The sequence below is a fragment of the Rhinolophus ferrumequinum genome, chromosome 13 (genome assembly GCF_004115265.2).
Source record: "Rhinolophus ferrumequinum isolate MPI-CBG mRhiFer1 chromosome 13, mRhiFer1_v1.p, whole genome shotgun sequence".
Classification (NCBI taxonomy): Eukaryota; Metazoa; Chordata; class Mammalia; order Chiroptera; family Rhinolophidae; genus Rhinolophus; species Rhinolophus ferrumequinum.
The window spans coordinates 64,761,530-65,049,887 of record NC_046296.1 but is presented as its reverse complement, the minus strand read 5'-3'; the positions used below and the strand labels follow the sequence as shown (position 1 = coordinate 65,049,887).

Genomic DNA, 288,358 nt, shown 5'->3' with positions numbered 1-288,358 from the left:
AATTTCACCTAGAAAGTATTCAGCTTCTTCAGCTTTTCTCATTCAACACTTGATAGTGGCTTTCAATTTGGAGACTCAAGTCTTTCTTTAGCCCAGAAAATACTTACTTCTCTTATTGCTTTATTTTCTCTCCTGAATTTCTTCCATTTTTTCCTCTGAGGACTCTTATTAGAAATCGAGGCTCAATCCTACGTATGTACTAATAGTAACGGTGTTTTGTTTTCTCTTGCCGTTCTGACCCATGCTTGAAGATTTTCTTGGCTTTATTTTCTGTATCATTGATTTGGTGTTCACCTGTGCTCATTTTATCATTCTTCTGATTGTCTGAAGTTTTTGAAATTGCATTTCCAAGAAATCTTTCTTTCTGTTTGCTCCTGTTCAGTGTCAGTTCATGGTCCCATCTGACTCTGTTCTCTTGTGCCAAAGTTCAGGAAGCAGAAGTCAATGCTGTTTTTGAGGACCCTGAAGCTGGAGGACTACAGTGGGTGACAGTGGGATCTTTCAGTGTCTGAGACAGTGTCTGTGTGGAAAAGGCAGGGCTTTGGGCCCAGAGAGACCACAGCTCAAACCTCCTCGGGCACTGCCAGCAGTGTGATGCTAACTCCTGTAGCCTCAGCTTCCCCATTTGTAAATGGGGAAACACGCTGACCTCATGGGCTTGCCCGGAGGATGAAAGGGTGATGTGGGCGGAGCGTGCAGGTCCTTGCACGTGGATTGTGAATGAGCCTTCATCAATTTATCGAGCTTAAGGCCCTACACTCTTCCCTTTCAGCAGAGTGGAAAACTGCCTTTTATTATTCTTCACCCCAGAGCTGTCTGGCTTTTTGACTATATATATATGTATGTATGTATTTTAGTCTTTTCTGGGCAGCTTCTCATGCATATTCAAATCCAAGCAGTTAGCCTCCTGGGAGTGATTCAAATGTTTGTTGCACAGTGTAATTGATATTAATATAGGCGCATCACCAAAGGCTGCAAAGCTCTCCCAGCTCCTCACGCCCCCAAAACCTGTTTGGACCAAAGATCAACAACCCAGATAAACTCCGCCCTCAGCCTAATGGAGACTAACTGGCAGGGCTACAGGAGTCCTTTCCTTCCGGTGGGTTGTGGTTTTTCTTTGAACCTAGTGTGTGGTTCTTTGTTCATCATCCTTTCTATAGGTGACCTCAAGTCAAGGGGAATACTGGGGGGTTGTGCCTGTCCCTAAGCTCTGGACAGGGACCACCCCTCTCACAGAGCCCCACAGCTCAGGTCACAAGCCTGATCGCTTGCTGCCCCAGGGCCAGCCCTGGCTGGGGATGTGAGCAGGAGGTGCCATCATGCGGCAGAAGCAAAACTCTTCCTGTTCCTCCTCCCCGCATGAGGGTTGGTACCTGGCATGAGAGGTGATGCAGTGCGCAGTGCGAGGAAGGAAAGTGCGGGGGTTTTATCTGCTGGGGTCACATCCCTGCTGACCAGCTTCCTAGTTGTGTGAGCTACTGCGACGGTCCCCATGTGCAGAATGGGGTTGGTCTCAGTACTATTGAGCTGCTCTAAACAAAATAAAATAAAATAAAGCACTTGCAGGTATCCGCCCATATGTGGGCAGTCAAGGCCGGTGTGGAGTCTTATTAGACAAAACTGGACAAGGAGACAGTCAGCCTTTCTTATATCAGGGGAGCCCTGGGGACATAGAAATATTCCCAAGCCTTTTTGAAAACTTCATAAATCCATATTTATGGTTTGCAATAGCAGCTAAAAAGGAATGTTCATACCAACTGCTAGAAATGGATCAGTGGGAGCTGGTTTGGGGGAGGAACTGTACATATTTCAAAAAGTAAGCCCTCTCCACTTGGTTCCGAGCGTTTGACATGAAAAACATGTGACAACTGTACCGATTGCCTGCAACCGGGGGCACAGAATGCACAAACCATCAGCCCCGTATTCGATTCTAAACGCGCTAATGAGCCAAGGGGAGCAGAATATGTTTTAACACACGTATGTGTGTCTTTGTTCTCCACCTCTTGAGCTGTCGTGTGAAGCACCTGCCTGCTCTGGTGTCCCTCTCCAGGACAGGGAAGGCTGTGACAGGTCCCCAGCACTGGGAAAGAACTTTCTGAGTCTTTTTTAAAATTGTAGACTTGATATATGCTGATGATATGAAATTACAATAATTTATAAAGGTACAAATTAAAATCCTACCACAAGGAGACAGCTAGGCATTGTTCACATTTTGGTGACCATCCTTCCAGGTTCCTCCGTGGGCACACACAGCTTTACACACAGGGGAATGCATGATTCTCCCCACCTGTAAGCCGAGAAGGACGGGGGCCACAGCAGCCGCTGCTCTCTCCCCCAGGAAGGGGCCGGAAGGAGGTGTATTAGTCAGCTCTGGCTTCTGTAATGAAATATCATAGACCGTGAGGCTTAAACAACAGAAATTAGTTTTCTCGTAGCCCTAGAGGCTGGAAGTCTGAGATTACGTGCCAGCAGGGTTCATGTCTGGTGGGGCCTCTCTTCTTGGCCTGCAAATGGCCATTTTCTTTTCTCACTGTGTTCAGGTGGCAAGAGAGGGGGATGGGGAGGAGGGGAGAGGGAGACAGAGAGAGAGAGAGAGAGAGAGAGAGAGAGAGAGAGAGAGAGAGAGAGAGAAAGCTGTCTCGTGTCTCTTCTTAGAAAGCGCCAATCCCATCACGGAAGCCCCACCTTCATAACCTTGTCTAACCCTAATCACCTCCCAAAGGCTCCATCTCCAAATCCAACACACTGGGGGTTGGGGCCTCAACATATGAATTTGGAGGGCTACAAACAGTCCATAACATGGGGAAACTCTTATTGGGCACCTACTGTGTGTCCAGCATGATGCTAGCTACTTTACATCCACTGGCGTATTGGTTCTTACACTCATTGAAGGCCATAGATTATTGTCCTTCTCTTTCACATCAAGAAATTAAGATTTGTGGCAGAGTTGGGATTTAAACCAAGATACCCCTTTTGCTACTAGGTAAAGTGTTCATTAAAAAAAAATTTCAAAAATGGCCCCAAGGGAGGAAAACTGCCCTGTGAGAGGTGATGGGGGTAGCTCTGGCCATTCTCATGCTGTCCCCCTCACCCCACAACCCATGCAGGCTTTCCTGGGAAGGAATGGTCCTCAGGAGGCTACTTTGCAAGTGCAAAGAGCTTTGGTCATGCATCACGGAACCAGTTCTCAGAATACTGGGGCTTGTCTTGTGACATCAAGCCTCAAATTGGGCAGAATGAGTCCTTAAAGATAGTTTTCTCTAGCGATTACACTGGCTGTTGAGCAAACCTTATTAGTAATTAGTTTGCCAAAGATAGCAACCCCTCAGAGAGCAAAAGAAATGGTAATTACTGCAGCCAATCTTTCCAGCTACTTCCTGCAAAAATAAACACCAAGTCCCTGGGCACCTCTCTGGACCGTTTTAAATCTTGGAGCCTGAGGTCCAGGGCTCAGCTGCTCACCAGGAATGCCAACCTCTTTAAGACTCATTTTCTTCATCCATTAAATAGCCATCACACTTTCACCCACATCCCTGCACTTCAGGTCCAGCTATGCAACCTGGGGCCTTCACCAACTAGCTGGAGTGGGGGAGGGTACATTAGGGCACTTCACTGACAGGAGAGCTTTTGAGGTGAACTGTGAGGGCCCTGCCTGACCAGGGGGAGCCTGAGGGAGCACCGATGAGACAGGGCTACATCCGCAGGGACCATGTCACTAAGGACCTGGGATCTCATGCCAGGAGGAACTGAAGGCCACAGGGGTGCGACTGGGGAATCTAAAGCAGGAACATGGCAAGATCAGATTATTGGTTCAAAAGAAAACTTTGAAGACAGGGTGACAATGGCCTCGGAGGCGGCAGAGATAGAGGGAGACCAGTTGGGAGGCCGCGGCAGCGATTAAGAAGGGGCTGTCAGAGACCTGCCAGGGGACAGACAAGCTGCAAAGTTCCACTGACCTTACCCATGGCCTTCAGCAGAACGGTGGGTAACGGAGAGTTGTTTGGAATTGTGTTTTTGTGTGATTTTGGATAACCTGAGATCTCTATCTGCCACCGCCCATAACTCAGTCCGTCAAGCAGTGACTGGGCACGGTAGTTGGAACCCCAGCGATGGATAGACTTCCCAGAGACAGTGGGAAGACTGAGCAGAGGGCATTCCTGGGGAACACCTGGGTTTAGGAGCTGGATGGAGCAAGGCAGCAGCTAAGGAACCAGGACGAGCAATCAGAGCTGTGTGAGCAGGACCAGCAGAGCACGAGGTCACGGGAGGGTGTCACGTTCAGAAGGGACACCAGAAAATATTTGTTAAAAAAAGATTTTTCTGATGATAAAAGTAATTTGCATTTAACAAAAATACAGAAAAGCATAAGGAAGAAAGTAGAACCAACTAGGCAATTGCTGTTTACACATGGCTTTTAACCTTATGTGTAGATGTCTACGTAATAGCCTTACATATATTTTACGTAAACACATAATACATATGCAATATAACCATATGTCTAAAACATTCACAATTGAGGACATATTACAGGCATTATTTTGAATTCCTATTTTCCTGTGTCATAAAAAATCTTCAGAAACATGAAGCACCATTATTTACTGTACTATACAACGGGCTGTGCTGTGTTTCTCTATCATAAAGGCCCCAGTGGTGTAAATAACACACAGGGCTGTCCCCTCCTGGGGCTGACGGACCAACTTTGGCAGATACTTGGATAACGCGCTGGCACTCGATCCTGGGTAGCATGGAAGGCGTGGGCCCCTGGCTGAACCCTTTCTCCCTGGGAGGGAGAGCCTGTCTTCACACTCCGGCCAATCTTGAGCATTTAAAAATGTTGGTAATGCAAAAGGCAAAAAGGGCATCTCTTTTCATTGTCTAAAAGCACTTTAAATGCTAAAACCCACCAAACCACAGGAAGCCATCTCCCTGCATACAAGCCCGTAACCAGTTTCCTGTCATTAAGCAATCCGGCAGCTGGGCTTCCAGCAGCCGCTCACAGCTGGCCTGTGGGTACCAGGCCTGGCGGAAGGGATGGCAGCTGTGATACCGCACTGGGTCTGCTTCCAAGAGGGCTGCAGTGGTGACATGCTCGGGCAGGAAATGATCCCAGCAGAGTTCCAGCACATTCCTAGGGAGCCCATGGCTAAGACACAGGGCTGTGCCACTGGCCTTTCCGCCTGGCTCGAGGAGACAGCTGACTCACTACAGTTTGTGCCAGGAACCATCAGTTGTCTCTTGCTCAGCCCAGAGGGCTAAGTAAGACCTATGATGAAACAAACCCCCAAACCACAGCCTCTTAGAGCTTGAGAACTCTGAATTGGAGGCCCAGAGAGGGGAAGTAATTGTGACAAGGTCACACAGCAGAGTACCAGCCCAGATCTCTGACTTTTATCTAGCTCCTATACAGCTCTGTGTATCTTTTCAGAATGTTCCAACACTCATTATTAGATTTTATTCTCGAAAGAATCCTGTGAAGTAGGCAGAGCTGCAAGAATGGGTGTGAAATCACACTGGTGATGATGATGGATATGAAGAAGAGTATCAGTAACCAGAGCGAATGTTTACTAAGGGCTTACTCTGTGCCAGGGTTTCTGCTGAAGGCTTCATAAGCATTATCTCATTTAATTCTTGTAACAACCCTACAGACATAGGTTCCTTATCAATTCCTGTTCACTGGCGAGGGGCTGGTTCAGAAGTTCCCACAGCCCTCTCTGCCACCACCTGTGCATCGAGGTCCGGGCACGTGTTGCGTTTCCTGCTTGGACTGCCACGCACTCCTCTCTTTCACCAGGGGGTCCCAAGGGTTATTTAACACCTTGGCTAAACACCTCCTGAGTGATTTGTTCTTGTGAATGACTCCTGCAGCAGCTCTAATCAGTCACCCCTTCGGCTGTCCCCGCGGCAGACACCAGCGCGTTTGTCTGTCTCCTCATTTAGGCCAGAAATTTCCCCAGGGCACTGTGTGCATCTGTTTTTATTCCTAGTGGGAAACCCATGTGTGTGTGTGTTTAATCAACAGCGGCTGAATAAATGACTTGGTGAATGTAGGGGGCTCTGGGAGGTGATTCTCTCTCTCTCTCTCTCTCTATATATATATATATATATATACACATATATATGTGTATATATATATATATATACACACACATCTATCTATCTATCTATCTTTCTAGCTATCATCTATCTATATACTGGAGATGCCAAAAAAAGAACACATTTTAAGATATGTTATCTATCTATGTATTACTCTTCAAAGTTGAACTACAGTAGCAACGTGTAGCATGACGTTCGCTCCAAAGATGGCATTAATCAAACGAATGCTAGCGTCATTCATTGTATTACAATTGTAATAGTTTTTTCCTTTCTTAAAGTGTGTATACATTTTTTTGCACCGTGTGTTTGTGTGTGTATACATATTTTTCTAAATGTACAATAAAAATAATCTGAAACCCCTCATACTAGCAGAGCTCTGGGGAATGGGGACGTGAGGCTGTCCCCACGTGGAGGAAGCAAGGAAGGGGGAGACAGAATTACAAGAAAGGGCTGATGAGCAGTGCGGCTGGGAATTCAGGCTGAGGAGTCACACTGAGACGTCATAGCGCTTTCAGGAGTCCTTGTAAGTCCTTGCGAGACTACCCACCGCCCTGGGATAAAGGCTTGAGCCATTGTAGTGGGAATGAAGGAAGAGGCAGGAGGAACAGGCAGGCAGGCTCCTGCTGGGGCGACCAGCGAGGCTCCTACAATGTCCCTGTGCCCACCTTTCCCTCAGGAGGATACCAGGTCTGCTTCTCCTAACCAGGCGCCCCCGGCCCAGGCCCTCCCAAGGCCCCTTTCTCCACTTGGGGCACTTTCGTTCTCCCCACTTTGCTCCAATCTAGTAGGTAGGTCTCAGTTGTGTCTTAGTCGGCCCCTGGGGGCCGGAAGCCTCGCCACTTCCTGCTTCCTTTCCCAGCTCCCCACTCCAGCCCCACAGGTCCAGCGGCAGTTCCCAGAGCTCACCATGCCCTTCCCCGCCGGCATCCTGACTCTTGCACCCAGGGCTCTCTGCCTACATGCCTGCCCTCTCTCTCTTTCTGGACATTTCCTCAGTTAGGCCCAATGCACGTGTTTTGCGGGGCTACTATAGGCCACCCCTTGAGAAAGCTTTCCCTGATTGCTGGTCATCTCCCCAGGCTGGCTCAGGTGCCCTCTGCCATTCACCCCTGGCCCCTCTATTTACCTGTCCCTGGCCTTTGGCAGCATATCTGTGCACACGAGCGACCAGCCTATGAGCTCCTTGAGGCCAGGTGCCATGGATTATTTGTCTCTGGCCATGGCCTGCTACAGAGTAGAAGCAGGTGTTTGTTGACTGACTGAATGACTGAAAGGAAAAGTCCTGGATTCTACCAAGTTGAAATCCGTATGTCCCCTTTTTGTGGGAAGGACATTTCTTTATTGGCAGGGATTCTCTGTCATCATCAGTCATGGTGGGTTTGAAGGACACAGGAACATGGAGTGGAGCTGCATAAATGGGTTCACAGCCACCTGTCACGGCCATCTGTCATGGCCACCTGTCACGGCCATCTGCCATGAACTTAAGATCCTTCTGCACCTCACCTATTGAAGCCCCTGTGCTTGCTTGCCCCAATGCAAGGTGACCCCTTGCTGTGACCTGTCGCCACATGGGAGTATGTAAATAGCACACGTGCCCTTTGGTCTCTCTGTGAAATCAGAAGTAATAAAAGCAGCTAATCGCTGGGCCCATGGGGACATGCAGACATTTCACATTAGGAATGTGTCCTGGCTTGATTTGCCCAGAAGATTGCAATGTGGAGGTAGAAACTTTCTGACTCCAGGGGAATGAAGAGACACAAAATCACCAAACAGATGGCCTCCTCGATCTTTTCTCACTTCCCAGCCAGAGAATCCCATCTCTCCCTGTCACCTTGCAGTGATGCAGAATTTATAAACATCTTCCTTTCCTGCAAAGAAAAATTGGGTCTAAGAATGAACTGAGTCCTTAATACGACATTTCTCTCTTCCAAGGGTCCCATCTTTGTCTTGGGGAGCCCTCAGCCCATGTCAGTCTCTGGGACCAGATGGGGACCCTTCCTCCAGGCAGGAGGGAGCATTCCAGGATCTACATGGGAGGTGGAGAATTCGCCTGCTCCCTCCCTCGCCCTTCCTCCCAGAGCACTGGGTGGGCTGTGAAGTCCTGGCTTTCAGAGTAAGGACTGGATTTGGATTTCAGTTCTGCCATCGACTTGAAGGGATGCTGTGTTGAGTTGTTGGATCTTGCTGCATCTAATGTTTCTGTGTCATAAAATGGAATAATAACCTTTCCTGGGTTGTTTGAGGAGTGAACCCCCAAGTACAGTGGCTAACCCATAGATAGTATACAATAAGCTGTGCTTCTGCTCTATTTTCATGCCCCATCTGGTGTAGTGTCTAACAGGGCTGGGGTCCAGGGCCAAGGGACTATTGAGGAAGGGGACTCCACTGCTACACAAAGGTGATTTTCAAACAATAGCAGAAAACCTGATATGCAATCAGAGCAGAAGATACGTGACAGCTATGCGGCGGGGTTGGGGGAAGACATACAACACAAAATATGCAATTTTCATTTTAAATAAGTTGTGGAATGCAACAAACACAATAAACTCAAAATACCTTAGAACTAATAAATTCAAATGGCATTGAACACTAAATGTAAAATAAATTTAAAGACATATTAGAAAAAAACTGTTTAATATTAATATATCTTTGAGGTAAAAACAATTTTTTTTAAATATGATGCCAATGGTAGAAACCATCAAAGATAAAACTGATAGATTTGATCATAAAAAGAGAACAGCTTTACTTCCCAAATCAGCCATAAATACGACCAAAGGCAATCGATGGCATGGGAAAATGTGTTTATAAATATGGCTAATAAGAGGTTCGACAACAGTAATATTTAAGTAGCTGTGAAAAATCACTAGAAAAGAGAGAAATACTCCAGGAAAAACATGATGAAAAGGCATGGAAAGATATCACAAAAAAGAAATATGATTGGTTAATACATGAATAAATGTTCAACTGCATATTAATCACATAAATGCTAAATGAAGTATTATTTTGTTCTATTTTTCAGTTAGCAATACTGGGTGAGCTAAGGTACAGGTAAATTGACATTCTTATACATTACTCTCGGGTATATAAATGGATATAATTTTTTTTTTTTTTTTTTTTTTTTTTTTTTTTTTTTAAGGAGGGTGCAGCTCACAGTGGCCCACGTGGGGAACGAACCTGCAACCTTGGTGTTATGAGTACCACGCTCTAACCAACTGAGCTAACTGGCCACCCCCAGATATAATTTTTATGGAGGAATTTTGGTGATGCATTTCAAAAAATCTTAATTTTTGCATAGCTTTTGAGCCAGTAATTCCGTCTTCAGGAATTTATCCCAAGGAAATAATCATTATATGAGAGATGTAGCTACAAGGATAGTCATCACAGCACTGTTCACCAAAGCAAAGTAGATAAAATAGAGGATTGGCTTAATGCTATCTTGAATAGTATGTGATCATTAACATAATATAGTAGAGATAATATGTAGAATATATTGTGTATACCTACATAGTGTTCATGTGTCTATGAATAATACATAGGTGACTATTCAGTGAATAGATAGATATTATCATATATTGCTAGCGGAAAATAAAAGCAAGTTACAAATTAATCATGTATTTATTATAAGCCCCAATTCATTTTTTTGAGTACATATATGCATAGAAAGAAATCCTGTGTATATGTTGACAGCAGTAATCTCAAGGGGATAATTTTTATTTCTACTGTTTTGTTCTCAACATTTTCTGTTTTTCTCTGAAATGAGCATTTGTTATTTTGGAACAAGACAAAATTTTTATTTTAAGGAATTTTTACCTGAAGACAAGAAGAATGCGTCACTTTGACTAGTGCTGATTGACTACATTGTCCTGAGATTATCTCTGGAATGTAGATTCATAAAGGTGATAAATGCAAAGTGAGTATCAGTGTATGAATGGAAATGCCCCCTACAGAAGCTACTCAAGCAGAGCGTCTAGTAACAAAATCTGCACTCTGGAAAAAATGAGTGAAATGGGAGCATATTTTAAAGTAAAGGGCCAGATGGTCTTCAAAGTATCATCTGCATGTAAAATCTTATGTTCTTGCATTCTCCTACCTGTTGTGACTTTGTTGGCTATGTTCAACGTCCAGATGGGCAATCATGGAGTGAAAGTGTCTGGTGGCCACAGGCAGGCTTGGTCAGTCGGTGGGATCTGATGGGAAGACTGCAGTGCTGGACAAGAGGTCCAGCATCCACCCATCCAGGAAGCCAGCGCTGGGAAGCTGAGGGTTGGTCCTAGGAAGGAAACCAGGAGTTACAGTAAGGGCTTGGGCTCCATTCACTACATCCTGCCGCCTCCCCATTGCTCACTAGGTCCTGGTGGGTCCTCTCAGACAGATAGAGCCTCAGCCCATGGCAGCACTGAAGGAAAGCTGAATTCGAGAGGAGATTGTTTGCCTCTGGGGATGAAAAAGATTGGGGAGCTGGTTGTTGGGGGTTAATTCTGATGGTGACCCTCCTGCCATCTACAGGGGGAGCTGTGTGTTGACCACCAGGTCCGGGGTGGGGTAGGTAGTTCTGATGGTGATCTTCCCGCAGGGGATACGGTTGGATTTCAGACTCTAAACAACACAGGACAGAGTTGCCTAGAATCCAAGAGACGGGGGCATCTTTTCTTAGGGTGATAAAACTCAACGTGAGACTGATGCCTTGGGTACAGCACACATTTCAAATGTAGTCCTTGCCCCATCTGTGGGGTGTGGTCCCACTCCAACCTCTGCTGAAGGAGCCTCAGGCTCTGAATCATACGACCCCCTTCCCAGAAACAGCTGAGGAAGAGCTCACAGGTACCAGCGATCAAAGACACAGCTGCTGGGAAAACGACCGCCAGCCACCAAATGAGCTGGCCCATTAGATCCCTCTCTTAGCAATGTGACTACAGAAACCAAAAGAGCATCTGCAGTTAGCAGTGGGAAGGGATGGTGAATGGAACCAAGGAGAGACAAGCCATGGGCCAGAACTGGGGCACAAGAAAGCAGAAGCGATAACAGCAGCAGTGTGGGGACTCGAGAAGAGCAGACCCTGGCTGCCAATGAGTCATGTCACCGAGTAGCTGAAGAATCCTGGCTCCTGTTGCAAAGGCCCCAGAGAGCTCCCAGGGCTGGTGGACGGTGCCCTCTCCTACCTCTGGAGGTCGACCTATATAGTGACGCACGGCCCACAGCTAGTTGAATGTTCTACTGCTGTCATCTTGAAATTTGTAATAAGTTTTGAACACGGGTCCTCAAGTTTTCATTTTGCATTGGGCCCTGAACATGGTGAATTATGAATACAGCCCATTTTTAAGTTATTATTGAGGTGAATTCCTTACAACATGAAATTCACCATTTCAATAATTTTAAAGTATATGATTCAGTGGCATTTAGTATAATCACAATGTTATGCCACCATTAGCTCCAATTCCAGAACATTTTCATCACCCCAAAGAGAAACGCTATTCTATTAAGTATTCACTCCCTATTTGTGCCTCTCCCCAGGCCCTGATAAGGACTGAGTTCTTTTCTGTCTCTTTGGATTTGCCTATTCTGGACATTTCATATGAATGGGATCATACATATGTGTTCTTTGTGTCTGGCTTTCTTCTCTTATGTCTTCAAGTTTCATTCATGTTGTAGCTTGTATCAGAACTTAATTCCTTTTTACAGCTGAATAATATTCCATTGTGTGGATAGACCACATTTTACTAATCCATGTATCTGTTGATGTTTATTTGGGTTGTTTTTACCTTTTGGCTATTATGAATAATGGTGCTGTGAACATTTGTGTGCAAGTTTTTGTTTGACATGTTTTCATTTCTCTGAGGTATTTACCTAGGAGTGGAATTGCTGGGTCACATGGTAACTCTACTTAACTTTTGGAGGCCCCGCCAAACTGTTTTCCACAGCAGCTGCACCATTTTACGTTCCCACCAACATTCCCACCAGCAGTGCACGAAGGTTCCGATTTCTCCATATCCCCGTCAACACTTATTTTCTGTTGTTTTGATTATAACCATTCTAGTGGGTGTGAAGTGGTACCTCATCCTGGCTTTGATTTGCATTCCCCGATGACTAATGGTGTTGAGCATCTTTTCATGTGCTTAGTGGCCATTTGTATGTCTTCTTTGAAGAATGTCTGTCATATCCTTTGCGCATGTGTTAATTGGCTGTTTGTCTTTTGTAGTTGAGTTGTACCCCCTGATTCTGGAGCTCCTTGAGGTTCCATCTTCCTTTTCCCCGCTCCCAGATCCTCATAACAGTCTGCCGCTTACCCCAGTCAGCACGACCAAGCTTTCTCTTTTTTTATATCCAAAAAAACAACACAGATATTACACTTTTTACTATTTCCTCCTCCTTTTTTCTAGTCCCTTCCAAAGGTGCTAGTTTCTCCTTTGGGTTTTTTGTTTAGGTATCATCGCTCCCATCTAGATACTTCCCTTTGGGTAGCACCGTCCTGGCTCACTTGATATTTGGGACTATTTTTAAATGTATCCATTAAACGTTAGACAATTAACATAATTCTGAGACTTCCTCCCGATTTGGGAGGAAAGAAAGCCATTTGCCTCACTCAGCCGTGGATTCATTAAAAACCTCATCAGTGAGGGGCCGTGCGGGGCCCTTCGCACTTGCAGCAAAATCGGTAGGCACTAAGCAGCGACTCCCTTTCTTCCAAAGCCAAACACAATCAATGTCGTACTTTGAAAATCTCCAGCATTTCCAAAAAGGAATACAACATTCGGATTGTAGTCCAGATAACATGATGTTTCTGGCAAACGTGGAGAACTCGTGATTTCTCCTGAAAAATATCACAAGGAAGGTTTTTGACATGTTCATGCCTGGCTGGAAAGCACCTGTCATTTCTGAAATGAATCATTTGTGAGCTGGAGTGGACTGCTACAGTTGCAGGAGTGCCCTTGGCCCTGGCTGGGGGTGGGGCATGAAGCGAGCCTTAGAACAAAGGGATGAAGCACCAAAGGTAGAATTTCTGGAAGCAGGAGGTTTTGAAGAGTGGGGGCAGAGGCGTCTCTGAAATCGCCTCACATGGGCTGCTTCCTGCTTTACAGCTGCGTGGGACCAGCCCTTGGAATAGATTTCCAGCTGGTCCTGTTCTAGATTGAAGTCAATTTAAATTGAGTTCAAATATCAAAAAGGATATGCCTAAAGAATTACATGCCTCCTTCCGGCCCCCCAGGATTAGAAGTTTGAAGTGAGAGGAGAACGTTGAGAAAAGCCTGAGTATTTAGCGACCCAGGTTTCCTTGCATAGACCCCAGTTTTCTCCCTCCGTTGCACATGGAGTCGTCCAACCTTGATGGGCACCAGCATGCTTTGGCCCATGTAATCCTCGTAACTGCGTGGCATCCCATTTTCTGGATGAAGAAACTGAGGCTCAGGGAGATTAAAGGACTCAGCCAAGGTCACTTACCTAATTAATGACAGAACCAGTGTTCAAACCCAAGTTTTTCGGACTCAGAGTCCATTCACTTCCATTATGCTGAGCCACAGGCAGCATTACTGTGTTTCCCTGAAAATAAAACCTAACGGGTAAATAAGCCCTAGCATGATTTTTCAGGTGACATCCCCTGAACATAAGTCCTAATGCATCTTTTGGAGCAAAAATTAGTATAAGAACCGATCTTATTTTTGGGGAAACATGGTAGGTAGCAGCATATCCAAGAACAATAAAAAGTGTTTAAAAAAAGTAACTTGGCCAAGTCTGGTTACTATTTCCTCACCCATTCAAAACTTGGTATTTTTACAAGTGGATAAAATGCACCCTCTTAAAGGTTCACAATTGCTCTAAGAATAACCAGGTTTGTAAGAGCCCTGGCAGGGTTCCATTTGGTTTTCTTCATGGTAGCTTTCATACATCTTTAATTTATATTTAAACTTTGGGTACAAGTAATGATAAGTTGTCACTAAAGCCCACTCATCTGCCCAGGGCAGGGTCGTTATGCTGGCTGAGGGTAGCCTGACCCAGGTACTTTGCCCCCGGGGACGGGGTCCGCCCTCAGAGGGCACAGCTAGGTGATGGCCTCCAGTACCTTCTGCCCGGAGCTACTGGGGGTGCACTTCTAAGGGATTTGCCCTCAGGATGCCAGTGACCTTCTTGCCCTTGGCTCTGAGCTCCCTCCTCAAACCTTCTGGTCACCGGGTTATGCATCCCCCAGACTCTGAGTGACTGTCACCCCTTTAGCACCAGCAGAAGCATCCCTTCTCCTGGTCTTCCCCTGCACAGGGGACCTGGGTTTGCTTCCTCCGGTGTCTGTTGTCTGTTAGTTGCAAGGAGTTCCAGCTGGATTTTTAGATCTCCACCTGGCTTCTTACATCAACCTCCCCACAATGTGAGTGCTACTGTGTTTCCCCGAAAATAAGACCTAGCCGGAGCATCAGCTCTTAATGCATCTTGTGAAGCAAAAATTAATGTAAGACCTGGTCTGATATTATAGTAAAACAAGACCGGGTCTTATATTAATTTTTGCTCCAAAAGACGCATTAGAGCTGATGGTCTGGCTAGGTCTTATTTTCGGGGAAACACGGTACACTCACAAGCCCTCTTTTGGTTGCAGTTCATAGAAACCAACTTGAAGTAGCTTAGAAGAAAGTCAAGTTCATTGTGAGACTGAGGCGGTCAGGAAGGGTGGGCTGCAGGCAGGCCTCTCAGATGCCAAGAGCCTCCAGGATTTTCTCTCGTCTCAGACTCTCCTGAAATGTCACTTTTATTTTCTCCTAACTGCAGACTGACTGCCGCCTACAGAGCAACATGGCAACCAACATCCCCAAATTCCAACTGGTTCTGCCGGGGTCTGTTAAAGGATTAATATTTTTTTAAGAGTAAAATTGCGACGCTCATAGAAATATAAAATGGATACAGGTCAAAGATTTTATTTAACTAATTAATTAATGTGAGATCCAAGTTTAAAGGAGAATCCAAAGAAAATCGGAAATGCCGAAATAAATTTGCTAATAGATACAAAACTGACTTCTTCCTCGAAGGATGGTAATCAATTGCAATTTGACAGGACAAAATTATTTGCATTTCCATGAACAGAAATAATTTGCTCCGTGATTAAGCTCTCCACAGTTAACTTTCTTCTTTAGAAATTTGAATAAAAATCAAAAACAGTGAAAGACAGACCCTTGTAAAATCAGATAAGCTCGGGCAAGTTTCCTAGGCAATATCTAGCAGTTCATTAAAAGGACAGCCAATGATTTTTTGCCTCTTCTGGAGTTTTACCTTTCTTTGGGAGGGGAGGGTCCACTTAACTGTGGCCTGAGGGGCAGAGTGCTGTGAGCAGCTCATCCTGGGATAGGTGTACAACCCTACAACCAACACTCGGTCCAAAAGGTAGGGGTGTGTGCCCAGGCTTTAGCTAAAGGAAGCACACCTGAGGATATTGGGGTTCCTCCCAGAGGTGGTGAAATATAATAGTTGTCCTTGGGATTACACCCCATCTTGTTCACTTGTTGCCCGCGGTGAGACCTTACACATCTTTGAATTTTCTCTCATTTCCCATACTTCTTATTTTAACTGCAAGAACAGAACCTGTGTTTACATTAGCGATATACGTTTGTCCCTAAGTTTCCAATGTCCCTAAGTTTCCAGAAAACTTCTGGATCAGTTTTCTGTTTCCCTAGCAATTGCTCACGTCTTCATACCACTGATTGTGCATCATTCATTCACTTGCTCAATACATACTTACAAGTACAGTACAAGCCAGGCTCTGTATTTGTTTCCGGGTGTTCAGCTACACACCTCATGCACAAAGGCCCTGCCTCGCTGAGCTTTCCTTCTAGGGGAGAAGACAGACAGCAAACCGGGAAACACATACATAATATTATTGTTCCCAACAGACACAGTTCTAAGAAGAAAAGAAGTGAGCAGTTGGAACCAAAGTGTTGGTTGGGTGGGTGGTCAGGGTGAGATGTCGAACATGAGGAGGACCAGCCCTGCAGAGACCATGGGTCTCCCTCAGACGCTAGGGTTTGGGTACCCAAGGCTGCAGGGACATCCTTGCTGAGTGAGTGGAGCAGCTCGGATGGACAGGGACGCTGAAAGGCAACTGAAAGACACAGCGAGAGTCCCTCACCTCCACAGGGGACCTCGGTAATGAACCACTATCAGTTCCTTCAAATGAGCACAGAATTTGGTGCAACTGCTATTCCCTGGACAATTAGCTATCCAGCTGTTCCTTGATAATACTCAGATGATCTAAACCTGATTCATTCCTGGTGTTCTTTCCTTGCACCCCCACATATCTAATTAGCACCTTCTCCTCAAGACAGAAGGGAGAAGTCAGTGACTGCTGTGTGCTGTCGCGGGCCCCACAATTCCTACTTCAGACATGAGCCGACTGCCCACTGTGTTGAGTGCTGGGCCCGGGCCGGGGGGGCACACCACATGCCCTCCAGAAAGGAGAACAGGCATGAAAGAGGCCAGTACACACAAGGCAATAAACGACATTGGAGTGTGGGGCTGGGGACCTCAGGGAAGAGAAGATGGAAGGGTCAGCGCTCTCCTAGTTCACCCTCATCTCCAGGTGAAGTCACCACGCTCTCAGTATTTGTGAGCTGGCTCCTGCTGGGCTGGGCCCTGGCTTCCTGGCTCCCAAGACGGTTCAGGAAGCCTTGGGATGAACAGATGTGGCCCTGATCTTGTCTCCATGTCCCCAGGGTCCACTGATGGGACGAAGCTCCCCTGAAATCCAGCAAAAGCTACTTGCTGACTTTCTGCTGGGCTAATGGCATAAGGATGACTGAAGGTTGATGCCACAGAGTTCAGACTTGACCTCAAATGACCGAGTCCCCTTTCTACCACGACACCACTGCACGGCTCTGTTTGTTAAAGCCAAGTTCTGTTCTGTTTCAATTGTTTTGGAATATCCTGTTAAGCTACATCACGCATTCTCACACAAGGGACATTCTCACCCAAGAGGGCAGAAACTGGTTCTTGGGTGAAAAGTTTTTACTCTTTTTATGTATGAAGCACAGATCGCCATACAGAGCACGGACATGCAGAGTATCCAGGGGTATTAAAGCTTCATGGGGAGGGTGCGAATAGGAAATCAAAGTCTCAAAAGGCTCTTTCGGGACAGTAATGAAGATGATTCTGAGAAATGCTGTGCTCAATGGAAAGGAGTCTAATGACCCCACCCCACCCCCTTTTTATTTAAAGAAGTAGATTTGGAAGTGAGTTTGAGTGCTGCAGAGATCAGTGAAGATACATAATTTATCCATCCATTAGTCAATCATTCATTCACCAAATATTAACGAGCACCTATGATATGCAGGCACCATTCTAGATATTGGGAACACGGTACCAAAAACTTCCAGCGCCCAGAAGGTTTTCATTCTAGTGGGAGGGAAAAGATAAAAACAAAGTAAGTTTGTTCAGTGGTGATAACTGGTACGGGAAAAGCAACGCGTGCCAGAAGACCGGCGGGTGGGTTGGGAGGGGTGCGGTGTCAAACAGGGAGGCCAGGCCTGGTCTCACTGCGAAGGTAAGGCTGCAGGAAAGATGTGAGGGGCTGAGGAAGCCGCCGTGGGGGCCTCGGGAGGTGGTGGTGGGGAGAGTCTTCCAGGCAAAGGGAACAGAAAATGCAAAGGCCCTGAGGTAGGAGGTTTCCTGGTTTTGGAGGAGCAGCGAGGAGGCCAGAACAACAGATGGAAGCAAAGGGGGAGCAGCAGGTGACAGACGAGAGCAGAGGGATGCGGTGGTGAACAGCTCACGGTTGGGGGCGGGGAGCTGTGACGACTTCTGAGTGAGGTGTTATTCTGAGTGGCATGAAAGCCTGTGTAGGTTTGAGCACATGGTCTGACACATTTTAGCAGAATCGCTCTGGCTGCAGTGTTGAGAACCTAGTGGGTGACAAGGTGACAGTGAGGAGATCTGTCAGAAGGCAGAACAGTGGCCCAGACCAGGTCGTCCAGAGTCTGGACAGACATTTGAAGGTACAGCTGGACCTACACTCTTTTTCCAAATACTGAAGTCTATATTAGTTAAAGTCTATATGAACACAATAAATTTCTATTTTCTTCTCTTTTAATTAGCATTTCCCAGATAATCTATAAAAATTTTTATTCCCTTTGTAGTACAAAGCAGACAAACTAGAGAAAGGAACAATAGAAAGTTAAAGACCTATCAGAAACTCTAAAATACTGTTCCTGTTAAGACTTGTCATTTTATTGCAGAGAATATTAGAGCAGAAAATGCAAAACTGTCGGAGGAAGGTAGCTCTGCTCTAAATGACCTTTAGAAAAGTGGTTTGGGGCCCGAAGCCCCATCTTCTCCATCATTCCCAAGTGCCAAGGACAAGAATTGTTAACTTGGGGCCTGGGAGGAAATAACCAAGCTTTAAAGGGGTGGCTTCCAAACCTAAAATCGATGAGGAAACAATACATAACAGGAGGCCAAGACTCGAGTGCAGCCTTTCCTCTCCACCGAACCTCCCAGGCCGAGAGCCCCCAGGCCAAGACCCCCCCCAGGCCGAGAGCCCCCCAGGCCGAGAGCCCCCAGGCCGAGAGCCCCCCCCAGGCCGAGAGCCCCCAGGCCGAGAGCACCCCCAGGCCGAGGGCCCCCCAGGCCGAGAGCCCCCCATCCTAATCACAGAAGAGGACACACAAAGATGGCCCTGCTCACAGGCAGGCCTCATCGTTTCTGGACCTAACTAGGCAACTCTGATCCTCACTCAAGGTTGAGAGAAATTCTTTGAAATATTAAATTTGGACTAACATGTCCCTCTCCTGTGATTTCCTGAAAAGATTTAAGTTACTTCATGATTCTGTTCACAAATGACAGCGATTCCCAAACAGATCTCCTGTTTGCCCAAAACAGTCAATGCATTTGTAACGAATGATTAACATTTATCTTTTCAAAAGTGGGAGTTTCAATCCTTGTTCTTTCCGTGGCATTAAAATGCAGGTCATTTCAAAACAGAATCTGCTATTCCAATGGCTTTAGGACTTTCCTAGAAAGGAACCACACTATTTTAAAATTCTTTTTTCCCTAAAAAGAAAGGGGTTATCAATTGCCTCAACAGGTAGATAAAAAGGAGAAAGCAAGACACACTTCTAGGCATTTCTCTGCCTTTTAAATCCTTCTGCCTGCCCTCCCGGCCCCAAGCCTGTTCCAGACAGATAGGAAATCTATTCTGAATGTGAATCTGAGCTGAGCCCCATTACCTACCAATTTTCGCTAATTTTCAACTAATATTTCTTCTTTTTAATTTTCTTGAAATATAGTAATCTGCCAAGGGTGCACTGACTTGCATGAAGTTCTTTCAAAGGAAGAGATACCATAGCAAGAACAGAAAATAAATGCTTAAAAAAAAAAATGAATTGAAGGCAAAAATAATGAAAGTGGCTTTGCCCGGGAGAAAAACTAGGGACTGGAAAGCCCTAAGAGACTTTTCTTGTAGAACTTAGGGAGATAGGAAAGTGAAAAGGCAGGAAAGATGATGAAATAACGACAGCCTCCACTGAGAGCTCACTGCCTGGCTGGCAGCTTCCAAATGTTTTTCCTGTATTATCTCATGTAGTCCTTGAATAACTCTATGACACGCTTATTATTACTGTTGTTGTTATTAATACTGAGCCCTTTTTACAAATGAAGAATGGAGAGAGCATCTGTTTCTGCCAGAAAGAAAATCCCAAATAGAACAAGAAGTTCATTTTGCTTTGCTCAGCCTCAGCTCTCCAGATTTCCAGTCCCGAAACACTGCCCTCCTGAATCCTGACTCAACTCAGGGCCAGTGCAGGGCACGTACTGAAGTCAATTCAACCGCTTTCATCATTGCTCTTCCCTCAGACTCTGGAAAGTTTCCTTTGGCAGGGGTGGAGCCAGGGAAGGCCATGTGGCCCAAGCACATTCTGATTCCCAGGAAAAAGCTCTGACTACACCTCGGTTTGATAACACTTTAGTCATGGAATATCAGAGCCCAGAGGGACCTGCATGATGATCCAGTGTGACTCCGTGTCTTACTGAGAAAAACCGGAAATCCAAGGAGGGAGTCACCCGGAGAATCGGTGGAGAACTGAGACAGGAACACGGGCTTGGTGTTCTCCGTTCAGCGTGTGTCTCGCCATCCCCTCTGGTGACGCTGGCTGCCTGTCTCACCCCCTCTCTCCCTCTCCCTCACCACCCCCTCCCTCCAATCACATGATGAGCCCTGGGGACAGACTGGGTTGGGTTTAATCCTCTTCAGAACCCACGAGAGCTTCTTGCCTGTAGTAGGTATTCAATCCACGCTCATGATTGAGTACTGTCTTCCAAGGTCAGTGGTTCTGCCTTTGCTCATCCCATATCATTGTCAAGGCCATTAACCCACGCAGGTGCCATTGTTTTCTTTCCTGATGAACTCAAGTAAACTGAGAAGAAGACAGACTGGAGAATTATCCCAGATTATACAGCAAACATTGGCAGAGACAAAAGAACTCTTCAATCTTGCCCCAGTGCCCACTTAATCTGAAAGGGAAATGCTCCAACACACATTTGCTGAGCACCTGCTCTGTGCCAGGCACTGGACTAGGCTGAGAGGTACACAAGATGGACAAGATCAGACCTCCACTCTTGTCATTCTTCCTCTAGGAGGAAAGACCAGAGAGCTGGGCAGAAGTGTGCTCGGTGGATGCCAACCAGCACAGTTTTCCAGTAGAAGGAAGAAGGTTGGGTTGACCTAAGGGACAAGGGAGCTGAGCGTTTCGGCAAGAATCGAGTTACGCAATCCACTGTGGAGCCCAAGCCGGTGGAGGAAAGAAATGAAGATGAGGGGTGGGAGATATGGAAGACAGGATGACATCTCTAAGATGTCAACATGCAGGTCTGATAGGAATGAGGGAGAGAAGGATTGGAAGATTGGAGACTGTGGTCAGAGTGGACACTGGGTTTCAGGATGTCCAGGATGGTTTGTGTCTGGGTGGTAGTAAGTTCCAGCACTGACCAGACTCTATCACTAGTGACCCTTCCCTACGGGCCCACCTAGAATCCCAGAAGCCACCACAGGACAGAGGAAGATAATGCAACAGTCCTGAGCTGGTCCTGAGTCAATCAGAGATTTCATTCCTCATCTCTGATTCCTTTTCAGCTCCGCTGATTTATTTAAAGGGCCCTCCTACAAAGGCTCTTCTCTAAGTAACCTGTTTTGATTCTCCCTTCACTCAGCCTTTGGAATACCTTAAGGATGTTCATTCCTTTTTTGGGCAAAACAATTACTGTGCAAACAGACTCATTTTCTCTTGCCTGTTACCTTGCACTTAAATAGAATCTGAACTAAAAATAGGCGTGCTGAAGTGGGTTTCCACCTGTCTCATCTTGCTTCCTGACACCTGCAGTCCTACCCTTTTCAAAGCAAAATAAAGCTGCGTGCAGACACACAGACACCCACCAGGAAATGCAAGCACATTTAGGAAACGGACATCGGATAACACTTTTATGTTTCAACCTTCTATCTCCACTTTATTTTTCAGAAAGCTAGGGAACAGAAGTAGCAGAAACGCCAAACAACTTTTTTGGCTGTAGCTCTGAAGAAAGGATCTGAAAAGTGGTCGGCCTGCAAGATAAAGATGTGGGCTGGATGTACTGCCTTTTTAAATGTCAAGGTTTTTGTTGAATAGGCATTGAGTTGGAATGGAAAGGTCAAAGCTGACAGACTAAACTCATCCTCAGAACAGCAGCTCACATTTCCTTTTCTTCCCACCACCGCCCCTCCCAAATGGAAGGTTGCTAACGTCACCCTAGCTTTCGGCATGACAATTAATGGCTCATGAGCACAAGCCAAAAAATAAACCAGATTCAGGAACTGCTCAGTAAAATATAATCACTGCTTAATGTCTTCCTTAAACCTAAAACAATTCACAGCAACTAGAAATCTTATTTTTTAATTAAAGAAAGTCTTCATAGGTAAATAATCAGAGAGGGTATCAGGTCCTACCAGACCCCAGGCTCCTTCTCTTCTCCTCACAGTGAAATCACTTGACTCCTGATACAGGCTAAGATTTCAGCACCAGCGCTGGAGCCAAGCCAGTCTCCGTCTGGGGGGATCTAGAAACAACAGATTAGTGCCAAACAAGTCACCCATGATGGTGTCTGCTCTGTTCCCGACACACCCACAGGGGCCAGGCATGTGGTGGGCAGGGTGCTTATTCCTGGGGGTGCTTGGGCCTAAATAGCAGAGCTTCTGCCTTCCTGAATCTCCAAGCAGCCTGGGAGAGACAGACAACCAGATGACTACAGTACAAGGTCAGGGCTCTGACAGGGTGACAGAGGTGGCACAGGGCAACCCAGGGGATGAAGACTAAGTCTCCTTCTAACATTGGACCAAGTCGCAGGAAATGGGGCCCCCACCAGTCTTCTTTGGCTGGGCTTTGTGTTCCAGCCCAGAAGCTGGTCTTGTTTTGTCATCTGCACACTGGGGTCCTCTCACATCTAGGTGCTTGACAGAGGCAACCAATCTCCTCACATCCTTCTTCTCTGCAGGTGCCCTGCTCTCAGCATCACTGGTCTCAGGCTTGGCTGCACATTCAAATCCCCTGGGGAATGTTAAAACTCTGCTGCAAGGGCCGCAACTCAGACCAGTGAAGTCAGAAACCCCAGGGACAGGACCCAAGCAGCAAGAGTTTCTAAAGCCTTCCAAATGATTCTAGTGTGTGGCCAAGACTGGGAGTCCCTGCTTGGGCTTCATCCTTCTGACCAACCCCCGATCTACCCCCAGCTCCTGGTCTTGGGTTCATCTAGTGGCTTCTGCCCTACCTGAGAAGTCACATCTATCGCCAGGTCCCAGGGCTTCCCACCATGGCCCATCTTTAGGCTGGCGGCTTCCAGCATCCATCTGACAGCTGGAAGCATTCAGAAAACCAGTCACACTTGTCAAGGGCGGTGAAAGGAAGCTTCTGTTACTAGTGCTTTCTGGGGTTTTAGGAGTCTATCAAGTCTATTTGCTTTGAGTTTCTGCAGAGATTAGACACAGAGAAGAAACCCACAAGAACAATTAGATTTGTTGCACCAACAGTACCCACCATGCATTCCTCACAGGCGCCAAAGGGCGTGCTGGCATCTCTCTCCCGGGGATGTGCAAACTGGCTTAGAGGGCAGTGACACCTCCTTTGCCAAGCGCCTACAAGGTGCCCCCCTCTAGGCAGTCCCCATGCATTATTTCAGTTGTCACTCATATTAACCCTCTTTTACACATGAAAGACCTGATGCCCAAAGAGTAATTGAAAGTTCATCCAGGTGGCAAATGAAGAAACCAAGATTTGAATCCAGACGTGACACTTGAGTTCTTCCCACGACACTGAAGCCGCCGGTCACCGCTGCAGTTCAAAGAGAACGACCAACTCTGTCCTTAAGTGAGAGTCTGTGGAGCACTTCCCATCCAAGGGTCCCTGTGCTTCTCCTGGCCCCAGATCCCGGCTGGGAGGAAGAGGTGGGCTTTCCCACAGATAACTGCACCAAATGTCTGGGTGCCAGGATCGCAACCCCATTCACTCATCCTGAACGTATCTGGCAGTTTGGGTTTGCCAACCAGCCTCCTGTGACCCTGGGTGGCTCGGGGGCCACAGGGCACAGGGTCCTTTCAGCACAAACGTCTGGTGCGCCTTTCTCCTGACCTCGATCAGCTGCCTCCATTTCCGCTTTGGAGGTTTCTTTTCCCTGATCTGCATTTTCCATCTGATGATAAACCTTGTTTCTTATTGCAATGTTTCTTATTGCAACGATGTGTTTTTCTAAGCCAGGACTCATTTATGGACAAACTAATATGAAAAAACACATTTAGAAGCTCATTTTCTTTTCTCAGTAGATGCTGGGTGAGTGGACAGCTCAGCGATTAAATGTACATGGTGATTTCACAGCTATGATTGGCCTTATGAGATTTTTCAGCCAAATAATCATTTCACCAATGGAAGATCAAATTCTAGAATATTGCTCTTATTGTTGCAGTAGAATGCCTTCTAACTAAAAGAAATAACCCCCACCAACACTGAGGTTTTCGGGAAGGTCCACTTAAAGAAACGCATGGCTTAGGGGTACAAGCATCTCAGAGATTCAGCCTGTTTTCAAATCCCCCTGGTCTTTCTACACTGCGGGCTCCTCACCCAAGATTCCTCTTAAAAGCAGGTCAGCATAAGCCGGCATTGGCTCCAGCTCCTGCCCCTTGCACCGCCCAGCTGGGGGCTCAGCTGGGGACAGGTGTCCCGATGCCAGCTGCCCTCTCCTCCCGCCTAGCAGCGTTCTCACCTCCACAGCCTCCTCCATCTGGCCTCCCACGTGGCCACCATTCAACACCAGCTGGTAGCTTAAATGTTTTCTCGTTCAAGACAAGGAGCCAGACTGAGGGTTCTCTGGAGGACCCTACCCGCACTGGGAGTCCGTCAGGAAAGCGAAAGTGGCCTCTCTCTGGGAGACGACTCCAGCTGCAGCCATCTGCTCCACGCCAGGGTCTACCCTGGAGGATGCAGTGCGCAAGGGACAACATTCTCCCCATCAGCTGCCTTTCTGGGTTGTGCTTTTAGTCCCTGAAACAGAGAAGACCACTTTGGCAGGGCAGAACAGGCGGATCCAGTGCAGTTGTGCGCTCTACCTTTGACCTGAATCCGCTTCTCCATCACAGTGTTTTGATGGCTGACGGGACAGGCAGGCAACAACCACCGTCACCAAGACAGGCTGAGCCACCAGGCATCCGATGACCGTTCCTGAAGGAACGGTCCCCCACCTCCGTCTTGCCTGAGTGCCCACGCCACCCAACCCTTCTGCATGAGTTGGTGTCTCACACGGCCTTCAAGGCCTAACTCAGAAGCCACCACCAGATCAACGACAGGTCCCCTCAGCTGGCAGGAGCCCCTCTCAGTGCAGAGTCTCTGACTCTGACCTCTCCTCTCCTTGGAGACGGGGCGTCATAGCCATTGATACTCTCATCCATCGGCACCTGCAGGCTGTGAGCTCGTCGAGGGCAGAATCGATGTCTAATTATCCTGTGTCTGCAGAAGGAAGGCAGTAAGGAGGAATTAGTCTTCGGTGGGTGGGAAGGCGTGAAACCAAGTTATCCGCCGTCTTCTTTCAAGATTCGAGTCCAAACTTCTTTTAGAACTTAAAATTTGGGTGGTTTAAGCGTGCATTTCCCAAAGCGTTTTCTAGAGAATGCTATATCAAGCATTTTTAGACTGTCTGAGAAGTCCCACAGACAAGACACGCATTTGTTTTAAGCCCAGGGCTAGAGGACAAGACTTCTTTTCAGGATAACCATTGATGTCCAAGATAAAGTGACGGAGCACATGGGGTAAGAGTGCTGTGATGCAGAGGGCAGGTGGAAATCCATTCCGGACTGTAGACGGCACCTTTAAACACAAGGTCTTAACTCATTGCAACCCCAGAGGAGCCTTTCTTGGATAAGATCACAATAGCCCCCACCTCGAAAGTGCCAGGCAGAGCTGACCAGGTGGCAGGCCTGCTCCCTGCAGACTCCCCTGTACCCTCTGGCCCTTCCCTTCGCCATCTCTTTAGAAGGGGGGCATTTTAAAGAGAGAGACCAGGAGACTAGGACCCACAGTAAGAAGCATATTTACATCGCAACCCAGTACACAGGTACATAGGCAAATAAATAACTAAATTAAAAGTTTCACAAAACAGTATTAACCCTTGCTACACGCAATACAGTCTGATATTTTCTATCCAGTTGCATTTTTCTTTCTCTTTCTTCCTTCCTTCCTTCCTTCCTTCCTTCCTTCCTTCCTTCCTTCCTTCCTTCCTTCCTTCCTTTCGTCTTCCTTTCCTCCCTCCTTTCCTTCCTTCCTTCCTTCTTTCCTTCCTTCTTTCCTTCCTTCCTTCCTTCCTCCTCCCTCCCTCCTTCCCTTTCTTTCTTTTTTTTGATGCTCGTTGAGATCTACTTCATAATAGACTTCATAAGCCTCTAATAGGTCACAGCAAGCAATGTGCAAAACACTGGACTGGACCAATCACCTAAAGAAGGAAAGTTCCTGGGCTGTTATGAAATCTGTCACGATGGAGACTGGGAGAGCAGGGACTGGAGCAAATTCAAACCATGTCATGTTACAACCCTTCTGAGTTGGACTGCCTTATCAGCTGGTTGTGTGAGAAGGTTATCAAGCAGGGTTTGCAAACTTAAGCTCCCACAAGTCTGCCAAGTAACCTCCATATCCAAGCAGGCCTGTGTCTGAGCGACCAGGAGCTATGGGCCAGTGGGAACTGGAGGACCTGTGCTCCTTCTAAGGGTGCAGCTCCTTCTCAGACCCAGTAAAGAAAGGACAGCCTCCGATTAGTCAAGAGAACCCAGAAACTGGAATATTTATGGGAAAGACCCTGGTTTTAAAATGTTAGCAAATCATATTTGAAAACACGTAAGGCACAGTGCAGGCAGCTTCTCAGACCCAGGTCTGTCCCCAGAGCAGGATTTACCTGTGGGCCACCTCTGGTACAGCTGTAAAAGTGATGACGGGGGAGGGACAGAGGGAAGTAGGGGAAGTAGGCAAGGGCCCACACCAAGGTAGTGACAGCGGGACTGCAGGGGGCTGCGCAGACCCCAGCCATCCAGGAAGGGTAATCAACACGTCGTAAGCACTGAGTAGATGTGGGTGCCTGGGGAGGAAGGCCCTTGAGTGTTGCAAAGCGTCCCCAGCAGAAGCAGCTGGGAGGCACAGCTGAAGGACAAGAGGACCCTGAGCCATGCGGAGATGGCCCAGTCACCCCTGGGGGAGGGGGGCAGGGAATAGAGGACTCATGGAAGACAGATGCCAGCCCAAGGCTGTGTTTTTCATGACTTCTGCCAAAAGAGGGAAGAAAAGGACTTCCTTTGTACCCACAAACATCCACGGAGCCCTGGTTAGGGGTCAGACGCCAGGAATTTCAAAAAGGAATTGTCTCACCTACAAAGGACGTATTGTCCACCATGCAGCTGTCTGCCAGCATAATGAACTTTCCCCCCAGAATTCTAGAAAATCCCTACTCCAGTATGACGTCTTCTTAACTAATTCCGTCTGCAAAGGCCCTATTTCCAAGTACGGTCACATTCTGAGGTTCCAGGTGGACATGAATGTGGGGGGCATTGTCTAACCCACTACAGCTGTACTTTATTTTTGTCACATTCATTTTTAATTTATATTTTTATGCATAATGTATTACTAAAGTAGTACTGGGATATATACATTTCGGTATGCAACTACACATATATTGACGGTGCATACATAAAACAAAAGATTTTCGTTGATGTTTGGAGACCATGTGGCCCTACCACAATTGTCCATGTGAAGGAGGTTCAGTGGCTCTAGGATGAGACCAAGATGGTTTGGTGGCAGGTGTTCAGAGCAGGGGGTGACCAGATGCTCCCCCTTGGTGGAGAGAAAGATACAGCTCTGATTCTTCCCACGGCTTGAGGAGCCGTGTCCCTCCAGACCACTTGCAAAAACAGGGAACCTGTTGGGCCTCCAAATGCTGCTTGGTATTTTATGAAGTGCTAGGAAGCCGTCGTATGCCCAATCCATCTGTTGACTTGTTCTGTTATTTGAAAGCAAACAAGAAAAATAAAACACAACCCAGAAAGCCTTCTTGTTGATGGACATCCTTCAGAATTGTCTCCAGGCTCACGTGTGGTATTGGTACACTCTTGCCCGCTGCAGTGTTCCAGGCAAGTGGGCTACAGAAAATTGAATTCAAAAACTGGGGAAGTGAGTGGGTCCGGCTCTCCTGCTCACCATCCCTCTGGAAGACACGTTCCCTTGTTCAATCTCCCCTCCACTCTCGCCGTCTCAAGCTGGTTCCCTTGGGCACAGCAGATGCTATGGTGCCAGGTGGGGTTGGATCAGGGCACAAGGCAGCACTGGACGGCCATCAGAGGGGCAGGCCTGGCCCAAACGAAGAGCTCAGTCTCAGGGACCTCTGTTTCCAGAACATCTTGCCCGGAGGTGAAGTGAATCTTCTTCCAGTTCAGGTCCTTCCTCGCTCCTTTAAGAAAGGAAGCCTTCCTGTCCTCACAGAGCTTTCCCGCTGACGGCTCAGCCCTGGGGGTGGCAGCTTGGTCCCCTGTCTGGCCCAGATGCTTCCCTGCCTCTGGAAGAAGCAGAGCTCCTGTCCTCCGATTCCATCCTCTCTTACTCTGTCTCTCTCCACTCACAACGCCTGTGTGCCTTCTTTCTTTGATTCCTGAGATCCATGAGCCAGTTCTTTCTAGAAAGTTCTGGAGGTTTCTTCTTGCTATACTTTACCAGTCAATGTGGCAGTGCACTCTATTTTATGAATATAAGAGAAAGGGGAAAAAGCTAAAAACCATAAAAAGAAACCAGTGAGAGGCACACTTCTGTGTTCTCAGGGAGAGGTACCGCTCCACCAGGGGTGGGCCGTCCTTCTGTCTAAAGGGCATTTGTGTTGTGAGAGGTGGGACATCCTAGACCAGAATAGGTGGGTGAGGAATGGGGCAGCGACAAGGCCTCAGGCCACATCCAAGTCAGTTTGCCCACCCGAGAATTCACACAGGGGACATTCTGCCCAGTGCAGGGGGTTCCTGTCTGGGGGTGAGGCTCTAAAAGTCAACCGAGACCCAAAAGTCCAGCACAGGTGAGATTACTTGCTGGTGGAATTTCAGGCTTGTGTTTACTTTCTTTTGTATACTTTGATGTAGTGTTTGAACATTTGCATTCTATTCTAGTCTACAAATGGCCATGTTCTCTACCCTCTTCTCCCCATCCCAGAAAGCAGGGGGTCCAACCCCCTGAGAGATGTGCCGTCTTACCAGCTCCATTCCCCCCAGCTCATGTAGGGCATCCCCTTAGGAGTAAAACAGTTTCCAGTAAACCACTTTTGAAAGATAAACTGGGGCTGTGGGGACAGAGCCAGGAGGGCAGTTCCCAGGCTCTCGACCTCACGTGGAAAGGTGCTGGCTCGGGTAGTAAATGGCCATCAACTGATTGGATGGTCGTCAGCTGTGGCTAGTTGGCCGTCAGCTGTAACCAGTGAGCCATTGGCCACTAATATAACTGCCGTGGCTACGCTAGCAGAAAATGGGGGCTAGCAAGGAGATGGTGACTGAGCCTGCAAGCGGCGGAGTGAGGGTTGCAGATTGCAGAGAAGCGGATTGCTAGCAAGTGAGAACGTTTGGCAGAGACAAGTGGATGGCGGGTTGCGGATAGTGCGGCTCCTGCCCCCTGTGTCTCCAACCCAGCTGCCAGCGAGACTATAGTGGTATGACTCCCCTACCAATGGCTACATGGGTGTTCCTTTTTGGCCTCACCATGTCCTACGTTCTTATGTGGGGAGCGGGAGCTGAGACCCCGCAGGCCACCCCACACGACAGGGGCGTATTAAAAATGGTAAGAGTTTATTTGAGTAAAAATTGATTCTAATCAGGCAGCACCAAACTGGAAGTGGTTAGCTCCACTGACAGAAGCTCGGAAAGAGACTTTATAGAGAACATGAAGAAGCAAAGCAAGGAAATTATTTGATTGGCTACAGCTTAGGCAGATGCCTTCTTTGGGAAAGCCAGGTTGGCGATTTATAATTGGTTGTCTTGAAGTTTCGATTTCTTAACCTCAAGGCAATACAGCCTGAGATTTGGGGTTGCTCACCAGGCTACTAAGGCACGAGAGCCTCTTGCGCTGGTCCTGCTGGTGGAAACCCAAAGGAGGACAGCATATTGAGAGAGTGACCTCAGGGTGTGGGATGAGTGAACACCCCCCATCTTTGCCTTCCCTCCCAGAGCACCAGGACAGCCCTCAGGCATCAAATCAGAGCCATCCCCGTCCTCAGCATTATCCCTTCCCTGCTGACCTCAGTCTAACAGCCTCTGTGTTTAATGAGACACAAGAATCTCCGCATCCCCGGGGGTTGGCATCAGTCACTAGCCCAGGAGCCCATTCCTGGTTCAACCTCAAGCTTCCTCCTTACCAGAGCCCCAGGAAAATTCTCACTGGTCTCGGAATCAGTCAGAGCCGTACTTTTCCCTGGCAACAGGTTTATTTTTACCTTACAGACACCGAGAGTCAGGGAGCAATCATGTTATCATGTTCCCCATTCCTATTGGCTGAGAGAAAGCTCAGAGCCAGGATATGGCTTATTCCTAGCTCATGCTTAGGACTGAGAGACACGTATTTTGTGTGACAGTCTCACTCCTGGCTTCAGCTTACTTTCCTACACTTATTTTATCTTTTCTATATCTTTCTTATTAACTTTACGTATCTATCTTGAAACATTGTTTGCATAATTGCAAAATTTCTCCTCTTTTCTGGAAGGAGGCAGATGATGGACAGATGGATGAATGCATGCGTGGACAGATGCACGAATGGATGAGTATGTGGGAGAGGGAGGGGAGAGTCCTTTATTCTGCTAGGGTCTTGATGTACCATTATTTCTGGAATTGTCCTACAGGATCTGATATGCTCTCCTAAAAGACGGAGACCCACCATCTTCCTGAGAGACCACTGCCATGAGATGTGTACATGACATGGAATTTAGAGACCTTCTCTGGAGACAGTCGCAAAGCCCAGCTGCTCCTCTGTCCCCGAAAGTCTCTCTTCTCTGGAGTACATTCTACATGCTACATTACACTTCTCTGTTTATTAATCTTAGACCTCTCTGCTTCATTTTTAGTAAGAGGGATCATTTCTTTCCCTGCGTAGCAAGGATAAGGAAAAGAGATGTGAGACTCAAGGGCAGTATATGAGAGAGGTGAAATAGAAAGCCATGCCAAAATTCTGGCATTCTAGGAATATGGATGAGATTCCAGCAATCTCAGTCCTCTGGAAAACTATCATGAAACCAAAAGTAAGCAAAGAAGATTTTGGGGAAGTAGAACATCTGCTACAAAGCCCATAAACTTCACCCCAGTGGAGAGACCCTCAAAATGAACTCGTACGTCCTATACAGTTCTGCCCGGCTGGGTCTCACAGTTTCCTGGTTCACAGAAGATTTGCAGTTTCCCTGAACTTTCATCCCTACGTCAATTAAGCACCTTTCCCTGTGGATTCCATCCCACTTATATTCTGTATTCACAACAATGAAGTACCAACTCTGTTTTACCGAACTAGGGAGTAGGATTTCCTATGTTTTATTCATGTCTTTCCAAATAGTCTGTAAACAAAATGGCAAAATGGCACTGTTCCCCCTCTTAGTGATTTTCCCATTCCCTTTGATCTTGTTGCTGTTTCTTACTCTTTCCTTTGTAGTTTTACATAAAAGTGATATAAAAATTAAAATTGCAAATGTCTCTTTTCATTTCATCCTCATCAGGAAAAGTTGTGGGACTTAAAGTCTCGAAGCCAAAAGAAAGCAGCTCAATCTAGAATATATTTTTGGAATAATCAGTTCCCAGCTCATTTGCTCATTCGTTTCATGACTACGTGTGAGTAGGGAGTGCCAGAACCAGTCCTGATGTGTCATCAGATCAGAGCCGTCTTGTCCCTAATGAGCTCATCTAGAGAGTCAGGGCACCCTGAGAGCAAGCACACAGGTCCTAGGTGAAAATGAACTTGTATGCTTGAGAACAGAGGGAAGGCCAAAGCGACGCAAGTGTAGTCAGGGAAGGGAAGTGGGAAGAGGCTGAGAGGAAAGAAGGGGCCAGATCTCACAGGATTAAATGAAGGCGAGGCAGGCTCTGATGGAAATTTTAAAACTCACGTTCACAGCTGTGTGGAGAGCGGATCGGAGAGACTAATGAAGAGGTTCTTGCAATGACCTGGGGAGAGATTAGGGTTGTCCTTAAATGTTTAATTACCTTATTTAGCATGACTCTGAATTAATTACGGGTAGGTTCCTGAGAGTAGGGATGGAAAATGTCGCCTTTTAGAGGTAAGACATCCTCTTGACAGGACTTGCTGATGGGTTGGTGGATGAGCAAAGGGAAAGAAAGAAACCAAGAACGAAACGTATATTTTTGCCTTGAATGCTGGGTGGACGTTGACAGCACAAGCAGGCGCGCAAGCTGGTGGAGAACCTAAGCAAAGATGGCTGGCAGCCTTGGGGGGCTAAGTGCCTGAATCTTAAGAGAGGGCGGTTATGCCTCCCTTCCACCAATGTGGAAAGGGGGCTCAGAGAGGTCTAAGGTTAAGTAACTTGTCACACAGCCCAAAATACAGTGCAACTTGTGTTCGAACCCAGTTCTACCTCTAGGCAACTTAGAAAATGAGCTATTTTGCATAAATAAGGCTTTCAAATGGTTTACCTATTTAAGAGGTGAAACACTAGATCTTAAAATGTTGATGGACATTTGCATAGAACAAATCACAGAGATAATGTACCACTTACCCATCGCCCCACCCTAGCCGGGTGCCCAGAGTGTCAGCCAGTGATGAATGTAGGTGGGTTGGTCCTCCTGAGAGTGTGGGCGGTGCCCTGGGCTCAGTGGCTCCGCCTCCCTGGCTTTTCCTAGACTGTTAGGAAAACGACTTAACTCTCCATTTTTACTCCTCACTCATCAACAAGAAATAATAGGCTGTTAACTGTTGCCAGTTGTTAACCAATTTCTGAGATTTCTTGCTTGCTAATGTAGGTTGCAATATCAGAAATGAAGTCTGTTTAAAAAATAAAATACGAAAAATAAGGTAGTCTGGGCGTGAGGGCCAGAGAAACTACCTTACAGAACAGTGTAACTGGGCATCTAGGTTTTGGCTGCACAGAGATCTGGGTTCCTGTCCGTGAGCACAAGGCTGCAGAGAGCTAAAGAACTCTGATTTCGGGGTAAACAGGAGATGGCAGCCTGAGCTCTCAGCTTCCTGAGCAAGGCTGTGGCTTCCGACTAGACCACTGTGATAGACACCACCAGCTAATGGCTAGATACACACTCCCCTCCCTTCACTTACTAAAGGAACCCCAGTTAAGGGGAGATGCCAGTGTATCTAGCTAATTAGACTTGATTCCCAGTCTTCAGGCTTCCCTGCAAGTAGGGGTAGTCATGTGACATGGCACCTGTTATAGGTCAAATTATGTCCAAAGTATATGTTGAGTCCTAACCCCAGGTACCTCTGAACATGATCTGATGTGGGAACAGGGTCTTTGCAGATGTAATGAGTTAAGATGAGGTCACACTGGAGTAGTGTGGGCCCCCTAATCCAAGGACTGGTGTCCTTATAAGAAGAGAAGAGACACAGAGCTCAAAACACACAGGGAGAATATCGTGTGAGGACAGAGGCAGAGGTTGGACTGATGCGTCTGTAAACCAAGGAATGGCAAGGATTGCCGGCCACACCAGAAGCCAGAGAGTCAGGAAAGATCTTCCCCTCAAGCCTTCAGAGGCAGCGTGGCCCTGCTTCTCATGCCTGGATTTCAGACTTCCAGCCTCCATAAGACACCCAGATTGTGAAACTTTGTTACGGCAGCCCCAGGAAACTAATACAAAAGTGAACAATGAGGGATAAGCAACAATTCCTAACTGTGCCCCTTTCCTTGTGGAAAGGACAAGCTCCTGGCTCCCTTGCCCTGCCCCCTTCTTCCTGCCCAGTATGGGGTCACATGGCCTGAGGTCCAAGCACCAAAGGGGCAACAAGCATGGGAACCAAGCCAACGTGCTAATGACAGCAGAGCAGGGAGACACGATGGCTGCCAATAAAATGTCTCCTCCACCTGGGAATAAAACAGAAAGATCTCCCAAGTTACACACCCTGGCATTGCCATCGGACACGATGGTCAGAATTTAGAAACCTCTTCTCAAAGAAATAAAAGGGGACATCATAGCAGGTAAATAGGAATAAACCAGGAGGACTGTTATTTTAAAGAAAGCCATGCAGTAAACATCACAACAGAGCAATTAAAGTCACTATTAGAAAACAGAATAATCAACGTTAGAGAATAAAAGCAAGTTTCTGGTGTGTGTGTGTGTGGGGGATGATATTGGAAAAACAAGAACTGAGGCTGCAAACACAGAAGGTTCAGAGCCTGAGATGAAATGTACAATCAGAGACAGTCATCAAGATAGTGTCTCATAAAAAGTTTAAACTGCAAGGGAAAAGCTAGAATTCAGCAACACCCAAGCAGAAAAGGCAGGTGACAAGGAAAGGGATGAATCATAGACTGGCTTTTATTTCTCCAATAACCTAACTTCTCAAAGACAAAAGAAAGCTATCTGTAGGCCCAGCTTGGCAGAGAATGGTGTGCTCAGAGAATTAAGTTACCCAAACAAGTTGTCATTCATATGTGAGGCTGCAGAATGATGCTCGCAGACCTGCAGAAAATCCTTATATGGCTCTGTGGATCGGCAAATCAGAGCCCCTAAAAGAACGCATTATATGTGAGCACCTAACACGCACTAAAATAAGCAGCACCACACAGTGGGGAAATAAAAGGCTACTTATTACATGGAGTTAGGCTAATGGCCTAGGGACGTGGAAATTCATTTAGACCTACATCAAACGTGATCACCCCAAAATAGACTCCAGATGCTACAAGGAGTTAAGTGATTTGTAAATATGTGAAATTAGAGGGAAACTTGCTAAAAATAGATTTGAATATTTCAACTTCAGAGAGAGGCTAGCTTCTTCAAAATGGAATCGATCGAAGAAATTCCAGTGCAAAAGAGGATTTGCCTATCTTGTTGGAAATTTAATCCTGAGTACAGCAAAAAGCCAACAAACCTACAATCACTTATAACTATAATGGGTTAAGCATGTGTTACACATCAGGTATGGCACTGGGCACTGATATGCCACCCTGTTTATCCCTGCGCGGCCCCGTGAAGAGGTATGGTTGCCGCTAAGTTTGTGGTAATTTGTCACAGCAGCCAGAGGAAAACAATGCACTTTCCCATTTCAGAGGAACATTCTGAGACACCCAAAGGGCTATCACTTAAGATGGGAAAGCAATGGACCCAGGACTCTTGAGTTAGCAGAGCCAGGCCTCCAAGGACCCTGGAGACTCCAAGAGAAATGCTTTATAAATTATCATCTATACTTTATAAATTTGAGGCACAGAGAGGTTAAGTAACCTACCTAAAGTTACACAGCTATTTCCTGGCAGTTCCGGGGTTCAAGCCCAGGCATTCTTACTGCAGGGCTGTATTGTCATCCACTGCATGACACTGTCTTCTGTATGATAAGCTGGTATTACATGATTTATAGTAGCAAAATACTGGAAACAATGTCATTGTCTACAATAGGATTAAAGAAATTGTTATGATGCATCAACTCAATGGGATTTATGGAATACAAAACGGTAAATATGAACAGTATGGGAAGATATTTACAAACATGAAAACAGCAGAAGACAGAACTATACTTACCCCGTGATCACCGTATGCCAAAGCCTTAACAGGACAGAGAAGACATAGAGAATAGGTAGGAATGAGGGCCAATGTGTTCTTTGTATCTTCTTAAAATAAAGGTGGCATTGAGTTCACAGCATGGGGCGCTGGAAAAACAGGCTGGGGGTTGTTGTCAGATGGACAGATTGGCTCCACCAGACACCACTGAAACTCCATAACTTCTCAGAGCCGTGGTGTGTCATCTCTAAATGGGACTAACACCACCGCTGGGTTCCCAGGCTGCCGTGACTGTCAAGTCGGGTGATGTTTGCGAAGCTCTGGTTGCTGCTCAGCCAGCATTAGCTCCCCTTTCCTCTCCCTGCCTTGCATGTTAGAGTAAGCTTTTAACAATATCACGTCTTATCGTGGAGCGGTCTCAGCACTCCTGACAACTGGCAAAGCTGTCTTCCACTCTCTGAAGGCAATTGTAGGTTCCTCCATTCATTTGTTCATTCATTCAACACCCACTAAACCCAGGGTAAGATGCTGGGGACTCAGAGAAAATTAAGGTCTGATCCTGTGCTCAGAGCTCAGATCTACTGGGGCAGGTCACCGTGGGAACAAGTACAGTAGCATGCTGCTGCTGTCACAGCAGGAAGCCCGAGATGCTGTGGGAGTACAGCAGGGGGCTGCCTGGAAGAGGCCGCATCCCAAAAGACCAGAGGCAGTCAGACCATAACGGTGGGGGGGGGGGGGGGAAGCCGCAGAATCTAGGATGAGGAAGGAGAAGGTATAAAGGACTTGAGGTGAGAGAGCTCGGCACGTCTGGGCTTCAGCATGACCGGCATCCAGGGGGCTGTGTGCGGGGCGGAGGCAGGAGGAAGAGATGAGGCTGGAGAGTACAGGGGCCCCATGGGTCATGAGTCCCTCCCGCCCTCCTACGCCCCAACACCCCCCCCCCCCCGCCCCACACACTTTGTTTTCATCCCAATAGCATGGGGGGAAAATCATGGAAGGGGGATAGAATGTAGGCCAATGAGACTGGTTGGGCGAGTGCTGTAGAATGCCGGTGGGAGATGCGGCCGTGGGCCCCCAGGAAGCACCCAGAGTCCTCAGTGCCTCTAGTTAGTTGCTCACAGCATTGGGAAGAAATGTTTTCCAGGCTGTTCATTACCTGCTCAGCTGCCCCTGCCATTTTCCCTGCGACTGTCATCCCAGAGGTTTGGGTGAACTCAGAAGTTTGCCCTTGTGCCAACACGTCACTAATGCTAAGAGGTCCACCAACTGTTCTCCGTCGTGGATCAGCGAACTTCAGAGTCACAACTGGTGGTATTTGGATGGGAGGAAGCTTGACTCTAGCTGCAGATGTAGGTCTTTGGATCTTGGCTCAACCTGGGGGCACATCCTCCCCGCCCTGCTTTTTCTTCAGCCCTGTCCCGGTTGTTCTCCTATGACGTCCTCTAAGGAACCATCCCCCACTGCAGCCAGGCAGGGTTGGGTGCCCCCAGCTGTCGCCCCTGTAATCCTGGCTTGGCCCGCCCCTCACTGTACTGTGATCTTCCACTCACTGGTCCATCTGTGCCCTCCACGGGGCTCACCAGAGAGCAAGAAGATGACCCCATTTCTCCTATGTCTCCACATCTAGCACAGGGCGGGCTGTTAGCATATGTTTGTTGAGCTTAGCAGAACTCCATTACGCTGGATGCTCACCCCCAAAACCTCCCACCAGCAATTCTATATAGGCCGAGACTGGGAGAGGTGGCCATAGGTGCAAGTCACCTACCGGAAGTGAAAATACCGCTTTATTGCTCCCTACTATGCGCTCAAATTCAAAGGCTTCATTCACTTCAATTGTTTCAAACTTCTCACAGGTTTCAGATGGTTCATTAAATCTGGTTTGACCATCTCAGGACACAATAAACAGTGAACACGGTATAATCGCCATGAAGCTGGGAACCCAATGGACCTATCAGATACTGTCCCACCGACAGGACTTCACCTGTGCTCTTCCTTCTGCCAGGATGGACTCCCCCAGCTTGGTGGCCTGGAACATTCTTCCTCAGCTTCCAGATGAAACTCCCCTAACTCTAAGCAACCTCAGACACCCCTTCCCTTTTGTTCCTACACGAGGGAGGCCAGCAGTGGGTGAGAGCCTGGTCTTGCTGGTGAGACCACCTGCTACTTCCTACCTGTGTGACCCAGGGCAAGTCCTAGGCATATCCGCTCGGTGTCTCCATTTTCTCCTAGACAACATGGCTGTGATAACACTAGACCTGCTCTCAAAGGACGTTGGGAAGAATTAATAAAATAACACATGTCGAGTACTTAGAATGGTGCCTGGGAGCCGTCGCCTGTAAGAACACGATGGTCATCAGTTGTCATTATTTATGCACGACACTGGGGGCTCCTTGGGGGCAGAAACCCCATGTTATCACTTAGTGCCTGGCAGGAGCATATTGAGTGGTTGCATGAGAGACGGGGAAGGAAGGAAACAGAAACTATGAAATCTGGGACATCAGATATGTGTGTGTGCCTAAAATTACAAGGCAATTTCACTACTTTAGAACAAATGTAGAAAACGTCACAAACAACGAAGGGCATTGGCCTCGGTCTTGGTTAATCCTACCAATAAGTTACAATCATGCTTGTTGTGGGCACTTGGGACTGGAACCAAGTAGAGTCTGAACCAATAACGAATGACAGAGAAAGCTTTGTGGGCAGAGAGCGCGTGGTGTGGACGGTGGAGGGCTGGATTCCTGCTCCATTACATGTGCATTGTGTCAACTGGGCAAGTTACAGAAAGTCTCTCAGCCTGTTTTCTCACAGGGTGGCCCAGCTACTTCTGTGGGTCCAAAGACTCGAAACAGTGTAAGTAAAACGTCTCAGTATGAGGAGCAAACCAGGTCCTCAATTAATGCCCCGCCTCCCTAAATGGCCCCCAAAACTCTAATCTTCAAAATCAGAGATTTAAAAAAAATTATGAAATTCACTTTTTAAACACTCATAAGAGATGTACTTTAGAATAATTCTCAGATGGTGGACGGTTCCCAGATATCAGTGAAACTTCCTGGTTGTGCAGGTGACAGTTAATAATGGCCACTCCCACCCCAGGAAAGTCATGACAACTTGACTTTAACCGTGGCTGTCAGCACCAGTTTCGAATCTGGAAGGAGGCGTCCAGGCCAGGAATGAGAGAACATATCACCCACCTTAAACTCAGGGCTGCACAGCATGAACTGCTCACCAGTGCCAGGACTGAAAATCAAGAGAAAATTTGCCCAAGTTTGGTTTGTTTTCCCAGACTTGAAAATCAGCTAGTCTCCATGGGACAAACATCTCATAAATGAATCATTTGGAATTCTATCTACTTCTCTTCTGTTCAAAGATTTAGTGAAAGTCTTATTAAGTAGGATGTTCAAAATGATTTCTAAAATAACCAAATAGAAATCTAAATGATTGTTTTGCATTATTTTTACAAGTGTTGGGGGATACCAGATGGCTGTAGGAACAACGGATTCTGCAATTACCCTTTTATTCTTGTAAAAAACTGAATTATGAGTATCCATGGATATTCTGGCTCAGAAATTCAAGTTTTCTGACAGTAATTAAAACCTGTGGCCCTGGTACAGGGATAGAAAAATCCATGAAGCAGATTATGAATCCAGAAACAGAACTATAAATTTTCTATGTTATATATGATAAAAGTATTTTGAACCAGTAGGAAAAGACAGACAAATCAACAAACAGTATTGTTACAATGGGCTATCCCTTTAGAAAAAAATTAAGATGGCACTTTACCTCACATCTCATACATAATTTCTGGGTGCGTTAAATATCGAAACATGTCTTTAAATCTGGAAGGAAACTTAACAATCTTTAAAAAAGAAAAAAAAAAGCCAAAGTACTCAGTATGGGTTCAAAATGAGGTCTCTCTGATTTCAAAGCCTGTGTCTTCCCCACCCCGACTCCCCAGGGACCTCCACACTTTGCAATGACAAGTTAAACCATTTCGGTTCTTACACCCATACTCCTCATCACCACCACCCATCACCAAATACCAAGATGGAAGAGAGGAAATAGAAATTACCAAGACCTTTAGCAAGAAAGCAACCTCCAGCCCACCTTTTCCTGTATAGTCAGCTTCAGTTACTTTGGAACATTTCAGTATATTCTCAATGAAAGGAAGCAGGAAGGAAAATAGGGCCGTATCAAAATGAGAAAACATCTCAGGTGTGCCTGTTAGAGTGAGGCTTATAATGAATGCAGAGAAAAATGGCAACCAAGTGAATTACAAAGTCTGCTGGGAGAACTAACCACTGCTCAGAAGGATGAATGGGAAATAAACCAACGGGAGCAGCAGGATGAAAGGGAGACTTCTGCACAAAGACAGAACGTAGATGGGAAAGAAGGATGTAAGGGTTTTATTCATCTGAGAGAGAGAGAGGAAAAAAACAATCAATCAACACCCCCAAAAATACCCAACAGATAACAAAGACTCAAAATAGAACAGGAGATGAGCTTCAAGAGAAAATTCCAAGAAAAATCAGTTGGTATGAACAACTGTTCAGGGGGCTCCCAGTGCTTCAGATTCACTGACTGAGCCTTTATGCCTTGCCACAACTTTGCAAGGTCATCCTTATTCCTTACAGAGAGGGAGGACAAGCCTCCGAAAGTCAGCAGACTTGCCCCAGGTCACACACCGTGAATGATGGACCAGGGACACGGACCCAGGCCTTCTGATTCCATATATGGGACAACTTCTACTGCTTCACACATGCTTTGTTCACAATCAAAAGCAGGGGAAAGGTAAAGTCAGGAATGGAAGGGTAGAACCTCAGAGGTCAAAGGATTCCAAGAATCTCCAGGTCTCCACCGAGGGACAACCGAAGACTAATTCTGGGAATTTAGTGCTTTGAAGGAAATAGTACATATTTGCTGGTAGTATGCTTCCTATTTTTTAAAGCAAAATTTTATACCAGAAGACTTATAATTACAGCCCATAAAGCAGTATCCATGCCTGCACTCCACTCCATCCTGGAAACCATCCACCTCCTCTATCTGGGTCCAGGCAGGACCTCTGAGGCACGATGCCCCAAAGCAAGAGACCAGATTTCAAAGAGGGCGCCTATAAAAGCAAAGAACCTCAGCGTTTATTTTTAACGGACTTTCAAATGGCATTCTCAGGACTGAATGTTTCTTCTTTTTAACCGTGCTGCTCCCAATCCATCTTTAGAAGGCAGGCAAGCAGGAAGGTCCTGCAGGAACAGCTTGCTCATGGGGGCTGGAAGGCTGGCGGTTGTCTGCTTGGGCCCAGGCTCTGTGTCTACACCCAGGATTCCGACCAAACAGCAAGGGCGGAAGTTGCGTGCAATATCCAAAATCAGAGAAGAGCTCAGTCGGAGGACTGCATTTTAGCTGAGCCCAAAGGTCAAAGCAATCGTGTTCTGTGGGGGTTACACTGAGACTAGCAAGCTGGGCACTGCTATGGAATCCTGCAGGACTCTGTATGGAGCAGCTGGAAACTCTGGGAAGAGGACTGGATTTGTTGCTAGACTAACTCGGCTGTGAACACCAGCCTCACACTTGCCGGCACAGTGCTCTCAGGTTGCTTACTGACCTGCCTGAGACTCAGCGTCTTTCCTGGTAAAACAATGCAAGGCTGGCCTGCCAGTTGGAAGAGAGAAACACCCCTCAGCTCACAGCCCAGAGCAGAGATGGCCAGTCAGCTACCACTGTGACAGAAAGTATGATAGAGGCTGCTCAGGATGCATGGGGAACTTGAGGGATTTCATATGCCTGCCTGGAGGAGGCTGCAAAGGCTTCATCCAGGGGATGAGAAGAAGTTTGCAGATAGGCGGGAAGAGCAAGGAGAGCCTTGACTGACACATGGAAGAGTTCCAAGTTTTTCTTGAAGACATCTGTTTTAAGCAAGGGAGTGGCACCCTCAGACTTGCACGCTGGAGAGATCTCTCACTTACCCGGAAGGTGGACGAAGGGAAACAAGATGAGTTAAGAGGCTGTTAACAGGCTGCATGAAAGGAGGCGAAGGCGTGAAATTCTTTCAAAGGAGCCCAAAGAAAATTCAAGATGGGGCAAATGCAGGAGAGCAAGTTGCCTGTTACCCCTCAAATTGCCTGGGCGGTGAGGAACAGGGATAAACTAAGGACGGCTCAGGGAGTTTTGTCATCTAACAGGTCATCCAGTCCTCAGGGCAACAGGGTCAGGGGGACAAGCAGGTGTGAATGCCCCCGTGCAGACAGAAGCTGGGACGCCAAGAGAAGTGACTCACTTAAACCACACAGCAAGTCAGCAGCAGAGCCGGGCTGGAACCCCGGTCTCCTGACTGTCTGTCCAGTGTACTCCCCTACCCTGGGCCACTCTCTGCTAGAAAGTGCTAGAAGGTGGATGTGACATGCACCCCCACAGGGGATGCGAGATCTCAGGAAATCAATGAAGACATTTCTTCCCTCATGGAAATGATACCCATACATTTAAATTGGAATCTTTATAATCAGTTTAAGGGCTTTTCATTTTAATATAGCAGCTGAGAGGCAAAATCAGGTCCCACTTCAAGTGCTACTAAAATCTGCCGTGTGGGCAGCTCTCCGATGTGGAAATGAGGCACCTTAACAGCCACCCACACAAGAGCCTAATTTTCACTCGAGAGTCTATTGAAAAAAAAAAAAAAGGTGAGGGGAAAGTGACTCAAAACCACCAGCAACTTTGAATTTAACTTCTGAAAATCTCCTGTGGACGGAGCTGGGACTCACGCACGAGGTCGTAGTGAAGACCTGGAGCTGGACCTGGCCACGGCCGCGCACCTGGCATGTCCTGCTAGTCACGCTACACCGTGTCACCATTCTTGGAACAACGGTACGCAGGGCCAGGCTCAGGCCCACCTTCACACCTGACCCCGATCCACAATTGTGAGTGCATCATTCACAAGGCAGCCGTGGGGGTCCTGGAGGAGGTGAGCGCGCCGTTCTCACCACAGGAAACTTGATTCTTTCTCAGCTGCCCCTGAGCTCTCTCTCTGCAGGCCTATCCCCTCCTGTCACTGGGACAGCGGCAAGCTGGTCTTCCGGCCCTCAGTTGGCCCAGCCAGTCTCCACTACACTGGGACGCTGTGGTCTGTGTCCAGTAGAATTGGGATCTTGTCTTCCCGTCCCCACCACAGCATCAAGTCCCTGCGAAGATGCTGCGCTCTCTGGAGCAAGCCTCTTCTCCCTCCCCTGCCTCCCCCCAGTGGCCTCTGGCCTCACACTTGGCCCACCAGGGACGAATTCTCGGAGCCACGTGGTCTAAGAGCTAGAAACGTGCCACAGGCTTTGCAAATGCGATCTGCTTCTGTCAAAAGGAACAAAGCAAACGACCAGGATGGACTGCGGAAAACCTTTCCCCAAAGCTTTGCAAACAGGCCCCTGATGATTCTGCACCTTCTCTGACCGATGAGCTGGCCTCGGAGAAGAAGGTTCCAGAGCAGACCGTTAAGGGGTGGGAGAAACATGCTCCCACGCAAGCCAGTGCGGGACCCCAAGCTGGGGTACTGTCCTTAGATGGGGCAAGACATGCACACAGAGCAACAGAACACAGAAGTAGGAATCATTCCTGACCTGGGCTTCCAAACACAATTGTCAGCCACAGCCACCCGCTGCCTCCTTTGGGACCACGGGTCCCCCTAAAGCATTTTCTGCTTTGTCACCTGGTGCGTTGCTGTGTTCTTCCTCTGAGGCTCCATTCACACATCTCTACATTGCAAGAAGCCAAGTTTTGAAAGAGAAGAGCTGCTTTTTATTTTCTAACATCCAGAGTGTTTGGATATGTGAGAAAAAGAATTAGAAAGGGAGGGGGAAGAGAGAGAGAGAGATTCACACAAGGTTTGAAAAATTAAACAGTCAAGAATAATATTTTAAAAATTAAATGTCCCCCATCACCTAGTCTTGGCCCCCAACCATATCTACTTGCATACCTCTGTTTTGCTATTTGACTTCCATCTGCAGATGAAACATTCAGCTCACACTACCTCCTACCTCACTTGTCTTCCTTCCAGAATTTTCTTACTCATAACAATAGTTTTGTTTAATTTAATATATTTAACTCTAAAAATATACAGAAACCTCTATCTCTTGTTCCAACAACTCTGTACAGTATTTCTTCATTTTCTATTATGTAGAATGAAAGAAGTACCTCCCCCACATTACCCTGTACCCCTCTTCCCCAATCTCCCCAGTCTCCCAGTTTTGTCAGTTCCTCCATCACTGTTAATTTATCAGGCCTTATAATATTAATGTTTTGTTCAGTATCTGAAATTAACTCCTGAATTAACAATCTAATTGCCTATAGGTTAATTCTAAAAACTAAAGTCAATAGAGTTTATAGTGTTATAATTATACAAATATTATTTTCTGTAAACTAGTGTGATTTGATCATAGAAAGGAAACATGATTTCATGTTATTAGAAGCTTCCTGAAACAAGGTGGTGATGCCTCTGGCAGGCCTGCATCCTCAGGCTCCCCCCCACCCGCCGCCATCCCACACTTCAGGTTCATTGTCACCTCACGTCTGTGTGGCCACCATCACTGTCTTCTGAGAGGAATGGAGGAAGCTTTTAATATGAGTTGAATTTGATACTTAAAATGATTACTATGCCATAGCAGCCAAGTGCAATGGGCTTGATCCATGTTGTTACCTGAACTCGGCTGGACTCCGGGCCCATGTCTAGGTGTTGGGGACTCTCGGGTGCAAGTGCCAGGGACAATCTTGTATTGCCAGATAACGTGCCCCTGCACAGCACGTCCTGCTGCTTCCCCTCACGTCACATTCTGGCAGGAGGTTCCTGAGCAGTCGACACAAAGTGGGCCATAAGCTCCTAGTTTTATTTTGTCTTTTCATTCATCTAATTAGTAAAAGAATGTTGGCTGTCATGTACACAGCCTAGGATTTGTAAAGTGAAGCATGGAAGGATTCACGTTTGTGCATGAGGATCCTGTGTGTCACTCGTGATGGAGAAGGAGAATATTCCACGCACACAGGTCAAGTGGACTCTCTTCTCTTACACTGGCTCAGTGGTGCAGTGTCATGTCTCATTGTGGAGTGCACATATTTGAGCCTGGTCCTTTTCCTTGTCAGGATTCACTGGTGGTTCCTCAAAAGGTTAAATGTGGACTTACGATGTGATCTAGCAATTCTACTCCTGAGTATACACCCCAAAGAACTGAAAGCGGGGACTCAAACAGATACTTATACACCCATGTTCATAGCAGCAATATTCACAATAGCCCAAAGGTGGAAACAACCTGAGTGATGAAAGGATAAATAAAATATGCTATATGCATACAATGGGATATTTTTCGGCTATGAAAGGGAAGGAAATTTGGATATATACTGCAACACAGGTGAACTTTGAAAACATGATGCTAAGTGAAATACGCCAGATAGAAGGAAAAAAACAACTGTTGTATAATTCCACTTATATAAGGTGCCTAGACACAGAAAGTAGAATGGAGGTTACCCAGGGCTGGGGGCGGGGAAACGGAGGGTTATTGTTTAAGGGGTACAGGGTGTCTGTTTGGGATACTTTTCTGGAAATGGATGATGATGATGATGGTTGCACAACACTGTAAAGGTACTAAAGCCACTAAACTGTACACTTCAAAATAGTGAAAATGATACATTGTATGCTATATATATTTTACTAACATTTACAAAAAAGGAAAATGGGGTGGGGAGAAGGAAAGATTGAGAAATTGTCAGAGACCAGAGAAGACCAGGGAGATGTGACAGCTAACTGCAGTGTGGGGTCCTGGATTGGATCCTGGAACAGAAAGAGGATGTTCTTGGAAAAACTGGTGCAATTCCCATAAAGGCTGGGTTGACAGTAACGCACCAACGTCAACTCTAAGTTTTGACAAACGGAACATGGTCATGAGAGAGATTTATGGGGAAACGGGAGGGTAAACAGAAACTCTCTGCACTATATCTCTGCAACTTTCCTGTAAATCCCGAACTATTCCAAAATAAATTTATTTAAAAAAAAAAAAAAGAAAAACAGGTGTCTCTAAATCCTCAGCCTCCCACACAGAAACACAGCCTCCAAGATGGAAACCAGTATTGCTCCTATTTGCGATGCAAGGGAAGCAGAAAATCTGACATTCTTTCTTGGCCTCTCTTAAAAGCACTGGAACAAGGCTAGCGCTGGCCGGCCTGGTTATCTCAGCCCTGTCTGCTCAACCAGGAAACGTGCAGCAACCCAGAAGCGGTGGAAAGTGGGTGTGACAATAACAGCGCCCCTGCAGGGGGACGGCCGCCACGCAATGATGGACAGACTCCGAGCAAAGGCCAGAACTGTTTGCAGATGATGTGTAAACGGTGCGGGTGCAGACGACGGGGATCAGGAGACGATGCTCTTTGCTCCCTGCTCACGGAAACCCAAAATGAAAGTCCTGCAGGAAATAGGCGTTTTTAGGAGAACCTGCAAGGTGGTGCCAAATGCGAATGCGGCCGCTGCAGCCAGCCGAGTTGCTGTCCCACGGAGCAGTTCCCCACCGTCAACAGGGGTGTCTCCCAAGCACATTTCCATGGTTAGTTAGCAGCTACCTGGTCCAGAGTACTTTCCATGTACAATCATACTTCGTCCTCCTCAAACCTTGTGAGGTGGAGAGTCGTCTTCCTTTTGAGGAGGAGACCCAGTCTGGATGTGTGTGGTGAGCAGCCGGTTCAGGGCAGAACCAGGCTGTAGAAAAGCCTGCTGGCCGCTCCCTCACTTCACTGATCCTGATGCTACATTATGAGAAGTCCCCTCCAGACCCTAGATTCCACCCAGCGTCCAGCTGCTGGGAAGGAGAATGGGCCTCATTCCCGCAGCAGGAATTCCTACCTGAGGAAGGAGAAGCACCCCGGCCAGAGGACTGAGCCAAACCAGAGAGTGTGGGTCAGCGCTGAGGGTTGACCCCAGAGAGGCTGGCATGGGACTGAGGTCAAGATGGTGAAGGCAAACGCTTGCCTGCCTGGCCCCCAGCACCGCTGAGCGCATTGGAAACGCACACGGACATGCTACGAAGGAGTTAACCACCAAAGCAGAGGACACTTGAGAGCAGTTGCTATGGAGAAAATCATGTTCTCTCCCAAGTTCAAATGTCAAAACCTTAACCCAAACTGTGATTTTCTTTGAAGATAAGGCTTTTAGGAGGTAACTGTCTTTGTCAATGTTAAATGAGGTCAAAGTTAATGAGGTCAAAATCCAATAGGATCGGTGGCCTTATAAGAAAAGGAAGAGAGATTTCTTTGGTGCACACACCAAAACGCCATGTAAAGACACAATGAGAAGGCGGCATCTACAAGCCAGATAGAGAGTCCTCACCGGAAACTGAATCAATGGGCACCTTGATCTTGAACTTCCAGCCTCCAGAACTTTGAGAAACAAATGTCTGTTGTGGAAATCACCCAGTCTGCGATATTTTGTTATGGCAGCCTGAGCTGACAAAGACAGGGATATGGGTGGGAGGGGGTGCTGCACAGGTTCACACACATATGAGACTCCGGGACGCTGGCTGGGCAACCAGAGAAAGCTTCCTGGAGGAGGAGGGCTTTGGCTGAGAAGCGGAAGGTACAGGGAGTACTGGTGGGTCAAGTTGCCCAGGAAAATGCTGATGGAAAAGGCAAATATGTTCTGGAAAGATGCTGTACTCTTTTCTGTAGTTAAAACTCCACGTCATGTCAAGAAGATTTATATTTCCATATTAAAAAAAGAATCATCCTAAGCATTTTGAAAACCTTTTAAAAATAGAAAACGAGGAGAAACGAGTGGCTGGAGAAGTGAAAATTTGAAATCATTGTGTGCACTGCTTTAGAACAAAGGGAGAGTAGGGGGCAAGTTCTTGGGTCTTCCCTTCATCTTGCCCCAAACCCACACACCAAAGATACAGTGCTCATACCTGTCAACAGAGAAAACCCACCTGGAGCACAATGATAGGCCAGAAAGCCCGTTCTCTCATATTTGGAGCTCAGCTATTCTCAGGGGGAACCAGTGATGAAAAAGAAGGGGGTGTGAAGAGAATACCTGTGTTTTCTATGTTTTGCCCCAAAGTAATTCTCAGGCCTGGCTTTGCCGAGACGGGTAGAGTCTGATTCTCTTCCAAATTAGAAGACAGCCAACATCACCACCAAGTACAAAGAGGCCAGGGTCTGAGCAAAACCCCAGACAGATATGAGGGATCCCCAAAGAAAGGAGGCCTGGGCCTGGCTTCCAGCCTTGTGTCCCAGAGGCAGGAAGACACAGAGAGGGCCGGCTGCCCCTGCAGGCAAGAATGCCACAGTCATAGGTGGCCCCAAAGAGTGTTGTGGCTCTGCAGGGTGAGAATCCAGGGAAGCCTGGCCCCAGAAACTGTGTGGGAGGGATGACACATCAGCAGCTGCGTGGCAGTGATGAAGAACCAGTGGGCCAACAGCCAGGCACCCATGACGGCATGGTACCAAGTAGGAAGTGCTTAGGCCCCGGGACCTAGATGCTACCCAGAGAGAAAGAGGAGACCTCAAATTGGCTAAAATTAAGTTACTGCCACCTCAGGAGAATGGAAACTCTCAGTATAAATTACGAACAACAGAATAATGAGGAAGGTTTATTTCTTGTATACCATTATCTGCTACGTTTCATCTCATGCAAAAAAATTTTTATTCTAAGTTTCTACTGTGAAAAGGAGTACATTTGGAAAGAAGAAAGGTGACACAAATACTCACTCATGGGTCTGTTTCCTGCCTCAGAATGGAGCGTCGGGGCTAATGAGAGGATTTGTTTCTAGAATAACAGTACCAGAGGGTAAGGAAAGAAATGTGCACACGGTGGAAGGTCCACCAGTGCTTCCTGATGGCTTCCTGTGTGCCAGCAGAGTGCCAAGGGCTCTACAAGAAGTCACGACCTTGACCTCACGGCCCAGTCAGTGCCATCCTGTCACCCTCTTGCCTCCAGGGTCCATTAGACCTTTGAGGGTGGAGACTGTGCTCGTTCATGTCTTTGTGCTCACGTAACACAGAGCTTGGAGCAAAGTCAAACTTCATTAAATTATTGACTGTGTTTGGGGGAAAGGAAGGAATGTAACAAAGCAGCAGGAAACAGCACTACAATTGCTCAAAAGGAAAAAGAAAAATGAAGCCCGTGTTTCTTGAACACCACGTGCCACGGTTCCATTGCTGTAGCTATTTAAATATATAGTTCTTTCAATGCACTCAGCACCCTAAGGTAGATACGTTATTTTCATTTCATAGATGAGGAAACACACCCAGGGAGGTTAAGTAATTATCCCAAAGTCACTCTGCAAGTAAACAGCAGATAAATTACATGAACTGGCTATGTCTTACTTTAAAATTTACGCTCTTTCCACTAAGTCGGCTGCCTGTGACAGCTGTAAATGAATGCTGGTGGGGTTGCGGATTCACTAATGTCCTCTTTGGAAAATCACATTCCCTTGTACAGGCTTTCCTCATGAAATGCGTACTCACTGTATCTGCCCTGGGAGATGCAACAGGACGAGGCCCAGCCGCTGCCCTCCACTGCTTCTATCTAGCACACTGGTGATTCAGGCTGGAGGAGCCAGCCCCCACTCAATCAACAAGTCTCAGAGTTTCACATGAAAACCGTCAAATAGGATCCGGTTAAATTAGCATAAAAGCAGTTACCAAGCTGTCAAGTCACAGCAGAGACCCAGAAATTTCAACAACTATCAAGACATCTTTTTAAAATATTTAATTCCACTTATATCATTCCAGCTGGGGGATCAGATTACTTCTGCTTGGTTAGGGATGTTCTTTGGGGGAAAGCATTAAAAGTGCCAAAAAGTAATTTTTTTCTTCATAATGAGCAAACACACGGAGAGCTATGGAGACGTGGTAGACTATATTCTTATGCAAATAGATTTTGTGATATTTGCTTAGCTGCTTGGAGAATTAATGTTGGTTCTTAGTGTGTGAGTTTCAGGTTTTACAGTGTGCGTTAGAGATTTTGACGGAATAACAAAGCATTTTTATCCAGCTATCCAAAGACAACATGAACTTTAATTAAATAAGTACAAGATTAAAATCCATCACACCTACATTTCTCAGATAATTAATACCATTTGCTGTCTGTAGGTTTAATGCCATAATGTCTCAGGAGCTTCCCTTTTCACAATGGAACTTCTGAATAAGGACTCCACGGATACACCCTGGTTCTCAGGGTGGGGGGAAGGGCGGCTCTCTCTGACAGTATTCCCATGATCCCTCTCTCTGACGGTGTTCCCATGATCCCTCTCCCTGACGAGTGTTTCCAGTGTCCCTCACTCTGAAAGTATGTTCCCAGCACTCCTCTCGCTGATGGTGTTTTTCTAGCAACCCTCTCCCTGGATGCTCCTAGTATCCCTCTCTCTGACAGGTGTTCCCAAGTTCCCTCTTTCTTTTTTTAAAAAATATAAAAGGAATCATACAGTATGCAACCTTTGGGGATGGACTGTGTTTTAATGCCTCTTTCTCCCCCACTACTGGTCTCAGTTCTCTGACCCAATGGAGGATAGAGGGGCTGGCCGAACCTATACCAACGTGGAACTAGTGTGTGCCTCCCAGATATCCTGAAATCCCCCCAAGTAAACCTTCTCTTCTCCATCACTACCTGTTGAGTTTTCTTAACTGGCACAATCTACCATGAAATACCTGTGGCTCTCTGCAAGCAAGGCAAAAAGTGGGGTGTTTTCATTTTTCTATGAACTTTATCTAGCTATCTAGCTAGCTAGCTATCTTTTATTTGATTCCCTCCCCACTTCTCCACCCCTGCCTTTTGACAACCATCAGCTTTTTCTCTTTTTCTGTTTCTGTTGCGTTTTTTTCTTTTCTTTTTTTTCAGATTCCATGTATTTGTCTTTCTCTTACTTATTTCACTCAGCATAATACCCACTAGGTCCATCCATATTGTTGCAAATGGCAAGAGTCCATTCTTTTTTATTGTTGAATAACATTCCCTCTTCTTTACCTATTCATCTATTGATGGACATGTAGGCTGTTTCTGTATCTTGACTATTACTAATAATGCTGCAATGGACATTGGGGTGCATATATCTTTTTGAGTTAGTGTTTTTATTTTCTTCGGATAAATATCCAGAAGTGGAATTGCTGGATTGTGTGGCAGCTCTATTTTTAATTTTTTGAGGAATCTCCATACTGCTTTCCATAGTGGCTGCACTAATTTGCAATCCCAAACAGTGCATGAGGGTCTCCTTTTCTCCACATCCTCACCAACACTTGTTTTTTGTTGATTTTTTGATGATAGCCATTCTGACAGGTATAAGGTGATATCTGATTGTGCTTTATATTTATACTTTTCTGACTTTTAGTGACATTGAGCATTTTTTCATGTCTGTTGGCCATCTGTATGTCCTCTTTGGAGAAATGTCTAATCAGTTTCTCTGCATGTTTTTTAATTGGATTGTTTGTGTTTTGGGGTGTCCAGGGTCCCTCCTTCCGATAGCATGTTCCCAGGATCCTAACGTGACATGGCCAGCCTCAGACAGACATCATCTTCTTCTAGTGCCTTCTTCTAAATGGCAGTCAACTTCTCAGTTCAAAGGATCTTTTCCAGTCCAACCCAGTCATGGTGTCCCCCAAAAATGACTGTGGAGACAGCAATGGCCAGGTATTTTGAAATTTGGGTATTCTCTGTCTTCAGATTTTTATGAAAGTGAACATATATACAGGTATTTTCCAGAGCATTGGAAATAAAGAAAAACTTCTTAGTCCCTTTTGTGACACAAATATATCATTGATTCCTGAACCCGATAGAGACAGTATTATAAGAAAACTACCGACTGATATCACTCACGAATATTGATGCAAAAGTGCTAAATAAAATATTAGCCAGCAGAATCCAATACAACTTTAAGAAAATATTTGAGAAATGGGCAAGTGGACTTCATTCCAGCAATATATTATTTATAACATGTGTGTCTACACAGATTAACTACAGGGCTTATTTTTATAGGTTTTGCCAAGGTGTCATGAATATAGTCGAAAATCAGGGTGTCAAATGAAGGAATGAATATAAATTATATACCTCAACACCCACCCAGAAGGATGCAAAGCTTTTGTAAGGAGAAGAGATTTGTTAAAACACTTGCACAATCAAATGCGTGTTTAAGGCAAGGCTTTAGCTCGACACCTTTGTCCCCCATATTAAATGCGTTCAGACATAGATGTTGTTGTTTTCCTACAAGGGCAGGGTCCAACCACCCCAAAGTGCACGCCCGACAGCAGCTGTGCTGGGCCCTGGTCTCCTGTGATCTGTTCTGAGAGGTATCTGTTTGCAGACTGAGCTACCCTACACTAGGCTTGGTCCACCCCCCACCCACCCAGCCCTCCTGCCCCCCCTCTCATCAAGTTCACCCTGGTTTCAAATGAAAATGCCATTAGGTAGCAGTAGAAAGAGGCTAGAGGCTTAGGTTCCAGGCCCAGTTGTACTACGCAGTAGGTGTGAGGCTTTAGACAAATCACATAAGGTTCCTCTACCTCTGTTTTCTAGTCCATACAATAGGTCTTAATCCTTCACAGGCTTGTCACAAGGACGAACTAATCTAGTTCTTTGAAAGGAAGAGGGAGTCACACAAAGAAATGTACAGCCCGTGGTCCTGGCTGAGCAAGGAAAGAAGAAATGGAGTCTCCAGTGTGGCTTTTGGCTGGGAAGTTTGTCAATTATTATAATTTCATGAAGAACACATCCTAATTCTTCCCCCAAATCTAAATGTATAATTTAATAATAACCGCTTTACCCAGGAAGCTCTAGGTGCTTTCATTCAATGAAATGAAATGAATGTCTCATTTCACTCCTTTTCAACTAGAGAAGATACCTGTGAACAATTACAGGAAGAAAACATGTAACAGAGCTATTTCTCCTGTGACTAATCCTGTGGAATACCTGTCTGTCTCTTCCTTGGGTTCCAGAACAATCTACCCACTGCGAACAAAGCCAACTGGAATGCCCCTCACCACGCAGAGAATTCATAGTCTCGTCCCCAAAGCTTGAACACCCACCATCTCTCCAACAAACAAAAGCCTGACATTTGTGCTGGCGCTTTTTTTTAAGATCAGAATACCAAGTAAAGATTGAAGAAATTTGAATTTAAAATATACAAATCCCCGATATTTTAAACCAGGATCTCTGCCTGGGACCACAAAAGAACACTCACGTCTTCAGACATACGTCTGTAGCATGGCGTGGGTTCCATTTCCCCTCAAAAGTTCTTGTTGAAAGGGATTCGGCATAAGGCGAGTCCATTCCTGTCCTGGAAGTTGACTAGATTCCAACAAAATTTCCTCAACAACTCAGTCATTCATTCATTCAAAAAATAGTGTTCCTTGTTTTCCTATCATGTGCCAGGCACTGAGCTGTGTGACAAGAGACCAGTGCAGGCCACATAGATGAGGTCACTGCCTACAGGGATCTCACAGCCCAACCTGACAGACTCAGACATTAATCAGACAATCACAGAAACACGTATCGCAAACTGTGATGGGAAAATCGGGACTAGCTCTATTCATAGGCACTAGCCCTGAGCCTTGCACATAGGAAGTGTTCAATAAATTCAATGGACTGAATGTTTGTATCCCCATCCCCAAATTTATATGTTGAAATCCTAACCCTAAATGTGACGGTATTAGGGTATAGGGCCTTTGGGAGGTCTCCCCCCTTACAAATGGGATTAGCGTCTTTATAAACGGGACCCCAGGGAGCTCTGTGGCCCTCTTTTTCATGATGTGAGGACACAGCAAGGAGAACACTGTCTACGAACCAAGAAACTCCTGTGTGATTCCAAGAACCAAGACTTGATTGTGACCCCTGTTGGTTCTCATTATTTTGGTCCGTTCCACTAACACATATTTAACTCTTAAGGTGCTGGTACTAGATACTAGATACTAACCGAGACCATGAGATCCGGCCGGCCCTCAAGGGTGTTGTTGCCACCTTGTGAACCATAGTTTTCTTCAAAATGCACAGCAAGTAGAAAATTGCTGTGCAAAGGTACTTGGCATAATATTTCCACAAATAAGCAACACCTGTAGCTAGTTTGAGCACCACTCTGTACCCACCTACCATTACTGATGTGGTAACACCCTTGACAAAATGACACAGTTGTACACCACTTCTCAGCCCTGCTGAGTTTCTCAGGTCAGCATTCCCCCAACCCTCCAAAAAGATACAGGTTAAACTTCCAAGAGAAGAGTCTCATTGGGACTTAATCTGGGTCCAAATATCCTAGGCCATGTACCTCCCTTAGCAGAGAAATACATCAGCAGAGAAGATTTCTCCCTTCCTGGAGAAGGCAGCAGGCGATGCTGTCATATTTCGAACACAATTGGGGTAAAGAGTTCCAGAATCACCAACTGAGAGAGCCAGGAAGGACCCCAAAGACAGTGTAATTCAAACCTTTCTTCTTACCAATCATGAAAAAGGAGAATGAGACCTCAGGGACTGGACTTGACCTTCCCTGAATCCTGTGGACAGAGTGGACCGTTAGCCAATCAGCCAAGATGAAGGAGAGATGGATTTGAAACGAGGAGCTTTCTCCTCCAGGGTTCTAAGCACCTCTTTCCCCCTTGTGCCATTTCATTTTTAGTTACATAATGAGAAGTTTCAATCCACCAGCACAGTCATTACAAAGGAATCTGGCTGCACCGAGACAATAGGGATGCCCCGGGGAGTTCATCGTAACGGATTTACATTCCATTTCATTTTGTTGAAAAGTCACATTCAAAACTCACATTTTCCTCCCCTCCAGGGGCCTCTACTGTTCAGATTCACACGACCAACAAGAACTACTAAAAGCCTGTCGAATCACATAAATGAAAATGAGAACAAGAAAGATTGCTGTGCTATTTGTCCTTAATATCCTGGGGCAGGACTTGGAGTTATTTGGAACAATATTGTGGCTTGCAAAGCCTATGAAAGCTCCCCGTGCTAGAAAAGCATCTAATAAATGCAGCTCTTAAAAACAAAATTCTTGCAGGAACGGAGTTTCTTTGTTATTCTGTAGCTTAAAAAAAAAAAACGAATAAAAAATAATGACGTGTCTAACTTTATAGCATCAGATGGTTTTCGTGTCCATGCTACAGCCTAAGATGCTGTTTCACAGACTTTGCAAATACAGTGACAACTGCCCACTTAATAAGAGCACCTTGTGGGACCATTTGAGATGTTGCTCTTTGGCAGACGTCATCATCTGGCTCAAATAAACGCTCATAAAAGATAAAAAAAAAAAAAAAAGAACACTTTGTGTGTGTGTGAAAATACCCATCATCCAAGGATGCTCTGACCTCCTGTCCTGTTTATAAAGTGTTGGCTTTACTTCCCTGAGGAACGCCCTCCCTGGTTCCCGGTCCCCTCCCTGGTGATGTCCACGAGGGGCTGGGTGGTGTTTCCACGTGAGGGCCCAGCACTCACCCTCCCCTCGACTCCGCCCCACCCACACAGCTTCCCCACCACAGTCAGATGTGGTTCCCCCGGATATTTTCTCCCACCTCTGTTCCTGTGCATAGATTTCCCTTCTGTCTAAAATACCCTCCTTATCACCACTCCCTTCTTTGCCTGGATAATTCCCACTCATCTTTGAGGCCCCTTTTCAAATCCTGCCTCTTAGCCACTGGCAACACGTCTCTAACTCCCATCCCCACGGCTACGGACTGTGTGTGGGGACCCTTGGTGACTCGTCCATACCCTGGATGGCTCCTCAATGCACCTCAAGTAAAGTCAGCTCTTCAGTAGACACTGCCCTGGGCCCCCGACGTTAGAAGCATCTTCCCTGTGATCGGAGTCCAAGGAGATGTGCTCACCTGTAGTTCATGCCCGCCCCCACTCCAGGCCTTGTTCCAGGTGCCCAGGCTCTCAGAATTCCCACCCAAGTGGCCCCAAGTCCGCTCTAGGCAGATGTTGGTGTGCAGACTCCAGTCCTCAGGAGATGCTGAGCCGTGGGGGGCCTTGTGTGAGGCTGAGGGCCTGAGGCTCCTCCCGCAAGGCACTGGTCAGGCTTTGTGGGAGAGACAGAAGAGGGGGGCCTTGCAGTGCAGGAGGGCCAGGGGGCTGGCTGGCATCAGGTGGCCACATTTCCACATGAAACCTCGAATTACATAGGCATTCTAAAAGCAAATCTTGCCTCCCAGGTGCAAGTGTCAAAGAAGGAGAATGGCATATGGCTTATCTAACAATTCATACTAGACGATAGACTGTGGGTCTCCACGCTGTGTCCCGGGCTTGGCCCTGCACATGCTGGGGGCAGGTTTGGGGACGGCCCACCCAAGTGATGCTGGTGGGATCGACTCCCGGAGAGTGGTCAGTGGGGATCACGGGGGATCGGCCGAGGTAGCCCTTACCTCATGGGGACCTACAGAGCAGCCAGGCAGCTTGCCCAGGGATATCAACCCCGAGGAAGCCATTTCTGGAGGACTTTTACTGTGTTGACAAAGTGCCACGAAAACAAAGGGCTGGTTCCAACCAGGTTGGTGTTTAATATCAATTGTTTGAAATTTACCTTTGCAGTTTTTGAGATGTTTAATTTTGAGGAAATTTATTCTGCACCATAAATTCTAAGGAAGATTTTCTTGCAGTGCTATGGTGGCATGACAGAATCAGCTGTTGGCTGAACGCTGCCATCATGCGCTGTCCCCAGTTAGGGACCTGTCTGGTGGTCACTTTTTTGTATCTTCAAACGCTCTGAACCAGCGGATCCCAAGTGCTGACACAGGGGCCAACTGCACAGAACCACGAAAATCGGTCTGGGGCGGGCACAGGGATTGCTGGCCAGGGTTTTGTGTTTTGTTTTTGTTTTTTTTGTTTGTTTGTTTGTTTTTTAGTTTCCCAGATGCTTCCAAGGGACTTTGCATGGGGCTGTTCCTTTAAAGCAGAAATGGGCAAGGTTTCAAATTCAGTGAACCCTTACCATATGCCGTGCACTGTGCTATTGGATGGCATGTGTGATTTTGTTTTTAATCTTGCTCACAATCTCCTCTCCAACAGATGAGATATGAGGCTTGGATGATCCACTCAAGTTCATAGAGCAAGTTAATGATGAATCTAGGGCTTCATGAAAGACTCGGGCTCTGAGCCAGCAGCCTTCCACGGGGGCACCAACGAATTGCTGGCCGCAGGAATTACTCTTTTTTGCTCAGAGAGTTAGCAAAAAGGCTCGCAGCTTAGCATTCTCTTCAAAAGATCAATTTGTCAGGACAATTCCAAGTGGCTGTGCATTTTCCACCTGTAAGAAAAAGTCTGGCAATAGCACTTAGAAATTCAGGTGGCTCCATCAATGATGGAATCAGGGCCGGCAAAGAGAACCTGTGGTATGTCCAAAGATGTCAGTTTCTGAAGCATTAATAGACCATTATTGGAGGGAAAGAGCTCTGAATCCATTAACAATAGCATGAAAAAGCTTTTAAAGCTTCAAGAGAAATACATGAATTTTCTCTCTTAAAAAAAAGTCCTCAAACAAATGTTCTGCCCTTAGAATGGTCCCCAAACGACGTTTTCTGTGGGGTTTTTTTTTGCCATTAATTTCACAGTCATAAATGCATCCTTTTGTTTCCCATAGTTCCTTCAGGAAAGCTAGTGCATGAAAACTGCCTGCTCAAAGATGACTTAAGAAATGAAATGTGCTTTTAGAGATTGCTATAACCCACCCTCCAAATTGCTACTTCTTTCTGGCGCAAAGAACTCAGGACTCGCCCAACTTCCTTCTTGCCTCCATATCTCCTTCTGTGCAGAAGCCTGCAGTCTCTCTTCTCTGCCTGAAAGTTCCCTTCTTCTGAATTCCAAGCAATAGCACCCCTTGTTCTATTATTCTGTAAAATGAACTTTTTTCTTAGACTCTTTTCCCCTAGATTGCCCGATTTTCTATCACCTTAATATTTCTGTGGAGCAAAGGGGAAGGGTCACCATAATGAAATTTCAGCTCTCAACCTAAAGATATCTTTGGATCTCTCAGTTCTCTCCCCTGAAAAGCAATCGGTGTCATCCCTTTCTTGGGGGTCCCTCCAGAAAGAATCTGTCTGGATAATTATACCCGTGTAAATACATACTTTTTATACACAAATATTTACAAACTATATAATTAGTCCTATACTATGCTTCTAATTTATATATATATTTGAAGGGTGTCGATTTATATATGCTAAATTTTTTTACCCAGCCACATTTCTAAATCACCTAATATTTATTTAGGTTTTTTGTTGGTGGTGGTGGTCCTTTTGGGTTTTTCAGCTAACCCATGATAACATCTGGCAATAATGACCATTTCACCTCCTCCTTTCTAATTCATATACCTCATTTCTTTCTCATCTAATTGGTATTAGCCATTAAACAATATTATATAGAGCGGCTGGTTAGCTCAGTTGGTTAGAGAGCAATGCTCGTAACACCAGGGTTGCTGGTTCGATCCCCACATGGGCCAGTGTGAGCTGCGCCCTCCACAACTAGATTGAAACAACTACTTGACTTGGAGCTGACGGGTCCTGGAAAATCACACTTAAAATAAATAAAAGTTTTAAAAACAAAAACAAACGAACAAAAAAATATTACCTAATAGTGTAATTGACAGAACATTTATACTGTGTTTCCCCGAAAATAAGACCTAACCGGAAAATAAGAACTAGCATGATTTTTCAGGATGCTCGTAATATAAAATAAGCCCTAATGCATCTTTTGGAGCAAAAATTAATATAGGACTCGGTCTTATTTTCAGGGAAATATGGTAGGGCTTATTTTATATTACGAGCATCCTGAAAAATCATGCTAGGGTTTATTTTCTGGTTATGTCTTATTTTCGGGAAAACACGGTAATAATTCATCATATCATAGGCCACATAGAAAATCTTATTAAATTTCTAAGAATGGAAACTACAAACAACGTCCTCTATTCATAATGCAACAAGTAACATTAATAATACAATTTTAAGAAGTCCTTCCACCTGGAATTAAAATACATGCTATTCATATTGTTGGTCAGAGTTTTTGTAGCATTATTCTGAAACTATTGTGCATGTTTTATGAGATAAAGAAAATAAGCAATCATGTTAGAGTCCATAAAACGGGGATTTGGGGAGTGGGAGAAGGAAGAATAGTGTAAAATCAACAAGCTTCATAAAAACCATGTCGGTCTGTAACTCACCAGAGTTGGCCACTGCACCCAACTGTGGTCATCAGTACCATTTCCCACGAAGAAACAACAACACACTGATCCAGGTCTGTGAAGGAGAGCCTGGAACATTATGCCCCTTCCAGAAGGCAACAAAGTTATCAAAGATGAGGAGTCCTGGCCAATGAATTGTGAAGTAAACTTGAAGAGAATCCTACAGCCAAAAATTTGGGTAATTTCAGCATCAAAAAAATTAATCATCCCAAAGGATCAAAACACATCACATATGTTTCAGTTAGTAAGTTCATAATGATATGAAAAAACAAAACAGAAAACTCCTATTAGTCCCCTTTAGGACATACTAGAAACCAGCTTTATTTGGAGAATTGGCAAATTAAGAGAAAAAATCAAGCATTTTCCCCACCTTTCCTATATGAACTGTGCCTCAGGATAACCACATAGTTGATGAGGGGAGTTTTCTTTTTACTGAAGGATGCCAGCTGAAGAAGAAATAGTAGAATTAGAATATTACCAGTTAGCAACCTCTAGTGAATTAAGAGATCTTGTCAATAATCATTGAAGGCTGCTAACATCACAAAAAGAGAGACAACCAGACACTATATACCTCCTGACGGAAACATGTAACTCACCTATGAAGTAGGCTTTCCCCAAAAATTAAATCTAAGTCGGATGATGTCATTAGATCTAACTACCAATTTATGAGAAATATATGGGACAGAGGAACATGGCAAATGACACCACAGAGATCACAGTAATCAGCAAAACCCAGGCCACGGGAAATTGAACAGAACAAAAAAAAAAACCTAGTTTGTTCTATAGTAACAAAGAGTGGGAAGGGAGGACACAACTATAGATGAAAAGAGTGCTAAGATTCTTAGATGAAGAGTCATATCAGCCACTCTCAGTGTAAATTTTACTTTCCTATCAGTGGAGCAGTTTAAATAACATTTGAGTTCTCTGTTCTTTAAAGTCTTGTTATCCTGTGAAACCATCTGGATCTGGTATTACATATTGGTTTTGGGGGTAGCTTTTAGACAATTTTTTCTTTCATTCCATGTTAATCCTTCTACTTTAGATTTTCTGGCTCTTCTGGGGTCATTTTCAGTCATTTGCATTTTCATTGAATATTGCTAATTTTATCCAGTTTCTCAAATATATTTGCAGAGGGTTGGGTGGAACTATATAAATTGCCATCAGCAATCTACATTCTTTACATTCAGTTTTTACACACAATCTCCACATCTCTGGATAGTCTGCAATTTCAGATTTTGAAATTTCATTCTCCAGAGAAAGGAACCCACCCACATTCCTTGGAGAAATAACTGATTCCAGGGGTGGGACAGAACGCATAGAAATGCAGCCAACAGCCCCTCTGTAAAAGGACTCATAGTTTCCTGTGAAAAATCAGTTCAATATAGTGGTGACTACTGAAACTGCAGGGTTAGAAGGACGCTCCTTAATGTTTTGAAGGAATTCACTTAATTCAGTAATTTCAAATTGATATTATATTACTGTAACAAATGAAGTACCATAATTAGAAAAAGGAATAATCTCCTCTTAAGTCTCCCATCCCATACTGCACCAACCCTGCTAATGGAGCAAGGATGTCATTCGACATGCCATGATTTTCCCCTTCTTTCTCCGCGTTCATACTATCTCATACACGTATGCCCGTTTTGAGTCTGCATGGTTTTTAAAAACTGGGTAATACCACATAATCTTGTTTATAACTAGCTTTTTCCACTGCAGAATATCTTGGAAGTCAATCATCCAGGACAACTGAAACAAGTCTACATTCTTTCTATGGGAGGTACAATGTCTAATAGGACACATGTGTCATCGTTTAGTCAGACGTTCCATATCGAAGGGCTCTCAGGAGTGCTACTCTTTCACCATTACTTTAATCCTAATAAACATTACTTTACATTGAAAAAAAGGAGACAGTTAAGAAGACCCAAAAGAACTCAGGTTGGAAGATGAGCCCTGAGAGGAAATGTGTTCACACTTTTTATATCTTTAAGGAAGGACCACTTGCGGGTTTTAAATCCATGAAAGCTTCTATGTCAAACATAGCTGTCCTTGCATCTTGAAGGCAAAAAATCAGGCCATTTTTTTCAACTGCAGAAAACACGACTGCAGTTGGACGTGAGGACGAACCCTAGAAAATGGGATTCTAGAACCATCTGGAGATTGTGCCTGCAGTTGTCATTCAGCTGTACCCCAACCCCTCCCCCCATCACTCCCTTTCCCAAAGGAAAAACCAAAGAGAAACCAGTGTCCCAAAGAGCTCAGCCAGATTCAGACAGGTGTGACTATGTCACCTACTGCCCTGCGCTCTTCTTCCCAGAGGAAACGAGTGCTGCCCCAGCTTTTATCCAGAGGCAAGCATCCCTCTCAGCCATTGTCTGTGGCTGGCATGCTCTCTTTTCTAATAGAGCCCAACGGTTCTCCTTTCCATTGGTCTCACTCTAACGCAGCGTAAAATTTTAAATGGCACAAACCATGGGTGATCGTGCCCACAGAAGGGTATTTTGAAGGCAGCAACATAGAGCAATGGAAAGAAATTCAGACGCGGGATCTAGGAGCAGAGATGTCGTGGTCCCTGCTCTGCCTCCAGCTGGCTCATGGCCCTGTCGGGTCACTCACACCCCTTCAGGGCCGCAGACGTCTCACCTGAGCAGGCCAGTCAGGAGCAAAGCTGGAGCCCCTCGCACAGTTGCCAGGACGATGACTTGGGATAATGCCTTTATAGGCTCTGTCTCACTTGTCCGTGGGCCTGAGCTGCAGTGGGCAGCCCTGGGTAGCATGGCCAGAAGGGGAAAGGGCCTGAGGGTTTGTGAAAGATGGCATCCAAGGAGTCCAGCTAGCATCTCCAGAGTTCACTCCCGACAGTCCTTCTCCTCTTCTTTCTTCGTAGCAGAAGCCTGATTTTCAGCTGGGCACGTTGCCACCTAAGAAAAAAGACTGCCTTTCCCAGTTCCTCTTGCAACCAGGTGTGGCCATGGGACTAAGTTCTGGCCAGCAAGACATAAGCAAAAGTATTGGGTTGGACTTCCTGGAGTGCTTCTGAGAGAGGCCTTCTTCCTCCCTCTCTTCTTTCTGCTGCTTTGACTATGGACATAATGGATGGAGCTCCAGCAGCCATTTTAGTCTATGAGGTTGCCTTGAGATTGGAAGTGACGCACAGCAAAAAGAAGACAGAAGGAACCTGGGTCCCTGATGGCTTCATGGAGTCACCACACCCTCCATGGGTTACTTAATGCCTTAGTCTATTTGGGCTGCCATAACAGCACACCATAGACCGAATGACTTATAAACAACAGACACTTATTTCTCATAGTTCTGAAGGCTGGGAAGCCCAAGATCAAGGTGCCCACAGATTTGGTGTCTGGTGGGATCTCACTTCCTGATTCACAGACGACCGTCTTCTCACTGTGTCTTCAAGTGGCAGAAGAGGCGATGGAGCTTTCACTTAATCACCTCCCAAACGCCCCAACTCCAAATACCACCACATCGGAGATTAGGTTCCAACATTTGAATTTTGGGGAGACACGAACATTCGGTTTATAGCACTTACTCTGGACTTTCATATGTGATAATATAAACCTTTGTGTGTTTAAGCTCTATGGGTTGTGTTATAGCAGTGCACCTATTCCTAACCGATGTAGTATTTACTGTTCTCTGACTGTTCTGTTCACAAGGAGAGTCCATTTATCCCCTTTGGTTCTCTCTGTGTTCTCCTACTGAATTTGACATCCCTGGCATCTGGCAACCAGCTGCACAGTGTTTCATTGGACTTTGCTATTTTTCTCCTTTAAAAGCAATAAGCATGAGTGATTCTTTACAAACATAAAACAGCCATCGCCATCTTCAGGAAGCTAAATACTTCAGGAGTAGAAAGGGTCTTTCTGACCCAAGTACTGGTGATGCCAGGTGTCAAGTGGAGATGAGCAACAGTCTGGTGGAACAGTCTGGAGACCTGACTGCAGGTCTCCCCTCGACCCACTCGTCAACTGGAAGTGACACTTGCTGTCCATGGGAGACGAGGGACAACAGAGGAGTCAGGAGCATGTGATCAGGTCACAGCTGTGATAAACAGCTACCAGCTGAGGGGCCTTGGCACCTCCCTTTGCTGCCCTGGGCCTGTTTCCTCACCTGTCAGGAGAAGGAGTCCTAGGTCCCTCTGAGGTCTTACTGCTCAGTGACTTGATGACCAGACAATAGCAACACGAATGCCATGACTCAAATCACATTTTCACGCCCATCTACGATCAGTTAAGAGGAGTTCTGGAGGGAGTCATGGCCCTGCGAGCGACACCAAATCTCACCGACTAACCTGTGAGGTCGGCAGCTCTCAGCCCTGCGGGGCCCCTGGCCAGACCTCGAGAGGAACTGAGCAGTCACCTTCCACGGTCCCCATGGCAACAGAACAGAGGGCTGCTCTGTGGGACTAGCTGTCTCCAAGCAAATAGATTTTCTACTCATGTGTGTTAGCATCTTAGCGTTTCACAGAACCCAGGAAATAACCTGTTCTTGGTTTCTTCCATATTTTTCCCCAAATTCCCTCACTAACCCGGAGTCAAAAAGGAGGGCCCATGAAGAAGCCTGCCTGTCCTCAGGGAAAAGGCAGCAGAGAGGACTGGCCTGAGAACCAAGGACGATGGCCTCACCCACGCTGGGCAGTGACTAGATATGAGCGGTGACTGATGCAGCGAGCAGGGCCGCCTGGGCCCTTTCTCAAAGTGGCCCAGTGGTACGCGCAGAACACAATGGAATATTATACAGCTGTGAAAAAGAATGGGCGTTTGATATATGCTATAACGTGGATGGACCTTGAAAAAATGGTAAGTAAAATAAGCCAGACACATGGCCAAGACATGGAAACAACCAAAATGTCCTTCGACAGATGAATGGATAAAGAAGTTGTGATATATATACACAATGGAATACTATTCGGTGGTAAGAAAAGATGATATAGGAACATTTGTGACAACATGGATGGATCTTGAGAGTATGATGCTAAGTGAAATAAGTCAGACAGAAAAAGCAGAGAACCATATGATTTCACTGATATGTGGTATATAAACCAAAAAACAACAAAAGAACAAAACAAACAAATGAGAAACAAAAACTCATAGACACAGACAATAGTTTAGTGGTTACCAGAGGGTAAGGGGGGTGGGGGTGGGAGATGAGGGTAAAGGGGATCAAATATATGGTGATGGAAGGAGAACTGACTCTGGGTGGTGAACACACAATGGGATTTATAGATGATGTATTACAGAATTGTACACCTGAAATCTATGTAATTTTACTAACAATTGTCACCCCAATAAACTTTAATTGAAAAAAAAAATAAGCCAGACACAGAAAGACAAATATTGCATGATTTCCCTTGTATGAGGTACTTAGAATAGGCCAATTTATAGAAATAGAAAGTAGACTGGAGGTTGCCAGGGGCTGAGAGGAAGGGGACAGGAGAGTTGTTTAATAGGTGCAGCACCAGTGCTGGGGACTAGTGATGATGGTTGCACACCATTGCGAATGTATTTTATGCCAATGAATTGTACACCTACAAATAAAAGGTGAAATTGAGAAATATCATGTTACGTATATTGTGCCACAATTCTTAAAAATGGGCCAAGAATGGACACGCTGTCCTGGCATCAGAAACAAGGAGAGGAGTGGGCAGGGAGATCAGTTTGCCGGAGGTGGGTGTGCTGGAGTGGGAAGGTCAAGTCTGAGCTGGTCACACAGCAGGGGCACAGAGACCTGGGCCGGCCAGGGGGTTGGGGAGACCCAGAGAAGCAGTGCCCTGGGCTTTGCGGGTGACCAAGCTTGGCCTCCAGCGCCCCCAGCCCCGTACGGGGGAGCTTGCAGCGCTCCCTGACAGAGTCACGTTACCTTCAGCAGATTAGGAAAATGAGCGGCGTTGGCCTGTTCCTCTGCCGCCAGCCGCGGATGACAAATGATCATTATTAAGGACAGAAGTAAGGGCCATTCGTCATTTTTGACATTAGAAGTCCACAAGGACTTGTTGAGCGTGGCGTTCCCTTCCTACTGGGTGTGACAGGCCATTTACAGAGTCAATGCTGGGATCCTTTATAGTCATTCAATTTACTTGAAGCAAGCACAGCTTGGGGGACTGAAGCAATATAATTTTAACACTTAATTACTTTGCTTCCTCATTGACAAGACAGCTGTATCCGATGCAATTTGTCATTTCATTAGGCAATAAATATTGAAAACAGCAAACAAACCAACGTGTACAAGAAAACTCCAGCCCTGCAGCAGCTGCCTGAGCTGCAGCAAAGGACTCAGGGACCCGCGACCTCACCCCTCACTTTTTCCTTGAAATCAGCCAAAAGCACACCAGAGTCCGTGCTGCATCAGCTGCCCCCACCGTTTCCAATCCACAGATACACAAGGTGATTTTGACACCAAATTGTTGGTCCTTTATTATAGAGACACAGAGCCTCCTTTCTCGGGTCCCAGGCAGACAACCCAGTCAGAAAGTCAACACATGTAGTCTTCTTTGTAAGACCGACATGCACATCGTATGGTGTCTAGAACGCTTTCCCGGTCACAGAGCCGGAGTGTGCCTGAGCCCTGCCCTGTAATTCCAGATCTGTGTATTTTGAACATTGTGCTGGTCTGTCCTCACCCTCGGGTGCCTCTCAGCTCCACCTGTCAGAGCAGCACTAAATTCGTGACTGTATGCTTTTAGTTCAGCATCCCAGAACCTTTCCAGTGAAGGTCCAGAATTGACTCTTACTGGGAACTGCCAGAGGAAGTGGAGAAGGCCTAGGCAAAGGCAGGGGCTCAGAGGGCATTTCTCAGATTATCAGGAGCTAGACCTCGATGCCTCACTTAGAAAAACCCTCAGCCTCGTCTGACTGTCGTCTCCGACTGACGGACACAAACATTCAGTCTGTAAGACTGATGAATGCCACTGGGCTTTTGAACCCTTTTTGCTAAGTGCTTACTCTCATGTCTAAGCCCAATCTTTTTCTTTTAATCCCTAAAAATTCCCCCAAGGTGTCTGAGACCTTCATGTCACACCTAGGTAAATTGTCTAAATTTATCAACTGTAACTTCAACCCATTTCCTCAAGACCTTTTCTAAAATTTACTAATGAAGTTGCAAAATGTCAGCAACAATTTCAGTTAGCCTATTGAACATTCCAGATCTTTGTGCAAGAGAGAGTGTTCAAAGTTTAAGGAAAAAAGGTGCAAATATCAAACCAGATTGTCTTTTCCAGTGCAACTCTTTTGAAATATACTATACATGGAGAGGCATTTTGCTGTTGACAAACCCCAAAATTTCCTTTGTTTCTTTTCTTTTTTTAAAATCATTGCTGTATAGAAATGTGTGGGTTCCACAATCTTAAAAACACGTCTTAGTATACAATGGGCCCCCAAAACGGGCCGGGTGGATGTTAGCTATTAGACTGATGGTTCCACCGCATTCATTTTACTTCTCTGTTAACCTCTCCCCCTCTCCTCCGGATCATTGTCACTTGCCTGAGTAAGCTCATCTGGCACGCCTGGCACCATTACCTACCCTAGCAGTAATTTTTTTTTTTTTAACTGTCTAGGCACGGAAGAGCCTCTCAGATGGGTAATTAAGGAAATAACAAGCTTGTATATTTTCAGTAATGGTTTCTCAGATCTGCAAAAGTGTAAGGCAGCAAGCACCATAATAAATTCAACATTCCCAGGGCATCGCTTCAACAATTACCAAAGGAGTGAATCCAATTTACCACCGCTTTCTTTGGAGCTGGACAGATAGAAAAGGGACAGCTGCTGTTTCGAACAGCACCGAATCCCTGATACAAAAGCACTGGGCATGCTGGAGCGAAGAGATTGCTGGTCTTTGAGCGAAGCAAGACAGAATTTCAAAGGCTTAATAATAATGCATTTTTAAAGCACATTTCCCTCATATTATTACAGTGTAACCCTTTGAAAAAGATTGCAAATTGCGTTTGGAACAGATAAGCTCTGCGGACACATTTTTATTTTCATAACAGAAATTACCTGGAAAACAAGATTTCACCTTGCCTCCCTGAAAGCATCGATTGTCTACAGTTTGGCTGAAATAAAACAGGACAAGTAATACTGCCAATCCCAACAAGTTCAGCATTACCCTGTCTTTTCCTTGCTTGACTGGAGGTAACTCTGCCAAATTCTCCTCAACTTTTTTTTTTCAATTTTTTTTTTATTGGTAAAATGTACAACATAAATTTACCATCTTAACCATTTTTAAGTGTCCAGTTCAGAGGTATTAAACACGTTTATAATGTTGTGCTGCCATCACCATCATTCATCCCCAGACGTTTTTGATCTGGTAAACTGAAAATCTGTCCCCATTAGACAATAACTCCACTTCCCTCGGACAGCCCCTGGCAACCACCATTCTAAGTTCTGTCTCTATGAATCTGACTCCTCCAGGTACCTCATACAAGGGGAATCATACATATTTGGGTTTTGGGGACTGGCTTACTTCACTTAGCATTAGCACCCTAAAGATTCATCTATACTGTAACATATTACAGGATTTCCTTCCTTTTTAAGACTGAATAATATCCCATTGTGTGTTTGTACCCCATTTTGCTCATCCATTCATCTGTCGATGGACACTTGGATTGCTTCTCTTTTAGCTATTGTGCTGAACGCTGCTATGAACGTGGGTTTATATCCACATAATGGGAAATTTTCATCCACCAAAAGGAGAAAAATACCGACACAGGCTACAACATGGATGAGCCTTGAAAACATTATGCTAAGTGAAGAAGCCAGAAACCAAAGGCCACATATTGTGTGATTTTATTTATAGGGAATGTTCAAACTAGGCAAATGCATACAGACAGAAATGTTAGTGGTTGCTGGGAGCTTGGGGTGGGGGGTGAGGAATGGAGAACGACTGCTAATAGGTACTGAGCTTCTTTTGGGGCTGCAGAAAATGTTCTGAAATTAGATAGTGGTGATGTTTGCCCAACTTTGTGAATATACTTAACACCACTGAGTCGTACGGTTGAGATGGGTGAATCTAATGACCTGTATATTGTAGCTCAATTTTTTAAAAAGGCAGCATTGCCACCTCCCTCTGCTTCGTGCCTGCTTGCACAGACTGGGAAGAGCTCTCCTGGGGGAGAAGCACCAAGGGAGAGAAGAATGGGGGATGTGACGTGCTTCCAACTGCAGGCACACAAGTACATAGCCCTTCAAATCTGTGTCTCTGGGAGAAAGGATCAAAACATGGGAGGGGCCCAAGCAGACACCACACCAGGGGCAAATCCGACAGGTGACAGATGACGTGCCAGTGGAGCCTGGGGGATGGGGAAATGGAACGAGGTATCCTGACATGCTGGCAGCACCAAGGCCAGCAGAGCTGACAGCCCCTCACCTGGGCAAACCCCAGGAGACTGTCCCGAGCCTGTGGGGTACATGTACTCTGTGCAATCATCAGATGCCTAAAATAAAAAAAGTCAATCAATTAAATCCGGCTTGGAACGTATTTCCAAGAGTTGACTACTTAAAGGAGTCCAGAGTGAAACGGATTGTATTCTAAATCAGCGTCACCCAACGACCTCTCTGCTGGATAAAACGATATTTTTATGACAGGCTTTATGGCATACCTGGTTCTTCCTGGTTCAGTCATCTAAGGCAATGAACAATTTTTAATTACATACTGAGTGCCAGACGCCATGCTTGTTCATTCATTCACTCCAAATCCATCACCCTGGGGACTGATAACGTTCCAGACAGACCCTGCCCTCCAAGAGCTGACCCCTGCACCCACGTAACCACTCGGCGGTGACTACAAGCCAGTCATGTTCAAGCTATGCTGGTGGCCTGACATCGCCCCATCTCGAAGCACGGCTTCAGACAAGTGTGTTAGAAACGCAGAGCCTCGAGCCCCACCCGAGACCTGCTGAGTCCAAATCTGAAATTTCACAAGATCCCCGGGTGATTCCTGTGGACATGAAAGTTTAAGAGGCACTGGCCTAAACCTTTAGCATCCCGCCTATTCTAATGCACAGTGTCGTATTACCACAAGCAGTGCTTCACGGTCACACATGGCCTACACACATGAAAATCTAGCACCAGTTCTGTCTAACACACAGACAGGAGGTTCTCACATGAACTGCTTTTCACAGGGCTGTGAAGATCAATGATTTGCGCAGGCCTAAGATTTATTGAGCACTTATTAAGCGCCAGGCTCTGGACAAGGGGCTTGCACACACATGATCTTCCTTAATCCCCATGTAAGCCTCCGAGCAGGCTGCTTTTACCACCAGACCTCCAGATGGCCGCCAGTCCATGAGCAAACAGCAGCGCTTGCTAGGTCTAATGGTGCACAGAGCCACTAAGGAGCCATGAGAAAGAAATTCCATTAAAGTAACAGGTGATTTTCCTTCATAATTGACATCTTTCTTTTAAAACCCATCTAACTGAAATTTATCAATTGCTGTTGGAGACACGAGCAGCAGTGTCCTTTCAGAACATAATTAGGACATACGTGTCTGTTGTTTCCAATGACAGCAGCGTTTTTTTCGCTGTCTTTGTGAATAAACTTCAGCCCTATGTCCTGACCTACTAGGTTAACATTTAAAGGGTAATTCTTTCTGGTCCCACACACTGCTTCCTCCAGTCCGAAAGCTGGGCAAAGCCGACCAGAACAATCCAGAGACAGAAACCTGTTGTCTCTACTGTACCGCAGGTAGTTGGCTTCGAGACTGTGTGCCTCCTTGGTCACTGAATGAGGTAAGAGGTTGTCACTGCTGAACGAGGAGGTCCCACACGACTCTCAGCCCCGAGCCCAGGGGAAAGGTGCAGTCTCTTCCTTTCCCCATCATCAACCCAACAGAGGGAGGGAGTGGAATGAAGGCACCTCGGCCGTCTCCGAGCATCCCAGCACCAGAGCCCACAGAAGAGCCCTCGTGGAGAAGGGACCACAGTCTGTGTCCTCAGCAAAATCCCTCCAACTCAGGCTCCAAAGTCCCTTGGCACCAGCCACTGCTTGCTAGTCACAGTGACAGCTCCCAAGCACCGGCCCCTGGCCAGACACTGTGCTAAGCTTGTAAACCTCCAGAAGCACGGTCAGGAACATGGGTTTTCTCAGATGTCAGCATCCACCAGAATCGCCTTCACACACAGATTGCTGGGCCCCAGTCCAGACATGGCTGCAGACTTAGCCAATGAAAGTACAGGATGCCCAGTTATATTTGAATTTCAGATAAATGACAAATGTTTTCATATAAGGATGTCCCAAGTATTGCATAGATAGTATTCACCGTCTGTCTGAAATTTAAATTTACCTGGATGTCCTGTAATTTATCTGGCAGCCCCACCCCCACGGTTTCTGAAATAGCAGGTTTGGGGTGGGGCTTGAGAATTTGCATTTCCAATAAGTTCCCAGGGGACTTTGTGTTGCTGGTCTGAAGGCCACACTTGGAGAACCACTGAGGGAGGTAATGTTATCCCCATTTTATAGGTGAGTACAGTGGGGCACAGAGAGGTTCAGCTCGTCCCAGCCGTGACTAGGACCCAGCAGCCTGCCCCAGGCCTGCTCCTGGCCACCAGGCTACATGGCTCCAACGAGAGGCACACGGTGCCTCCCCTGGCTGGCTGTCTTCTTACACTGTCGCCCCTGCAAATCATTCTTCACACAAAGGCAGAAGGGTTCTTTGAAAACGGAAGCCGAATCACGTCACTCCTCTGCTAGAAACCCTACAATGTCTCCCATCTACCTCAGAGTAAAACCACGTCCATGCTGCGGCCCTCACACCTAGCGGATCTGGCCCTGGCTTCCTCTCTGGTCTTATTTCCCTTCCCCGGTTCACTCTTCTCCAGGACACTGGCCTTGCTGATCTATAGACCCTCTAAAGACGCCTGCCTCAGGGCCTTTGCACTTGCTGTTCCCTTGGCTTGAAGGCTCTTTGTCCACGTATCCCATCATTTCCTTAGTTTGTTCGGGTCTCTGCTGCAATGCCATTTCATCAGACTCTTCCCCAGTCACCCGACCCAAGATGGCATCCCCCATGACTCACTCTCCTCTCGTCCTAGACTTGTACTTCTTGGCAGCACTTGTCACCATCTGACAAATTTTGTGTATTATGTACTTAGATATATGCCTGTTTAATGCTTGTCTGAGGTATCTCCACCCCATAAAAAGTAAGCTCCATGAAAGCAAGTCATGGGTGCCATTGGCTGCCTAGAGCAGTGCCTGGCCCCAAGTGGGTACGTGAGAAAAAACATTAAATGAATAGATTATGGGTGCCCATCCCGTCATCTCCCAACCCACGATAGCCAGCGAACGATGCCAACCTGTCATTCAAATAAGCTAGACATTGTATGCAGAGTCATCATTCAAAGCAACTGTCAGACATGTCTGAACACGAATCACCACGTTAACGAGGCTCCGGGGAACAGACCCAGAACTGCTCTCTCTGATGCGGCATACAGAGGACTTCCCCGCCCCGCGTACGAGAAACGGCCTTCTTCCTGGGCTATCGCTTGCTCAGAGCCTAATGTGTTAACACACGTGATTGTTCCCTAGCAGCAACTCAACATCCAAGCAGAGGCCTAGAATTAAAACGTCTCGACTTTTCTTTAGCCAAATGGCAGTTCTAATTATAGCATTCAGGCTAGCATGCATATTTATTTACTCATCTCTAGCCTTGGCTTATAATTAAGAGTTAGCGCATTCTACCTTGGAAATGGGTGACAAATGATTACAGTGTGTTCAGAGGCTGTATGCAATTAAAGCAGGGTGCTTAAGGAAGCGTGGGGTGTCACCCATTTCTATAATCACGCCATTATATTACATCTGGCGTGCGTGGCCAGGACTCAGGCGCACACACACATGGAATGAACCTGCTAGCCAAGATTCCATGGGAAAGACAGCATGTTCCTCCGTGGAAGCACCGAAGAGTGCCAGCCGGGAGCCCCCAGTTCCGGCCCTCACCTTGCTCTAATGACTGGTGACCCCAAAGAAGCCATTTAGCATTTGGCTGGTAGGTTCATGACACCTCCTTTGTGAGCTTTTATTTGGCCTCCAGTATAGCAAATAGCAGGTGCTCAATAAATATTTGTGAAATGAAGGGTGTGAAGAAATGAATTAATGAATGAAAAGCACTCAGCCCCACTTTGAATTTTCGTGTCTGACAGCATGTCTCTTGCTGACCCTCCCCACGGCCATGACGTCTCTGTCAGGGGAGCCCCAGGATCCAGCGCCACAGGTTACTGACACCACCCCTCAGAGTCGAATGGGGCAGTCGAGTCAGCTTGGGCTCTGAGCACTCGGAGAAGAGTCTACTTCAGGAAGAAAGGAAGGCCAGAGAACGTTCTCTCCAAGGCCCCCGGCAGAGGACAGCTCAAGGACAGGGGCCAGCAGGAGGCCACTGCCCATCATGTGGCACCACGTGCTGCTCGCAGGGCCAGGCACCCAGAGGGCAGCCGAGCGCTTTCTTGTCCTGCCAGGCTGCCGAGCCTGTGCTGAGCCTGTGGGGGTGGGGAGTGCGGTGGGCCGTGGGGTTGGACAGGAGCCAGCCCACTCTGCCTGCCGTCTGTGAGAGAAACACCATCCACTCCTCCCGGTGTGTGTGAGGACACCACCATCCACGTGGCGGGTGGGTTAGAAACACACTAGGAGGTAGAGAGTAATTGCAGGGAGGTTATCAGGAATGGCCTGGAGATCAGCCCCTGCCAGGGGTGAGGAAGCAGGCAGGGGTGGAACTGAGCGGGGGTGGGGGGGGACCTCAGCCAGAATCATGGGGGAGTGGCAGCGGCTGGGGCTGGGGCAGCCTGGAACTCATCCTGAGTGGCGGCCTCAGTGACCGCAGCAATCAGTACAGCAGGGGGCCCCTGCAGAGGGCATGAGCTTGGGCCAGTGGTGTCATTGCTGGGAGGAGACTCAGCTGCCAGCCACCAGCAGACAGCATCTCTGGCAGGGGGGCTGGGGTCTGAGTGCCTCTGTCCAGATGGAGGGGTCATGGCCCACACCAGAGCAAGCACCTCCAAAGTCCCTTCCAGCATAAACAATCTCTGACTCCGTGATTTAATCTGTAGACTTAAAGGCACTGAGAATAAAATAGATGCTCTCTAAAGCATTTGAATGGACTCTTTTGGCTCAGACATTACACAGTTGCCTAGTGCACACAATATGTCTTTCCAAACCAATAGAAAGTCCACTGCTCTTCAAAGGAACTGTCACTTATGCAGAGACGAGATCTAAATGCTGGTGTTTGCAGCAGACTCATTCACACTCACAGGTATGGGGGTTAGGACCTCAGTGTGGCTTTTTGGAGGGACACCATGGAGCCCATGACACACCCCGCCTTTGGGGGCAGCCTGCACCAGTGTTGGTCAGCACAAGGGTGGAAAGGTCTGGCCCCTGGGGACACCTTGGGACAGCTCTGAAGGGCTGTGCTAGGCACAGAGCTTGCCCTGGGAGGGGCGGAGACCCCACTGATCACTGACCCGCTTCTCCCTCCACCCTGCTGCTCCTCCCACAGACGCTGATCTCAGGGTGCTGCTCCACAAGCTGCCTTTTCTTTGTCTCAGCATGAGCATCCTGGGGGACCCAACCTGCGTCAGGGACCCACCTAAGTGGGCAAGTGGACCCACAACATACCACACTTGGCAACATGAGGGTCCCCCTCACAGCCACGTAGTGAAAGCACAAGCTTGTTCCAAGGATGATGGCTTTGCCCAGAATGTTCCAGAAACTCCCCCTGTGGTTACTGCCTCTAGATTCCGTGTTTGAGCAGACTGGGAACTTCCTCCCACTGTCTATCCCAGTTTGGTGACCTCCCGGGGTATAAACTCTGGCCTGGATGACTTAGCCATTTTCAGCGACTTGTTCATTTCCCCATCCACAGGAGATTAGCTGGGTCCCAACTGTGAGCTCATGCTACACGCCCATGACATGCAGGAGCTCAGGATCCCAGCTCCCTGACCTTAAGCAGCTCCGGTTCAGGTGGGGAGAAACACAGACAAGCAAATGCCTGCAATACAGAGTGACGGTGTGACAGAGGAAGTCCCAGGCTGCGGTGGGTGGAGGTCAGAAAAGGGAAGAGGGAACCCAGGGGTGGGTGGCCAGGAAGACTCCTCAGTGACAGTGACAGCCTGAGTGCTGAGGGGTGATGCTTGTTCTGGGAAGAGGACACTACAGGAGCTCTTGACATATCTTGGGAATGACAGTGGTTTGGTGTGGCCAGAGCAAAGGGAAGACAAATGAGAAGCCGTGGGGAGGTGAAAAGGGAGGGCAGATGCCAAACTGTGAAGGGCAACAGGCGCAAGCCCAGGGCTCTGGGGCTGCAGAGGGCACTAGCGCCACGGGGTTGGGTTGGGTGGGATGGCTCACTGGGCGAGGAGCGGGTTGGTGGTGAATGAATGGAACTCGGAGGGTAATGAAGAGACGGGAACCATGGAAGAGGGAGATGCACCCCCACACCTGGCACAGGCTCTGAAGTTGGTCCTCAAGCAGTCCTTTGTGTCCCTTACAGTGACGGCACCATCGGAAACAGCCCTAGAGGAGAGTTCCTGGGAGGACACTGTGCTTTATGGGGACCCTCTGATGCACCCCATTGTTTCATAGTCACCACCATGCGTCCTGAGCCAAAACAACTCCCATCTGTGAGCAATAAAGGGAAATTTCATGTCAAAATGTGCCGCAGATTGTCTGTCACTCAGCCTTACTTTTGGGATTCAGCATCAGAGCTTCTAACAGCTGTCTGCACTACCAACTAAAATATTAGAAGAAATATTTTCGTGTTACGGAACTTCAGTCTCTGCTTTGCCAGAATCTTGCTGTTCGTTTGCAACAATTTCCTGGGCTCCTTGGAAGGCTAAGAAATCAGCCCAAGAGGAGAGTTCGAGGAAAGGCCAGAGCAGCGTTACTGATCCACGTACAAACAGCCGAGCTACAGCTGTGACTCTGTGGCTGTTTCCTGCATGTCCTCACGACTCTACCATCATAAAATCACCCTCCCAGCTTACAAGAAGAAGTGGACGTGAGCACAACATTGAGACATCAGGGGAAAACCAGCGAGATGCCAAGCCCGTCTCCATGGAGAGCCCCCAGTGAGCACACAAGTCAGACCTCTCACTGACCTGGGCCCCCTTCTGTCCAGCCGTAGTTTTTCCACACTGCTGCAGCTGGAATCATAACTCAAGGTTAGAAGCTCCCAGAGAAACTCTTTAGTCTAACCCTTCACCTTATTTTACAGATACAAAAACTAAACCAGAAGGGGCAAGTACTCTGTACATAGCAAGCAACAAAAATAAAATATTTTTAAAGGATTGATGAGCGCCTAAATGAAGGTAAAATGAATAAACAATTAAATGCCACAAGTTACAGACTAGCTGGACGCAGCTCCCCGACTCCGACTCAGGCTGTGGGATTTGTGGAAGCGGCTGGTATGTGGCCTCTTCCTTCTCTCCCCTTTCCTGGTCCAGATGTTTCACCTGAATCCTATTCATTTTGGGGGTGTGGGGCTTATTTTTTCATTAGCTCAGTCCTTCACCTTCACTGGATGAGCTGACTGGTCTACTGATGTAACTTCAGCTCTCATCGATACATTCTGTCACCAGACTGCTCACATCAGAGGAACTGCAATCTCCAGGTGGGAGAGAGATAGAAAAACGTTCCTGGTCATGTCCACTCGTTTTACATTTTCAGAACTAAGCAGTTCATAGTCCAGGAAAGTGGAAAAACTAGAAGGCCTCATAACAGGTCAAATGCAAGAACACAGAAGAAACCAGAAGAGAAAGAAAGAGGTCAGTAGAGTGAAAAACAGGGAAATGCCATCCAGTGTACAAGAATGGGGACAAGGTGAATTCTAGAAACAAACTAACAAATCTGATGAATTTTGAGCAAAATTCCAGGATGGAGAAATTCTGCAATGACTAGTAAAAAAGGAAGGAGCTACTTGCTGGGAGCCAGTGTGCAGACACTGAGGAACGGGTCCCTCTTCATTTTGATAAGGTCATTAGGTTGACAGCCCTGAGGAAGGCATGGAGCCAAATCATCTTGTTTTTAGCAAGAAAATTGTCCACATCGTTCCACAATTTTTTGTAAAAACAGCAGCATCTAGAACTGAACAATGATATACGGCAACTGGTACCCTCAGTGACAATAAGGGAGGCAAATAGTTGGGAAAAATATGAATGAAAAGTTCGGAGAGGCAACGAATAAGATGAAGGACCAATATATGTATATCCAATAGGTTCTGGAAGGAAAAAGCAGAAGAAATGAAGGACAGTCCATATGCAAAAGGTTAGTGAAAGAATCCTCAGACACAGAAACGCAGTCTCAAGCAGGATGTCACATCTCAACACACCACAGTAAAACCACAAAAGATCAAAGACAAAATCTGAAAAGCAACACGAGAGAAAAGGCAAATCCCCTCAGAGCACTGAGCGTCAAGCGGACAGCCACCATAAACCAGAATACCAAAATACAATGAAATATTTATTTCCGAAGTTCTAAGAAAAAATTACTGTGGAAGGAGGACTGTATGCCTAGTGAAAAGATAATTTGAGAATGATGAAAAAATAAAGATATATACAGACCAACAGAAACTAATGAATTTTCCAATACATCTTCAGTAGAGGAAATGTTTCAAAAAGAAGAAAATTGAACCAGAAGGAAGGACTGAAATGAGCAAAGAAAGTTGTAAATATGCCAGGAAAGCTGAACAAGCGGTGGCTAAATAAAAGTTATAATTAACTTGAGGGGTAATAAAACAAGGTAAAACTAAAACATTAGTCAAAAATACCATGTCCAATTGGATGAGTGATTATAGTGAAAGCATTCTAAAATTTCTGTTTTTTATACAAAATGTTTGGGAGGGTAGAAAAATTGCAAAATGTTAGAAACTGAGTAAAGTACATATGTTAAAATTTTAAGGACAACCACTGAAAAATGCAATTTTCAAAGAGCTAAAGAAATGGTGTTTATTTCAAAATAATAAAGGAAATGGAAATTTTTAAAAGCAAACAGAATATCTGAAATAAATTGTAAAAAAAAAATTCAAAATATCAATAATTAAATACAAATGAACTAAACTTGCTAGTAAAAAGAAGTTGTCAGACTAGATTTTTTAAAAAATTTAGGACAGCCTGATATGTTTAAGAGATCCACCCAAAACATAAGGACTCACACTTAAAATAAATGGATGGGGAAAGAAATAGCAGGCAAATATTTACGAAAAGAAAACGAGTTTAGCTTTATTATAGGAAAAAAAGACTGTATTTTATAGGATGTCAAACTCATTACCTAATGATGAAAGGTGATAGAAAGTTATAATACTCTTGAACCTCATACATCGAACAACACAGCCTCAAAACCTACCCTGTCAGAACCCTGTTATCCCATTCACACAGAAAAAGAATTAAGCACACTGAAAAAACAGCGTTGTGAGAATTCGGGGAAATGCTGAAGGTGAAAGTGCATCATTAAAACAGAAAGTGCAACTTAGAGTGGGGAGTAATTATTAACGAGAGAAACACCCGCCACACATCATGGAGAGCAGGCCTGGCCTGAAAGTCTAAATACAGCTGGGCTTTTGGAAGCTTCTGGACCACTCTGAGGTAAAGGATCCTTTGAGAAGCTGATGAAACCTACAGACCCTCTCCCCACCCCAAAACTGCACATCTGCAAAGACCATTACAAATGATATCAGGGGTATCACAAGATGCCCTGAAGGACACTGCTGAAATTTTTCCTCATCTCTGATACGCAGCTGAAGCTGAGGCCCCTGGAATCCAGGTCATGGGAGGAATGTCTAAGGGGACTGTGGGCTCGTCTTGGAGACAAGAGGACTCACTGGGGGTCTGAGAGACATCCCCAACTACTTGGAGGGCCATCATGAGTCTTGTTCTCGGCAGTTCTAAGGAGGCAAAATGCAGACCAAAAAGGGAAGCTCAGAACCTCTAAGAAAGGCATTTCCAGTGGAGAAGGTACCGAGCTCTCTGCAGTGGACATGGTCCAGCGGAGGCAAGCTGAGGAGCCTGCAGAAGGAACCGTTCCCCCCCGGGGGATGCTCCACGCCATGACCTCAAACTCCCCTCCAAGCCCTTGAATTCCTACGGCTCAATCAGGAAAGGATCCTGTGTGAGGCTATTCCTGCCTCTCTCCTTCTTTCCACAAGTGTTTAGTGAGCACCTACTACACACCAGGTTCTAGCTGGAGATGCATCTGTGGTATTTTACCTCTAGTGAGGGAAACAGACAAGGAATAAAATAATACAAGAGTGATAAATGCTAAGACAAAAATAGAGTGAGGAGACAGAGACTGCCAGAGAGCTGGGTGGGGAGCTCGTTATTAGGGGGTTATGAAAAGGATAATTTGTGAGCTGAGACCTGAGACGTAGGAGCCTAGTCCACATGAGGGTGCAACAAGCAGGAAGATGCAAGGTGGGGCCAGCCCGGAGCTGGTGCACAGGTGCAGTCATGAGGCCGAGGGAAAGTTCCATCTGGGTTTCTATGGGGAACAATGATCATGTGTTGGTTTAAATGAGCCCCAAGGCTTTGATAGCTAAGATCTGTATAATCACCGAGAAAGCGAAAATTAGCCCTGCTGGCAGGCACACTGAGATAAACAAGGTTTCCAATAGGACACGATTATGCCAACAGAACAAAAAGAAAAACAAAGAAACCCCAGTGAGACCTTGCTGCAGCTGCAAAAATGACTGACACTCTCTCTTAGGGGTTGCCGGTCACCGGGCTGCTTTCCAAAACGGCCTTCCGTTCCTCAGGGGGAGCACACCCCCTTGCTGTAGCAGGACAAGCAAACCCAGCACTGAGAACTGCAGGAATGTGCTTGGGGCGACACCTCTACTGCAACACACTCATCCTACTAGTAGCCGGCCGTATTCTTACCAGCTGCCAGGCGGTTCGCTAAGAGCTTTATACCTAATTTGTGACATTTCATGTTCGACATAACCTTTACAGTGACTGTTATTATTACCACCACCTTCCGAGGGAATAAGACTTAGACAGGAAACCGTGAAGGCAGCGGAACAGGGACGTAGCCCCAGCCTGCCGCATGGAGGAGTTTGTGTTCTCACAGGTACTGCACAGCTGTCTGCAATGGGGGCGCTGGGAAGTGCCAGTGAGGGCAGGTGCAGATACTCCCATCCAGGTGGGACCCCTAAGTGCTTGCTCTTAGGCTCTGTGTTTTACCACTTTCCGCACATAAAGTCACTAAGTGAATTTCACCCCAATGCAAAATGCAAGAGGCACCCCAGTCTAGGACACTTGTTTCCAGGAGAATGCGTCCCAAGACGCAAACGCAAACACATCCTCCTTCCCAGTCGGCACTGAGCACTCTAATGAGGGAGGCGCCCATCATCCAATCACGCCATTAGACTTCATAACCTGGAGCAAACATCCTCCTGGGTGGTGCAACTGTGACATTTTAAGGGGCTCCCGCAGGGCCAGGCTGGGGTTGTGGAGTCTCCAGGGGCCCCTTCCTGGTGTACAGATCCCCCACCAGTATGTAGATCCAACGTATCTGAAGCAGCTGTTGGCCTTTGCAGTAATCAAAACATGGCTAATATGGGCAAAATAATAAGCAGGAAATTGTGAAAGTTCCATCAGTAAACAAAATATTTTTCTTCCCAGTTTGGTTTTGCAGCCCTGAAGCTAACTCTTGTATACCCCCTACCATTTGCTTCAAATATTACTTCCTCCTCCAAATCACTGTCAGAGACTATGCTTTAACAAGTCTTCCCTCCCTCCCTTGATTAGAAAAGAACAGAAGATTCCCACTTGGAAAGGGAGTAAAGAGCTGTGAGAAGAGGGCCCTAGAACACGCTGTGGGATGGACCTCAAGCTGCACGGCTTTCCAGCCTGGAGATCGCGGGCAAGTCAGTTAAGCTCCCTGGGCCTCTGCTTCTTCATTCATGAATCGGAATGAAGACAAATGAGACAAAAGCCCAAATTCACCCAGCAGGTGAACACTTAGGTGCCCAAAGGCCGCGTCCTGTCACTTGCCACGCAGGATGCATCTCTCCCAGCCTCACCACCCTGCAGACCTGAGAACGCAGACATCCACCTCCTGTCTCTGTCCATCTCTGAAAACCAAGGAGGGGGATTCCCTTCTGCCCTTCCCGCCTTCCCAACGCCAGAGGTGAGAGCTCTCTGTGGCCCTCAGGCGTCTGCTCCTCAGGGTTCAGACCTGGAGAACATCCAAGCCCAATGGCCAAGACCAGGTGACCAGTGGGTGCTGTGCTGCCTCCGCGTTCCCACTGCCCCTCTAACCCCTCCGGATTTAAGTTTCCTCACCTGTAAATGGAGACAATGAGAACCCGCCTGTATCCGTCAGTGTTCTCCCGTGAACAGAAGCAAAAGGATGTGTGCATGCAGAGATGTTACAAGGAACTGACTCATACAGGTGTGGAGGCTGACGAGTCCCAAGATCCACGGTTGGCGAGCCACACACCCAGAGAGCCGACGGGGTAAGTTCTAGTCCCAATGCTCAGGCCCAAGAAGAGCCGATTCTTTAGCTCAAGTCCAAAGGTTGGAGAAGACCAGCATGCCAGCTCAGCACCCAGGCAGGAAGAGGTCCCTCTTACTCAACCTTTCTGTTCTAGTCAGGTCCTCAGCTGACGGACCAAGGCCCACCTGCATGGGGGGGCGCCATTTGCTTTACTCAGTCCACCAAGTGAAATGTGAACCTCACCCAGAGACACCCCAGACACAGCCGGGACGATGTGTAACCAAATGGCTGGGCACCGCACGGCCCAGTCAATGACACATAGAACTAACCATCACACCACCTCCTTCAGTTGTTGTGAGGGTTACATAAAACATTCAAGTACCAACAGTCGTACCCGGAGGTGGTACCCAGCACAGCAGGACACTGGTCTTTGGATCCCCAGTTTGCCCAAAGCGGGACATGGCGATCTGAATGAGCCTGATCGTCTTCTCCATGAGTTGTGGAGGGTTATGTCAACATGCCACCTCGCTCAGGCAGCCTGCTTCACCCCAGCCCACCCTCTGACTTCCTGAAGCTTTCTCCTGCCCCATACCTGGGCCGAGGGATCCTTGAGTTATAGTGGAAATTTCCATCCTGTCTCCACATCTAGTCTGAATTGCTACCAGCTCTTGTCCACACCTGAAACTGCTTGCGCCCCTCGTACCACCAAGCAACGACCCTTCTCCCCACCCACCCTTGCAAGCTCTTGCCAACTGTCCTAAATGTGAGGAGCCATTTATCAAAGGCTCTTCAGGTGCCAGCCTCTAGGTGGGGTACTTTTGTCACCTGTGTTGTTTCATTTCATTGTCACGCATCGCATCGTGATGCGTTTCAGTAGGAATCTCTTGTAGGGAGGGGACCACTGAAGAAAACACTGTCATGTGCTGCTTTGTGACAGCGAGTGCGGGCTTTCGAGTAGGAGAAGCTGAGGATGTAGATGGCGGACATCCCTGACGGAGGCTGAGCCCTCGGCCCTGGCCTGCCCCACACCAGGCGGAGGCAGCACCTGCCCTCCCAGGCCCTCACGGGGTGCACAGCTATAAGCAGCTATCTATCCCCGTCGCAACCAAATCATCCGGGGCACCCACACCACCAAGCACTTCAGTCAGACCTGCCAGTCACAGCACTTCCGGGCCGGCCTCCTCCTGCCACTGCAGCCTCACCTGAGGGTCAGGTGGCTGACGCCATGGTCACCCCCTGCCCCAGCAAGACAGGGCAGCACCAAACGGAGGTCTCCCGGTTTGGGGGGACTCCTACTCTTTCTCCTGCCTGCCTGGCCCAGAACCCACATGGCAGGCAGGCCATGGGCCAGGTGTGGGGCTCCCCAGACAGACAGAAGGACAGGGGACAAACAGCCAGGGTTACAACTCTATGGGCTAGGGTCTCCTTGGACATGCAAACTGAGAGCTCCTGCACCAGAGGAAGGAGGTGCTCACCTTCGGGGCTGGTCAGAGAGGGTGGCACCTTCCTTTGGCCTTGAACCGTGTGAACACCAGAACCTCCCCCTGCCGGCTACAGCCCCAAAACCAACCTCCTCTGCCCCGTGAAGCCCTCCCAGGCTCCGCCCTCCGCCACCCACCCAGCACCCTATGCTGCCACCAAAGGCTGATTCTCCCTGAATGCCCCCAGCAACTCGAGCTCCGTGGCCAGCACAGCCTCAGTCAGAGACCACCTAGGAGACCACCAGCCGCTGCCACAACCATCTGGGCCAGCTCAGCCTGGCAGGGCTCAGCCTCACCTGCTGCCTAATGTTTAAAGTATGTCACGCTGCCCAGATCCACCGCCACCTAAGGACTTTTTGCCTAGCGCCTGTTTCCACCAGGCCCTGCTGTGTTCCTTCATGGACACCTTCTCCCAACGTGACACTCATTTTCTGCCTTAAATCCGAAATGGCCATAGCGCCTGGCTCCTTTCGGATGCTTTGAGATGGAGCCGTAACTGCTGATTTCCGACTGGATGGAAGATGCAAAGCTACAGTCTGCCCCCTGCTGCCCAGGACGTGTGTTGCGACCATTCCCAATTCACTTCTACTTTTTCCTAAAATGCATTTCGCTACAGAAAAAATAAAAATGATGCATCAGAACATTTTTTCCCAATACTTAAAGTGTCCCCACCTCCCAGAAATCCAGAGCCTTCAGAATATAAACCAGTGAGTGTATAATGTAGGTAGCTGAAGTAAAACTGTTTACGTGGGATGCTTGTCCTCTTCAGATAATAGTCTAAGAGACAAGGAATGGCAGGCAGCAGGGCTTGGGTTCTGGCACCGCATGTCCTGCCCGTGGGATCAGTGAGGGTTGTGGTTTTCCTGAGCCCCCAGGTTCTGCACCTAAATCCAGATAGGACCAGCCCCCCCAAGGCTGTCATACTTCAACAAGAAATGTACGTGAGCACACTCTCAAACCTGAAGAGTGATACGACTGCTATTTTTAATGTAGTTGTAGTTATCTATTAGGGAAGACTTACATTACCTCCCAGAGGCTAGATTGGTATTGAAAACGTGGAGGCTAATTGCTGAAAATTATCCAGGAGGCTCCTGGGGAACCAATGGGGAGTAGTTAATTGTTAGCAGCCACGCCACAGCCCCGCTGTTGGCAGAAAGCACGGGCCCCCGACGGGAGGCCTGAGTGGGTTCCACTGCCAGGCCCTGCAGTTGTTGCCTATGGCCTTGGACGAGACTCTCAGCCTCTTGAAGCTTTTGTTCGCTCATCCATAAAACGGAGCTAACACTATTCATTTAATGAAATGAAATAATGGTTGAGGATAACATTCGTAAAATGCGTGGCACACAGTAGGGGCTGAATACGAGATAGTTTTATCCACAGTATATCCCAGAAGAAGTCTGAATCCATATAATCTGTCATGAGTTGAATCATTCCACCCTCACCCCATATGGTGAAGTCCTAACCCCTAATACCCCGGAGTGTGGCCTCATGTGGAAAGAGTCCTTGCAGATGTAATTAGTTCAGATGAGGTCACACTGGAGTAAGATGGGCCCTACCGGTGTCCTTATAAAAAGACGGCCGTGTGAAGACAGAGACACACAGACGGAGGCCATGTGGTGGTGAAGGCAGAGAGTGGTGTGGGCGGTCACAGTCCGAGGGGTGCCGCATTGCCCAGCAGCCACCAGAGCCGGGAAGAGACAAAGAAGTCCTGTCCTCCAGGTTTCACAGGAAGCCTGGCCTGCTGACACCTTGATTCCAGATGTGTAAGCAACCAAGCTTCCAGATAATCTTCTTCAATTACCCCTGAACCCTTACAAATGGACAGACCCACTGATACTGATGGAGTGTCCACTCCACAGCCAGGGCAGTTTCCCTCAGGACTGTCCTCGCTGTGCTGGGGGCGCAGACACCAAAGAGAGACAATGACTACCGGAAAAGCCTGCTCCTGGGCCCCAGGGGTCCCGCACAGTTCATTTTTTCTGAGAAAACTGCAGTCACTGAACGCCAGCCTGTCTCAGCCCAGCTCCGGGAGGAAGAACAGGACAGACAGAGTCCCAGCACCACAGCTTCTGCTCTTAGGCTAATGTCCAGGAGGCCACACTCCCTCAGCCCCTTCCTCCTAGCTGACAGCTCTTTGTGGCCCGGTGGCGCTCACCCACGGTCCTCCAGCCCAGCCATTTGCCCAAGCCCAGTGTGGGCTATACCACTTCCTCTACATGGAACATGGCCACAGTCCTCTCTCCTGCGTCTTGTCCCCTGCCAGGTGCTTCTTTACCCTGCAATGTCCTGTGGGCTTACAGCCGGCAGTGTCTCCAGTTGTGCACACAGCCGCCAGCCTCAGTGCTTTGCCTCTTCCCCCAACTTCCCCCAAATACCAGGCTCTCTCTTGTATCCAAGCTTTTGCTCCACCTGGCAAATCCTTTTCATCTGTGAAGACCCAACTCCTTAGTGCCTCTTACATGAAAGCAGAATCCAGAACAGGCACCCAGGGCTGGAGCACAGTGTGAGCTCGGGTGTGTTGGCTGAACTTGTCCCCACACCCTAGGGCACCTTGTACATACCTCTGTGTCCTCTGTGCGTCTATTTCCCAGCTATGCAGAGAAGTACCACGTCCAGCTGGATTGGCCACAGAAAACTTTCATGGAAAGAGCTGGAATCTGCCAACACAAACAGTGCATCGCAAGAAGCCAAGAGACCTGGCAGCTGGGGCACAAGCCATGAGCGGGTGTCAGAGGAGGTCAGCTGAGCCAGTACAGGAGCGGCCTGGGGCCGCAGAGCGAACTCGGGCTGCCTGGGTCAGAGCAGCAGCAGCCACAGGTTCTGAACATGACTCCTCCCCTCAGGTCCTCATTGCGTCCTTCAGACCGTCTAAAGTTAGGCCAAGCTTCAGTGAGTAGCTGAGTGACCTTGAGCTGTCACTTACTCTTGCTGCTGAGGGCCTCAGTTTCTCCATCTATAGAATGGGACTGGAAATTCTTGCTGTGGATGGTTGGGAGGGTCCCGCAAGAGAAAGGGTGGTGCTTTGTAAACCATCCAGGTTCACACAGAAAGAACAGATTAACTAATCATGCAGTGTCACTGATTTTCCCTCACCTGGCATACACTAGGACTGCTTCTATCATCCCTAGAGAGAAGCATCATGTGAAAGCACTCCCACCATCTCATGTAGCAGTGGGGTGGATCAGGATTATTATTGCCCTTTCACGTGCCCAAAAGGACAGGGTGCCCAAGGTCACGTGCCCAAGGTCAGGTTACAATGACAGAAACTGAGTCCAATCCCCACGTCCTCTCCGGGAGCCAGGTCTTCCCTCCCTGCCCCAGAAGTCAGGCCTTTGGCCCCCTTCCCCTCCCTCATGCTGTATTGAAGTCTCTAGCGAGGGGTGCAGGGAGCAGAGCTGTGGGGCAGCTGAGCTGGACATGGCACAGACCCAGGAACTTTCTCCACCCCACCCTCACCCTGGGGCTCAGATGTGCCAGACCAAGGCACACACATACACCGCAGCTCCCGCCTTCCTGGGCACAGTGGGGAGCTGCCCTGTTCCCAGGGCAACAGTCAACACAAGTAGGAGCTTGAAACTCAACTGGGCTCGATTACTCTCCCATCCTGGAAGGCCTGATCCTCATAGGCCACGCTGAGCTCAGGGTCCAGCGGGGCAGTGAGGAGGACCCCTGCACGGGCTCTCCTGGGGTTAGGAGGGAGGGTTATCCTGGGAGAGGTCTGAGCTCACACACACACACACACACACACACACACACACACACACACACGTCTCCATGGAGGGCCACTCCACCTCTGGGCTCCAGAAAACCACATCAGCTGGGTACCGACTGCCCTCCACCAGGCCACCAACCTTAGTCTCCCCTACTGCCCGGGGTGGCCCCATGGTGGCCAGGGGACGCGCTCGCGGCCTGGCCCTGGGGGCTGATGGTGTGCAGCAGGACCAGCTGTGGAGAGAACTCCTGGAGGCCGAGAGGCGGAGCCAGCAGCGCTGGTGAGTGCCCTGCCCTGCCTGCCCTCTTCCCCTGCCCTCCAGTCTGACTCAGGGTCTAGGAAGCTTCTGGAGAAAGAGAAACCTGAGGGTGAGAGGGAAGCCAGGCAAAGTGCATTGATGGGAAAGTGCTGGAGCCAAAGGGCAGAGAGCACTGAGGTGGGGAGCGGGGGAGGGGAGGTGAGAGAGCCCAGCCTGGGCCAGACACTTAGAGAGTGGGAGGGAGAGAGGCAGGGCTCCGGTAAGGGGCAGTGCAGCCCTCCCGGTTCATTCTGGAATCCCAGCACAGACTGCAGGGGGGCGACCAGGAAGCTGGGACAGCAGTCCTTCATTCACTCAATCCAAAAAGTCCCAGAAGAGCCGCTCTGTGGGGCTGCAAAGGGGACAAAACATGCCTGATCCCAGCTCCATGGAGCCTTCCTTCTCAGGACCGAGTAGCAATAAGCAAGTAGAGAAACAGCTAAAAGACTGGAGACTCTAGGCCATGGGGTCTGGGGCAGAGGCTATGTTTATTATGAGCGTTATACAATTGTTTGACTTTTCACACAAACAGATTAAAATAAAAATGAAATTACCAGTGCCAGTAATGCCAGTTTCCTCACTGTCGCTCCCTGTTAGTCCTAAACCTCCCCACCTTCTTCTTTTTTACCAAGGTTTGAGGAAGTGAGAACTGGCCCTCACACGCTACTTGGGGATCCCCACAGTGGCCCGCTGAGGAAGCAGAGGTACATGGAGACAGGGCATCACTGCTCTCCTTCCGACTCTGCTCTACCCTCCAGCATTATAGTTTCCACTCTAGGACAAGCCACTGATTATTGAAATGTTTCTTCATTTTATACGATGTAGCATAAATAAACACTCAGTAGATACATGGCATTCGTTTCACCTAAAAGTGATGTTAATTCCTCCATGATGGAATAAATGTGTTAGTGGCATCAGCTTATTAACTTGACACAGAAAAGCCATTTGTGAAAATGTCACAGGAAGAACTCACGTGTCTAACGTGTGTTCCTTTCCAGGGCTCAAAATTGGAGTTTCCTGAAAGACCATGACCTCATGGTAAGACATACTTGCACTTGGAATGTGTATTCACTCATTTAACATTTGTCTCTACCGTGTGATGGATGCTGGAGCGAACAGAGACAGATAAAATAGTCTTGTTCCAAGAAGCTTAGAGTCTGGTGGGAAAGAAAATACTGACGTGGAGCATGTAGAAATTACTTCTTCCCAGTGTTTCTTGACTTTGTTAAGATGTACGTGCTGGAACTTTATCCCCCAGGTGAGGACCGCAGTGCAGAGTGACGTGTGGGGTGCCCCCTGTGGAGAATGAGTTTGGGAGAAATACTTTGCAAACTCATTCCTGCCTCTAGTAGCACCACCTCTAATCAATCCTACTTGAGTAATTTTCCTAAACTGCAAAACTGATCATCTCTCTCCCCGGCTGAAAATCCTTCAGTAAATCTGCAGTTTTCAGCCTGGTTTACAACACATCTTGTGATCTAACCCCTCCTCCATTGCTCACCCCACACTGACCAACCCACACTCTTATCCGTGCCTTTGTGCGTGCTGTTCCCCTCCTGAAACGCCCTTCCCACCTTGTCAGCCTGATGGACTCTTATTCGTCCTTCAGGTCCCCACTCAGGTGCCTCCCCTTCTGAGAAATTTCCCCGTCTTGAGTGGGCTTGAGCAGATCACTCTGTGCTTCTGACTTTACTCACCAGCATATATGTAACCCTTTCCTTTGGTAAAGCATGTCATGTTGCGATGATCGATTTCACCTGGTTGTGGGCTCTCTAAGAGAAAGGACAACAGTGACTTCATCCCCGCACCTCCACCTCCAAGCACCTGGTCAGTAAAATATCACTCAGTTTGTGTTGGATGAATGAGCAAATGGGACAATGAATCCGGCCCTAAGAACAATGGTCACAGAACCACCTGGAAAATGAGCAGGGTAGTGAGTCAACCAAGGTGGTGGTGGCCACGCTGACACCAACATTGTGTGGTTTAGGGAAGGTGTCACGTCTTCATTCTGGCCTTGCTGGATTGCTGTCTTCCCCCAGATAGAAAATTTAGTTCGTGGGACCTGAAATCCTACACTGAGCTCCTGGTCCGGGCTTCGTCCAGCCTACTGAGTCCTTCCCTGCCAAGAGCGATGTAGCAACCTGAGCACTGAAACCTGCATCACACCCAGCTGTGGGGCCACCTCAGCACGGACTTTCCCAAGTAAAAGCCAGGATCTCATTACAAACTGGTCCTGTCACTTCTATTCCACACGAAGAAGCAAAGTTAACCATAAACAGGGGTAGGGAGGGCTGAGGATTTTGCCCCACACATCGGATTGTTCTGAATCCCTACATTTACTGACGGATTCATCCATCAGTTACAGAAGTCACTAGATAAATAACCTGCAGCTTATTCATAGAAGTTGCAAGGAGAATGAGTGCACTGCAACACACACACAAACGTGGACGAATCTCGCCAATGTCCATGAGAGAAAGCAGCCAGAGGAGGCACGATCCCATTAAGACAAAGTTCAAAACCAGGCCAAACCACAGCCTGTGGTGTCAGAGGTGGAAATCAGGTCGCCTGGGGGGTGGAGGTGTTCGGGGTGGAGGCTGATCAAGTTCTAGCTCCTGGTGCAGAGAGGCTACACAGGCAGGCTCGCTGTGCGACAGGTGATGGAGTACAGTTATGATTTGTGCACTTTTCTGTGTGTATGCTAGACTTGAAGTAAAACTTCACTGAAAAGAACCAACCACATCTATGGCACTGCCACCGTATGTGAAGCAGCATGTGACATGAACTGTCCCCTCTCCTCAGGGCAATAAGAAGGAACCTGAGAAGCTGCCGGAGCACGTGCCTTTCTTTTCTGACACTGTCCCCAATTCCACGAACCAGGTTGTGGGCAGCAGGGTGGACACGCCCCTGGGGAAAACCCTCATCAGCCTGGACTTCTTCTTCATGGAAGGAGTCCGGAAGAAGAAGCTGGAAGATGAGCTGCAGCCCATCTAGGAGGAGGAGGGCTCTCAGGGCTGCCCCAGGTGGGTGTGTGAGTGGAGCAGGAAGCCTGCAGCTGGCCTGGCACCATGGCCCCAGTCAGCGTCCCACACGTGTCAGCCAGGGTTTATTCTCCTTGCGCCCCACACAGCCTCTAAGTGGGCTCCATTGGCTCATTTTTATCCAGGAGTTTAGGGGACTCAAGAAACCTGCCCGGCAAGGTGGGGATTCCCTCTGAGGGGCCCATGAGGGAGCCCTGCATTGTGGTCAGGATATTGACTGCCTGGGTTCGAACTGTGCTCCTGACTCAGCAGCTGTGCAATGTTGGGCAGGTTGTGGGAACCCTCTGTGCCTCCATTTCCCATCTGTAAAATGGGTATTTGTTTTCTATCGCTGCTGTAACAAATGACCACAAACTGAGTGATTTCAAACAACACATATGCATTATCTTAGGGCTCTAGATATCCGAAATCCAAAATGTGTCACACTGGGCGAAAATCAACGTGTCAGCAGGGCTGTGTTCTTCTCTGGAGGCTCAAAGCACCTGTTTCCTCACCTTTTCCAGCTTCTAGAGGCTGTCCACTTTCCTTGGCCGGTGGCCCCCTACATCTGCAAAGGCAGCATCACAGCATTTCCAACCCGAGAGGACCTGAGATGATGCGGTGCCGGCCGCCCCTGGGAACCTGGTATCTGGGTTCACTCCGCATCCAGGATCCCATCTCACACCTGACTCACCGTGCTCGTTCCCCTCACCAGGCGACGATGGTCCACAGCTGTAAAGTTGGGGAGGGGAGACTCCAAGGACATCACAGCTCCAGATTCCGTCCTCTGAGCGTGCAGTGAGTACCGCATCACACAGGTTTGCAGCTCTTACACAGTGCAGTAGTTGGCTACGGTCCCCACAACAGGAGGGGGGCTGGGACCCAGGCTGAAGCAGCTCTCTCCTAAGGCTGCTCCTGCGGCCACCTCCAGGACAAACAGCCCAGACAGGCAGAGAGAAGGGGGAGCCACCGCCATGGAGCAGAACCAGGAACGTCCAACCAGGGTGATCTCAAATTGGGAACAGCCTCCTTGCTTCAACAGATCCGTGGAATGACATCATGAAAGTCAAACACCTGGCACACAGCAGGCATCGCACATTCTGGATGCTTCTGTAGCTGTCACTGCGGTTATCGATAAGCTTTTGCTGCTTGTCAGAGAGCTCTTCACTTCCCTATTTTGCTTTTCCTACGAGCAGTAATTGTCCACTGATTCGTAATCTAACCCGGGCAGAGGCCACCGTGATTCCCATGGCATGTGTGACAGCAGGGGTATCTGAGAACTAGCTGAGTTTACTGAAACCCTGGAGGGACATTCAGTCAACGGCCTAGATTTCCCTTGAAAATAACAGCTGAAATCACACCTCAGCCTACCTGAGACTCAGAGATGCTCCTCTTTTGTGTTCCCGGCATCTTGCCTGATGCATCCTTCTCTTCAGAGCCGTCTTCCCCTCCCTGCCTGATGCCGGAACACGTGTGCTCCCTTTCCTCTCCCTGTCCTCAGACACTACAGGACAGAGTCCAAAACTCATGAACAAAGGTCCACGGCCAAGAACAGCTGATTCCTTGTGTTGGCAGCAGAGTTGGGAGAGGCAGGGAGAGAGGCCAGGGAGGGCAGGAGAGCGCGCTTTGCCCTCCGTCGTCACAGACAGCCAACCTGGTAGCCAGCAGCTCCCTGGCAGTCTTTGCCAGACTTCCTGCAGTCTTGGCCCTCAGTGCCAGCCCTTAGCCCTGTAGCTCAGACACCCTTTCTTCTTCAGGGTCCCTGGCCCTCTCCTGCTCCCACATCTTCTGAGCACTGGGAGCCCTGCTGTCTGGTCTGAGTGACAGAGCCCATGGAGCTCCAAGGACAGAGCGGTGGGAAACCAGGGCTGTGCTGTCAGAGACTTCAGAGCAAACTCACACAGACCCTGCGGTGGCCTGAGCCCTCCACCTCCAGCTTTGACACCCAAACATATCAGAACAACCCGTTAGACTGGATTTTCCCTCCACATTTCCCACCGCTCCTTACTATCCCGTAAGGAATAACAAACAGAAATCATATCTTCTGACCAAAGCATCCCAGGTCCTAGTTGCAATGCCCAATGGTCTCTGTGCCCCATGCTGAGGGCACGGCAACGTGAAGCCAGAGCTGTGACAGTCGGCCAACAGTGAGGCTGGATGTGGCAGACACCCCTGCGGTCGCACTTCTCTGCTTAGTTCCTGCCAAGCAGGGGCACCCCCAGGAGACTCATGAGGCAGAAGGAGAAACGCCAGGGTCCTTCTTGGAGCACTGAGGACGCAGTGGTGGGACTTTCTGGGACAGCTGGGCCTGGCTGCTGTGTCTGTCAGTCCCCAGCTGGGCAGAGGTGGTGGCAGCTTCCTGCATGGGAGGCTTTCCTGGCGATGACAACAGTGGTGGAGGTGGCAACAGCAGCTCCCTCCCAGGGCAATTGTTCAGTGAGGTTCTGGAAGTTGTTCCTTGGAGATGTTTCCTAAAATCTGCTTCCTCATCCTTCTGGTGATTCAGCCTAATGTCTGGTAATAATAATGAAGCTAACTAAAGAAGAAGATTCCGTGGTCTGTAATCAAACCCTCACCAATACACTCTTCTTGTATACATTCCGGAACATTCCATTGTCTCCGGGAGGCCATGTCTGGGTGGCCTACTCAGGACTCATTTTGAATTTACCATAGCGAGCTCCCTCCCAGGCATGGACATCTGAGACCCAAAGAAGAGTAGTGTGGACTCTTACATTCCCAAGGGCTGTGGTGAAAGTGGGGTGGCCTGCTCTTAAGGCCACTCAATTTTTATAAGATGATGCAACGGAATCTTCAGAGCAGCCAACAGTAAAGACACTCCTGCACTTAGCCATTTGGCTGTCTTTGAAGATTAGCTGCATTTTAGATCGATGTTAGGAGCAGCATTTCAAACTCACTGTGGTCCATTATGTACATGGCAAAAGTTTGGCCAAGAGACTCGGTATTGACGAAGGGGTCCCATAAGGAATGCAGTCATGCTTCTCAGCTTGGCGTGCATGCAAATTTGGGGGGTTGGTAAAAGGAAGAGTCTGGTTCAGCATGTGTGTGTGTGATTGTCTTACATGTGTAATGTATGTGAGTATATACAGAGTATGTGTGCGTACATATATATATATATGACTGAATTAGGTCCTCCTCAGATTCATATGCTAAAGTCCTAACCCCCAAGGTGACTGTATATGAGGACAGAGCCTTTAAAGAGGTAATTAAAGCTAAATGAGGTCATAAGGGTGGGGCCCTAATCCAACAGGACTCGTGCCCTTATAAGAAGAGAGAGAGAGAGAGAGACAGGATGTGCACAGAGAAGCAGCCACGTGTGGACAGAGTGAGGAGACGGCCATCAGCAAGCCAAGGACAGGTCTCGCCAGAAACCAACCGCGGGCACCTTGGACTTCCAGCCTCCAGAACTGTGAGAAAATTAATTTGAACAGTTTGTGGTGTTTTGTTAAGGCAGCCCGAGCTGACTAATACTACACACACATGCATACACAGACACACGTATCCAAGCTCTGTCTCCTGAGAGGCCACAAGTAATGGCACCTCAGGAACAACAAGTACAGTTAGTCCCAGGTCTTTGTTTCTAAACACCATTCTCTAGTCATGAAAAGGCTGAGGGGCTCCTTAGGCAAATGGCTGATTCCAGGGGAAGCCTGGGAGCGCTGGGCAACAGTCAGAGCAAGGCCCAGTAAGGAAACGCGTAACAGATTGCTGGTGGTGCCAGTCCTTGACAGCCAGCCTTCCGATGAGCGCCAGGCAGCTTTTGGTAGGTCCACTTTTTCGGGGAGAATACAGATGCACTGAGAAGTTGAGTGAATTGCCTAAAGCCACACACTTTCTAAGTGGCAGAGCAGGGGTCATGAAGCCCACCTGGAGTCTCTGATGGCACCAGATTTCAGGGCAGTGTGCCTGCACAGAGCAGAAAGGGCATCGCGCCGGGCATGGAGACGGACTGCAGCTGCTGCTGGCTGTGTGACATGAGGCAAGCTGCCCGCTGCCCTGGAGCTCAGAACCTCACCTTAAAATGAGGCCAACAGCCCTTCGTGCCCACCCTCCCTCCCCTGCGCTTTTGAACTTTTTAATATGGAACATGTCAAACCCATACAACAGTAGAGCATGCAGTGTCATAATCCCCCATGTCATTACCATAACCGACTTCAAAAATGATCAACTCACGGCTAATTTTGTTTCCTCTACATCTCTACCCTCCCACCCAAAACCCCAATATTTTAAGGCAAATTCCAGACATCATATTTCATCTGTAAATATTTCAGGATCTCTAAAAGGTAAGGACTAAACACACACACACACACACACACACATCTTTGTTTTCCTCTTAAAGGTTTCCTTTTAAACATCCTGGTCTCCTTTAGCCTTGGCGAGGTACTCAAAACCTTGTGGATTCTTCCAGAGCAAGGGGCTGTTGGCCAGGTGAGGGCTGGAGGCCGGGAAGGAGAAAGGGGGAGCCTCTAATGCTTGGCTGAGGTTCAGAGGACAAAACCAGCAATCGTGGTTTCTGTCATTGCCTTTTTGTGGCTTTTTCTGCTTCATAGCCTGGACTTAATACCCAGGAGATTCTGAGAGCTTGTAAAATGCACCCCACCCCCTCAATTGTGCCGCGTCTAAGCTACCTTCTTTTATCAATAGAAATCTATTTTACCTCCTTAAGAAAAACGTTCATTCTGAAGTGCAAGGCTTGGGCGGAAAAAGGGGGTGTGGGGGGATGGCGGATGGCAAGGCCCAAGCCCCCAGGGAGGAAGCTTCCCGGGGTTGGGGAGGGGCGTTCTCCTTCTCAGCCGCAGAAAAGGGCAGGAAATGAACCGCCCCGGAGGTTCTGGCCCCCGCCCAGGACCGCGGCAAATCCTCAGGCTTCTCCAGGCCTGTTTCCCATCTGTACGTAAAGCGAGGACGAGCATAAACTAAACTGGGTCGTTAAGATCCTTACAAGTTTTAATCTCTGAAATGCTTACCGAGAAAAACAAAGAAAAACACTTTTAGGGAGTGAAAAATCCCACAAAAATGGCCCATCTCCCCACGAGGAGTGCCTGCTTGCCCTTCCGGGGTTCAGTCTCTGCCCACCCAACTCGCGGTAAAGGGGTACTACGTGTGTGTATGGGGCGGGGAGAGGCGGTTCTCTCCCGGCTCAGAACTGCGCGGGTCGGCTTAACACGGAAAAGTGAGTCAGCAGCGGGTATAGCCCACGCAGGGCACGGCCGCCCGAGGGCGGACCTGGGGGGATGAGCCGAGGCAGACCCCGGAAGCGGGGTGAGAGCGGACCCAGACACTGCGGCCGCGGGCCGCGCGGGCCCACACGGAGCGGGGCCCGACCGAGCGGGGCCCGGGGAAGGGCGGGGCGAGTCAGGGCGGGACGGAGCCGGGGTGGGCGGAGCGGATGCTGGGCGAGGCCCGGGCCGGGGATCTGGGCGGAGCGGCGGATCCCGGCGGGGAGGACCGCGGCTGGGCGAGCGGGGCTAGGTGTCCCGGGGCTCGGGCGGGGCCCAGGCGAGAACTCGAGGCCAGGAAAGGCGGAAGGACTCTACGAGCCCCGCAGCCGCGTGCTAAGCAGCTCCCCCGAGGCCTCGAGCCCCCGAGCCCCGGCGCCATGACCTCGGAGCTGCTGGGGTTTTGCAACTGGAGCACCCTGGGTGTGTGCGCGGCGCTGAAGCTGCCCCAGATCTCCGCCCTGCTGGCGGCGCGCAGCGCGCGGGGCCTCAGCCTCCCGAGTTTACTGCTGGAGCTGGCGGGGTAAGGACCCGGGTGGCGGCGGGGGGCTGCTCTTCCTCCCTCGCCTCTGGCCTGCGGGAGCCAGGGAGCCCCCCGCGTAAACAAGTAGGGGCGTGGGGAGCCGGGCGGGGAGTGACTAGGAAGGGCGCTTCCCCGGGCCACTCGCTTCCCCTTTATTTGTTGTCCATCAGCAAATGGTGGTAACGAATTGATGGTACAGGCCCATTTTACAGATGAGATAACTGACACCCAGCTGAATCATTCATTACTCCTTCCCCCTCCCTCAGTGACAAAACCAACCATCGGCCTTTGAGCAGGGCCGGCAGCCTCCGGTCTAGCCTGCCGCAAGAACGTTTACATCAACAATGGACGCATATATCACAATGGTGGTCCCATATGATTCAAATGGAGCTGAGAAATTTCTGTCACCTAGTGACCTCTTAGCTGCTTACTGTCATAGCGCACCCTACGGGTTTGTGGTGATGCTGGTGTAAACAAACCTGTCCTATCGGTAGTATAAAAGTATAGCACATAGAATTGCAGGTGTAGGCTGTACCAGCTAGGTTTAGGGAAATACACTCGACTATATTCGCAGAATGACGGAATAGCCTAAGGATGCATTTCTCAGTATCCCCCTCCTTAAGTGGCGCTTGACTGTACATCACACCTGAACCCACTCCCTGTCTCAGAACTCGGTTTCCTCGCCTGTAAAATGAGGGTTGAACATTTCTAAGGACCTTGTGGCTTTTAAAAGCTCCACGTTTGGGGGTGGGGTGGGAGGATTTGGAGAATGGAATGCTTTTTGGAAGCTGCGGAGGAGGGGGACTGGATTCGGTGATTGAAGGGTGGGTGGGACTCAGGCAGAGAGGAACCTAGGTCGCTCCTAGAGCATGTTCATCCATCAGAAATCCGGAGTGGGTGCCCTGACTGCATATTTAGACCTAAACACAATCGCAGTTGTGAAACTTGGCTGGGAAGACTTGAATTAGTGGGAAAACCTGGCACATGCAATCCCGCGGTCTAGCCCCTCGTCTTCCCCGCTTTGCTCTTCCCCAGCCCAGGCCCCCCACTTATCTCCTGGGGGGCTCTGAGGGCCAGCACTCCGTGGAGGGGCCCAGTTGGTTGACCCCGGGATCTGGGGCAAGAAAGAAGCCACAGGAGAGGGAGTCGGAGGAGACCTGGGGGTGTGGTAGGAATGAGGAGCTCGACCTTTTGGGGACCTGCCCCAGGCGCCCACGCAGTGAGAAGCTTGGGGCGGAAAGGCTTCACCAACAAGAGGGTGTGTGACCCCTCACGAGTTTGTGAATGACTGCAACATTGGGGCCCCCAGGCTGGATGGCGAGGATTGGAGAGTAGAGAGGGGCCCCAGAGGATGGGGGATACCGGCTGGAAGTGGCTGGCCAGAAGTGGCCTCAGTGTTGACCGGGAGGGGATGAGGGGCAGAGAAGACGAGGCTGGCCCCTGCAGGGTGAAGGGAAGACTGGCATGTCTGTAGAGTCCGGAGTCTGCCCACCACACCCTACCACTCCTCCCGGAGGTGACAGGCGAGGTCTTGGCCTTCATCCTGCTGTGTCACCTAAAACTTGAACAGTTTACCTTAGCAAAAACCAGCCCTCTGGTGGTGGAATGTGGCTTCCCTGGACCAGAGAGCCTGGAAGTTGGGAGGGAGGCGGCCTGTCTAAGGGTTCTGCAGGGCTTAGGGTGCAAGTGCAGACTGGGGTCACGAAGAGTGATGCCTGTGCAAGGACTAGGCACTGAGGGGACCTCTGGAGCTGGGAGGGGGGGGGGGAGGAAGGAAGGGGGCAGGGACAGACCAAGGTAGGTGCTCCCTGCCTGGCAGCTGCTATGCTCTTGCTGGAACAGGTGTCCAGGGCAGGTTTCCAGTTTTGGGGACAGGCAGACCTGGGCCTGGAAGCCCCGGTCTCTTCTAATCCAGCGGATTGCCCTCTGCAAAAATCATTTGTAAGTGCCCATCCTAAGGGACCTGGCAGAGATCGTGTGTATTATCGCCAGAGCCCAGCCAGTACTGACGCTCCCCAAATGGTGGAGATGATTAATTTTACATTCCATCCTTTTTGTTCTCAGCCTCCCTCCTTGACTTCTGCAGGTTCCAGCCACCAGTTCTGAGGTTTTGCAGACAAGCCTGTACTCTTGGGTGAGGCCGGCCTCCCTTGGTGAGTGTCGGGTCAGCCACAGTTCAGGTGTGCCCTCTCTCCCACCAGGTTCCTGGTGTTTCTCCGGTACCAGTGTTACTACGAGTACCCGCTGCTGACCTACCTGGAGTACCCCATTCTCATCGCACAAGGTAACCGAGCTCTTCGTGCCCAGGGCAGCCCTGGGGGTCCGTCCTCCCTCTCACTCCAAGCCTTTCCCTGCAGATGTCATCCTCCTGCTCTGTGTGTTCCATTTCAGCGGGAACGTGTACCGGGCAGTGCCATACATCGCCCTGTATCCTTTCGCCATTAGAGAGTCAGGGATGGGACCGGGGTACTGCTTTTGCTAATAGTACGTATTATTCAGCAGGGCCCTTTACCAGTTAAACTAAAAAGAATCCCAAATGCAAGACTTCATTGAGCGAATATATCTCTACAGCCCAAAGTTGCCCTTGTGCCTTCCTGCTTGGTGGTCTCCCCCCCGAGACCAAGGTGCCCTACGGGGGCCAGACAGGCCACATTAAGACCTTACTGCTGGGCATGCTGAGCGACAGAAGCACCCCTGCTAAGAGCGACATTGTCCAGCTTTATTCTCTAGGGAAAGGGAGACATTTCTTCCTTCCCTGAAAATGTCCCCAAAGTATTTAAGTCATAGTCATGAGAATGTCTGGCATTTAACACAGTGTCGCTAACACTTGGTCAGCCTGCTCCTTTACTGCCTGTTTGTGGAAGCGTGTGAGCTCTTGAGGCTTTAGGAGTCTCAGTGGGGGCCTGGTCATCACACAGACACGTCCCCACGGCCTGGCTTTCATTTTAGCTCTTCGTAAAAACTACTTTATCGCTAGTTGAACTTCACACTCCTTAGAAGGCCAAGCAAGCCTTTGATTGGCAGTCAGTGAAGCCTGCCACATCTGTGACATGATCTTCAGGGCAGAGGAAAGAGGGAGGGTGCTGCCAGGCCTGAGCGCCTGGAGGCTGTGGGTGCAGAGCGGTGAGACGCACCGGGTGCTGACTAGGTTGCTAGGAGTTACTCTCCTGGCTGTTAGCACAGGGCATTGTCTGTTTCAGTGCCTTCATTTCAATAATGTTATTAATTAGAATCCCAGCAACCTGTTGGGTCCCTACGATGAGCCACAAGGCATTGAGGAGGTAGACCGGACAGGGAATGTTAAGTCCATGTTGCAGACAAGCAAACCAAGGTCGGGAGATGGAAAGAGGCTTGTCGAAGGTCACAGCAGAGGCTGCTTGCTATCCCCTCACTGCCTGGCCGCTTCCTCTCCTGTGTTTGCTTCAGCTTCTCTAGCTGGGCTCTATTCCTGCAACATCATTGAGCTTGATAAAAATCAAATAGCATTCCTCCTGTCTTCCAGGATTGCTCTCCCCACTAGATCCTTTTTACACAGGAGTTAGTGGGAGAGGGGTAGAGTTGTGTGTGACACCAATTTTGCAGGATATGCCTACTTTATAATGTTGGACCTCTCTCATCAAGAGCTTATCTTTCGACATGACATTGGAGATGTCTACATGGTCGGGAATTAAGCCAGAAGTTAAAATCATTGGAATGTTCCCAACCCTAGGGACAGTTTGTGAACACAGGGTTCAATTGTAATTTTCTTGCATAATCTGCTTCTGTTCTTTTGGACTCCTCGCAAGTGTTCACTTGAAACTGTTTTTGTCTGTTCCAAATCTGACAAGTTCTAGCAGAGCCGCTCCCAATTCCCCACTTGGCTCATCTGCGTAACCTCTGTGGTCTGGGTTTGTTTCCATGGGCACTGAGGGGGGTGTGGTGGAGGGAAAGGGGAGAAAGGGGGAGGGTGGGGTTGGCGCTGCCAATCAGGCCACTTCCTTAGCACTTGGTAAGATTTGTGACGTCTTGGTTCCTCCTCACCCTGCAGAAGTGGGTCATAGACCTGGCCATGGTAAGTATGAAAAGAGTGTGTGAGATAGTCTGTCATTCTTCTCTCCATGCCACTGCCCTGCAAAGAACTTGATAGATCAGGTGTTTAACCTGCTCAGTTTTCAGCTGTACCAAAAGACAATGGGAAGAAAATACAGTGCTCTCCAAATATTAAGTCATTATTCTCACTTAAATGTACGGCACCTTTTTTTTTTTCACTTCCTTTTTTGGGGGCCATAGAGAACCGGATCGGGGAGGTAGGTAACGGTAGTAGAATGAAGAACTGAGTGTAAGTTAAAGAGCTTCCTGTCTGGTTCATAATTACATATTGGTTACCTACTCATTATTTTTCCAGGTTTGCTCTCCCAAACCTTTTTGTCCATGTTGGGAAACATAAGCCCTGTGCTTTTTTTCCTTCCTTGGTTAAGAGCCCATAATTCCCATGCTGTGAGAATAGGATTCTGATCGTGGGTCAGGAAGCATTTGACCCTAGATCTTCTCTCCAAGGTGACAGAAGTGAACGTTTCCACCCAATGAGAAACGGAGGAGGACTAATTGGTGGTCACAAGTCACTGCCTGCCACATCCAACTTAGGAATTTCACCCCCTTCTTCCCCAAATTCTTGTCTGTGACCCTCTCTTGGAAAGTGGTCTTGACTCTGTTACGTTTCAACTGTGTGACATTTGGAGAGCAAATAAGTAGGGTTACCACATTAACAATGAATAATATTTTAGTATAAATATTAAACTAAGTATTTAGTGTAAGTATTTAGTAGAGTTCCAAATATTGCACAGGACATACTTAAGCTAAAAAATGATTTGTTGTGGATTTGAAATTCAGATTTAACTGGGTGCCCTATATTTTTATTTGGTATATCTGGCCACCCTACAAAAACATCTCTAGGATCTCAGTAGCTGCTCCTGCTGGTGGAGTCTGTGCAGCTCTGGCTGTTGGGGTGATCAGGCTGGCAGCAGCAGGAGCTTTGACGCCCAAGGAGGTCATTCCGGGATGATGGGGACATAGGCTCTGCAGGAACCAGGTCCAGAGGTCAAAGGCTGCAGTGGTTTTGTTTCTTCGGTGCCCTTCTCAGTGAGTGCTCTGTTCGAACCACACACTGATGTTCTAATAGTTCATAGAATGGAGTTTTCTTTTCCCCTCACCCAGCACAGGCTGTTGCTGTCCCCAAGTGTTTTCTGGTGCCTATTCCATGGCCGGCACTGGGACCTTGGGGACAAGGTGCTGGCTTGAGGGTCCTAAGGCCACAGTGAGGAGAAAGAGCTTCAGAGCTCACACAGGGCAGAAACCCCAAGGACCCCACAGGGAACGGTGCTGCTTGAATTTGTGAAAAACCCAAGTTACGGAAGGTTTATGGTCCTGTTGCTTTCAAAAGCAAGTACGAGTGCAGACCGAGAAATCCTTTCCACAGAAGCCCTAAACTGCTTTCATGGTTAAGTTGGTAATTCACACACTCGTAGTTTATTCACAGAAGGATGGGATTACAGTGCTTAAAAGTGATCTCCGCAACGGTCTAAGCACCCTGTCCTTCCCAGTCCTGTTCCTTGGTGGGTCTCAGGAAAACCTAGCCCTCTGCAGCTGAGTGTCCAGCCTTGGCTATGCCCCCAAAGGAACGCCCTCATGATTCCAACGATGGCTTTTACCAGGAGGACGAATCTGGTGGAGTACCTAGCAGGCAAAGTTAGCACTAGTCTGCTATAACGTGGCCCTGTGCCCTGACATGCGTGGACGGAGCATGAGCTCACTTCCTGCCCTGCCCACCCTCCACCCACCCTGACTCCTGCTGCTGCCCGTGCTGACCCTGTTCCTGTCTGGTCGTCCTCTCCATCCCTCCTCAGTCTGCCCAGGTCACCCAGACGGCACCAGAGCCGCTTCCTCACAGGTCTCCAGCTCGGGGTCAGTCACCCGAGCCAGCTGTGCCCAGCTCCCAGTGTGACCCGTCTTGGAGCCGACCACAGGCCTGACCACAGGCACTTGCCCGCCTCCCTTCTCCATCATTCTTTGTTGTCCAGGTCACCCCTTCTCCCCTCCCATGTTATCCTGTGTCACCTCTGTCGTTACATTTGCCAAGTTGCTCTGTTAAGGGTTTAGTCATTCAGCGAGCACTCGCTGAGTGACAGCCATGTGGCAGCACTGTTCCAGGTGCTGGGGACCCAGCAGAACACAGGACAAGTGCGCCCCTCATGGCGCTTCGTTCTGGGGCGACAGAAGATAAGTGAGCTGCGCTGTCAAGGACCCCAGCCACTTCTTTCTCGCTAAAGCCAGTGGCGGTTCTCTTTCCTCATCTTAGCACCTCTGTAGCATTTGACACCATAGATAAGATCCATGAATCACTTTGTTCACTCGGCGTCCGTCTGGGACACCTTGCCCCTTGGCGTCCCTTCACCTGGTCCTCCCGTGTCTCTGCCTGTTCCTCATCTCCCAACTTCTTCAGTGAGAGGCTCCAGCCCACTCTGCTGGCGACATTCAACCACAGGCATCTCCAGTGGCACATGGCCGCCAGCCCTGCCCTGTCTTCCAGCAAACCTGCCCCTGTGCAGCTTTATCTCAGTTAACAGCCAGAAACCCTGGAGCTTGGAACCACTCTGGACATTTTCTCACATCCCACAGCCAGTTCCTCAGCAAATCCTGTCAGCGTTACCTTCAGAATCGATCCAGAATCTGAACACTTCTCAGCTCCTCTTTCTGCCTGCCTGGCACCCACCTTCCCCCTGGCCTCCCTGGGGTCTTTACTCAACCTGGCAGCTGAAGTGGGTGTTTCAGCTGAGGAAGAGGCTGGGAGATGGCAGGGCTGGACGCTGCTCAGGTGGGGCCTGCTGTGCAGTGTGGCTGGCCAAGGGGTGACCTCTCTCCTGGCAGGGGCACCAAGGGTCTGGGTCATCACCACACGCGGGGACTCGTTACAGGAGCCAGGAACTCTGAGCCCACGTGCTTCAGCTTGCTGCTTTGAGTTTACAAGCCTGTCAGTTCAAAGCAACATGGTTTTCCCCAGGCTCTAAAACAATAAAATCTACATCTCTTTTTTTTTATTGGCAGGTGGGGATAGATAGGTCTTTGTGGCCACGCAGTGACTTTCTTACTGTCAACTTCAAACTACCTGCAGGCCGTTTAGTTACTCACTGAACAGTGGAGCTGGTGGGTTATAAACACACGTCTCACTGTTGCATTTTTTCCACTAAACATGAGTTTTGCCCTTGTACAAATTGGTTGTTACTTGACTTGAAAATCGGGCATCAAAGCGCTTTCAGTAAGTACCTGGTGCTGTTCTGCTTTGTTACTTAAGGGACGCCTACCTTTTGTGTTTTGTCTGCACACAGAATTTATGTACTTTCATCAGTGCGGCCAGTAAGTTTGCTCAGCTCCAGTACCTGTGGAAGACCAGGGACTCGGGTGCCGTGAGCGCTCTCACTTGGAGCCTCGCTTCCTACACCTGTGCGGGTAAGAACAAAACTCGAACTAATGCTGGGGTGATCTTTGCTGGCATCCAGTGCCTACCCAGGAGAGTGCATTAACTCGCTGTCCGAGTGTCAGAGCCCCCACCCCCAGCTTTAATTCTTTCCAAATAGCTATTCAGATAGAACTTCCTAGTGTGCCCATACTTACAAGGCTGACTGAATGCAAACGACTCTCCTTTTTCTGCAAGAGCCATATGTACTCCAGCTGCCAAAAAAAAGTGAAAGCACACCTTTCACCACAAATCTGGTCTAATATTAATAACAGTCCTCTCATGTTCTTTGAAAAGCATCGCGAGGATGATTATATTGAATCCATTAACTTGTTTTAAAAATTTGAATCTTTATAACAGATTAAAGAGATGCAAATCAAACATTGGCTTTTCAGAATGAATATTATTTGCACCAGTGGGCTTTTGTAGAGCCATAGTTTGGTCTCAACTTTAGAATTTCCACCGTTCATTTGGATTCTTGAAAGAATTACTTAAAATACATATATGTTATATTTAGGTGGAAACACTTTAAAATTTCAGAGCTGTCACATTAATTAGATTTACTAGTTTTAAATATATTAATTATATTCGTTCATGTTTCTTTATCTTAAGGGCCCATTTCTTCATCTGGGGTTGCTGGTAGGAGTATGTATATACTCTAACTTCTGGAACTGCTAATTAGATGTTACTTCTTAGCTCCCTAATTTTATCTTCAGGTATTTTAATCTTTAAATGTTGCTTATTACATTTTTTAAAGGAGATCTTGGGAACTTGTAACTGGAGACCGTGTATTGCATTTCAATCTATTTTGCGTGGCATTCTGCTTAACAAATACTTAAATATTTGTTGAATACATGACAAATGGAGGACTGATTTTATGGGGGAAAAATGAACTGGTTTTAAACCCAACTTCCCTTTGGTTGATGAGGCTAACAGCCTCAGCACTGAGTTAGAAATGAATGAAATGTGCCTTTTAGCACTGACCCTAATTGCCTTTGGTCACTGTTGCCCAGTTCACCTTGGGGCAGGAACTAGCATTAGTATTTATGAAACGTCTTGTTACGAGTTTGCTGGAGAATCCTTAGTTGGCCCCTCTTCCTAATGGATGGAATTGCTCCATCTCTTTAAAACCCCCTCTCTCCCATGGAAATTGCTGATGTAATCCACAACCATTTACAGGGCGCCTGTGTGTCAAATCCTTGGGTTATCAAAATTGGCAACAAAACATTTGATAAGATTTGGTCTCTGCCTTTCAGGGGCTTAGTTTAGTTAGAAGCTAAGACCAGAAATCTATTGTGTCAATATATGCTAAGCACAAAGCTTATTAGGCAGAGGGAGAGCTTTGTATGGGTTGGTTTTGGGTTAGGAAAGGCATGCTTTGTAGGTAGTGATGCTCTCTAAGTCCCAAGTCACATGTGTCAGTTTAAACTGTCACTGCAATTTCCTAAGTGTTTACTTAGTGAAGTGCCATACCAGAAAAAATGAATTCAACAGTTTTAACTAGATCCTTAGGAAAATCATACCCTTTTCTGGGCCTCGGTTTCCTTTTTCTATAAAATAATGGGGGGGTAGAGTTCAGTGATTTAAAAACATTGTTTTTGGGTAGTGGTAGCCTAACCAGAAGCTCAATATGTACACGAGATTTTCAGAAGTTGCTTTGGGGTGGGGGGAGGGGTGGGGGTTGGCACACAGTGTGGGGGGGGAGGACGAGGGGGGGGCTCGGGTTTCCCTGGGCAGCACTTAATTCCCTTCCAGGAATGGTTTCTGCTCTTATGACCAGCTTCAAAACCACTCGGCTAGGAAGCATGGCTGGCTTTGATATGTTTTATGAAATATGGTACTATTTAGTATTCCGAACTAACAAAATCTTTCAAGAATAGTTAGCATATATTCCTGTATTTATGTTAGCTAAATACCAAAATGTCTGAGTTGATATTTATTGCCAAAAATTTTCTTTTACAGCAAGAATAGTAACAACTTTAATGACTACCAATGATCTTACAAGTAAGCAAAAACTTTTTCTGCCCACTTCCTTTTTAAATTTTGTGCCATTTGTGCCTCCTTCATTTGTAAATTGTCCTGTGGTTTAACCCATCAACTGGACTCCATTGGACTATAAAGTTAAGAGGCCCAAGTGGTCATCTGTCACCATTTGTGGGATTAAGCACCTACTTTTGTAGCTGCCAGAGAGTATGCACAAGGGGCAATTCCTGTCTTTGTGCAGCTTCCACTCCAGCAGTGGAAATGGACAGGGAAGTAATCACACAATTAACTATTGAAAAATTCTGTGAAATGTGTTTTGAAAGAAGACGGGATGAGCCACCTAATGGGAACCTGGCCTAACTGGAGGGAGCTGGGAAGATGAGTTTGAAGAAGACAGATCTGGAGAAGGTGGGAAAGACGGTTACAAGGAACAGCATGTGTGAAGGTCATGAGCAAAGAGGATGCAAGGCTTAGCCTTGGAGAGTACCAGGAGACCTGGAGTGAGCGCGTGGGGAGTGAGTCTGATGACGCGAGGGCAGGTGCCGAGGCCACGTGGCCTGGGACTTCACAGAATTGCCCACAACAGTGCAATGCTTTTTAAAGCTGGGAAGTGACATAATCATTTGACTCCATGTCTTTGTTGTTTTTTAAAAAGGGAAATAAAGAGAAAAGAGAAAATACTTGCGTTAACCCAAAAAGAATTTAGTAATTCCTTAGGCTGAGTTTTCAACTCCCAAATCGATCATATAAAAAGTTTTTGGAAAATGATTAAAACAGATGGGGTGGTCCCATCTATGAACAGGAAATATGTCCCTGGCCCAAAGACCCTTTACCTGAGCTAATTATTATTTGAGAAATCTTGCTGCAGAACGTCCCTTCCCGGAGGTGGTAGTTTGGAGGTGGCAGCTGACTGTCAGCGCTGAGGGGAGGATGAAAAGTGTTCTGGTCAAAGCATAAACTTGGTTCACGTGGGGAAAGGGAAAGATGGCTTGAGTCTTCTCCACAGAACTTGAATTCTCTGCATGGAAAGGAAAGGAGAGTCAAAGCATAATTAAACAACAAAACAAACCTACTTATTGAAGAGTAAGTTTAACAGATTGAGAATGTTCTAATTGTGATTTGTGTCTAAGGTGACAGCTGTTCCAGAAAGTGATCAGTATACCTAGAGATAACGTTTCAACAACAGTTTAGCTAATATATGTGTTTTACAACCAGGAAGATACATTAAATCTCATACACCTTATTTACCAGGAGTGTTGCTCAAGTCATTACTTTTTTTAATGGTTACCTCAGTATAAAATAGGCTTTGACGTTTGCGCCAGTTTTTCAGAATTACCTAAACAGACGCATTATACCACCTTTGGAATGTTCTGAGACACCACTCACTATACGCAACTTAAAAATGAGTAAAGGGATTTTAAAAAGTTATAATATTCCTTATCAGCTAGAGCCAGATTCCTCCAAATTAAACATTTAAGATAAAGTCAAGCCAAGTGGCCAGTGGTAGTCATGGTAGGAAGATCATTTTTCCAGCAATATTTGGAACCAAAGTTGTTCAAAAGTTCTCATGATCCATAGTTCTAAGTTTCAGTTTTGGGGTGTGAAATTTTATTTAGCCTACTTAGAGCAGGAGGTGATTGTTTTACAATGTGAAAACAGTATTTTTTAATATATATTTTTTCTTTCCTTTTAACTGATTTCAGTTCTTATACGTTTTGTGATCATGCTGGCTTTAAATATCTGGGTAACAGCGACAGTACTTCGCTACCGGAAGACCATTTTCAAGGGTGAATGATGGATGTACTCTACACGATGGATGTACAATGATGGATAGATGGATTTCGAATCACTGAACCAAAGGAAAGAAAAGCTCGTTGTTAAATCAAGGTCTTTTATAAATTTATCCAAACATTTCAGAATTTTGAAGCCAAAGGTATTTTAGATTTGAAAGAGCCACTTAAACTTGTTTAAAAATGATTTCCCTCTCTCTTCCTCCACCCCCTTCATTAGGTTAAGTTAGGGCTCAGACATTGCAGTTTTGAGAAGGCTGGTGATGGATGGAATTTGTCCAAGCCCATTTTGAGATCAATCTCACCCTTCAAGTCATCATTAACTTCTCTCCAACAAGCTAACTAGAGATAACTAGTTTTTTTCAGCTTTCAGAATCTTTTAAGAAATAAATGCTGTCCACGGCACATGAACATGGAGGGGAATTTTGCTCCAAATTGCAGGAAGAATTGTAATAAATTACTCGGTTCACTTTCTGGGACTGTTTAATTGTAACACAGATATAACAGGATGGCCTTATTGTATCATAACACAATTCAACACCTCCTTAGGTTATACAAGTATATCAGAGGAAGAAAAATGTAACTGGCCTGAGTTCATATACCAAAGTAGTCCTTTAGCTTCATACTGTGCCTTTAAGTAATTCCTAATAAAAGGTACTACTGGATGCCTCTGTATGACGAGTACTCCCAATGAATGTTCTGATGCAAGCACAATGCTGCCATTTTTATAAGTGCCACATCCATACAATTACCGTTATTAGAATTAGGTTCAAATACAGCTGACCTGGACTGTTTTGTGCATTGAAAATATATGTAGTAAAGGGTATTGCGGAGTTCTGCCAAGTTCTTACGGATTTTAGTCTCATTATAATATCATGTTCTAAACATAAGATTACCAGACAGTGCACCTTCAGATAAAAGTTTATAAACTCCAACATTTAAAAACTCTCTTCCCCCTTATAATTGAATGGCATTATTCTGGCATATGCAGTAAGTAAAGGATGTTTATTAGAGAATATTTTAATTTCCTATGTAAATAAACTTGAATATCTTGAACTCTGCTTGTTGAGTCTTGAAACTGTTTTAATGTGATTAGTTTTAAGTTATGTAAAGTGCAGTTTTTAAAATACAAACTGGTTAATCCTTTTAGAACTATTCTTGGGACCAGCAGCTATCTAAACATAAATAATACATAATTTATTCTGTTGTTTTTAAAATCACAGTGGTCATTTTTTAAAAATCCAAGTAAATCTTTCCTCATATGCAGTTACAATCTGACTATCAGTATAGATACAAATATGTGATTTTTAGTTCAACACTTTAAATATACTTTTTTTATTAGTACCTTATCATTGATTAAAGCAACTCCTTTAAGAATACACTATCTTAGATAAAGAGTTCTCTACTTTTCTTTGGGAGGGAAGGGAACTAACATTTGAGCTATTCCAGGTATTCTATATACATTACCATATTTAATCCCACAACAATCCTGTAACTAAACAAGCTTCATTTTACAGATGAAAACACTGAGGCTCAGAGTGAATAACCTGTCCCAAATCAGATAGCCAATAAGTATCCTTGTAAAGAATCCAGATTGCTGAAGTAATGCTTTCTAGAAAACCACCTGTCAGCACACTATTTCTGACAGAATAGGCACCCTGCCTCTATCCTCAACATGTAAAGATACTATAGGTTTGCATGCTCCTTAAAATACCAAAATCATATCAGAGACAGACAGACTCCTAGTTGAAATTCTGTTTTGTATTTCTCTGTGGCATAGTGACAGGGCGGAAGATTCTCACAAGTCTGTAACCTTAATTATGACTTGTTTGCTATACCCACCTTCTATACCTGTCTTTTAGGGAAGGCAAATTTGGGGGATAAATTTCAGGAGGTTGCGGCATTCCAGTATTTCACAGGAAAAGTATGAAAATGCTTGTCTTAATTTCTTTTATTTATTTTTTAATATAAAAAGCAGGCATAAAATACAATTACATTACTACAAGATGCAACAAATTAAAATAAAAAACCAGGGGGATATGATACGATTTGTGTTCAAAGGGGACAGCCGATCAGGTATTTATGATTATCTAAACCATGCAGTTCATAACTTATTGCAATTCCAACACAACTCATTATCATGGAGAAGGGAATCAAGGAGGCGCCCCAGCATAATATTCAGCGCTGTCATACATACAGTGCTTATCTTCAAAGTGCTTTGCAAGGCAGCTGTGCTGTCTTCACAACAGGGAAGCTGAAGCCTCGTTCCAGGGGAGGAGTCAGTAGCAGTGTCAACACAACACAGACTGAGAAACTCAGAAGTGACTTGCTCTCATCAGTTTTCTAAGCATGTTTCAGCAAGGTAATATAGTGTCTGAATTTCTCTATTTTACACCGGCATCCTATAAAAATAGATTAACAATAGCAGCATAACTTCTTAAATTGTGGTTTGGCAACCCAGAGCACTTCTTAAGGATCTACAGATCGACATGCAAAGGAGATCCTTCAGAGCCAGACTCCTGTAACTCCAGCATAGGTTAGTTTAAAAACACCTTTATTTTAGATTTATTGATGCACTTACGCTTTAGAGCTGAGCATTTTAGACTTTCAGGTAGATTTTTTTAAAATTCTTGCTCCTAGACAGCATTTTAAAAAAATTATTTTCAAAAATTCACTATACATTAATTTTCAAAAGTAATACCGGCACCAGTTTTCCTTCTACTTCTGTCTCGCTATCCCCATAAAAGTAAAAAATCCAACTAAGAAAAATCCCGGTATTCACTACTTCTTAGCTCTCAAAAGGAGGTATTTATGGCTCTAGGAGAAATCAGGTGTGAAGAAGTAAGTAACTTTTGGTCTTATATTTATCTTGGAAGCTTTGGAGCCACACAAAAAAGAGAAGCTGGCACAAAATCAGGTTGTGAGACCAAGTCGGTATCATATTTAATGAGAATCGGGACGAGGACATCTGGGCAGGCGCATGCACTCATTCATGGGTGTACATGAAACCAGCAACAGGGTAAAAAGCAAATTCTTACCCAAGGTCCGAACCTTTTATTAAGCACATTGCTATTCGTTGGACAAACAACCTTATAAACAAACCATATAACGTGAAGAATCTCCATGGGAGAGATTTTTTTCACCCCTTAGAATATCTTTTCCCAAAAAAAACTTCACATTAATCTTCTTTGTATAGTTGCATCACACCATGATTCTCCATATTCTCTAATATATACAACATTCAAAATTTAAACTTTTGCCATTTTTACTCAAATATTTCAATTACTCGTGTAAACTTCAAATTATTTCACCTTAATAAAGTTTATTAAAAATATATATATATATATATACTCTCCAATTCAGAATAATATGATAGAACCTCCCATAGTGTAACAAAATCTTTATATAAAATATTAATTCAGTCTCCTTTTAACAAGTCTAAAGAATGGAAATATTTATTCTATATAAATTTTATATATTTTTCATTTTTTAATCTTGCTTAAAAAAACAAAACAAAAACCAAACAAAAACCTGTGCCCCTCCATCGGAACTGCAGAACACACCTGCGGGGAATAGCACGCCTAGGTTTGCACAGACAGCATGGAGTGCAGACTGCCTAGTGGAAGCCTAACAGGATGCACTTTCAATATGTCAGGAGGCCAAAAGCCACCCGATTTCCACAACAGTATCTCTAATTGGGGATCTAACTCTTCAAACATCTCCATACTGACCCCAGAGGGAATCAACATTAAAATGTCTTCCTTCATCGAAATATTAGATAATGTATTTCAATATCACAAACTGTTTATGTGTATGTATATAAAGAGAGACTGGTCAGACTACATCTTTTTTTGTACTCAATGCTTATCGTTGATGCATACTATAGCAGTATAAAACATACAATTTTGTGGGATGATGAGAAATACAGAAAGAATGGCCCTGCATAAACCAACTTTAATAGCACTTAAAAAATAAAAAGTTAAGTGCCTTTTAGGCCACTTTTTCCCAGTCACCAGTTTTCAGAGCCCAATACTGAAATATTGCCATATACAATTATGTGTTTAAGGGATCACATTTAAATATTTAAAATATATGTACAGTATATTTTAATTTTCTTTATACTTGAGATAATTTTTGAATGTTGTGTGAATGTAAAAATACTCACAAATGTCTTTACCAGGAATAAAAACATATCTAGGATAGTCAGCAAATTCAAAGCAAAGAAAACATTTCATAGTCACACACTAATACCTGGGGTCTGTCAAAAGGGGTTGGATGAATAATAGATATACATAAAAGATATATTAGTTCCAATACTATCCATTATTGTTTCTATCACCAATACTTAAAAAAAATTGTTATACAACCAAAATAGGCTGACAATGATAACTATTACATGTAAAAATAGTGCACTGTTTTTCTCCTGCAAAGCAAATTTGCATCCTAAGAGCTGGTAAACACTTCTTTTTTTAAAATACAGAAAAGAGTTGAGACTTTGAAAGAAATTAAATTAAGGCATTCCAAATGGGTCAATTTGCCTATCATGAAGCATTAGGAAACTGATGTAATGACGTTCAAACTTTGTTATAGTACCTGCTGAAACATGAACATGCTGCCTCATCACATACACACAAATGAGTGATACAAACCCCAACATATGGCTTATACAAGTGCATAGCTGCAAATGTCGTAAGTAATGGTATCTGATTCATGTGTATAAAAATATAAAGTGGGACGTTTAAAAACCCTCCTGCAGTATTACAGTACTATATGTGTGTGTGTGTGTGTGTGTGTGTGTGTCTGTGTGTGTGTATATACACACACACACACAGTATAATGGTCGCTTCTTAAAGATGCAGTCTGTTTCACTGTAGTGGAATCCATTCCCAGATTCTTCTGGTAAATGTGCTGGTGAAATCTCTCTGTGGAAGCTGCAAAGATGATTTCTTTAGACTTTTAACTCTTCTCAATCCTTTTGTGCAATGTAGTGTGAGTGACTGCCAAGAGAGCTTTATGGAACAAGTTTGGAAGAGTTGCATATGATACTCTTACTCTACGAACCAATCATTGTTGGTTCAACTTGTTGGAGCCCAGAAAATCTCTCCAAGATTTATAATTTATATTGCAGGAATAAAGGGATATATATATATATGTATGTATATATATATAATTCAGTCTCAGGAAAATATAGCTTTTTAATAAATTTTGGGCCATCATATTTCAGTCTTGTTTTAACTGGAAGAATATGATCACCTTGAATAATGACTGCATTCACAGAAGGCAGTTAGCTGGAAAGACAGGAAAAATAAAGTTAGTTAAGAAACTGAAATAATTTGCTAAATTCTTTGAAAAGGCATTCCATGTATATCATTAAACTATCTAGTCTTACAACTACTATACTTTTAACATTTAAATCATGCATAAACATATTTATTGTGTTACTTATTTTTAGGTACATGCAATTATATTTTTTCCTATTTTCCCATATTGGCTACACACATGACCCAAGTTTTAATACAGTTAACTGGCTATCAGGATTACACATACAGTCAGACAGCAAGTCACTCAATAAGTCATGTGAACATAAGTTTGACGTGGGGTTGAACTGGCTGGCTGCCTCATGTAGCTGAAAGGACAGTGGACTTACGGACCAGGTTCTACTTTACTATTTGACCCTTAGCCACATTTTAAAAATCCGTGAAATGGGAACATACACATTGTTGTAATAAATGTAGGTAAAAATACTCTATATCCTAGTTACAAACAGATCCCCAATATTACATGATATAAGTATATGTTTTGTGAGGTGCTTATTACAAGGTTAAGATAGACCTTCCTTTAAATCCATCCAATGTAAAAGGTTTAACTCAAGAGGTTCAATTTTTCATTCAAATCTCCTTCAGCCACTATTAACAAAACTATTTCACATTTTCTAAAAGCACAAAGACTTTCACAGCATATCATTAGCATTCTTCAGCAAGAGTAACATTAAATTTCCAAAAAGCAAACATTTCACAGCATCACAAAGAAAACCAGATCAGAAACAACTATTTCACAGCACTTATTAGACTTACAAAGTTTTTATGGTTTCAGTTCTTGCAAGTTAGAAAGGAAAGGAGAGAAGGATGGAGGGAGGAAGGAATCCCATGCTATGTTCACAAACTAATACAGTTGTAGGAACTTGAGAACATTGTAAATTTTACTTCTCTGAATATAGCTTATTTGGAATGAACAGAAAGTACCATAATTAGTTCCTTTTCCTATTTCTACGTTTCATTCCTAAGATAAAAAATTAAATGTCAACTGTATTGAAAAATATATAGCCAATAAAGAATCTGAACATAGCATTTCACTTTTATACTTAACATGAAAATTTCAGTTAGAAACTTTCCTGAAAACTACTGTTCAAATATACACTATTAAAAACAACTTAATAAAATTTCAAACGTAGTCAAAAATAATGAAAACCCACAAACAAACCACATGCGCTACAAGGAAGTACTACAATAGCTCATCTTTCATTTTGTCATTTACCCCATTATTTCTTCAGAAATCAAAAACATGGTCATCATCATCATCACCATCAACATCATCAAATGACCAATCCCAGTCTTTAAATGCCAAATCAAGCAATCTGCAATAGGAGGTTTGCAAATTTATACTCTAACACTCTTTAGAAATGGTAGTTTAATATGCTATGATCTAGAAATCACACTTTGAATGTGCTGTAGGCATGTTAACTTTCCCTTCGTCGACAATAACATGACTAAATTAAGATGGAAGCACGCAGGGAAATCTTCTTTCTCTTGATATATCATCAATGCATATAATTATGTTGGCCAGGTATGCTTTCCAGAATACCAGAGAACTGAAGACAGACATAACATCTGGGGAGAAGGCACAATCTTCTCACTGGTTCCAGATGACAATATAACCATCCTGATGCCCAGTCTGATTTGAGAACTATGAACATTTGTCAACATTCCCTTCACAAAAGTGGCCCAGATTATCGGCTCACATTTTTCTAGAATGGTACTATAAGTCCTAGTATACAAGGGGAGTAGTACTAAGAACAGAGCTGTCTCCATTCCAGCAGAACCTATGTGCTCAGTGGGTCACCAACAGTTGTGTGCTCCATGAAAAACTATGGACAAGGGAAAAACTACAGGCATATAAGCAGCATTAGCAACCAATCTTGGCTAAATAAGACAGACTTAAAGCAAGAGTATATGTGGTCTTTTCTTTCCAATCCAATTGAGTAATCTAACATTGCAATCATCTTTATTTTAAAAATAGGAGTAACCTTTTCATTGTTTGTAACTGTGACCTTCATGAATTGACTTATGGCGAGGAACTCATCTGGTCCCCAGTCATCTGTGATCACTGTACAGCCAGTGGTTCTTAAACTTTAGTGCATGATTTCCCCAATGCTACTGACAATGCATATTCCCACGACTCATCTTAAGAGATTCTGATATAACTGGACTGAAGGAAGGGAGAGCAAAGATCTGCATTTTTAAATTAAAAACCCAGGATGAATTCTGATGCAACTGGTTGACTTTGATAGTCATTGGTTGATGGATGATTACCCTAATTTAAAAGTAAACAAATCAACTTAAATTATGCTATTTCAAAATGTGAATGCAGAACAGTATTTGAGAAAACATGTAAACTTAGATATAATTATTCACTTCACATATATCACAGCCTAGTACATACTCCTTTTTGTAGGCTTACATATAAAGTAACTTTTAGCTACAGTTTCAACTCTCGTGCTTGGGAGATTGAGATCAGTAGGCCTTCCTGGGTGTCAAACCTAATTTTAGCATACTTTATGAAAACTCTGCATTTCAAATCCAAAACCTTTGAATCCCCAGGCTACTAGTGCATGACAAGTCTTCCCTTAAAACGTCTCCCTCATCCCCTTTCAGTCATCTAATTGTCAACTTCCGAAGTCTTTCTTTAACTTGGTTTCTTCCCTCCATTTTCACTGTCAGTACTTTAGTGCAAGATCTCATTAAGTCTAAACATACCAATCTCTTGTTGAAAGACTTCTATTGGAGGAACAAAATCAAACCTTCTGCAGAACAGTGTACACGGTCCCTCTGATTCTGGCTCACAGGTTTCTCTCCTGTGTCATCGTCTACCAAGGCCTGTCTACCCTCTCTGCACTGTAACCCAGTAAAACATTACAAACACCTAAGTACATAGTTCTGGCAACTCAGTACCTCTGTACCTCATATTTTTCCCAGAATTGTCTTTTCCCTTATTTCTTTGTCTGGAAAATTACTGACCCTCCACTTTTTTTGAGGCTTTTCTTGATGCCTTCAGGCAGAATTCTCCGTATTTTCTTTGTTCTCCCAGAACACTCATTCACAAATCTATTATAAACATTTTAAATAGTACTGTAATTATCTGTTCGATTGTCTATTCCTCCATTTAATTAATCAATCACTTCAGGCCTGTGCAACTTACTGCCAAAGACTGCTTCAGAAAGGGTGTATTTAATTTTGAGTTCTACTAACAGAACGTCAGAGTGCCCCTTTCCTCACATCTCACCAATACAGAATTTCTTAATCCGTACCAGTTTGGCAAGTGAAAATGGTTCTAACATTATAGTTTTAATTTCTTTGCTTAATAATCAGGGTTATCACTTTTTCATATTTACAGCAATGCCTGCATGTTCCTCACTAATTTTTATATTGGGAAGAGGCAATCATCTTTTTCTTAACGATTTACATAAGAATTCTATATACAAAGACACTATATATTGCAAATATATGGTATTTTTAAAATTTACAATGCTTTAATTTGACTTTTTGTTTTTATTCTTAGAAAGTTCTTCTCCAATCCAAGGTCAGATACATATTCACCTATTTTCTTCTACTTCATTTATGGATTTTTGACACTTCAAATTGTGTATAACTTCTTTATTTTTTCTCAAATAATTACTGTTAATTTTCTCATATTTAGAAATAGAAAAGGACAAAAATAAGATAATGATGACATAATAGCTCCCTCCACTCTTAAGTGTTAATTGTGTTGGTAATGTTTTATTTCTTAAAACTGGATAAATGAGAATTTTTTGCATTTTTGTTTTATACTTCTCTGCTTAAATATTACATTAAAAAAAAAAAGATCTTTAAAAGAAAAATCATTGAAGAGAAATACCCTCAACAGAGACCAGTATTTTGAGTCTCGCATTGAAACAAATTAGGATCTCCCCAAACTATCAAAAATCAGCACTTTGTTCACAAATATCATACTTTCCTAGTATAGTATTTTAATTTTAATTCAAAATCACCAAGAAAACATTCCTCTAGAATAGCATTTCTACACATTTTATAAACTGTCAATTCATTTCTACTCGTACTGCTGTGAGGCAGGGGGAGTATCACAGTTGAGAATGCAGAATCTGGATCCAGACTATCTGGATCTGAACTCATGGCCCTGCTACCTATTAGCTGTGTGACCTTGGGCACACAATGTTTCTGTGTCTTAGTCTCCTCATCTGTTAAATGGAGACATTAATAGTTAAATCACAGGGTGGTTATGAAGATAAATTAGTACAGTTAAAGCTCTCAGACTAGTGCCTGGCATATAAAATGCCCTCAAAAAAATGTTATTTTGTATAATACTAATAGCTAACGCTTATTTAACTATTACTTTAAAACACTTCACTACATAAAAAGGGAAGTGCTGCAAAGAGAGTTAAGAGGAGAATCAAAACAAAGAATGTCACAGAAGCCAAAGGAAAAAAATGAACCGGTACAATTGTTAACAAGACAAAGACACTGAGAAAAAGTTAAAAAAACAAAGATCAGGTGTATTTGTAGGTATTATGTTTCAGTGTGTACATAAATATATGTATATTTAATATCTAACAAAGCCAACATTTATTTTAAGAAAGACACCATGTGATTAGTGCTAAGACTAGTATTAAACACAAATGAAGAGTTAGATATTAATTACTACTGATATACAGCAGAAATTCTGTTCCTAAATTTTCTTAGATGATCCTTTAACAGCTCTACCTACACATCTATAGGAATATGTTATAAATTAGTAGAATATTAAAGGCCATGTAGTCAATGGACTCCTCTCTAGAGCCATGCCACTCGGTGTCAGATTGTGGACACACGACAGATTGAGGAGCGCTGCTCTCTAACAGTTTTGCCAAGCAGTCATCAGGTAAACACCTGTGGCGACAGGGCACTCACTCTTCTAGAACACGCCAATTTTTCCTATTTTGGAAATCTCTGATTGCCTGATAGTTTTCCATTGCTGAATTAAAAATGTGCCTCTCTGCTTGGTTCTTGTTCTAATACATCTCCCAAGGAAAAGTACTTTATACTTTAAGTCTTTATTGCTATTTATGATCTCCCATCCTTTCAAATCATTTCTTCAAAAGACTAAATGTCTTTAGTTTCTTCACTTGCTACATGTGTAATACTTTCAGATGACCCACTACTACCTCAGTCATTTTCTTCTGTATACCCTCCAATTTTGTGTATGCTACTTTTAAAACGTGACACCCAAAATGGAATGCAAACTGTAGGTGAGTTATGTAAGACAGACAGTGATGCGATTTCCTGAGTTAGTGAAGCAACAGAGACATAGATGTTAAAAACAATGGAAATAATGTTGCAGAGGCATAATAAAATAGAAAATTATATTTTAAATGTGCCCATCTTTACATTTAAAATTTCAGAGTATATTAGATTTAAAAATTTCCACAAAAATACCCTATACATTTCAGTCAGTTTTGCTATTAGTTTTTATCTACATGCACAGTTGTGAGAAAAGAAATCCCTATTACTTACTGTTGCTATGCAAAATGTATTAAAAAAATCAATGAAGAATGATTCGAAGGGCAGGGCCAGAACTAAAACAAAACAAAAAGTAACAAAAATCAAAAGTAAATGTGCTTCAAATAGACCATAATGCTGAATTGGGGGGCGGGGGAAGGAGAAGCAGGAAAGTATTTAAGTCAGTGAACATGAAAAATGTTATGTAATTGAAAACATCCCTCACTTTGTCTGAAAATTGCTTCATAAACTAATTCTATGTGTTATCATATGTAGTGAAGTCATTAACTTGTCAAACAGCACAAAAGAGTAAAGCATATCAAAAGGACTGGAGTTCTTCTAGTCCTGAAACTAAACAAATTATTTGCCCTTCTAAAAGACAATGTCTCATCTACTCCATAGGAGCATTTTAAGAGTCAAATAAGAGAATATATAAAAAGTTAAATGAGAGAACAATACATATGGAAGCACTTCAGAAGCTGCAAAGCACTGCATATTACAAGGTATTAAAATAGCATTATGCATTTTAATAGAACTATTAGTATTAATAGTTCTATAATATTAATACTAGAAATTTCGTCATTTTTAGATGTTTTGCACATGGTATAAGTAATGATCTTCAGTGTCTCTGAATGCTTTAAGTTTCTTCAGCTTAATTACTATCATATAATCACTAATTTTATATTTTTTTTAGCATACCTCATACAAAATCTCAACATTTTCACTGCTGAAACATCTACCTTTATCATTCTAAATTATTTCCTTGAGATATTAGTTTCAAGAAAAGTTTCATATAAGATGTTTGTGGTTAGAATGAAAAGCTTTCTGATAATACAGACAATGTACATCATTATTCATACACTGAAGGTCCTGCGTTAGGGAACAAAAAGGATACCTGAAATTAGATACCTGATCAAAGTATATACTTTATCCTTTAGCTAACCAACTCTTCATGATAGTTTCAATGAATAGCTGTATTTATAAGTGCTGTAGTATTTAGTAAGCCAAAAAATGGCTATTCTGAATTAAGAATTAAGTTACTATAATATAGCCACATAAAAATGCCTCCAAAAAATGTTTTTGTGCATTAATGATCATCTCTGAACTTACTCCATATTCCTAACTCTACCTCAATTACAGGGAATGTCCACTTTACCCATTAGTTAATATTTGCATTTTTAAACCTGATCTATATTGTTCTTTAAATCAAAGACAAATTATTATTTTAAACTTATAGATTTGAATTAAGACTTAGCGATATTTCAGTCCTGCATCCCATGTTATCATAAAAGAGGTTTACGAGATTTTCAATATTAAACACAATATGTATGTGTACCTGACACTTAAAGGTCTGTGGGTGCTTCTTGTCTACTAAACCAGCACATAAGTCAATGTGCTTATAAAACCCTTAAATGTTATGGTTATATACATAAACATGACAAAAACAAGCCCTTTATATATTTTTAGTTGAGTTTAATGTATGTGTGTGATTTACTAAATAAATTTGTATTACACTCATCCGAATCAATGAATGAGATATGCACCCTAAAATAGTTTCAAACATTTGGTATTCCATGGTTCATTAAAATACCAAGCAAAGGAAAACTAATTAGAAAAATTTATAGTCTGAATATAAATAGCAAAATGTTTCTAAAAACACTTTAATTTTTATCACAATTTTATTCATTACCTTGGTTTGTTCGGGGCAAGCTGTCGACTTGGCCGTCTGATAGACTGGTTTTGTTGTATCTTCATTGAAGTTCTAGGAGATGACCGTGCAAAGGGATCTGGAGCTGGAGGCTTTTTAGGTATCTTTTTCACCAACCGACTAACCCATTTTTGCTGCTCGTCTGTGGAATTTGCTAATATCAATAGATTCTTTGCCGTTGAAATATCATAATACACTATAAAGAAATATGTGAAAAAATTAATGTTTAAAATGATATGAACATAAATAATACTGATGGAGCAAGTTAATTTACTATTTACCTTTGCAAGGTGCTATAATCTCCTCCTTTTTGTCCATGTGATCTTTATGACATTTAATGTGGCAGCGACGACACTCCAAAGCAGGAGGAGGTTTAAACATATGCCACAATGGCTTCATACAAGCCTCACAGTTGGTTGGGAAATGATAGAGAGTAGGAATGAATTCATGTCCCTTGTGGCAAATATAATTGGATTTTTCTCCAACTGGCTCCACTGGAAATTCTTGTTCCTTCTTACTTTCTCCTTCATTGGCATACAGAATCTACAAATACCAAACAGAACAATGAATGATTTCTAAACATGTTATTTTTATGCAGTAACAATTTTTATACATAAAATAAGATTAGCCTAAATTATTCAGTAAGAAGAAAATGCATCTGACATTCAAACGTTAGTAGGCTCTGTCTCATCAAGAGCTTATGTGAGATAAGTCATTATACAGTCACTCTGGCTCACATTTCAAAAGAATCCATCCTGTTCAAATGGTGCCTTTTTTCCCCCATGACATCTTACTATGTTTCAGCACTTTTATCAGAATAGGCCAGCAAAAGGTAAATTTGCACTTGATGGGTGTCAGAAAGTTTTTGTGTTCAAAATAATCACCTGAAGAAATGTGGCAATTATATGACTTGATGCTTGATGATGCTCAAAAAACAGAAAACTGGTGATACATTCAAACACAGCTTTAACTGAAAAGATTTGTGTTTGGAGAATTGAGAAAGAAAGGAAAAGAGGAAAGGATGTACTCCAAGCACACCTAATAAGCATCCAGAAAATAACTCCCCCATAGTGCACCAAGCACAATGGCTATTATATAGAAGGAACTTAGTAACTAGCTGGTGGTTTGGCTTATTTTAAAATGGAAATAGTAGAAGGAAAAATTTGGCTTCACTTTAAATTGGAAGTAAAGGGCTCCTGGGTGCCAAATTTAACTTCACAAGCAACTTTTTCAACTTTCTGGAGAGCTGAGGATAAAACCAAAAACATAAGGAGAAAGTTTATGCTTAAAAAATGTCACAAGCAACCTCGAACAAAAGGATACCATAGGCCAGCTACATGATATAAACATATTACAGACTTTAAAAAGTAAAATGGAGGGGCGGCCTGATGGCTCAGTTGGTTAGAGCGCAAGCTCTCAACAACAAGGTTGCCGGTTCGATTCCCACATGGGATGGTGGGCTGCATCCCCTCCAACTAGATTTAAGATTTAAAATGGTGAATGGACTTGGGAGCTAAACTGCGCCCTCCACAACTAGACTGAAGGACGACTTGGAGCTGATGGGTCCTGGGAAAAACACAGTTACCCAATAAAAATTAAAAAAAAAAACAACAACAAAAAAACAATTCTTGTTTAAAACAAAAAAAGGAAAATGGAGAGAGGAATGAAGATGTATCCAGACTAGGCAGGAAAGTCACAGGAGAATGAACGATCTTTAAATGGGACTAAAATTGAAAGGTAATCTAAAGATGGCCCAAGAATAAAAAAATTTGATATATCATGTCACACTGACAATCTCCAAAGGTAAAAAAAAAAGCAAAACAAAACCAACCAACCAAAAACAAAATAAAACTATGTTTACCTGAAATATCCTTGGAATTTCTTTAGCATCTGCTCTATATACGTCTGTCTGTGTAACTGGTCGGACATGAAACAGCTTGCTATAAAAGATTTTTTTTAAAGGGAAGAAAATATTACCAAAATATTAAATTACATTAGTTATACTTATGTCAGAAGTTAAAATTAACTTTTTTGACCTATGTTAGAAGGTCAGAGAACATCTTGTTCTATTAATTCAATCACTCTGAGATTTTGAGAAATTTTTGATAACTCAAAGTTTTATTAGTTAAAAAAAACAACATATTAAAGACCCATGAAATAAAGATGTTTTAGCTAACTCTATATCCCAGCCTTTCATCTATATAAAGCAAATATAATAAAATGTAATAATAGTACAGCAGGAGCTTATACTATGAGTAAATACATGTACCGATGACTAATATATTACACTATCTTGATAAAAAATGTCATGTTACTTTCTTATACTTTAAAAAATGAAGTTTCTAAGTACTCTAATAAAAACACTTACTCTATATCTAAAACCATGTAAGGATTAGATTGTTCTTTATCTTGTTCACTGTCATAGAAAAGAATCTTCTTACTGCTTACAATCACATACTGTTAAAAAGAGGGAGGGAAGGAATTAAACAATGATTAAAGTTGATATATAACTAACTTTCTTTGAAAATAAATTCTATATTAGCAATCAGTATCACATAAAATACTTAAGTTAAATAACTAAAACAGTCTTAATACATCCTTAGAAAAGTTTTCCTTAAAATAACAATAAATTTTGTTTGCATATAATTTAAGTAAGCAAATTGGGAAGAAAATGAATTTAAATATTTTTTGGACTGATTTAGCTCCAAGACCCAATAGCGTAAGTAACCTTATTGCTATGGTTTAAATGTTTATGCTCCCCCCAAATTCATGTGTTAAACCCAAACACATAATGGGATGGTACTAGGAGGAGGGGCCTTTGGAAGGTGATTAGGTCACAAGAGCAGAGCCTTCATGAATGGGGTTAATGCTCACATTAAAAGGGGTTCAAAGAGATCTCCAGCCCCTTCTACCATGTGAGGATACAGCAGGAAGTCTGCAACCCGGAAGAGGGCCTTCACCAGAATCCAGCCATGCTGGCTCCCTAGACTTCCAGCCTCCAGAACTGTGAAAAATCAGTTTCTGTTGTTCATAAGCTACCCAGTTTGTGGTATTTTGTTATAGCAGCCTGAATGGACTAAGATTCTTACCAAAAATGAACATAATAACATCAATAATCATAGTAACAGAGAAAAAGAAATAAATGGGTCTTTCTGTCATTTTACCCCTGAAAAAGCAAAAACACAAAGGTCAACAAGCTTCTGTTTTCCTAACATCAAAACCTGCTTTATTATTAACAACATATTAATGGTGAAAAAGTTTTTTACAAAGATATGTAAAATCACAGCATTAAAAATCAGAAAGTTCAAACAAGTTTTGTGTCTCAAAGTTCAAGTTACATACATCTTACAACTACAAAAGTGAAAAGGCTATGTAGCTAAACCAAAAACAAAGCAAAAGAAACATATTCAAAAATACCAATTACCTTTCTAACCCATCCAAATTTTTTAGTGTTGTTTCTCACAGGTAATGAAAGCCATCCCTCTAGTCTTGATTCTATAAATAAGCACAAGAAATCAGGACAAATGTAATAATTCTCCTAAGAAAATGAGGAATTTAAAAGTCACAAAACAACTCCAATATTTCCTTTCAGAATTTATCATTGCACATTATCTAGGATATAATAAATGCAGGATCAGTATAAGCAAGTTATGCAATGCAAAACAAAATCCAGGTTACATCACATTGGAAATACATATTTTATAGTTTATAAAGTCAAATGCCTCTGATTAAACTCATGCATTTGCAAAGTTTAGCAGAAATGTTGCAAAAAAGAGAAGCAGCTCTCTGTTCTCACAGATTAACACCTGTATTAGAATCCTTTATTTTCCCTTTGAAAGGAGGCCTAACTATAGATATGCTGTGCATTTTCTTCGAAGAGAAAACATTTTAAGTGAGTAATTGCATGTTAAGAGAATATGAACTTTTAGAATGTTTATAAAATGAAATAAACTTGTGTAAATTACAAATCAAATTTGGTCAATGAGTAGCAATATAACCAAGAGATTTCTAAATTCAAAAACACCAATATCAGTAAAATTCTAGTTCAAAAAAGGAAACTGAATCCTTAGAATTTGTTCTACTGGCATTTGATCAGTATATTTTAATGAAATAATTCAGTGAAATAACCATTTTTTGAGGTTATTCTAATAAAAGTAGCTCTCATTTATTTAACTTTTACGACATGCCTGAACTGTGCTAGATGCTTTGTATAAATTTTTCTTTGACCCTCACAACCCCACAGAAAGGTCACACAGGGACACGTCTCTGACTCCAGCACTTATACTCTCTCTCAGATCAACACCTTCCAGACCATATGAACAGAAATGCTATCATTACAAACAGCCCATATACTCAACTGTCTGGACACGGTCCTACACCAGTTTAAGGGACTAAATCAGATGACCTCTAAGAGTATGCACAAGACTGAAATGATTTTATTGCTAAGTTCTAAAACAACTTCAACACAATCACTTATGATTTAGATTATATAGTGATATATACCTAAGGAATGTGGCGACAGTGTAACTATAGTTACTTTACTTTGATTCAATTAATAAGACTATGTTTTACTTTACATTCATCTGCTCATACACTAATTTCCTGTGGCATTTACATTAAATGTTTTTTTGTTTTGCATTTATTCTCATTTCTAGCTTATGTGTAGGTCATATGTTTTTAAATATGAGTATGAAAGAGGAAGGAAGGGAGGGAAATAAATCATTGCACAGGTTTTTTTCCTACAAGGACAATATGTTCAAGAGACAAAAGCAAACCAATTGCTCTTTTTTGCATTCATATAAATTTGTGCATTCATGTGACCTGGAGCAATCAAATATTTAATTTATATGTTATACATACAGTGTGTGTGTGTGTGTGTGTGTGTGTGTGTGTGTGTGTGTGCGCGCGCACAAGCACGCATGCGCCATTTTATATCATACATAATGGCATCCACATCCTATCAGGCTGAAGTCTGAGCCTCATACTTTGAGTTACTTTTTTCCAATACAATCAACAACTTGATTCGCATGGGCTCATTCTGTGACGTTCTCTTTTGGCTGTTTCTGGTCAGTATACCAAGTAGGCTGAATTTCTAGGCTGATGTCTTCCACCTAGTTTTGGCTTTTCTTCTCTGGGTCATTGGCAGAAGTGTCCAGTAGCTCCCACCTGTTCAGATGCAATTTACTAACCAGAGGCCACTTTTATCACAAGCAAGAATGCTTGTGATGTTGTGACATTTATCACTTTACAGATTATCTCAAGAGCAAAATTTTTGTACTTATACTAACTTTGTGTTAAGCATGACAATTTTATGTGTGTTCCACCTTCCTTCATTTAAACAATAAGGGCAAACACCAGATCAAATTGTCTTGTACTCTCTTTTGAGGCCTAGCAAAATGCTGACTAGGTAAGTACTTAATAAAAACCTAAACAAATCCTCTAAAACAGTCTCTGTGCTTTTTCTGTACTGTCACCCTTGATATGAAACTTGAGAAAGAATTTCTTCTTGGTTGAAAATGAATGAAACAGGCAGTGAAACCATATGCTCTTAAAGGATACAAGGTACTGCACCTCATTTCTTGTAAGCCAACAAAACATATCTATCGATTGTAATAGCAATGCTGTGTACAAATACCTTAAAAATAAACTCTGTTCATGCAGCAGTTTCTTTTTAACTGAGACTAGAGCAACTTGTTAGAGTTAGTATTAATTGTTACGAGTTTTTCACAAGGACTGAAATAAAAGTAGTGGAGAAAACCCCAAAGGTTCAAGATTTTCAGGATATCACCTGTATCATTAGGTTCCGATGAAATAGGTAAATAAGGCAAAGATTCTTCTTCTGAGTCAGAATCAGAGTCAAGAAGCATATGAGAACTGGAAGGCTTAGTGGCAATATTGAGAGAGGTAGAGGAACGTCGGTAGGTGAATGACATGGATTCCATAGTGTGTGACTGAGTGATATGAACTAAACACCCAACATAGAAAAGAAAGTAAGAATGCAGAAAAAAGTGAAGAGAAAATAAAATGAAAGCTTAAAAAGAGAGTTATCTATAATATATAAAGAGCTGATTTAAATAATTCAACATGTGGAATTTTCTTTTGCATTTTTTAATGAAAAATTTTGTTAAAAATCAGTAGTAAAATAAGTTTAAACTGTCATTTGAATCCCCACTCCAAGAAGGTTTTTCCCTTAAAGAAATGACATTTTTCCTCAAGAGCTAAAGTCACTCACAGGACTTAAAACAATCGACACATTTATATTTAAGACAATAGGTTTTAAAAAAATAAACATAAAGGCTGAAAACAAATTTGTACCTGGAAACCCATCATCTGCCTCCGCTTCCCCTGGTCCACTGCCTATGCTCGAACTATCCATACCAATGTGTAAGGCCTGGAGCTGTGACCGCAGCTGCTCAATGTCACTGTCTTTACTGTCCAGTGTCATCTGCAGTTCAATTCGAATCTGGCTCTCTTCAGCTATTTGCTATGAGAAATTAAATTACATTAAATTAATTGGATGTCATATATCTCACAGTTTTGCTTCTTAGTTCAATAATTACTAAGTAATAGAAATGTTCTATAACAAATAATATACAGACATGAAAATAATTCTACTTCTTAAAAAGAAGTCTTCAATCTAGAGTTCAAAGAGTATTCTTACCGCCTGCATTTCATTCAGTTCTTTCTGATACTTGATCATCTGCTGGGTCAATTTCTCACGTTCAGATTTCAGTTCCATATGTAGCTTTCTATTCTCCTTCTCTTTTCTCCTCACGTCTGTGTCACTACCACGCTTGACAGGTTCTTTTCGATTCATGATCTCAGCCAATTTATTCACAGCCTTAAAAACATAAAAGTATATAAATAATTAAAATAAATTATGTTGATGGTTTTTTGTTAACTCACCAATAGCAAGTTATACAACCACTTATAGTCTCCTTCCCTAAGCACAGGGCCACAAAGAAACACCTATATTAAATAATACACTTCCTTCATTATTCATTGTCTTTCTCCAATCTGTACTCCATTCATTTTTCACTCATGTTTTCTGAGAACCGTGATTAAAATGTTTATAGGTTTGATCTGATGTCACTTTCTACCACTTTGAGTTTTTAGTTCCCAGAGAGACTTTTATTAGGCAGATCTTCTTTCATTCTGAAGAGAATTTTGCATTGGATTCACATTAATAAAATACAACACATCCAAACACAGAGCAGAGCACCTGGCACCCACAGTATCCGTGCTGTGTATACAACTCACCATGAAGTTGGCAGAAGGAAAGTCAACAATCACAAGTACCTTTTTCAGACTAAATGACCCTCCTTTAGGCTGTCAGCAAATTATCATTCCCTATAGTTTCTAAAAAGCAGAAAAACTTGAAAGATTACAATAAAAAATTAGGAGTGAATGTGATTCCATATGGAAAAACTAAGAAAAACTTTAATAAACATTGAACTGGACAATGCTAATTCTAGCTTTTCCCAACCTGGCAAAAATCAGATTAATTGTGAATGTTCATAAATACTGATACCTTTAATGACTACTACTGCCAATCTGTAATGCTAGAAGTAAAATTTGTAAAATAAATAACTAAAAACAATTCAAAATCCTACTTAGAGTTTATTGTACATACTTGAGTTTTGAGTGTTCTCTCTGTTAACAGCTGCTTCTCAAATTGTGCTTTAATAGCTGCTGCACTTATCTCTTCATCTTTCAACCTCGATAGCTCTGAAACATGGAAAAATGTAAAAAATTATATGGATAACTACACCACTGACAACCAGGTATATTTAAAACAAACTTCATTCGTTGTTAATACATACGTTCTTGGGCATCTTTCAATTTGTTATTTAATTCTTCTTTCTCGTTTGCAAGATTGGCAACATCACTAGTTAGTGTCCTATTGGTTTCTTCAAGCTAAGAAATTAAAGTGGCATAAATATCATATCCCAATTTACAAATTTTTTATAAAGCAATAATTCAAAATGAAAATATCCTAGAATGTTGCTAAAACTCTTTTGTTTTTCTAGAACATCTATCTCTACCCTTCTTGCCTTTGCACTATCTTAACAAACGTCACTCTTGAAAAGTTTTACTAACCGTAATAGACTTCATAGACACCACAGGAAACCAAAAATTGCTCCTCTCAAAATTCCTTAGCTATATTTTAATAAGGAAAACATTTAATAAACTAAAAAAAGCAAATGCTACAATAAAGTTCTGCATCTATCATGCAGAATAAACAAAATCTAAAACTGCAGTATTTCTTTCAGAATATTATTTGAAAACATAAAGTTTTACTAAAGTTGTTGACATCCTTTCATATTCTTTCCAAACCTTATTCCTATTCTTCCTTCCTGAAGAAATTTTTACTTTGAATCATGTATTCATTCTTTCCATCCATGACTGGATACGTTTTTATACACACATGAAAGTGCAGTTTATGTGATTTTAAATTGTCCATAAATAACAACATGCTGTATTTATCTTTCACTCGATATTATATTAAGACTTAAGTTACTGATATATACAAAGACCTAATTAATTCACTTTAACTGATACAGTAGGTTCCATCTTCTACATTTCATTTATTCACTCGTTCATCAATTCATAAGACATTTGAAATTTTGTTATTATAAATATTTATGGTGCTATGAGTATTGTGCCTGAAATTCATGCATATTTATGTTAATGTGGACTTTCTTTGGATAATATGAATATTTAAAATTTACTAGAAATTGCCTTAGTATTTCCTATACTATGCTATTCCATACTAAATCTACATTCCCCATAGTAGTAATAAGAATGCCATTTTCTAGACATCTTTCAAACATTTGAAATTAGCAAAGATACTGAATTTTTGCCAGTGTGATGGGTATAAAATGGCATTTCAAAGTTATTTTATGGTGTTTTCCTAAGGAGGAGTGAGGTTAAGCATCTGTTTATATTTTTAGTTTTTCTTTTGGCCAATTTTTCTTCTGGATTAACTTTTTCTTACTGAATTGTAGGAGTTCCACATATATTCTAGATACTAATTCCTTATTTAATAAATACATTACAAACTTCTCTGTGCCATTTATTGGTTGTCAAGTGCTGTAAGTATGTTTTGGGTTCTGTTCTAATAGTTTAAATTTTTATTTTTCATATTTACGTCCTTAAGATAGCTACAATTTACTTTTCTATGTGGTGAAAAGGTATGACTCTAATTTTATTCTGTTACACACGTAGTTTTTCCAAAACTATTTATTAAGTCTGTATCCTTTCCCACCGATTTATATATTACCACTTCCATCATATACCAAGTTCCTGTATGTGCATGAATCTATTTCTGGCCTCCCTGCTGGTTTCCACTGAACAGGATTAAATATCCCTGTTCTAATACATTTTAAAATTACATTTTAATAAAGCTGGATAAGTGATAAGGCAAACTCAACTACTTGATATTTTACTTCTCTTTGAAATTTTAATTGCAATTTCTTTTCAACCTGCATATAACTATCTTCATGGTAGTTTCAATATTCTTTTGAACTAAACTTTAACAACAACAACAAAAAAATGGCTTAAACTATTCTACTTTTGGTATTTCCTTTTCACTTTAGTCCTTTAACTCTGAATTAAGCAAAGGAAGCGGGGTTTTTTTTGAGCCTTTTTGTTAAACAACACTGAGAAGCTGATGGTTAACTGGATCAAAAATCTTGTAGCCAGAGCATGTACAATTTTTCATTTAGATCTACGTTACTTTCCTAGTGCTTCTAAGGCAGATTTATAATATAGTAATTTAATTATAATAAAAAAAGAACCAAGAATTTTACTTACAGATGCAATTGTAGCATCTTTTTCAGTGAGTTCCTGTTTGTGCCTAGCCATCATTTCTTTGATCTCCAGCTCTTTCATGATTTTCTCTTTTTCCAAATCAGAATATTGTTCTTCAGCAATTGAACGAGCCAGCTGCTCAGAATCTGCTTTGGTCAAGGTGATCTCCAGTTGAGCAGCCAAGGAGTCCCTACATTTTAGAGATACATCATTTTACTGTTCAATTTTCACTATGAAATCAAAGTTTTTGTCTAATTCACTTCATCAACAAATTTTTATTTAGACTATAGCAAGCATTGTTCTAAGAGAAAGGTACATGGCTATGAACAAAAGAGAGAGGCTCTTGTCCTTACCTTTCATCCTGTAATTCCTGTTTCTTTTGCTGTAATTCTTTACAAAGTTTGGTCTTTTCTTCACATTCTTCTTTCAGTTCCCTAACCTGTGTTTTATAGAGGGTCTAAATAGCAAAATATAACAGAAACATGACATGTATCATCATCAAAAATATTGTTTCTACATTCAAAAACCTATCCAGTACATACAAACACGTTCATACCATTAAGTAATGTTGAGACCCTGAGCAAATTAATAGTTTAATGAGCTTTCTTATTTTCTTGTAATTAACCAATTAAAAAATAAAAGTTCAGCTTATAATTAGAAGCATGATTTTCAACTAAGTATAACAATGAGATTTCTCATTAAATGACCGATTGGTAGGATGAATGAAGAGACAAAAAAAAATATTACTAATTTAACAAAAAAATTTTGTTGGCTTAAATCAATGAAACAGGTAACAGCTACTATTTCATATTTTAAAATTGAGCTCAAAAAAGTACAAATATTAAAATGACAATTTTGTTTCTTTCATTATGAAAATATGTTCTTCCGCAAAAAGCAATGCTTTTGATCAACTTCATTGGGTATGGGCATGTACTCAGAAGTATCTTTCTAACAATGATATTAGATTTCTGTTAACTATCTACAGTCTTTTGCCCAGTTGTTCTTTTTATGAATTGTGCGGTATAAAATATCCCATCCAAAACTCTGCGTGGTGTTTACCCTTAATAATCTAGTCTAAAGACAGGAATCATTCTCCTGGTCTTGCAGCATTCTTTTTTTGTAGTTAAACTTTTATTTATTTTAGTGTGTTTTTCCAGGACTCATCAGCTCCAAGTCAAGTAGTTGTTTCAACCTACTGGTGGGAGGCGCAGCTGACAGTGGCCCATGTGGGGACTGAACCAGCAACCTTGTTAAGAGCACCGCGCTCTAACCAACTGAGCTATCCAGCCACCCCAGAACATTTTTTTTTTTTAACTTTACAAATACAACAATTTTCAAATTAATGTGTCTGGAGCTTACTGAGAAATACTGTTCCGCTTCAAGCTGATCTTGGAGCTCTTTCATTTGCCCATCTGCATCTTGACGTTCTCTGTGGTAACATTGAATCAAATGTTAAATAAGTTATACACATATTAAACTAGCACCTCTTAAAATGTGTTTGGGGGAACCCCTGGGAGTCTCTGAGACTTTTTCAGAGAATCCATAAGGTCAAACTACTTTCAAATTACTTTCATTACTTAATACTAATGAAGCATCACTGCTTTTTTAAAATTCTCATTCGCTCACTAGTGTACATGGACTTTTCTTGAGGCTGTATGACATATCATGATGTCATCACTCCAACAAGCTAATGAAATATGTGTTTCTATGTTTTTGTATTTCAGAATTTTCTCAGTTTTAATTTCTAACACACAAAAATAGTCATTAGCTATAAGTCACATAAACAAAAATTCAGGCTCTCAATAATTTTTAAGAGTATAAGGGGATCTTGAGGCCAAATAGTGCTATATTAACCCAATAACACTAAACTACATATTCTCATAAATGCAATCTCATAATCAGCCACTATGCCAACAAAGTAGAATTAAAAGAGCACCTCAAAATTGGCTATCTTAGGATGAGTAAAAAAAATGTCTGGGAGAGGGCCTGAGGGCAAGGATTACAAGGTTTTATATCTAAAACCTAGGGTGGTAAATGCACAGATTTGTACACTTAGTAAAAATTCAGTGAGCTCTATACTTGTCAACTTTTTTTTCCCTACACTTGTACTTTTTCTGTAAGTATGCCAATCTTCAATAAATAAATAAAATTAAATAAAAAATAAAATTAAAAGTCAGCCTAACACCCCACTTAAGAAGTTCAGTTGAAATAATTCTAGGCTTATTAAAAAATAAAAATTATAGTTTTTCAAAAGCCTACATATATTGTACAGGTACAGGCATAGAAAAAGTTCTAGAAGGATAAATACAAATGGTTAAGATATGTTACCTCTGGAGAGGTGAAATACGTCCGCATTCATAAAGGGGAATTTATACTGTTTTCTTTTTATTTTGTAAATATAGTTCTAAGTATTTTACAGTGGGAAAATTTTTGAATTCCACTTGGATATTTAAAAAATGTATACATCAAGAAAGACTCAGATTAAATGATTTAATCACAATGTCTTCAATTTGTATATTACTTCGAACTTTTATTATTATTCTCATTTAATATAACTTGGTCACTTTGTTTACTTACAGGCCCTTAAACATCTAAATAAAAAGGAAGTTATCACTGAATGTCATTTATCTGTGTCATTTCTGTATTTTACTATTGATTAGTTTATTAAGAAATGATGATTCTTATTTCTCTAAGTCAAAAATGTGAAAGTTACTAATTAATAACATATGAAGGATCAAGTTTTAAAGTTGTATCACCATCACCAGCTAATAAGCCCACTTGCAGTAAACTCCAGCATAATTTTAATATGATCTTCTTGAAGAGGCTGTTATCATTCGTTTAACTTTCAAAACCTAACATTTATTAGGTATTTAAGAAAAGTATTCTTCAGAAAATTACCACAAGATATGCATATGGTTGCAATTAAATAGTATAGAGTAAGAGAAAAAATTATAAGGAAAGGTAGAGGTCTCCTTATCCACACCTCTCCACTCCCTAATACTACTCCCCTAGAGGAAATCACTTGATTTCATTTGTTTTGTTCTTTTCGTAGTTAACCTCCACACCTTAGCTTATTTCTTGACATAAATTGTAAATATTATTTACCAATTCCCTGCTGCCAGACTTGAGAATTTAGCTTTTACCATCGCTAATCTCCCCAACCCCCAACATAGCTGTGTCACCGGCCTGAGTGAGTGACATAATTAAACATTTCCTATGGCATAAACCACAAACCACAACCTCCCCAGTTGGCGATGAGAAATTCAAAGAGCCCATCCTTTCTCTTTTGTTTTTGAAATCTCATGAGAACATGTCTAAATACGGGTATTTTTTCATTTATTTTTGCTGGGTCCTTTCAATCTAAAGACTTTTCAGCTATGGGAAATTCTTTTCCATTAGTTCTTAAATAATTCCCTCCCTCCCCCTGGAATTCTTATTTGTCTGGTGCTAGAATTCCTGGAACAGTCTCTCTGTGTCTTACCTATTTCTCTCATATATTCCATGTCATTCCCTCTTGTTCTACATTTTGTGAAATTTCTTTGACTTTTTCTTCAAATCCTTCTAATAAATTTACATTGACAGTCAACTTTAATCTTCAAGAGCTCTTTCCTATCCCAGCTGTCCCTTTTGCATTACGTCTGGTTCTTGTTTAATGGAAGTAGTATCTCCTAGAGTCTTTGCTCAACACTGTTACCAGTGAGATATTTTTTTTGTTTGTGCTTTCTTCCTAAATTCTCTTCTCCTTGATATATGTTTCACCTGGGGGCCCTTTCCTCTTTCTTTATCACAATCTCTCACTTTCACACTGCAGGCTTTCCTCAGATGCCTAGTGTATAACGTAGTTATTTATGTACAGAGGAGGAGACAGAAATTTTAATCTCTGTATGTGTGGGAGGGGTTTTCTAACTGGCAAACTTCAGTTCAGATGAGAGGCTTAAAAGGCTCGCATTAAGCAGGGGTCTGAAATCCCAGAAGGAGCAAGGCTTTCCAGTGAGCTGCTGGCCCCACAATAGCTGTTCTAATTATCCACAGAGGGTGTGTCCCATTTCTTCAGCGGAGCTGCTCTACAGGAACCCTAGTGGTGGCAGTGCCTGGCTATAGACAAAACGGCAAGGAGTGGTGTTAGAGGATAATCAGAAGGTTGTTCCATTCATAGCGTCACATCTTAATCCAGCCTTTCAAGGTATTTGCTTTGAATAATAATATGTCTTTTTTTTCACCTATGTCCTTCATATATACTCCTGGCTGCTGCTCCCTTCGCTCTACGTCATTAGTCAGAAGGTTTCCATCAACTTGCAACTATCTCATTATTAAAGGAATTTATTTTCCTCCAATCCATTGTAATTCTTGATGCAGGTTTATGCATTTAAAAATTCCTTTACTAAGTTTTACTGGAATCTAGGAAGGAAGATATATATATGTTGACCATTTTCAAATGTAAGCCTACATAGCACTTCATATGTACGTTTTCATTGCATGCATTTTTTTAACCTTATATTACAATTATTTATGTACCCATCTTACCTCCGTGTAAGATTGCAAATGTGGGTGTCTTTGGAGAGGAGGGGTTAGGAACTGAGGGATTAAGAAACAATAGATCCATGTGGCACTTATTTAAAAAAAAAGAAAAAAAAAGAGGCATATACACTAAGTACCGAAAATTAGGTATAAACAAAGTATAGTTAGAACAGAAGAAGAAACACAATCTAGATGTTTGACTAGCTCTTGCATTCATATAAACACTGTTGTTAGAAAAGATACTATGGAGAATGTCTATGTAGTCAAGTAGTTTTCAAACTGTGTTCCCTAGAATCTACGATCCACAGCTTAGGCTCTTAACCAAAGCTGGGCCAGTGAGTTCTATCCCATCACTTGGGATGCTTTCTGAACTTGGGATCCAGAAAAGTAAAATCAGGGTCTCTTCAAACAAATGAAGAGATATGTTAAGACATATCTCCAGAGTTTGTCCTTCTTGAAGGACCAACTTTTCTATTAAATGAAAAAAGCTAGCCTAAAATGAGAAAGAAGAATAAAGATAATATACGGGGGAAGGATCAACCAAAAAACAAAGGTAAGACGAAGACGTATGACTATTGTTCAAGTTTCTAGTTCCAATTTTTCAAAGTTGAAATCTCATGAAGTTCAAGAGTCTAGGCTTACCCAGGCCATAGATCAACAAAAAAGAACAAAATCTTTTTGACCATCCTTTCCCAGGTAGTATCAATATTTGCATATTTGAATATCCTTTCCTAGGTATTATAGTATCGACTTACTGACCTGTCACAGGTGTAAAAAGCAGATAATCAGTTATGATGACAGGAATAGAGTAACAGTCTTAGCAGTAGTTGCCACAGTAGCAGAAACAGTTGTAGCAGTAACAGTTCCTACAGTTTATTGTGTGCATATTGTAAATAAAACACTGCTATCCTTGACAAGGGCCCTAACGAGGAAGCTATTACTGCCCTTTTGTAGGTATGATAAGAGGCTCAGAGAGGTTAAATGTTTTGCGCAATGTCGGTCAGCTAGGAAGTAGCAGAACGGGACTGACACCACCATCTTGCGTGGCATGCTTTTTACCACTCTACATACCGCCTCTCATCAAACAACTGGGATCCAGTATGACCTTTGGTTTTCACTGGGAAGAAGTAATTATACGACTAATGACTGAATGGGACAACCTTTAACAGTATATTTACTACATATTAAAAGTATTTTAACAATATGCTTTCTATTTTCTAAGTAAATTAGAGCACTAGCATATATCCTAAAAAGTGATTTAAAAATTTATATGGCGTTTGCTTAAGAGTCAAACACTTGCAAGTCAAAGGTACTAAAGGAAAAAACAAAAACACATGGACAAGAAACTTGAGGGACAGTCCTGAGCAGGAATCTTAAGAGCACGGGGTGAAAATCCCAGACATTTTCTTCTGCTCCACCACCACCATGCTCTCTGTCATTATATCACAATAAGGTGGCAGTAGGAAAAAATTGCTGAGGAAGCAAATATAATCTTCTTGAAGGACAACAGTGGCATTCAACATATTACTTGTACAGAAAAAAGTGAAAACAAAGTCAAGAAAATAAAATAGTCAAAAGAAAATCCCCAGATAAACCAAAAGTAAGATAATTTACATGTGGATAGTTGTGCATATTAGTAAAACTTGGTCTCAAAGAATTAACTTACTTTCGAAGTTCAGCATTCTGTTTTTCCAAGTTCATTTTCATTTCCATGAGATGATTATTTTCTTGTTTTAACTGCTTTTCTGACATTTTTAGTGTGTTAACTTGCTGTGTTTGCATCTTCAAGTCATTTTGTGTGAGGCAGCGCTTCTGAGTTTCCTGCTCTATTTTTAATGTCAAGTTTCTAACCTAAAAAAGAAATTGCATACTTGGTATGTAAGTAAATTATTTTGATTTATCAAAGAAACTGGCAGCATATACGATGATGCAAAACAGATTTTTGCCCTTAGGCAGTTAATTCATTTCACAGTAAAATATGGTCTTTATGGTAAAAATAAACTTTTTCAAATTATGATTCATTTAGTATATCATCCAAATTCAGTAAAATTAAAAGGTTGTGGACTATTACAAGAAAAATATTTTAATTGTGAAAACCATCAGTGTACCTTTACAAATAAACCTAGTTTACTATTAATTCATTAGTTTATTATTACTGGTTAGTAAACATACTTACATCCTCATTTAGCACATCTTTTTGTTTAAGGAGTTCATTTATCTTCTGCTGTGACTGTTTGAGGTCACAGTCAAATATAGAGCATCTTTTCTCAGCTTCCAGCAACAGGTTCTCCACTTTCTGTTTTAAAGTCCTTTCCTCCAAGAGCTTTTTTTCCATTTCTAGTGGCACAAAAATGGACATAACCATGAATTTACAAACAAAAAAAGCATATCAAATACATGATATTGTGCTAATAAAAATAACAGTAAATGATGTTGCCTTAAAAATTTTTAATCCCAAATTTATTATTTTCATCACTCCTCTTAATGTATCTGAAATGTCAACAATTTCACGCTTGAAAATTAGATGTTTCATTTGCAGGGTATAAATATCTACCACATTCTATAATATTACATCCAATCTAATGGACGTAAAATAATTCTGCTTTTACTTATGGTTCTAAGAGATACTTATATCTTTTAAATAAAGATTTCTTTCATTTTGCTGCTATTCTGTGCCTCTCAGCATTACTCTTCTTATCTTAAAACATTCAGGTAGATTCTATGACCTCTATGGCTGTTTCCATTATTAAGATATTACTATGCGGAGGATGAATACTATGTTTTATGGAGGTGGTCAAGGACAGGGCTCTGGAACCAAACTTCCAGAATTTAAACCCTGGCTCTGACACTTCCTAATTATTTGGCTGGTCAAGTGAATTAACCTCTCTGAGGCTCAGTTTTCTTATCTCTACAATGGTGGGAACAGTACCTACCCTTATAGGGATATTATGAAAGCTTTGAGTTAATATATATATAGCACTTAAATGGCAAGCACTTGATAAGAGCTCACTATTAAAAAAAGAAGTTTTAATGGCCTAAGACAATGTTTACATTTTTTAAAAGGAAAACAGTATAGAAAATTGAGAAAATATACAAGTATCATCCTGATTACTAAGACTATGGTTAATCTTTACTTACTTCTTTATACTTTCCTGTATTTTCTAAATGGTTTGCAATTGTTTTATTAATTAGAAAAGGCTTTTAAAAGCTTTTCCATCTCAAAGTGAAGAGCAGGCAGAGTTTATGTTTAATCAAGTGATTCCATATTGAATGTAAGTTATTAGTTAGAGAATTACCTTTTGATGTTCCAATTAGAAAATCTGTTCAAATCCAACTAGGTTCCTCTGCTCCTTCATAACTAATGCTCAGCATCTACTTATCATTTACTACAAAGTTATATTAAGTAAAAATTAAACCTATGAATTTTCAGTTTTTAATGAACTATCTTCAAAAGTGTGGGAAAACAAAACTATTCTTTACATACTACTACTAATAGCTAGCATTTCTAAGCACTTTTCATATATCACTGCACTCGGTTTTCACAACAACCTAATACTCTAATTGTGCCCTTATAGGAAACAAGGCACAAAAAGTTTAAGTAACTAGACAAGGTCACATAACTAGTAATTCATGGATGGTGAAGTCACGTTCTTAATCAAAGGAGGCAATGATATGCAGCAGAAAGACCAAAGCCTGAGACCCAGATTTGAGCACCATCTGTAATAGTTTTGTGTACTCATGTAAAACACAAATGTCATCACGCATCTTATGTTAGTGTTGTAAAAAAGAGTTTGAGAAAATGGTAGATATTATTATACTGAATTGGTTCATTTTCAGCAGCTCAGAAAATAACCTATGAACAAAAGGACTCATTTTTAAAACACAAACACCCTATTGTGGGCAGGGAAAATAGAAGGAAGCAAGAGTGAACTTACTGAGGTGGTGAAAAGATAGGTTCTATCCTTGTTTGGGGACATAGTTACACATGTGCACCACAAATGTGAAAACTTTTTGCGTTTATGGCACCTAAACTATACCTCAAAGGAAATTGCACTATGTGGCCATGGACAGGGAAACATGGCCCACTAACTTCATCTTTTCTAACTAGATTTTTCTAAATAAAGTACTCATTTCATCTTTTATTATTCTGAATTAGTGCCTTACACTGAAATATTAACTAAAATCTCTAATTTTAATTACATTCAATAATTACAAGCCTATTTTTTTGCTAAGTTATTCATAAATGTTATATTTCAATATGAAATAAAATTTGTTTACAAGTTCTATGACTCTTTCACAAGAATACTTTAGTGATTTCCTTTGGAATTCCAAATTCATCGTAATTATAAACAGTTTGGAAAACAAGAAATTATCCTAAGACAATTACAAGATACAGGCTGGTTTGTGGAGAAGGTAACTTTGTTATCTTACCCTACATTCATTAATATTGTATGGCTTTGACCAAATCTAGCTAGTATCTTCATCATGCCAGAGTTCAAAATATTGAATGAGCTTCTATTCTAGTTAAGTCAGCTATTTTTAAATCTTTATGTTGCAGAAAGTGGCAGGAATTTTGTACCACAAGCTGATGAAATGTCAAACTAAGTATTACAAAAAGCATATCCCCCAAATCTGAGTAAATACATCTAGAACTTCATATTCTGTATGTATGCCTAGCACTACTGATATCACCAAAATAGTCTCTCTCTGATCTAACAAATTTGGTTGAATAATTTTGTATTTGAGCCTTACTATCTTAGAAGTGATTGCTGCCATAAAGAATATACACGTATATGTATAGTGCTTCTCTAATAGTGTTTTCACTCCAGTATTTGGCAATAAAATATAAACAAATATTCAAAATCAACTAATTAAATACAGAGTTAATTCTTAGTAAAATGCTGCTGGAAAATCCTTTTATAAAAATGCATACCTTTCATGGCTTCTGATTTGGCTTCTTCAATGGATTCATAAATCTTATTTTTATCTGCCAGTCGTGCTTTTGTAGCCTTATGTTCAGCTTCTTCTTGTTCTAAGCTCTGCTGTATAACTTTTAGTTGGTATGTCATATCTATTTCCATGTTGTTCTTTTCCTATTGAAGATTAAAATGGCAGGTATAAACAAAAAAGACTGGCTCACAATTTCAAAAACTTACCAAGTTTTTTCTATAGACTTACTAAGGATGTTCAATACTGCCCTGCCCTCTTCAGTCAAACTTCTTGTAAAAGTAATCTACGTACTCTATCTGTGCTCCTCCCACTGTACCCATCTCCCTCACCCCACTCTACTATTTTGAGATCTGTATTGAGATTGTTTGATCTCAGTAAAATGACCAATGATATTCTCAACAAATTCAATGCTTTTCAGTCTTTATCTCATTTGAACTCACCGTTGCCCTTGAAACGATTTCCCTGACCTATACTGACACTGAACTTACCTGATTCCCCCATCTGCTCTCATCTTTTCTGTTGCTTGTGAAGTTTTCCCCCATCTACCCCTTAAATGTTGGTGTTCTCTCGAGGTAGTATTCTTTAGCCACAATGCTTCTCCTCTTCCTATATCATTATTTCTCAAGCTTTTAAAATATGCCTAATGTATCCCTTTGCTATATCTAAAAAAACCCCAAAGACTCAGTATCCTCTACCATTCACCCTTATTTTCCACATAGGAGATGTGTCGTAAGTTAAGAATCTGTAGTAACTGAGATTTTTCTATATATCTTCAAACGATTTTCTAATTCTTTGTTTTCTAAAGTTTGTATCATAAATATACTTATTTTGTGTTTCAAGTAAAATGTGATATTTTCAAACTAACAATCCACCAACAGAGTAATCTACTCTGCCCTGAAAAACCAATGCTCTAAACAATCTGTTCCCAGATGCGCTTTCCCATTTGCATGGCTTCAGCTACTTCTATACCGACAGCTCTCAAATATTTCTAGCTTCTATTACCATAACTTACTGCTTTGTAGACTTCCTAAGTTGGCTGTTTCATAGGCTCCTCAAACAGGACTAAAATGGATTTATCATTATTTCCTCTAACAGAGCTTTTCCCTTTATCCTTTATTAATTAATGGCACTACTATGTACCTCATCACAAACTAGGAACCTGGAACTCATCCGTGAGTACTACTCACATGCCACATCTAATCAATTACTGATTGCTGCAAAATATTCCAAGTATTTCTCAGATTCATCCTCATTTTCCATCCTTTTAACTACTGCACTAGTTAAGTCTCCATTATCTGAATACTAAGAAACGTCTCCCTACCTCTTATCTTGTCCTCCTCAAAGCTATTCTCCACAAAGTACACAGCGATCGATTGTAAATGTACCTCTACTCTAATAAGGTCATCCAATTGAAAGCCCTTCAGTGGGTAGGTAGTCCATTACTTACAGAAACTAAGTTTCTTACAGCGTATTCAAAATCTTGCAGGATACAGCTCATCCTAGCTCTGTAGCCTCACTCTGGCCACTGAATCCTCACTCTCACAGGAGGACCATATTGGCCCACCACTTTGTCAAATTTCATTGGAACATAGCCACACCCATTCCTTTACATATTGCAACAGAGACTGTACGGCCTGCAAAGTCTAAAATATTTACTGCCTTTCCCTTAAAAGATTACAATTTGTTACCCTTGCTCTATAGTCCAGAAACATTCAACAGTCTGTACTTAAATAAACCAACTACACCTTTTTTATTTCCCATCCTCTGGGCCTTTGTTCATGCTGTCCTCCCCAAGTCAAAACGTGCCTTCACCCTGTCACAACCAATCCTGCTCTGCCAGATTAGGGATACATCCTGTGCACCCACCCAATATACCCTTGTCCGTACATCTAGCATTCTATTTACTGCACTGCATCAGAATCATCTGTGAGTTATTATTACTTTAGAAATTACCCATTAGACTGTGAGATTGTTAAAGGCAGGATTGCATCCTGATACTTCTACCACAGATGACACACAGTACTAAATGAATGAATGAATGAATGAATAAGTGAATGAAACAAAATATTCACTGAACAGAGCCTAGAAATTATCCCTAGCTTATAGTATTTTTAAAGCAAAACTTCTAAATGCCAAAAGTCATGATAACTTTACATCATTTTTGAGACATGTCACAAGTGAAAATCAGGTTTTCTGGGATCCCTAGAAAGAAGCATCCTCACTATACATTCTAAGAGAGTCCCTCCCTTCATAAGCATCTAACATAGTGAGGGCTGCTTGTGAAGCAAGCCTTAAAAATATTTATCCCTCGTCTACAGAACCAAGTCTAAATATAAAAGAGTACATGAGTATGCAGAAATATTTCAGTTTCAGATCTCCCTTATTTTAGAATAAGTTTTCCAATCTGAAATTCTCTGTAATCATTTTCTTACACAAATACAAGCTGAACATGTTTTACCTTTTCCAAATCAGTAAATCTCTCATGTAGTTGCCTCTTCTCCAGTTCTACTTTTGCTAGTAAGATTTTGCCATTCTTTAAATCTTCTTCTAGGCCAGATATTCTACCTAAAATTGCAACATTTTAAAAAACAATAAACCCACAAAGTATATACATTAAGAATAAAAAGTTTGGACATCATCTCATACTTTGAGCTATTATGGATGAGCAGAAGTTAATAATTGTTAATAAAGTTGAGATACTGCTTTACAGTTAATTCAATTGCAACCCCATCTACCACCTTGGAAGGTGGTTTGATACTTTAAAATATTTCAAACCATTTGAAAGTAAATCTTTCATTCATAACATTTTCTATTAATGTATTTCTAATACCCTAACTTTACATAACAGAGTAAGTATATTCAGAAATGTGCTACTCCAGCACATTATTCATCATTTAAAGTTATTTCCAAAATATGAACAATCAAGATGAATTCAAGTACAATCCCTACTTTAATACCTTGTAAATCATTAATTATCTCTGATCCTTGGGTTCGGTCCCTCCTTTCAGATTCTAGAACCGATTGAAGATTGATAAAGTCCTTTTCAAGTTTTAACTTGGCAGTCTCCAGGAGACAATTTTTATCTTGTAGATCTCTATTGTTAGATTCCAGCTGCTGAATCTGTTTGGAACTTTCTGCCTGGGTTTTTCTTAACCGGGCTGCAGTATCTGATTCTGTTCGCAGCAAAGTATTGGTTTCATCCAGCTGTGATTCCATTCAAAAATCAAATAAACAACAACAAACACAGGTGTATATAATGAAAATACTTCAATTCATTACTGCATTACAAAGTATTTAAAATAACCAAAACCGAAAAATATTTCCCAGTGATTTCTCTTTAAAATTAGAGGAAAAATCCTTTAATAACATTTCTAATTAAAACTGGTAATAGGCAGTCATAAATAAAATTCAATATCCTTGTTACAAATTGGGATCAACCTACTTGTCTCTGAAGTTGATTCACTTTCTCAGTGGATATTTGAGAGTTCTGATTTCTTTTTTTCAAATCTTCAAGTTGATCTTTTAAACTGTTAACTATAATAAAAAGCAATTCTGTGACAAGCTTCAACACAACACACACACACACGTACACTTAATATTTTTCTTAATAAGTATTTGATATTCTACACCACAAACCATCATTTTCCAAATTTCGTTTCTTGTCTGCTTCATGATCAGCTTTCCGCTGATATTCTGCATTTTTGTGCTGAAGAAGTGCCTTTTCTCTTTCTAATTGTCTTAATGCTGATTCCACATTTTTCCTTAAGGTAATCTGAAATAATGCTTGAAGTTATTATCAGAGGAAAGTATGTATAAATATTAAATGAAAGCAAAAAATATTTCAGTCATTTCAAGCAGATTTTTAAAACTCTTTAAAAAACAACTATAACTGCTATATTGTTAAAACTACAATGTTTTACATATTTTTAAAACAGCACACTACTCTTAAATAATCAAGAGTGTAAGTGTTGTTTACTATTGAAAGTCAAACTTTCGATAACATTCCATCACCACTGAACCATCTTTATGTAATACAAACCATGAGTCTAAAATGTTATGAGTAACCATTAAAAAAAAGAAACAATGGTCACTTTCTGTTTTTAACCCATGTCATTAATACAAATGCATTTTTATTTGATATATCTACACATATTACATTAACTCAAGTTTTGCAAAAACATAACAAAATGAAGCCTATTATGATTATCCTATAATTTTAGTTCTATCCACCAATGCTACAGGGTAGGTTTTATTATAGATAAAGATATGTATTAATCTTTACCGGTACCAAGAGAACTCTGCAGGTTAGTCAGGCATCAAAACTTTTTACCAACAAAAATGTTAGTAAAAGCATAGAGCTACTTTACCTCTTCTTCTAGCTCCTTTGCTACCTTCTCTAGGCGAGTATTAATACATCTAAAGAATTTCAAAAGAAATAGTAAATAAAATAACTCCTAATTTACAATAGAAGAATTTACCATAATTTAAAAAATAATCATATAATTACATTTTTAGTAATATTTTTAAACTTAAATTTTACAATATACTATTTAATGATCTACAAAACATACTTGCACTTCTGCTCTAGTTCCTCTTTGGCTTGTATCTCAGTGCTAAGGTGTTCTTCTAATGTGTACAGTTTTTTCTGAATCTGTCAGAAAACAAGAAACTATAATTATAAAGTTTAGCCACACTTAAAAGATGAGAAGCTTAAAGAAAACAATGATAAGCTTCTCTTTTCTTTCAACTTAATATAATCTCTATAATGGTACAGTATTTGTACCTTCTTAATGTGAGTTTTATTCACAGTGAAAAAATCCTCCATCTCTTGCTCTCTGTCTACGACAGTACACGTGTATGTATGAACACATTTCGTGAACATGATGAGAAGCTCTAATGTTGGCAGAATTCTTCTAGGACAGCACATTTCTCATTCATCATGAATAAAGGATATCCTCTGATATCCTCCACTGTTCTTCTGCAGATTACTTATTTGAAAATATCACCATTTTTGCTTATAAGATAAAGATAAAAGGTCTATATATAAAATAAATATTTGATTGAACATGATCAAATATATGTTAGTGTTCTTAAAAATAAGACTATAAGTTCTTCTTTGTATCTTCCTACACAGTGCCAGGCACAGTACTGTAAAATTGTAATCAATAACTCTTTTGGATAAATAATGCTAATTAATTATAAGTCATCTCCTTGCCATTCTTTAAATCTTCTTCAAGGTCAGCTATGTCAGTCTTTAAAGAAACTAAAATTAAAGAAAGTATTAAATAATCCACTTTTGGAGCATTATCACCTTTATAAAGGACTTGACTTTTTGAGTTCCTTTTGTGCCTTGGGTACAGCAACAGGCACTTGACAGATGTTGCCTCATTAATCCCAACAAAAAACCTATAAAGATGGTAGTATTAAATCTACTAACTAAGGAAACTAAAATCCAAAAAAGGTGAATAACCGAACCAAGATAGCATAGCTAATAAGTGACAGTACCAAAAATCAACCCAAATCTATTAGAGTCCAAGGTCAATATTCTTTCCACTAGTCTTTCTAGCGATTTGATTCTCCATGGTTTCTCAAATGTTTCATGTATCTTAAGCAAAACTGTATCTTTCCCTAATAAGAATAGACCGATGAACTAGTCAAATTTAACTCTATTGCATTAATACAATTTGATCACACACTAATCAGAAGTTCTTGCTGCCCATTATATGTCCTTGATAAACAAAAACCTGAAAATTACATATATTTTAAGTAACAGATACATAGGAGCAATAAGAAAAGGGATACTTGGTAGAAAAAAGGATGGGAACTTCTCTCTTGGGTAGATGCAGTACTCCAAATGCTAAGTGGAATATGGCTATATCAATCAAAACATTGCTAGAGTGACGAGCTTTTCTGCTTTTCAAGATATTTGACATCAACATACCTCTTGACTTTCCTATTTAAAACAAACAAACAAAAAACATGGAAAACATTAAAATGTTTGTTTTGCTTTGTAAAATTCCTAAAACACAAATCACACCAAAATTGTCCAACCAAATTTTCAGTTTTTCTAAGTTTTGAAGAGAAAAATGTTAAGCATCCTCCTTTATGTGTATATGTACGTGTGCATGTGATTTACTTTGTGTGCAGTTACAAATTATAGAGGTCACAAAATACTGTAACAGCATAACAAAATTATCCTTTATATGAATTCATTGCTAAATACTTAAAATTTGAATCCCTCCACCATTTCTGTACTCTTATAGCTTATTATAGCTATAAGATTTTATACTCTTAGTGCTATAAATTTTTATAATTTCTAACTGGTATTATAGCTGTTTATAAACCCATTCTATCACTTTTGCTAATAAAACTAAGTCTAAAGCCATGTATAATTCATCTTTTTACTACCATTGTGTCTTACACAACGATACTTGTCAAAAAAAATGAATCATTTCAATGTTATGCTGAACTGTATTTCAACAAGGAATGCCATCTAATGATTCTAAAAGTAGCATCAAATAAACTTTTAAAAATACATGGACATTACTAAAATATTTGAACATGTGACTAAAATAGAGGAGTAAAAATTTTACGTACTTCATTTTTCCTTGATTGCACTGAATCATTTTCTCTACAAGATGGAAAGTCACTTAATAACCTAGAAGGAAAGGCAAGAAATACATTCTTTTGCATGTCATTTTAATCCATTTTGTAAGTTATTCTCAGAATTAAATTCCAACCAAAGATTTTTCTTTCTTTTCACTTCAACATATTTTACATGAAGCAATATTTTCTAATCTAGACATTTATACCACTTTCAATAATTTAAAATGCTGAACTTTTCTTGCCTCTCACTTTTATCAGATGTTCTATTATTTAACATCGCTGAGATTAAGTCACTAAATGGAACTACACTCCCCCCCTTATCTCATTTTGAGTTATTGTAACTATTTTATTCTTGTAGACATTCTCCAGAAAGAAACATCTCTCCTTTTCAATGATAACATCTCCTGATCTCCAGTTCTTAATACATAAATGATCACTTCTATTGAACTGTCAATTCCTCTCCATTTTAATTGGGTGCTTCCCTTCCTCGATGTCTGTAAACATCCTTGCCTTTCTCCTGGCACTGGTATCATTTGAGTCAGCACTGCAATAGTTTGTAGAACACTATTGGTAGCAGGGTGACCAACTCTTCCTGGTTTGCTTGGGATTTTCCCCAGTTTTAGCATGAAAGTCCCACACGACAACCCGGAAACCCCTTACTCCTGGGCAAACCATAATGATTGGTCACCCCAATCATTACACACATGGAAGTACCAAAAAGTTTCCGAAATGTTTTTAATGTTTCAACTATTGTTTCAGTGGCTCCTTACTGCCTGTCAAAGTCAAAAGTCCCTTAGCACAGCACACAACAATTATCTGTTGCATTATTCTTCCCCTAAATTCCAATTTCAATCTGTTATCTAATGTTACCCCCTAAAACTCACTTCAGTTGACCAGTATTTATTGAATGACCTTGTGTCAGACTCTGTGCTGGATGGAAGGATTCAGGCAAGAAAACCATCCTCCAAATGGTCACAATCCAGGAATATAGCCTATGTTTGAATCCTACTGGATTACACTACTCTCAATGTATGCTTACATTCCAAACTTTTGCTTCCACTAGTTACCTCCCTGTAACTCTCACCTAAACTCCCCACATCTCAGCCACTAAAAACTTCCTTATCTTTAAAATTGGCTATAATGCCACCTCTTCCCTGACGTCTTGTCTGAATTCTCCCTGCTTTCACCTCAAAGAGACACAACTCTTTTTTTTTTCCCAAACCACCTCAGAATTTTTTGAAACCTTTCTTAAGAAAAATATCGCATTCTAACCTTTGTTATGACTATACAGTTTTCTCACATTCCTCGTTAGTTGACAAGCTCCTTCAAAAGCAGGTATTTGGTCTTACACTACAGTCCAAAAGAATATAAAGCATTGCCTTGCATTGATTTGTAAACGAGTATCATATAACATTCAGAAATAAAATAATGAAATTAAGTGAAAAATAACTCTTTTGATAGTCCTTTTTAAAAAACTCAAAGTTAAAAAAAATTAACACTTTATTTTCTATAATCCAGAGTCTCGAAGTAAGACAACTCTTTATAGTTAGACTCTGAAAACAGTAAAAATATAACAAACAAATAACATACAAATTTTCTCTGTAGTAGGTAAATCCTATAAAAGGCAGCTGATTTCCCACAAAAGCTTTAGGAATTGGGAAGGTTTCTACATCTCCTTTATCATCTTCAATGTCATCAAAATTGCTGCTGTCTATGTCACTGCTGAGTTCAGGTACTACTGGAGCTGCCGCTGTTAAAAGAAATAAATTATTTCATTCATAATCAAAACAAAAATATATAGAAACTACCCCACTATGTTTTATATTATTAACAATATATTATATTAACACACTGTACATTAGTAATATATAACTCATTAATGACAAGATATTATGATTTACTATAGAAAATTCTAGCAACACATTTTCCATTTTAACATTTCAAAGAATTAAAATTTTGTAAGCATTTTATTACTACACTAGATTGGCTTTAAATATTGATAAATCAATTAAACAAAGAAAGCAACATGCTATTACTCTAGCTTTAAAATTACAAGCAGCAATAACTTACACATACATTCTTTAGTCTTCAGTTGTCTACATTTTTAAAGTAGAAATATTTCTTATTCTTAAAATAATGTCAAATATAAAGTTAAAATGAATTACTATGCTTACCCTAGTATTTACCAGAGTATGGTCTCCATAAATAATTACTGATTTATTAATTCAAACATATTTGAATGACAGTATTGTATTTCCTTCTTTCTACAAATTATTGAGATCCATAAAACCTAACTTGACAAATTAAGAAGTCAATAATGTTAATTATAAAAGTATTGGGAAATACTGCCAATAAATACATCCTTATTGTATGCTTAGTTTGCTAAGATATTGAGGTAATATTAATTTAGTTATAAATATTGCCACTGAACAAATTTGAAATGAAACCTCTCGATTTAAAAATTAGCATTAAGTGTATCAAACATGCTTATTAATTCAAAAGAGGAATCAATTTATGGGATTTAAACTGTGGTGGGATGGAAATATTTAAATGTATTGACTTACTCTCTCTTATGTTATCCCAATTCCATTGATCATTCTTAAAGAAAGGATGTTGTTTGATTTCTTCTACTCCATTTCTCCCAAGTCGTACCTCCCTAAACAATGCAGTTAAAGATTATATGAAAAGTAAGGTTATGAAAAGACAAGATTAAGAAGTCTAATCTCAATAAGGATCAACATAAGTATCACAAATGAGTTAGAGATATCTTTTTTAAAAGCTTTAGCTTAAATGTTCCTCAAAAATAAGCAAGTTCAATTTTATAATATATAATCTCTCTAGATGGATTAAAAAGACTGCAGTGTATAGTAAACCCAATGGAAAGGAAAACATTTCCATCTGTAGTTTGTGTCAGAAGAAAGTACACATGAGACTTTCAAATAAAAAAATGTGCCAAAACTGAATAACCAACTTCAGGACGTAAAATGGACAATGATCTAACTTTGGGCCCAGAAAAGTTACCAAAACCTCTCTAATAAAAATATTATTTTAAAAATCCCCTTCTTAAAAAGAAACCACACAATGTTTTTGAAGCTACCCATATTTACTCCAATAAATTGTATCTCTACATTTATATATTAAAATTATCATTCTGAATATAAGAAAAATGTTGGCTAGTAATTTCATTCTCTGCCCCTTTAAGTCTTCAATGAAGGTAGTATGGAAATAAAAAGCATTTGTTTTTTTTTTATATGCCCTGGAGTTATGCTTAATATAAACAGGAAAACCTGTAAACTTTAGAGGGAAACACTCCTAGCCACACTGATGGCATTAAGTTCTTTTAAAAATATCTTCTCAGGGCAGCAGGGTGGCTCAGTTGGTTAGAGCACAAGCTCTGAATAACAGGATTGCCGGTTCGATTCCCACACGGGCCAGTGAGCTGCGCCCTCCACAACTAGATCGAAGACGACAAGCTACTGCTGAGCTTCTGGAGGGGCGGCGGATGGCTCAGTTGGTTAGAGCGTGAGCCGGTTCAATTCCCGCATGGAATGGTGGGCTGCGCCCCCTGCAACTAAGATTGAAAACGGTGACTGGACTTGGAGCTGATGGGCCCTGAAAAACACACTGTTCCCCAATATTCCCCAATAAATTAAAAAAAAAAAATGTATTACATATTAAGCAAAATTCCTTTAAAAAAAAATCTTCTCCACCTCCAATCATTCATTAACATATCCTATTTTATTTTACCTTTCAGCACAAATTATGGTCATCCCCATCAAAACATTGTACAGGATTTGCTTTGAGTTTATTAGCCTGGATTATGCATTAATAATATAATTAACAAGTCTTAAAGTTCTATTCCACAAATAATTGATAAACATAAAAAAATGATGAACCTCTCTAATGAGGAAAAATAAAAATAATTTATCTTTCTTCAGATAGAAAAAGAAAAAATTCGTAATGTTTAGCTTGATGAGAATGAGGTGAACAGTTATTGTTAATGAAAATAATCCCTGACGTGACTTCTCTGTGGGTGAATTTTGCAACATCACCTAATTTTAAAATGTGTATCCTAGAATTCTACCTTTAAGATTTTAACGTACAAAAAGTATGCAAAGGTGATTGCATGAGGATAGTCATTGCAGGATTGCTTGTAACAGCAACTAGCTAACAAATACTAAGGCGTGCTAAGGAATCATGCATTTCAGAGCTACAAATGCCCGGCATCATCATCTAATCAGATCCTATCATTTTATGGATGAATAAAATGATTTCCCAAAAATGTAAAATGATTTCCCTAAGATCACTAAGTTAGTGAGTAAAGTTTGGACTGTGGAGCAAGCAACCTCTTTTATGTGTTGGTCCTTTGATAGGATGACTTCTGTCCCAAATATAAAATGGGAAAACAGAAAAGAACTGAATAGAGAGACCAAGGAAGAAACTCTGCTGAGCTTCCAAACTTAGCTTCTCTTTTTGAGGCAGGTTCTCCTGATGTTGTTCATCTATTTTGTTTTAAAATATAGAATTTCCAGGACAGACTTGCTCATATTCAAATGCAAATAAAAATGGGTTAGAAAGGAGGCACTCCCAAGTCAAACACAAGTATAGCTTTTTAAAAATTATAACCAGTTGAGTATCTATCTGCACAAAATGCTCTTCTCTCAAAAGTTGTATAATCAAGAGTAACACGGCTTAGTCACCTAAAAGAAAATGTGAATAATACAAAAGTTTTGCTTCTCTTTAATGTGTTATTTTACCAAGTTCTATTTTTTTTCGTTTTAGACACGAGGGTTAAGGTTAGATTTAGATTACAACTGGGCTGTACACACAAAATGACAAGACTAACCCAACCCCAGGCTTAGCAGTAAAAAGAGGCTAACCCAGACTTAAATGCAATTTGGAGAAAGCGAGAGATTGATTTCATATGTAAATAGGAATTAGGTATGCGTTCATTGCTACAAATTTAAAAGCTAAAGGTATCATTGCTACACAGAAAGTCAATGTACATTACCTATCTGTTAGGAAGGCACAGATGAGATTCTTCGCGTGTTTAGAAATTTCTGCATCTTCAGGGAAACACAGTGAATTTTTATGATCCATAATTTTGCTGTATGTTCCTACAAGTGAATCTGCATAAAATGGAGTATCCCCTAAAATTCCAAGAAAGAAGACATTGAATGTCATATAGAATGCAAATTAAATACTTTTCATCTAATATTTTAAAATGTTAAGTCTAAATGTGTCACATGCATGGAAGAATGAAAGGCTATGGGCCAGAAGTCTCAGTCAAAACAAGCAGCCACACACTAAAAATATATTTAAATTTTAACCACACCAATGAACCATCAACCCTTAGGAGCAAAATAAAATCTGTGCTAACTCTAGACTTCTGTTGTTGTCGTTTTTATAATGGGAAAGGAAAATATTTAAAGAAAAAGATTACTAAGTGAGGTCAGATCAGTCGGAGTCCTCTAAAGCTTGAGCTGGATCATGGATTAGCCTTTCGAGATTACTGTCTGGAGCTGTGTTATTCAATACAGTCGCCACGTGTGGCAATGTAAAGTTAAATTAATTACAATTAAACAAAATGAAAAATTCAGTTCCTTAGTCACACTGGCCACATTAAAGTGCTCGAAGTGGCCAGGGCCCACCACACTGGACAGCACAGAGATAAACCATTTCCTCATGACCGACTGGACCGCGCCTCCCTGAGAGTTAGACCCGCCCTGTTATTTTACATATGGGGAAGTCAGCAGGGATGGATGGCATGTGCTTTGCCTGAAGTGACACATAGTTAGAGTTGAACACGGCAGAAATGGAGTGTCCCTGCTGACTAATGACTGCGATGTTAAGGCACTGAAACTAGTGTACAGACAGAAAAAGTTGCGGCATCATTTTGGCCAGCACTCATTCGAACCACAGACGGGGTTAAAGACCCTGCTAGTTCGCCTCAACATGGTCGTCCCAGTACAAAAAGCCTTCCCCGATCAGCCATTCCAAAACTTCAAAAGTGTAGACAGGTAGGTAATTTGTATTTGCTTTCAAAGGGAGGGCAGGGGAAAGTTTTGAATTCAAGATTTTCCTAGGGCCATTTTTAACTGTAGCAGAGTCCTTTAAATGAAGTCCCGTGCCAACCAGCCTGAGCAAACACCAAAGTAGACTCAGAATACTGCAAATCAGTGCCATACAAACTCATAAAATTCAGCTCTCAGAGTTGAGAACAGTAGCAGGAATTTAAATGGTCTCTTCAAATGAGCCATGTGACTTCCCGCAAAGTACATTATTTTCTAAATTCCTGTGAGAGTCAAGGCACATGATAGAATATATTTTACTTCCAAAAGACGATGAGAAACACCTAATGCATCATCAGATCAGGCCGGAGGTGGGGAGAATGGACAGCTACCTGGAAACATATGCTGAATACAAAGAGATCCACTACGAAGACAAAGATCTGAAACAAAGCAGGTCACACTATGACGTGAGACTACGCACAGCAAGATCAACGCTACACACACAGGATGGTGAGCAAGAAAAGGCAATTTCTACCACAAAAAAGTTCCATACTTATTACTTCAACTTGGGAATTACCAAAGTGTTCTGATTTTTTTTGTTTAGCAATAACCATACTCAAGTATCGTACAGATTTTTTATTTCCAGTTTCTTTTAGGGTCATCTTCTACAAAATTAATTCTCCAATTTCTAAAAATATATCTCCAACTCTAACGTCATTTTGTATAATGTTATTATTAGCCTTACCACACTTGCCTCAGAAAGTAGATTTGGCTCTATCCCCCCACTTCCCCCAGCCAGACGATTCAGTCATTGGCTTCCTTAGCAGAAGATATTTTTGTGTCCCTAGTACTTATTAATGGGAAATCTTAAGAATGAAATCTATGATGTAAAAAAAGTTTTGAAACACTTAAGCCTTTAAAATTTTGACTTGGTCAAAGTAAAAGAAATTATTAAATTTGCCTCTGTGTTTCCTGAAACTGAAATATTATAAAACATATTTATTTTGATAGTCAAATCATCAATAACTATATTCATGATTTATTTTACTGGAATTACAAACCAAATATATACATAGAAATACGGTTAACAAACATCAATTGCATAACTATATAAGCAAACTAAAAAGTACTTTCAGTTCTCTATTATATTATTAGAACAAGTATTAACAGCTTTATATTTAAAATATTCACATCAAGTGCTATTGATCAAAAAAATCTTAGAATGGAGATCATTGTAGCTGCAAACTTGCATCTTGTTTTAGTATTTACCTAATACAAAAAGGTTTACTGGAGGGATATTTCCTGGCAGTATACTTTCAATTCCTTTCATATTCTACTCAATCAATTTGCCAGTGTGAGGCTTGGTTTTAATTTTGCAAGTAACAATCTGTCATATCAGACTCTACTAATTCAAAGTTTTCAGAAATCCCATTTTTTCCTAGAACACATAAAATTAATTTCCTTATATTCTCAAATTCTTGACTTAGAACTAATGTTATGAAATGGGTTTTGAGAAAAGAACAAGTTAAAATAGTTACTTACCCACCAGCATCTCAAAAAGGAAAACACCCACAGACCACCAATCACATTCTCGTCCATAGTAACCATCACCCCCTTGCGATTTTAGAACCTCAGGTGATATATAATCAGGAGTTCCAACTGCTGTGTCACAATGCACCATACCTGTCTGGGTAAATAGAAGAGATAAAGAAAAAGAGATGTGTGTAAAACGCACACATAAATGCAACAAATTCATTTATTATTACATATAAGTGGCTATAAACTGCTACCAACAGAACTTCACCGCTGATATGGCTTTGGGAGGACAGAGGACAAACACATTATGAAATGCATAAAAATGTCTAGATTATGGGAGATCAAAGATAACTTTCCAACCCTTTTTCATCAATGAAAAAAAGGAAAAGGTGGTAGCTTTTCTATGGAATTCCATGCAAATCAATACCCATGAAATCATGCAACTTTTGTCCTTTTCCATCTTTCTTATTTCACTTAGCATAATACTATCAAGATGCATCCCTGTTGTCTCAAATGGCAATATCTCATCTTTTTTATGGCTGAGTAGTATTCCATTGTATATGTATATATACCCTATTGTCTTTACTCAATCATCTGTCAATGGACACTTAGGTTGTTTCCATGTCTTGGCTATTAGAAATAATGTTGCAGTGAACATAGGGGCACATATCTTTACAAATTAGTGTTTTCATATTTTGGGGATAATTACCGAGAAGAGGAATTGCTGGATCAGAAGGTAGTTCCAGTCTTAATTTTTAAAGGAGCCTCCATACTCTTTTTCTATAGTGGCTGCACCAATTTATATTCATCAACAGTGTAGGAGGGTTCCCTTTTCTCCAAATCCTCTTCAACTCTTGTTATTTCTTGTCTTTCTGACAACAGCCATTAACACAGGTGTGGTGTGATATCTCATGGTGGTTTTAATTTGCATTTCCCTAAAAACTAGTGATATTAATTAAACATCTTTGCCTGTTGGCCATCTGTATGTCTTCCTTGGAAAAGTATCTCTTCAGGTCCTCTGCCATTTTTTAATCGGATTGTTTTGTTGTTGTTGAGTTGTATGAGTTCTTTATATATTTGGATATTAGTCCCATAACATAGGTATCATTTGCAAAAATCTTCTGCCATTCAGTTGGTTGCCTCTGTTTCATCATTTTCTTTTGTTGTGCAGAAGTTTTTGAGTTTGACGTAATTCCATTTGTTTTTGTTTTTGCTTCCCTTGCATTTGGAGTCAAATTCACATAAACATTTCTGAGATCAATGTCCAGAAGCTTAATGCCTATGTTTTCTTCTATGTATTTTACTGTTTCAGGTCTTACATTCAAGTCTTTAATTCATTTGAGTTAATTCTTGTATATGGTGTAAGATAGTGGTTTAGTTTCCTTCCTTTGCATATGACTGTCCAGCTTTCCCGACACCGTATACTGAAGAGACTTTCTTCATTGTATATTCTCGCCTCCTCTGTCGAAAATTAGTTGCCCATATATGTGGGTTTATTTCTGGACTCTCAATTCTGTTCCATTGGTCTTTTTTTCTACCAATGCCAAACTGTTTTGATTACTATAGCTTTGTAGTATAGTTTGAAGTCAGAGTATGATACCTCCGGCTTTGTTCTTTTTCCCTCAGGATTGCTTTAGCAATTCAGGGTCTTTTATGGTTCCATACAAATTTGAGGATTTTTGCTTCTATTTCTGTGAAAAATGCCATTGGAATTTTGCTAGGGATTACATTGAATCTGTAATTGTTTTAGGCAATATGGACATTTTAACAATGTTAATTCTTCCAATGCATAAACACAGATTATCCTTCCATTTCTCTGTGTCTTCTTCAGTTTCTTTCAACAGTGTCTTGTAGTTTTAAGTGTAGAGATCCTTCACCCTAAATTTATTAAGCATTTTATTCTTTTTGTTTCAAATCTAAATGGGACTGTTTTATTTCTTTCTGATATTTTGTTGTTGGTATATAGAAACAGAACAGATTTTTATATACTGACTTTGTATCCTGCAACTTTATTGTTTCTAATAGTTTTTTTTGCTGGAGTCTTTAGGGTTTTCTATATATTGTCATGTTATCTGCAAATAGTGACAGTTTTACTTCTTCCTTTCCTTTCCAATTTGGATGCCCTTTATTTCTTTTTCTTGCCTAATTGCTCTGATTAGGACTCCCAGTACTATGTTGAATAACTGTTGTAAGAATAGTCACCCTTATCTTGTTCCTGATCTTAGAGGAAAACCTTTCAATTTTTCACTGTTGCGTACGGTATTAGCTAAGGGTCTGTCATCTGTGGCCTTTATTATGTTGAGGTACTTTCCTTCTACACACATTTTATTAAAGTTGTTATCATAAATGGATGTTGTATCTTATCAAATGCTTTTTCTGCATCTATTGAGATGATCATATTATTTTATCTTTTGTTAATGTGGTGTATCACACTGATTGATTTGCAGATGCTGAACTATCCTTGTATCCCTGGGATGAATCCCACTTGATTGTGGTAGATGATCTTTTAATGTATTACTGTATTCGATTTGCTAGTGTTTTGTTGAAGAATTTTACATCTATGTTCATCTGAGACATTGGCCTGTAATTTTCTTTTTTTGTGATGTCCTTAACTGCTATCGATTATCAGGGTAATGTTGCCCTTGTAAAATGAATTGGAGAAACATTCCTCCTCTTCAATTTTTTGGAAAATGGAGAGAAGGATAGACATTAAATCCTCTTTGAACGTGTGGTAGAATTCACCAGTGAAGGCATCTGGTACTGGCCTTTTGTTTTGTGGGAGGTTTTTGATTACTATTTCAAGTTTCTTACGAGTGATTGGTCTGTTTTGGTTTTCCATGACTTTGGACTTCATTTGTTCTTCTTTTTCTAGTTCCTTAAGGTGTAATGTTATATTGTTTGAGATTTTTCCTGTTTCTTGAGTAGGCTTGCATTGCTACAAACTTCCCTCTTGATACTGTTTTGCTGCATCCCCAAAATTGTGGTATGTTGCATTTTCATTTTCATTTGTCTCTATGTATCTTTTAATTTTTTTTTATTTCTTCACTGACCTAACAGTTGTTCAGTAGCATGCTGTTTAATCTCTTTATCTGTGCATCTGCGTACAGATCCACCTTCCCTATATACCCCTTACTTTCTCACCCCCCCTAATCCGCCCACCTTCCGATGTACTGATGCATGGATCTCTCAGGGATGTTTGTGTGTTGAGTAGAGGAACCTTTGTTGGATTATAGTTGTCTGACTTGTAAATTGAAGATATAAAAGGGTCTTCATACTCTGCCATGATAAACATCAGCCGAAACTCGCAAAGATTTTGCAGATTAATTTAAATGCCCTTCATTTCCTTTACCTGCCCAATATTAGATATTGTACATAATGAGAGCCAGGTTTCTCACTGTCCAAAAAAATAAAGGAGGGAGATTAGAATGAACCCTGTGGTGTAGAACTAGAATCAGAAGTATCAGTGTGAACTCATCATTTTTAATATACTATATACACAAATACAAAATTAAATATGAACATGCTTGTGCATGTGGATTAATACGTATAGTGTATATAATATACATGTGTCCATTGCGAGGGCTTAGAAGTAATGACACTCCAGGAGAATAAGCATATCTAGCACCCAAATACTGGTTTCTAAATACCATTCATGAATAAATCAGAGCTTCTTGGAGAAGAGGCTGATTCCAAGGTTGGGACAGAGAAAATAGAAGACAAGTCTTCAAACATCTTATGTCAAAAAATAAGAAAATGCTCCAAAACAATGGCATGTCTTTTTGGAAGGACATAGGAACCAACCTAAAGAGCCTCCATAAAATAAGCAAACTTTGGACTGAGTTTCAAAGTATGAGTAGGAATCGGCCAAGAAGACTGTACTCAATAACAGCATATATGAAGGCCAGGAATCATGAAATGGCCTGGTATGAAACGAACTACTACGTAATTTAAGACCTCTGTACCATAAGGTACAAAACAAAAGGTCGAATGATAGAGAATGAGGGTGAAAAAGTAGGCAGGGATCATATTATCATAAGTGGCTTTATATGACAAGCTAAGAAGTTTGAACTTTACTCAGGTGACAAAAATCTACTTAAGCTACAGAGCAACATAAACAAACGTGTAAGCATTTTTAAAAGCTTCCTCGAAAGTACTTTATTTTACATGAATTACATTAAGTGTGTATTTGCTAGTGTTTTGTAACTGACAAAACATCATAAATTGAGAGATTTACTACTAGAAACACAAAATTGGTCTATCACAAATCTTAGAGTTGGTCTAAGAAACTATTCAGAATGTTTCCTGTGACAGTGTAAAAGAAAAATTGTAAACAGAATTCTTAATTATCAGAAGCATTAAAAGCCTCAGTCTGATTGCTACACAGGCAAGAGCCTATTTAGTTCATTTCAATAATGAAAAATGAGCACTTGCACCAGGGGTTCCTTTCTCAGAGAGGCATATCCCTTGCCTTGTAGCATTCTTGGGTAATGGAAGGTCCTGCTTCTTTTGTGTTCTATCTAAAAAAATAGCCCAACTGGTTTAGAACCCCATTTCCATTGTACAGTGCCCACAGGCACACAAAGCTGCTTATTATTCTAGTTCTCTTCTTGGGTACCAATTATTATTTTCATTAGGGCTCTGGTTACAAAGCTGCACAGCTTTTAAATGGCCTGTCCCCGTTGCTCCTGTAAACCTGGTCTTTTAAATGTATAATTTTGCAGAAACATGAATATAGAAATATTCTATATTTTAATAGAAATGTCTATATTTTAAAAATTGATGTCACTGTAGAAGGGTCAAGAATATTAAAATTTTACCAATTAGCTTTTAAAAACTCATAGCCTCAAATTAATCAAATGGTATACACTAGAATACGAATGGGTAAAATCTTATACTGTTTTCAGGTAATTTAAAATACTAACATAAAATATGCCTGAAAAGGTGGTAGCGGTTGCTATAAAATGCCTAACAGGCAAACAGGGAACTCAACTTATGTAATTAATGCAAGAACTTTAAATAACAGTACTTCTCGGCTCTCACTGAGACATCTAGATATAAATATACTACACTGTGACTTTCAGTCACATCCAGATACTTTTTTTTCAGGGAGAAAGAGTGACAGCACCAGAAAATTGTGCAATCCATAATTTATCAACGATAGAACTTAATGAGATATCATTACTCTTAATTGTGATAGTAACAAATTATTTTAGTCCTTATAGGTTATAATTTTATATTGTATTTTAGTTTTGCTTTATCCATGACACAATGTTTTATATGAAGCTAGAAGAGTTAAAAAGCAATTCAAGCATCTCCATCTACAGTATAAAGAGTTGGCAAACTTTTCGTTAAAGGGCCAGATAGTAAATATTTAGGCTTTGTGGGCGACATGGGTCTCAATTGCATATCTGCCTTTTCTTTTTTAAGCAATCTTTAAAAAATGGAAAACCATTTATGGCAGAGAAGTTGTATAAAACCAGGCACAGGCCAGATGTGGCCCTGTGCTCTACTTTGCTGATCCTTTCTATAGACATCTAGATGAATGAGAATGAAACTATGAAAGTTTCCAAAGGCTTTGAGACTGTAACAACAATCAAAGACAAAGTGATGAAACTGGAACTTGCAGTAACACTATTTGCATTAATAACTAACATAACAAAACTAAATTCTATGTACTAATTTTCAATAAAAAGACTCCTTTGTTCTTCAACATTATACTAGTTGTTGTAATTATTAATATTACTTGAGGAATGGAGATTTGGGGTAAAGCAAACATTTTGAAATTTCAGTATTTAGAATTAACATTTGATTACATCAAAATTAAGGATTTCAGTTCAAACAAAAAAGACACAGATAGGTAGCAGACTAGAAGACGGTACCAGCAATATTTGTGCACTCACTGTCTAGATTACATAAGAAATCCTGGCACATTAACAGGAAGCCATTTTGAAAAGGTCAAAAGATATACAACACAGGTAATTCACAAAAGAGCAAGGACTGACAAGTATAAGAACAAAGATTTGACATCATTAGTTATAAAATAAATATGATTTTTGAAAAACACTACTTTATACCACGGGAACTGGTCAGATTTAGAGAGTAAATAATATAGGAAGGATGAGTGAGGACATGGGGAGGCAGGGTCTCTCATGCACTGCCAGCAAGAAGTCTGGACATTTGCAGCCATTCTGGAGATCAGACAACACTTTATTTATGTATCCTGATACAGCAGTCTCACTTCCAGGTTTTTGTTTAGTGGAAACCCTTGTCAGAATACACATGGGGCATGTATGAAGATGTTCAACATAATACTACCGCTGGTAGCAGGGAGCTGGATGTGACCAACACAAGGGGGAATAATAAATCAGATAGATAGACAGATACTATGGAATAAGAAGCAGTGTGCTAATTTACATATATCGGGAATAGATACAAAACATTGAGTGAAAAAAGTAAACAAAATGGTACCCATACCATTATACTATTTATACACACGTATACTATACTTATAGTCTGCAAGAGCTTTTAGTAAATACATTACAGTGGCTGTGCATTAGGGACAGAACAAGACAGAAACTGAATGCAGGATAACAAAATAAAAACAAGATGAGGCCTTTGTGTAGAACACTAATGACAATAAGCTGTTAACAAAGGAGTATAATTAACTGTATGTACCTGAATTAAAAAAAAATAAACAAAATTATATAAACCATATTTCGTTTTGCCTTGTAAAGAGACAATTTAAGCTATTTAAATAGCTGAATTTGGTATTCACTTACATGCTTGTAAAATTATTTTGTAAATACCATACTCTGTCCTGTTCCTCATACTCTCACACTCCGTATCTTTCTTTTCTTAACGACTTTTACCCACTCTGAAAACAGGTAGTGGGATTTATTTCTCTCTGCACCGCCGCCAACGGTTTTTGGTTTAATTAAAATCAGAATACACTTAAGGATATAAGTGCAGAGCAGAAACATCATTCATTATATACAACATAAAAAAGTTTAGCATTCTATTAGAGAATAATTTCATACTTTATTTTCATTAAATATAATTTTCACTGTTAATCATGTCACACTATAATAAACACCACAAGAGGGAGCTTTGGTGTTTATATAATATAGTATGACAATCAAATACTCCATCTACTAAACACTGACAATATATGCAGAACACAAACATAGTAACAAACTCTATGAAGAACATTAAAGAAGCAAAGGGGGGAAAAAAAGTAAAGGGATGTTAAGCTTTAGCTGGGTACACAGGGCATACAAACCTAGATAAGACAAAAGTGGCCCAGAAGTATAGCATAAATTCTAACTAAGGACATTATGACATTAGAAGAGTGATCAGTTAGGTTCGAATTATCAGGGAGAACTTTCTAGATGGGGTAAAATTAGAGCTGAGCTTGGAAAAATATGGATCGCTGATGAAGATAAGACAATCAACAAAAGTAAGTGACACAGGAGGCATGAATAAGTAAAGTTAAGAGGTAAAGAGAAAAGAAAATCAGCTTAATTCAAAATTATTGTGTTGATAATGTAATTAACAAGAAAAAAGATTAGCTACCCTGTTTCCCCGAAAATAAGACATAGCCGGACAATCAGCTCTAATGTGTCTTTTGGAGCAAAAATTAATGTAAGACCCGGTCTTATATTATATAAGACCTGGTATTATATTATATTACATTACATTACATTATATTATACCTGGTCTTATATAAGACCCGGTCTTATACTATAGTAAAATAAGACCGGGTCTCATATTAATTTTTGCTCCAAAAGACGCATTAGAGCTGAAGGTCCGGCTAGGTCTTATTTCCGGGGAAACACGGTATATAAGCATACTGGAAGGTTATAAAAGCCATCAAAAAGATGATATTCAGTTTGCTCTCAATATACATCACCATTTAGAAAGTCTGATAGAGATATGCAAGCCATCCTCTAGATCCAACAGGAGAATGAATACAGAGGAAATAAAACATTACCCCTCCCAATCAGGAATTACTACCAGGAAATTACAGTATACTTACAGAAAAAAAGATAAGAGATAGAAATTTTGTAATGAAAATAATAACATCATAATTACCTATGAGGTTAATGCTACTGAATCTGTGGATCATAGCATGAACTATTCAATAGGTAAAGCACCACAGGTGATGTCCCCACACTTACTCCTCCATGTGACTGGTGCAGATAGGTTGGTAGGAGGTGGTAACATAAGCTTCTTGCCTTACTTCTTTTTTAAAGGAAAAATACAGAAATAATAGTGATGGAAATACCCATCTACCTTAATTTATATTCTGTGTCCTTGGATTCACCAAATCTACTAATAAAGTATTCTACAGCTAGATAAATGATTAGCAAAGGAAATGCAATGATCAAGATATTTTATTGCCTCGTTTGTGATTACATAGTTAGCAAAACTAAATTTATCTTTGTTGAAAACTATAAAGTCCAGATTTGAAGTGTTTATTTTTGTTTCTCAAGAAACTACCATTTTTTTTACGTGCTTATTACTTACTTCATCCATCTTCATACATGTGCCAAAATCTGCTAATTTTAGATGTCCATGTTTATCCAAAAGCATGTTGTCAGGCTTCACATCTCTATGAATTAAACCCATGGAGTGTATGGCATCCAGAGCGAGAACAACTTCAGCAGTATAAAATTTGGCCCATTTTTCAGGCACATCATAGTTACTCATAAGGTTTACAAGGTCTCCACCAGGCATGTATTCCATTACCATATACAGATACTTATCATCTTGAAAGGCACAAAAGAGCTGGAAAACAAAACAGGAAGAAAAAAAAATTTAACAGAAAAGAAGGAAAACCAAAACCATAAACAGAACAAAAACCAAAACCTGTTATTATTACTGAAAAAGACAAATTATTTTATATCCAAAACCAAGATGAACTTTATGAAATCTTTGATTTTAGATTTGGACATCGTTACGGGGGAAACAGTTACGAGACAAAACTTTGATATGGGTATCTTCTTCATGCTTACTAACAAAATATGCATAAATGAGTCATTTTCCCTCTTGGAAAATACAGGAATCTATATAAATAGAAATATTTTACAAGAGAATAAGAATGAGGAACATAAAGGGTGAAAGAATGACAGAATTCAGAACGAAATACAAGTTATTGCACATAACTCAAAAAGAAGAGACCTGAGGTGGTAGGATCAGTTTAGAAACACCTAAAAGGTACCATATTCAATGGCTACAAACAGAGGGACTAAGTGCCAACAGCTGGATGAGTGAGCAGTTGGTAGGACATTTGGAACAGGTTCTTCTCCTCTCCCCGTCCCCTGTTGTCTTGCTCATAAAAAGCAGCAAGTGGCAGTGTAACCTGCCCCCAGAGTAAAGCAGTGGCATTCGACCAGAAATAAGACACCAGGCTAGTGTCTGACCCCCAGAAGAGACAGAGAAATCACAAATTCAGAAGGAAATGTATCTGTACATTCCACCCAACTAATCTCCCGCCCCTCCTGGAAGCAAGCAATGCAGAGAAAGAAGGTTTCCACAAAGAGGGGAAAAGATAGAGCAAAATCAAAAATCAACATTTGAAACACAAAGCAATTCAAGAAACAACAAAATTGTCCACATACGCATGAGTCTATATTGGGGTTTTCTATTCCATTAGTTTTATTTGTATATTCTTGCCACCAGTACCATAGTGTTTTAATTAGTTGTTTCATTTGCTTGATTAAGCTTTTTAGGTCTATGGGTTTACAGATTTCATCAAATTTGGGGAAATTGGGGGTATTATTTCTTCCAATAGTTTTTCCAGCCTCCTTCTCAGACCTCAGTGTGTGCGTGGGTGTGAATGTGTGTGTGTGTGTGTGTGTGTGTGTGTGTATATCACAGCTTTATTACATAGGCACGGTCTGGGTGGGAACAGAGCTTCTGTGCCCTCTCCTCTCCCTGTGAAATCAGGGTGCATCACACTCTGCACATCAATGTGTTCACCAATCAGGAAGCTCCACTGAGTGTGTCAACGTCCAGAGTTTTAATTAGGGTCTCATTCCATAGGCATCGTTAGTTAAATCATTGGCCACGTGATTAAACTCAATCTCCAGCTCCCTTCTCCTTGGAGTTCAGGCAGCTGAAAGTCCCAATCCTCTAATCATGTGCTTGTTCTTTCTGGTGATCAGTCCCCATCTCAAAGCCATCGAAAGGCCACCAGGAGTTGCCTCATTAGTATAACAAAGACGCTGCTATCACTCAGGAAATCCAAGAGCTTTTAAAAGCTCTGTGCTAAGAACTGGGGACAAAGACCGAATATATTCTTTATTATACCATACCATACAATGGAATACTACTATTCAGCATTAAAAAGAAATGAAATACAATACATGCTACAATACGCACAAACTTCAAAACAGTATACTAAGGGAAAGAGTCCAGATCCAAAAGACAGCATATTGTGTGATTCCATTTATCTGAAATGTCCAGAAAAGGCAAATCTATAGAGACAGGAAGCACATCGGTGGTTGCCTGGGTCTGGGAGGAAAATGGCAAACGACTATAAATGGGTACAAGTGATCATTTGGGGATGGTGGAAATGTTCCAAAATCAGATTGTAGTTATTTGTGCACAACTGTAACTTTTGTAAAAAAAATCACTGAATTGTACAAGTTGATCTGCAAATAATAATGAAGCTTTATTCACAAGAGAAAAACTTGGAAACACCCAAATGCCCATGAACAGATGCGTGGATAAACTGTCAATATCCATACAATGGAATACTATTCTGCAATAAGAAGGAATAAACTATTATTGATATATTGCATCATGGATAAATCTCAAAACAACTTTGCTGAACGAAAAAAGCCAGATGGGATAGGATTAAAGTTAGATTGGACACTATAGAAGAATAGATCAGTGCTTAACGACATAACCCAAGAACTATACAAAATGAGACACTGCAGAACGACAACAAAAAGACTTGATGTGGTATCATTAAAATGGCATTTTATCTCTGTAGTCTTTCTCTCAGAATCCCATAACGCTAGGCTAAATCATGAGAAAAACATCAGAACAATTCCAACAGAAGAGCATACACATCCTATAGTATAACTGGCCAGTATTCCTCTGAGCTGTACAGGTCATCAAAAACAAGGGAAGTCTGAGAACTGTCATAGCTAAGAGGAGCCTAAGAAGATATAATTAAGCGTAACATACTAGCTTGTTACTACTATGTAAATCATGAGTAAGAGTAGGCAGGAAATAATGGTATACTTTTAACAAATCCAATTCTTTTTAAAGGAATTAAAAAAGAAAAAGTTGTAGGTAATACTTGCTTCCACACGCCAATGTCTAGATGATATACCATGTTTCCCTGAAAATAAGACCTGGCAGGACAATCAGTTCTAATGCGTCTTTTGGAGCAAAAATTAATATAAGACCCGGTATTATATTATATTATATTATAAAATATTATATTATATTATATTATATTATATTATATTATATTATATTGTATTATATTATATTGTACCTGGTCTTATAGTAAAATAAAGACCAGGTCTTATGTTAATTTTTGCTCCAAAAGACATATTAGAGCTGATTGTCTGGCTAGGTTTTATTTTCGGGGAAACAGGATATGTACTATTTAGGAACATTAAACAAATGTATTGAATCCAATCTTACTAAAAATTACTGCACTGTCACTAAGTAAAGGAGATATAGGACTTTTAGCACACAAAATCAATTCTTATGAATAATAAGCACTTATGAAAAAGGGATAAAAACCTTCAAAAGTCAGCGTGCTTACCTGAACCACCCAGGGGCTGTTGGCAAAGGCCATAATGTCTCTTTCTTCCCAGAAAAAAGCAGAATCTGATCTTTTTATCATTTCAAACTTACTAAGAAGCTTCATAGCATAAACTTTCTGTGTTGCCTTATGACGAACCTGTTGATTTTTAAAACACAAAAATGATTAATGCTTTAATTTTATGAGAGAAAGTGAAAACAGATCATACCACAACACTATTATTAAAATATTTTAGTTACAAAACAAAATGATCCTTAGCTAACTAATAAGAAATGTAACATTTTTAATGAAAGAAACAGGAGAAAATTCTCAATAGTCTACATATTTCATGAAGTATACCACTCCTTTAAATGTTAGGTTCAAAATACAACTATCTAATTTCGTCTAATAAAGATAAAGCTGAATTCACAAAGCTTCACTCCCTCATGTTAATTAAGCTAACCAATTTTAAGAATAAGATTGTTAAATGAGAAACTTTTAAGACATGTACAATTATCCCTCACTATCTGAACATGAGAACCTAATAAATGTAGATATCAAGGAATTTTTGTGGTTTTGTTACATCATCCTTCTATCTTTCTAGATAACTAGAAACCTCGCTAATTTTCTGGGCACACAGGTGACAGAGCTTAGGAGAAAGAACAACGCTCTAAAGCAAGGCCTACTTTAGCACTCCCTAACAAAGCCTAATAATACAATGCCCTAAAAGAGCAAAAGGGGAGCAGAGTTGGGAGGTGCAGTCCTGCCAGTTACAAGGACTTGGAAAAATAACTTGGTCTTTTCACATATCTACACTTAGAAAGTATAAAACTGAGCCTGCACAAGGGTGACCAGATTTTAGAATAAAAATCAACACTCATTAAAGAAAACTAACAAAATCCAGAGTCTCTGTGACCACCCGCAAGAACCAGCGTATAATTTTAAAATTACTGGAAAGGCAAAAAGGAAAACATGACTCATCATCAAGAAGAAAAGCAGTCAAAAGATGTTAGATTTAGCTAAAAAAGAGGTTGTTATGGTATCCCCCCTTCTTTATTTATGCCACTTTCCAAACTTTCACTTATTCTAACAAATTAGATTTTGAGTGTTTCCTAACTCCATTAGAAAAAACAATCCATATAACATTAAGAGTCAATTAATTTATAGCATAATATCCTTTAGGCTTGACTCAGATCATGAAAGCTTTAAGAACAGCTGTGTAAAGCACAGCTATGAACAGAAATTAAGATATTTGTCAGCTGGTAGAAAAAAGTTAAATATTGTGTTTATATGTTTAATTGTTTACAAATGAATTAACAAAACTAACAAAAACAAACCTAGAAGGAAAAGGCCAATCATTCTAATAAACAAAATGTTACACAAATAGGCATACGATGGTTTTCTAAATATGAAAAAGTGCTTGTTGACTTTCGTTTTGGTGATTCTTTATGCAAAACTGTCTGCCTTTCTGAGCTTCCACAGTACTTACTGTACTCTAATATTCCAGTTAGTTGTGTATATGTCTGCTTCATAAGCTCCTTTAGGAACAGAACACAAACTTTCACTGGTGGAGATGCCTAGCGATTGGCACAACCCTGAACTGTCCATGCAACAAACTCCTCAAAGCCATAGCTCTACCTAACAAAACTTTTAATAAATAAAGACGACGTTGGTAGATGATGTTGTTACCGAGGCCTGAATTTCATTGAAACTACTGTGACAGGGACACTTCAGTGACTCATAACAGGAACCACCAGTTTAAAGCTCTGACTTGATCTACAGAACAAACACTAAGAGGCAATAGTTGCACTGATGCCAAATGTGCACCTCATACCTTTGGCATTCATTAGCACTAGCATTACCAAGTCCTACAATAAAGCACTACTACTTTAGGAAAGCTGGTGTCCACTGATATGTCTTCTGAAGATGTCTTTCTGAAGATGTCTTTCTGGTTCCATTGTAATCTCCGTCAGCATCTCTATACATTCCCCTTTGTTCTCTAGCTCCTTCTCTTCTATTCAACAAGGATGGATAAACAGTCAGATATAGTAGCTATTCATTATCACGCTGTACAGAGTACTGCTTAAAGCATGGATGTAAGATGTAAACAAATCTGGGCAAACGTCCTAGATATTTATGAACTATGTATGTGGCCAATTTACTTAAACCCTCTAAATTTCAGTGACTTCACCTCCATAAGAACCTCACAGAATTGTTGCCAAGATAAAATAAGATAATGAATATAAATACTTAGCACGCAGAACACATTCGGTGAACATGTTAGCTAACTCCACTACAGACAAATGGAACTCAGTTCCTTCTATTATGAAGCTTCACATGTGTTTCCCCTAAAGTCACTAGTCTCTGAGAACCTGAAGGACAGAAACATTGCTCCTATTCCAACGTTTCCATTTACTAGAGAAAAGATTTGTTATATTCCTCATCTCTAAGTTTAAAATTAAGTGAACGAGTGCAAAAACACCACCTAATTGATTATATCTCTGTATATTTCTATATCTCTGTATCTATCTATCTATCTATCTACCTATCTATAGAAAGAGAGACCAAAAAAAATAACAATAAGGGTTAATTCCATCTCAGCTGATAGAATTTTTGGTGATTTTTATTTTCTTATATTTGTTTATTTGTATTTTCTACAGCTAATATGTGTTTCTTTGGAAAAAAACTAACTAGATGAAACATTCCTAAGTGTAGCTACAAACATGCTTGGAAAATCCTAAAATGTTTCTCCTGAAACATTTGTAGACAAAAACTTTTGAAAATAAGTCTAAACAAAATGGCCCATTTGAGGCTTTCAAATTTATTTTTAATATCAAAACAATAGATAATTTTCATAGAAAGATCCAATGCATCCATTTGACAGACGTGGATCAGTTATTGTGTGCTGCTAAGGTTTCCACTAAAGATGCAAGAAAAGAGTGCCCTTGCGCTTCCTGTCTGGTCTGGCTGTGACAGCCAAGACTGAATGGAGAAATACAGGAATTACAAAAACATGGAGGGAGCAAGATAATTTTTGCAACTCAGAAACAGCCTTGTAACAAGCAAAGAGCCTGTTTTATTCCAAAAAAGGAATAAACATTTGTCGAGTTTACATGACAAATGTTAGAAAATCATTTCCCCTGCACTCTTTTCTTCCAGTTGATTCCACTTTAAAAGGTTAGTTTAAAACTAATTAAATTAAAATCAAGCCAATGGGGGGAAAAAAGAACAAGATCCTCATCTGCTTTGAGTCGTGTCACTGAGAGAACCTGTACCCCACCACTTCAGCACACTGAATCCCCAGGAAGCACCTGAGCCCACGGATCAAGAAAAATCACACTCAATTGACTTCAATGAAAATGTTTTACATTTCAGGTTCTGTTCAATGCAGGATATAAAACGGCAAGAAAAATCCAATCATAGACATATCTGGCTACACACACTGGTCAACTGAAAAATCCTAGTATAAGAGGACCTGTGCAATTCAAACCCACATTGTCGAGAAATGCATAATTCAAAGATGCAGAGGAGAAATCACACTCAGATAAAGGATAGAAAGGAGAGTAAAAGGAATCAGGAAAGTTTTCTTTTACAATGAGCACTGAAAGAGAGAGAGTGAAACAACATGACTGAAGAAACAGGTAACAAAGACCATGCTCTGAAATTAGCAGCCTGCCCAGGTAGAGCAGCATAATGGAAAATAAGGGTTAAAAAGATAAAATTGATGACTTCTTAGAAGAGGGCCTGGAAAGCCAGGATGAAGACTTCATGATTCACTTAGTAGGCAAGGGAGCCATTAAGTGCTACGGAGATATAATGAATGTATTTAGAAGCACCAATTTGGAAGCAGTTTGTATTAGGCAGATCAGATCTCTACTTCCCATTCTTTATATATCTCAATATAGACAGGAGGGCAAATAAAGAAAACAGAATAAAACAAAACGTGTATGTTACAAAACCCCACAGTTGATTCTATTATACCGATACCAGGAAAGGGGATAGGAGTGGTACATGAAAATAGAAGGATAAGAAGTATGGGGAAGGGGTGGCCCGTTAGCTCAGTTGGTTAGAGCGCGGTGCTGATAACACCAAGGTAGCCGGTTTGATCCCGGCATGGGCCACTGTGAGCTGCGCTAACCGGCGCTAATTTATTTAATTAAAAAAAAAAAAAATATATATATATATATATATATATATATACACAATTCTTAAAAAACAAAAACAGAAGAAGAAGATGGGGAAGAGTCTACCAAACAGAAAAGCAAGTCCAGCTGAACTTGGATAGCATGAATTTGCAGAAGATTTAATAATGGTCTTGATATTTTCTCCATCAGTACTTCCTAATCTAAAATCAATAGTACAACGGTGAATCACTGTTAGCAGAAGTGGAAAACAAAGCAGAACACAAAAGGAGATGGTCACACCTGACTAGGAATGAAAGGGAATCTTGGATAAAGGTGATGGCAGGGAATACCAAAAAAAGTAGAGACCGGAGAAATATTACAAGTAAGACTTAATGAAAAATTAAGCTTAAGTAATGAGGAAAAGAGAAATGATTAATGACACTTAGTTTTTGACTTGAACAACTGGGTTGATGCTGGAGCCATTTATTAAGATGGGGAGGATAAGAGGACGAACAGATCTGTGGAGGAAAAGTGAAGTTAGAGAGGGAATCGGACATCCTAATTTCACATGGTTTAGACGTCCACGGCACATCTTAATGGAGATGTCAAATAAGTCATCGTGGATGAGTTTGAAGAGCAAGGTACAAAGTTCTGAGCAATAGCTATAAATCTGAGACTTGGCATTATATAAATTGTATCTAAAGTCACAGGAATGCATGAGCTCACTTTGGGAGGGAATGCATATCAAAGAAATAAGAGTCTAGCCTTTGGGAACTACAGCAGGACCTTCAATAATGTTTCGTTCAATGTCAGTTTGTTGTAATTTTTTTTTCTTTTTTTCTTTTTTTAAGGAGGGCGCAGCTCACAGTGGCCCATGCAAGGGTCGAACCGGCAACCTTGGTGCTACCAGAACCACGCTCCAACCAACTGAGCTAACCAGCCACCCCCGGTTTGTTGTAATACTGATGAGGAAAAAAAAAAAGATCAATTCTACCAGAGCCACTGTCTGTGTGGCGTTTGCACGTTTTCCTCATGCCCATGTGGGTTTGCTCTGGATACTCTGGCTTCCTCCCCATCCCAGAGATGTGCACATTAGGTTAACGGGCTTGTGTAAACTGTCCCAGTGTGAGTGAGGGCGGGTGAGTGTGTGAGTGTGCCCTGCGACGGAAGGGCATGCTGTCCAGGGCGGGGTCCTACCTTGTGCCCTGAACTGCCGGGAGAGGCCCTGGGCAACCTCAACCCTGGACTGGAATAAGGGGGTTGGAAAATAAATTATCTTACTTGTTTTAATTAATTTTTCTTAAATAGATGTACAGCTCACATTTATTTTGATATTTAATATTAGAAGTGTTTTGGGTCTCTATTTAGAAGTTTGGTGATGTTTTTTTGTGACCAGAAACATGGCGTAGAAACGTAACTCTTGTACCAACTAACTATGGTAACACGCTTCTTTCCAGTATAAAAAGAGAAACTTAGAAACTGCATTAAAACAATCCAAACCTTCTTTACTATTTTGGGAAGCCTCATCACCAATAAATCTTGCCAGGTTTACATTCAAGGACAACTGTTCTTCAATTTAAAACTATTATTAAGCAATCTATTGCTTGAGTTCTTTGCATCCAAGTACAGGTCATTAATTACTCTGGGTAAATTTCACTTTTATCTGGCCAATCATCTTCCCAATTGATGACTTCTAGATTTTGGCTCATCATCTAAAATCATCCTATTTCAGTTGCAACTCATTTACAAAATTATTCAGCATGCCACCACTGCCTCCATAGAAGTTATTACTAAAATGTTTAATGAGAGAGGAGAGAGAGAACCCTAGAACCTGTCCCTGGGGATCTCTGTCCAAGGTACCATTCATGCCTTCAGCAGCCCCATGAGAATAGTTATGAAATCATTACAAAACTGCCTACCCCTCTGCTTATTCACCGACATTCCCCCATATAGTCCTCAAGTATGTCAGACTTTATCAAATCTATTATAGACATACATTCCACCTCTTGCACTGCCCTGATCTACAAGTTCAATAAACCTATCAAAGAAAAGGAATGAAAACGAGAAAGACAAACATTAGTCCCTAAGCACTTGTTCCTAGAGAAACCCATGCGGTACACAATGATCACAAAGTAAAACACTGTTGAACGAAAAACAGAATTTGACTGCAATTTAACTATAAAGACAAAAACAGGAGTTTTATACTCAGGTGATGAAAATCAAAATATTATTATATTATAGTTCCTCATTTAATACTACAAATGAAATACTTATTGCAAACATTTATAATATTTCCAGTTGGTACCACTTTGACCTACAGAGATAAATTTCATATTTACTTTCCATTATTAAAACGTCTTCCTTGGCTTTCTCATATATCTAAATAAATCTCAGCTCATTAAGCAAACACTCTGAACATACTAAATAAAAACACGGTAGTTCTAGTGGAATAGTGACTGCTAGGCAAATCGCGTGTGAAGCTGAGTCGGCCTTATTCCACATCTCAGTGTTTCAGAGCCAGAAGAGACCTGGTGTTCACAGCAGAACTGCCGCCTTTCGTAGATGAAGCCACTAAGGCTCAGAGACGGGCTGAAAGGACCAAGCTCAGGAGGCTAATGCTGGCATAGCTGGGCACAGAAATTAGGTCGACTCAGGGGCTATTGATAATCTTTCACAAAACTGTATCTTCAAAAAATAATAATAATAAAAAGAACAAAACTCTTACCAACTGGACTTCGCCAAAAGCACCTCTTCCAATAACTTTGACCACATCGTAGTCTTCGGCCTTCATCTGTAGACCTCTGATTTTTTTCACAATTTTCTCATCTACAATAAAAAGATCACTGTATTTGTAATATTAATCATCATACTTATAAACAATATTTTAAAATAATCACCATACTTATAAACAAATTTTTTTACTTCAAGAAAATGGACTTACTTTTCGGCTAAATCTCTCAGTTCTTAAAGGTTTCTACTTAAAAATCTAAGATACACAATAACTTTACATTAAAGAACCAAACTTGATGGTTTATTAACACATATATAAACAAACACTCCTGACTGCCAAAAAGTAGCAGTGATGCTATTCTGTTTCTGACCATTGCTTGGCAAATTAGATGACAGCTGAACACTGATGACCCAAGCCACCCTGGATGCATTCTGAATCCTGGAAGAAAACTGCTATCAAATGACCTGCAAGGCTAATCTTAGTTATGCACTTTGGTAGCCTACTTCTTTGAAAAATAGTAATCACGATTATAGATATGGTAAACTACTTACAAGATTGTTTAATTAGGAAAATAGCCCAAACTCTGACAATTTCAAATGAAAGAGCTTACTATGCTGATATAAAGTATATATTAATTATTTAAAGAATTATTTATTCTTAGAATTCAACTTCATTTACACCTTCATTGCAATATCAATATTGGCAAATATGAAGTGACCACATATATGACAATAATTGTTATCACATTATCTTGTATTAACTAGACTTTAATATCTACATTAATACAACATAAAGTTCATTAAGTCTTCTGGATAATGTAAAGCTAAGTCTTAGAACTGTTAATATTAACTTAAAATTTCTCTTGGAACTGCCATAAATAACCTGAAACCACTAGTCTTAATAATTTATACAAAATCTTGAACTTTACCTACTTTATACATTGCAATTGGTTCTACAGATTTGCTTTGAAAATAAAGAATATTAGTATTTAAATAAACAGTAATCTAAAAAATACTTAAGTTTAATAAGTTAGTAAGTTTATCGACTTTAATAACATTAATCAAGCATAAGTCTCTTATCAAAGTATAGTCATGTGATCATATATGAAGTTTACATATACTTACATCTATTTAAGAAATTATCTATATTTTTGTTTTTCCTCAAAGCAGGAAAATCCAAATCAAGGACCAAGGAATTTAAGCCATCCTGTTTAACAAAAAATAAAAAGAGGAAGAAGAAAGTTTTACAATTCCAAGCATTCAAAAAAAAAAGTCTTTAAATCGTATCATATGTTGCTCTTGATGAATAAGTGTCAATCCATTTTGATATGAAACTGTGATGGCTCCGTATCCAGCACCTTTAACTGGTTTCTGAACGTGTGCCAGAGACTATCAGGATTGACCCTAATGTGTTTTCCTTTGTTCTTTTAGCCAAAAGATAAAGTCATTTTAAAATATAATCTACTACTATTTTTGCTAGTTAGGTATCTTTTCTCTCTTCAAATGTCCAGTAAAATTTTACCCAACTTTTGACTTTAAGAAGTACACCCAGACTGACTAAAGGAAGTTCCCATTCATTCAACAATCATTAATTTTGTCCCTAGTGCATACAAAGACTAGAAAATCCAGTAAATAAATAAGACACTAACTATCGTTACCCTCAGGGAACTCAGCCTCCAAACTAAATTTCCCCTAAAAACATGAAAACAGGTTAATACATTATTCAGATTTCTATTCTTTCTTTTTCTGTTATTTTCCAGACTTTCTATAAGCATGCATTAAATTTATAAACAAAATAGGAAAAAGTACATACATATAACTTGGTAGGGATGAAAAATACTAGTAAGAACAAACTAAGTCTCAAATTACTCAGTGAATATGCTTGTGAAGGAAACCACATTTCTAAAGCACAATCATATAGGTATATTGTCTCATCCCTAAGTAACTCTGAGGACAGAATGAAATATACTCATTTTTAAAAACAAACAAAGGCTTAGAGACTTTAAGTGACTTAGACTTGCTTAAAGTCACGCTATTAGGAAATGGCACAGCAGAATACCACTTACATCTTAGAGGTCCAATATTCCTAACTCATCCCCCTAGTCTCAACGACCAGACTAACACCAGTGGGAGCTCCGAAGGATAAAGAGGAAGATGGAGGATTGCAGAAAACAAAACAGTAATACAGAGACTTTTTGGAGATCTGGGTAGGGGGAAAACGTGACTAAAATTACATGCAAAATTTAGAAAGGTAACTTGAATTTTTAATTTACTAATTCTAGGAGAATTGCCCATACTATGTTTTACCATTCAGTTATACTTCATATTTTTAATTTTCATTCTTTAAAAAAATATGTCAATATTTTATGAAAACATTCTTTAATAAGAGAAAGGGGCTGAGGTGCTAAGAGTAAACTAGAAACATTTTTAATCGTAATTAATGATTTATATCCCACTGGTATCATTAATGTAGACACATTAAAATAATTTAGATTTTCCTTAACTGAAAGTAAAAACTACATTAAAAGTAATAAATATCCAACTTCCAGTTAAGTTGAGATTATTAAATTCACACTTTGACACCCTCCCCATTTCCTGTGCCCAATAATTCCCTTCTCCAGGACAGCTGACTTGCTTTTCAAGGATTCCAGCATTTTTACCATACTAGGCTATTTTTAAGTAGCAAAATACCAATATATCTTTATTGGTATAATTTTGATATTTAAATAAGTTTAAAATGTAAAATCTGAGTCACTTATATTTTTAAACATATACAGATTTATACTTTGTACTAAAATTTCAAATCAAAGAAAGGTGCATTCTTCTATATCTCCATTAACCTCCAAAGGAAGAAAAAATTTAAATTGGTAAGGCATAAGCTTCTACTACAAGAATTCATATCTTTCTCTAGTTTAGAGACTTTCCAAACAAATGGAATACGAACATTTCATACTGAAATGATAAAACCTGCATTAAAACCTCCATCTATACATAATGAAGACAAAATAAATCTTTATTTGAAACAAAACTATAGTTTGACATCAGTAAAAGGACTGAATACTTGCTTAACCCACAGCCTCCCCAAAAGTTACAAGGAGATGGGATTATGTAAAAATTAAATAATAGGAAAAAAATCTGGAAATAGTTTCATAGATTTTGTTTTTTTAAAACCATTTTTTAAAGAACAAATAATAAATACTATTTCATTTGTTCATTAAGTTTTATTTTTACGTAGTATTTATTTTTGAATGATATTATGGTACTTTAATCTGCTAATAACTTAGAAAAAATGTATAGAATAATAAATATAAATTTACATATATACTTGAGGTTTTATGTACATAAAATTTTGTATGTACATTAAAGATTATGTAACTTTACATTTGAAATATATGCTATTTAATATTACTTTGTAAGAAATAAATTCTGAATTTTTTTAAGATACTAATATATTCAGTATATGAAAATAATACTGAAATCCAGTCTCTGGGTTAGCTCAGGACTTGATTGAAAGCTTGTCTATGGCCTTCCTTCTTAAGCAGTTTCATCTAAACCTTAGGCAGTTAGATGGTTTTTTCAGTATCCGTGATTTCCACTGTGATTCTCAGAGTGATACTAAAACTGAGATAAAGAAAAAAAAATTTTAGGAATAAAACTTTAAAAAAGCCTACAACCAAAACTTCAAAGCAATGAAAAAAATTAACACTAATTTGTCCCTTGCCCCACTTCCACATGCATAGAAAGGACAGGAAAACATTTAAAAGTCATAGCCCCACTGAAACAAAACAAAACATCGCCACCACAATAGTCAAGGACCAGAAAGAAAACTGCCAAGCAATGAGCAGAGGCTAAAGTCACAAAGATCCACTATACTGCAGCAGTACGACTGAGAATCAAAAGGGACCAAAAGCAGACTGACCCCAGGGGAAACAGTGGCTGGAGTTAAAATCCTAGCTCCTAAGAAAGACACTGAAAAATATCTTACCGCCCAAGTTTTATATAAAATTGCATAACCAATCAGGTCAGACACAGCTTTCAATCAAATCTTGAGCTAAACCCCCAGAGCTTGCCCAGTTACTAGGATCTCCCACACCTCTAATATTACTAGCAGAGCAATGTGATTCAGCGCCAATACTAGAACCAACTTACCTATATATGAAAAGTTAGCAAAGGAGGAAAGCAGAGAGAAAAGTGTGTTATCCTATTATCTTTCTAGGTAAACAGGTACAAGCCAACATTCAATTTCCCTGATTACAATTACTATGGTGGAAAAATACATATATAATAGCTTATTTCCCTAACTTTTCCTGAACGCACAGATTTTTAGACTTAACTGTTAAGAAGGAATGAAGTATTGGATTTAATTTCACTTTCACTATAAACTACTTCTAAATATCTCATTGTTTTTAAATATCCAAATAAAATGCATTCTCCCAAAAAAGGAAGGAGGCTGGAAAGTCTTCACCGAACTAGAATGTCTAAGTCATAAGCAAATGACGAAGACACCCTTCTAGAAATTTCAATTGTTAAATGCAGCATAAATTACCTTTGAGCTGAAAATTGTATTAAGTTATGAGTTGTCAGCATATGGGTAGTATAGTATTTAAAGCCATAAAACTGGGTACGAGCGCTCCTCACAGAAGTGAGTGCTGGGATACACTCTTCAGAGCCTGGGAAGAAGAGGTGCTAAGAGGGCAGCAGTCAGCAGAGGGGGGGAAATCAAGACTGCTGTGGCATCTTGCCAAATCCCTGTTCATTACCATCTTCTTACTTCTGTTGTACTATAACTGCTATATTTTTATTTTAAAAACAAAACAAAAACCTCATTTAAGATGCTACTATGAGTTTACATTCACAGATCCTAAATAACTTGACCATAAATTATGTGATAGCTTGTACTTTGTAGTCTATCAAAAACTGTACCTAAATTATACAGGTCAATACAGTATTTATTATTAATAGGAATTTTTCTTGACTAATTTGTGCCACATGCTGTGCAAAGCATTTTACGTGCAGTCAGCATTCTAAGCCTCACAACAATGTATAAGCCAGGTACTATTACTAAGGTACTATTATCACCCCCTGTCAGCAGGCACAGAAACTGAAGTTTAGAGAGCTTAAAATACTCACCCAAGCCAACACAATTTATAAGTGACAGAATTAGAATTTTATGATATGTTTATACTTTAAACATTACTGAAGTTAAAGTTAATAAAGTTATTCCTCTAATAGAATACTAAACAACATCCAGGTTTTAAAGGTAACACAACAAAAGAATAGGAAACATATTTCTGTGTATCTGCTGCACAGATAAGTGGCCAGGAAATGTTATTTAAATGAATTTGTAATACATTTCCTCCTTCTGTTATCACAACTCCAAATACAAATACAAAACTTAAAATAGTGAAACCAAACAAATCCATCATTAGCAAATAAAATATAAATTGTTAAGCCAACCTATATACACACAGAAAAACTTCTGAATCTTAAGTAGATTCCACTTTATTTTTTATAGTACACTTTCTATTTTACCTAGAATAATCTAAGTCATATTAACTGATCGCCTATCATTTACAATGCAGTTGCATAAAATCCTTATGCTTATTTTGCAGTATAGCTTTTTAAGTACATTAGTCAAAGATCTGTCGGCCAAATTAAATGACAAACTAAATTTATCCCGTCAGCTAACAAAAAAGAATCTTTACTTGAAGGGGGCAAAAATCACTTAGGAAAATATGAAATAAAAGAGTACTGGATGGAAGTGTCTTGCATATGTTTTGCATAATGTAGATAAACTTCACTATAGCTTGAGTAGCTAGTCTAATATATTGAGAGAGAGAAAGACAGAGAGACAGAGAGAGAGAGAGAGAGAGAGAGAGAGAGAGACAAAGAGTGAGAGAGAGAGAGGAGTGCCAAGCCACTTTGACAGTAGGGCTATTCCAGCATTTTTTTAAATTTTGAAAGTAAAACAAACAAAGCTTTGTTTACTACTGCTTTGTTTATAGAAGATAAAACAACTTGGGTCACATTTCCACTCAATGACAACGAACTGTCCTCCAAACCTGTTTCTAGTCAATTATTCAATAATTATTAATAAACCAACAGAGCCTTCTCTTTCATTTTCTAACTAGAAGTCTGCCCATATGGTTTCCACCCACCAAGAACCTAAATATAAAAAAATTATTTTCCCACAAGTTGTGAAGTTAAATTTCAGCTTCATCTCCAAACAGTCCCTCTACATAAGCTCACGCAATAAATGTTATTACTTCCATTATTTTCAAAATCAACTAAATACAAACTTTGCATTTAAGGATTACGTAATTCAAGAGATGTAGAGTGTAAAGGTGTTTTAAATTTGATTTTAACATCTAAACCTATCAGCACACCTTTGATACTAACAAATGAAACCAAAACCATTTCATCACTAATTTAATGTGTTCCAAAGGTAAAATTATTTTACACCTTTAAATTTAATTTTCAACATCTATGTAATACAACACCTAAATCACAGGGCTAGTCTGACAAACTCATCAAGTACTATTTAAGAAGCCAAATGAAACAAAGGTAAGTCTGAAAAGTACTAGTCACCGTACCTCCTTTTGTTATGAATGTACTTATATTGTAATTAAAGAACTCTTTTGTTCCCAAATAGTTTTCAATCTTACTTCAATTTTATATAGCTTGAAATTTGATTGAAGCTAATTAAAATCTAGGAGGGATTACATGTAACACATAAGCCTTTGGAGAAACACTATTTACAATAGCAAAAATTCAAAGCGACTTAAAAATCTTGAACAGAAAAACTAAGTAAATTTTACTGAAGCTTGTTAGAGCTATATTAAGCCATCATTAAAATGATGGTTAAAAGACTATAATATAAAATATTAATTTGTTAAAAGAAAAGTACATTATATAAAATCGAATGTATAATTCTACTTAACAGAAATTGTGATAGCATGATGGAATTATATGGTTTTATTATTTTCTTTTCCTAAATTAAATTCTAAGATTTCTGTGATACCATTTTGTAACTCATAATAAAATATAGTAAAATATAAGTGAACAAGAGCTAAGGTATCACAGAACACACCTTAATAAATTTAGACATTTTTTAAAAAATTACTTATTATCTATAGTTCTTCATATCTCACTGAAACATGTCCATTTTAAATTCCTATAAAGACCCAGTTTGAGTTTGGGTAAAAGCAGCATTTACTGGAATTTCAGAGAACGGGGGGTGGGGGGGGGTGGGGGGCAGCATACGGTTTGTAGGAGGCAGAGGACAGTGAAAGGCACCCTTCTAATACCGTGGACATTGACTCCCATGTTCTCCTTAGCCTCACAATTGCAGTAATTGCAACACCTCTGTAACCTCCCTTTTAAACACCGTACTTACTGACCACCACCCTCTCACCTTTCCAACTCACTCTCACTAACACCTCAACTCCAACCATCTTCGACTGGACAGGAACCTTCAATCCAGATCCTATCATTTCCCACTGCCCTCATCCTCCCCATTGCTGCCTCCTTAGAGAACTTACATTCCAGTTACTCGTCATAATCACAGCCCTGCACTGACCCTCTTGCTCCTCTCACCGAATCATACTCTCCTGGAAGAGCCACATCACGGATTACATCCGATTCTCTTTCTACTCAGTACTTGCACCTCCAGGGCTAAACCTGACTTAAAAGCACACAGCCACGCTCAAGTGGCCCTTAGCTGGCTGGCAATCCTGGACTATTTCCCTGGTCCGTTTTCTCTCCCACTCTCCTGGATGATTTCAAACTTGCTCCTCTCTCACAAACTCAAAAATCTCCTCTCCCAACATCTTTCTCAGCTAAGGTCCTGGCTTTTCATCTCATTAACTACTTGCACAAGCTCTCACTACCAAATCTGTCTATATTCCTGCATCTGTACCCATATATTCTACTTTCTTTCCTGCTATTCTATTGTAGTCCTAGCTACAGCCAATCCCTCCCCCCTGCACTAAATCTTACACCCCCTCTTGCCTACTGAAAGGTAACACTATAGTAGTTGTCCTCTGCGCCCCCACCACAGCCATCCTGTCACCTCATCTCTAGTCTCTCTCTACCAAATTACTACCATTGGCCTGTTGGTATTTCTCTTACCCTTAAAAAAATAAAATCCCTCGACTCTACTTCCCATAGAACTATCATCCTATTTCTCCCTTTCTCTGTATAGGGAATTCCTTGAAAGAGGTTGTCTATGTTGTCTTTTGCTTTTCTCCTCCTATTCTCTTTAAAACTCACTCGTTTTCCCTCTTCCCCCTTCCCAGCAAACTATCCGAACTGTCCTTCTCAAGCCTGTCATTGCACACGACCTATAAACATCTTTGAATAATCTTTCACTATCTACTTGAAAACCCACATGCATTCACATGGTTTTTCCATGTCTCTCTCTCACTACCCTTTCTTGGTCTCCTTCAGTCCTTCAGCCCCTTTTAAATCCACTCACTCCACAGGAGATCTCATCTTGTCTCTAAGTGCTGATGGCTTCCAAATTCATCACCTCTATCCCAGATACCTACAATCCTGAATTCTAGATCCTTATCTCCATTCGCCTATTTGCCATCCAGCTTACGTGGGTGTCTAATAAATATCTCAAACGACGATGTGCAGAGCTGTTCCCTCCCCCTTCTACTGCACCGCTTTGTCCCTCAGGCTTCCACATCTCACTTAATGGCAATTTCATCCTTCCAAATACACAGACAAACAACTCTGGTGTCAAGCTTGACTTTTCTCTCTCTCAAGAGCCTAAATCCAAACACCTACAAACCCTGCCAGCACTGCCTTCAAAATGAATTCGGAATTCCACCCGCTGTCACTACCCCCACCACCTCCACCCTAGTCCAGGACACCATCATTTTACTAGAATTATTGCAAAAGCCCACTATCGTGTCTCCCTGCTTGTAGCTCTGCCCTCCCCTTTCCCCTGCAGATATTTTCAATGGAATAGAGATGAACCCATCACTCTGCTCGAAACCTCCAACGGCACAAATTCCCAGCTATGACCTCTGAGGCTCTTTATGATCAGCCTTCACCCACGAAACTCTCAAACCTCATCCCCTATTACTTTCCTTCTCATTCGTTCTGCTCCAGCCACACTGGCCTATTTTCCAAATGTTTCCAAATCGCAACAGGGGCCCTACACAAAGAGTAAGCAGAAATGAGGTGGGAAGGTAGCTCCGTAGCAGCCTTCACAAGAAGAGATGCCTGAGCAGCACCACAGTTCTACAGGGTGGGAAGCTGGCTAAAATGGAGGAACTGAGCAAATTACTAACTATATGACAGCACACACCAGCTCTTCCTACTGGGAGAAGTACAAATACGGGGAGGGGAGCTAGAATTAACACATGGTATTGGCCTGAAATTGGAGGTATCAGTGTAAATTCACAGTTTTCAGTATATAAAGATATAGAAATACAGATGTAGGTGTCTGTGTGGGTGAACACACACCACCCTTGTGTTCTGTCCCCTGAAAGGGACTGCGTACAGAGACACTCCCACAGCAGTGAACCCATCTAGCACCAGATTCTGATTCTGAAATACTATTCTCTACTAAGAGGAATCAGGGCTCCTTGGAGCACTGGCTGATTCCAGTACTAAAACAGGACAATTATAAAAGGAGTCTGTAGCATCTTGTGCCAAAAGTAAGGAGGTGTCCAGAACTACACATATGCATTGTCTCGATGCCAGTGTCTTGATTTAGATAATGTACTATAGTTATGTAATAGAAACAATGGGGGGAGTTAGGTGAAGGGTACACAGAACCATTCTGTATTACTTTTGCACTTCCTATGAACTTACAATTATTTCAAGATAAAGGTTTTTAAAAAAGTAAAGAAGTACACAAAGATTGATGGGAACATATCAAAAAGACACATACAACCCAGCTTGAAAGGACTCCAGTGGCAAATCTGGGACAATTTGAGTATTAAAATAAATAATGAATAGTAACAGAGTATAACCTATTGAATAAAACAGGAATTCCTAATGTAAATAAATTGATATGAATTATCTTTCTTACAGTAAAATGTCAACTAATAAATATAGAAGGAATACTTGAATCAGAATATTTGGCAACCACCATGGTAAAAAATAATTTAGTTGAGAAACATCAATGGATGTTAAAACTAGTTGGTAAAAGTAGGAATACAGACATAATTTTACAAAGCTTCAGAGTAACTCCCCACAAAATACTTACTGATTACAAAAGGATAAAGGAAGTAATAGAAACTTTGTAGACACATCTTTAACCAAGTAATGAAAGTTAACACTACCTAATGGGACAAACTGTATACCACCAAATAGGATTCATTGGGAACACATTACTTCTGTAAAACTGCAGCCAAAAATACATACCTTGAGCCTAATCATCAGGCAACATTAGATACACCCAAATTGAAGGATATTCTTACAAAATGAGTGGCTTGCAATCTTAAAAATTGTGAACAGCATGAAAATCAAGAAAGACTGAGGAACTGTTCCAAATGGAAGGAAATGAAAGAAACAGGAGAGCTGGATGCAATGCGTGACCCTGGATTAGATCCTTTTCCCTTTTGGTCTAAAGAACATTACTATTTGGGCGATTAACAAAACTTGAATGAGGTCTCTAAACAAAGTATACAGAAGCTTTTTAAACTTTTCTGTAAATTTGAAATTGTTTCCAAATAAAGAGCGTTTTTGTTTTGTTTTTAAATAAAATCACACCAACGTATGTTCCGGACTCCGGACCCTTGGACTTGCTATTTTCCTGTCTGAAATGCTCATATACCCACGTATCTGAATGGCTACCTCTCCTACTTCCACCAGGTCTTTTCCTTGTAAGTCACCTTTTCAGGAATACCTTACTACCCAAACTGTGAACACCTTATATAGTCATATCTTCCTCTTTGTTTTACTTTTCTTCTCATTACCATAAATCACTATCTTACATACAATTAACTTGATTATTTATTATTTTACAGCTCCCCATGAAAATGTAAACTGATGGCAGGGAATTTTTATCTGTTCTGTTCACTGCTACATTCCCAGGGCCTAAGTCAGGGCCAAAACCAGGGCTTGGCACACGGTCGTTGCTAAATAAATATTTATTAGTTGCTAAATAAATATTTATTAAATGACTGAATGTATACAAAGTCCTTGGAACACAAAGGACTTAAGATAAAATCACAAAGTAAGTTCACTTTCCAATCATAGTAAGGGAATACTGAAACAGGTAAAAAGAACTCCACTGTTAATTTGATAGCTCTGGGACATCGTTTCAACAAATATGTCTCTAGCGTAAATGAATGAGCTAATGTCTCAGCTCTAAGGAGCTTAGTGAGCAAACCTATTTCCATCAGAAAGCAAACATGTAATACTGCAGCTAGCCAATATAGCAAGAAAACATCCATCAACAGCATGTGAACAGTACAGTATCCAAATGCTGACAGACATGAATTAACTGTATCAGATTTGATTGAAATATAGACATACAGAAAAAGCAAGTTTTCTCCAGGAAAACAGAATGACAGTAAACTCATATTCAAATAAAGTCAGTGGTGGAAACCAAGGGATATATATAACTGAGGTCTCATATTTTACTACTCCATTTTTTTGAAAAACTACCAAGACTATAATTAAAGTTAACCACAATGATCTCAATTAGTTTACAGTATTATAAAACATACTAAATAGTTCATATTTAAGAAAAAAGTATAATCCCAAACTCTGCAAAATGATCTTACGGTTTCTACACATAAAGTGGTTAAATCAGTCGCATCTCATTTTATAAATGCTTTTTTTCTCCTATGCCACCAGATAATACAACTGACCTTCCTTTCTTGCAGAACTATCACCAAAATGACACACAACATTATCTTAAAAGAAATTCCTATGTAACAAACATGTGAATCTAACCCAATGCTTCCAAATATGAAACACACAAAATACTGTATGCCTGTACGTAATTACGCACCTAACGTATTCGTGAACATGGTGTGATAATCATTAATTGAGCTACACACATGACCCCATCCATCTTACAACTTAACTGGTTCTTTGATAGCAAATGAAATACAAATTTATAAATCAAATTCTAATTTCCAATAGAAATAGTACTACAAATTAGGACTCTATACCTGAAAACCTATTTTAGTCACCCTCCCTACCAACCACTGCCCCACTCAAAATCACAAAAATTAAAGAGACTATAAAACACAAAAATGTAGCTTAACAATCCTAAGTATGAAACCAATTATTTAATATAAAAGTTATGTCAAAATTTTTTCTTTGAGAGGTTTTTATGAATGTGATGAACTAATTACGTAAAATAAAATCAAATGAAGATAGCCTACAGATAGCTTCCTTTTTTGGTAAACCTTCCTGTAACGAGTACTGGCATGTTTAATTTCTCCTTCTAACTTAGCACATTATGGTAATCTGATCCCAAATTTTGGTGAATTTTTTTAAGGTAAGCAGCTTAACTGTATTTGCGTTACCTGATGTTAACACTGACCGCAACCCTTAGGAAATCCTAAGCATGAGTTTGGCAGTTACTGTAATGTCTTACTTACAATTAAAAAACCAAATAAAAGGTTCACGTCGGAGCTGGGGATCACAAGTCAAGAAGCTGTAAGTGGGAGATTCTTGTACTTCCTGTGCTTAGTCACACAGTTCAGACTTCATAAAAGATACTGCCAACATTATTGTGGTATATGAAATACTAAGACAATTCTGAGGGCACAAGTCCCTGACTCTTAGATAAAAATTCTGAATTTAAAAGGCAAATAACCAGATTATATAAAAGTCTTCATATTGCAAACATGGTTGCCACAAAATATTCTATTTTATAAATATTCTTGAGAATACAAAACAATGTTTTATATTCTAGCACACTCAACATTATAACTTTGTATAAATCCATGCTCTATGGCCAAAATTTATCAAAATGTAAGTTCTGTTGAAGGAAGAATCATAGGTTATATATGTGATCACAACTACCACTAACAATTATTTTAAGTTACACTAAATTACTTAATTCTCCAGAATCTTGATCCATATAAATGATACACATTAATTCATCTCCTCCCACTCCACCTGTGTAAGAGAAAACTATCTACTGGAGGAGTCTAACTCCGTTCAGAACAATGAGCCTATTTTGTCCTAGATCTGAGCCTGCATCCTAGATCTTACCAATACTCAACTGGCTCTGAATTAGGCATGAAAACAGTTATCATGTATCAAACCCCTAAAAATTACAATATCTGGTATACTAAACTGGGACACAAAAAAAGGACACAATTTGTAGATAATATAACAGGGAGATTTCTACCTGCACCAATAACAGACTTAATTTGTTGCAAGCCAATCCCACCACTGAGCCTAAAATGGGGAGGAGGGAGTGCAGGGGCACAAGCTGGTGAGCCTCAAGTTGACTACAGAGCTGCAGCTGAGAAGCTGAGAAGCTGCACAGTGATTCCAGCACTCTCACGAGGTCGGAATATAGAAATAAGAGTTTTAAACCTCACAAAGAAGGAAAAGCCCAGGCTTTTAACTAAGTACACTAAAGGGTTACATGCTAGAAATAAGGAAACAAAACAAGACAAGTAGACCAACCCTCAAAAGACTGAAAATCTGCCCCCAAATCAGTTCAATCTCTGAATAGATGAAGGTATATACCTCAATCCTAACTGGCTGACAGAAGAAAATATAAATCCTCTTTGAGGAAAGATAACATTACCTAATTATCTAAGCAGCTTTTCATATACAATGTTCAGCAATCAAACAGCAGTCATACCAGAAAAATAACACTAAAATATCATAAAAGCAAGAGATAAAATTTTTTTATATCACATCTACAGGAGATCCAGAAATTTAAAACAAACTTCAAAATCACCACTATTATTATGTTCAAGATAGCAAGATGGAGAATTTCAGCGGAGAACCTGAAATTTTATCAAATAATCAAACGAAAATTCTAAAACATAGAAACAAAATAAGCTACACATTAAGATTCTATAGACAGATTAGTGAATTGTCTAAATGCTTTAAAATATTTTTCAACTGATATCTGAGGTTGTATAAATTTATATGTTTTTTATACTAAAAATATTGTGGCATTGGATAAAGCCAGGCAAATATGAGGCTCAAATATGGATGTCTTTCAGAAATTATTCATCTCCTTAAAAGGCATTATCTGTCTCTTTGGACATACGGTTTTTCTCAGTTTGTCTTTTAACTTTCTCTTAGTTTTGTTTGCTTTCAGCAAATATAAACTATGATGCTTTTCTTTATGTCATATTAATTATGTTTAGATCAGATGTCATTTGCATAACTTCATTTTGTTTATCGTTTTTCATTATGCCTTTATCCCTTTTGACTATTTGGAGTTTATTTTGGTACATGTTATGAAGTGAAAAAATAACCTCATTTTTTCCCCTCAAATATTTAATCAACATTTTAAAGAAAGTTTTTCATTATAATCCTAAACTTATATTTTGTTTTTATTGTGAAAATATGTAACACTAATTGAAATGTGGGAAATAAAAAAAAATAAATTCTAGCCTTTTCCTAGAACCTGCATAAATATATAAATACGTATGTGTAAGAAAATCCTTTGTTACCTAGATATGTAAGTAACTAATATGACTCAAAAGTCCCAGTAGGGATAATGGGTAAATAATTTATAGTATAGCCAATGGAATACTACGGAGCGACTAAGAATGAATAGATTTAAATGTAGTAATATAGAAATATGAAAAGGGTATGTTGTTGAATGAATAAAACATGATATAAAAAATGGACAGAAAACTATTCAGTCAGTAACTTTCATTTCAGAATAACAGTAATGCTTTCCCCATAGTCCAATGTAGCAATTAAAAACATTACCACTAATGTTTTTCGATTTGCTGCTCTCTTTATACCAATTCTGACTGACGTGTGCTTTGTCTACATGTTCTGTAAAGGAAGTGATTCGGACTTTGCACATACTAGCTTTTTAGTTACTATTATTCACTGAAACACAGCACTGTTAAGTATATTTAACATATCATATTAATAGTTTAGGACTATATTTGCTAGCACCAATATAAATTTCAACAGATAGCATACTATATTTCATGAATAAATTTAATAAGGTCTCATACTCTCCACATTTTACATGCCATCAAATCCAGTAAGTTTTAAAAAAACAAAATATTAAACTATATATATTATTCATTTTGCTTTTCATGGTTCCTTGTATTAGAAAATTGTTGAAACCAACTTATAAAAGTTACAAAGCCGTATCATAATTAAATTTGGCTAGTATCCCTGCACCCATGATTGACTGTTTTGTGTTTGCCACTAAAGACATTCTTCAAATAACTAAACCATATGGTGGCATGGGAAAAAAGCCAGGCAAATATGGTACTCAAATATGGATGTCCTTGAGAAAGTATTCATCTCCTTAATGGCACATTCAAAAACTTTCTCCTATGAAAAGAGGTACAAAAAACGGGGAAATGTACATTAAAAATGAGACTATAGTCCTTAAAGGCAAGGAATATGTCCCAAAAAACTGAATTATTCTTTTATTAAAATGTCATGCATATTCCCTTCCACAGGCAAAACTTATAAAAATGAACAATCTAATTTTCTAAGGTAAGACCTAAGATAATCAACTCATGGCCCTTAAACTCAAGTGGCTTATACTCTAGCAGAAGACATAAACTTAAAGCAAGTCATTACTATAAAAGGTGAAAATTTTGTTAAAAGGATTATAGTCAAGTTGCAGACATATCCTTGTAATCAGTGTTACAAAACGAAGAGCACCATTACACAGAACACAGTGTCCAACAACAGGGGAATGGTTAAGCAAATTAAGGTGTAAACCACTTAATTCAATATTGTGGTGTATTTGTTTAAAAGTTAAAGAAAAAATTAGCAAGATCACTGGGAAGGAAATCTTTATGCTACCATATTAAGGGCAAAATTGAATCTGAAGCACATTTCCAATGGTTTTTAAAAAATTAAATTTAAAATGTATCACAAAATAAAAACTCAAAATAGTAAGACTATCTTCTGGGTGGTTATAAGGTTTTATTTCTTACTCTTTACATTTTCCACTTTTCTATAATAACCATATATTACTCCTATAATCAGGAATGCAATAAACATCTAAAAACACATCTATAATTTTTCCTGGCAAGCCAATTAACAAAGAGCAAAGTCCCATCTGTCTGTTAACTGGGCAACACCGTATTAATAACCTCTGAAAATTTCCTCAAAATATAGTGAGAAGTTTTCATCAAAATGTAGACTGGTAAGGAAGGCTTGATAGAGATGAAAGACCTCACTTTTGTAATCAACCTCTGCCAGAAATTAAAACCAATGATTACATTATTAAATGACATACATCTAAAACAGTAAGAATAGCATCCAGTACCTTCTTCAGTTCCGATCTGATTAGCCGCATTTAAGTTACTCAGTAGATGTTCTGTATCTGTGATGTCCAATATGATAGCCCCTAGCCACAAGTGACTATTTAGCATTTGAAATAAGGCTAGTGCAACTGAGGAATTGAATTTATTTTATTTTAATCAGTTTAATTAATTTAGCCTCGAGTAGCTAACTGCTACCATATTGGGAGAGGCATATTTTGACATTCTAAGACAGCTCTCTTAAAAGCACTCAATACAACTACCCTCAACTTGTAGCAGTCAAACTTGAGAAGTTGGAAAAGTAGGTAAGTACTGTAAAAGCAGAAGAGGAAAAGAAAATACTACATATGTCCAGCATGAGAGGTTGGTGAAAGGGGAGGCAATGAATGGGTCTTAAAGCCCAAGAAAATCCAGAATTTATACGACATTTGATACATATTACCAATTTTAAATGATTTTCCTTGTTAAATTTACATCCATACTTTGTCAATTACTAAAGAGAAAAATAATGCCAGATTTATAAAATAATACAAGTAGCATTAAGAAATTCTACAACATAGTGAACATGTGACCAGTGGGGAATAGCAAATTCTTCCACAGTATTTAATTTCCTGTACTCCATAAAAGGAAGGACTCAACAAAGTAAAAGGTTACACAAACAAGGACTTATTCTCCATAGTTCTGGCATCTGTTTCTTGTAGTGAATTTCTTTCAGGTATGCAATCAGTCTTCATTTCACTTAAGAGACAACAGGTAAAACAGGTTCTAAAACACCCAGGCTTTACAATTACTTTGTCGTAAGAGATTAGAATAAATTTCTTTAAGAAGTAAATGTTTTATGTGTTATGTGTTTTAAGTAATTCTCGGCACTCGTATGCTCCTAGGATGTGACATTTGTCCTGTGACTGCTATTATGTCATTACAGAATAATAAGAATTGGCTAAAACAAAATAATGAAAACCAAAAATACATCAAAATTTCTCAATGAATTAAGAGAAATAGAACAGACTAGAAGAGTCAAGCTGTTTTCCTCAGATCCTAAGTTAATTTAAAACTAACCAGACCTAAAACTAAACTTTTCATTGATGACGGACACTAGCAGTGCCGCGCAGGCCAGGATGAGGCCTTCAGAATAACCATCATCTGTGGTACAAACCGTAAGGATGAATTACCATGGTCTAGGATTTATGGTAGTTTTCAACTTTGCAGATTAGGAAAGTATATTTTAACTTCTCATTCTTCTTTAATAAACAAAAAAAAAATAAGTGCCCTAAAACAATTTCGTTACTTGTACAGGGTGCTCCCTACTAAGTTAAAAAGATTAATTTAACAACCAGAGGCGTCTCAGAAATAAAGATTTAATGCAAAGGCATTAGAAAAGTCATGGCTTAGTGAAAAAAGTGTGTGATTTTGAGTCAGGAAGACTTGAAATGGAACATGAATTCTACCACCACAACCAAGTTATATAACTTCTCTTAACCTCAACAACATTGGTAAACAGAAAAAAATAATATAACATTGCAGGATTGTTGCAAAAAAGACATGAAAGAATTAAAATGATGCCTGTAAAACACAAGGCACATATATAAAAAGAACTCTAACAAAGGGTAACCATTAATTTTTAAAAGCTTTTTAAAAACCCAAACAAGTTGCCCTTTGCTATGCAATATTCTAAGCATCTTGTTTCCTTGGGAATCTTCAAAAAATGATGGTAATTGTTAAGTATCTCAGTTTGAATTAGGTTTAGCAGCAAGAGACAGAAAATGTCCCTCACATATCTGCCTCAAAACAGTTAAGGATCCATATAGTAGCTCCAATGATCATTAGGGACCCAGGCTCCTCAGCTTTGTTACTTACCATCGACCTAAATACACTACTTCCACCTCATGACTCAGGACAGCTAGCACCAACACCAGCCATTAAAAAGAAATGACAAGAAAAGGATACATAGACTTAAGTTTCCTACCAGGCGTCTTCCTGGATGTTACTCAAAGTTCACAATCCATAAGCCACAACTTACTCATGTAGCAAGGCCAATCACACACAGTATCAAAAACTGCTTTAAAAAAATTGTGTGTGTGTGTGTGTGTGTGTGTGTGTGTGTATTCCAGTCAGTTCAAAGCAACTAAATCCCAGGGGTTCTTCTAGTACAAGTAGAATACAATAGACACCTGGGCCAGTAGGAGTCTCTGTCATAATGTATCTACTTTTCCAATATTCTTAACCACTACCAAATTCCTTTAATAGCGCTATACCATGGTGCAGTTGTAATTAGCTGGATTAGATCTCATCTTAAATAATTTAACATTTGAATTTAAAAAAGACATCAACAATATGTCCTTTGATGAAATAAGGATAACAAAAGCAAACAGTTCTGCCATGTTCAAGTGCTATGATAAACACTACATAAATTATGGCATATAATAAAATTATTTCATACAGGTCTTACTCTAGTCTGATGGGTTTTTATTTAATGTATAGAGGATTAAGTTAAAATATCTACAAGCTCCATTTTCAGCAAAGATGGAGTAATGGACTGGATTTACCCACCTGCCCCACCTCCACCTAAACTAAGCAATCAGAAAAAAATAAGTGAAACAATTTTCAAGACATTGGATAAAAATGAAACATAAGGAAACATAGTGATCTCTGAGAGGGAAGAAACAAAGTGAGCCCAAAGACAGTCACAGCTTATTTACCACCTGAGACAATATCCAGGTGATCACTCCTGGAGAGGGAACCTATGCTGAGATGCAATCACCCTGGACTTGGGAGGAGAGCTGGAACCCAGAGAGGCAAGACAGCTACAGGGCAGAGGACCAGAGAGGAGACAGATGTACAAAGAGAGACAGTAACAGATGTGCAGAAGGGCCCCTAGCATCTTCAGCAAGGTACTAATCATTGCATATATATATATATATAAAATTTCCCAAAATGAGGGGGAAAAACACCGGAAAGGATTAAAACAAGTCCTGGAACTGACACAGGGTCAACAATAGTCCCTGCCATACTAACCAGAGTGTAAAACCTCAAGGGGCTTGAGGTAGATCACGCAAAAGAGTTTTGCTCAGTAACATGGAAAAAATTAGCCCTAGATTAACCACTGTTCTTTACTTGCAAACAGGATCAAACTGTTTTCAAAAACACAACCACATCCTAGAACAAAGTTCAAGGCTATCTGTATACAGAAATATCTAGCACCCAAAAAGGTAAAATTAGTGATATCTGAGAGCCAATGAAAAATTACCATATAAATCCAGAAACACAAAAATTCAACAAATAAGAAATCAATTGAAACTGATCAGGAAATGACACATTATACAAACAATAAGAGCATCAAGACAGTTGTGATGCCTGTATTCATTATGTTCAAAATGCCACAGGATGTAAAAAGGAATGAAGTACTGATATATTCCACAACATGGATGAACCTTGAAATCAGTGTAAGCGAAATAAGTCATACACAAAAGAACAAATATTGTATGATTCCACTTATACGACATAGCTAGAATGAGATATATCAAAGTATATTATGAACAAAGAAATAATGCAAATTCAGAGACAGAAAATACAATAGAGGTTACCAGCAACTAGAGGTACGGGGGTGATGGGGAGTCAGTATTGCTTAATGGTCACAGAGTTTGTTTCAGGTGATAAAGTTTTGGAAATAGATTGTAGTGACGGTTGCACAATACTGTGAATGTCCTTAGTGTCACTGAATTGCACACTTGAAAGTAGATAGAATGGTAAACTTCATGTTACATATATTTTACCACAATAAATAAGAGGTTCAGAAAACACTGAAAATGTTAAGTAGAGACACACATATATATGAAAGAACAAAAATTTAAAATATAGAAATAAAAAAATAACATGCGTTGAGATGAAAAATACATTTGATGGGGTAACAGGAAACTAGAAATTGTAGAAGACAAGGCAACGTGAAGATACAGCAATAGAAATAATCTAAAATGAAACACAGAGGGAAAAAGACCAAAAATACAAATAAACTATCAGTTAAGTTGTGATCCAACATGAAGCAACCTAATATACATGTAATTAGAGTCAACAGAGAGGGGGAAAAATAGAGAAAAGATACGTGAAAAAATAAGGGCCCAAAATTATCTATATTTGATGAAAACTGAAAACTACAGATCAAGAAGCTCAACCAAAGCCAAACACAATAAACATAAAGAAAACTGTAGCAAAGCATATAATTAAATTGATTAAAACCAGTCAGAAAAAGAAACTCTTTTTAGAGAAAACAAAAAGCCAAAGCATACTATGGAGAAATAATGCAAGTCAGAAGACAGTGGAGCAACATTCTTAAAGTACCAAAAGAAAAAGAAAAACTATGAACCTAGAATATGATATACAGCAAAAATACCTTTCAAAAATTAAGGTGTCACTAAATAAAAATGAAAATACAACTTATCAAAATTTGTAGGTGGCAGCAGAAGACAAATTTGTAATAAATGCAAATTTAGGAAAAGATCTAAATTCAGTAACTTAAGCTTCCTTAGGAAAAATAAAGGAAAAAAGAGCCATTTGAGCCTACAAGAAGAATAAATAGAAATTAGAGAAGAACCTCATTAGGATGGCTACTATCAAAAAAAAAAAACCAACAACAACAAAAAAATCCATGAAATAACAAGTGTTGGCGAGGATGTGGAGAAACCAGAACCCTTGTACAATGTTGATGGAAATGTAAAATGGTGCAGCCACTGTGGAAAACAGTATAGTATTCCTCAAAAAATTAAAAATACAATTAACATATGATTCAGCAATTCCACTTCTGGGTATACACTGAAAAGAAAAGTCTCCAAAAGATATTTGTACAACTGTGTTCATAACAGCATCATTTACAATAGCCAGAAGGTGGAAGCAACCCAAATGTCCACCTACCAATGAATGGATAAACAAACTGTGGCATATCCATGCAATGAAATATTATTCGCCTTTGAAAAAGAAGGAAATTCTAATATATGCTACAACATGAATGAATCTGATGGCATTATGCTAAGTGAGATAAGTCAGTCACACAAAGAATAATGCTGTACGATTCTACTTCTGTAAGATACATAGAGTAGTCAAATTCAGAGAGAAAGTAGAAGTGTGGTTGCCAGTAGCTCCAGGGAGAAGGGAATGAGGAGCTGTTTTTATAATGGGTATGGAGTTTCAGCTTTGCAGTATAAAAAGAGTTCTGGATCTTGGGTGCAAAACAATGGGAATGCGCATAACACCACTGAACTGCACTTTGATTAAGATAGTCAATTGTATGTTAGGCATATTTTTATCACAAAAATAAATAAACAAACCAACCTGGAATTTGTTGAAGGCTTACAACAGATCTGTCACTATGTGCTTTACATTGCATTTAAACTTCACTTTATAAAGGAAGTATTAACTAACCCCCATTTTACTGATAGAAAACTGATAGATTCAAAGGTTAAATAACTCATAAGATGACACAAAATAAGGAGTAAACCCAAATATGACTCCAGAGCCCGAGCACTTAAACACTGTTATAATGCCTTTGTAATAGTTATTACCTTTATGAAGAAAGTCTTATTAAAAACATGTTCGAATGACGTCATAAAATGGCGGCGTGAGGTGAGCCTCTGTAAAGCTTCCCTGGAATTTACACCTAATCGAACAACAGTAACTCCACAAAGGACTCCCTGCACAGCAGACAGGCAAGACGAAGAGGCCCACTACTGAATTCACCTAAAGGTGGGCGAACCGCGCGCCGGGGAGGAGGGAAGGGAGACAGAGCCGCACGGGCGGGTGCAGGACGCAGGCCTAGCTCAGTGCTCCGAGCTCCCTGCATCGCGAAACTACCGCAGCTGCGGGAGAGGGAAGAACTTGAACTGCTAGGGCTCCATTTATGGCCCACAGGGCTGAGGGAGCAGCATATAACACGGCTGAACCCAACGCTCATAGCAGAGACCTCGGAGAGGGGACTGAGGGAAGAAGGCTGAAAACGGTGGTTTAAGCCCTCACTGCTGAGCAGAGAACGGAAGCCTTAGGCACTGAGACTGGCCACCCCCTCCCTACCCTCCCAGAGCTTGCCCTGCCCCCACCTGCCCGGTGCTAGAAGCGGAACAGTAGCACTGTCAGATCAAAAGAACAGAATATTTGTTGTTCTGGGAACTGTGGACCGCAGACACAGACTCGCAGCCCAACTAGTTCCAGCAAAGGGGAGGGAGCTATGAAAGCAGGACTGGCAGTGGTGGTGGTCGCCACCATTGCTCTGGGCCACCTCTCACAAACCACCACACCCCTGTCCCCACCTATCTGCGTGGATCCCTGCAGGAGTAAACAGAGCTGCTGAAACACACGGGCTCTGAATCTGGTACAGGAAGAGCTTTGGAACTTCAGAAGCTCTCCACATCCCCCCACAGAGGTCGGCGCCCTGTGACCGAGGTGAACTGTTCACAGAGGAGAACGCAATCTTCCAGGGAATCCCCCTATTGTGTGAGAAGCCGGAATAGGGTAGAGAAAATATAACAGTACAGTGTGAGAGAGAAAAAAGGCTGCAATCGGAGAGAAAATAAAATGTTTTACCAACACCTACTGGAAAACAAAAGAAAGACCTCTTTCTATCAATCTGTTGCAGAACCCACTCTTGTAGATGTCTAGGAAGAGAAACAATACATTACTAATTGCCATGAAAAACCAAGGCAACAAGACAGCTCCAATAGAAAATGAAAAATCTCCAGAAAATGAACTTAAAGATATGGAAATATGTGACTGAAATGACAGAGAATTCAAGATTGCATTCTGAAAAAACTCAACGAGATGCAAGAAAACACAGACAGGCAGTTTAATGAACTCAGAAACATAATCAAAGAATAAAATGAACATTTTATCAAAGAGATTGAAATTTTAAAAAAGAACCAAATAGAATTTCTGAAGATTAAGAACTCAATAGAAGAAATGAAGAATGAAATAGCCAGCTTACGTAGTAGAGTTGACCAGATGAAGGGAAGAAGCAGTGACATCGAAGATAGAAACCTGGAAATGACACAGATGGAAGAAGAAAGAGACCTGAGACTTAAAAGAAATGAAAGAACTCTACAAGAACTTTCTGACTCCATCAGAAAGAGCAATACAAGAATAATGGGCATACCAGAAAGAGAGAAGGAAACAGAGAGCACACTCAAACAGTCGACGAGAACTTCCCAAACTTGTGAAAAAACTGGATCCTCGAATCCAAGAAGCAAATAGAACACCTAATTACCTCAATCATAAAAGGCCTTCTCCAAGGCACATTGTATTGAAGCTGTAAAAAATTAACAACAAAGAAAGAATCCTCAAGGCAGCCAGGGAAAAGAAGACGGTAACCTACAAAGGAAAGCCCATTAGATTATCATGAGATTTTTCAGCAGAAACTCTACAAGCCAGGAGGGAGTAGAATCAAATATTCAAACTATTGAAAGAGAGAAACAAGATTGTCCGTTCAATTCCTGCATAGGATGGTGGGCTGTGCCTCCTGCAACTAAGATTGAGGACAGCAACTGGACTTGGAGCTGAGCTGCACCCTCCACAACTACTAGATTGAAGGACAATGACTTGGAACTGATGGGCGCTAGAGAAACACACTGTTCCCCAATATGCCCCAATTAAAAAAAAAAAACATTTTTTTAAGTTTAATAAAAAAAAGTTCGTAGTAAATACAGGGGGGAGGGTTCCTGGCTAAAGTGGTTTATGTGTTTTGATAATACAGCATGATACTTTTAAATTTAAGATTCCACTTACAATGGAACAATTTCATGTTTATATTCCAAACAATATTAAGTATTTCACTATGCGTTGGTTGTTATGCAACACTACCTCTATAATACATATCACCAATATTTTTAATTGTCTATATAAAGAGCATTCTTTTTGGTGGTCTTATAAAATTTTACACACACATATATATACATGGGTATGACTAGGTCTTTGTTTTAATCCAATGTCACTGTTTAACAATTTTCAACGATCCTTTCTTCAAAATTTTCACTTAATTTTCTAAATAATTACACAGTACCAACTATTTTTAAATGCAAAATCATCAGTTACACATTTTTTTCTCAATAGACAGTTTTACTTAAATATCCTAATACAGTAAGATGAAAATGGCATAGCTCTTTAAAAATTCCATTCAAAAAGGTTAAAATGTGTTCTTTCATTTTTTTAAAAAACTGCCATGTGAGTTTTTTATTTTTCCTTACTGAAAACACATGTTATCTTGGAAAAAAAGACTTTAACCAAAACTTCACAGAACCAAAGCCTGGATAAGAGCTTCTTTTTCACTGGGAGACAGGGCTGCTCCAAAGGCCCGCACAAGCTCCCACGCCTGTCCTCCCAATGCCTCGCAGCCCACTGCCCTCCTGCTGCAGGAAATACACAGCAGCCTCACCAAAGAATCTGGAGCCACACTGCAGAATCCCGCTCCACCACTTACAAGCAGCGTGACCTTAAACAGAGTTATTTAACCCCTCCTTCCTTCAGTTTCCTTAGTAGTAGGATCAAGAAAATAACAGTATTTCACAGGCTGTAAGAACGAAATGAGTTAATACACATACAACTGCCCGAGACAGTCAGTAGCTCTTCTTATCACCATCGTCATCATTCTCATCATCAATTCTCAACGTGCAAATCAAGTCCCTCTTCCTTTATAATGCTTTTCTGTTTCCAAAGTCCAGTGACTGCTACCTTTTCTTAATTCATGGTGTTCACTGTCTGCTGCTCAAATAGCAAGACACTATTTTATATTATTGTATTTATTGCTCTTCAAGTCACCACTTAACTTTCCATTTGACAATAAGCTTTATCTTCCCAAATAAACTATAACTTCTTAGAAGTACCCAGACTATGTCCCAAATATCATCGGTCGAAAGTCCTTTTAAAATTGCTAATTCTGTCATTACAGCAGGCCGCAGTTGTGAAGAGCTCCTGCCCCCTTGGCTGAGTTATGCACTCCATTTCCTCCCTAGCGTATACTAATGGTCAGTGAATAATATCTACACTAACACTAGAGGGTTTTAAAGATACTCTCATTTCTTAATCATCATCTCAGCCTCTCCCTAATGTTGCTATCCAAGTATAAATAAAAGAAACCTACATCAGCTCCTTTATTTTAAAAGACACCATTACCATTTTCATTTGCATCCCTTCTAGATACATAAGATTTGAGAATATCTCAATTTAAATGCTTCACTGAGCTACCTTAGATACCCTGCAGTCTGACAGCAAACCAGGGTGAGAGGAAGAGTAACAGAAGTTCACCTAATAGTAATCTTTTTGCAATAATTTGGAAGCTAGTGCTGCTCACCACCAGCAGTGGCAAAAAGGTCAGTGCCAACCAAGAAACAGGGAAAATAAGACAGATGAAAGTCCAGATTTCAGACTATAGCGTCACTGTCTTAATATTTATTAATTTGCAGAATTCCACACTATATCCATATTCAAAAGTTCCATACAAACCCTTAAAAGACATAAATAAAAAGTGATTAGATAATTTACTATTCTTGAATTGTCCATTATACTGTAAACCTCCAGTAAGTGCAGATCATACAGTGTTAAATGCTCTCTCCACTTGTGGACATTAAAAAAAAAAAGAAAGAAACCAACCTACTGTTGTCTTCTGAAGATCACCCTGACCTAGGGGATTTTAGGGTGAATAATTTGAACAACCACTGATTCTTAAAATATTCTGAAATCTGAACACTGATTTAACAAATATCCTGAAATTTGAAATCCTTTTGCTAAAACATTTTATATTAACTTTCTAAGATATCCATCCAGGTTGTCCAAAGATAATAGCTTCCAATTTCTTATACAAAGCTTGAAGTTTTACTTTACAAAATAAGCATGATAATGAGCAAAGAACACTATCTTAGAACTCTAAAGACACAGATTTTTTTCCAGTTCTGCTATTTATTAGCTGTACTTCTTTGAGCAATTGCTTAACCTCTACAGACCTCAGTTTCCTCCACATTCAGGAAAACATAAAGAATAACATCTGCCCTACATATTAAACAGATTGTTACATCAAATGAAACAACATACAAAAATGCTCAGTAAGATACTAAATCTAAAAAAATACTGTATCTTTTAGCTGCAGAGTAAGTAAATCCTTTGCTGAATTAATGAAATTATACTAATAGATATGTTACTCAGATTTTTTACTTTAATATGATTTCAATACAAGCAGATAACAGATTTTTCATTATGTTTGCAAAAACTGGGCAACTAACTCTACCTAGAAGGGGTCATAACTCTTTAGAAATGTTTGAAACTATATTTGAATTTATAAGTATTTCTAAAGACAGCATTCTTAAAGAATATATCATTTTGATGCTATTGGAAAAATGAAACAGAATCTAACAAATTAATAAAGCACTTCAGAAGAGTGCCTAGCACATATTAAGAACTACACATCTTACTAGTATTTGACAATAACTTTAATACCATAAAAAACCTCTACTCAATATGTTGTTTCAAGTACTTATCATTAATAACTCATTTAAAATATCTATTTTCTATAGTTTAAAGGAAGTTTTACGTCCAGCATTTATATCATCATTTTCCATTAGCCGTCTTAAACTCACATAAGCAGTTTCTACTTGGAACACTTCCCTAAGGAAATCCTCCTTGGAGTTCTATAAACCAACTGTCCATTATAATTACATAACTAGGTCAGTTTCTGAAAAATATCACTGTAAATATAACTGACCCTAGAACAAGGTGGGGGGAGGGGCATTGATCCCCCATAGTCCAAAAGCTGCATATAACTTTTGACTCCCCAAAAACTTAACTACTGTTGACCAGAACCCTTACAAATAACATAAACAGTCAACTGACACATATTTGTATGTTATATGTATTATAATGCATTCTTACAATAAAGTAAGCTAAGAGAAAATATTAAGAAACCCATAAGGAAAAGAAAATACACTTACAGTAGCTGTTGGAAACAATCCATGCATAAGTAGACCCCTGAAGTTCAAACCTGTTGTTTAAACTCGTGTTGTTCAAGGTTCAACTGTACATAATTGTCTTCTCCATCCTGAATCTGAGTTCATACCAAACTAAGTAGAATGAGGCAGAAGTATTTCCACATACTGTATATCAGTAATTTTCAGGGAATAAGCATTTTTTATTCTAATCAGAGAGATCTGCACGTAAAAAAAAAAAAGTTGGAGGGGCAGCCAGATGGCTCAGTTGGTGAGAGCGTGAGCTCTCAACAAGGCTGCCGGTTCAATTCCCACGTGGGATGGTGGGCTGCGCCCCCTGCTATTAAGATTGAAAACGGCAACTGGACTTGGAGCTGAGCTGCGGCCTCCACAACTGGATTGAAGGGCAATGACTTGGAGCTGATGGGCCCTGGAGAAACACACTGTTCCCCAATATTCCCCAAGAAAATTCATCAAAAATAAAAAATAAAAAAAGTTGGAGATAGAAAGGAAGGAAGCAACTTCAAATGAAGTTACCTAATATGGGTAGAATTTGGGAGGAAGGGGAGGAGTCAGTGACAAGGAATAGGGTTGGAGAAGTCCCCAGAAGTCATATCATTAACCATCTTGTAAGAAATAATTAACATTTTGAACTTTTCCCTGAATGAATGGAAAATAAGTCATTTAAGTACTTTAAGTTTGGGAATAACATGATTAGATTTGCATCTTATAATAAGCAGTTTGACTGCAGAGAAGCAAATGGATAGCAGGCTAGACAAGCTGCAGGAAAGAACATCAGGCAAGACAATATCGTAACAATCTAGAAAAGATATGACGGTCACTTGAAGCAGGAAAGTAGCACTAGGCTGGGAAAGAAGTGAATCATTTTTAGGGGGTAATGCTGACTGTATGTAAGATCAAGGATGACCGACGCCCAAATTTCTGGCTTAATCCAAGCTAGATGGGTAGTGGAAACAATTACTGAGTAAAATCACAGGAAATGAAGGAGATCTGAGAGCAAATTGGGGGAAAGAATATAGTTTGTAGATATGTTGATCTTGAATTCCTGTGATACTTCCAAGTGGAGAGGCCTAGTAGCTGGATGTGAGCCTAAAGCTCACAGAAAAGCTTTCAGATGGAAAAATGGAAGTCATCAACGTGTAAATGACAAACAGAGCCCTGGAAATAGATACAAGCTTAAGAAGGCAAACAATGTGTTAAAAAATAATAAGGAAGGTTCCCATTTAGCAGAGGAACAGGAGGCAGCAAAGGGACCTGAGGAGAAACAGCTAGAAATGCTCTGAGTATTATCACAGAAGCCAAGAAAAGAGCAATTTGAGAAGAGTCAAGGATTTTTGAACATTCAATAAAATGCTAGTTTTAGTAGCAAGGAAATCAGTCAGCATGATCTTGAAGCAAGCGGTGTGAGTGACGGGAAGAGGGAAGAGGACAGACGATAATGTACTGAGTAAACAGAAAGTGAGGCTTTGTTTGCTGATGAAGGGAGGGGGCTAGAAAAAATTGAGACTTCTTTATAGGGGTAATTTGGTTATTTGTTTTGCTTGTTTTAGGTGAGACTTTTGAACAACCTTAGCAAGATGAGAAAGAATCAGAATTAAGAGAAAGATTAAAGACAAATAGAGTTAATCAGCAGGAAGGAGAGAATGCAATCCAAAGCACAGTTGGAGAATCAGCCTGAGACAGAAAGACGGACATGTCATCTACCGAAACAGAAGGAAAAGGAAGAACAAATGGTGCAGAGGAGATAAAACTGGTGAACAAGTAACAGGAAATTTAAGGGCTCTCCTTTTGATGGCTTCTATTTTCTCATGAAGTAGAAATACCATCTGTGGAGAATACTTTGTTTCTTCAGTTTAAAGGGAAAAAAATGTTTAAAATAGCCCCAATGGAAAAGGAAAGAATTGCTCTGCAGGCATGCCAGCTGGTGCAGGGACTGGCGACCATGAATTCGAAGCATCACTAATCTGGGTAGTGGTGTGATTTCTCTCCATCAGTGCTCAACAAATACCTTTTGTGTAGGCCAGAGAGACAACCTGATCCAAAATCTAGGTTTTGCCAGATGCAGATGATAGAAATCCAAAAGGGCAAAGAAACTGAGAAGTCTGGCAAGAAGTAGGAGGTGAGGGGCAATGAATTCTTGCCTGCTTATACAGGAAGCATTTGGTGGAGACAGGTGTTAAAGAGCTGCAGATCTCAAAAGCATCAATCAATAGGTTTAGAAAATGGATAAAAGATTAGTGTCAGGAAAAGGATGTTTAAATTAATGATCTCAAAGGTAAAGCTGATTTCAGGTAATGGTGAGGTCCAGAGTAGCTTCATGGGAGTAAGTAAATGAATCAAGTGAAGATAAAGACCACTGGAGATGAGGAAACCGCGAAGTCAGGGTCCTGGGTACTCTGTTCACATAAACACTGGATTCACTGGAATAGTGGCACAGCCTTGAATGGAAAGAAAGATCGTGAGCCAGAAGCCTATGTCTTCAATGAGCCAGAGAAGATGTATACTCCAATTACATGACACTCAACAATGGGAATTTTAACAAGAAGGTTTTATAAGCACTGCAGTGCAAAATAAGAAGGAAATTCCCTCCCACCCTTTCCTACACTGAGCTATATAGAGAAAAGAAGGTTCAAGTTCCACTAGAGAGAGCTTTCCGTCAGGTGAAAGACAGGTGTCATTTAAAGAAAAATAAAAGTAGTATTTATTTAGTAAAGAATTCGAAGGTGCAAGTGATTACATAAACCTTAGAACAAGGGTGAGAAATCTTTGAAAAGGAGGGGAAAAATAGGCAGAGGAACAAGAGTAAGATGAGATGTATTGTTGGCAAGAAAACGCAACAAAGAAATGAGATTTGGTGAGGTCACTTCATGGAAAGATGGCTAAGAGGGCACTTTTCTTGAGTTCTCTGGAAGAAAAGATACCTGGCCACTGAGGAGTCAGCCAGCGCCTGGAATAAATGCAATTAGAAAGTCTTTCTAGTGTGTGAGAAGACTCATACCGCTCTGGAAGGAGCCAAATGAAGTTTGGGTGACTTGTTCTGGCTTAAGGCTACATGCTAAAACCATCAGATAAAAGCCCCATTGGTTGGGGCTGGCCTGTAAGAACTGAGAAAAGCTCACCATCTCTCTCAGATTGTAGAAATCAACATTTGTCCTTGATGTTTCAAAACACCAAGTAGGGTGTGATAAAGAAATAAAGATATCTCATTAACCAAATAAGACATTCCTCCTTGATTCCTCATTTGTAAAATGAAAGGGTTGAACTAGAACTGTTACCATTAAGTTAAGAGCCAACCCTACCCCTACCCCCAAAAAGGAGGAGGCAACAAACCTTACAAATAGTGCCCAACTGGAAATCAGACTAACTATCTGATAAAGCTTCCTAAACCCATAGTAAGTGCTATAGGCTCTGTGCTAGATACTGGGAAAAGACATAAAGATGAACACTACATAACTACTCGTACATAAGATGATGGCTATTACCTAACTTACTGTGGTAATCGTTTTGCAATATATGTAAGTCATTATGACGTACACCTTAAACTTATACAATGCTGTATGTCCATTATATCTAAGTAAAACTGAAAGGAAAAAAAGAAATTATATTGAAAGCATATTTGCCCCATTACCCTAAAAATTAGAAGGTTTTAGTCCCCATATTGCCAGCCAATAAACAGATATAAAAGTTAAAAAAAAAAAAAAAAGAATACTACAGGGTCACAAACCCAGAGGACCTCCTAATCTAGTACAAAGGTAGATAATTATAATACAATATGATTATAATTGGTAGAGATATAAAGTGGTAAGTGAACAAAGAAGAGGAAGTCATTCATTACCTCGGGTTGAAGAAAGCAGGAATGAGAGAAAACCTTAAAGAGAAAATAAATGAGGTAGATCTTAAAGGAGAATTAAAACCCAGGAAAACTAATAACAGGTGCTCAATCTCATTACTAATCAAATACTGAAATGCATATAAAAACCAAAGGAAGATACTGGCTTTCCTTCTCATATCGGGTTGGCAAATAATGTAAAAAGCTGATGATACGAGAGTAATATAAGTTCTCTTTTTAGCCCCCTCTCCTGATTTCAGTCTTCAGAGACAAGGACTTTCTAATACATTAGTGTATCAGTTTGTCTTTTTCCGTGCATATAACAATATGATGGTGTATCCATTTTCATTGTATGTTAACAACACACTAATACTTGTAGGTTTTTTAAAAATATATATATCAAAATGTACTATATCATATCTATTGTTCTGTATTTGCTTCTGTTATAATATTGCTGCAGCGAACGTCATTGTAAATATTTTTGTGCATATATGTGACTATTTTTGTAGATTTCTAGAAATGGAATTGTTAAAGTGTGTGCAAATTTAAAATTCCAAAATAATCTCAATTGGCCTTTTTTTAAAGATTAGCAAATTGAACTCTCCCAATAATGAGAATATAACAAAAAAATGAAACCTGTTTTGTTTGCTTTTTTGTAAGCTCACAAAGCAGAGAAGGAGAGGGACCATTCCAGGTAGAAACAAATGCAAAGAGTATAAAAAGTACATAGTATACTCAGCTACCAGCTAAAGGATACTTGCCTCTATCCCTGGTCCTGCTCACTCTCTTCCTTTTCACGTCTCTATCCCCCAAAGCCTGTATCTATGAGCCATAAACCCCTCCAGATCCTGAGGGCCCTTCCAAAGCTCTTTGCTTCTTCCTTTTTTTAAAAATTAATTTCAGGTGTACAAAATAATGTAATAGTCAGACACACCCGTCACAAAGTGATAATCCACCCCCAATCTACTACCCCTCTAACATCTATATACGAGTAGCTGTTACAATACCACTATCTTCACTGTGCTGCACTCCACATCCCATGGCTATATATATGTGTGTGTGTGTGTGTGTGTATATATATATATATATGTGTATATATATATATATATATATATAGTTAACATTCAATATTATTCTACTTCAGCTTCGGGTGTATAGAGTATTGGTGGAGTTGGGGGAGAAGGTGAGGGGATTAGAAAGCCCCTTTACTTCTAATGGAGACAGAGATAGGCACAGAAGCACAGATCAACCACAAAAGAGAAAGTAGTCTATGCTGAAATCTCTATTCTAAGAAGAACCACTAAAATATATTTATAAAAAAATAGAAATAGATAAAATTCATTTCCTATTTCATAAATGCCACAACAAGATAAAATTCATTTCCTATTTCATAAATGCCATAACAAAGAAAGTGTATCATGTATCACCATTAACAGTGGCTACCTATAGGCTTCTCCCTATATTCATTTTAATTATACCTGGCTACTAATCTAGTTTTTTCTAGCCTAGAGAAGTACAAAGTCTAATTCCACAAGGCTGTTAAATGGTTGACAACAGACTTCAGTAAGGAGGTAATAAAATACCTAATTTATTAATACCAGTCATAGATCTTCTGGCTCCAAATCCAGTGTTCTTTCCATTATAGTACACTATGCTTCTTTTTAAAAAATACATTTGATAATAATCAAGTCCTTTCCATTCTATTTTTTCCATCTTTACCACCTTAGACCAAAAAAATAAAAATAAAAAATTATTGAAAAAAATTAACTTGTATTTTCATATATTAATACAGGTTAAGCAGGATCCATTTTGGCTTATTTTAAAGGAATTTTACAGAAAATTATTTGAAATAAGCAAGTCATTGTTCAGATTTTTAAATTTTTATTTCATAGATGTGTTGTAACTTCAACCAACTTGAACAATTCTGTTTATAAGACCAAAAAAAAGAGATACAGTAAAACACTATGCCAGGGAGTTACATTCTGCATATCATCTTGAAAAACAAAACTGCCCTATGCTAAAACTTATTAACAATCCCTTCTTCCCAATCTCCCCACCAAAAAAATCAGTAATTAACTTCTTACAAATTTATTCAGTGCTTTACATTATGACTTCCCTCTCAAGGAAATTTCGTAAGCAAATTTTGTACTAGAGTTTCCTTTTATTAGTTCTAAATTTAGTTTTATTTGTATCATCCGTTGTTCTCCTATTATGGAAATGTCTCAAATACGGAAAACAAACCTGTTTTCAGTAATGCCTTCAATTTGTAATTATTCAACTTCCACTTTTTTTACAAAAATATATGGTTGCAGAAGAAACTGTTTTTCAGAACTACCAGCAAAATCCGTTCAGTAAGTTTTCTTATTCTTTTATAATATATCATCTTTTGTAACTAACTTCTTTAGCCTAAATATAACGTTAATAAAACATATTCATACGCTAATTTTAAATGTTGCAATCATGAATTATATTATATATTTTTTAAGCTACAGCAGAAATAATGCCTTAGAATTTTTACCATGGACATCATAACAAATGAAGTCTCTAAGTAAATTACATTTTGCCAAATGTTTAGAAATGCTGGAGCATCTTGTACAGTGAGGTATTATAGAATAGGGATCCTAATCGCCAGATTGTAAAATATTTCTAAGTCAGAAAATCACTTCCAATGAAATGTTAGGACATGTCCCATAACAGACGTCTAAAGATAAATACATAAGTTTAAAGTCACTGAAAGAAGGGCCACCCAATTTCAGATTTGTTTCACATTTGTAGTTACCTTTCCATTCAGCAAAAATTTGGAAAGGATAGTTACATTTTAAAAGATAAATTGCCTCAAATCTTTAGGGTTTTAAAGATACTCTTACTTACTATGTGTCACCTAGAGTCTCACAAGAATTAATTGTGCCTTGGCCACAAGTATGTGCAATTTTATTAGCCACAAGATAAAATAAAATCTACAAAAAGTGTGTTGTCAAAAGATTTCAAATACTAAAAAAAGACAAAAATCACAACTGCTACTCCTCTAAGAGCTGTAACTATTATCACAAGAATCAATAAATGCACATTTTAATTTTCAAATTTTTGAAATGTGTACATACCCTTTAACTACCAAAATTAAAATGGCCAAATAAGCAGGAAACCTGATATACAAATACTTTAGAAAATGAAAAATGTGAACACCTTACCTACTGCCTACAAATCATCTGGTTTTCTCTAATTCTAAATAATGTGAAAAGAAATAATTGCAAAGAATGTGCATGTTAAAAAAATCTAAACAGTAATATGTTAATAAGATGACCATTATTTAATATAACTAACAACTTAAAGGCTGCTTTGAAAATAAAATTTCAAAATAATTTAATATAGGGGTTTTGAGTATTTTACGTTTTATTTTTTGTTTGCTTTTAAAGAGACCACAAATAATTTTTGAATTATTTTATTATTTTTTAAACACAGGCACAATCACAAATATACATACACCATACTGGTGTAGGTACTATGCTCTGAAGAACAATATATTTCGAGTGAAATTTTCTTACTGAATTAAAGCAATGGTTAATGACTAAACAGACTGTCACTACTTTTCCCATCACCACTTATTAAATGTGAAATACCAAAATTATATGTTTCCAGGCCCATAGGTCTCTGTAGTCTATATTTGAAGGATAAGATGTAATGATAACATTTCTATATTGAAATTTTACATTATGTATATTTTACCACAATAAAAAAGTTTTTTTCATTTCTATTTGATATATCTTATCTGATTCTCCCTTCAGAAAAGCTTGACAAGTTAAATTTTCTTCTGAAATAAGAAAAACTACTTTGGTCTGATTCCTATAAAGACAAATGTTGGATCAAGATGAGAGAAATAAGTTTAGAAACCTACTTAACATGTTCAAAATAATCAAAAAAGGAAAGATGAGCACAGAGGAGAATTGAGAAACATTCAAAGGCCATTCAAGTCAGAAAGAAGTACTTCAACTTGATCTGTAGGTTAGAAATTACCCAACTAGTTGAGACTGCCATTATCCCTACACAGGTCAGCAAAGACTCATTCACTACTTGGAAGCAATCGGTACCAGGGCAAGATTTGGCGGAAAGAAAAAAACAAAAAAAGGTTTAGAATTAATTAGGCTTTCCAAGTTGAGACGCTAGTCAGTAGGATGAATCTTCCTACAAAGGACTCTGATCTGTATTTATTTGTATTCTATTTTTAAACATTGGAATTGTCCTATGAAACTCCTTTTACTAGACCACACTTGTCATACATGAAAACACAAAAGAACAAACAAAATTAACAAGCATATGAAACAGTGCTCAGCATCATTTATCATTACTATAATGGCTACAATCACAATTACAATACCAAGTGTTCTCTGAAGATGTGGAGAAACTAGAACCCTCGTACACCACTGGTGGGAATGTAAAGTGGTGCCACCACTTGGAGAACAGTTTGTCAGTTTCTTAAAAATTAAATATAGGGGGCCTGTTGGCTCAGTTAAGCATTGTGCTCTTAACAACAAGGCTGCCGGTTCGATACCCACAAGGGCCTCTGTGAGGTGTGCCCTCCTCAACTAGATTGAAACAACTACTTGACTTGGAGCGATGGGTCCTAGAAAAACACACTTAAGTAAGTAAAAATTTTAATAAAAAAAAAAAAAAGTTAAGCATAAGCTCACCATATGACCCAGCAATCACACTCCATGAAATCTAGCCTAGAGAAATGAAAACAGATGTTCACACATATGGTGAATTCATAAACAAAATGTGGTATATCTATATAATGGAATACTGTTCAGCAATTAAAAACAAAGGTATTGGTACATGCTACAATATAGATGAACCTCAAAAATTATGCTAGGTTAAAGAAGCCAGAGCAAATGGCTGTATGTTATATGATTCTACTTGTATGGAATTTCCGGAAAATAACAATTTAGAGACAGAAAACAGAGTGGTTGGCTAGGACTGAGGGCAAGGACTGACTGCAAACATATTCCAGAGAATTTTGGGGGATTAATGAAAATGGATTGCGATGATTGTTATACAACTCTTTTACTAAAAATTGGTCCATTGCTTATAATGGGTGGATTTTACAGTATGTAAATTATAGCTCAATAAAAAGAATTAGCGAAGCTAATAAACAATGATATCTATGTTCAACACCTGCTGACTACTCTCAACTGCTAGACTTTTCTTTCAGAGCTAATTCTAAGAGCAAATAAGAGATTGAAACATGCCTTGTCAATTGCACTACATCTGCAAGCTATATTTATTCATTCAACCAACAATTACCAAGGACTTACTGCAAGCAAGATATTGTATATCACTTTTCTTTGTCTGCTAACTGAACACCAGTAGATGTAAAAGAAAAACTATCATAACTAAATTGCCTTCTTATTATAACATTTAAATATGATGCAAAAGCGATAAGAAAAATTAAGCACTTGGGTTTATTAGAAAAATACCGAGAATGTATACAAGTGGACACTTTGGTCAACGTCGTTCAAGCAGTAATTCGCCGTAATTAGAAGTGTCTGGATGCTGATGGTAACCACTTTGAGCATCTCTTGTAATTGCAGGCGTCATACGTGACTTGTATTCATCTTTTGTCACTGGTATATGAGTATACTGAGTATTACAATTCAGTTTTCCTTTCTTAAAATGTATATACATGTTTGGCACCCTCTGTAGATTATTACAAACAATAAATATTTTAAAGCTAAATAAAACTGCTAGTAATCAGAATGTTTGATAATATCTGAAAAATTTTCAAAACGGTCACTCATAGTGATTTGTAATAACATTCCTGATTTCTGATCAAAATGTCTCATGCCTTTTGGCTTTGTTTTTAATTTTGTTAACAAATATTGCCTTATTATTACTAACAGCCACGATACCATTTTAAAGAATTTCACCCTGTGAACACACCACCAGCATTTCATCTGCCCTTACTCATGAAGTGCTATTTCAACACAGGCATCACCTAGGTATAAAAGTAAGAACTGGATATGTTTAAATGGAAGAAAAGTTAGGGGAGTAGGGAAAAAGATAATACATGACAAATGAATGACAAAGGCTGTTCAGTCCACACAAGGTGTCTTTACTTCAACTAAAACACTGAATAACATAGCTTAAATCCTTTCCAAGATAATCTGTTTCAGTATCCAGAAAATATCCAAACCACAATTCATTTTTCCTGCTTGACCTCCAATCAAGTCTGCCACCCAAACTCACCCTCTCTGCATATACAGATGTGTACTTATCTTCTTTCCTATAGATAGGTAAGAAAAAATGACAGGAACATATATCAAAATATTTATTTAGGAAGTATTTTAATATCTCTTCAAGCAAGGATATATCTCTACAGGTAACTCCTGTTACTTAAAAAAGAATTGTTAGTTCATTCAACAAATATTTACAGGACATAACAATAATAGGAAGACAAGAAAGACTCATGTTCTAAAAGAGCTTGTTTTCCGTCCATCAAATACTCAAAAACCAAGGAGCATATAACACTTAGTATATGAAGCATTCTTTATCACAATCATCCAGGTCATTATGATACTAGTGCCAACCCTGCTCTGCTTTGTTTCCTGCTTTGTTTCCATCTAAACAAAGTATTGCTGCTATTCATTTCTAGGGCATAAAAAGAAAAACCCAATAATGAATTGTTAGAAATTAGTTCCAGTCTATAATCCCTTGAAAATATTAAAGGAAATTAGACATTGACTACTAAGTGAATTTTTAACTATAACAAAAGTAAATAAAGTATTTTAGCTATCTGAACAAACAACCCATACCTTACCAAAATTATCAACAAACCATAAACCATATAATCATCCTTGGACTCAGAAACATTCCCCAAAAGATTATCAGTGATGAACCAAAAATGAATCTCAATATTTCCTTTTTGTCACATAAACACATGGGTGAAGAGAAATGCTAACCATTGTGGCCCAAATGCTCTCCAAAAGATAGCATTTGAGGGTCATCTGGGACAGCCAATGCAAAATTTACAAATATGTCTTTATAATTTAATCATACTTTAAAGAAAAAAAAAAGTACGAGAGGAAAGAAGAATTACTCCAATCAGGATAAAATGAGGAGAGACAGTTTTAGTAGAATCTCAAATGCCAACATGACTTCACACCAATTTAAATATTAAGCCCCATATAATAAGCTAACTTACCAAGGAAAATGTTATTTGGAGTGTTTTTCCCCAAAAGCTATAATAAAATTGCTCTGAGTCATCCACATCCTCTTCACCAGTAACCCTTATCACTAACAGCTCCTATGGACTTTTTAACATCAGCATAGAATAGCATTTTAAGTATAGTTGTAGAGTAGCACTTCCATAAAGAAACTCAATAGGCCCAAATGGAGACCAAATCCATAATCATTACCCTCTTCCTTCCCCCAAGCACTCCTCTCCAAATAGAAAGCTTTATGACAAGAATACAGAGCTATAAACAGAGCCTCCTCACCCATTAATATTTTGGGAACTCTAATACTTAGATAAATCTTCTGATAAAATTTTGGTACCCACACTACATACTTTCCATCAGAATTCTAAATGAAATACAAATAACATTAAAAATAAAACCAGTATAGTACTAAAAGAAAATTCAGGTATAAGATATCATAATCTTGGTAATGGAGAATGTCCTAAGCATGACATCTAAGCCAGAAATCACTCTACAATGAAAAGATGGATAAATTTGACTTCATAAAGTTCCTATTATTCATTAGATATAAAAAAATGATAAAGCACATGTACAGTGTAATTTTACTTTTGTTGTATTTTAATTTTTCAGACACATATTTACAGCAAAATGTTACTTTCAACAGCAGCTATCTCTATGTGGGGAGGATACAGATTTTATATATATATAATCTGTATCCTGTTTCCCCAAAAATAAGACCTAGCCGGACAATCAGCTCTAATGCGTCTTTTGGAGTAAAAATTAATATAAGACCCGGTCTTACTTTACTATAAGACCGGGTCTTATAATATAATATAATATAATATGACATAACATAATACTGGGTCTTATATTAATTTTTGCTCCAAAAGACGCATTAGAGCTGACTGTCCGGCTAGGTCTTCTTTTCCAGGAAACACAGTGTGTGTGTGTGTGTGTGTGTGTGTGTGTATAATATATTTGTGTGTGTGTATATTTTTCTTCTCTGAATTTTCTACAATAAGAATACATTATTTTTATAATTAAAAAAATGACAAATCTTTCTGCGCTTCAAAAAAATAAAAATCTGGGACAGACGGGTGGCTCAGTTGGTTAGAAGGCGAGCTCTGGGCAACAGGGCTGCCGGTTCGACGGGCCGGAACGCTGAACCCTCTGAAACTGGAGTGAAGTCAATGAGCTGCTGCTGAGCTCCCGGGTGGCCAGAGGGCTCAGTTGGTTGGAGCGCATCCTCTCAACCACAAGGTTGCCGGTTCAACTCCTCCCGCAAGGGATGGTGGGCTGCACCTCCTGCAACTAAGATTGAACACGGGCACCTTGAGCTGAGCTGCTGCTGAGGTCCTGGATGGCTCAGTTGGTTGGAGCACCAAGGTTGCCAGGTTCAATTCCTGCAAGGGATGGTGGGCTGCTGCACCGCCTGCAACTAACAACAGCAACTGGACCTGGAGCAGAGCTGCGCCCTCCACAACTAAGACTGAAAGGACAACAACTTGACTTGGAAAAGTACCGGAAGTACACACTGTTCCCCAATAAAGTCCTATTCCCCTTCCCCAATAAAATCTTAAAAAAATAAAATTAAATTATAAAATAAATAAAAATCTGGGGCAGCTAACTGGTTAGAACACTGTGCTCTTAACAACAAGGTTACAGGTTCAATCCCCACATGGGCCATTGTGAGCTGTTCCCTCCACAACTAGATTGAAACAACTACTTGACTTGGAGCGGATGGGTCCTGGAAAAACACATTCAAATAAATAAAAGTTTAAAAAATAAAATAAAAATAAAAATCTATGTTTCCCTGTCTCAACCATGATGGTCTCAACCATGGTTGCCTGCCCATTTACTTCAGGTAAAAAAATTGGAAAAAAAAAATTTTTTTTCTTGAATAGAGCATTAAATAACAGAACCTTGACTAAAAATTTGAGGTAGTTACTAAGGTGGTAAAAATGCAAATAAAAAGTCCACCTATCAGTAAACTGATTTTCGACAAAGGCACCAAGGCAATCCAATGAGAAAAATAGTATTTTTTAAAAATTGCTACTGTGATTATAGTTAACAATACTGTATTATATACGTGAAAGTTGCTAAGAGAGTAACTCTTAAATATTCTCAGCATAACAATAAAAACATGATAATTATGTGAGGTGACAGATTGTTAACCTTATTGTAGTAAACATTTGGCAATGTACTCATGTGTATCAATTGTACACTTTAAATTATACAAAGTTATATATTACTTATATCTCAATAAAACGGGAAAAAATTAGTGCTGGATACTCTATATAGGATGTATGAGGGTAAAGAAATGAACTTTAACTCCTAACTCACACCACACACTAAAATTGGCTTACCACGTATCCTCGACCTAAACATACAAGTTAAACTATCAAGTTTCTAGAAGAAAAAAAAAAAAAAAATATATATATATATATATATCTTTGTGACATGTGGACAGGCCATGGTCTCTCAGGAAGAAAAAGCAATAACCATAAAAAATTGTGATTTTAAAAAACAGGCATGCCACAGACTGGGAGAAAACATTTGCAAAAGAACTGGTATCTAAAATATATAAAGAACTTGTATAACTCAAAAATAACCCAATGTTTCCTAATGGGCAAAAAATTTGAGCAGATGCTTCACAAAGGAAGATATACAAATGGCCAGTAAGTACATGGAAAAGTACATTATTAGTCAACAGGGAAATGCAAACTACAATCACCATGAGATACCACTACCTACCAGATAATGGCTAAAATTTAATAGACTCAGTGTTGGGGAGAAACTGGAACGCTCATTCATTGCTGTGGGTGTGTAAAATATGACCACTTTGGGAAAAGATCTGGCAATTTCTTAAAACTAAACATACATCTTACCGTATCACCTAGCAATTCCACTACTATGTACCCAAGAAAAATGAAAACATGTCCTCACAAAGACTTAATACAAGATTGTTCACACCAAACTTTATTAAAAGCCAAAGCATATAACACATAATAGCCAAAAACTGAAAACAGCCCTGTATCCATCAACAGAAGATAGCTAACAGACAGTAGTTTATACATATAACAAAACACTACTCAGCAATAAAAAAGGAACAACCTGATGATGATACACAAAATAACATCAATGAATCTCAAAAACTATGCTGAGCTAAAGAAGCCACATACAAAACATTACATACTATAGAAGATTCCATTTATATGAAGTTCTAGAAGAGATAAAAGTAATCTTTAATACAAAAAAAAAAAATCAGAAGATGGGGCAGCCGGATGGCTCAGTTGGTTAGAGGGCGAGCTCTTAACTACAAGGTTGGCGGTTTCAATTCCCACATGGGATGGTGGACTGCGGTCCCTGCAACTAAGATTGCGGACAGCAACTGGACCTGGAGCTGAGCTGCGCCCTCCACAAGTAGATTGAAGGACAATGACTTAGAGCTGATGGGCCCTGGAGAAACACACTGTTCCCCAATATTCCCCAATAAAAAATAAAAAAAATCAGAAGAGTGACTGACTCTAAAGGAATGGGATGTGTGTGGAATTAGCTTAAAAGGCATATGAGGGAGATTTATGGGTCAGTAATAATGTTCTACATCTTGATAGGATTTGCATTACACAGGTATGTGCATTTGTTAAAACACATCAACGGAAGGTATATTTAGGATTTGTGCATTTCATTGTATGTAAATTTCATCTTTAAAAAAACTAAATAATGATTGAACTCTACTTAATGAAATGCATGCTGCCGTGTTTAAAGAAGAAATATCTGTAACTTACTTTAAACAAATCAAAAACAAAAGTAGTATTGATAGATGAATAAGGGGATGGATAGATGTAATATAGCAAACTACTAATTAGATGATGAGTATGTCGATCTTCACTGTGAATTCTTTCAACTTTTCTATATGTAGTTTGAAATTTTCCATAATAAAACGTTGGGGGAAAATTTAAACTCTACCCCTTATGTTGTTAAGTTAAAAGTAGCATATCTTAAAACCCAACAATTCCACTCCTAGATATCTAACATCCTAGCCTATAGAAACTTGACATGGGCTTCAGTAATGTGCATAGCAACACTTTCCATAATAGCAAAAAAAAAAAAAAAAAAGGAAGAAAGGAAGGAAGGAAGGAAAGAAGGAAGACAATCTAAATATCCATTAAATAGATTGGAGCAATATAATTTGGTTAATGGTAGCAGTGAAAATGGATAAACCACAATGTGGGTGAATCTTTGAAACATTATTTTGAATGAAAAAAGCAGGTCACAAAAGAATAGATGTAAATGTTAACCTTTTATAAAGTTTAAAAAACAAGTAAAACTAAACAATACTGTTTAGGAATACATACAAACGTGGTAATCTCTGAAACAAAGCAAGGGAATAAGATGTTCAGGGTAACAAATGGGGGAGGATGCAGGAAGACTGACTCAAGCAGCAGCAGCACACAGGTAACTTCAGCAGGAGAGTGTTCTAGTCGTTAACTTGAGCGGTGATTTCATGCAATTTGTTTTTTATGCTTCATAATTCATATTTGCATGCTATGTTCTCTTAATGTTTAAAATATTTCAGGATTCAAAATGGGAAAAGAGGGCTAGCTGATCAGGACTCAACCAAAACAAGAACTTGGGCTTCAAGGTAAATTACCCATTTCTTTACAACTGTTTTAAGGTGTGTATGAGACTACATTTGGTCTACGTTGGCCTTACCTTGAGGCAAGATACATCTGAATTCAGAATTTTTGGATTATAGAATGGTAATGAAGTACATATAACATATTCAGTATGTTCCCCAAAACCCTCTTGAGGTCTGGGGTAACACCCTGAAATCAAACACATTAGTATTTCTCCTGGGAAAGCTATTACTATTTATACCAAGAGAGATGAATTGACTAAATAATCTAACATCAGTCAGGTCAAATGTTACCATAAAATAAATTTTACCAAAAACTTTGTTTTCAGAGCTCTTCATATATCACAATTGTGGATAAGGGACTGTGGACCTATACTTTCAAGGAGGTTTAACTTTACCCAAATAGTAAGTTCCGTACATACCTTCTTTAACCTCTCTAGCTAATTCATTTTCTTTAAAGATTTCCTGACCATCCAAATTCAATTTTAAAGTAATCCCATTTATGCTATAAATGCCCCACCTTTATTTCACAAAAGAAAAACACATATAAAACAATTTTTCAATTTTTATTCTATTTCACTTTTATATGTTTAAGTATTTGCACTTATTATATAGTTGGGAAAAAGTACACACACAATTTTATTTTAATTAGGCAAATAACCAACACCAAGCTGAAAGTCTAAGCGCTGTAATTAAGACATATTTTCATATAGTTTACAGGTATAATGAAATGAATCAAAATAAAGCATTTCATATTATAAGTCACTGAAAACTGTCAATAAATTTTTAATAACTTTTTCCCATCAATACCAGCCTTAAGGAACAGTTTACCCAAGCCTGAATCCCACAAATTATTACAACCACTTACTTTTAAAAAGTAAAACAAATCAAAATTCAAAGCAGACCTTTAGAAAGACATCTCACCAACATAACACTAAAGCACAATTCTTTTTACCATAATATATGGGCAAGCAGTATTAGAAGCTGAGTCTTGACAGCAAAACATGGGTATTTGCCCAAAAGTTTCAAATACTGCAAAAACATACCATTGAAGACCCTCCCCTCCAAAAAAAAAGTATTACAGAAATAAACCTCTCTCAATTTAAATAGTACCTTATTTAAATAATACCAAGCAACTCACAATCTGCGACCACAAAAGGGTCATATCTTCAGATTAATTTAAGAACCCACATAAAGCAAAGAGCCTCTGCAAAAAGTAAGACAATGTCGTCTACACTGACATAGCCTTGGAATCCAGCTCTCTCTGCGTGATGACTGCTAGCACTTTTCTGATGGCAAACTCAAATGATAATGCTATTCATTCAAAATTATACAGCAAGAAATAGTTGCCAAAAAAGCCATTTTCTTTTTCAAAGGAAATTTAAAGCAATTAGCTAAAATATGCTAAATATCCAGAGAAGTGAGCTAAATTTAATGAGCACTACTATGTCTAGCACTGAACTAAGCACTTTACATGTAATCTATAACATTTTTTCCTACAATTAGTTTTACCTTCTGTGCCTAGTCTAACAAAGAATAATTACAGAGTAACTTCTGGTATATTTCATCTCCTCATTTTCGTCATCTTAGGCTGTATACAATTTTAAATGGTACTTTCTGAGCTCCTGAATGAAGTAACTAAGATTCATAGCTCTGGGGTTTGCTGGGGACTGTGGAGGGGGGAGAATTATATTGCTTTAAGTTTTCTCTGTTAAAGAAAAAAATATTTACTTTCTATAGTAAAACCAAGAATCGCTATAAGCAGTAAAACAATGATCAATTGTGACATTCAGGCTAAATGGTATGGTTTCAAATCTTTAAAGTGATCCCAGCCATTATTTCATCAGTACGTCAGGAAATGTTTTTATAACACTCTTAAAGATTAATTCACAAAGTTTATGTTTAGAGAGATGACAAAGTCTGAGATATAGATAATGGTGATGGTTGCACAACAATGTGAATATAATTAATGCCACTGAACTATACACTTAAAAATGGTTAATGGTAAATTTTGTTATGTATGTTACCACAATAAAAAATTAATTCATTGTTTCGTATGATGAAGTATACAAAATTTTAAAATAACTTAGTATAACTTTTTTTTAAAATGTGTAATAGAGGCACCAGCAACCTCACTCCAAAAAAGAGAAAGGGACAATTTTTGGCCTGATAAGATTTCCTGCAACTCAGAACCGTAACATTTAAACAACTAAAAACAGCAATGACACAGTCTGTCCAGTCAGCATCTGATGTCAACTGTCACACCAGTAATATGTCACCATAACAAACGTATAAAGTGTGGTGGCTGCATATATTGATTGTTGGTCAACAAATGAACAGACCAAATTGTTTACTGAGCATGTGTAATGTCTCATGTTTAAGAACAGCCTTCATTTTAATAATTCAGACAATACTTTAATAAAACAGAATGTATATTACATATATAAATAGCTTAGGTTCATGCTCAGAATAATCCTAATAAATGATTAACATCAGTAAAGACCGAAGAGGTGAAAATGAAGTGTAAAAAAAATTCTAACTGGGATTGAATATGAACCTGATGAATATTTGAGATTTGCTGTACTATTTTTAACTGAACTTTCTGGCCTTAGGTCAAAGTTTTGCTAGCAAAATACCAAAGTGAAAATGCTGGGAGTGAAGCCCAGAGTCTCTGATTTGGCTTAGGAAAAGCCATGCCCTTCATGTAACCAATCCTACCTCCAATTGGAGACTTCTACAGACTGAGCAAGGTGTCATGCTCCCATGAAAACACACAAACAACATACTAAAGTGAAAATCAGTAAAAGAAAACGTCAAACACATCTGACAGAATACAGTACATCACTACATTCTGCACATTGTACAGAAAAGACACACTCTTCAGTCAGTTCCTGCACTTTGGCCAAACAGCACTGAGTCACTCGGCAAATGATTCCAGAAACCTCAAAGGATAACCAACGGCTTCTGAAGAAAAGTCAATCACTGGAAAGGGAGGAGACAGTGTTTCTCATATAGTCACTAGGTTTCTCCCAGCAAGGAGTAGAACTGAACATGAGTTCTGGTGGAGAATATTTAAAAGAAAACAAAAACAAAAACACAAGGATCACCCACCCGGATTCTAGTCCTCCAGAGTTAATTTAACAGCCAGAGCATCCTTTTCGCTTTCTTCTCCTCCCTAGGATAAAAATCCACACCCCTTTTCCCATAAATGCATCTCTACTGCACGCTAATCAAACTGTCTGTGAAACACAACCGTCTGTCATAACAAAAATAAGAAATGAGCAAGGATTCTACCGTGCATTTCTAATTTGTAAAACATGGTCCTTTCTTAATCAAGAGCCAACTAGCAGACTTGAGTGGCTATTAATTTGAATTTCAAAGGCAGTCACAGGAAAGAGATACAATAATGAAAAGGAGAGATTTACTCTACTCTGCAATTCAGATTGATACTTTAGCTCTGGCACAATAATCTCGGGAAATTAAATTTACTGAAATTAAAATGCACTAAACTGCAACTATGAACGTTCAAAGACAACTGAAAACAGACAAACCTAGGTATGTGTTTCCAGATTTCAGACTTAAAGGGGAGAGTGAGGGCAGCTCTTAGTCATGTACCCCTGGTAGGTACTCCCATTAGGGACAGTGTCAGGTTTCTCCCTTGCTTGGACCCAAGTCCCCACGCAGCGTGACACTCTTTCAAATTGGCTAGTCTGGGGTGTGAAGGACAGCAAATCCTCCACCCTACCTCCCCAAAGCGAGAGGGTAGGCGGGAAGGGGAAAGAAAAGGAGTGTTTTCCCAGTGCTCCAAGTAAAGGGCAGCCGGGTTTGACACCAACCAGCTCCAGGGGGGACAGGAGAAGAATCCAAGGTGGAGCTCCACTCCTGGAACTTCGTCGCAGAAGTGCCTGATCTCCGACCCGGGCCCCGGCTGCCGGAAGCTGGGCGGGGTAGGACGAGACCGCTCCCCCCCAAACCCCCCACACACACGGATGGGTGGGCACAGAGGGGGGGACTCGAGATCTGAGCTATTAGCCGGCAGAGCTCCCGGGCCCCGGCCACTTACCAGCAAGCTCTCCACGTTGATGGGCGAGCGAGGGTCTCGGATCAGCGCCTCCAGCTTCCTCTGACGGCTCGCGCCCGCCCCGTCCCCCAGCAGGTCCTCGGGGGCGCCGGGCATTTTCCCCGTCGCCGGGGGCCGGCTCATGCCGACGCCGCCGTGCCCGCACTCCCGCTCCCCGCGCTCCGGCCCGGCCGCCTCGGGGCCTAGCGCCGCCCCCGAACCGCCGGCTCCGGGCGGGGCTCCGCCCGGGCCCACCGTCCGCCTCTAGCTTCGGCTTCGGATCTCAGCGCCAGTCCCGGGCCTGGGGCTGTCCAAGGGGCAGCCCGGAGCGGCGAGGAGCCGACGGCGGCGTCCCCGCCCCTCAGTCAGATTCGCGCCGCCCGGTCCGCTCGTCTGCCGGGAGCTCCCTCAGGACTCCGAGGGCGGGAGTGGGCAAGTGGCGCCGCCACCGCTGGGCCCGGACTGCCCAGTCCTGTGAGGCCCCGGAAGGCTGAAGCCCAGGCTCGGACAACTACTGCCGCCGCCAACCCGCTCCCATGATCGCCGCCGGCTGCCTCAGTTCCACAAGCCCGCTCCCCTTACACACCCGCGCGCGGCGCCCGTCTCCGGCCGCGCGCAGCCGCTACCCACAAGCCCCTCGGGCCGCGGCCGCCAGCGCGCGCTCCCGCTCGCCCCGCCCCGTGCGCGACCCCGCGCGACCCGCGCGCGCCTTGGCCCCCGCCCTCCAGCCTCCGCCTCTTCTCGCCCCTTTTCCTCCTTTTTTTTGTTTCCTCCTGTCCGCTCCGTTGCTCATTTTTTTCTCCTTGAGCTTCCTTCCTTCTCCGCTTCCTCCTCCCCCTTTATGAATTCTGAGAGTAAATGGCCGGGCGCGCGGTCACCGCCTCAGTTGACCCGCCGAGCTCCACCGGGGGGAGCAGAGAGCGCGCCCGGGGTTTGGACGGCCCGCGGCTCCGCTCGCGCCAGACCCAGCCCGCACCGGCGACCCCGCGGACTCGGAGGCCGGCCCGCCCTCCCCCTTCCCCTGCGGCCCGTCCCGACTTGCCGCGGCCGGGGCGGGAGTAGAGGTTTCAGGGGGGGGAATGGATGGATCCGCGCCCCCCACCCACGCCCGGCCCCGGCTGACTCAGCTCCCAGCTATGCGGGCCTGGCTTCACCCGCGCCAGAATAATAGCGACCTCCAGTCGCTACCCTCGCCTGCAGAGCTCTGCGCTTGCAAATGTCCTGCCAGGGCCGCGAAGATTTCAGTGGAAAGCCTGAGAGTGCGCAAGGGGAGTGGGAAACGGGAAGAGGACCGGCGGTTGGAATTCTAGACCTGGGGGCAGGAGGGCCCGGCAGAGTTTCTGCGCGTCCTAACAATCGCCTCGCAGCCTGCCCTGAAACCCTAATCATGCAGAGAACAAGAGGGCGATAGAAAAATGCTTTCCATCTGCAGGCCTTCGCGAGGTCCTTGCCTTTTGGGGGGCGGAAGAGGGGCGGTTCTAGGGGTCGCTCCTCCACATTCCTGCCCTCTCCGGTCCCGTGTCCTTGGCCAGATCCACCCAGGGCGCAATCTGAAAAATATGTGCCAAGGGCTATAAAACTGTCCATTGAACCCTTTTGACCCAGTAAACCCATTTAAGGAAGTACATTTCTAAGGAAATGATCCAAAGGGGGAAAGGAGGGGGGAGAACTTGCATAAAGATGTTTATAGCAGGGCTGTTCAGAATGTTCACAATGACCAAAACTTGGGAATGGACCCAATTGTCCAGGAATTGGGGAAGAATCCAAACCAGCTCTGTCACATTAATAGCATCCTGGCAGGTATGCAGGATGCATGTGAAGCGCATGAAATTTTGGCAATTACTTGGAAAGATGTATGGGAAATCAGGTTAAAGGAAACAACAAATACAAAACAGTTTGTACGCACCATTTAAAACTAGTAAAATGAGCCGCTGTAAGAACGGAAAGAGAATACAGTTGTTTTAAAGTGAATGGGATTTTTTTCTGTAAAGATGCTCAGGAGAACATTAAAATTTCAATAATTTTAAAAAACTATATTAAACATTTACATTAAACTATTTATATTAAACATTAAAATTTCAATAATTTGAAAAAACTATTTATATGGGCCACTGAAAAAGCTACAGTCCGATACCCATTAAATGGTAGGAATCTCTTAAGAACCATTCTCACTGGCATGTCAGAGATAAGCCCACAGATAGGCAACTTGGTTCTAAAGCACCTAACCTTGTAAGAGTAGATTTTAATCAGTAAGTGTTCCAGGAGCACTTTCCTTTTGTGTTAAAGCCATCCTTATTTGGACTTGGGCAGGAGGAGACCCTGCAGGATCCAATACAGCTTTTTCCTCCCAGATAATAACACTGGGCTCAAAAGGTGAGTCCTTTAGGTCTGTATGTCAAGTAACTCATTCATGCCCCAACAGACCACACAAAGAGGACAGAGTGAGTCTACACTCCTGCTTATGCACTGGAGCAAATTAATGAGATAATCCACAATTACAGATCCTTTTTCCTAATGACTATATAATATGCAAAGCAAAAAGAACACCATGTGGTTCTCAGGTTCCAAATTAATTTTTCAGTGACTGGCTGTATATGTTTATGGAACTTGGTGGCCTAACAGGAAGCCATAGTCCCAAATACTGGATATGAAAGTTTTATTTAAAAAGGAAAAAGTAGTGTTCAACCAGACACACAGATACTGAGCACCTTCTACTACAGTCATTTACATAAGCTAGGAAGATTTCTATCCAAGACCTACACCATTATCTGCATGGAAGAAAAGAAGACTAATTAATCTTTTGATCTGAATTAAACCTTCTGTATTTTTATTTTATTTTTGGTCAGTAAAACAATTCTTGTTTTACCAAAGTAATGCACAAATGCGTTCTTGTAAAAGTCTGAACAAACCAGAAATACATAGACCATATCTTGAAAAATTATTGTCCCCACTCACACATTCTCTTATCATTCAAGACCTTTATCCATTCTCAAACATAAGCATTTGTATATATGCATATGTATCTTTTTCCCACATATGTGGCATTATACCATATAATAGTGTTTTGCAACTTGATTTTTTTCCCTTGATTAATAATATCTTAGAGATGTCTCTAAGACACAGAAATGTCTGTACACAGTAATCTACCTCATTCTTTTTCATTGCTATATGATATTCCATAGTACGGATGTACCATACTTTTATTTACTCTCAATTCAAGAGCATAGTAGTTAAGAACAGACTGGAGATAAATTGCCTGGGCTAAAATCCTGCCACCGCCAAACACTAGCTGTGTGTGTCTCAGTTTCCTCATAATGTTTGTTATAAAGTGTTTAGAAGAGTACGGGCCCTCCATAAATATAAGTTATTTTCAGTATTTTCTTACTGTCACAAACATGGTTGCAGTTGACATGCTTGCATTTTTGCCTTCATGTGGTCATTTTTAATTAGTATTGATTCCTAAAAGTGAAATTGTTGTATCAAAAGAGAACATATACTTTATGTTTTTTTTAAAGTAACTATACTTTAAATAGTTACAGATACTGCCAAACTGTCTTCAGAAAGACTACACCATTTTACATTTCTACCCTCAGTAGAAGAAACTGCCAATTTACCTTTACTTTTCCCAACACAAAGTATGATAAATCTTTTTAATTTTTGCCAATTTGATCGGCAAACAAAATGGCATCTTTGTATTCCCTTAATTACTACTGGAGATGAGCATTTAATGTTTTTTCTTCTGAAATTACCTGTGTATGTTTTTTGTCCATTGAATTTCCCTTTTTCTTACTGATTTATAGGAGCTCTTTATGCATTATGGATATTCCCCCGTGTTATATCATGTTAAAATATGTGTTCACTGCATAAATTACACAAATGTCTAACCACTCTGCTGTATACCAGAAACTAATATAAAATATTGAACGTCAACAGTAACTGAAAAAATAAACTATCAAAAAATAAAATGTGTATTATAATTTGCAAATATTTTCTTCCAGTCTGTTGTTTTTTCATTTAATTTTCTTTTTGATATCTTTTGTCACACAAAAGTTTTTACCTTTTATGAAGTCCTACCAATATTTTCCTTTACAGCTTCTGGGATTCGTGTCTGAATCCAGGAAGATTTTAAACCCAATTTTTTAGGGCACACAATAGACTGAAATTGCAATATAAGGAAGGAATATATCAAATTGCTATAAGGAAGTAGCAGTTTCCTATAATATCAAACTCATCTCATCCCAAATGAGCCACAGAAAGAGTTTACCTGTGCTGGCTCTTCTGGGGGGCCTGTGACTCTGTCCCAGGTTAGCATCTGTCCCTCATGTCCGGCGCACAGGTGAGACAGGTGGGAATTGGACAAAAACTTTGTTCAATAGTAAGGAAGAGTAATGGGAAGTAAACACAGAAAATACAGAATAGTTCAACAGGCTGGCCTATCTCTGTATAAGGCTTTGATTCTAGAAGGTCCACTCCATTTCATATGAATTAGTCTGTGTTTCTTTTCTCTGCGTCTTCATTCCCAGACTGTTTCTAGGGGATTGGTGTCAATTTAACATCCACTACTCAGCAACGTCTTCTCAGCTCCGGACATATCACAGTTCAAACTGAAAGAGCAGGCTCCCTCTCTGGTCTACCTGAGACTCATCAGCTCTGTTCCAGTTTTTAATTTGAGAGATCTACCTCTTCCCCAGGAATTAATCCACCTTTCAGATGCGCCCATAAATAGGTCTATAAAAGCACCATTTTTTGTCTTTCCATGTGGCACTTGCAATTACTTGTTTAATGATAATAATTATTATGTATAAAGGCTTACTGTGTGCTAGGCAATGTGCTTTATAGAAATTATGTTACTTCTCAAACAGCCTTTTGCTAATGGTAATATTACTATGTCCATTTTCCTGGTGATGTCATAGGGACTCAGATATATGATCATGGAATGAATAAATAAACGAATTAATGAATAAAAAAAATAAACTCTGAATGGTTTGGCAATCACCAAAAAACATAACAACTTTTCCCATCTTCTTCAGATTACAGAACGACTCAAGCTGGTGTTGTAGTGAGGTGCTTCTTCCTCACATAAGCAAAGACTTAATAACAGAATAAAGGAATGAACTCTCAACAACACAAAGGGGTCATTATTTTTGTAAACTCCACTACTGTAAAGGATGCAGGGTTTAATGGTTTATGAAAGAGTTTCATCGTAAGTTTTATTCATGGTTCTGGCAATAACTCCCAGCGTGAATGAGAAAATTGCTATACCCCTGTGTGAGTCAGTTTCCTCGTACACAAAGCAGAAATAATGAAGCGTGGTTGTCATTAAGGCTCCTTGAAACCTCCAGATGAAAGATACTGGATGCGTCCATGACAAATTATTCACCAGTATATTATGAAAGGTTCTCAGAGGAGAAAGAGCTGGTCACAGCTCAAAAGCATACTTGGAAGTAAAAGGTAAGTCACCCCAAAAATATATACATATATTTGTCTGAGAACAGTGGTCCCAAAAAATGTCTGGGATTGGAGAGCTCAGCTTTGATTCTGGTCCTGCCAGTTTGTCAGGAGACCTTGATGTCATATCTGGCAATTTCATTTTGCCCATTAGTGAGATAGAAATGGCCCCAGGATGCTTTATGTGATTTTCCTGCTCAAAAAACCTTCACTAGATCCTTTGTGATTATACATGAAATCCTCAGCCTAGAATCCAGGGCTTTGTATAAGGTGTCCACAGCCTCCTTTTCCAGGTTTTATTTCCACTGCTCTTCTTTATCTTTCTCACATTGAATATATTTACTCTTTTCTTCACTCTTTGGGTAAGTAAATTTCCACTGATGTGGAATGCTATTCTTCCTTCTTGTCTCCACCCACCAAAATTCTAACCATCCTCCACTAAGGCCTTCTGTTCCTTGAATGACTCTTCCTGTGTTCTGAATCCCTTGTAGCTCTTAACAAAATATTTAGCAAGGTGCTTTTCTCACATACATGAAAAAGACAGTATCTTTATTTTTCTTTCGGTGTTTTTACCATCCAAAAAATGGTTCTGTTGTATGTCTGGAGTAAATTAGTGATTTCTCATCATTTACCATTCATCATAGGAAAAGTACTTTGCTACCATTCCACTCTCCAAACACTTTGGTCCAGCAAACTATAAATGTTGTAGGATGCATTGTTCACATGCCTTCCCCACCTCTGAGCGTTGCTGGCGCCATTCCACCTCCTCCGTTCTCTCCCTCCCAGGCCTCCCATCACTACCCACCCCAGAAGGCATCCCCCTTCCATTCCAGTTTCCTATGTCCTTCTTTCTTCCTAAATTTAACGTGAGCATTGTGCGCATTCTTCGGCAAACACAAAAAGGAACTGAGTAGGAATTCTTCCTACGTAGAAATTGCAATCAAGAACTGGTGATAGGTGGTGGCCGGATGGCTCAGTTGGTTAGAGCGTGAGCTCTCAATAACCAGGCTGCCGGTTCAATTTCAGCATGGGATGGTGTGGGCTGTGCCCCCTGCAGCTAAGATTGAAAATGACAACTGGACTTGAAGATGAGCTGTGCCCTCCACAACTGGATTGAAGGACAACGACTTGGAGCTGATGGGCCCTGGAGAAACACACTGTTCCCCAATATTCCCCAATAAAAAAAACTGGTGATAGAACCAGTGTTTAATGAATGAATGAATGAATGAATGAATATATACATGAAAAACATATGTGTAATTGTAATTCCAGAAGGATACATGCCCAAAGAAATGTACAGATAACGTGCTAAGAGAACTCAAAGGATGCTGGATCTCTAGCAAGGGGATCAGAAAAAGGAGGTGGCATGTGACCTGGGTCCTTAGGATCCAGGGTTTGGAAATAGAGAGAACAGCCCTCCAAGCAAAACAAGAACAGTTGTGTGAAAGTATGAGGTAAATAAAAGGAAAAATAAGGAATGACTGGAAAGTAGGTGCATGAGTGGTTAGAAAGAGAGTGGAGAAGATAAGATGAAGACAGATCAGCGAAAGCCTCGAGTCTGTACTAACACACCATGTGATGTCACATGAGGCCCTACGGTCCTCCAGGACTCGCTGTAATTGGAGGTACTGGCAGAGCGCTCCATCCTCTGGTTCTCTTGCCCGTGTGATGGACACCTCTCAGCAATTATGGGCTTGGTGGGCGTAGGACTTGGGACTTAGCAGTAGTATGACGAAGCAAAGTGAAGGAGGCCAGTTTGGGAGACATTTTCATAATCCACAAGCCACCTAATTTATAATTAAGTGGTTTATGATCATGAGTAATTAAAAACTTACAAAAGCATATGAGGAAGAAAACTGTAGTTGAAGTGGTTGGTCCTTAGAATATAGGGAAAACATTTAGTTTCCATAAAAGCCTGCCTGGTTGTGAAATGAGGAACCACTTGAAACTTCCTGGCCTTTAGAGTAGCGCTTTGATTGCTAAGGTTACCTTGTGTAATATTCCATGTGCTGCTTTGGCCTGTAAGTCATGTCTAAGTCTTCATGAGTGAACACAGAGGAGGCGGGCCCACTGTGCGTCCCAGCTGTGCAGCCAGTAGCACAGGCTGACCAGGACCCACATCTGTGGACAGGCAGTGAGTCGTCATGATGAGGGTACTTGCAGTTGAGTCACAGAAACCTCATTCCTGGTCTAGCTCTGTCCCTGTCTAGCTGTGTGGCCTCAGGCAAATTGACTCACCCCTCTGAGCTTCAGTTTCTCTCATAGGGTTTTGTGAGGAACTGGTAAGAGAAGGCTCATACAGCATTAGGCAGATTGGATGAGTGGTCCACAAAGGCTGCTTCCTTCTCCCCTGTCAGAAGGTGAAAGCATTCCAGGCCTTGTTTCTTTCACGTCCTCACTTATCATTCAACAAAGGTATTTATGTGCTGCTAACACAGTAGTAAACAATCCCTCTGGGCCCTTACTAGGCTTACGAAGCAATGAGGGGACAGATAGGACACAAATAATCATACAAATAAATAAGTAATTACAAATGTGGTAGGTGCTCCAAAAGAAACTATAAGATGCCAAGAAAGAATTTATAACAGGGGGCTTAATCCAGATGGGGATTAGAGAAAGTAATAATAATTCTAATGAAATCTAAAAGAACGAAGAAGAGCTGGGAAAAACTTGGGGTCAAGGAGAAGAGGGGGGCCCAGGCTGAAGTCAAGGAGAAAGACTATTTTTAAAAAAACAAATAAGGGCCGTTCAGAACAGACAGGCTGGTAGTTAAGCCACCTGCACTGTGGTTGGTTAAGTGTGACACCACACCAGGAATGCTACGGGTGCGACGCTGGCAGAGAAGAAACACTTGTTTGTCTAAAGCATTGCCATTTAGCCAAATCAGGCTTCAAGACTTTTATTCCACCTGTGTACAACACTTAGTGTTTATTTATGGGGTCCTCTGTGGCCATTTTTCTAAGCACTTTCTGTAGTAATTCTTGGAAGCAGGTGAATCTAAAAGCACCTGGTCAGACAGATCCTTGTTCTGATCACCACTGGAAATAGGGCCAATTTTTCTCCGTTATCTGAGGCCACAGAACCCAATCAGGGAAACAGAAGTTGGACACATGAGACCTGGGTTCAGGCTTTGGCGCCGCCATTTGTGGCCTATGTGACCTGGGGCAAGTCATTACCTTGCTGAACTCCAGTTCCTCCCCTGTAAAAGCAACTTCACAGAATTGATTCCAGTGTTAAAATAGAAATTGTACGTGGAGTGGAGAAACTACAAATATGGCTTCCGGTGCATGTCCGAAGTCTTTTCTCTTATGTCTTGCTATGGTCCTCAGCTTGCATTTTGGGCATGGAAGAGGAGGAGAGAGAGGGAGATGTCAGGGGTGACTTCTAGGTTTCGCTAGACTTCACCAATGAAGTAACAAAGACCGACTATTGCATCTAAATGCTATACATTTATTTTAAGGTAGATAACAATGGAGGAGTTTAAAAAAAAAATCAAGTGGTAGGATAGTTTTTGTGATTCTTTTGCACTTTTCCTGAAAAAAAAAATATACAGTGGCAACCACCATAAGCTGAATGTCAATGACCACAGTGTCCAAATTTTTCCACCTCTTGTTGACACTCTCACTGACAGTGTTTAAACAGGGCTAGGCTGTTTACACCTAATCATTGTTCACCGTAGCCCAGCAGGACCTGTATGGGGAAGCCGTTCAAACTGATATATATCACCCATCACCTGATGCAGAGAAGGTGTGAGCCAGAAGCCTGAAGCAAGAGGTAAGCTCTGCTTCCATTTGCTCCACTGCAGCCCTCAAAGAAGGTTGAGGAACTAGCCCTGTAAAAGGAAGGAATTTGACTTCCTCGAGGCCCCAGAAACCAGTGGAGAACCAGGATGCTAGCTTCCTGTGCTCCGCACTCGGAACTGCCATCAAGATCGCTGTCTTCATCTCCCAATGACTGCTGCCCTCTCCCTCTTATGATTCCTTTATTTGAAGGTCACTTGTCAAGTTAGGGATAAGGGAAAATTTATTGGGTGAGGAAACCATTTGCTAAGGGATATTTTTGGCAGTGTTCAAATCTTGGCAAAGAACTTGTTCCTGTCATTATCCTACTTGAATTTAAAAATCAGTTCATTTGCAAGAAAGTCAAAGGCAAGAAAATCAAAAGAAAGTGATTTTTAAAAAAGTTATTACAAAAATATAAATCCAGAAAAAAAAATTAATGGGCCTTGAGCAAGAAGGATCCTAGGTGTTAAGTCAAAACACTTGAAAACATTATAAAAATTAAAAGTAAGATTAATGATGCAAAACTACAGTAAGACGCATGGAGTTATTTGAAAATGTGGCTAGCTGTGTGAGCTTAGGCATGTCCCTTCATTCTCGGACCTCAGTTTCCCCATATATTAAGTATAGGAGTTAGACCTCATGGTGGGTTCTAGAAGCCTCTCCTGCCTAGGCAGGGCTGGCAGCTCCCATTCCACTGCTCTCTTTCCCCTCTGTTGAGAACAGCATTCCTGGAAGGGGACAAGAGAACATGCACCACTTTGATTTCGGTCTGCCTGACCTCTGTCCCCTGTGTGGTCTCTCAGAGTACAGGAGAGGAGAACCGAGGCAGCTGCTCAGCTCTGGCATGCTGCGTGGTTTTGGCCAGAGATGAAAAGAAGTCAGCGCCAGCCTGTAGTCAACTTGGGCCTCTGAGAAGGGGTCATCTAGACACGAGCCAGCTTCACTGCCACTGTTGGGGACAGGACCTGTCACCTCTGGGTGGCCCCCTGACCACTTGTCCACACCCCACGTGGCTCACACGACAGTCGTTACAAAATGCTTCTCTGTTGTTATTCTCCAGCTAGAAAACGTTGGTGACACCCCCTGTTGAGCTAAGCAGAAACCCCACACATTTCCAAAATATATTTGGAACACTTCTCTGAACTTCAACTGTGTAAACCTCTGTGGATACTGCAGTCCAGCGATGATATGATAGCCGCAGAGATGGCTGAAGTATCCACAAAATGTTAGACTACCTGCCGTAGCCTCTCTCAGAAGGCAGCAAAGTGTGTATAAGCTTTCTGGGAAATGTTTCTTTTAAAAATTAAGTTCTTGCTCAAAAGGTTAAGATTTCCCCCAAAATATCCTCCCAGTTCATTCTTCTTGTTCTCAGATCTTTGCTCAGATGTCACCCTCCTGAACACTTTGATTTGAATGAGACACCTGTCCTGTGACTCCCCAGAAATGGCTCATGTCAGCTGGGTTTGGAGAACACAGCCTGCTCTGTTCTCCTCCCGCTGCAGTCCCCTTGCTCCAACAGGTCCCAGGGGAAAGAGACCCATTTAGGCTCATCAAACCCCACACATTTCCAAAATATATTTGACCAAAGGACTTTGTGTTTGTTTGTTTAGTAACGCCAAGCAATGTCCCTCAGAATTGCAACTCCACACAAGCAGCGCTTTAGGAAGCACTGCTTTATGGGTTGAAATCCAAACTTTCTAGTATTTAGATACGGCTCACATCAGACTGGTCCCTGATAACTCTCAGCACCCCTTCCCACTACCCCTCTGTACACCCTAACATCCAGTGCCATTGAATTATTGGTTGATAGTTGGTGATTTGTGTGTATGTGTGTGTCTGTGTGTCTGTGTGTGAATGCTGCAAAAATTATAAATTTGGGGAAAGAAAAGACAAGAAAACCAGGGCCTTAAGCAAGAATATTACCTGAAGGATCTTAGGTTTCAGTTCAAAACCACTTGAAAAGTTAAATTATACTAATTATTCTACCTCCCCCACCCCCGCCCTTTTCTTGGTCAATAAACGATATATTTTTCCACCTTCAGGCTTTTGTTGATGCTGTTCCCTCAGCCTGGAAATCCTTCCCCTTTTATATACCTATGAAAAGACTATTCATCTTTCAAAGCTTTGCTCACAACGTCGCCTCTGCCACAGACCCTCCCCAAGTTCCATACTGAGAATTTATTACTCATTACTCTGTTCTCATGGCACTTTCCATGAACTTCTATTAAAGTACTTTTCATTCTACTTCTCCTGATAGTTCTGTATAATAGCTACCAGGTGCCAGGATTGGGTGCGTGCAAGATGCATAAAAATAATAAAGACACCCCCCCACCGTCTTCTCTGTTTCTGGGTCCCCTCCCTCCTCTGGGAGCCCCTTGGATCACATCTTGGGAACCTTCCCCACATACACTGAGTCTGTCTCGGCCACGTTGGTAGAACTTATGCATTAACTTGCCTCATAGTAAGAAAATCTGTTGAAATCAGAAGGAAAATGGTTCTGAGCCTGAAAAGGAAAGAAAATGAGGCATTAATTAGTAATATTTCCCAAATGAGGAGGTTCAGTTATCTGGCGTTCAAATAGTCAGGAAGGAAATCGAGAGCAATAGGCACAACACATTCCATCTGAATGGGTAGAACAGATGTCAGAAAGTCCCAGCCTTAACGTTTAGGCTTTTGCTCACGTCTTTAACTTCTGGGCTCAATCCTAACAAACCAATGAAGTAGTAGGAACAGCAGATGAAAAGCGTGGGGTGGTGATACAGAGAACTGCCTAAGTCAGCAAGAAGCAATAGCTGACTGGGTGACATAGAATCTGCAAAAGAAAAACAGATTTGGGGCATTGGGTGGAGGGGCAAATAGTTCTCTGAACTTCAACGGTGTAAACCTCTGTGGATACTGCAGTCCAGCGATGATATGATAGCCGCAGAGATGGCTGAAGTATCCACAAAATGTTAGACTACCTGCCATAGCCTCTCTCAGAAGGCGGCAAAGTGTGTATAAGCTATCCGGGAAATGTTTCTTTTAAAAATTAAGTGTTTGCTCAAAAGGTTAAGATTTCCCCCAAAATAGCCTCTCAGTTCATTCTTCTTGTTCTCAGATCTTTGCTCAGATGTCACCCTCCTGAACACTTTGATTTGAATGGCAACCCCATTCACTCTTGGCATCCCTCAGCTTCCTTTCTTACCATATTTTTCTTCATACCAACTACCACCGAATAATATATATTACTTGGTGTTTGGTTATTGTCCTTCTCTCCTACCCTGAGGAACGCAAACTCCATGAGGTTAGGGGCTTGTCTGTCTGTCTGTTGTGTCCATTGCTATATTGTGGGGGAACTATGCCTCTGGCATCTAGCGGGCATTCGTTATTTATTGAATGAAAGCATGAATGAATAGATTTATTATTGGGAAACCACATTTAGATTTTACACAGTAATTCTATGGAAATATTGGCTAAATGCAGGAAACTATATGAGAATTTTTTAATATAAGGCACACTAATTCACTGGCAAATACTTATGAAGATCAAACAGTGTGCATAAGGGGTCTGCTTATTTTGTCCACACTCACACTTTTGAGTGCCCTCAAACACCACGTCTTCCACATGTAGTCATCGATACGCTGGAGGCGTGCGCGCGCTCTGGTTCCTCCTGCAGCCTGCCTCAGATCTTATCAGCTCTCTTCTGTCAAGGTTTGACAAGCCAAGTCTATGCCTCCTTCAGAAAATGCTTAGAAGTAGGAAGTGATGATATTGATTAGAAAAGGTAGCGCTTCCCATGAGTGAGCATAGAATCAATATGTAACCACTGTTTATTGTGATGTGGGAGCGTTGAAGGCAGATATCGTATCCTGGAAAGTGCATTGAACGTAGAGCCAGAAAACTTGACTGTGTAACCCGGGATTCATCATTTAAGAGCCGAACAATCTTGGCAAGTGACTTAACCACAAATACCTCCCTTCGAGGTTTTTTTTCCCCCCACAGGACTTCGTAAATTATAAAGTGCTATACAATTTTAAGGATTCATCATTATTTTGTTAAGAAGTAAAAAGTGCATCATATGACCCCAGAAACAGAGGTGACATTAGATATCCTGATTACTAATGACCCTTAAAATGCATGAGAACCCATCTCGATATCTTAGCCAACTTCACTATTACGTGATTTGCTGTGTGACCTTCACACTTAGGACTTCAATTTCATCGTGTACAAAAAAGGATTCTATTAGTTCTGGCGTGCTGGGGTGGGATTTCTGATTCTGATCGCAACTCACAAGGTCTGTAGGTCTGTAACAATAAATTGGGATGGGATCCAATGCATCTTGCAGCCTTACCCAGGAATTCTCTAAGAAAGTGTAAACTTTCTTCATTCATTTATTCACTTATTCATTCATTCACTCATTTCTTCATTCTCTCTCTCATTCATTCCTTCAGCAAATACTTTCTGAACATCAGTTATGTGGCAGAGACTGTACTAGATGCTGGAGATCAGTGTGAGAAGACACAAGGCCAGTGTACATCAATGATCCAAGGTGAGTCGGAGGGTCAGTCTTATAAACACATCATTGTCATACACATCAGGAGCCCTGAGGGGACAGCAGCAAGGTGCAGGGGACCACAGAACAAGGCCTGACTACTCAGTTTGGGGGAGACAGACACCTCGTACAGAGATACATTTTGGTGGGACCTAAGAGGATTGGTGGGAGTTAGCCAGGCAGGGACAGGGGAGAAGCGTGTCATTCAGGAGGTAAGAGTGTGGAAAGGCCCAGGAATATTTCACTCGGGCAGTTTAATAAGCACTCATGATACATCCTTTGTGTGTTGGGCGCCGTAGAGGAAAAGGAAAGCATGTTCAGGGACTAGAAAGCAGATAGGACAGAGCTGATGGGCATTAGGCTGTAAAGAGTGTAATGCCATGCGCAGGACACATTATAGCATTGATGGACGCAAACAGGAAAAGTACAGAACGTGATCCCTTCGTGTGAAATCCTTTACCTTCACCACTCAGGTATTCAGCAGATATTAAGAAGTGCTAAGTACATACGAGACACTGGGAACGCTATAGCAAGGAGCACAGAATCTCTACCTGAGTAAAACATGTCAATAAAGTATAGTAAGTGCAGCCATCACTTACTACATTGATTACAGGAGGACTGGGCGGGAGTCTTCACCTAACCTGGGAGGAGGGATGGGAAAAGGAAGACTTCCTGGGGAGGTGACATTTCAAGTGGAATGTCTATGGGTGAATAGAAACTATCTAAGTGACTGGAACAGGAAGTGCTCTGAACAGAAGCAGAAGCATGTGTAAGGCCTGGAGACCCAAGGAAGGTGCTGGAAGACGTCAGTGTGGCTGCGGTAGACAACGCAGGAGGGATGAGGCGGGCGCTCAGGGCCTGGGGTCTATGGTAAGAAGTCTGGGCTTCATCCCAAGGGAAGCCATTGGGGGACATGATAAGATTTGTATTTTGGATATGTGTATCCATATCTATGTAACTGGCATTTTCCCACTTCACCAGCTTGGTATCCAAAATAAAGATAATTCCTTAATATTCAGATCTTAATGCCCGTGAGCCCCCACCCACCCAATTAGAAGAAATACTCTATCTCCAAGATTCTCTTGCCCAAATATTTCCAAAGACCTCCCTCCCCTTCCAGTCTGCTCTGCTCACACCACAACTCCTTGCCAAACCCAGGCCGACAGCACATTCCACATAACCATGGTGACAAACTAGAATGTACCTCCCATATTTTTCTCCATGATAATACAATAATAAAAGCACATCAATATATATACTTACGTGAATATACGTAATCACATAAAAGACTTTTTAGTCATTGGTAAAAAGAGATCATAGTAAACATAATTTTATGCATCCTGCTTTTCTTACTCAACAATCCTTTCTGGAAATCCAGTCTAGTCTTCAGGTAAAGCTCTGAATTTAAAGACTGCATAACATTTCATGACGCAGAAACAACATCCTTCATTCATCTGTTCCCATGTTTGTCGGTACTCCCTTTATTTCTGGTTTTAGGCCCTATAAACAGAGTGCTTAGAAAGTACCTGTTACATAGTAATTACTCAATAAACTGATATCGCTACTATTCTCATTGTTAGCTAAGAGGTTACATTTTGGAAAAGTGTAGTCATTTATTAGATCCCCATTTAGATAACCTACATTTTCTTTAACGACATGGGTTATCTGTGATAACCAAACTAACAACTGTCCTTTCTTTGTTTATACAAAGTGAAAAGGAAACGGGACTTCACTGGAAAACGAAAATAGACATGAAAGTTTACCTCCTCGGTTCCTCCTTGCCCGTTTCAAATCCATTTCCTCAGTGAGGCAGGAACTCAGAAGCAGAAGGCTTTGCTCCCTTAATTGGAGATTCTTGTTTTGTATTTTTAAAAAATTGTTATCAGCTTATTTGTACATCTGATTTGAAAAAGAAAAAGAGCTCATTAAGCACTTTCCCTTTTGTGAAAAAGGAACCAAGTTGTAGCATTTGAATGAGGTTAATGAATAAGTTCTGTGTCTGTTGTCTCAGCCCTGCCTTCCCAGGGCAGAAGCTGGGGGTGGGGTGGGGGTAGGGGCCATCAGGCAATTTCTAGTTTGAGGTTCTCGTTACATTCAGCAGCTCTCAATGAAAACTGAGTCTGCATCTTGTGAAGAGAGGGCAGTCGTGCGAAATGCAGACTTGGTGGATTCAGGATATGAGTGATCCTGTGCCATTTGACCAAAACGTCAGCCCACGACAGATTTCAAACTCCAGGCTGCAATGGAATCTTGCAAGTTGGCCGAGGGCCAGGGGTTGGGCCCTGGACACAGCCTGAGCCCAGAATGTGAGAGAGATTCTGGGAGCGAAAAGGCACATACACAGTTTTAATGAAACGGGAAACAGGAACCTCCGTTTGTCTACTGCTTTGTTCCCTTTTTGTCTGGACACCAGTGAGCCAAGGGAAGACTGGAGGTTGGGGGCGGGTTGTTAAACTGGGCTGTGCCCCAGGTCTACACCAGGCAAAGAAGCTTCAGGTTCTCCAGTCTCTCAGCCATTGTCCCTTCTGCCTGCGCATTCTCTGTCAGCTCTACATGTTAGTGAGAACCTGACTTCTGACTTTCTAGTGTTTAAACACATTTTTGGCACTTCCAGCAGGAAAATGGTGCAATTAAACATTAATACACATCAATGTCATTAATGACAGCGTGGCCTGAAATATGGCTGACTCTGTTCAAGTTGGATGTTTGTATAGACAAAATATACTTCTCTGCCAGGACAGAAACAGCCACGAACTAACTACATATATTAAATAGGTAAGGAACAAGTTGGATTGGCTTACTCCACAGTCCTGATGAGTTTTTGAGCACCAGTGAAGCTTGGGGACTGTGTATATAGCGCGACAGAAAGACAAGATTGAGAATTCGGGGGTTTACTGAGGGCCTTGGCCCCACTTCTCAGACAGATGCTCAAAGGTTTCAAGATGAGAAAGATTCCGGGAACTTCTGTGGCCTTATTGAACAGTCCCACCCAGGGCCGGCCCGGTGGCCCAGGTGGTTGGAGTGCTGGACTCCTAACGCTGAGGTCGCTGGTTCGATTCCCACATGGGCCAGTGAGCTGCTCCCTCTACAGCTAAGACTGTGAACAACGGCTCTCCCTGGAGCTGGGCTGCCGTGAGCAGCTGGAGGTTGGCGTGAGCTGCGGTGAGCTGTGTGCCACCATGAGCGGTGGCCAGCGGTCGGCCGGCAACTGCCTCAGCCGGGGGGAGTACAAGGCTCATAACACCAGCACGGGCCAGGGAGCTGTGCCCTACACACCTAGACTGAGAAACAACTGCTTGAACTGGAGGGCGGGGGGGAGGGAGGCAGAAGGGGGAGAGAGAAAAAAAAAGAAAAGTCCCACCCAAAACATCATTTCTCTTTTCATATCTAGAAAGAACAGCGATGGAAAATGACAAATAGAAACAAATCGAACAATGTATGTTTAAGCCCTTACTACTGTATTTATTTCCATAGTTTGTTCAACAAGTGTTTTCATGAATGGCTCTGACACACAAGGTAAATGGTGGTGAACAAAATAGATAGGTTTCTCACTGTCATGTTTATAGTCTAGTTGGAGAGGTAGACAGTAAATAAGTTACCATGAAAAGAAGTATATGATCACAAAATCATTAAAGTAAAAGGTCCCGGTGCCCTTGGAGAGAGGACATGGAAGGCGTCTCTGAGGGGTGACATTTAGGAGTTGGAAAAGGCATGTGCTCGTGGGCTGGCCATGGAGCCCACCTGCACCCAGGAAATGGAGACAACGAGGATGCCTCTGCCCAGGTCACCATGGAGATGATTTAATGTATGTAAGTCACCTGTCCCGGCGCCTGGTGCCACCGCAGGCCCTGAACAAATATTTGCTGAATCTGACCCAAAATTCTCCCAGCCCTAGCGTTCTAGGATTCTTTTCTGACTTTGACCCCAGAGAACCCCACCTTTGCTGTCGGGGCCTGATGTGGCCTCTCTGGCTGCCTGCACAAGCAGAGAAGAGCTGGGAGCAGGATACTCCCTGGACCCGTGGCCGTGACTTTCCTGGGATGCTCGTTGGTGTCAGCACCCTCGGTCAGCAGAGAAGGCGTGCTCTGCGTCTCTCTGGGAAGAGAGCTGTCGGCTCCTTCCCACCCGGCCATACTACTGACAGTAACCGTCATCCTGACTACGTCGATCTTTGGAAATCCTTAAATAGCAAATCGTCCCTTCACCGTGCTACAATTACAAGGCACATACACATCCGTCGTTGTGTATCAACTGACCATCACACGCAACTCTGTGAGCCAGGCCGGGAGATACCAAATGACGCTATTGCACATACAAGACTGAGACTCCGCAAGAGAAAGTGACATGCCGAGGTTCTCACAGATCATCGATCAGTGCCCAGACCTGGGAATCCTGACACCACTCCGGTTCTCCCTCCGCCGTGGCCCTCTGTGTGGTCTGACCCAGGGGAGGCCCCGGGAGAGGACATGGGCAGAGAGGTGGGTGCTTACACTCTGCTCCTCTTTCATTTTCAAGTGCAAACACCTTGGGTATTGTGCGCCGTTCTCTGCCCGCCTGGAATGGCAGAGACAAGTCACAGAGGAATGAGGGGATTTCCAGCCACTGCTGGAGACTGACCCTGAATCTGAAGGCATGCCAGTCCTGTTAACCTTTCAACGTAATCTGATCTGCCACTGTCTGGTGGATTCTGGGCCTCGGTCTGCCAAGGGGACAGCCGAAAAGGCTCAACTTCCTTCATTAGCCCAAAGTTCCAGAATAAGAGGCAGAGTCCCAGCTGTCACTGAACCTGTCGTGGGCAAAGCTGTTCCTTCAGGTTGCCCTGCTCTTCCCCCTGGGGCATTTCTCACCCACTTCCTCCACTCCTGGCTGGTTGCTGAGTGTCTGTAACCCCCAAGGAGGATGCTCGCTAACACGCCCTGCCTCCCACCCTGGAGACTCCCTCAGGGCACCACCTTCTGCGTCCCCTACGACCCCAGACTCCTGTAAACGTCCACTTCCACATTCAAGCCAAGGACCTCGGGCCTTTCGAGTGCCGTTCTCTTTGCTTGGAATGTCCTTCCTCCTCTGGCCACACTCCAACTTGACCTTCGGATCCTTCTTGACCTTGGACTATTACTTCTCAGCACCTTTCCCTAACCTCCTGTGGCTCTGAGTATTTTGCTCTGATTCCTAGTGCCCCAGAGACTTTTGTAATTAGTTCTTCTTTGTCTAAATCCCCATTGAACTCTGTCTCGTTCTCCATCGCAGCTGCAGCGCCCAGCCCAGTGCTTGGCACATAGTAGGTCCCCACAGCACTTAATGAATGAATGAGAGTGATCTTCCCGTCCACACCCTCACCCTTGCTTGCATCCAGACCTCTGTAGCTCTCCACCCCACCCCAACTGGCTTTGCATTGTCGGAGTCTGCAAAATCAGAATCAGGGTCTCTGTAGCGATCACCTCTGCCCCCCCCCCTGGAAATTCTACTGTCCCCGGGCTGTCCCCTTCATTGATACCTATGACATGACACTTAAACTGAAATATGCTGTGTTTTTTTAGGATTCTGCTTCTTTCTCCTTGTCTGTCTCTTAATCCACTATTTATCACCATGATGTGTGATGGACCTCTAAAAATGCAGTCCAGAGATGTGTATGTCACGGTAGGCTTAGGGTGGGATTGGGTGTCCTGGGTGCTGGTCAGTTAACCCATGAGGAGTTGCTGATGGCCGCCTGCACCCTTCCTGTCCTCTGAGGATTTAAAGGTGACTAACTCAGTCGTTGCCCTCCATGAGCCTGGCTTGAGGGTCTGGGGGTGGAACACAGCATCAACACAAAGCGCAATTCAAGAATGAATACCAATAATAGTGTGTGCCATTTGTTAGACACCTACTATGTGGAGGGCACTTAAGAGTCACCATCTTTCATCTGTATAATGACCTTACAGTTTGTGAATCAGTACTATTTCATAGGCTACAAAATTGAGGTAAGTGAGCTGCCCTATATATCAGAGAGTAGAAGTTCCTGGAATCAGGATTTGAAACCAGACTGCCAAGGAATGACCACAACTTATTCCTTATCAAGATGTCACTTTGGAGGTGACTAATCTTAGGAGTGGGTGTGTGCTTTTTCTCCCAGTCCCGACCGTTTTGAGTTCTCTTCCTCTCTCCGACGCTCAACCAGTACAGCCAGTGGGATGGGGCCCTCGGCGACATCCCTTAGCTCTCTGGGCTGCCAAGAACACCTGTGTCTCATTTAGATGGTGACTCAGACGTCCCATTCCCGAAGTAGGAAACCCAGGCCCACCCAAGCTGCAGTCCCCTTCTCCCACATCATAGCAATACACCCAAACCTCTGACCCTGTTTTCTGTGATAGGAAAGAAGGAAAGCAGTGGTACTGGGAACAGCTGTTCCCAGCCTAGACCTTGTACCCAAATTACGTCAGCCGGCACAAATCAACATGCCGACTGTTAAGTGAGAAAGGCTGAAGACTTACGACTCATTAAAACTGAGTGCTCGGGCTGTGCCTGTGTGCGTGTGTGTGTTTTCAGTTTGCCCATATCAAGAAAAAAAAAATCTACTTGCAGCGTTTTCACCTTTACTTTCTCCAACCAAAAGAGATCACACAAGATGTGAATCAGCTGGGAGGACTTGATAACCCCATCTCCAGCGTGAGATCTAGAAGGGACTTCTTTTTCCTTTTACAACTTGGTGTCCCCAGGGCATACCTCAGTGGCTGCAGACAAAGTTTTCTTTCTTCCATTGAGTAAATAAATGCACAGTTGGAAGCAGGACTTTATTCTAGGTCTATTTGGACAGAGACCCTATCTGTTTGAAAATTACTCTGTTTAAAATTAATACCAGCTACTTCCCCCACAGATCTTCGAGCAATCAGATATCTTTGGAATCCACTCCGAATGACACACTACGTCTTACATGAGAGAAAATGCGATGTGGGGAGAGCAAACTGGCCTGGGATCAGAGGCCCAGCCAGGCGTGTCCCCACTCTCGGGGCCCCCTCTGTGAGGTTGGCCAAGTTGCTGTCCTCCTGTGGGCTGGCCGGTGAGGCCGTGGTCTCTTCCTGCACGCAGCCCAGGGCTCTCTCATGAAGTGCCTCCTTCAGCAGACACAGCACAGGGCTCTTTTGAGGTCTGTGTGTGGCATTTCTGGGATGTCCATCTTATCCAGTTCTGCTGTTTTTCTCCTGAGCGCGAAGGCAGGGAAATAAAGAGGCCTATTTATACCGGTCTGGGCTGCCAAGGAGCTCATCTCATTGCTGAGTATTTAAGACTGTTAGTGTTTCAGGGACAACCTGTGAATTGCCTGGCACCTCTCCAAGGGAGTGGATGTGAAGCTGGCACCACCTTGCATTTGACACTGGCTGGGCGCTGCCTCCCAACCACGGGCGCCTGCAGCTGCCCGGTGCCAGGCACCTCCCCCCAGCAAAGCCGCAGAGCTCCCTGCTTCTTCTCGCTGGCACTTAGGGCAACGAGGAGCTCACAGTCTGGCTTTGGCGACAGTGCCAGGCTGGTAATGGCGACTTCACGAATGAGAATGGTCACCAGCCACCAGACAGCGCCCTAGAGCTGACGACATGCTTCTGTATGCAACAGCTCGTTCTCTCCTCACAAGACTCCGAGATGTAGGTGTTTCTCTCCTACATCTAATTTAATAAAGAGCAATGGCTCCAACTCATCCGTTTCGTATGAGATAACAGACAGTTCTAGACAACCTTTGGGGTGTTTGCCTCCCCACCATATTCCCTGTACTTTGAGAACTAGGCCTACCCACAGCCATGCTCACGCAGTGTGACCTTTTCTTGCACAAGCTTTAGTTAATTGGACTAGAGGCTGACAAATGATCCAAGCAGAGCCAGTCAGATATTCTCTCTCGAAGTTTTGAGGCTTGACTCCGAAATGCTTCTAATCCTCTACCAGGCCCTGGAATGGGAGGGCTCGTTCTGCCAGGCTCGAGGCAGCCACACTTGCCATACGCAGGAAGAGCAATGGGAGCTCGTCTACGGAGCAAACGACGAAACTGTCCGATGATAACCCCCAGGACCCCAGAGAGACAGTTCTGATAGCTTCTCCATTTCTCGTTCCAGCTACTCTTGAGGCTCTTTGGTTCCCTGAAATATCCCGATTTCCTTTTGAAACAGAATGTTCTATTAGGGCTTAAGTTTATGTAACACAATGACCTATTAGAATTAAAAAAATAATTTTTTTAATGGAAAAGTTTACCAGCTGCTATCTGGAGAGAAAAAGGTGGAAGGTCAGTGTGGGGCTGGTCCTAGGCGGCCACTTATACCATGAACAACAGGCCAGTTTTGATCTGGCAAAGCCAGATCTGGTGTGCAGAGCTGTGGGATGGGTGGGGTCGATGTGCAGAGTGACCCGGGAAACTTGGGCAGGGGAAGGGCCCCTTCTTCCCAATATTCAGAGATAGGGAGAGATATTGAGGTAATTAATCTAGGCTGTCCCAGCCAAAACCACTGTCACTGGACAGCAAGGCCGTGAACTAGCTCCGGTGTCTGTCAGACATTGCCAAGCCAGCTGTGGTGCTGCCTTCCTGGTTTCTACCAGCATCCAGGGACCTCTGGGTGGTCAGCTTCTCTGTCCAAGTTCAGGCCACGAGCTAGGCTTGCGCAGCCCTTTCAGCCTCCCCCTCCTGAGCACACAGGGCCTTCTGGACACAGACAGACGAGGAGCCACTGGGCTTCCTTACGTCAACACTGCTGTTGGCGACCTGGCTTCAAACTTTGAAGTAAGCCCCTGCCCCCACCCCCAGCTCCACTTCCAATAACATCACCTTGCTTTCTTTTTTTTTTTTTTTTTCCTTTTTACTCTCTTTACCTTTCTTGCTTAAACTGGATTGGGTGAGACTTTGTTCCCGTGATCAAAAGACCTTTGTCCACATCACAAATGGTGGGGGTGAGGGTGGGAGATGCTGGACCCAGATCCAGGTCCGTCAGGCTCAAATCCAAGTGACTTTAGTCCGGAGGGGTTTCTATTGCACTCCTCCCATCTCTGCCTTCAGCGAAACAGCCCCTCAGTGCTGCCAAATGGCTGGGATCCTTTATTCTCAAAGGGGACAGAGGGTTTCTATCCCCCAGGAGCTTGGTAGAAATGGAGAGCCCCCGCCCAGACCTACCGGATCAGAACCTCATTCATCAGCTTCCCTAGTACCTTCGGGAAGCACTGCTCCATATTCAACCCCACAACCCTTCAGGCAGAGCGGAGGACTGAAAAGACGCTTCCTACAGGAGAGGAAGCCAGGTGCTGGCCCTCTCAAGCCTCCCTTTACTTCTTTATAAAACCTGGAGTCCTCCTAATTCGGATCTGCCGTGGACTCAGCTGTTTCCTTCTAAAAGATAATCCAGAGAGGGCAGGGTGGTGACTGCTAATAGGGATGAGATTTCATGTTGGGATTATGAAAATTAGACAAAGGTGATGGCTATACAACCTGAGGACACTAAAACCTCCTGAATTGTACACGTTAAAGGGGCACGTTTTATGGTTTTTGAATTATATCTCAATAAAATCATTTTTTAAAAATGGTATAGAAGTTGAGAAAGAGGAACAATAAACCTCAGTACAATTAGGTCCAATTTTTTCTCTAAGACCCATGATTTCTTGACGGGAAGACTTTGTCTTTGTTCTGGGTCTCATGGTTTCTCTTCATGGAGCTATTAGGAAACTCAGATGGTGCAATGGCTGGTAAGTGACTTGCAAAGGAATAAGTGAAGGTTCAAAGCAGGGAATGGCCCTCAAGCAGCCATCCCAAATGTCTCCCTCCCTCTGGACCCCTCCCTGCCTGTCTTGTCCTTATCCTCCATATAACTTCCTCAGACAACCGGACTACTGGAGAGACGGAGGTCAATCTTGCATTTCTTTACAATGCCAACTATGACTGGCTGGGTACTGTAGCACATTTGCTTTTTAAATAATATTGTTTTTTAAAAAACAAAACCTTTAGAAAACTGAAGGTCTAGTCACCAAGACCCTAGATACCAAGAGCTGGCATGGCATTGTGGGGAATCCCTGACCTTTCAGATCCCAGGTCAAGCCTTACCTGGTCCAGGGAACTCCTCTGACCACCCCACCCCCCAGGTTGACTGCTGTCCCCAGGCTCCCCTGGCAGATGCTGAGTAATATTTACTGAACGCACGATTGTTGCCCAAGCTTAGAACTGTTAGGAAAAGAACATTTAAGGAAACGAGAACATTTAGTAAGGAATGAATCCTTGGGCTGTGGAAAGCTACACTCACTTTCTGATTCAGGGGAGCCTGGTCACCAGCTTCTCTGGAGAACGGCACGTTCTCGTCCTCTGCCGGGTTACAAGCATTGATGACCCATTTCACCGTGCTCAATGCTCGGAGCCACCCAGAAAAAGCTTATGCAGGCTTGGGTGTCATCTGGGCGGGGGGTTGATGTGTCATAGGTTAAATGCTCCCACCCCCATTGTTTTATTATTAGTTTGCCTATTAAACAGACAGAATCTATCCAAGATTAGCCCTCTGCCGGAGTTTCTGGATCGAGTGATGATAAAACACAAATATTTCCCTTTCCAAGACTCTCTGAACTCTCTGTAACATTTCTATGGCTGTCAATCTCCTATTCACTAAAATAAACTTGGCTAAACTAAGCTTCCCTTCCTCCCTTTGCTTTTTCAAGCCTTGGGGTGTCTGAAATAGCCGTGTTTGTTGTGGCAGCACATGGTGACATCATCTGCGGTGATAAATGGTCCCTTCCCCAAAATGGTCATTAGGCCTTCCGGGAACTTTCCTGTTGGTACCCTGATGAGGGAGAGTCCAGGATGGTCCGAGGGTCCTGGGCAGGCACTGCCTGGCCCCAGGCTGGCTCCTTCTCCTTAAAAGTGGAATGAGAACAGGTTTGAAGAGCCCGGTGGAGCCTGCGGGTCTTAGTCCACTCGTGCTGCTATTACAGAGCACCATAGACTGGGCAGCTTAAACAACAGAAATTCATTGCTCACAGTCCTGGAGGCTGGAAGCCCAAGATCAAGGTGCCAGAGGATTGGTATCTGCTGGGAGCTCACTTCCTGGTTTGAGGGCTGTCCTCTCGCTGTGTCCTCACATAGTGAAAGGGGTAAGGGAGCTCTCCGGGGTCTCCTTTATAAGGGCACTGATCCCATTCATGAGGGCCCCACCCTCATGACCCCATCACCTCCTGACAGCCTCACCTCCACATACGACCACATTGGGGGTTAGGTTAACCGTGCAACACTGGGCAAGTTATTTTACTTCTCTGAGCTCCAGGTTTTGACCTTTATTTAGTTGAGATGAGAAATAAATAATATGTGAAAGGTGCTTGGCTCTGATCAGACTTTTAATAAGTGATATAATTCATTGTTATTTGCCTCCTTGCCCAGGCAGGGAAAGATGTCCAGGGGATGTAACACACAACATGGTGACAATAGTTAACAATGCTGTATTGTACATGTGAAAGTTGCTGAGAGAGCAGATCTTAAAAGTCTCTTCACAAAACAAAAAGTTTTGTAACTATATGAGGTGATGGATGTTAACTACCCTGTTTCCCTGAAAATAAGACGTAGCCGGACCATCAGCCCTAATGCATCTTTTAGAGCAAAAATTAACGTAAGACCCGGTCTTATTTTAATATAAGACCGGGTATAATATAATATAATATAATGTCAGGTCTTATATTAATTTTTGCTCCAAAAGAGTCATTAGAGCTGATGATCCGGCTAGGTCCTATTTTCGGGGAAACACAGTAGATTAATTGTGGTGATTATTTCATAATATATACATATATCAAATCATGCTGTATGCCTGAAACTAATATAACATGTCAATTATATCTCAATAGAAAAACACAATGGAAAAAAGTGAATGAGTTGTTTTTTTCAAAAAACTTACTGCATCATCCTGATTCTTCTTATTGTGCTTCAGACCAAAAACAATTTTCCTGGTTTCTGGACTAGCATTTGGGGACCATGGATTAGAGGACCAAATATTGGCTTACAAGTTGTCAGGGGTGACACAAAAGTTCAACCCCACGAGCCACACTTGGTGATATATACCTCGCTTCTCTGTCAAATCATCTGGGCTAAATGACTCCCAGGATCAAGAGCAAGGGTCCCACAACCAGCTCCCTCACTAATCAAGGCTCATCTCTCCACACTGGACCCTGTCTCCTTAGTGGAAATGCTTACCTTCTTGCTAAGGCTTTGCCACATCTTGGGTGGTTGGAAGACCACTTCTGTGCTCTTGTGTTCAGCTCTGACAGGTGCTAACCCGATACTTCCCGCCGGATTCAAAGGAGCTTTCCAGTAGCGATGATGCAAAGGGACACACTTAGGAATAAACTGTATCAGGGAGGCAGGTGACTGGTCACTGAGAAACCCAATGACGTCTGTGGACCTCGATTTCCACGTCTGTATGCGTGGGACCACATGTGCTCTAAGGAGTCTTCTGGCTCTGACGTTTTGGGGCCCAGCAATCCTAAAAGCTGATTACTAGAAAGGTTTTCTGAGTTTGGGTCTAAACTTCCTGGATGCTAAAACGAGGGGAGGAACATAGTGTTGGGTCACAGTGTTTTGTGTGCTTTTCTGACAAAAGAATACACGCAAAGATTTGCAAGAACCCGACATTTTCCTGGAATGAAGCTCCTGCCAAAACTTCCTCTGAGTGTCCTTGTAAAAGAGAAACTGGGTTATGGAGTGGATTGTGGCTTCCACCACAGTGTGACCCAACACCCACAGATGCTGTTCAAACAGATGATGCGTGCAGGGCATTTCCAAAAAGGCAGAGGTCATGGGGAACAGCGTAATTCAAGGAAGACATTTCTGCTGGTGGTGTCCCTGTGCTCTTAGGTAAGTACAGGCAGAACTAATGAAAACATTTCTTCACCTATGCTCAGCACCACCGGAGCCCTCAGCGTGGCTTTGCTGCAAGGACCCAGTGTCTCTACGATGGCTGTGGATGGCTGACATTTTATTTTCAGAAAACACACACACACACACACACACACACACACACACACATATATATATATATATATACATGTGCATGTAGTGACATATGTATACGTGTTTTGTGATTAGAAAAATAGTATTAGTTTTCTTCTTGCGAGACTTGTTGGAGCCGTTAATGTTCTACAATTATTACACATTTCCAAAGCAAGGATATGGGTACAATATTTAACTTTAGAATATATTCCTGCAGACATTATATGGAACTTGTGTTCTGAGAAACACCCCTAGGTAAATGGCACTTAACATATCATGGTATATCTTATTAAAAGTGTCAGCCGGGAGGCCAGTTGGCTCAGTGGTTAGAGTGCAGTGCTCATAAGACCAAGGTCACTGGTTCAATTCCCACATGGGCCAGTGAGCTGCACCCTCCACAACTAGATTGAAAACGACGACTTGATATGGAGGTGATGGATCCCGGAAAAACACACTGTTCCCCAAGATTCCCCAATAAAAATGAAAAAAAAGTGTCAGCCATTAAATATCTTTCAAGTGTATGATTTTTAATGGCTGCATACCAGCGTATGACTATTCTAAAGTCACAGAAGCAGAATCAGTGTGTGGGGGGGAGCCTTTTTCAGATCTTTAATGCTTATTGCCAAATTGCCCTCCAAGGAGATTGTATTAATTTAGTATACAGTAGGTAAAGAGCCTAACAATTCATAGTTCTCACCGGCACTGGGTACCATTATTATTTTTTTAAATCTCAATGTGAAAGGTGAAAAATGCTATCTTGATTATTTTAAGTCTTATTTTTTGTTTGCTTTGCTTACCAGATATGGTAGATAGAATAATGACCCCCCAAAGATGTCCATGTGAATATGTTACCTTACATGGAAAAAAAGTGCTTTGCAGATGTGATTGAGGTTAGGATTTTGAGATAGGAAGACAACACTGGATTATTTGGACAAGCCTAAGTATAATCACAAGGGTCCTTAGAAGAGGGAGGCAGAAATTTCAGAGCCTGAGACTGTAGTAGGAGAGGTGACAACAGAAGCAGGAGGGTAGAGTGGTGTGAGGAAGGGGCCACGAGCCAAGGGATGCAGGTGACTTCTAGAAGCTGGAAAAGGCAAGGCAACAGATCCTTCTCTCAGAGCCTTTAGAAGGAAGCAGACCTGCCAACACCTTGATTTTAGCTCAGTGAGATTCATTTTGGATTTCTCACCTCCAGACAAACAGAGGATAAATTATATTGTTTAAAGCCACTAGGTTAGTTGTGGTAATTTTTTCAGCAGCAACAGGAAACTAATACACCGGATTATCCAAAATATATAAAGAACTCCCATAAATCAAAAAGGAAAAGAAACACAAACCATTAGAAAACATGAGCAAAAGATGGGAAACATCCTTCCCTGTAGGATATGCAATTGGTCATTCAGCATATGAAAAGGCGATCCACCTCATTAGTTATTCAGGATATATATGCAAATTGAAACCACACTCACCAGAATGACTAAAGTTTAAAAATCTGATAATACCAAGTGCTGACAAGATGTAGAACCACAGGAGTTTTTGTCCATTTCTGGTAGGAGTAGGAACAGGTGCGATCACTCTGGAAACAGTCTGGCTTTATCCACTATCATTGAAAGCAGGTATACCCGACAAGCAGGAATTTTATTCCTAAGCCTATGTTCACCAGAAATGTGTGCTCACCAAGAGACATGTGCAGAATATTCATAACAACATTATTCATATGTGCCCCCAAACTGGAGGCCACCCAACATTCCATCAACAGTAGAACAGATAAAAATAATTATGGTGTCTACTCACACAGTAGCATACTATGCAGCAAGGAAAATGGAGGAACTATGGCTAACACAACAACATATGAATTCTCACAAGCATGATGTGCAGCAAAAGAAAGCAGACACAAAAGAACGCATACTTTAGATTCTATTGGTAAAAAGTTTTGTTTTGTTTTTTAAACAGGCACAACTAAGAGGTATTGAATGATAGAATCAGGGTAAGTGTTCGCTTTAGGTAGGAGGAAGAAAGTCGTGCTTGAGAAGAGGCAGGAGGGCCACCTGGGGCTGTGACAGCGTTCTATTTCCTGACCCGGGTGATGAATGTTGACCAAACAGTCCATTTATTTTTGTGCCCTTTTCTGTGTGTATATTATGCTTCACAGTAAAATGTTAAAAAAGAAAACCTTGATGGATTTTTAAAAATGTACCATTTATTTTAACTCACAGTTAATTCATGGTGGTTTAATTTTGCTCAATTCATTTTTTAGCCTAGTTTTTAAAAAATAAAATAATAGATTTTTCTAATGACTGTAACAAAAATATTTTCAGTCAAGTCTTTCCTTTTGCATTTTAGGAGGCCCCCTGCCACTCAGGAAGGTCTATTGCACACAGGCTGCTCTGGGTTTGTCTATCATTGAAACTTTTTAGACATGTTTATTTACACAAAGTAGCCCATGCTTAAAATTACTGACGTTCCTTCACAACCATCGGGAACATCAGCTCTTATTTGAGTGAACAGAAAAGAAGTTGATCACTACTCAGTATTCTTGGAAGAGGTACTCTGTGGTATGCATACCATAGCCCATGCTGGCTATGATTAAAAGCATTGAAATTTCTGTAGTAAAACAACGTGATTATATCTTTGGTAATCCAGTACTTCCTAAAATTATTTGACCAGGTGTGGGGACAGAGTCCCAAAAAGCAGTTTCCAGGCTCTCAGCCTCACGTGGAAAGGTGCTGGCTCAGGTAGTAGATGGCCGTCAGCTGTGACTAGTTGGCCATCAGCTGTAACCAGTTAGCCATTGGCCACTGATATAACTGCTGTGGCTGAGCTAGCAAGCGCGGATTGCAGCTAGTAAGAGGGGTTGGTTGGCTGGCAGAGAAGCGGACGGCAGATTGCAGCTCTGAGAAGGAACCAGGCCTGCTAACACCATAATTTTGAACTTTGAGCCTCCTGAACTGTGAGAGGTTCTGTTGTTGAAGCCACCCAGTCTGTGATACTATGTCATGGCAGCCCTAGGAATCTAAGAGAGCATCCATTCAGCTTTTTACTTTTGATCCTCCTTGCCCATCTCTCTGTACTGCTTGCAAAACCAGAACTAACATAGGATGGTGAGTTAGAACACGTGGGTACAGTCAGGACTGGCATCACTCAGGAGGTCTGCCAGCCACACCCAGTGCTTTTAGCCCCACAATTTTAAGAATTAAGAAAACGTCCCAAGCTATGCAATGGACCGGGACCCCCAGGATCTGGGTTGAGTCCTCAACCAACCACAGATGGCCTGTGTGTCTTCGACAAGTTACTGGCCCTCTCTGGGCTTTAGTTTCTTCCTTAACATTCCTGTTAAATGGTGGTTGCCAGGGGCTGGGGGGAGGGGAGAATGGAGTTATTATTTGACAGGTATAGAGTTTTAGTATCACAAGACGGAAAAGAGTTCTGAGGATGGATGGTGCTGATGGCAGCACACCATTACAAATGTACTTAATACCTCTGAACTGCACACTTAGAAATAGTTAAGATGGTAATATATATTTTTTTATTTCATTGGAGAATATTGGGGTACAGTGTGTTTCTCCAGGGCCCATCAGTTGTTCCTCAATCTAGTTGTAGAAGGCGCAGCTCAGCTCCAAGTCCAGCCACGGTTCTCAATCTTTAGTTGCAGGGGCGCAGCCCACCATCCCATGTGGGAATTGAACCAGCAACTTTGTTGTTAAGAGCTGATGCTCTAACCAACTGAGCCATCCGGCTACCCCTCCAGAAGCTCAGTGGCAGCTCGTTGTCCTCAGTCTAGTTGTGGAAGGCGCAGCTCACCGGCCCATGTGGGAATCGAACTGGCAACCTTGCTGCTCAGAGCTCAAGCTCCAACCAACTGAGCCATCCAACCGCCCCCTAAATTTTATGTTATATGTTTTTAACCCCAGTTTTTTAAATTGGGGGAAAAATAAGGCTGTCAGTCTGGGATCTTGTAATTGTTCTGTTTATGACATAGCATTTTAGGTCATGGAATAAAAATATCCTGCTACCTCCCACTCTGCAAACTTGGGTGGCAAAGATGATTTCAGTTCTCCCAACTGTCAGAACCATGGATGGTTCTGTCTCATCTGCACGATCAGGGATGTTTTTTATCTGAGCCTCTGCTGGGTTTGCAGATGGTGATCTGTGAAAATCTGTCTATTGTAAGATTGTGTGTGTGTGTGTGTGTGTGTGTGTGTGTGTGTTGGGATTGCTTGTAGTAACTGCTTACCTGATTTCACAAGGATGTCGTCAGGCCAGAGTCACTCAGGATGACTAAGTCCCAACAGATCTTGGCTAGATTTGACCCAGGGCTCTGAAAAACATGTGTTAACCTTCCCTAGCCCTAAACCAAGAGTAATGGAAACCTCCAGACACTGAGCATCCGGTAAGTTCCAAAGGTTTCAGGACTGCACGTTGGTTCTGTGGTTCCCTGCCTGGCATCTGGCTTCATTAGGCCATAAAAAAAACAGAGTTTATGGCCCCCTCTGTTTGGAACAATAACTTTTACAATATCCACAGTGGATGAATGGTTATCAGAAAAAGAAAACCAATCCATTAACCTTCTCTGCATCCTTGCTATTTGTCATGGGCGGTGCCAGCCATAGGTGTTAGCTTTGTAATCTCAAACCCACCCTGTCAAGTAGGTGTTATGATTGCCACTTTCAGATTTAGCTCAGAGAGGCTTAGAGACTTTCCCAAGCTCACACAGCCAGCAGAACCTGGTTCAAATCCAAGGTTTCTGATTCCTAGTCCAGCAGCTTTTTCTTTTCTTTTTTTCAGTGTTCCTTAGCCAATTTTGATGACAGTTCTACCTGTTAAAATTTTATGTCTTAGTTCAGTTAAACTCTGAGCTCCTATGTATCTGTGGGCTAATGCCTCTCACACACACAGGGGTAAGTAGCATACTGTGTTTGTGTCTGAACTGCTGGACTCCATACTCTGTGAGAACAGGGACTGGATTCATCGCGTGTCGGGCTAGGGTTGGCATACATAAGTGCTTCATAAATATGGAAATGAGCAGCTGAGCCTGCAGCACAGTAGACTATGCTAGAACCTGGCCTCCTTGGACTGGTTTCTATTCTGCCTTCTGCAGGGACGTACCTTTAGCAGACATCTGAGGTGCCACCCAGACCCCCCTTCCCTGGAGGACTTGCTTCCTTAGCTGCTGGAAGTGCTGTCATCAGACAACCTCAGTGGTCAGCCCTTTCAGGGTTTGTCTTCGCTGCAGAGAGCTGGTGGTGCATCCAGGGGGGAAGGTCTAACGGCCTGGTCAGCTCTGTCCAAAGGGAGACAACTGTGAAGGCCATATGGCTCCTGTGTTCCCAGTGGGATCAGCAAGGCTGTCCTCGGGCCTCACCTCCTCCCTCTGCCCAGTCCCGTTTCCTTCCTTTCCCCTCTGCTGGGGAGGCTTCCTCTGACGCTCCGCAACAAACATCCTGTCTGGAAACTCGCCTCAGAGTCTGCTTCCTGGGAGACCCAACCTGTACCAGCACCCACCTCCTCTTTCTTCCTCAGGACAGCCCTTCGAGACTGGAAGGGTGGCCCCGGAGGCACTTTTTCTCCAAGCTACACAACTGCACAACCTTTGGCGTGTCTCTGGCTTCTGGACGTGCCACCATCTTGGGCATTCTCTCAGGTGCCTCTGAATTCACAGTCCTGAGGGCTTGTGAGGGTGGCTGGATTTCTGGAGCAATCCCTGACCCTGGGACCTTCTCGTGGACTATGGTGGCTGTCACTGATGGTTTCCAGCACAGAGGGAAACATTGCTCACTACTTCCACAGGAGCTAATTTAGTCAGAAATCCTAAGTAGGCCAGCCAGTGCATGGCTGCATTTCATCTTTTGCTTTCCAAGTCTCTTCTGCTCCCAGAGGGAAGTGAGCTTATCAGGCCTCTGTGCAAGACAGTGACGAAGGAAATGCAGTTGCTGAGGCTTTGAAAAGCTGGTGTCTGCCTGCCTTCGCAGGGTCTTTATGTGGAGGAGGATCTGAGGTGATCCTCAGCAGGTGGGAGCTACTTTATTATTATTGAAACTAAAGTCTGAGGAGTAGAAGGTGGTTAATTCCTTCAAGGGTATCACAGCATCCAACTCTGCCCTCCGACTGTGCATCCCGCTGAAAGGGAGTTCATTACTTAGGATTCTTTGGTTGCAAGTAACAGAAATAAACTTGACCTAGTTTAACAACAACAGAAGCCAGAAGGGGAGATTTATTTTGAGGTGTTTCACCAAACTTAAGGTCAGAAATGTTGCCGGGACCCAGAAAGGGATCAGATGCATGATCTGGGAATGCTGTCTCTGAATTCTGCATCTGTGCATCAATGTGTGTGCAAACGTGGGTGCATGTGTGTGCATATGTGCGCGTGTATGTATGTGTGTGCTTCCGCATGTGTGTGTACATGCATCTGTGACTTTCCCCAGATCAAGTGCTTCCTAGTGGCAAATAGCCAGTTGTCCATTCCAGGCTTTACTATATAAGCATTTTAACCATATCGAGATACTAACTGAACTCTCTCTTGGACTCAGTCCTAAATTCCTGGGAGATAAAATTTTATCGGTGGGTTTTAGTCAGATATTAACTTCTGATACAATTACGCATTGATTCTGGGGAGGACCACGTAGTCCAAACCTGCTGCCAGGACCCGACCCTGTGGATGTGATCAACAGCCGCGAAAGTGGGCACTCCTTGGAGATCACATGGTGACTGTTTTTAGCAGGCCGCTCCCTTTGCTCTTGGACCTTGACAGTGACAGTCTTGCCGAAGGCTGAAATCGTTAGGCCCCTGTGCTCCCTCGTCTTGCATGTGAGGCTACTGAGAGCCAGTGCGGACGTGAGCGCTCCATGCCTGTGCTCAGCTCGGTGCAGACCTTGGGGGGCACAGTCTTGCCTTCACGGATCCTACATCCCAGTGGAAGACTAACTAGCAGGGTGAAAAGGCAACACACTGTGAAATGTGATGGAGATCTCTGTGTTTACTAATAGAGGCAGCAACTGTCGGATGATGTACCAGGTGTTTTATATATATTATCCTCAAACTTCCCAGCGAATTTGCCAGGACACATTCTTATATACCCATTTTACAGATCAGAAAGCTGATGCTCAAGGAGGTTAATTAACTCCTCCAAAATCACATTTCTAGTATGTAGGGAAATTTAGGATTTGATTTCAAGTCTTGTTAGTTCTAAAGCCAGTAGCGTTCCCAGAATGATGTGTCACCTTCTAAATAACTAATAGATCACACAAGTGACACCTGAGTAATTCATAAACTGTATGATTCAGGAATGCCATGAGAGGCTACGTGATGCTAAACCATTTAATAAAAGAGAGAAGCACTCCATCAGTCATCGGCAGCCCAGACTCTAGTCTAGACTGATTCCAGTCACTTATGGGATGGGAAGAGTTCACCAAATTAATTCACTGTTCTCATCTTGTGCTTATTTATTGCTCTGACAATCACCCACATGCTTGTGTTGACTTCGTCTAGGCTTTCGGGGCAAACCAAGAGTTACATGGAGAAGGAGGACCGAGATGCTTTGCTCTCAGGGTCTCTGACTGAGGCAGGGAAACAAGCCAGCCCTAGTGAGTGGTGGGAGTGCCTGCTGTGCAAGAGGGGTGGAGATAGTGGAAACAGAGCTGGAGTTCGAGTCCCGGTACCTGGCTCCTCGCTCTAGTCCTGCCTCGTAACCATGTTGGGACTCAGGTAAAGTCACTCATCGTCCCTGGGCTCCACCTTCCACATCTCTAAAATGGTCTCATTCAATCCAACTTGACTCCCTGTCTGCATTGTAATAATAATGACTATTAGCATGTGATAATAAAAGTTACCATCTAATAAAAACAGTTAAAACTTACGGGCACTCACATTTATTTCCTCACAAATACAAGAGGTTGATCCTCTTAGTAGCCCCATTTTACAGATGAGGCAACTAAGATCCCAAAGGGTGAAAGAGTGTGACCAAACCACATCAGCCTGGACCCAGACCCTAAGCAGATGATTGGTCTACTGGCCTGGATAGTCTAACACTTGTAAAACTCATTATTGTCATGCAAAACCCTAACCCGGGAAGCCCAGGGTGTGAACTAGGCACAGTGGGTACTGGGGTAGGAGACAGATGCTCTGAGCCCAACTGCCTCACCTTCCTCACCATCACCAAGGAAACAAGCTCGCCCTTGCTGTTGTCATGGAAACCATTGCACCTTCACCATGGAGACAGCCAACTGGAAGGCAGCTCTTTGAGTGGGAGGGAGGTACCTGCAGAGCGAGAGGGGAGAACTTGCCTCTAGACACTCTTTTGTTGCCCTAGAGGCAGCATCCAGGAGGAGCCGGAGCCTGGAAATTCCCACTCTGCTGAGGAATGCGGAGGCATTCCTGGAGCTGTGCAGAAACACAACGTCAAAGCCAGGATGTCCCTGGAGAAACATAAGTTAGAAGAATTGTTTTCTGAATTTATTTCTAGCGCTGCCTTTCCTTTAGTCCACCATTGTCCAGATCAAAGGAAATGCCCAAATTTTCATGTCTCACTAATGCTGGAAATCTGCCAGGCCAGGTCCTCTCTTAGTCTAATTTTGCTTCCAACCTGCTGGGTGACTTTGGGTAACTCAATGACCTCTCCCAGCAGCTATCAGATGGATTGGATGGGCTTTCTTAGTGGCCCTTGGGCTGCCAGATCTTTAGACCAGTACAAGTTCTTTTCAAAAGCAGTGTCTAGGCGCCCACGGCCAACGGTGAGTGACACATCAGGGGCCTTTAGTGGCCAGCTTAGGCCTTGGCTCTACACAGCAAAGACCTTTCCTTGTAGGGCAGAGCAATCCCAGCAATTGAGGAAACAGGGGCGTGTAATCCTTTACCACTCTCCTCCCTGTCTATTTGTGACGTAAGGATCAAGCCACACCTGCGTTAACCAAAGTCCTAAGGTCCTGGTCAGGGACGCAGAGCCTGTAACTGCCCGGTTTTGTCCTCTTGCCAAAGCTGGTTGTGTGGGCCGGTCCCTGAGCCACCTCCCAGCCACACCCCATGCCCCTGCCCTCGCTGCCTCGGAGCCCAGGGGGCAGAGCCTCTACTAGGCAGAGACTTGTCTTCCTATTCCGTGTCCCTCTGCCTCTCCCTATGGGGACTGGGTGGTAGAGGCACCAGGAGGATCTAGGAACACGCTAAGAGCCAGGAAGCCTGAAGAAATCAGAACCCAGAGGGAAAAGCATTCGGAGTCAGAATGAGTAAGCAACATTGTCTCTAGGCCTTCATTTTTCTTTTCTGAAAAACAGCGGCAATCTGTTTGACCCACAGCTGTGATAAAATAATACACGGACTCAGAATAACAACATTCACACAGGAGGGGCTCCAGGTTTTGTGGGGCCCCGAAGCTTACTCAGTTTGGATGGGCCTTTTTAAGGAAAAGGAATCCAATTTTACAAATACAAAATTAAATATGAAAGGGAATATTTACTTAGGAGAAAGAAGTCATATCAAATTACAATTAGAAAGCCAACAAATAATACAAACATCACAAAATCCAGAAAAATAACTGTGTATTTTATTAATTGACTTACGTGGTTCTATAATCCTTTTTCCAACATGTTTCTTTTTTGTTTGCTGTGTGCACTTTGACAGCTTCTTCCTATGACAATGATTCTGTAATAGCATTTTTCTTTGGAAAGATCATAAAGCCCATTCAGTCTATTCCCCAGCACGGTTGCTCAAAGTTTGTTTTTTATGGTCGATAGTTTTGAATAGATGTCAGTGAGAAACAAATTCTCTGCTTGCAGTTTTACATATCCATGGTTGGAAGAATTTTCCATGGACTTATTCTGACTTGCTTCTCCTCCAAACCCCATATTTAATTTTTTTTACAGCCAGAATGCATTCATCTCACAATGTTGCTCTTAGTCCTGCAATTTTCTGTCATGATTCTGGTGAGTCTACACAGCAGGTCCTAGGAAGACACCCAGAAGCCATTTCTCCACCAGAGTGTCTGGCAGTAATTTAGAGGGGTTTTGAATTGTCATTCTGTGCCACTAATCCAAACACAGCGTATCTCTAACATTTATGCAGTCCAGGAGCAGCCTATGAATGGAGGTCCACATTCCGTGTGTTAAAATAAAAACTTGAAAGTTATCCACAAGCTAACAAATTGTCAAACAAGTTATATTCCATCCTTCTACCTTGACAATCTGCAAGGCCGTGTTCAAGTGTCAAATCCTCAGAAGCCTCGGCGTTCCATATTGGAATGTGTCACGTGGGCAGAGCTGCTGCGTCCCCTGGCTCACTGCCTGTCTCCTTCTCGGGCGAAGGCATCACATTTGTACGGCGAGGGCTTGCGTGTGCATGTGGGCACCCCAGATTCCGTGTCTAAGATCCACTGCTCCATTGCAAACAGCCACTGGGCCACCCCTCAGACCTACGGCTGTGCACCCCGGACTGCGGGTCAGCCTTTGGGAGGACATATGGGCAGAGGCCCGCGCGAGCCCTGGGGGGCAGGGCTGACGTCACGGCGGGGAATCCCACGTCCCATTTGTCCAGTCTTCTGATTAGCAAATACCGAAACAGAGTTAGGGATGCTGAAGGTTTGTGGGGAGCAACATTTGTGAGAGAGAAAGGGAGAGGAAGTGGGACTGGGCAGGGAAGGGCTTCAGACCACACTGCTGATCTCAAGCCTGTGAAAGTTTCCTTTTTCAAGGGAAGGAGCAGAACTGGGCGTGGAGAGCCTCACACTGCAAGGTCGGTCTTGGAAAGTTTTGGTCCACCCCGTAGGGAGTTCCAGGCAAAGACTGCCCGTGAGAGGGTCTCTGGACAGTCCCAGAGAGCAGTTTCCAGGCTCTCGGCCTCACGTGGAAAGGTGCTGGCTCGGGTAGTAGATGGCCATCAGCTGTGACTAGTTGGCCATCAGCTGTTACTGGTTAGCCATTAGCCATTAATATAACTTCCGTGGCTACGCTAGTGGGTTGGTTGGCAGAGAAGCGGACGGCGGATTGTGCATCGTGTGGCTCCTGCTTCCTGTGTCTCCAACCCAGCCACCAGTGAGACTACAGTGGTATGACTCCCCTATCTATGGCTCCGTGGGTGTTCCTTTTTGGCCTCACCATATCCTGCGTTCTTATGTGGGGAGCAGGACCAGAGACCCTGCATGACACACGGCGCAGGGAGCAGGGAACGGTGACGGCTAGAACTCTCCGAAGGGCAGTGGAGCAGTTTGTGCATATGAACACTCAGTCTTGGGAAGCCCGTGAGGAGCTGCGCTGGGAACAGGAAATGCAATCTGCTTGGGAGAAACATGACCCCTCGGTGAATTGGTGGTCCTCTCTAGCCTCTGGATGGCACACCACCCTGTTGGCCGTGACAGGCATCACCTTCCTTTTGGTGGTCTGCTGCTACCATAGGCTCCTAGAGTTGCAGACATCTTACACCGAGGCCTCCACCCAGTCGGACACCTGGCACAGCGAGCAGGATTCCGGCCAGGTAGGAATGGTGTCTTACTCTGGGCAGGAGGACAGGTGGCCCCCCCACAGTGTGTGGTACCTGGTAGCCACTGTTCTTGGGAGCTGGACCCTGGGGAGGGGTGGGAAGACGTGGACCATTCTCCAACCAGCATAGGAAAAGCTGTGCAGCTGCCAGAGAACTAGACCCCCATGGAAAGGTGGGAGGACATGAATGGTTCTCCAGCCAGCACGGGCCGGAGAAAGCGAGGATCATTGCGTCCGTGTGGGCTGGGAGGTACTTGCTGAGGTGGCCCAGGTGCGGGACTTGTAGTCCCAGGAGGAAACGCTTGCTCAGTCCTCGGTGGAGGATGCAGGTGAGGTCAAGGTCGTCCTTCACCCCCATGTTGGGGAGGACTTGGAGCCCTCACCCTGCGGAGAGGGCACACATTGTGAGGCCAACGCACAGGCCTGGCAAATGACTGTGGACTGTGGGGAATTGCCTTCCATCCCTGATTTAATGGACCGCTTGACTGTTTGCTTTGGAACATACCACCATATAGTGGAACTGGCGGATGTTTGCTTTTGTGTCTTGCCTGGCAGCCAGGGAGATGGGGGTGCAGGAGGACCCTTGTTGGGGTATTGGCGGATTGCAGCTAGTGGGTTGGTTGGTTGGCAGAGAAGCAGGTGGTGGATTGCAGTTAGCAAGAGGGGTTCGTTGGCAGAGAAGCAGACGGCGGATTGTGCATCGTGTGGATCCTGCTTCCTGTGTCTCCAACACGGCCGCCACTGAGAAATAGTGATATGAGTCTCCTATCTATGTCTCTGTGGGTGTTCCTTTTTGGCCTCATCATATACTGTGTTCTTGTGTGGGGAGCGGGAGCTGAGACCCCACATGACAGAGGGGTTGTGCCCTGGGCAGAGGTGGTTTCTAGTGTATTCAGTCACCTCCGGGCTGCTTGGGGAGCCTATAGTGAGTCACCAAGGTCCTTCAGCTGGCAACCCTCAGCTCACTACCCTTCTTGCTGCTGACCAGCAAGTTCTTTCTTGAAGGGAGCTGTGAGGAACATGCGTCCGTGACTGCTTCAGTCCACCATAGCTAGATGGGCCGTGGTAAGCAGGAGTCCGCGTTGTTGGGCCCATAAGTGACCTCCACCTCTGCCACCATGGCCTCACTGTGCTATTTTGTCACTTGGTTGGTAGTGCCCCTTTCGTGATCCCTGTTGTCTGCTAATAATTACTATTAAAGCAAAGATCATCTGTATGCACATTTCCATACGTCTATGAATTTGCCTCTACTTCAGACCTCCTTGTCTGATGATTTGGTCTTCTATGCTGGCCACGGTCTTTAACAACCCATCCCCAAGTGTGGCTGCAACGCACCTACCCTCCAATTTCAGCTGGTACCCCTTACTAAGCCAGTCCAGCTGTAGGTCAAATTCAAGCTTTTCCTTCTTCTCCTCCTACACCCCCCCACACACACCCATATACACAACCCCCACACAGACACACCCACCCCCTCACACCCACACACACCCACCCCCACACACACAGACCCACACCCACCCACACCCACTCACACACCCACCCACACCCACACACACACACACAGCGATACACTTACTGATTGCCCATCTCTGACACTGTTGTGTTCTGTTAACCGTCTCTGCCACACTGCGCAAGTCAAGCCCTGTGGCTGCCACTCCGAGCTTTGGGACAGTGTCTCCCTACCATCAGTCCCAGCCTGCAGAGAATTATGATCACTGAGCCACTTAGTGACATTGCCCTGTCACTTAGGGTTACCAGATAAAAACAGGATGCTCAGCTGAATTTGAATATCATATAAACAATGAATACTTTTTAAGTATGTCTCAAATATTGCACTGGACATACTTCAACAGTGTTCCTTGAATATATTGTATGTGCTGGCCTGTATACATTATTCTGCACCCTTACTTTTCAAAAGCCTCCCTCATTGCGCTGCCTGGGTTGTCCCAGGACTGGAGCATTCTCCCAAGACACTACCAGGGAAATCATAGTTGCTGGGTTGCCACATTGCCCCATAGAATACCTGGGGCATACTTATACTAAGAAAGTATTCATTGTTTATCTGAAACTCAAATGTAACTGGATGTCCTGTGTTTTTTTGCTCAATCTGGCAATCCTACCCTTACTACCCTATGCCAGATGGCCTTGCTGACTGATGTATCCTCGGAGCCTTTCCATAGAACATAATCTTCAGGCAGGTCTTCTGACCTCACAGAATACAGCCATTCCAGTGTGCGCACTTCCCTTGGCCTTTGAATCACCTTCTCTGCCACCTGCTGTGGCAGTTCAGCCATTTCGGCTTTGCTCAGTATAGAAACATGAATCCGTGACTCCGTTGCTTGAGTCCCTTCCAAGACTTTGAAGGGCCCTTTTTGAGTGAGAGACCCTGAAATTTCAACTTCATTACCTTCATGGTAAACCCATCCCTGCATTAACTGTTATCATTTTCATTCTGGAAAGTTCCTGTAACTTGAGGTCCTTCTCGTTCAGAGGGCAGCTGAGGCTTCCTACCCCAGGAGAGGGAAGCCAGAGGGGAAGGCAGGCAGCCAAGATGGCAATTCTTGGTTTTTGAGTTTTTAATGATCATCAGGGCAGAGATTTTTAAAAAATTATTTTTTTTAAGAGAAAAGGCTTTGGGTTGCAAATATCTAGGCAGTGTGAGCTTCAAAATCCTAATCCTTGAAACATTCAGGGGATAAATTTTACATATGAAGGGTATACTTGGAAACAGAAACATATCCGATACCTCAGCCATTTTTCCAACACCCCAAACTATTTATTGCTTAATGGTTCCACAGGCAGGAGTCAGGGGCAGAGGAGGTGTTGGTAGGGGAGGCAGAAGATAGGAGAGAAGAGAAAGAAGTGAGAGGTTAAATATTGCCAAGTGACCACCGAAAAGGATCCTGGGCCAAGCCCCCAGGGGAATGGGCCTAACAGAAATTCCACGTCCATTTGGGAATTTGGCGCTACAGAGGGCTTCAGCCTTGCTTCCAGAGTGAAGCCCTGAAGTAGCAAGTCTCAGCATTTCCCCACAGGTCCAACAGAGACAGGTGGGATAGAGAAGGCTGCAGGCTGGCAGGACGGAGACAGACCCCACGGTGACACCGCCACCACCACCATCACCACCATCACAATGTGGGTGACAGCCAAATGTTTCTGTACGCCCTAGAGGCTTGAAAGAGAAAAAGACCAAACAAATCTCATAGGTGGGACAGGTACTCATGAATTTGATCCAATGACAGACCAGATGAGAACAAGAATGCCTTGGGACATGTCACTGTGGAAGCGCTGATAAAAATAACTGTACCCTGGGCACCCTGGGAGTCACGTGGGTGTACTTCATCCCCTGTGTAAAGTGTTTCTGGACTTAGAGTGTGCTGGGATCCAGAATTAGCTGAAGAAATCATGAACTGACTGAGATGAAGTACTTGCCACATATCAGAAAGGAGATTCCACATAAAAATTAAATTATAGCAAAACTAAGTTTCCCCGTGTGAATTGGCAATCTGAGGTTTCACATTCACCATGCAGGAGTACAGCAAGCATTACATGAGACCATCGTATAAGTCCCCTAGTATACGTTTTGCCACGTGACACGTGCACAGCAGATCACAGCTGGATGTTTTCCATTTCCTACCAGCTCTGCTCCACACTCTTCACCAGCTCTCAGCTGTGGGAAGCTGACCTCACCACTGTGTACACTGGGTGTAGTGGCCCTCTGGCTTCCAGCTGGGTTTGGCCACTGGGAGGCACCGACAGGAAATGGGAGGGGGTGAGAGGAAAGAGGATAGGGTATTCATTCCTTGGGTTTGGCAACTGGCTCCTGCTCGGTGGCCCTCTTGTGCAGACGCAGCTCTCACCGGAATTCCAGTAACTGCTCCTTCTCTGCCCCTCCAGGCCTATGGGTGGCAGGGGCTTTCCTGCTCTTGCTGGCCCCAGGATGCTTCATTATCCTATTCCAATTTCCCTTAACGCTGTGCACACCTTTGTAAACAGTCCCTTCGTTTATACTCCCATGAATCACCTCTTTAACTAGAGTTCCGTCTGTTTCCTGCTGTTATTGGTGTGACTTTTAGTTTGAGAACCATCTCTGATTTCCTGTGCAATCCTGTGGAGTCAGCGATCCTCTCTGAGCCTCAGTTTCTTCATCTGATAAGGGAGCATATAATACCCAGCTTTTCCTATTTCAGAAGGACATTGTGAGAATTACTCTGGGAGAAAAGTATGACAGTAAATCTATTATTAGAAATATTAAAAGTAATAATAGTAATTAGGGTTGTTCCCGCCCATAGATTACCTCTGATCCCTCTCTTGTCTCTCCAGCACCGTAGCAGTGACTCAGTCTCTGGTCCGGACAAAACCACTGCCCTTTGTTGCAAAGCCCTGGGCTGCCGAAGGATGAATCCTTGTGACCAGATAGAGCACTCAATTCTCAGTGCTGTGCCACCACATTTGGACAAATGACCACAGTGGGCAAAGGCAGGATTGCAGACCCTTGGAGCTTTGTCTCCAGATCAGACCCACGGCTGCCCTTGCAGCCTCTGGGCTGTGTGTGCTGAGAGTGGAGACCGTGGGCCTGGCTGAAACCAGTGAGCACCGAGGCTCCTCCCATGGAGGCTGGGTGGGGCTTGACTCAGTGAGAGCTGGTCGGGACTCTGGCTGCTCCAAGCCCTGGCAAAAAGAAAATTGCTAGTGGCATAGGCACAGCCAGGTGGGAGGACATTACCCTAGAGCTGAGAGCGAGAACAGCGGCCCTCTTGGGGACAGATTTAATTTGTGCCCATTTCAAAACCGAAGCACGCCCTTCCAGGGCCTTTCCTGCCCTCTTTCCAGCCTCTCAAACCGTCAGGTGTTTCCATTGTCCCTTCTTCCCAGCCCATCCTCTCCACCTGGCTTGACAGGGAGAGACACTGGGATTAGCAAGTTTTATCAGTGGCCTCCGCGTGATCAAGAAATCTATGCCCCGAGTTGTTTAAAATCAGAAGTCAAGACCCTTGCAGCTACAGAAAGAATGGTCATGAATCCAGTTAGGATTGTGCTCTGTTACTTTAAGCACAAACCTGCCCATAGTGGATTCTTCAAACAAGTTTATTTTCTTCTTTCTTCCTGTGTCTACTTGTAAAGAGGTCTAGAGGCAGACAGCCCCGACGTTACGGAAGCTCAGGCTGGTGTGGCTTTTGCGCTCACCGAGTTTGATGTACTGATGAGGCTCACCTGTGGACAGCCACCCCAGTCGCATCTGAGTCAGAAGGAAGAGAACAGGGCCAAGGCTAAGGGGCTAAGCCAAGATGCCACTCGGGTCTCTTTCCTTTCAAAAGCTGACCCCAAAGTCTCACCCAGGAGTGGTGAGGCTAGACTTAGAAAGTTGGGTGGGATCTGGAAAGCAGAAGAAGAAGGGAGAGAAACATAGTTGGCCCAACAGTGTGACAATGCTGGGGAAAGGCAGGGGGCTTCAGCACCCATGGCTATTTACTGTGGCAGTCGCCGGACCTTCTTAGAGCCCTGTCTCTGCTGAGAGACTCCTCCCTGAGCGTCCCTAACCCATCTGGCTCTATTTGATGGGAAACAATGTCTGTGGCCCCCTCCCTGGGCCTTCTCCTCAGGGTTCCTGCCACTGGCTCAAGCTATGGGGGCAGGAGTGTGAGACAGACGCCTTCCGGCAGCTTCCAGATTTAAACCAACCCCACAGACACAAGACAGAATTGCTTATAGAGAATCGTATTATAGCCAAGTGGCAGGGTATACATTTATCTGTGCCTGAGATCCTCATCTCCTTTTTAAAGAAAAAGCCACATATTTGGCCAAAACGCAAAGTGGAAAAAATGTATTGTTGAACAAATATTCAGGATAGTTGTTCAGAATATTTGAAATGATGAACTGCGTGGAAAAAAAAAATGCCTGTGGCAAATTGTCAGCAGGCTATATTTGGGGTCCAAAGCCAGGGTCCCTGCCAACTGAGTTCACACAGCCCTAGTGTTTTTCCATGTCTATTTATAACTATCCACACATTCACACACAAAAAATGCAGTGGACATTCGACTTAGTTTCTAAATGACTAAAATGTTCTAGATGTATCAGGTTACAACACGTGACAGCCTTTAATTCAGCCTGCGATTAGCCTTACTTACTGGAGAAGGGATTAATCAATGAGCAGAAAACAACGTAATAGGATCCTTTGGGAATTTGAAAGTATGAAAACAACTCTTCTTTTATTTCCTTTTTAAAAATGTAATTTACTTCAACAAAACTTTACGGAGCACCACCTAGGTGAACAGCTAACTTGAGACCTAAATATGAGGAAAATTCAATCTCTGATCCCAAGGAGTTTTCTGGGGAGGTATAGCTACTGGAATAAAATACATGAAAAGGATGATTGGTGCCTTAACAGAACTGCTGACAAATGTATTTGGCACCCGGAAGAGGGAGTGAATGTAATGAGCATTTGATTGTCTCCCAACATTTCTTCTGTTCCCTTGGGAGACACGTGGTTCCAGCTTCAGATGTTGAACACATGACCTGGCTTGACCAATCAGTGCCCTCCATCCCCTCGGGTGCAGCGGTTGGCTTGGGGGTGACCCTGCACTTAAAGCTGGGCTAATCAGAGTGAAGATCAAGCTTCTGGCCGGAAATGCTGAAACAAAGACTCTCCTGTTTTTGTTGGATGTGAAGGAAGAAGCCCCAGGAGCTGCTGAAAGCTATTTTATACCCATGAGGTATCAGCCTTCAGGTGAGGTTGATAGAAGAAGGTGAATGAAGAGACAAAAATAAACTAGTCCCTAAATCACCAGAATATTCCTTACCTAACACCATTTAGAAGCAAGATTTGAGAATTAATTCTGACCTAGCAATATGTCATAAATAAACTATTCATAGAATGATTTCCATTTTGTTTAGTAATTTTAGCTCACTGAACGGGAAAGTCACGTGGTTTTGCTCTCCAGTGGCATGAAACAAAATTCTGGGGTACTGTCAATCATCCACAAGGGTTTCTGCATGATGAAGAGCTGGCCTCTTTTGCTTTCCCAGGCAGAATTTCAACAGCTTGGGCATTCTTAACCATCGTTTGGAGCCACCACCTTGGCCATGTTTGTGAACAATGTGTTAAGGGACATCCATGAAGAGGAAGTGGTCCCAGAGTTCAGATAAAATCCTGCGTTATATGGGCTGTATGAACCCAATTTGACCACTTGACATTTAGAGTCTAAAGATTCTTTCAATTTCTCAGACTCTGGCAGGGGTAAAAGAAAATCTTGGATGTTTATAAAACCCAATGACCTCTTTAATCCGTTCCACTTAAAGGCATACATTTCTGGACCCCAGTTTTCCAAGGCATTCCAGAATGGATGTGTGCCATCAGCTCCCCCTGCAGGTCTGAGACCTATTTGCCAAGGAATTCCTGGGGGATCCACTGTGAAAATGGAGTCTGGAGAGCCTCGAAATAGTGTCTCACAGATGGAATACCTCAGCTGCTTCGAATTGACCCACCTTTCTGCGGGGAGCTGCACTTTCAGAGGAAGCCTCTGGGTCTGAGCTTGTAAGTACACAAATGTGCCACAGGAATGCAAAGAGGCAACTAGGAGTACAGGGCCCAGTTAGTGCATTCCTTGCACAAAACACATTTTTAAATATCCTAGTATCTCTTTCCTGGTAAGCACCATGGCCCTGTAGTTGATTCATCACAGATAAAATGCCTCTGTGAGAACCATCTGCTAAGAAATGACACGTATGCTTGAGGTCTATTAAGTTCACAAGCTGTTTCTCAAGACATTTTGGATTGTCCCAAATTGTGTATGTCAGTTGGCTGATTCACTCATTTGTTCAATAAATACTGTGATAGGCATTGCGGGATGTGGTTAATACGCGATAGATCTTGTTTTAGGCACCTGGATAAAGCAAAGCCCAAGACAGATTAAGGTCCTATGCTGATGGAGCTTAAGTACTCGTGTGGAAGACACACAATAAACAAATGTATACTATAATTTCACGTGAGATAGTGCTATAAAGAAAAGTAAAACAGGACAAAATCTTGGAATGACTGGTGGGGTACTCTCCTTTCTAGAGAGTGGTCAAGGTTGGTTCAGTCAGAACCTGGATAAAGTGAGACAACAATCCATGCCAAGATGTGGGTAAAGAGCATTTTAAGAGCGAAAACAGCAAGTGCAAATGTCCTGGGGCAGAAGTGAGCTTGGTGTGTTCTGGAACAGGGAGGGCTGGGGAGGGCCCTCTGTGACTAGAATAGCGTTAAGGAGACAGTAATAGGAGAAACAGGAAGGGTCCGTTATGTAGGATCTTATAGAACAGGGGTGTCCAAACTTCTTTCAACGTTTTTCACCAACGGCCATATGCGGTAAAATACACAAACAGCCGGGCCACTCACTCGAGGTGAAGTACGTATTGCCTCACCTGGTTTATTTAAGTAAATGAAATATATTTTTGGAATTTGCTGCGGGCCAATTCACAATGGATCGAGGGCCGCAGTTGGCCCGCGGGCCGCAGTGTGGACACCCCTGTAATAGAACATGGCAAGGAGTTTGGATTTTTTATGAGATGAGCACCATTGCAGCCATTTGAGTAGTGGAGTGATGTGATCTGTTTTGTGGTTTTAAAACCTCACTCTGGCTACTGTGTGGGGAAAGGACTCAAGGAGAACCGGTGTGGAGACAGAGAATCTAGTCAGACAGAAGCCCACGGGAGCGGTGATGGTGGCTTGGTGATAGTCATCCAAGTGGTAAGACAAATTCTGGATGTATTTTCAGAGTAGAGCCATAGGACTTGCTGGTGAATTGAATGGGGAAAGGGAGAGAAAGAAAGAAATCAAGTATTACTGCTGGGTTTTTGGTCTGGGTAACTGGGCAAGTAACTGAGTTTGGGTAGACTGGGGGCAGGACAAGTCCAAGTGGGTGGGTGGGATCAGGAGTTGTGATTGGACAAGTTGAGTTGAAAAAACTTAGTCATCCATCTGGAGATGTCAAGCAGGCAGCTGGATATGAGAGTCGGGAACACACACTTGACGTAGGACTATCTCGGGGGAACTATTTATAGCAATAGGAGCTCCACTCTGTAAGATGCTGTGACAGCAGGTTGAGAGCCTGCTCTTCTCCTGGTCTCGCCTTTCTCATTTGTGAAATGATGGGGATGGCTGGTGACTAAGGGTCCTTTCAGGCAGGCAGGTGTGATTTAGAACATGAGCATTTAAATTCGTGGAGCAACAGCAGTGCCCTGGACTTTGCAGGTGGGACATAAAACCCCAAAGAGGCATAAGACCCAGAGAAGACTGGCAGCTTCTTTTAGGAATTGGATTGGAAATGAGTCTTTGCAAAGGAACCATAGCTGCTGCTTGTTCTAAAAGTGGGGGAGTTGGGGAAGGAAACACTTCAGCAGCAGCAGATGAATTTGCCCACAGCAAAGCAACATAAGAGTCGGTGCAAACAGGATCTGTGGCGGGCGGGGGGGGGAACAAGGTGACCCTGCTGTCAGTGCCCTGATCCCCTTGTGACTGTGACCGACCGATAGCTATGGCCATCTGTGTCTGCTGGGAGTGATGCAATTCAAGAACAAAAATGTCCATAGAGGACTTTTTTTTTTTTTGATACAATCCTAAATCGCCTAAATTTCAGTTTACTCATGTATTTGGTCTCTCAGCTTTCTGCAGTAGTCTTCAGTGGAAAGAGACAACATCTGTTTGTATTTTGTCTTACAACTTTACAAAGTGCTTTCATTATCTCTCACCACCTCCTTTGATCAGCAAAACAGCCCCATGAGATAGCAAGGTTATTATCTATTCCTGTTTTAGAGATGAAGAAACTGAGGCTGGGAGAGGGCAACTTATTCAAGACCACAGAGACAATACGTGGATATACTACTTATTTTTGAATCCAGGTTTTATGAATCTTTAATTCTTTTCTCTTTTTTTGATATAAGAATTCATGGTTCAGATGCATGTATGGTTCACTGCATATCCCATCTTCTTTATCAAATAAATTTTATGGCCCAAAGCTACAAAGGGGAGATTTTGAAGAAGCATTTTTTTTTCAGTAAATACATTTTCTTCTATTGAGTAAACGTTCCAAACTGACAGGCTTGAGAAAAATTACTTGGCCAAATTCTTGGACACTGCTATGGCACAGCTGATTATTTGGTGCTTTCCTTTTTAGTTGGGAATATAATTTTAAATGACCTTGGTTACATATTTGAAAGCTGCTGAGAGAGTGGATCTTAAACCTTCTCATCACAAGAAAAAAAATTGTAACCGTGTGGTGATGGGTGTTAACTAGACTTATTGTGGTGGTCATTTCGCAATATATACAAATAGCGAGTCATTATGTTGTACACCTGAAACTAAGATGATGCCACATTTCAATTATACCTCAATTAAAACCGATCTTGGTTTAGTTTTTCATTTTGCTTTAAGTCTTCGTTACACTGTTGAAAGTAATGAGACCTGTGACACTTCTGAAATAGTTTTATTTGAAGCACTTCAAATAGGATCATTAGGCAGTGTAACTAACAAGTTTAAAAGTATTGGGTTTTCTCTTCTACACTTATATTCATCCCAGAGAACAAGGAAGAAGCTGCGTTGTCTTTGGAAATTAGCCTCAGAAGTCATGGTCATCACTTTTGCACATTCCATTGGTTACAAGCTAGTCACAAGCCTGCCTAGAATCAAGGGTAGGGGATATAGACGCTGTCTCTTGACGGAAGGGTGGCAAACTCACATTGTAGGAGAATAAGGTGGAAGATATTGTCTGCCCTTTCTTTGGAAAATATTATCTGCCCTTCTAGTGGGGGTGGGAGGGGCCTCTACCTTGGACTCCTTATCTCAATGCCAGGTATAATGACTGCTCTTTATATCTCCTATTCCTATGTATATTCTTTAGAGTTTACTTCTTTTTAGCCACGCCTTTGTTATTCCAATCTCCCGTTGCAGTTTATAATTCTTTATAATAAACTTTACCTGTTCAAATTACTATGTGGTTCCTCATACAATTGTCCAACAAATATTCAGTCACTTTCCCTTGATCTCTATGGCAAGCCAATGACCCAATTAAAAATGAGCAAAAGACCTGAACAGACACCTCACCAAAGAAGATATACAAACAGCACATAAGCCTATTAAAAGAACCTCCCCGTGATATGTCATCATGGATATGCAAATTAAAACAACAACGAGATACCACTATGTGCCTGTTAGAACAGCCAAAACCCACAACACGGACATTAAACTGGTGAGACTGTCAAGAGGAACTCTTGCTCATTGCTGGTGGGAATGCAAAATGGAGCGTCCACTGTGGAAGACAATTTGGCAGTTTCTTACAAAGCTAAATATAGGCTCATCAGTGGTGTTTCTTGGTGTTTATCCAAAGGAGTTGAAAACTTGTGTCCGCATGAAAACCTGTACAGAGGTTTTGTTCATAATCACCAAAACTTGGAAGCAACCAAGACGTCCTTCAGTAGGTGATGGATAAACAAACTGTAGTCCATCCAGACAATTGACTATTATTCAGCAACAAAAAGACACAAGCTACCCAGCCACAGAAACACAGGGGAGAATCTTAAATGCAATAGAAGCTTAGTGTTTATTTTGATACATCTGCCAATCTGAAAAGGCTGCATACTGTATAATTTCAACTATATGTCATTCTGGAAAAGGCAAAACTATGGAGACAATAAAAAGATCAGTGGTTGCTGTAGGGGAGGTTGGAAGGTGATTAGGGAAGGGGGTGAATAGATGGAGCATAGGGGATTTTTAGGATGGTGAAACTATTCTGTATGATACTGTAATGGTGGATACAAGACATTATGCATTTGTCAAAACTCACAGAAATGTATACCACCAGGAGTGAATTCTGACGTAAACTTTGGACTTAATGATGTATCAGTATTGATTCATCAATTGTAACAGATACACCAGAAATTGCTAATAGGAGAAACTCTGCAGGAGGGGGCAGATATGGGAACTTTGTACTTTCTGTGTCATTTTTCTGTAAACCTAAAACTGCTCAAAAAAATAAAGTCTGTTTTGAAGAAGTATTGAAATTAAAATGAAAGTTCATCAAACATCGATTTTAGAATGTTAGGCTCCCTGCCACCCCCCATTCTGCCTAGGGTATTTGATTATTTCTTTTCATATTTACAGAAAATAATGCACACTTCACATTTTATCGGAAATGTTTTACTGTTCTATACAAAGGTCTTTACTTTTCACTTCATCATATTCTACCCATCTATTTAAAATGTTGACGTACGGAAGCTATCAGTGTCTTCACTGGGTAACTCGTGGTTTTCTGTAGGGCATGTCACATCATCTCTATGGGAAAGGGAGAGTGGAGGGGGAAATTAAAGTCTCCATTTTGGATCTGACCACTGGGTATAGAGGTTATAGCTATTTCGAAAACAAGGTCTTGATACCATTTCCAAAGGGGAGCTTCATAAACCTATGCCAAGTGAGCTGTTTTCCATGGGACAACTCATCCTGCTGGCATCACCCTTCCTACACAGTGAGCTACTAACGATACCACGGGTCTGGTGCTGACGTCAGGTGGATATGAAAATCCTTGCAGCGGATTGCTTGTTCCGAGTCCCAGATTAGAAACATGAGCTTGCTCACAGAAGAAGTTCCAACTCACTTGACATACGCATCCTCAAGGGCTCCTGGTGATCACTTGTTCCGAAAAACCTAAGTACTTTTTCATTGTCCCAGCAGTTAGAGAAGCAAAGGACAAAACTCAAGTTGCATATTTCCTAAGGCAGGGTAGAAAGAACAAAGTACACAAAAGGACAAGAAGTTCCACTGCTGAAAAATAGATGGAGATTCCTGGTCAAGAAGCCACATTTTTAGCAAAGTGGGCTGTGCCGTTCGTTTTTAAAGATGTCAAGACCGATACGAACTTGGCAGCGTGCATTGTACATACCAACCGCTCCTCGGGTTTCATTTTATTGTTTTCCACCCTGATGTGCCCTTTGCCCCAATTTCCTTAACTCTTTTTTTTTTAATTACTGTGCTGCATATTTTCATAAGATGTTGGAAATACTATCTGATACAGCGTGAGGTGCAAGTAAGTAAAAATGTCATATTTCAAAGCATTAATAATGGATAACTTTCTAGATTTGCTGTGACAGATTATTATAGGTCAGTCTGCTTAAAATATCTCAAATCAAATTCTCAAGTTGAATATAAAAATAAATATTCCAGATTTCTGAAATCAAGGTCTAAATAGTAACCCTAGAATATATGTGTGTGTGTGTATACGTAGCTCTCATGAGACATATACAAACTTCCACTACAGTTTCAGGGGTTTCCTGCCCAGCTGAGTGTTATTAGTGAATTGTAAAACAAAACTCAGAAAGCAGCCCTCCTGCTTAGTCAGATTGCTTCTTTCACCTGGTCTCAAGACACTAGTCTTCATACCCGTACATATTGGTCAACGGAAGAAAGAAGTGATCAGTGGTAGGAGAAACGGAACTAGGTGGTATGGTTGTCACAATCTGATAGTAAATATTTGCCACAACTTCTGAAGAATGGTCCAGAACTGAAGATGTTTTCTTGTGGCCACACCACGAGCCCAAAGAACTCTAGATCTCAAACTAGATCCTCAAACTACGTAGCCTGGTGTGGGGGTCACCTTTGTTTTTTTGTTTGTTTTAAATTTTTTTCTTGGGGAATATTGGGGAACAGTGTGTTTCTCCAGGGCCCATGAGCTCCTAGTCGTTGTCCTTCAATCTAGTTGTGGAGGCCGCAGCTCAACTCCAAGTTCAGTCAACATTTTCAATCTGTAGTTGCAGGGGTCCCATGCGGGAATGGAACTGGCAGCCTTGTTGAGAGCTTGAGCTCTAACCAACTGAGCCATCCAGCCGCCCCGGGGTCACCTTTGTTTTTAAGGGGTGCCTGGGACTGTGAATCATACTGTCTTGGGTCCAAATCCTGGCTCTTGTATTGACGAGGTGTGTAGCCCCAGGCAGGCAGGTCACTTGGCTTCCTAAGCCTCAGCTTTCTCATTTCTAACATGAGGGTAATGATACCTGACAAGATAATGTGAAGATTCAACTATTTATGTCTCTTACTCCAGTAACTGGCACGTGACAAGGGCGCCATGAAAGGAGTTATCACGAGTAGGTAGTAACTATAACTGCACAAACGTAGCACAATTTCTAAAAGCAGATGTAGGTGCCGATGTAAATTGCTGCAGTTCACCACCCAAACACGATGTAACGTTTACCTACCACCCGGTTTTCTTTTTGCACCAAATTAAACTCAGCATTGCAACTGAGAAAGATTTTTTAAAAGGATTGTAAACATAGTTTCAAAGTTAAATATAAAATGAGTCCGTCTACAGCCAACCGCTTTGGCCCCTGAGGACATTTTCTACTGAAGCTCTTATCAGAGAATCTGAGAGAATTTTGCTAAGTACGGGACAAGACGTTCAGCTCCTTCAGAAGCTGACAAATACTAAGCAATAGATTGCCTGGTTATAAATAGCAAATCAGTGTCATGATCTTTTCTTGCCAGATTATAGGATTGAATAAGTAGCCACATGCTACATGGAAACAGATTTTTAAAAGGTTTTTAACAAAGCAACATTTCAATATTTCTTTTAAGTCGAATTTTTCCACCATGAACATAAATTTTTATTTATCCAGTATCACCCCAAAGTCAACTAGAGGTTGTTTAAGAACTAGCCGAATGTAAAAATATTTTACAAAATGGGAAATTAGTTCGACGCACAGACTGATGGAGCCTGTCTTCCGGTGTTTCTCTCCTCTCGTACTTGTATGGTCTGTGGTCAACTCCTTGGCCTTTATCCCTTACTTGGCTGGGGCAGAATCCAGGTGCAAATCCTGTGATTTAGGAAGAGTATTGAAGCTTCATTTATTTAGGTCCTCTTTGGTTTTTTCATTAGCATTTTGTAATTTTCAGCACCTATATCCAGTATGTGCTTTATGTGCATAACTGAGTATTTCATTTTTCTTTGGAGTAAACTGTAAACGGTAGTAGAAAGATATTTTTAAAAAAGAAATTGAGTTATTAACCACAATAAATTAAATGCACGATGGGTTTTGGCAATGGCGGACACTGGTGTCACCACTAATGAAGACAGTACAGAGAACGTCCGTCACCCGTTTTCAGCTCGCCTTAGACCTCTTTCCAGTCAATGACAAGCCCATGTTCTCACACTTACCCGACAACGTTGTCTCATTTTTGTCCAGGGCCAAAGTTTAATACATGAAAGCTGACATCATCTTAGTACAGATTATCCCACATAATGGTGATGATCTGTACCAACTTATATTGGAAGAATGAGATATTGCTCTCAGTGAGAATACGTGTGGCCTTGTTAAAAAATGTGCATTACTTCATGAAATTTTAAAAACATTTTCTTGTACGAGTATGATCAGAGTGATCAAATTTTTTCTACTTTGAACTTTTATGACTTTGAAGGTTCATTATTCTTGATAGAAAATTTTATTTTGAATGTTTCAACTCTGCACGTAAAGATAGATGGATAGAAATAAAATTAGGAAGAAATATGGATGCTTCTTTCCATGTTTCTGCATTTTCCAAATTTTCTGCTACCACCATCTATTGTTCTATATATGTTCTATATAACTAGAATAAAGCAGTAACATTAGTGTAAAAAATGCGGTTTTTATAATTATGTTAAATCCCTTTATATTGAATTGGATCGAAGAGTCAGAGATACGCTTTCATTTCAGAGGCCCCATGGTCTTCGAGCCGGCGGCACTTGTCTGGTCCTGTTTCCTCTCACACTAACACTTAGTGTTCCCTTTGTGCTCTTTATATGGGCTGTGACACACTCCTGGGAAAAGATAAAAGATATCATTCTAGATACGAGAAATTACTAACCAGTTTGTTTTACTCTCAGGAATAGTCAAAGTTCTGTTTCTCAAATTTTAATTTACACTCTGTCTTATAATACACAGTGATCATGTAATTTCTTTTCCCCCTTTTTTGGGGAACAAATACATAGACATTTAAACAAACAATGTCAGTTTAGTGGAATCATCACACAACCTGTGTTGTGACAGACTTGCCCAGCCATGAATATTCACAACTGACTCAGAAATGCTGTTAGTCAATCACGCGTCAGTTAAACAGCAAGCTAGTTGTTGAGTTTATATTTCTTATACATGCATTCCATATTTGTCAATACTACAACATTAATTGCTAAAATACTTTATTGATAACTGTGCTGCTAGATGATCAGCTTAACTACTTTAGTAGCTAACTTCTGATTAGAAACATTGTAATTAATCTTTGACAATGAAACATTTCTTGATCGAATATTTTAAATCATGAATTATAATTGGCATAGTTACAGTGTATTAACCTTTTCAGGGCCCTGCTATAATACAAGTTTATAGCAGCATCGCTTCACAGAGCTTTCTGTGTGGCAGAAATGCCCTCTGCACTGTCCAGTGTGGGAACTACCGGCCACAGGTGGCTATTGAGCACTTGAAATATGATACTGTGACTCGGGAACTGAATTTTACATTTTACTTGATTTTAAACTAAGTACAATTTAGATTTAAATAGCCACATAAGGCTAGTGGCTGCTATTTTACATGGTGAAGCTTTATAGAGTAAGGTTTAAAATCAAAATAAAAATCTACTCCTACGGCATACAAAGTTTTTTGTCCTGTATGCATAGGAAACTCATATGGCTTTAACTCCCATGTATTTAGTAACTTCTTATTAGCCTAAGACAGCCTGAGCATGATAACTAGGATGAGTAGTCATGTGTTTTGGTGTCAGACGTTCATTTCCTTGTAATTATAGATGCTTCTCGACTTGGGATGGAGTTACATCCTGATAAACCTGTTATAAGTTGAAAATATCACAAGTCAAAAATGCATTTAAATACACCTACCAATCATCATGGCTCAACCGTGCCCGTTTCTACTGAACGCGTATCACTTTTGTACCATCATAAAGTCAAAAAATTATAAGTCAAACCATCATAAGTGGGGTGCCATATGTATTTTAAAAACTTGGTGTATGACTTCTCCTTAATTATTGAGAAAGGGACACTTTCCTTTTCAGAATCACACGGAGCCCAAAGTTGCACCATCCATTCTTCATGGGAAGTCTCCTTTCATCATTTTCTTCATGAAATTTGACCACTCTGTCCCACGTTTTGTCCTTTTCTCCATTCCAGGCATGGAAACAGCTTTTTGGGAAGGCCTGCTTTGTGTCATTATCAGGGTGACAAACGTTCGATGTCCCGAGCAGCAGTTTGGCAGTCGGAAGTGAGCCCCCGTGGCTTTGCAGTCAGACTGTCAGATCTGGACCACATCCTCCGGCACTACTGTTCTGCCTGTCCCCACACATCTCTGCCCTCCTTCTACGGAGTGACTTGTGGTGAGATGAATGACAGTCTCATGATTCCACACATAGACTCTCCCACTTAGACATCAGAACATCTGCGTTCAGCTCACCTTCTTGGCATTAGGTCTAGGACTGCTTTGGTGGTTCTCCTTTCCCAGACATTTCGAAAGGAGTCAACTGAAGACTTCGCATGTGACTAGGTCCGCCCATCCTCCTGGATTTGTGGATGGAGACAGCGTAAGGATGGCTGGTCAACAGGGCCATGTGTACACACGTTCCATGGGACTGAAAAAGCTTGGGCATGTTCTAAAGCCTCATCGCAGTGGAGCCCCTCGAGGGACTGCAGGTAAAGACATGCCCTTGGGGACAGAGCAGTCACAACAAAGGGTACAAATTAACCACAAAACCAGCGTCCAAGTTATCCACCTCTTGGGCGTACTGTTTCTGAGAAAAGGGGCTTCACAGAACTGATGCAGATAAGGACAGCCCTTAGGCGCTTTAGACACTTTTCCTGAAGACAACAGCTCTCTGGCTGCACCAGGAAAGTAACAGCAAGTGGGTTACAGTTACACTTTCTTAAGGGGAACACAAAACCTGTGACTCACCACCTACCCCTCTGGAGTTGGAACTCTTCTTGGCTCTGGCTGGAGTTTTCATCGCAACAACAGTCCATGGTGGAAGGCCTAACTGCTACGGGGCTTGATCTGTCCCCAGGCTGGCACACAGATCAATCAGGCGTCCCTGAAAAGAAGCGCTGTGTTGCCTGCCGCGTCAGAAGGCTCTATGCTGGATGGATAAGATTCCAAGTTGCAGCCTCCACTAAAACAGAATTCAGGTCAACTTCGTTTCTCTTAGATTTTTTAACTTGTCAAATACTTACACAGTACTTACTATGTGCCAGGCCTTGTACATTAGAAATACTTTAGGGATAGCCGGTTAGCTCAGTTGGTTAGAGCATGGTGCTGGTAGCACCAAGGTTGCTGGTTCGATCCCCGCATGGGCGACTGAGCTGCGCCCTCCTTAAAAACAAAACGAAACAAAAAACCAAAACAATAAAAAAAACCTTTAAAAATAAGTACTTAAAACATTGACTCATGTAATTCTCATGTAACAACCCTATGTATCTGATTTCTTTTCAAATACACAGTAGCTACATCTTTCTGTGTTACCAATCCAGTTCCTATCAGATGCTAGAGCAGAAACCATGAACCCAAACAGGCCATGTGTGTGTTCCTACACAAGGCCAAGCCACTTTTTGAAATTTAACCAAAGTTTTTAAAAGCAAAATGCCCCAGTCAATAACTTCAATACAATCTATATATTTTTCAAAATGGCTGAAGCAGAAAACAAATACAGTCTTGTTTCCTTGTCACTAGTCACCTCTCTTCAAGCCCCCTCCATATTAGGCGGGGGGTGTGTGTGGGGGGGAGAAACTGGTATTTACTGAATGCTTATTTTAAGCCAGATACTGAATTCCAACGTCCCCTCCCCCACTCTTCTCCTCCCCCCTCCCCACACTGAACACTTTAATGGGTGATAAACCTGGTTCAGAGAAGTTAAGGACTTAGACGCTTTTGCTGGTAAGTGGAAGATCCAGGATTCAAACCCTATTATTTTAGTCTGCCTTTTTGAGGGTGTGGACCTTATTGCTTACGTTTTCATGTCCAGAACTTGCAAATATGCAACATGTATTTGTTGAATAAATGAAGGAATGAGTGAACAGACTCCAATCTTCCTGATTCTAAGTTCAACAGTCTTTACTAGATTGCTCTGCAGCCATCTTTCTAAAATGCAAATCAGACTGATAAAAAACAACAACGCTTTATCTTAGAGGGATTGGAGAGTCCTAGACACTCGATCACAATGTTTTTCAAACTGCAGCTTGTGACTGATGAGGTCTTTACTTTTTTTTTTTTTTACTTTTATTGATTTTAAGTGTGTTTTTCCAGGACTCATCAGCTCCAAGTCAAGTAGTTGTTTCAATCTAGTCGTGGAGGGCGCAGCTCACAGTGGCCCATGTGGGAACAGAACCAGCAACCCTGGTGTTAAGAGCACCGTGCTCTAACCAACTGAGCTAACCGGCTGCCCATTACTTTTTTTCTTTTTAAAATAAGAAAATGAAATGGAATAAATAGAAGAGTGTATACAAACTCGTGAGGTCAGGATTGCTTTGGGAGGTATGTGTGTATGCACACACCCACCGACGTTTAAAACGTCTTCCTCACTGTAGGTCTTAGGCAAAGCTTTGAAAGCCACTGCTTTCACATTCTGAGTCCCTCACAGGACACTTTGACTTTTTGCCTTTACACACAATGTTTCCTCATCTGGAATGTTCATCCCCTTTGTCTGCCCGTGGATGTCTGGTTTTCCTTCAAGTCCGCGTTTCAAGGCAGCAGCCACTCCACTTAGTCCTCACACTTTCCTCGTTGGGCACTCAGTCCTGTTGGCGATCGATATGTTTGCTGCTCTGCTGCTAGAATTAAAGGCAGGGAATATCTCAGATGTATTTTTATCTTTCAAATACCTGTAACAGACCTGGGTCTACACAAAGGACTCTGGAATGTTCCCTATTCTACAGACCCTTGCCTTCACTTAATCTTTACTGAAAATAAATTTATTACTCAATTGGTCTTTTAATTCCCAGTTATTGTCATATTCAGCTTTTGAAAGGCAACATCATTCTTACATGATTCAAGCTTAAAAATAACGAAATGCTTGAAGACAACTGCGATCCACTGAGTGTGATTCTTACATTTGTTCTGAATTGAGGTGAAGACCACATAACACATCTGCGATGTCACACGCTTTTCATTTTTTCGTATCCCAATAGTGACGCAACGCCATTTAAATCAAGAATGCCACCAGGAGCACGTTTCAGAAGATCCGTACACTTTTTGGTGTAAAGAAAGCGTGATGAACCAAAAAGAAGCTTATTAATCCCCGGAGGAATAAAGCAGAACAAAACCACCAGTAAAATTTACACTTTGGGATTCAAATGGAATTTCTCTCCTTATAAATAAATCGATGAGGGCAACGGTGGACACTCAAAAAAACAAACCCCATACACTCTGGTTAAATCTGAAAATCATCTTCCCCCAACAATTTTGCTTTGTTCTTTCCTTTTCCATTACAACAGCTGCTTTTAGAATGAATCCAAGAAGAAATGTGCAGAGTAACGAACTCAGTTACCAATCCGATGCAAAGTGGATGGTTTTCTTTCCTTTCCGCCTACACAGCACCTAAGCTTCATGACTGAAACGCTGCACAAATGCTGCCCACTGCTTGCCAGCCCTACCCACAGAGCCGCCTCCTTTATGAGCACACGGGTTCTGTGCTGGGGCACGTTCGGCCGAGACCAGTGGGCGGCATTCTTGGCCCCAAATTTCAAGGCAGTGGAAACAGTCGAAGTTGCCACCTTTGTAGATACTTCTTCTCCCAGGTTTTAAAAAGACTGTAAGGTTTTACATCCTCTCACTAGAGTTTTAGGCTGTAAATAGAGGAGAAGTACACGCTTCTGAGGGCACACACTTCCCCGTCAGCAAAGGGAATGTGAGGTAATCTTGGGGGTGAAGGAGCCATAAACCACTGCGGCAAATTCTTGTCCTAATTACAGTGAAGGAGAATAGAGAGGAGGGTGGTGAGTGCTTCCCGTGAGGCTGGTTTGTGCTTATGCGGCTCCATGTTGCAAAACATGCCATCAGAACACAAATCTCGAAGCAACAGCCCATATCCAAGTCATTTGCTTGGACTCGTGTGTCACCTTAGGATCACAGACTACGAGACCTCAAGGGAATTTTACAATTAATGTGCAGGTGGGATGGCTTATCTGATGTCGCAGGCAGCCGCGGGCAGAGCTGGGGCTGCCACACCACGGGGCCATCATGGGTAGGAAGAGCGTGCTGGCGTCTCTTCTCAGATCCAACCCCCCTAGTCTGTCCTTTCATGTTGTGACTGGGTTCTGCAAACTACACGTCCCATAGTCCCCTGCTGGCTGGTGGGGCCTGGTACGGAGGCAATGGTAGAATGGAAGGCAGGAGGCCGCGAGAGGGACTTGCTTCCTTTTTCTAGCTCCTGTCAGGGTCCCTACAGCGAGACGACAGCAATGGCTCGTTTCCAGCTTCTTTTGCAGCTCCAGTCATGGTGTGTCCTCCAGCGGTGCCAGCACTGGTGGCTGTACCCATTAGTGGTGAGCACACCAGGGGCCATAGCCCAGAGGTCTGAGCACCTACCACACAGTGGGTGTCTCCTTGCGCACCAGAGGTGCAAGCACTAGTGTGGCGTCTCCTTCAGGGACGTGGGGACCACTCCTCGGAGCTCCTGGGCTGTGGGGACCCTCCTGTATCCTAGGGCTGTAACTGCTTCCTCAATTATCGTATCTGGTGCCTCAACTTCCCTTCGTTGCTTCCGCCTTCTTGTGTTAACTCACCTGTTGTGATATCTGCCATGGCTTTCCTACTGGACCCTGACACACACAGTACTTGGTAGCGAGTGGGTTTGTCCACCGCCTTCGGCACTTCTGTCTTACTCGAGTATCTAAGGTATTTGTTGCCTCCTGGTCACCAGGTCCAAAGTCACGGACCAATGTGGTGTTCCGAGGGGCGTGGTGACATTCAGTGTCTCTGCAGACCGGATTACGGTCTGTTCTGCAAGAGCAGAAAATCTGACGTAGCCAGGATATCGTGCTCATTTCTCAACAGCTGTAACTTCTTTCTTCCCAAGATTTTTCATTTAAATTTTAATATGTAAAAATTAGCATATGTAAAAATTAGCACTTTATGAACAAGAATCGGATCTGAAAATTTGTTAAAAATGCTATTCCCTAGCATCTGATTACTTGAAAGCAAGGGAAGAAATATGAGTAACTTCAGTCTCCACTAGATGGCAATCATTACATAAATTTGTGTGAGGCTCCCATTGCACCAGGGGCCAGCAAACGGACTCAGGAGGGACAGCAGGGGTCACCACCATCTCAGGTGTCCTCGGAGCACAAAGGGGTCCGTCCCTCTTCTGCTGAGACGAGGGACAATTAGGCAGATGTGCTGTTACTTCTAACAAAGGCAAAACTGGTGATTTTTGTCTTCTAGTGCAAATTCAGTTTGTGGGTTTGTTTTTGAAGAGTCAGGATTTTTGTTTTTAAATTCTTGGGAATCGGGTTGAAGTAAGTCAGAGCATTCTTCCTGTCAAGCAGAAACATACTGAACACTACAGGAACAGGGGACATATAAATGCATGCTACATGTGGTCCCTACGCTGAGAGCACGTAAGGCCAGTTGGGAAAACCCAACCGCAACCTGAGGACAGATGCTGGCTGCCAAATGCTCTGCATGGACTGCAGGCACGACGGAGGCAAGTGGAAGGCGGAGTATAAGCCAGGTCCAGGATGCAGATGCAGTTTTGAAAACAGAGAAGAGGAGAACAATTCCAGGCAGAAGGATGAGAGCACAGGCACAGAGGCAAAAGTGCAATGTGTGTGTCGGGCACAGCGATGAGACCCATTTGGTTGGGGCTGGAGGCTTGAGGGGCAGTCACGAGACTGGACAGCGAGGCTGGGCTGGCCTGGGTCAGGCCTTCTACCTCAGGAGCTGGGACGGCAGCCTGAAGGTTTCTGAATGGGGCCGAGGGACACAGAAGGAAGTGGTAGCATGGAGATGGGCAGTGGCGGTCAGGACAGCTGGGAGCTAGCTCCGGGGCTCCTCTGGCAGTCGTGAAAACAGGACACCAGACACGGGAAATACTCCTTTATATAACACGTCTACAGTTTACAAAGGGCTTGCATTCACAAGGTCTCGTTTCACCCTCAGAACAATCTGTAAAGTAGAACATTTGTCACATTTCACCAGTAAGAACGGCTGCTCAGAGACGACACTATCACCTTTGGCGGGCGGATTCCCGTGTTCGTTTTTAGGGAACTACCTCCTTTACTTTTCACCCACCCCCGCCCTCCCATTATTCCATCTCAGGAAAGGCTTTTTCTTCCGTATTTCCCTTAGACAAGACGTCGTGGGCCTCTCCTCTTCTCCTGCTACACCCTCATCAGATGGCCTCATCCCTTCTCATGGTTTTAGCCACGAGAATAGAAACTGACACCCACCAGTGTATCACGCACGGCCCAGATCTTTCCCCTGAGCACCTGTCTACATGTACACAGTCCTGCTGAAACGCTCACGCTCGCCAAGCATGTCCAGAGCGAGGACACTGTCAGCAGTCCCCGGCCTCGAGAGGAAAGCCAGCAGGGGCTGCCCAGAGCGAGGAGGCAGAGGAACAGGACTGGAAAAGCCGCTGCAGCTCAGAGGTTAGGGGACCCCTGAATACTTGGCGTTTTAGATAAATACGTTGATTTTTTATTCCTATTTTAAATCGTTTCACACATGGTCTTAATTTCAGGTTGTTTGAAATTTTTCTTTGAAAGCAAGAGGTTTAATATATAAATCTGGATGCTGCTCACGAGATTCCTGTATGGCAGACAAGCCAAGTACTGTTAGTCCGATCTTACAGGTCACTCACTCATTGACTGATTTATTCCAACATTTACTGAGCACTTTTTCTGTGCCAGGCATGGTGCAAGGCGCTGGGTATAACAATGATTAAGACAAACCCCTCAAGGAGCTCACAGTCTAACGGTAAACTACTGAGTAAACTGAGGCACAGAGTGGTAAATGACTTACCCAGTGAGGTAGAATTAGCTAGGTACTTGGAAATGGGGGACTAGAGCTGGAGAGATGGCAGGGTACGACTAACTCATCACAAGGAAAACTCTTCTGATTGAAGAGCAAGGCTGCATACAGAAACATGTTACAAAATTTGCTGGCAAAGAGGTTAAAATAGTTTACAATTTTCACCATGATAGAATACATGTCTCATGATCTATTAAGTCACTACATGATAGCATTTCCACACTTGCCCCTACAGGCCACCAGTGCTCAGACGTAATGGCTGTAGGTGGCTCAAATCCAATTCTAACACTGGGAAGCATACAGAAATTCTTTAATTAAATCCATGACCTTTAAATGGATAGCATATTTATGATACTTCTACATGTAGAAGTTCGGAAAAAACTCTCCCCTAACCCTCATTCTGAGGATTCTAATAAGTTATAGACACCACAGAAATTAGAGAATTGGTGTTACTTTCCATATATACATTATTTGGCTGTACAATGGTGACAAGTTTCACTCCGACGTATTTCGTAAGTCATTTAAACATTATACAGATAGATACAAAGATATCACAATTAGATGCATGTGCACACCCACCAATATACAACAGCTACCTGCAGACATGAACCATGTAAGGCAATTTCTTTTGTGATAACGACACGAACTTTGAAGGAAGGACAGAGTCCACGAAGAATTGTCCATTTCAGGCCTGAGCGTTTGTTTCAGTGATACTCTGTTATCTATTTATTCCTGTAGGTCGGATGTCTGTGTCACTGACAGAAAGCAGTGAATCATTATAAAGAGTTGTTTTCGAATGCAAAACCGTAACCATCCAGGGCTCTACGTGGTGAACTACTCAAAGGCGCTGCTGGCCTTCATCCGCGACTGCCTGGAAACGAGGGAACTTCACGGGTGGTTTATTGCTCTGAGAATCAAACGTGATGCATAATTCTTCCACACAGGATGTCCCCATACACTCAATACACGAATTCTCAACTCTTATTAGTTGCCTACTTCAAGCAATTCTTCACTTTGTTGTGGAGGATTTTCTTCTGCAAAATTACAAACATGAAAGAAATTCTTCTAAGACAGGGTGTAAAAGGCAACCACGCAACAGTACAACTCAACTGCTTAAAAAGAAAACTGAAGATCCCTGGTCAAGAACTGTATTCTCATGCCAATGGCATAAAGCTAATGTTTTGCATCTCACAAGAAACTGAAACTCAAACACGTACCTGGCAGCCCCCGTCAGAGCATGCAGGAGGCCTTCTCTGCAGAGACCACCACCAGCTGGCACCATGATGTGACCAACTGCAATTCTAAGTTTTCACTCGTATCAAAACCATGTGGAATTCAACTGTCCAGTTGTTAGAAATATTCTAAACCCTATTACGAATTACCTTGTAATTTTTTTAACTCCCGTTTTTGTGGCTAGGCCACAATACACATATATATTTTAAAAATCATGAGAATCTTCAATTTTCCCAAGCACAAATCCGGTGTTTACCTTGATCGGGGTCTTCTGGGTGTTTGGTTTTAGATGAAGAGGCCCCTGCACCGTCAGACACTCTGCTCCCCGAGTGATCCTGCTCCACTTCACACAGATAAACATCGATGGGCCCTTTGGTGCTCCGGATGTGGACGGTGATGGAGTCCTAGAAAGACATCGAATGTCAGGAGGAACGACAGAATTCAGGGATCGTATGTTTTCACCTATCAGAAATGCAGACGTTTCAAGGGACATTTCTGAAAATTTAAATTCAGGTACTTTACTGTCGTGTACTTGGGAAAATCTTGTAGTTAGCTTTAGTCACATTAAACCACTGGCCAATACCCGTTCTTCAAACAGCGACTTGATCACAGAACAATGGTTTCAGAGCCATAACGTGAATACCTCAGTACTAAGAGCCCAGCTTTCTCTACTCAGGGAGCTGGCTGACCCCTTCAAGGAATCTGTACTTGAGTTTAAAAAATCCGTGTTTTGATGACAAGGAAATCTAAAATATAAAACCCTGCAGTCTCACACGTAAGGGTGTGTATGTTTAGATTTCCAGACCACTGACAAGGTAGTGAGCTAACTGAAAGGACCATTCTTTCATCCACTTGAAAAAGTAAGAGAATGAAGTCAAGACAAACTATACGCTGTGTAAATTAAAACACTAAAATCCGTACTGGGTGCTTCCACTGCGAATTATGCTAAATCCTTAAGGAGCAGTTCTAGTTATGATTCCTGTTTTGACTGGGAGTAGGTTCAACTATAACAGTCTGTTTTCTTCCCTTTTGTGCGGTCAGGCCTGGGCCGGGTACCAGACACCACTGCTCCCTCCTGGCGAGTTCGGTGAGACTCAGCACATCCGCCTCAGAACCCCATGCGCCATCCTTGCCATAGCTTCCTGGCGCCACACAGGTAGACTGGAGAACAACTGCACACAGCTTCTAGGTGCAGGGCAGGCCTGGTCTGAATGGTATACACTGTACAACTCAACAACCATTTCTAAACAATAAAGGAAACCAACAGGCTGCTCAGAACTGACAGCCAGCTGCGGACTTCATATTCCACAAACCCGGGCTGGCAAACGTCTTCTGAAAAGGGTGAGATAGGAAAGATTTTTGGCTTCGTCGGCCATACCAACTGTCACAGCGACACAACTCTGCTGTTATAGAGGGAGTCAGCTACAGACAGTACCGTGTTTCCCCGAAAATAAGACCTAGCTGGACAATCAGCTCTAATGCATCTTGTGGAGCAGAAATTAGCGTTACGACCCAATATTGTAACACTATATTGTATTATATATTACATTACACCGGGTCTTTTATTAATTTTTGCTCCACAAGACGCATTAGAGCTGATGGTCCGGCGAGGTCTTATGTTCGGGGAAACAGGGTACGTGAACATGGACATGTGGCTGTGTCCCAACAGGATGTTACCGAAACCCAGCAGGCGGGCTCTGACGCGGAGGCCATTCTCGCCACCCTGCTGCCCCCCCACCAGATCTGTGGGCTCTGTGTGGAGTCGGACCCCACTGAACACAGTGTGCTCGCACCACTCCCCGCTGCCGAGAAAGGCTGCGCAGAGGGCCCACGTGCACTGCTTCTAAATGGGACTCTCCGAAGCGGCTCACAGCTCAGGGAAAAACCCCCAAACCCCATAGTCACTGCAGGAGGGACTCTCATGCCCCCAATGAGGATGTATTGAAAAACTAGTGGTTAATTATTTTTGTTTAAAGTTTAAATACCTGTGAAATGACTCAAATTAAATATAAATGTTTCTTAGGAGACTTGGACTATCTAAATCCAAATGAACAAGGCAACATCACCAAGAAGTCACAAACTGAGTGTGACTGGAGTCAAAGGAGGCTGGTCCTTAGTCGATGTGTGACAGTGTCGTGTACCATGGGCTGTGGCCTGGCCAGTGGGCTGCGGGGTTACAGGAAGGGGGTGTGTGCGTATCTTCACCCTGAGGGAGCCAAGTCCCCACCGCACTGACGACACCGATGGCCACGAGCAGCGATGGCTCCATCAGGCGGTCAGAACTGGTGATCTGCCCCAGGAACGGCCACAGCTCTCGGTCCCGACTCCATCCTTACCCAGCGACCTTCTGATGACAATTATCTTTCAATACAAACTTTCCTGCAAGGGAAAGAGTGCACTAAGCAGCTAGCACCTGCTGTGAATACTTTCATTTCCAGAACAATTTTACTTTTCACCCTAAATGGAGTGTCCTAGTTTATTCCTGGGTCTTTTCTGGGTGTGGTCGCTGAGTTACTCTCTGGGGCCTTGGCTGACTAGATCTTCCTGCTGGAACTTCAAGATGGAGGCCAGTACTTGGTGCTTCCTCTGAGAGGCAGTGCAGCACAATGGTTAAGAACAGGCCGAAGCCAAACTATCTGGGTTTGAATTCGGATTCTGTCTCTTACTGTGTAATCGTGAGGAAGTTAATGAATCTTTCTGTGCTTGAGGTTCGTCACCTCTAAGAGGATACCAACCAGGAGCACTTCGCTTGCTGTTATTCAAAACGAGGTAAAACGTGTCCAGTGCCGTGAGCAGTACCCGGCGTGCAGCTACGTACATACGTGCACGGAAGGGTTCAAGGTACAGAGCGTGTGGTAAGGGCAGCCTCAGCAGCTGGCCCGCCTCTTCTGTACATCTTCTGACAAATGCAGGGCTACCTACTTCTCTGGGAGCTGGAACATCCAGTCTGGTTTCTGCTGGAGCTTTCACTGCAATAACAATCTGTTCATGGAAGGCTTGAATACTGTGAATATCTTGATACGTCACATATGCTAGTGTAAAAATCAGTCAAGGATCTCTAAGCAGAGTGCTGCTTATTGGGGAGGGAACTGATCTCCTGTAATACAGGAATGCAAGTGTAATTTTAGAATAGCTTTAGTTTTTATGGGATACAAATTATTAAGGAAAGCAGCTGGTAAAAAATTTCCATATATAATTCTTATTTCATGAACAATTCTGAAGATTTCACAGAGCTTTCAAATATTTATAACTCCATTTAAAGAGTTCCTTTAGACTGTACTATTGTGACCACGACGACAATTTCTGGAGAAAACTATTAATGAAATGTGAGTCCCTGACGCAAACACAACTCAGGACGATATTAAATCCACCCACCAAACCCCCATTCCCTATTCATTGCTAAATCTCACTATGAGAATCTCTGGGGAAAAATACTCAGTCTTTTGGTGAGAACCCCCTAAAAGGCATGGTGGGAAAAAATCTGTAAAGAGCAGAAATAACTTAGAGAATAAGAGTTTCAGGACTATCTCCTTCCTACTCATGAAATGTCCCTCATCCCAAATTCTTGTCCAGCTCACTACCCGAATTTTTGCACTTGTTTTATTGTGTTGTCTAAAATTTACCAATTACGTGTTTTATTGGGTTTCCCCAGCAGTCTTTTTTTTACTCCACAGAACTTTTGATTGATTGTAGTAATGTTGGCATTTATTCTCCCTTTAATACCTGTATTGTGGAAAGAGGAGTTCTGACTGATGAAGAGTTTAAGTAAATTGGGAACATGGGACAGCTCAGAATCAGTGACGCCTCACAAGGGGCTGCAAGGGGAACCGCACAGCAAACGGTCTAGGGGACCCAGGAGAAGACTGGCTACAGAGACAAGTTTCCTGCTCCAGTGCCGAGACACAGCTTCAGAGCTGCACTGGGCTCTGTAAGCTAGAAAGGCAGTTTAACTGCCGTTTCAGTGGCCATTCATTCTGTTTCAGAAATAAAATCTAGTTAACAAATTAGGGAAAACATGAATTTCACAAAAGCAACAAATATTTTAACACCTTTACAGTACTCAGACGACAAAAATGAACAAGAATGCCCCCCTAATTTAGTTTTAAAAGCAAATGCTGACTTGGTATGTTACTGCACTGCTGAGATCAGGACGCAGCACTGAACTTGAACAGATGCCACACCAAGGAGCTCCAGGCTGTGATGTGCCCTCGGAGTGTATTTGAGGCTCTGTTACTAAACCTTGACTTAAACTCATGAAGGCCTTGTTTTGTTTCTTAAACATGTTAATTACATCCCTGAGCTGACTCTATTGTTCAAAGTGACTGCTTTGGAAGGAGACATCGGTTAAAGGATATCTTTCATTTTCTTTGTCATCTGTTAACTCGAACAACTGCTGGGCACAGTCCTTAATCAACTCGTCCAGAGCATCTTCCATCGCTGACAAGTCAGAAAGTTCCTCCTGCAGCTTCTTCTGTTGGGGCACTGCTCCAAAATTGCTGAGATCAGATCCTCTTGAAAAGGATTAAAGAAAAAGACCACCATGAATAACATCTCAGAGATTACAGACAAATACAGGTTGTTACTGGAACTTCTCCATATGTCACTATGAGCTGTTTCTCACCAGACAGACAGAAAATAGGTGTTTTGACTTTCCTTCTGCTCTCCCACAATCCCAGGTAACCAGGACTCTTCCTGGGTCTTGTCCCCTTTTCTAGTCCCTTACATAGGGACTTTCAAAAACCCACATCATAACCCTATGGCAATTAGCAGGGGCAGGGAAAGCTTAATGAAGTGATCGTTGAACTAAGAGCTAAGAGTCAGTAACGCCCAGTTTCAGCCCCAGCTCTACTACTGACTGCATGACTTTTGACAAGTTAAATTTTATAGACTCCTTTTCTAATAAGAAGTCACATCTTGCTTTGTTTTATATTGTTAAAACATTGCTAATATCCAGTTTGTTGTTTTGTCCTTTAATGAGAAGGGGGAAAAAAGCCATGAAAAGGTTGAAACCAACTCACATCCACCGAATATGGTTCTTAGATTTTTTTTCAACCAGGTCGATTCCATCTAAGACATTGGTGATGTCATATACTCTGCGTTTTCGTACTCCCAGTTTTGTTGCAACCTTGTTTAAATCAAGAATACCCCCAGGAGCATTTCTGACAAGATCCATAAATTTTCGAGTTAAATAAACCAGTGATACATCAAAACGAGGTCTCTTCACTTTTAGAGCTTCTGGGAAACAAAACAAACACATTTGTAAAATTTTAAATAGCACGTCTTTCTCAACTCATTAAAAAAATCATTTCTTTTCTCTTGGTTAGTAAGCACAGACACATACAGAAACTACACACTGACCAACTCATAGCTAATTTTTATGAAATAGATTTCTCAAACTGGGTAAAAGTTCATTAGCCTATCCCAGGCAGGCAAAGGCTTTAGACTTAAAGGAGTATTTGAAATATGAAACCAGTGTTCACTGAACATGTGAATTTTTAGAGGCCAGCTGCATCTTATCAGACAAGAAGTGGAGAGTTTGCATGTGTATCCACACCACTCTGAGGAATAGAATTAGAAACGGTTTTTAAAATTACATCTCTCATTTGGTCTTAAAGAAATTCTTTATAAAGCAAAGGCAGAGACTGGGCTTTTTTTTTTTTTTAAATGTTTCAAATATTTCTGTACATGTCATAGTGTAACTGTCTGATGGAGTTTTTGAAAAAGCTCAAATTGGTCTTCCAATAGGACAATTATACCTCAAGGAAAAGTGGCATATCTATTTTTTTAAATATTCACTACCCTCTATTAACGGACAAGCAAATGAAGGGGGATAATCTCTTTAATTCACTTACTCCCCTAATATGACAACTTTGGTTTTTCATACACTCCGCCCCCTCCACACACATATATACACGCATGTGTCAATATGTACACAGTTTCTAAAAACAAAAATAGGAACATACTATTTTTTAACATGCTGTTTTTAACTCAACACTGTGAACATCTCGACTTGTCAACAAATGTATTTCTACTAGAAATGTAATGTACGACCTGAGGACAATGGTCAACGCTGCTATGTAACTGAGATAAAAAAGTTGTTAAGTATTGATCTTAAGCATTCTCATCACGAGGAGAGATTTTTTTCTTTGTGTTGTATCTATATGAGATGATGGATGTTGACTAAACCTGTCGTGGTAGTCATTTCACACTATAGATAAATCAAGCCATCATACTGTGTATCTTAAACTTACACAGTGATGTATGTCAATTATTTCTCAATAAAACTGGAAAAGAGGGCATTTTTTCTTAATGGCTACATAATTAACTCCATGGAATAGTTGCCAACGTACCCTAATACTGGAAATTCAGATTGTCTACAACTTTACGGTTTTGCACAATACTTCAACAAATCTCCTTGTAGCTACATTTTTGTATGCATCTTTAATTATTTCTTTTAGATAATTCAGAGATTGGAATTGCTGAGTAGAAGGGCATTTGTAAAGGGATTTTGAGGTGTATCGCTAACCCTGCTACCCAGCTTGTGGACTCTACAATTGTCTGCGTGTATGAGGGCCTCATCTCACGCCTTGCCAGAAGTGAATATTATCATTCTTTTCATCTTTCGCAATTTATACCAAAAAGAAAAGTTCTTACGGTTTGGTGTGCAGAGGAAATAAATGTACAAATAACTTAATTGTCCTTCTAGTGTGGAGTATGTGATTTCTCTTTTTCTCTTCCTCCACAGCATACCACAGACGGTATGTTTCAAAAGAAACAATCATCCTATCGTCAATCAGAAAGGCCCTTTTCCAGAACCTCTGCAACGTCATGATTCAGTTTAAAGACCGCTGGTAGTTATTCCAAGAACAAAGGTACCAATTTTACAACGTAAATGTCTTCTTTGTCGAGACCGTTCCTATACTTAAGATTAAACAGCATTAAATAGGAATTAATTTTTTTTAATTGGAGGTACAAGAAAGCTACAATTCTACAACAAACCTTGGAAGATTACAAATGAGAAATTCTAACTCTAAAAAGCATGCATTTAATTATACTAAATATACTAACAAGGCATGGTCCTATAAGCTTAGAATATTCCTATCATGTTAGTCATTTTACAAAGAACAGATATTAACTGAACACCTATAACGTGATGGTTGCTGAAGGGACATAATGATTAAAAAGGTCTTCCCACTAAAGGCGTTGCACAGTCTTTAAGGAACTCTGTAACAATACGCTGAGATAAGTGCGAAGAGAGGTATTCAAAGTCACTTGAGAAGATGAAATAAAACCTTAACTGGAGTGGGAAACAGGGAAGGCACCCTACCGGGAGAATGCTGGGAACAGAGAATTGAGAGGTGAAGAGGAAAAAGGTGTTCTCCTACTTTGATGGCGGGCCAGAGCCCTAAATGAGGCAGAGGGAACCACAGGTCAAAAGCCAGAGCAGCATCTGAGGACCCAGTGTACGCAGGGAGCCCACAGCTAGTGGGTGGGTGGCATGGGTGGGCAGCAGGGTGCTGGAGGACGAGGCTGCAAAGTGAAGCAAGAAACAGCCTCCAGGGTCTTGTCTTATTGTCTGTCCTTCCATGAGGCCTTGTTTCTTTTAAGCATAAGAGACAGCTTATAAATGTAACACAAATAAGTAGAACCAAGTAAATGGCGAGTCAGTTTCCTCTCCTAGGTAACAGCATCACTGAGGAATTTCAGGGAGAGTGATACCACCCTCCCGTTTCTCTATTAGAAAAATCACACTGGCCGCAGATGGGAAGAGGCTAGGGGGTGAAGTGGCCGGGAGCAGGCCACCTACTTAGGAGACTGTCCCACTGCTTCCGTTTGCGAGCGAT

At 41.9% G+C, this 288,358-nt stretch overlaps 4 protein-coding genes and 1 non-coding gene across 10 annotated transcripts in view; 3 read left to right on the top strand and 2 right to left on the bottom strand.

Moving 5' to 3' along the window:
• Window positions 1-84,930: 84,930 nt before the first annotated feature.
• Window positions 84,931-89,036, top strand: C13H2orf50 (chromosome 13 C2orf50 homolog). 2 transcript variants are annotated; one of them, XM_033124218.1, is made up of 4 exons: window positions 84,931-85,345; window positions 86,362-86,401; window positions 88,241-88,383; window positions 88,905-89,036. In XM_033124218.1, the coding sequence occupies exons 1-3, from the start codon at window positions 85,128-85,130 to the stop codon at window positions 88,352-88,354; spliced, it is 372 nt and encodes a 123-aa protein (XP_032980109.1). In that variant the 5' UTR covers window positions 84,931-85,127; the 3' UTR covers window positions 88,355-88,383; window positions 88,905-89,036. The 2 variants fall into 2 exon arrangements, with proteins under 2 accessions (XP_032980109.1, XP_032980108.1); XM_033124217.1 differs by having other exon boundaries at window positions 88,163-88,383.
• A 4,769-nt stretch (window positions 89,037-93,805) lies between these two features.
• SLC66A3 (solute carrier family 66 member 3) lies at window positions 93,806-106,463 on the top strand. Its single transcript, XM_033125609.1, has 7 exons — window positions 93,806-94,140; window positions 96,342-96,424; window positions 96,498-96,567; window positions 98,134-98,191; window positions 101,502-101,622; window positions 103,592-103,633; window positions 105,316-106,463. The coding sequence occupies exons 1-7, from the start codon at window positions 93,998-94,000 to the stop codon at window positions 105,405-105,407; spliced, it is 609 nt and encodes a 202-aa protein (XP_032981500.1). The 5' UTR covers window positions 93,806-93,997; the 3' UTR covers window positions 105,408-106,463.
• A 692-nt stretch (window positions 106,464-107,155) lies between these two features.
• On the bottom strand, window positions 107,156-217,709 carry ROCK2 (Rho associated coiled-coil containing protein kinase 2). 4 transcript variants are annotated; one of them, XM_033125605.1, is made up of 34 exons: window positions 217,086-217,709; window positions 171,099-171,180; window positions 169,969-170,069; window positions 163,141-163,278; window positions 159,879-160,139; window positions 151,359-151,503; window positions 148,817-148,955; window positions 146,370-146,461; window positions 145,396-145,555; window positions 143,797-143,857; window positions 143,141-143,152; window positions 141,771-141,850; window positions 141,567-141,615; window positions 140,836-140,971; window positions 140,642-140,733; window positions 140,157-140,403; window positions 139,658-139,764; window positions 137,183-137,342; window positions 134,426-134,586; window positions 133,916-134,100; window positions 129,091-129,160; window positions 128,085-128,188; window positions 127,735-127,921; window positions 125,742-125,835; window positions 125,552-125,646; window positions 124,580-124,759; window positions 124,234-124,402; window positions 121,343-121,413; window positions 120,287-120,375; window positions 119,780-119,858; window positions 118,200-118,461; window positions 117,901-118,114; window positions 111,937-112,036; window positions 107,156-110,690 (listed from the first exon to the last, which is right to left on the bottom strand). In XM_033125605.1, the coding sequence occupies exons 1-33, from the start codon at window positions 217,224-217,226 to the stop codon at window positions 111,949-111,951; spliced, it is 4,251 nt and encodes a 1,416-aa protein (XP_032981496.1). In that variant the 5' UTR covers window positions 217,227-217,709; the 3' UTR covers window positions 107,156-110,690; window positions 111,937-111,948. The 4 variants fall into 4 exon arrangements, with proteins under 4 accessions (XP_032981496.1, XP_032981498.1, XP_032981499.1 ...); XM_033125608.1 differs by lacking the exon at window positions 111,937-112,036 and having other exon boundaries at window positions 107,322-107,804; window positions 110,656-110,690; window positions 217,086-217,226; XM_033125607.1 differs by lacking the exon at window positions 111,937-112,036 and having other exon boundaries at window positions 107,158-110,690; window positions 217,086-217,226.
• On the top strand, window positions 167,167-167,240 carry TRNAI-GAU (transfer RNA isoleucine (anticodon GAU)). The gene has a single exon. It is a non-coding gene; the product is annotated as a tRNA-Ile (tRNA).
• A 61,410-nt stretch (window positions 217,710-279,119) lies between the features above and the next one.
• E2F6 (E2F transcription factor 6) overlaps window positions 279,120-288,358 on the bottom strand; it is a 17,525-nt gene continuing 8,286 nt past the window's right edge. For both annotated transcript variants that reach the window (XM_033125122.1, XM_033125123.1), the window contains 5 exons: window positions 285,533-285,749; window positions 284,870-285,025; window positions 283,437-283,551; window positions 280,771-280,918; window positions 279,120-280,315 (listed from right to left, as the gene is read on the bottom strand). In XM_033125122.1, the coding sequence (XP_032981013.1) occupies window positions 280,266-280,315; window positions 280,771-280,918; window positions 283,437-283,551; window positions 284,870-285,025; window positions 285,533-285,749 (686 nt within the window). In that variant the 3' untranslated portion in view covers window positions 279,120-280,265. The remainder of the gene's footprint in view (window positions 280,316-280,770; window positions 280,919-283,436; window positions 283,552-284,869; window positions 285,026-285,532; window positions 285,750-288,358) is intronic.

Coding starts and splice junctions, on each gene's coding strand:
- C13H2orf50 (XM_033124217.1), top strand. CDS start 85,128: ATGGAGGGCCACTCCACCTCTGGGCTCCAGAAAACCACATCAGCTGGG. Junction 85,346..86,361: donor AGGCGGAGCCAGCAGCGCTG/GTGAGTGCCCTG, acceptor GTTCCTTTCCAG/GGCTCAAAATTGGAGTTTCC. Junction 86,402..88,162: donor TGAAAGACCATGACCTCATG/GTAAGACATACT, acceptor CCCTCTCCTCAG/GGCAATAAGAAGGAACCTGA.
- SLC66A3 (XM_033125609.1), top strand. CDS start 93,998: ATGACCTCGGAGCTGCTGGGGTTTTGCAACTGGAGCACCCTGGGTGTG. Junction 96,568..98,133: donor GCAGTGCCATACATCGCCCT/GTATCCTTTCGC, acceptor GCACTTGGTAAG/ATTTGTGACGTCTTGGTTCC. Junction 101,623..103,591: donor CGCTTCCTACACCTGTGCGG/GTAAGAACAAAA, acceptor TTTCTTTTACAG/CAAGAATAGTAACAACTTTA.
- ROCK2 (XM_033125605.1), bottom strand. CDS start 217,226: ATGAGCCGGCCCCCGGCGACGGGGAAAATGCCCGGCGCCCCCGAGGAC. Junction 139,765..140,156: donor GATAATTAATGATTTACAAG/GTATTAAAGTAG, acceptor TTGCAATTTTAG/GTAGAATATCTGGCCTAGAA. Junction 127,922..128,084: donor CAGGAATTACAGGATGAAAG/GTAAGGACAAGA, acceptor TCTAAAATGTAG/GGACTCCTTGGCTGCTCAAC.